This window comes from Sycon ciliatum, chromosome 4 (genome assembly GCF_964019385.1).
Source record: "Sycon ciliatum chromosome 4, ocSycCili1.1, whole genome shotgun sequence".
NCBI lineage: Eukaryota > Metazoa > Porifera > Calcarea > Leucosolenida > Sycettidae > Sycon > Sycon ciliatum.
The window spans coordinates 24309528-24593867 of NC_088646.1; the positions used below are offsets into that span (position 1 = coordinate 24309528).

Sequence of the window (284340 nt, forward strand, 5' to 3'; positions counted from 1 at the left end):
CGACAGCTCTACAGAGTGTTCAAGTGAGAAACATTAATTTCAATTGTTGGTGGACGAATAAATGGCTGGTTCCGAAAAACGCGGCCTGCACCGATGGTGTTTGGTGGATCATCAAACAGGGTGACCAGCAGTGTTCACCGAGGAAGGAGAATGCACTCGCCACCACTCCGATTCATCCAAGTGGGCGTTAGCTGCGCCGCACCTATTGTGTTTTAGTATTTCATGGACGCACACTAGCGTTCTCAGCGATTGTGGAGCCACAACATATCTTCATGCGGCGTTGCACTGTCCAAGAGCAGAAACGTCAGCAGTGACCCATCATCATACATGTAGATTTGGAGTATACACACCATGCGCCAATGGGCCTTGGCACAACAGCGGCAGCTCTACGGAGTGTTCAAGTGAGAAACATTTGTTTTGACTTTTGGTGGACGAACAAATCGGTGGTGCCGAAAAACGTGGCCTGCGCCGATGGTGTTTGAACCATCGAGGGCTCCGGAAGCAGCAGCTGAGCCAGATCAGCCAGTCTTGCCAACTCTCAGTTGCCGGACTCCGTGCTGCAGCTAGCAGCACTGGCACCAGCCGGAAATATTTTTCCGCCGATACCCGTTACTTCCAGTTCTGTCAAGGGCATGACTGGAATCCATTGCCAGGTGATGACTTTTTACTTTATGTGTTATTTTGCTGCCGAGTTGTTCAGAACTTTTCAGCCCCTATCTGTCCATGTCTACATGTCGGCCATCCGCAAACTTCAGGTGGAAGTTGGCTTTACCTACCCGTCGGGCCCAATGACTCTCCTCGCAAGGTTCCTGTCGGGCATCAACAGGTCATCATCGACACAGCGTCATCGCCTGCTGATAACCACTCAACTTCTCAGGGAGATTAGCCGGCATGTTGCCTTTCCACGGATGTGGCACCCTCATGACAAGGCCATGCTAAGGGCAAACTGACTGCTTGATTTTAGCTTTACATTACCGCAGTCAGTCCAGCACAATACGCCAATCGTATTTCACTATAACTCGCGTGTCATAATTGGGGATATGGGCTGCTCCGCCCTATATCCCTGATATGCCAAATAGACGAAAAGTGTGTTCTGAGCCTGTATCGCGTATAATAGGCTCATCGTAAAACAAATAATAAAAGTCTTAAAAATCAGGGTTCACGTGACACTCGGGTTCCAGCCAAGTTTTCCGCATCCGCAGGAACGCTACCCCCCTCTTGAATCATAGTATAGTGGACTCTGCAATGAACAGATTATGAAACTCCCTGCGGATTTACTACGGTCATCTCTGGTGACTGGTCTTGGGGCACCGTGGAAGCTGTGACTGGTTGCCAAGTTTAGTTTTGTGACTACTTCGAAGCACAGCTCTGATTGATCACAGAGTCTTACTGTTGTGAATATTTATATCGATTGAGAAGTCAAGCAGCCACGGGGCGCTGGCCTTGCAGCTGTGAGTATGCATACGGTACATATTCACATGACTCTATTGTATGCTGGACACTGCTGGTCCATTGTTGCTGTGTAAGTGAACTGCAGAACCTATTCCGTGATGAAACACCTACTCTTGAAAGACTGAATGTTTGAGCTAATAGTCTTTTACTTCACTCTCATGCTGCTCATATAATTATACCATACGCCAGAAGACCCTAAGTTAGTTCTAAGATTTTGTGGACCATGTGACCATGTGGTACTTTCACTCTACAGCCAAGTCAACCTCTTCGTCAACACACAGGGTTTTCCTCAGACACAAGCGAATGGTTTACTCCACTCTGGAGAAGAACACAGTTTGCTCTCTCGAACACCAACCGCATAATGACTACGGAATGTAGGAAGTGCAACAACTGCTAGAATATTGAACTGTCGTCCACACAAAACAAATAAAGACAACTGAAAACCAAAACACATGCAACTGCCAACATGCATGTAACAGCGACTGCAAGCCAGAACTACAGACTCCGCGCAGGGAGGAACAGGGGAAACAGAGGTAACGCTTCCGACTCCGAGAGCTTCGAATAGCAGCGGACAAAACAATACATCAACCTTACGTGTCACCTTGCGCTACCGCAAACGAACACCTATGGATGCACAGTGCAGCACAGACTCAGTGCATGCACGGTGTAATAACTGGAGTACATGTAAACCGACAACGGTCACCTTGCACCCTATGCAGTAAGTTACATAGGCTTGACGTGAAAGGTAACGCGGGCGAGCGCGAGTCGTACGCGCTCGCGGACGTGCCTGACACGTGAAACGAAAAGATTTTTTTGGCGGGTAGTCGGCAAAAATTAAGTGACGGTCCCTTTAGTCCTTCGCGTTCGGCGAAGGACTAAAGGGACCGATTCAGGGCAGATCGTGACATGATGGTGACTCTGATTGGTGACCCATGCGAGAACACACATTACACTTGCGGGTGGCCTTGCACTGAGTTGACCGGTGCCCTGTGCGCAAACACACAAAGCAACGCTTCTGTTCAATCAGTTATTCTTTCCGCTGTGCTACTGTTGTGTATTTCGCGCAGTCACCACATACCATGCTTGATGTTTCAAGCACCATCGGCGCAGGCCACGTTTTTCGGCACCGACGATTTGTTCGTCCACCAAAAGTCAAAACAAATGTTTCTCACTTGAACACTCCGTAGAGCTGCCGCTGTTGTGCCAAGGCCCATTGGCGCATGGTGTGTATACTCCAAATCTACATGTATGATGATGGGTCACTGCTGACGTTTCTGCTCTTGGACAGTGCAACGCCGCATGAAGATATGTTGTGGCTCCACAATCACTGAGAACGCTAGTGTGCGTCCATGGAATACTAAAACACAATAGGCGCGGCGCAGTTAACGCCCACTTGGATGAATCGGAGTGGTGGCGAGTGCATTCTCCTTCCTCGGTGAACACTGCTGGTCACCCTGTTTGATGATCCACCAAACACCATCGGTGCAGGCCGCGTTTTTCGGAACCAGCCATTTATTCGTCCACCAACAATTGAAATTAATGTTTCTCACTTGAACACTCTGTAGAGCTGTCGCTGTCGTGACAAGGCCGTGTATACTCCAAATCTACATGTAGGATGAAGAGTAACAGTTACTGCTGATAATGAAGTTTGCGCTCGTGGACAATACAACGCTGTGTGAAGTAAATTGTGGCTCCACAATCGCTCTGAATGCTAATGTGTGTCCATGGAATACTAAAACACAATAGGCGCGGTGCAGCTAACGCCCAACGTGGATGAAACGGACAACAGCAGCGGCTAGAGCGTTCTCCTTCCTCGGTGAACACTGCTACAAGACATTATGCTTGATGATTCACCAAACACCATCGTTGGGGGCCAAGTTTTCCGCCGCCAGCGAGTTGTTCGTCCACCAACTAACTTTGATGAGTCTTTCTTCAACACTTCGTAGAGCAGCCGCGCAAGGCCTTTCCTTTGCGTTAGGGTAGCGATCCTTCCTAGATGATGTCGCTATTCATTGTTACTTTTTACTACAATGAGTAGTGTTTCTCCGAAAATAAAGTCAGCTGCCTGGGCATTAGCCTTTGGCATTAGTACTGCCTAGGCCTAGCGCCTAGCGCCTGGACTTGTAAAAAAATTGAATTATTTGCAAGTCTTCAATCATGTCTGCATGTACGCGCTATCCAATCCAGCCATGTGTCGTGAACAGAATTGCTTGACGTGAAAGGTAGCGCGGCCGGGCGAGCGCGAGTCGTACGCGCTCGCGGACGTGTCTGGCACGTGAAACGAAAAGATTTTTTTGGCGGGTAGTCGGCAAAAATTAAGTGACGGTCCCTTTAGTCCTTCGCTCGTGAAACTAAATCAGGGCTCCCCCTCAAAAAACAATAAAAAGGATTGGGAGTAGGGTCCAGCGGATTCTGCCGGCAGAAAAATTGGTAGAATTGGGTATTTTTCTGGTAAGTATTAGTTCCATGCATGTTTGGTATGTGGATAAAGAAATGGAGCAGAATTCGAGGAATCGCCCGCCATAAGGTTTGTATGGTTCTGCCAATTTTACTGTACTGGTTTTCGAGCAGAATCTGCCACCTTTTCGAGCAGAATCCGCCGGTCCCTAATTGGGAGAATTCAAAGGATCATAATAGAGAGGTTGCGCACAACGAAAATTCGTTAGATTTCGACCGTCCGGGTTCGAGTAACGAAAGTTGCTCCGAAGATCCGTCCAAACGTGACCGAAACAGAGCAGATCTACGAAAATATTTTTCGTCACCTGGAGTACTAAAATATTGATATTTTACAACTCCTTGTCTTGACTCTTCGTACCCGCGCGGCCGCCGCGTCGACCCACTACGAAAACGTTCACGTGTTGTGCGCAACCTCACGGTTGACGAATATTCGTTAGCTTTTTTCGTTAAAAATATTCGTTACGGCGCTACGAATTTTCGTTGTGCGCAACCAGGCTCTCTACAATAGTAATAATTATTATCATTATCAGTGGTTAGAGCATTGCTCGTGCGCGTGATAAGCAAGGTCCCGGGTTCGAGTCCTGGTGGGTGTGGCGTTTTTTTCTCTTTTCACACTATGTTAGTATGTAGTTCACTTTTAATTCCCCGATTGATCCTTTGAAATATAAAGGGCTTTTACTTTTTTACTTTTTGTACGACTCCTTAGCTAGGCTATAGACTATAGTACAGGCCGCCCTGTATGACATGGTATGTTCAGCAAGCCTTTACTGCTGATGATGATGCTCTAGAATCACGCATGCCCTGTAGAGTCTTCATCATCGTCATGTTATGTGTACCTAGGCTATAGGCGGTCAGCCTTTGGGTCATCCTAATAAATAAAGTTATTATTCTTACCTACCCTCTGCATGTTACGGGCGAACAAAACACAATTTGCCATGGCGACCCTCTGCATGTACATGTACGATTGTAATTTGTAATTTGTAATTTGGTTTGTGGGTTTCGGAGTTACTAGTGGTACATGTACTGGATTGTGGGCAGCAGGTTTGAACACACTTTAATTGATGTACAGGTGTTCAACCCGTACATCTATTCGTCTTCAAACCTGGCTGCACCACTTCTCTTTCCACTCTCTACCGTAACCGTAAGCACAAAAGGGAGCAGAATTCAAGGAAGTGCCCGTCATAAGGTTTGTATGGTTCTGCCAATTGCACTGCTTTTCGAACCACTGAGAATCTGCCAATTGTTTAGAGCATTACTAGTATCCACCAAGGGCTGCTTCATACATGTAAGTCATAGCCTAGGCTTGCTTGTAGCCTGCGCCAAGCATTAGCTTGGGCTACATGTGATCATGGTGATGGACAGCCTCTCCACTTTTTTTGTTTTATAAATACAATGTCATGTACATGCACATGTAGCAAAACCACTCTGCCCAGTACAACAAGTACATGTCTGTCATGGCTACACTCTACATGTCTTTTTGTACCAAGTACATTCAGACTGGCAGGAACATACGAGCTCGTACATGTACATGTACATACTGTGACAGCTGTTCTTTTGACCCATCAGATTGCCCGTCTCTCTGATAGAGGCCAGAGATTTGACTGTGCATGTCTCGACTTCCAGAAAGCGTTTGATAAAGACTACATCATCCTACGCTCCTGCGCCACATGAATGCATTCATGGCATGCACCAGAGGCACACGCCTGGTTTGGGTCCTACTTGCTTGACCGTAGTCTAAATGTGAAGCTGGATGGAACTCACTCTTCTCAATATTATTATGCTAAATTGTGGTGTTCCCCAGGGTTCGTACCTTGCCCCTCCGCTTTTTCTTTTGTATATCAATTCCCTTCCTGACATAGTAAACCACACCTCACCCTTTCTCTTTGCTGATGATGTCACTCTTCTAAATGCTCATAATGTATCCCTCTCCTTAGATGAGAACATGTCCCACCTCCAGCAGGATCTGGCCAGCTGCCAGAATTGGGCTCAGAATATCCATGGGAAATTTTCTCCAGAAAAAACTTTCATCTTTTCGAATCATGACATTCCTGACTCCTCCTCTGTTTCAATGGACGGCGTTCCTATTGCCTTTGGACGTTCTGCTAAGCATCTTGGCGTACAGCTCAGTAATGGTCTGAAGTTCCATGACCACTTCCACACCATCTTCAGGAAGTTTCAGCAACGAGTCAACCTGTTGTGTTTCATGGGCAGACATTTACCATCGTCCCATATTCTCCTCTTGTATAAGTCTTATGTGCGTCCGGCAATTGAATATGCCATTCCTGTCTGGTCATTTAGGATCACATCCGCTCAGTTAGAGTCCCTTGATGTACTCCAGGCTAAGGTTTGCCGGCGACTCCTGAAGTCTGCAAAAATAACCTTTGATATCTATGAATCAAAATCCAATTTGAATAGATTGTGTCACTTAGAATCTCTGCAATTTCGCCGTATCTTTATTTCTCTTGTTGTTTTATTTAAGTACATCAATTTCCACCCAGAATATCTCTCTCGCTTTGCGATAACCATATCACGTAGTGCCCGTATGCCCAAAAAGCTCGTTTTAACTCACATGGTCGTATTTTTTCATCCCTTTTCCTACAGAAAACTGGTTCTCTTTGGAATTGTCTTCCACCCCGATTGACAACTTTAGATTCCCTATCTGAATTCAAGTGTCATTTACGTATTCACATTGCTAAGTATCAGTTCGACTGCACTGGTACACCTTTGATGTGCAATCATTGATTTATTATTATTATTATTTTTTGTTTTACATCGGAAGCTCAACAGTGCAGCTGCACAAATATGAAGAGGCCGATGGGACCAAAAAAAATATATATAAAAAAATAAATAAATAAACAATGTATAATATACATCAGTGTAAATGTTCATACATCAGTGTAAATGTTTTTTACATGCTTGTTCTTTTCTTTTCTGTCTTACTTTCTTTCCTTGTGTTTCTTATTATTCCTTTTTCAAACCAACATTTCACACTCACTTTGCGCACTTTCTCTCGCATCCTTAACTATGTTACTAGTACATACACAAATAGGAGATCCCCCAGATAGCTATAGGCGTTAGCCTTTGGGTAATCCTGAAATAAAGATTATTATTTTTATTCATGATTTTTATGAGCGCTTGAAGCATGAAACCCAGCGTTATCATGGTCCATGGATACCAACAACATTGTACGATGTCATGTATATTAAAAGCAGTACGCACGTCATCAAGCCCAATTTCCAAATATGGAAGGTGTTATTTATGAAATTTGACACGGTTCCTCTTCTCTGATCGGCTCGAGACATAGCTCATCGGAATCAGTGCCCAATTCTCCTTCGGATAAGCCATACTTATTTTTGGCGTTCAGTTTCCCTTTAAAGAAGAGTGTATTCATGACAGCAAAACTGGACCAGTACACGTTCATCACCTTTCATGAGTACAGACCAGGGAGTCCCTGGTACAGACTCAGTATTCCCATACCAAAGACTTTACCCTTCAAACAAGGGAGTCGTGGAAGCATTACAGTTTTCACGACTCCATGCTTCAGTCTAACCTCGTACCTTGCTTCCGGGGAATCCAAACTTCCAAATACACAAGCATTGTAACATGACTGAAAGTCATTGGAACAACGCATGGCCTTCAGAAGCTGTGACTGGAAACCCCGAAGCAGGGCTGTTGGCACAAGCGACATCCATCCCATCATCGTGCACCGTCTGTTGAACTATTACTTTGAAGCGCACTTACAGCAAACACACATAGCTAGGCAGTGGCGCTGTGAGTGTGATGCATTCCTCAGCTGGTACTAATTGATCGCCCACTAGTATTATAGCCACCATTCATTGGCGTCAGTGCTAAAAATGGTGTCAACGACGGAAATCTCTTGTGTGAGGCGAGTCGAAAACAATGCGCTGCGCATTCCTCAGGAATTGATCCGCACATGCCGGATACGTCATATATGTGTATAGTACTTAGTAGTGCATGCAACTGAACCTTGGACGTCTGGTGCCAGGTGAGTACGACTCTACTATCATCATGATGAAAAGAGGCTTTGACCCGAAATATTTCCATTTACCAAGGTCATAGACATAGTAATTAGTATGGGATGTGGAACGTGGCTGCATGCATGACATGCCACATACCAACACATGCCATTACTCAGTCGTCATACGCGCACCTACAAATCTAATGAAAGCAGATTCTGAGAAGGAATGCGTGCATGAATCTCGTTGCACAACACACATTTGTGACAAATCATTTCACGCAAGTAATTTAGTTGGGCACGCACAAAAGCACTGGCATGCAACCTCCTTACTCTGACAAGCCACACTGTGAACCACAGTCAGAGACGGTAAAATCCATGTTGTTGATGCACATAGACTGAGAGTAATCTCCAGTGCTATGGGCACTTGATAGAGTACTGACGTGGAGAATGGTGAAACTGCACAAATCCGACGGATGACCTTAGACCACTACCGTACTAATCAATACAATAATTATTACGAAAGGATTAACAGTTACTACCACTACTGCTAAAGAAATCATAGAATCTAAAGTTACCTAAAGTGGACACAATCAGTAGAGAGCAATGAATGATTGTGACGTAGCTTTTCCTAGACCTGATAAATTAGTAACGGAAATCAGTTACGAAAACGGTAGCAAACTAGCACTTGACAATTGGCTAAACAGGAGTGGGGAGAATAGCATCGCTATGGGCTCAAGTTGGGCTCAAATAGTTGGTCGGCTGGCGGCTGCAGGCAAAGCCGCAGCCTGAGCGTGGAGTCTACGGGCAGTCGGCTGTGCTGGGTGCTGTGGCGTGTCAAGCAGCATACAGGTCGTGCCGGGGTAAGTGTCGCAGCGGCGGTGCACCAACAGTACGCAAGTACATGTGCCACGCTGACACAGAGACCGGGGCGAGCGGCGGTAGCGCAGGCAGCAGCAAAGCCGGTAGCAAAGAAAGCAGGATACGGACAGCAAGTAGCAGAGTGAACATGTGAATGGCACCAATGTGGGACCGTGGTAGCGTACACATGCAAAGATAGTTGTCTAGTGCCAAGTAGTGGCATCAACAAGCCAAGGTGAGCTACTCATTACATACCATTTGGTTGCCGCGGCACATCGTCAAAAGAAAGGGGTCTGGAGAATAACGTTAATACGGATGTTCCAGTTTCTCAAGTAGAATCACATCAACACACTGCCGTCGAGGACAGATGTAGGTGGCAACCGTGCGAGGACATCCGGGCTTGATGAGCCTGTCAGCTCTGTTCCATGCCACAAATGACAGGATGACTGGCGGGAATACACACACAAGAGAAAATCTTACGACCGTACATGATATCACGATCCGATGCCATGTACTACGTATGTCTTAGCTCCTGGAGCCTTTGTCCTGGTCTTACTTGCATACAAATTGTTTTTAGCTTTCACGAGAGCAACAACGCATGAGCGGCGGGCACACATGCACAGTCAAGCATATTCTCTCACATGCACATGTACACGCAAACACACAGACACGTACACATACGCATGTACACACACACACACACACACACACCGATTTAGCTACAGTTCTGAGCTGTCAGTAGTCCGCATATACTTGATTCGGTACCAAAGGGGAGAACTCGAGGACGGTGTGTGGCGACTCGTCCTGTTGCTCTTTAGGTTGTCACTAGACGTACTCTGTGTTTTGGCCATAGATTGCATTCCTCTGCTGTGCCAGTGACAGTGGCAGTTCAGGCGGTGACTCGGTGCTATACAGCGGCTTGCAGTCATCAGCCAGAATGGACAATGTTGGCTGCTTTACTACAATGTTACCAGATAGGATGGCATCCGTGCTTCCGGAGCTGCCCTGCAGCGAGTGGTATGATCGGGATTCTCCGGGCACGTAGCGTCCAATATCCATGGAGCCCTGGCTAGCCAGAGACCTGCTATCCGTGTGTCGAACTTGGTGATACGAGGCTGCTGAGTGATGCGAATGGTGACTGGAGTCATCACTGCCGACTGATTTTGACTGTTGGTGCGTCGACGCGGTGGTTGGCCAGTTGTTCAGTGCATTGGGATCGTCCAGAGACTCACTACGCAGTGGTGTGCGCAGTTGTATGGCGCAAAACGGAGCAGGAGCGTTGGGAATTTGTGGGATTGCCACTCCTTCGATTGATGCACTGTCCTTGTCTACGGTGGGTGATTGATCTGATAGGAGATTGTTTGCACTACTTGATCCAGATGCGCTTGAATGCCGGCCTATACTGGGACTGGCAGTGGAGGGCAATGAAGCACCAGAAAATGATCCAAGGTCTCCGCCACTGTCACTAATGTCTGCACTGCGAGCATCGTTGGTCCTGTCTGCAATACCTTCACCAAGCTGACGATAGGGCTGTGTCAGTTGAATCTGCATGAACGGTGCCCGGTGCGTCGAAGTATCTTCGGGCAATGACGACGAGGAGACTTTGCGGTCCATGTGGTTAGCTCTGTTGGCTTGCTCGGCAACAATGTGTCGGGCGATATTGGCATCTCCTACTTCCACACCACCGGATGTAGGCATGCTTGGTGCTTGCTGCAATGCTGGAGGGTTAGGGGCAGACTGCTGAGGAAGAAGCCTGTTATCAGCTTGCTGATGTTGAGGCTGGTAAGGCACATGCGCGTACTGCGTTGGTGGCACTGGTGCCGATGTCTGATGAACCAGAGTGGGCTTCTGCGATGATGATACAGCCGGTAGCGAGTGTTGCTGTGCTGCCACCACCTGATGCTGTGGCGGTGCGGGTGGCAATATCTGTTGCGGCGGTGCGGGCGCCAATATCTGTTGTGGAGGTGGGCCCGTGACTAGCTGTTGTGGCGGTGTAGCTGCAACTGCCTGATGCTGTGGTTGTAGCATAGGATGCACGTTGGTGTTGCGTGGCAATGACATGGCAACCTGCTGCATGGACAGGAACTGCTCATCAAGCATGTCTGGCTGGCTTGCAAGCAGGTGCAGTGGCTCAGGATCATCGCCCGCCGCAAACTCGCGCGTAAGCATCTCCTGACGCAGCGCATGCCGGTAGTTCTCGTACTTCATCACAATACCCTTGACATCCTCCAGGAACAGGCGCTTCACCATCACCAGCCATCCTTCCAGATTTGGCATATCACGGCCTTCCCACTGCAAGCAAAGACAACAGCACACGCATACCAAGATATGGGTGAAACACGCTTTGAACAAATCATACTGGCGCATGTGATTATGGTAATGTTGGGAAACACTGGCTGAACGGTACAAATGGATGATTAGATCAGGACCTACATTCGGACCATCTGTCATTCTACAACCACCCATGCTTGACTGATCACATTTTGTCTAAGTCACAAAGACTGCTCACATTTGTGCGGATCCTGCAAGAAATAGGCCACACAAAGAAATGCACCCAGTCATCAAGATTAACCTAGGAAACACTGCATACCAAAGAAGAATTAATTATGCAACTGAAATACGTGACTTTGCGCAACATACTTCTAATTGATCGTGTTGGGAGCTGTCTGGACCCCGGACATATGATATTAGCCAAGTTGGAATTTCTGCAGAGAAAGAAAGAATCAACAAAAATGTGCATTACGCAATGAATGGCATGCAGTTTTCAAAGAATGATACCCCCCCCCCCCCCCCTCTCCTCTGTACTTCATCTATGAATGTGCAGAAAAAGATTTATATTAAAAACATTAGTAGAAAGGAAAAGGACATATGGAAACGAGTTAAGAGTAACTCTCCACCACTTTCTACTATAATTATACAGTTGCCTTCCCCTCTTTGGTCTTTCCATAACCTTGAACCTTCCAAGTTGGAAGGCTGTCGGTTAGCGCTACGGAGATGTGTTGAAGCTAGGTGTCAGGACGTTGAATGTCTCAGTACTCTTTTTTTTTCGAGTTTTGTGCCTAGTTGTTGCACTTTCTGACTGTATAATTATAGTATCTAGTTACAGTGGTGGAGAGTTACTCTTAACTCGTTTCCATATGTCCTTTTCCTTTCTACTTTTATTATTGGCTCAATACCCGAGTTTCAAATTAAAAACAGTAAAACAAATTAAAAAATTCACGGTTCGCGTGAGACTCGGCCAAAGGCCCAGTTTTCCGCATCCGCAGGAACGCCACCACCCTCTTGGATCAAGGCGCAGATGCAGCTCCTAAGCGGTGGGAGGTGAGTAGATCAGACCCACCACAAAGTGGTCAAAGACCGAAATCCCATTCACTGCATCCATGTTTCCCCCGTGCCAGGCCAATCATAACGTCATAATAATTATTACCGTATTTCCGCGCATATAAAACCATGGCGTTATATCCGAATAGAAGGCCACCCTCACTTATAAAGCCATGGTGTTATAAGTGAACAAAATTCAATGTGGAGGAAGTTGCATCCGGCGTTAAAGGTGAGTTCAATTCTTTCAGTGAACCTACAGTAGCAGTGATTCTCTCTATATGTACCCATCCCCACTGTCACATGCCATACCGCCACCGCACCTTCACACAAGTTTGTATGCCACCTTGTACACATTAGGTTCACAATTTGAAATTTTCAGGGAAAATTGAAAGTATATGGATGCTCGACATGAACGTGCAACGGCACCATACGAGTACTCGAAGTTCATACTCTGCCGATTTTTTTCATGTAAGCGTCTCTCACTTTTAGCGCCATGACGTTAAAACCGAGGCTATTTTCTCAAAACATTTAGTCCAAAACAGCGATGTTTCACCTATAACGCCATGGCTTTATATGCGCGGAAATACAGTATAACGTTTATGCTAGGGTTCAATAAAAAGAAACATACATAAGGCAATTCCCTGAAGTGTAAGTACATGCTCTAAGGGTAGCTTACCCTGTGCAGCAAACGGGTCCGGTGGAACATATGTCGCACGTGGGCCAAAGCGTCTAGAGCCGTGTCGTGACATCACCCCAGTCTGGGGGTTCTCAGTAGCACCCAGAGGAAGCTCATGGAACCTACGGGACGATGAACGAATGAATGTTCCAGTGGGTGAGCTATCACCACTAGCAGGTGCACTGGGCTGCTGCTGCTGGTTCTTGCGACGCATTGAAAATCTCTCAATGGACTCTATTTCACCGGGCAGATTTCGGCGTTGACTCCAGCGCCGTGAAGAATGGCGTGATAAAGAAGTCGGGGACTGGCTGCCAATGCTACCTACATCAATGTTATTGTCCTGGCTGAAACGCCGTCCGGTGTAGCGGATACCGCTTGGTGATCCAGTGCTGTCATGAGATCCTATGCGAGCATGCAACGCCGCAATAACACCGCCAGTTCCGGCACTGCCCAGTGAGGTCAGCGACACGTGTGTTCTGCTACTCTCAACGCTCCTGGAGGAATGCCGGCCTTGCTGACTGCGGTTGAAGGGAGCTGCTACCTGCTGCTGCTGTGCCGGTAAGCCTGTCATGGTGGCAGCATGAGATAGAGGGTGTCCAGACAGCTGGCCAAACTGTTGATGCTGCTGCATCTGTGGGGATGACATGTGCGGCTGCGATGCATTCGCGGCCTGCTGCGGCACTGGCTGTATTGAAGTGGGCGCCACTGGCTGCTGGAGAAGATGGCTCAGCTTTTGTAGAATGGCCTGCGGGCTGTCGGGTAGCTGTTGCTGGGTGCCCTGCGGCTGCGCTGGCTGCATACCCTGCTGCACCAAGGCTACATAGGATGGTGTTGATGCCGCTTGCGGAGAAGTGAGCTGCCCTGACTGGTGAGGCGAGGCAACCTGCGGAATGAACGTTGAGTTTGGCCGCCAAGTTGTACCCTTCATATGGCTGCATGTAGGGAATGAAGTGAACAAGTGGAGACACAGAACATCAGGACATAGATAAGCTGAACAGCACACCAATGCCAATTCCCTATGTAACAGTATCACTTGTTCACAAACTGCTCAACACATTCATCCACAGGACGGCGAGGCACAACGTAAACATCTTCAGGGATTCACTGCTGTTCCGAACTGAAAACGTCAGTGGCATGAGCCTGTAAACATTAGGTGACCACTGTGGATGACCAGTAAGTGAATGTACAGCAGGAGAGTGACCAATCGTTAGTCCTTTGAAGGGAGGCTAACAAACTTACTTGACGTAATAAACACCATAGTCACTGGAATCAACACGCTCCCATCCATCCGGCATTACTTGCATGCCTACAAGGAAGACATCATGACATTAAGACCAGACAACAACCGATGTTCAATATTATTGTGAGTTGCTTGCTTTGAAAGAAAATTCTATGCACATGGACACATGACCATAGGTTCTTTGGTTCGCACAGACAACATTGTAAGAAGGGGGTTTCCACTGCCGAGTGAAAAGAAGTGGATAAAAACTTGTTTTCACCAACCATTCACCTCTTCTCTTCACGGTGTAGGTTCCCAGAAGTTGTTAATGTTGTATCTGACCCCGGTGCAAGCCTCACTGCGTAGTGCTAGCAGTGCAAGCCTCACTGTGTATCTTCAATTGATTGATCGGAGTGGTGACTTCCATGTGTAGTAGACTTTAGGATACATACTGGACAGATTAATACGGGGGTGGTGGAGGGGATGGGATATGCAGACAGAGTCTAGCCTAACATATCTTTGCCCAACAGCATCTGAATACTACAGCGCAGCAGTGGTCATGAGGTCATGGGGCATACCCTAATGATCATACTCTTTAGTCCGTATAGGACCTAGCCACAGTACTCTGCAGCATGCACATGATTCACAGTCAAACACCTTACCACGCTGTTCCAGAACTGCGGGATGAAGCCAATGCGTGTCACCTTGATTATGACTGAAACACAACATAAAAGGCCAGCAAGACCACTAAGAAATGATGAAACGATTATGGAGCATGCTCCAGAAACGGCTGTGATCAATGTCTCCGTTACACTTTTGTAAAATAACTGAAACAGGTTCAAAGCATAATCTGTATGGAGGAATTTGCACCCGAATACCTACAGCAAGCTGGAGTCATGTTGCAGGTGCATGCGGTGAATGAGGCCGGCTGGAGAGCACATGTGGTGAAGTTTGGACTAAATCAATAACCCCCCCCCCCCCCAAGGGAACCGTGATCATTATCCAGCTAGTCTCAAACTACTGGAGACTTCCATACCCTACAATAGGTCATGAATGGGTGGACCTCAGCAACTACTGAAGTAACATTTGCATACCTGCTGATTCTCCCTCTATCCCAGCAGGCAACACTGAACAGCAACACAAGGGAACAGACTGATAGTACCATTGAGCATACTCTATAGTCAATATAGCACTCACTCTATGTAGTAGATTCTCCCGTTATCGGCATAGGCTGCCTCCCATCCCGGTGGCAGAGTAGACAGATCAACCTCGTTGACATTGGCTTCTGTGCACGCATTTACGCAGAGATATGACACCGGCAATGCTATAATATCAATGTACAGGCACGGGCATTTCTGCATGTCCAGATAGAGAAGTCAAAGACACCGCTCTAGACTGAGCCTAGTGGCATGTTCAACCTATGGCACGGCACACTCGGATCCGGGATACTGTGTCACCAATTTCAGAAATAGTCAATACTCTTGCCACCTCAACAACAGTGCAAATAGCATGGTATACTTATTCACTTTAATTAATATTTCACCCTGAACTAATCGGACACGTAGTGACATAAAAGGTCATGTTCAACCCTAACAGTGCTTCGTTGCAATACAAGGGGCCGTCCGTTGTTTTGAACTTTTCACGAAATGGCCGCTTCATTGACACCTACCCACTTACTAGCACTCTCTACAATGAAAGACGAACCATTCTTTTCAAGAATAATTGTCTACTTGCAATGGAAGTAAAGCTCACCCCCCCCCCCCCAAAAATCCTTTCATTTAGTGAAAGAACTGTGTGGACTCACAGAAAGCGTGAGTTAAGAAGTCTGTAGAAAATGTTGAACCGTCTCTGCTGGGATGACAGCTACACCATAGCTCAGTGGTTATATTGCTAGCCTCAAGCGAAGGCCCTGGTTAGAGTCCTGGCGGTGACAGTCAATTTTTTCTTCAGACTTTTCCTGTTTGCATCTTTCCCTCAAACCAATGAATATTATGTGAAAGAAGATAAACAACTAAGATTGGTCCTAAAGAATGAGAAATGGATATGCAGACATGTCTCACCAGCCTGTGGTGTGTCCTCCCTGTTGACGGCCATGTTCTCGAGCCCCTCATTGGCACGAATCACTCCGCCACTGCTCGACTGCAAGGTACTGGCATTGCTGCCAAAGTCCTTGCTCTCATTGTACGCTGCCAGCATTTCCGATGAGTCCACGCTGTGGCGCCTTTCCTCCGGCGCTCCGGGAACACTCTTTTTGGGAGTTGTTTGTGGTACGTACGATGGCCCATCAGCAGGTGCCGGCGTCTGCTCTGTTGTTCTTGCCAGGCTAGGAGAAGACCTGTACTTCTCATTCATGGTCAATGTTGCGGCCGATCTTGCTGAAAGTCCTGAAGATCCATCAGACGAACTTTGTGGCAAAGCACCCGTCGACCCTGCTGGGCCAACGCGATTGAGACTCACACTCGTACGCAGGGCATTCGGCTGCTGTCTTTGTGACTGCGCCGATGACGGAAGCTGCGAGTTCAGACTCGATTGTCCGGCTAAGGCTTGCTTATGTCCGACAGCACAGCACTCGCAACTTCCTGCGTGTGCGCCGCGACCTTGTGACAGAGAATATCTGAATTCAGATGGCATCGTTGTTCCCGCCGCATTGCCGGCATTGGGATGCTGACTCAGTCTGGAAGTTGGCAAATAGCCATTCCTGGGCAGTGCAAGAGATACGGGCCTGGCTGTCTCGCAACGCCTCTCTTTGCATGTAGGGCATCCAGCAGCAGCAGTCTTTCGTGTCTGCACGGGTCCAGCCTCTCCCTGACCGTAATCATTCCTAGACAGAGATTGAGTCCTGCCATCCACACTCCTCGACACCCTAGACGAAGCTGCAGGGTCATCCACGAGCACCTCACGCCCAAATGATTCGTTGCCCACAGCGCTTCCATCAGCACTGGTCACGGCGGCTAAAAAGCACAAAATCGACAATAATATTAGTAGTAGTAGTATGTAAAGCTGCGTTCGAATGACACCTCCAGAAATACTAAACGTCATCGCTACAACTCGATCGACACATTCGGTTACATTGCCAGCATCAAGCAACACAACCGAGGAAATCAGTGAGAAACGATTCAAGGAAAGGTAAAATTCCACGATGGGAACGGAACCACTGATCTACCAACGGGTGTTCGATGTAGACGCAGATTGAGTCCTGATCGTTTCACAACGAGAACCGTGCATGGCAATGACGTTGCGCTGTACAAGTAGGTCGGTGGCAGGAGGATGAAGTAATAGTTGTTGTACAAGTGTCACAAAGACTACGCGTTACACACAAAATAACAACAACACTACTTCTAAACAGGTTCATACACCAGAAATAATTCGCCACGCACAGTCTGACACAAGCACACAAACATACACACACACACACGCACGCGCGCGCTCGCGCTCACGCACATAGCAAAATTAAATTGTAGCAAGACGAGCAGAGAAAACGCCACAACAATGTGCATAGCATTCACACAGGCTTACCGCCAGCACCACCAGTGGCAACTACATTCGCAATGCCTGCTTCGCCAGCAGCCGTGGCAGAAGGTGTCGCTCTCTTCGTGTACTTTCCATGGCCAACGGCACGTGGAACGTCACTGTGCAAATTCTTTTTCCTGCCAGTCTTGAATAGATTGAGTCTCGGCATAACAGGCACAGACTAAAGGCGAAGCCTCGGGCCTGGCAAGAATCGCACAGAAAGCAAACTGCCGACCAGAAGCAGCTGCATTCCAGGGAGAAATTCCTCTAACACCCAGTACAGGACAAAACTACACTACGAGCAAGAATGAATCAACGCTGAAGAGCGAACGACGACAGCGAGCAGTGGTGCTGCAAAAACGTCGCAACACATAATTTCCACGAGCTCGCTGCAAGTCAGCAGAGAGGAGCGTCCAACGAAACCAGCCACATCTCAACAGCAAAGATGCTCAGTAACTAAACAAATGACGGTCAGAAATGTCCACCAACCGACTTATCTCATGTAACGACTGCATAAAGCTAGCCAGTGGACTGATGAACTGGGTTGTTTTTCCAACTCCAACACTCAACACTCAACAGTCCAAGTATTTTGCCAAAGCCAAGGTCATAGTGCAGTATGAACTGTGATAGTTATACTTAGACCTGTACTTCTAAGTTCTACTGATTCTGTTCTACGCAGCACAAGATCTACGCAGCATAGCACGCATAGCAGCCCTCGCTGCGCGTAGCCTACGTAACACCGCAACCACTGGTATGCAAAAATGTATGGCTGCTTTTGTGGGGGGGGGGGTTGTCGGTCACAGACTCACAGACTCAGTGCCAGACTGCAAGTCCATGTCCACATATTAAAATTTAATTATTGTCCAGCTCCGTCAATCTTCTACACACGTACTGACATGAGTCACATGACTAGTCGAGTCGTACTTGAGCTACATTGTAGCTGCCAGGGGACCTGGCCTGCTGGGCTGGGGCCAGTGGGGGTCACAGGTCAAGTAGCGCAGGTACATGTACGTGGGAGAAGGGATACTGGCATTACTGGCACTGGGTATAAACCGGTAGTAGATCTTACATGTACATGTATGCTGCCTGTGCAGCCTTTTTATTTGTAGGGGTGATTATCATGATTATGGTGATGAAGAACCCCCGGGCCCCCAGACAGTAAGAGAGTTGTATGCAGTATGGCACTATGGTACATCATGACATGATTGTATGGGTGTATGGGTCATGGCCTGCACGAGACCTGGCTTTACAGTCATAGTTGTAGTGTAGATCTACTCTGTGGAATGTCGTGATCTCGCTACGTGTAGCTGTCAGTTTCGGTGGTTTCCGTATCGGTCTCTTCTTCTTCTTGTTGACTGTTGTTTGGGTTGGCCCCAGCCCTGCGCCCGACGAAAAGGAGGAGGCGTCGGCAAGCGTATCCACAGCGGACTTGGACAAGTCCACCTCAGACACAGACTGCACTGGACACTTCGGTGGACGACCACGCCGAGAACCACGTGCAGCAACAGGGACAAGATTCAGCGGTACATGTTGACGAATCCGTGCGCCCAGGTGCTGAAAGGTTCTACCTACGTACGTACCGATTTTCACAATTTCGGCACTGAAAGAAATAGATTAAAATAATTACTTTTGCTTAGGGTACTAGGGTAGGTAGAACGTCCTTCTTCACGCTAAACGCACGGGTCGTCCCAAAGGTGACAATACAAATTGACACACGGATAAGAGGAACAAACAATATTCCGCACCTCCTTCTCGACGCGCGAAGAACCGGCACCAACCCATGGCAAACGTAGTACCACAGGGCATCTCTCTGGTCCAAAAGTGATCGTCTTTTCCAAGGTCGGTTTCTGGTTGATGAGTTTCATTAAAAGTGTCTTTGGATAGCCATTCTTTGTCATTATGGTTAAGAGTCGTTCTAGTTCCTCGTCCAGCAGATGAGGGGAACATATTCTATGTGCACGGTAGACAAGGGCCTTGACGAGGTGTGTTTTGGACTTAGTTGGAGTAAAACTTGACCATGGGATATACAAGCCTGTGAAAGTGGGCTTTCTATAAATGGTCGTGTCCATGTTGTGCGTATCCATGTTACGAGAAATACTAACATCCAGGAAAGAAAGGGTACACTAAAAAAGAAGATCAGTCCATGAACAAATTATTGCATATTTCAACCTCATGAATAGCGACAACTCGCGACGACAACTCAACTCATTCAGTCTTCACACTCGAGAGTACTCAAATTCGACGGTCAATGACTGACAGAGTCACGCAAGCAAGGTTCATGTCATGATGAAGACCACGGTGGATTTATGCCATTATTACAATTGCTTTACTTGTGTGTTTCTGAACATTCAAGTGATGATAACGCAGATCCCGCGAATATTATTATTATTATTTTAAAAATAGGCCACATGCACAACAAAAAAAATTGTTTCGGGTCCGCAACCCCTCGAAAAGGAGACTCGGTCGGCCGGAATGAAACTTTTTTTTGGATTTTTTTGGTTCATCAATCCGTTGTGTTATTGCCAATATTGATGGACAAGAGCGGCACCTACACATGTATATTATACATGTATCATGGCAAGGATCAATGTCACTCACTGTTCTTGTTCAGCATGACTTGTGTTGTGTTCCTGATGTCCTACATTCTGAGAAATCAAGCAAAGGGTTTGAGTGCTTACAGCTTCGTCATACCAAGAGTACATAACCGTGGTTATGTACTCTTGGTTATACGAATAGCTTGTATCGACCCCGAAGGTTTTCGAGCCGACGGCTGAGAATCTCTGCTACCTCGTAGGTACATGTACATGTATTTCGATTGTTGGATTGGGGTGAGATTTGAGTGAGTTATGATTCGTTGAGTGCACTTGGCATTGGCACCATTCGTATACATGTACGTTTGGGACCAACATTTGGGGAAAAATGGCCCGGTCGGCCAACCCGAAACAAGGTCATTACATGTACTGTATTTGTTTTGGCCTTATACTATAAATGCAATTTTTTATGGTCGTCATTTATTTCTGTGCAGTCATATACATGACTTTGTATTTATTTTGCGAGAAGGTGAGTCTCCATGATCCAGCATGCTAGCACAGAAGCAGGCAGCATATCTACATGTACATGTACTGTATCTTTTTAGGAAGTGGAATGAGTAATCGGCCCTTGGCGGATTATGCTCGGTAAATTACTGAATTATGCTTTCCATTATGCTTTCCATTATGCCAGTGATTATGCTGGAATTATGCCAATGATGGTGCTATACTATGCTGCGGTCCAATCTAATGGTACGGTGAACTCAGTACAAACAGCCCTTGGCGGATTATGGTTGGTGAATTGCTGAATTATGCTTTACATAATGCCCAAATTATGCCATTGATTATGCTACGTTATGCTGGAATTACATGGTACATGTACATGTATGCCAATGATAGTGCTTTAGTATTATATACATGTACAGTGCTGGCAACAGAAATCCGACCCCCTGAGCGGTGCTGCGCTCACATCGCAAAGAACGTGAACCCACCGCTCATGGGGTCGGATTTCAGTTGCCAGCACTGTACAGTGTACATGTACATTGTATACTGTAGATCTACCCTTGCACTCTTGTTGCACTTTGCAATGTTACAACGACTCTGGCACCATGACAGCACGGTTTATAAGGGGTAACATTCACCAGGTTATTTCCTCTAACATGCCTAAATATGCCTGGAGCATTAATCTTCAGCCAGCATCGTAAGGCTATGCCGACCGTCTGGTCTCAGAAGTCCCGGTTTTATGCCTGGGCATAATTTTTAGACAAAATCCCAAGATTATGCCAGAAATTATGCCGGCGTAATCCGCCAAGGGCTAGGCGTGGTCCTTGGTTGGGGTAAATGCTGAACGTTTGATTTGTCCCAACCAAGATTTCAATACTTGGTTTGTCACGATTTTCGGTTGCCAGCTGATGTCTCCGCAGTCCAACTTTCACCTGTGGTATCACGTCCCAGTATGAGTACATAGCGGAGAGGACTACTAACAAACAGCTCACGGCACTAAGAACATTGAACACAGCACTCCTTTCACGTCCTGAAAACACTAAGTAAGACAGTGAAAATAACACTGCAGCGATCGAATTTCTCTGGAGGAGCTAAGCCGATCGTGCGTCATCACCGCGGATCGCTATGGCAACGTACATGTACATGAATATCACCAAGAGTACATGAAAACCGGTTTTCATGTACTCTTCATATCACACACACCAGGCAGGCACAGTGGGTTGGTCAAAGACCATGATTGAGATACGAGAGGTACCTGGTTCAAGTCCTGCCTGGGAGCGGTTTTTCCAGCCGTGCTGCTACCCACAGTCAACTGGGAACTTGTGGCCAGGCACAAGGGGTACATGGATGCAGCTAATGGGGTCGTTTTCGGCACTTGTGCCAGTGGTTGTGAGACTTACCCACTCACCCCCACCGTTAGGCGCTGCATCTGCCGCTAGGGTTTATCGGGTGTTAGCTGCTGTCGTGAGTTCCCTTCGGGAACGGATACGATATTTTACTTTTATTTTTTATTTTTACTTTCATATCACAGATAATTGGCTATTTGGCAAGTAAAGTTTGGCTTGTCGTATGCAAGCGAGTGGTACATGTATCTCATTCGAACTGATATAACCTAATTTTGTGAGGTTGAATTTGTTTCACTTCAATATCCAATCCGCAACACACCAACCACATTCTTGAATTGTGCATGGCGTGGGGAATGATCAGAGAGCACTATTGCGAGCTCCGGCGGACAGTGTCTGTGCTAGCTAGCTGGTGCTGCTCCTCTAGCTCTTGTGGATGGCGAGTGGCGCGCCCGGCGGTGCTGGTTAGCGGCTTCCCTAGGGGTATCATGGTTGTCAAAACTGGAGGGCCGTCAATCCAGTGCAGCTTGTCCTTTAGTTGTAGATGCATGTGAGCGCTGCGACTTGCCGCCTCACACCAGAGTCACAGTGAGGCTTGGGAGGTACCAAGAGTACATAACCACCGATGTTATGTACTCTTGGAGGTACATGTTACGTATGACCCGGGTCCGATGAGCTTTAGTCGAGCTCGGTGCGGTACTTGGTCTAGTGCAGGGGCTGAAGGCGGCGGCAGGATGGCTGTCAGCTGGGCATGGGGTGGGTCCGCAGTGTACAGGGTATGGTGCAACTAACCTGTTACTTGTCATTATTAGGCATATGCGGATGATGCCGGCAGAAAAATTGGCAGAATTCGGTACTTTTTCTGGTAAGTTTCATGCATGTTTGGTATGTGGATAAAGAAATGGAGCAGAATTCGAGGAATTGCCCGCCATAAGGTTTGTATGGTTCTGCCAATTTCACTGCTTTTCGAGCGAAATCTGCCACCTTTTCGAGCATTATCCGCCAATGCCTACCGCAGTGTATAGGGTGTAGTGCAACTAAATTTTACTAACCTGTTACTTGTCATGATAGCCCCCTGGGCCCTGGAAAGCAAGCCCTGTGAGACTGCTCTTCGAAGCTGCAGACTCGTGCCAGGCCCGATGATCCGCATTGCCTTCTCCTGCACCATGCACCCTGTGCAACGTCAAACGGTTGTCATATCGTATTCACTGGTTTGAGGGAAAGACACAAACGGGAAAAGCCTGCAGAAAAAATTGACTGCCACTACCAAGACTCAAACCAGGGACCCTCGCTTGTAGCCAGCGATGCTCTAACCGGCTATGGTGTAGTCGTCATCCCAGCAGAGACCGTTCAACATTTTCTTCAGACTTCGTAAACCATGGTAACTCACACTTCCTGTGAATCCACACGTACACAGCTACAGGCGGGTGGGACGCAGCCCTCACCATGCTCACTGTCCTCACTAACCCACACACTTCACGTACAAACTAGCACGCGGGGAGCCCCAAGTCATAAGATATTCACTGGTTTGAGGGAAAGACACAAACGGGAAGTCATAATTATCAGATTATCGCCTTGTCTTTTCCGCCCACAAATAATGGCGAGGACACTCCAGGCGAAAGGGAGTAGACAGGCAATGGAAAGGAGTAATCAGAGGTAGCTGATGATGCTGATGTTGCGACGTCGATGAAGACACTTGCGAAGCCATGACGAGATAAGAAACATCTTTGACAACACTAGCCCTCTTCTACAAGAAATTTCTTCCGAGAAATCCTTTCGGCAAAGTGGGCTTTTTCCGAACAGGCATGCCGAATCTTTGCGTGCATTTTCAACCTCACTTCCGCGTGCCGTATCTTTTGCCGAATTTCTGAATGCAAAACCTCGCTATTGTCGTTTGGTCTGATCAAACTGTGCACAGTAGTCTGGTAGTTTCACCGGCGAAAAATCTGAGCATTACACCAGGCGAGAGGCATCGGTCGATGCCGGCAGTAAACAATGATAATAATTTAAGAGCGTGGTGCCCAGGACGCTACCGTGGGGCATGACTACACGGCGAATGAAGCGTGATCGTCGGACACAACGGATGTCAGGCCTGGCCAGTGAGAATGCTATGCCGCACCGCACCGCAGCCAAGACACAATACGCCTATACAGGCTATAGGCGACGTTCCTCTTGGTGACCAAGCCATGGGCCAGTCCCTTGACGATCATAGACGCTTCTTTAAGTTCTGGGCCCATGCCACCGCAGAGGGAGAACGCCAAAGTAAAAAAAATGAAATAATGTGAAGGAGGCATACTCGACTTCGAGGATGCGTCCACCATGCACTTACTTCTTCTCGCCTTCAAGTATTCAGTAGAATGACGGGAGGGGAACGACCCGTTCGTCAAAGAATGCGCTTCAGCTATCGGTCCAGAATCCCCTCACCTGCAGGTCAGCACGGCACGGGTGTTGGGATCAGTTTGGCTGATCCATGGTGATGGGTCTCTTCGGTTAGGGGCGGCAATGGCCTACGGATCATGGAGGCTCCACCTCCACAATCATGGTGTAGATCTACTGTATATCCTTCATGCATGACGTGATACAATCGGTGGGGTCATTGTGCTTATGAACCCTGACAGCTTATTTTGAGCATGGTTTACAAAGAATCTTGCACAGCAGGGACAAGACGCCGGCAGGTTGTCGAGGGACCACCAGTAACGGAGTCTAATCATTAATGTGGTCATGGAAGTCAGCCATCGCAATAAAGCTGAACTGTGCTCATTGCTAGTGCTTCGCCACAGATCGGGGTACTGGACCGGCCATTGCTTGTTGCTGTGGCTGCGGTAGGCCATGCATGGTAGGTGGGCTTGCATCTTTCGCTTCCAGTGCCGCGTGGTAGCGAATCGGCACTGCATGCAGTCTGCAGCGCTGACTTTGTTCACGGTCTGGTCTGGTCTGGTCTGGTCTGCAGCTCTGGTCTGGTCTGGTCCTGCCGAATGACAGCCCTCTCATCCCCATGGCCATGCATCAAGGCTCAGTCAAGTCATTACCATGATTACTGGATGCTGCACCACCAAGTGTTTCACACATCACATGCACAGGCGACGAAGAAACCACTTCACTAACTTGCCTTTGACACCACAGGCACAGTACATTTACAAATGTACGATCAACGTGACAAATCCATACCAGTATACGTTCAATGTCATGTACAGTCATGTATGTGTCAAAACTGGTTGCATAGTTTTTTAGTAGTCATCTAGTTTTTTTTGTAACGAAATGGGAGGCACATGCACAGCAAGGTGTACTCAGTAGCATTACAAAGTAATGTTGCTATCAAGGAATAGTGAACTACACTCACACAGAATACCTGGAATACAGCGGCTGCCTGCTTCTCATACAAATTACAATGACTACTAGTATGTATGACATATTATATGTACATGTATGACATAATATGTCTGATATGTACATGCACAGTGTAAGCTACTGTGGCTGAGCAGTGCCACGAATAGTCATGTCACTCCGACCTTGTTTCGGACTAATGGCGGCCTCACTGCTGTGACAACATGCTTCCCCGGCCCCTGGCCCTGGGCCCTGGCCTAGTTCCAGGCAATCCAGGGTTATAATAGTATCAAGAGTACTTCATTATTCAATCTTCACCCATGGTTTTCAGCACCCATCTTCCTACAGTGTAGGTGTGGTTGAAAGATTGCACAACAGCTGTGTATGTGCAGACTACGTACATGTACATGTACAATGTCATGTATGTTGCCATACCGCGGTACCGGTAGCCTAGCTGCATTGCACAACATGACAAACCGGAATTATTTTTCGCGGTCTGTTATGTCACAGCATGTACAGGAATGACACCCGTGGTCGACCGCTATAGCGAGTGGTCGTGACAGGGGGTATGGCACCGCAGAGTCTCTGTTTTTTTGATTGCCTGCATTCCTCCGGTATGGCCAGTAGCTTGGCAGTCAACGTCGGTGATTAGGGAATGCCAGAACCTGTCAGGACAAAGTAGTGATGACCTGTCTACTTGTCTTGTACTTATCTTGCTCATCGCCTACATTGTACTGTACTCTAGTAGTAGTGGTCCATAGGAATGGTACGCTTTCCAACTGCCAAAGAGAGTTGGAAAGCTTGTGTCTTTTGTGGCTAATTACTTGAACATTTGGGCTCATGTGAAATCGCACCGATTTTGGGATTGCCCTGCAACTTTTTGCTTCAGCAATAATGTTGTGCTTGACCGCATTCCTGTCACTTTGCAGTGGCTTTTCGTTGGCGCAGTTTGTATGCCATTGCCGACTCCACCGTGCTCACAGCAGAGATTTCTGTGTGTGTTATTGTCGTGAAAGTGGACCACAAAGACTATTTTCATCTTATTGCGACATTAGCTACATGACCATGCATGCTGTGAGCCGCATGAAGCCACTGGTGGACAGTACAGGTGAACATCGTCACCCCCGCCTCAGTACATACATTGTTGGTGTAACTACAACGTACAAGGCTCCTGCCGGCTGCCCGAGTCCTGGGCTCACCCATACCAAATATTGTAACTCAAGCCAAGGACTTCTCAACAGGAGCCTCCCGGAGCAGCACTATCTAATCGATCGTTTCTCCTCCGCGTCTGGAATCAGAGAAAACTATCAAAGGGAATCAAACTGCCAGTAGTCGATCAGATCCTCCCCCATCCTACTACATTGTAGTACTTGCAAGGCTTACAATACTTCACTTTTACACTGATACAAACAATGTCATACATGGTCATACGAGGATGGGTACTACCAAGAGTAGATAAACGTTTATCTACTCTTGGTAGTACTGTATGCCAGAATGTGACCAGCATTGGTAGTGGACAGCACTCCCTCCCGGGATCCCTCCTTCTAGCTGTATGCTCTAACCGCTCCAGCAGGGAACTATTTCGTATACACAGCATGCTCTATCAGGCTTTACAGTCTGTCAATGATACTGATCAAACAGAACAGGGCACCGCAGTGGTCCTAAGGAATGCATGTAGCGTAGATGTACATCAAACAAATGCGCAGCTGCTCTGGGTTATTGTACCCTTGTGGATAGAGATTCAGTTGGATGTAAATAAATTACTTGAAATCAGCACACGTAGCACAGACGCCTGCACTGGTAAATCCAATCAGGACTTTCGCACAATTGCACTTCATAATCGGTACAATGCCAACGGTGGTATGAGCAGCAACAAACAAGTCCTGGTATTCAGCTTTCTACCAGCTAACGTTGCGCCTAGAAATTCTAGGTGGTCAAAGCAGTGCCAAAATTGGCGCTCATCATGAGAGCGCAGGTGGCACCGACCAGCTACATAGTGAAACCACCAATACACACACAGCATAGCTGGCATCATGCAACAATAGGGACCAATGTGAAGCTGGATACAAATCCTAGTCAAGTTGTTGCTGCTCCGCACATCACCAATGTCCAATGACGAAGAGTAATGGTGTGAAATGTGCTTCTGTGCTTCGTGTGGTCACCTTTGCAATTCCAACACCAAACCCAAAATCATGTACTGGACACCTGACAAGCTCAGGCACATTCACTTCAATAAAATACTGTAAAAATTATTATTATTACGAAACAATCTCTCCTCCTCTTCTCCTCCATGCGCTCCCTAATTATTATTATGATCATTCAAAAGGGTGTTGAAACACAATGATGTACTTGTACATGGTACACAAGCTCTCTAAATGTGCATGTGCATAAAAATTCAGTTTGAATTGGAGCATTTAAAACAGCTGGGAAGCACTCCAACATTGATCAGCCGAAGTGTCAGATCGAAATTATTTGAAAAATTGAAATGATTCGGAATGATTTGCTAGAGTGCTAGGAGAGTAGTACTAGTAGTAATTGTAGCTACGCATAACCGAGTGTACATGTAGAGAAAATGACAAATGTTCTATTGCCCTCATGACATAACCGAGTGTAGATGTAGAGAAAATGACAAATGTTCTATTGCCCTCATGACATGACCGAGTGTACATGTAGAGAAAATGACAAATGTTCTATTGCCCTCATGACATAACCGAGTGTAGATGTAGAGAAAATGACAAATGTTCTATTGCCCTCATGACATGACCGAGTCACGGTATAGAGGCAGTGATGTTCTCATGGCATGATTGCCCATGGGGTTGCAGTCGGATCCACCGGTGGGACCTATACGAAGACAACAAGAGCCAGTGGCAATTACTGAATGTAGCTTTTAAAACTGCACACATCGCTAAGGTAGAGATTGACCTCTTGAGTATGCACATCCCAGAAACCAGACACATCTGCCCTGCATAGGATAGTGTTCTAATTACAGAATGCAATAATTGATGGGGAACTGTTGGGCCTGAAAACTCTGGAGGCCCCAAAGCGGCCAATTGATCATCTTTTAACAGCAATATCACCACTGCTTCCACGGTATTATGCATTGAACTTGAACTTGGGAGCAGTTGGGACTGAAAAATAACGTCCTAGCCATATGCATATGGAGCTTTTCCTCTTGGAGAGTTGACTGCTCAGGGAGGTTCTACTGTACTCCACAGGAGTGAATTGTCGACGTTAAATAACAGTGCCATAAGTGCTTCTCTGACACGTGTAATATCAAGAAGCTAGCCACACCAATACCACAGCTAGGTCTTGCCTGCCAGTAAGATCAAGTAGGCACAAGGAAGAAGACCTCTCTCATGGACAGGCTCATTGCATACCAAACACTTATCCACACGGTTATCATCAAGACAGGTGAGTACTGCAACAAGATATGCAATGTACAAATACCGTTTTAAAAGTCTTTGACAAGCCATTGCCATTGCTAGCAGTTACCTACAAAGACATACTTCAGTTTCTTCACTCTGAAGCTGATCTTTCATGTATGCTCATCAATCACTTCCTATCCTAGTATTCCCCTGTAAGAGGTGGCATGGCAGAGGAGTATGGTATTTAGTAACATGATCCACGCGTGCCATAGGTCTTACCTGTTTAGTAACATGATCCACGCATGCCATGCGTATTCTCTCCACAGTTGCAGGACTATCCAAACGGAACACTCCAGTCAGACCAGCGTCTGACCTGTACACGGTCCAGTACAGCATACACACACATTGCACAATTGGCACCAGCTATGCAACGATTCACACCATTTCCATATCAGATTCTAGACGAGAATACCTTACCAATAATTTCTCAGGATACACACCGTTTCTACAACAACACTACGGAGAAAACCCCGAACACCTTTAGACAAACTTTCCATTTGTAAGGAAGGAGCTACACGCTTGGCTCAGACATACCTTGCAGCACTGATGGCATCTTTGATAGCATAGAAGACGGATGATGCCAAGAACAGCGGTGGCTCGCCAATAGCCTGAGATCAGAGCATGAGAAATCACAGTCACAGTGAGGCTAGTAGCAAGGCAAAACAACACAAACTCCAAGCAGAACACATCCTGTCCACTGAACTCTGAACTCCAAAGACAACAGCCAATGCTCCTAGCCAAATGAGAACAGTTCTAATCAAGCAAAATATAGCTGACTGCCTGTGTGTCGTGAAGTCAAGAATATAGCTGGAATGTACGTCGTGAAATCAAGAATATAGCTGGAATGAAGTCATGCTAAAAAAGAAGTAGTTTTAGGTACTAGTACATCTTCTGACCTTGGAGGAGTACACGGCCCTCTCGTTGGGAGCACTGCGCAGAAGAGCAACGTTGAACTCCTTCGGTATGTCAGCAAAGCCAGGAATCTTGTATGTGCCAGGTCCACGACTGAACAAGAAGCCGTTTGGTGACACAACACTCTCTTCCATGGTGAAGTAACCCATGCCTTGAACAAATGCACCTTCGATCTGCAAGAGGACCAACCGGGTGCATACATCCGCACACCAGCCTGAGTATTGGGAACCAACCTAGTTGTACAGGATTTGCACCAGGCATCTCTCAGCTAGATGTGCACACGAGTAGGTAGGTGTCATGTGACGGGGCAGTGTGATTATACAGTGGAGACATGGCTCACAAGTACTACTACTATACTGGGCTAACCATGCTGGCGTACCTGACCAATATCAATAGCTGGGTTCAAGCTGTTACCGACGTCCATCACAATTTCTGTCTTCAGCACCTGTGGCAAAGCGGCAAAAGAGAATAGGGAAAATAATGAGCCGCAATGAGCCAATTAAACGGACAGAGCATAACTTCAGATTTGCGCATTCTATTACGGTATTCTCAAAGGGTTGATTTAAAAAAAAAAAAGAGAGAGAGAAAGAGATGAGACTGCAGGATGGATTTGTAGTGTTTCCATGTGACATGGTTCCTCTCACAGTGTATACGCATGCTTTCTAACAGTTGACAATAGAATTTACACAGCAATTGGACATTACAGTACCTGACTATCTCCAGTCAAGGTGTCAATCTCCACTTGAGCACACGCTGCTCCGTAGCAGAAGTAGAGGAATGCTATTTTGCCATTCTCCAGAATCTCCAGTGGCGAGCTGTAGCCATTGCACAATACACCATTGAGTACACAATCATATGCACATAGTTCTGTCTTTCGGAATCGGATAGGAATAGGCAAGGTCCAACAATTTATTAGAGGAGCTCACGTGAGGGTGGAGAACACACGAAAGCAAATGCAAATCTCCAGTCTCTCCGGAGGCGTGGGTTCGAATCCCACCGCTGCCACCATTGTAACTCGTATACTCTCAGTCTCAGCACTCACAGCACATACTTGTTGTTACGTAAGTAGTTATCAATATTCGTTCATTGTCTCACACAAGGAGAAGAAGAAGACAAGGCAGTGCGAGTATGCGCACAGCCTATCCATGCATTCCTACGGTGTACTATTTATGCGTATACAAATTACGTGTCATAAAGTAGCCATGCTACAGCGGTACATACACGCCTACCCACACAGGTCGCGTGGTCCCAGGAACATGTCATTGAGGAGATACCTCTACTTCACAGTCGTCTGCCACCTCTCTTTAAAAGAAGAATTTTTCACTCACTGCTCTGAACTAGCATTTATTGTCATGCATTTTACATGAGCAGCTCCAAGACAACGTGTTGTCAAATTCTGATTTGACTTACCCATAGAATCCAGTGGCGGATAATGGTACCTTGTCCTGATAAGCAGCCTGCACCTGCACATCGCCAACGCCGTAAGCAGAGATTGTCAGGAGATGTGCACATTGGGGATGTGTTCAATCACTGCCAATTGATCACTTGCACAACATAGTTTAGATCATTTATTGCACAGAAATAGGACAATCCTTACCCAATCCTCCCAAGAGCCATCGGGATTCTTGGTCTTGAATGGCTCCAGTCGGTCTCTGATCTTCTCGGCTGCATTCTGCAATGCACATCAAAGGACAGCATGCATGTTACCAATACATCGGCACTCACTAGTAGGTAAGTGCTCAGCTAGGCATTGCAATTGAAATACACAATGCAGTGCATGCACTTGAAGACCTTTGTTGTGATAGGCAAGCGATCATGCCTAAACAACCCAGTCACAGGAGATCCAGAGGGTGAGTGCTCGACTCTTCCCGCCGCCTCCTACATAGCGACGCCAGGGAGCAGCATGCATCACAAATTGCATATCAGGAAGGCATGAAATCACCGCTGAAGGACACACATTCAGGCTCAGCTCGTACCTTGACAGCTCCACCATTCAGGTCTGTGGACAGCGAGGCAGCAGTGGGTGACGTGTTTGGCACAGTGTCGGTGCTTGTTTCACTGAGGAAGATCTTGGATGTGGGAATAGCCAGCACTCTACTGCAGATCTGTATCATCTTGGTGTGAAGTCCTTGACCCATCTCTGTGCCACCATGGGTTAGTAGCACAGAACCATCCACGTACACCACGATAAACGCACCAGCCTAGAACAATAACAGACGAAAACTCAGTACATGTATTGCATAAAATGTGGAGCTCAAAAATTGATCCAGATTCTGCATAAAATGAGCGAACTTAAAGTCATTGACAAGCTGCAACTAGGAGTGGTATTTTGTACTCACTTGGTGCATGAAGCCCGCCTGGCCAAATCCTATGGCAAACTTTGTAGGGATCACTGCCACGCCACGCTTCTTCCAACGATTGGTCCTGGACGGTGAGAAGTCACAAATCACTTCACAAGTTAAAGTCCATGCTAGGAATCCCCACCATTGAGCAACCCATTTCGCCAACGATAACCTCATGAGAATCATCCTCACCACCATCGGCAAAGGAGCTTGAAAATGCAAGCAGGCTCTGACGCATGAGCACGAGTTGTCCTCTTACTTGTTGAACTGTGCAGCGTCCGACTTGAGCTTGTCTAGGTTAGCACGGTCAATGACTTCTTTCCAGCAGCGCAGCAAGGTGACATTCTCCAGTTTCTGCAGGTAGAATGTCTGGTCACCAGTACGGTACATGTTCTTCTCACGCACCTGAAAACATTGTGAGCAGAAGACACACCGGAGATCACACAAACTCCTTAAAATGAAGACATTCACCAATGGGTTGCCACACAAATTCACACCGGAAGAATTCTGCAAAGGGCTACTGCTTCCTCAGTGTTTCGCCTGATTGAGCGGAGAACCGGATGAAAACTTTGGTTAGGATGGATAATGGAGTCTCACCTCTTCTGCTGGTAGGGAGCACCAGCCTGCCACATCAGTAATGATTGACTCAGTGTACATGTTACCCTGCAATACAGCAAAGGAAAGAATATGGAAAGAATTAGAAAAAGGATAGTCAACGGACACTGGAGAATGTTGGCCAGAGATCGTTCCTCGGTACTCTATGAACCGGTCAGGAGTCGTAACAACAGCCAGTTCTCCACATCTGAAACGTCCTACTGAGACGTGATACACCGACATACGTAGTTTTATATCATAACATGCTTCAGGTGTGTTCTTATGGGAAATGAAGACCTACATTTGTGCATCTTAATGAGATATGTACACTACACACATCTATCATTTCCAGTGCATACACACTTGTTCCCCTCTTTTTTTCTTCCCTCTTCGCTACCTCGTTATTGGGAAGAAATTCCCGTTTGGATTTTGCGAAGTAAAACAAAGTTTTTAAAAAAGCAAAAAACAAAAAAAACATAAGTTTCTCGGATGGTGAGCCATGGTGGATGGTGAACATAAGTTTCTTCGATTTTAAAAGAACTGCACCCTAGCTCACCTGGGTTGCACCGAATCCACGGAAAGCAGTGTTAGATGGCAGGTGAGTGCGGCAAACCCAGCCAGTGACGGCGAGAGTGGGCCAGTAGTAGCAGTGGTCGATTCTACCCGCTGCCTTTGTCATCACCTGTTTACAATACGCACAAACACGACCGCCGGTCAGCATTGGTTCGTTGCAGCCAGTCTCCTGGCAGGTCTCCCACTATAGTATATGTACTCACGACATCTCAGTGCACACTCCCTATAGACAGAATGATCATGATACTGAACTGCTCTCTCATCACAGAAAGTAGAAACACAGTGATACCGATGGAGCTGCTCTGAGCTTCAAGGAGACCAACCCTGCTACATCAGTGGCGGATCCAGGAGGGGTTCCAGGGCTTCCGCGGAACTGACCAAACTGGTACCCCCCCCCTGTAGAGATCGCTGGATCCGCCCCCGTACATACCGTTCCTGACAAATCCAGACTCCAGCCTCCATTGCTGTACAACTTGATGTCCAAGGCAGTGACCTTGCCATCCTTGTTGAACCCAACCTGCAGTGGATAGAGCAATCATGTACATGTAGAAACCAAACCATATCTTCTACACGATTATTGACTGGAGACGTGTTTAGGGGATAATCGTGGATTTCCGCGGAACAGCTCTTTTCATGATTACACAAGGGTAAAGATATCAGTGTTGTCATGGGAAGGCCTCAATACCATGTTGAGTGATGTGCACATTACCGGCAATGGTGTACAATCACATTAGGAGTATGTCAGGCTTGGGACAGGATCCTGGTCAAGGGACATCCCAATCAGGGATGGTTACTGTGTCATGGAAGTGTTTCAGCATCCAAGATAGGCCTGTCTGGGTGAGATGTGGTGCTTTGGTATGGCCACATTGGAAAACGTTGACAATGCAAGACCAAGCAAAGATCGTCACTTGAAAAATATCATATGACGAGGGCCTTCACAAAACTCAGTTGAAATCAGCTTCGTCGTCGTCGAGATTTGCTAAGAATAAAACACTGATGTAATGCGGTGGTGTCACCATGGATACAAGTCTACTGCAATCTTACCTTGAACTTGGCTAAGAATGGATGCTTCTGGCCAGTTATTGCCATGTCCTCATCTCGATCCAGCATAAACCTGGTAGGATGGCCGGATCTGTGCAGTGTGCAAACGTCATAGTGAACATGTACTGTAAAGTCAAAAATAAATACAGGGCTTACTCTCCTGTACAAGCAGATGATGAGGCTTGTATTTAAGCCAGGCGTGTCCAGGTTTATGTGGTGATGGTCTACCTTGAAAATTAGGCCTGTACTCAAAGCAGGCTTCTATATAATAATCTGAGAGCAGTTCGCAACCAAGACAACACTGTATATCTGTGTTGGGGGTCAGTAGCAACGGAATGCATACTTATTTAAAACGTTGCAGATGCCACAAGAGGCCAGCATTTCATCATGCTGCATTGTGCCAGAATAGAATACATTCCTCACATGCTAGTTGAAAAATTCACCGTGCTCGCGTCAGATTCAGTCACAGTGAGTTGTCCATATCCATAGGGACACCACGGCGCAGATGCAGCTCCTAAAGCAATGGGAGGTGAGTGGATGAGCCCCACCGCAAAAGCGGCCAATGACCAAAAATCCCATCCTACTGCGGCTAGAGCTGATTATACTGCGCAAGACATGAATGCAGGGGAGCATCTGACTGCAGTGCCGCATTACAGGCAGCCGCACAACACTGTGACAAAACTCTTACACTCGCGCGGCCACCACAGCTGCAGCTGACAGCATACTAGCACGGGTTTCTTTGCCACCAAATCCACCACCTAAACAACAAAGTTAGCCACAAGAACAGACACAAAATTACATAATTTGGCCGAAATCTTTTTTCGAAAGTTAGAAGCTTATCAGTTATTGACACATTGTTGAACTTTGTGATAGAGAACCTAACTTGGTGTAAATGTAAAATTCACCTACGTTTGTATTGAGAACACCATTTTTCCATGACTGTTCCTAAGGTTAGGACAGAAAAAAGACACCTACCGTATTATCTCTAATATAAGCACAGTCTCCAATAATAGCACGTTTCCAATAATAGAACACCTTGGGGCGGCGTTCAAAAAATAAAGTGCTCAGTCTCCATTATAAGCACAATGTAAATTCATTATCTGTACCGGCGAAAAAACCCTGAAATGTGTGTGTCTGACATGAATTTGGCATGGCAACATGCCTCTGAAAATGAGGTTGAAATAATAATGGAACAGTCTCCAATAAAGGAACGTCTCCATTAATAGCACGGGGCGGAGGTACATTGAAAAAATAAAGGACCGTGCTTATATTAGAGATAATACGGTAAAATACATGTACACGCATCCACCTGGACCACATAATCAGAAAGACTTAGTAAGCATACCTGCCCACCAAGCTAAGCTATGGGGAACAGCAAAAAAAAAACACTGGATAGATACAGTCAACTTCGCGTATAACGACACTCGGCGGGGCATCAGAAAAGTGTCCTTATACCCGAAGTCTCAGTATATGTATTACAGTCGGATGTGACTTTGCTCTGGGCATGGAAATTCTGTCGTTATTCGCGAATTATCGTTATATCCGCAGTCGTTACTAGCAAAGTTGACTGTAGATGGTGCCCCTGGTATGTTCACCAAATAGGCATATAGCCCCAAGGCTGACTGTTTACTTCAAGTACAGAGTTTTCCAGCTTTGCGTGGGGACTGGTCATGGATCCCGCAATTGAATTAGATCAATATAGCCATATTGTCTATGAGGTAAGGTAGGTAGCGTACCCATACGCTTCACTTTGCACACCACTCGATTCGACGGCACGCCCAGAGCCGTTGCTGCTGCCGTCTACAAAATAAACAAACAAACACACACACACACACACACACACACACACACACACACACACACACACACATGACATGACTCAACCATGCTGAAACAGCCTAAGAAGGAATCAATATCTACCGGAATTTTGTTCTGCTGGTGTGGTGGTGAACATGGTCGGCTGGAAAGTACGTGCGGCGGTGGGGAATTCGGAATTCTTGCTGAACCAATACCGGGCCAAAAGTGCTGCTTAGCCGCTTTCAAAGCAAATGCTCTACCCACCGAACCCACATTGATGTTAGCTACCTATCCATCTCCTCATTGCTTATATTTTAAGACAATTATTCCACAGCTCCCCACACCAGTGCCTGTCCTTGCCAAGTGTTTCATCTGTTCCCATTTTGCTTTCAAGGAAGGGAGTTTGTAATCAGTAAGTTCAAAGTTCATATTATAACAAAGCCAATTTAGTGTGCTATGATGGGGGGGGGGGGGGGAGAGGAGCGGAGTCTGAGTTCAGTATAAGCAAAATGATTACTAAGACGAGAGGCAATGTACTAACAAATTAATATCATGTAAAGCTCTAAATCAGACATAAGTTTTCCCTTCGATTGCTGAGACTCAGACCTGTTGAATGGCTTCCCAAACTTAGGATGATTTGTTTAGCCACATTTTAGTGCCCCCCCCCCCCCCCCTGGATGAAACTGATTGGCAATGGGCAACAAACACATGATTCAGTGTAGTGTGGTGGTGGTGGTGGTGGTGGTGGTGGTGGTGGTGGTGGTGGTGGTGGCGGTGGTGGCGGCGGCGGCGGTGTTGGTGATGGTGGCGGTAATGGTGGCGGTAATGGTGGTTCTGCATCTGCATCTGCACCGTACACAAGAGAATACATTTCATGTCTAAAGTGCAATGTTAAAGCAGGTGTGTACCTGAGACAAGGATGGGTTCTGAGTAGACGTGTAGAGAGTCATTTCATCTTCTTCTCCAGGCACTGCAAGACTGGCTTGGGTCTCCAAATAGAAATGTTCCTGCACAAATAATCAACAACACAATCAAAAACAGAGCTCTTGACCTCGGAAATCTGTAGTTTGATGTAGTCAAATTTGAAAGCCACTTTGCCGGGCAATGCAGGCAACATATTCTCAGGAATGTCTCCAGTGAGGGTGCAATGTGAGTTGATGTACGCCTGTAGAACAAGGACATTCTGAACATAAGCAGATATCTGATGTGTACGGTGACGTAACGTCATGGAAACCGCTTTGCCACGGGTCAGGGCAACCCTGCCCGTGAGCTCATAATTATATTCATTTGAGTTTCTTGAAGAAGTGGGATGTTTGTCCCAGGACCTTGTGTTGTCTGAGAGTGAGAGTTGAACACGCAGAGCTAGAGGCGAACATAACAATATCTAGGTCACACTGCAACATTAACACATGTCCACGCATCAATGCAAGACAAATCAGCCAGTATCCGTACAACAGGCTCAATTGCCCACAACCTACCCACAAGACTGGATACATGTAGCCTGGTATTCCCAAGAGGGACGGCATAAATAAATGGGTAAGGATAATCAACCAAACACTGGTAATCAAGGAGTCACATAATATCCTCACCTGACCCCCTATTCTCATTTCTCCTTCTTTCACAAAGTCCGAGGAAGAGAATGCTGACTCGCAGTCGCCTTTTCCAAAGGACATCGGATCACCAATAAACGACTCCGCTTTGATCGCTTGCTGTACAGACATCAAGAGAAGAGCCAAGATGCTTCCTTCAACAAACTCAACATGATGCTCTGGGTAAACATGGATTTCCAAGAGTGTAATCTTGAGATTTCTGGCAAGAATAATTTCCAAGTATATACCAGCTTTGGAGCTAAGAGGAAGGGCAGTGTAGTGGAAGGACGGCGGCTGCGGGTTGCTCAAATTGTCAGATTACCCAATGTACCGCCATGGACACAATACAGGCTGCTAACAATCCTTTTAAGACATCAATGGAAGGGGTATGGCTTCAGAAGTTGGCATCGTTACCGTAATCTTCCGAACATTTAACTCTGTTTCAACTTTCAGCCTTACTGAAAATCTTGCTCCAGGCACAATTCAGGTTTACCTCAATTGTGATTATTGGTTCCAGCTCCTCGTACTCAACACGAACTGCCGCCGCTGCTTCCCTTGCTAGCTTCTGTGTTGTTGCCAAGACAACACCGATGACATGGCCGATGCAATAGACCTACAGGCAAAATCAAAATACAGGACATTTTCAGTTTAATGCCGTGTTTGCTTCGGCAAAGGATTTCAGTGTAGGGTCGCGAATGCAAAGTTCCCTTGTTCATAGACACCAAGGCACCAAGAGAAGGCAAGAGTGGCAGTAATCTGATCGTAAAGGTACTTCACCCATTTTACCATGCACGAGATAGACAATTCCGGTCATGGAATTCCCAGGATATTGATTCAATAATTTAGAAATGTATACATACGATGTGTAATGCTATTATGTTATTTGCTGCCTCAGGAGACTGCAGCTAAGATTGCGTGCAACCGGCCGCAAGCAGGTACCTTTCCATCAGCAAAAACAGTTTCATCAGGCACGAGAACACCAATCTCATTCGAACCAGGAACGTCCTTCACAGAGATGAAGTGGCTCACACCTTCCATTGCCAGGGCAGAAGAGGCATCGACCGATCTGAGCAGGCAAGCATGAGAAAGGCAGAACGTGAAACAACAAAACTGCCGCGTTCTATACCACTGTACAATCAATAATATTCATGAGATGACCCAATATCCAAGACTCTTGAGTAAGGCTACCACCGCCATGCATGCGGTTATTAATATCACCTCATGATCCAACACTCATGGAGGTAACACGTCTGTCACTTCCAATCTTTGTTTGGCAATGCATGATGTATCTTAGGGTATCCTGATGGGGTCAATCCAGAAGCAAGATGGACAGGGAGACTGGTACCGGCACAAATTACCTAACCCATCTTAATAAACCGTTCTCTTCACAATGTCCAAAGGACTTGGCTAATGGGTAGAACCCAGCTATTGGCACGCAAATTGCAGAAGCCTTTGCCACAACCTAATGTTTGCACCAAAGAAAAGTAGACACTGTTGATCATGAGTGGGCATACTTGATGATAGCATGGGCCTTGGAGCTGCAGACAAATCCAATGTAGCGCTGATCTGAAGTAAAAAAAAAGAGAGGCATCACCGGAGAAAAGGAATAAGACGTGAAAGACTGTTAATTGCCAGCTGCTTGGAGACTGGGAAAACATGGTAACAAAGCCTGCATACTGACATAGTAAGACCCGGGTGCTTGAAGTCCGGCCATGGTGTTCTAATTCAGACTACCCATAATGTCGTGTTCTGTAATTGCATTTGCCTCAAAATCGTTGCTGAACTGGAGGGACCGCTACAATAAGAGTTGTACGCTACAGATCAGGTCGAAAGGAGGCTTGGTTCAATCGAGCCTGGCCTCAAAGTAAACCTTGACAAGCTATCTTCTGTCCACAGGCAGGATTCTACCTAGTGCCAGTTTTAGCTTGGCAAAAGTTACTTGTTGAAGTGGTCGTCGCACTTCGCTCTACCGGGTTCACAGATAAGCTAATTTATTGACGTTTCTTGGTAAGCATCACTTTACCTTCCAAACTTGGCATGTCATCGATATAGACTGCCTCTCCAGTAGCCTGATGTTCTGCTCTGACATGAGCTAGGGGACGTCCAATAGTATCATCAGCAGACTGGTCGGATGGCACTTCCTGTAAGGGTAGACGGTTGCAGGCATTGTGATAAGAGAATTTCTCAAAAGGCTTCAAAAATGAATGGAAACAAAGCGCATTGTTGTGTATCACTGGCCGATTATCTATGTCAGTCCATAACACACAACAAGAGCTTCGGTTGTTGTAGCTTGACTCTGGTCAAGGCTACGAGTAAAGATCATTTCAAGTAATGAAGTCGATGATAAGAAGAAATTCGGCAGCTCTTTCACCAACCGGAAAGAGCTCTTTGTTTCGGGGGAAAACAGCAGCAACACCATTACGAGCACACTGTTACCAAATATGAATACTACAGAAAAAAGGTGAGTACGGTGCTGGCCCAATTCGGCACTAGCACCCCGAAGAGAAAATACAGCGTACAACAATACAGTACGCATAGCAGATTTAGGCGCACGATGAGCAAATAAGGAGTTGATTAGATTATTCTCGCGATTCGCGACACGCATTGACCTTGCTATAGATCACAGCGTACAAATCGGTGAGACACGTTGGCTACACGCTGCAATACATGCAGTACTAGAAATGTTCAAGCATGCCTCAATACGCCCCCTCCCCCCCCCCCCCCCCCCCACACACACACATACACAGGAATACTGCCAAATGCACCTGTGTTTGGTTTGAGAGCGCACATTCCGCTTCAATAAGTGCTCTGCTGTGAAAACCTCCTCATGATGTACACCAAGACAGTCGGGAGGAAAGTGCAAAATTAATGATTTCCCTGTTCCTTGCCATCGGGAGGCCCTGTGACTGGGTAGTAAGGACTCGTGTAGCCTACCTGAAAAACCTGTACGCTCTTGCTACTTCCGGGCTCTGTTCGCTGAAATGCACTAAGATCCTCCGGCTCCACCTGTCGTAACAATGAAACATGACACGCATACACGGGCACCGTGTGACACAACAACAAAATACCTACCGTAGGGAAGAATGGGAAATTGACAAATCTGATAACTGTACGTCATGCTGACTTTTCTACATCCCTGTGAGGAACTACCCTCAGGGATCAAGGTGCAGATGCAGCCCTAACGTTGAGTAATCCAAATGCATACAAAGGGACTTGAATTTCCAAATGCTGTAGTAAAACCAACGCTGGGTAGCAAAACCTAGATGAACACACTTTTTTTCTTCTCTCGCTTTTCCCAGAGTGCATACCGGTATAAGTTGTACATAAAAAAATGGCAGACATATACCCAAACAAGACAAAAAGGGCAAGCCTGAGTGGATGCTAGTGTATGTGCTACATTCAAGTACATGATCTCTGGTGAGGTGCAGTGCACTCCGGCCGTAGGTGAAATCTCCATGTGACTCTCCCGAATAATGCACTGCAGCTTTACTCTAACCGACTCACCGTCCCAACGCAGTTCAAGACGGACAGCAAAAACTTGAAGAAGAAGCTAATGGTCAGAGAGCGCCTGTACTCAATCTTGCCACCTGGTGCCGAGCTATCCAGTGGCAGGTCATCAATAAGCGTCTTGGATGCTTCTGAGAACAGGTCCTTTGTCCATTCCCTGTGCAAACAACACAATAGTGTTGCTTTCAGTAATAACACTCCTGCCACACATTTAATATCTTCAAAAAAAAACCAGTCCGCATTCAATTGATATGTTGCAGCCGCTGGGAGCTTGTTTGCATTCCATCTACATAAAAAGCAGCTGGTAGTAAATTCAGACAAAAGAAGAAAAAAAGTGAATCTGACCCCGACGTGATTCGAACACGCAACCTTCTGATCTGCCGCTACCGTTGCGCCACGGAGTCAGCTGATCTTTTCCTAACTCGTACCGTACAAGGAGGTGAAGCGCACAACCAAACTACAGGCTGCAAGACCACACAGCTTGAATAACAGATCAGAAGGTGTGTTCTGCAACTTACTTTCCAATAAGCATCTGCTCAGTTTGCTTAGCAGTGACAATAACCGCTGCCATGCCACCAAATGCTAGTGAACAGTCTTCAACAGTCCTGGTGGTGTTGTTCTCTGTTTCGCTCAGTCGCACCCGCATTCCGGCATTCACGATAGCAATATCATCTTCTCGCCTCTTCGCTTGCTTGAAGCCGTAGAAGTACTCATTCTAATGAGAAATGACAATATCACAGGTGACAGCAAATGTAATAAGTTCCACTGCAGTGGAAGATTTTGCTGTGATGTGCACTATTAAACTACTGACTCCGACTGTGACGCACGATTTTCAGAATAGCATACCGGTACACATGCATGATACGCAGAACAAATGGCATCCCATCACTTTCCAGACAACACTGCACAAATATTGGCTCACCGGTCCAGTGAAAGGGATCGTCACGGACTGGAGCACCTCTGCTTCACCCACTGCCACCTTGCGATAGCCAGTGAAGAAGTCGGTTGTAAAGGGAATGGTTCTTGTTCCACCTGAAGTACAGGATAGCCAAACATGGAAGCACCTTTCAAAAGTTCCAATCACACAACCAACACTCAATCAACTTGATAACTCTATGGTACAGAGAGCATACACCTTTGTTTCCACAGTGTATGAGTATTCATTAGCACTATACATGGTGTACCAAACTGCATGGCTTACCATTGAAAGAAACAAACGTCAGTTGACTCTTGGCAGCCACTAGCAACGGGTTGAGATCAGATATGGGGCTGGCAGTCATGATGTTACCTCCAATCGCCTGTTATGATCAACACAAGCATCACCGACACCAACACCATTCTCTGGTGAACTGCATGAACACCGGGCTAATCACAAAGCATGTACTAGCACCCTTGCCTATGGGTGGCACGCTACGACTAAAGCAGCCAAAGAGTAACAGGCTCGAACACCACATCCTCTTAGAATAGAATTCAGCGGTCATAAAATGAGTTAGTTACCCAGAAATAGCCAACACAAAGGAGATGTACTATCCAGTACAGTGCACACCAGCTAAGAACTATCAACTCACTGCGACATTGCGAATCTGATGACCCGCAAACCACCTCAGCATGTCGACAAAAGCTAGCAGCACTCTGGACTTGTGCTCTTCAAACAGAAAGACAGGAATACAAAACGAGGTTAACTGCTTTAGACGGTGAATACGGAATAGTCAACACAACACGGTGAATTCAGTGTTGAAGCACTCTTCACAGAGAAATGCCTCTCCTTACCTGGTAGTGTCTTGATCAGCTCTTCCATGGCATGTCCAAACTCAGTCAGCGTGACAGCAGCACCCACCGTCAACTCTGTCTCGCTGGACTGGATTGTGTGTAGCTCATTGATCTCTGATGGTGATATCAACACTGGATACACCAGGTTTCTGAACTTCACCTCCACACCTAAAGACAGATTGCACAGGAAAGGAGTGTTTCTTCCCGTCTTACGTAAGCCTACTAGACCAAGTGACTGGGCCCGATGATGCCGGGTTGCCCTTGTGATCTGCAATCCTATGGGGACTGCGTTTTAAAACTTGTCCCGGTGCTCAAGTATTGTTCGTTAGTGCTGAAACGACTACGTTTTTACCTTCGTGGCTTAGCTGATACTGTAACGATCGGCTTATCGGCTAAACGATTATTATTGTAACTAAATTGTACATCGGTACATGTACATTCTGTGAATTTCAAAAAAATTACGAGTCCAACATCGCCAACGACGTGAAGCGGGCGAATAGATCCGATGATCTCGCAACAAGTCCGTCAGCTGTTCGGACTGACCAGACGAATACAGACAAGACAGAGGCAACTCACAGGTTGCAACCCAAGAGCTGATGGTGCCCTTCGCCTGTGACTTCGCTGTCTCCGACGATGAAGTCAGAGAAGCCGGCCAGGGGTGCAGATCGGCGGATTTCGATGGATGAGCTGACTTGAGGCGTACCAACAAGAAACTAGTTGCTCTTCTTGTCTATGCTCAAAATAGGCCCAGATGCCAGGCCTAGCTCGTCGTCAAGCAAACTGGTTCGGGAACCGTCAACAGAGCGGAAAACATGAAACTGAAGACCACTTTACTGTCTTTAGCTCAAGACTACTCACACGTGGAGGGAACTCCAGCCCCTGCAGCTAGTGTAGACACATACTGAGCCTGCCCGTCCTGCATGCTGTATGTAAGAAAAGTAGTCAGCTCAAAAGACGGCGACGGTGATCGCGTCGATGTTTCTCAGATCGCGCTTGTACTTTACACGTACATGTAGAGGCGACGGTTCGATACCGGAACGGCTTGACAGCTAAATTTGTATAGACCCAAACCGATCATCAGCATTGATTGTTCACTCGAAATATGTTTGTGGAAGAAAAATGGCATGTTGAAGTTTGCTCTGAGGCCAGACTGTCCGCATTCTGTACGTAAACCATTGGTGTCGTACACAGCTTTGCCAAGGAGTAGATATTGAGCATTGATGGGAGGCTGCCACTGGATGGGGGGGATTATCCCGTGATATCAGAGCTTTCACCGACGGACAAACTCGCTGTTGAGAAACTCTACGGTCCTCCTGACACAAAGCCAGCACCACCAAAGGAAGAATCGCAGACTCCGCCTGAAGATGTTATCGAGATACGGGGTAAGATTACCCTCCCCTTTAATAAAACTTTCATCTCCATTCCTGAGACAACTGATGGCGACTGCTGTCACTAAGAATAACCCAGTTAACCCAGAGCTCAGATTGATTTGCTGAACTGATCCTCATGCGCTCAAGTCAACAACAAGGCATGTCTATATCGGCACAAAGCATCCAAGTCAGCGTCTTTTTAACTGCGAGACGGGGGCATTCCACAAAGGCAGATGACTTTGACGCAAACCAGACAGAATTCTGGCACTCTCTGTATTGCAGTTTTATGGCTGGGAGCTCTACAGGATGGTCAGGTCCAGCCATTGAGCAGCAGCAGCAGTAGCACTGCTACTTTTTTGAAACTTTGACAATAGGCACTGTCTTCAAAATCCCTTGCTATGCATGAATGAGATCTTACGCACTAGCTGCGCATTGCTCAATGCTGGTTTTGTGCGCTGAGCTGTGAATCATTGATATTCGCAGTAGAAGCACTTTCCGTTGCAATGGCCGTAAATCGTCCCAAGAAGTTTTTGTTTCGCTGGCCTATCAACAGAACGTCTTACAAAGGCATTGATGGGGGAAGTGTCCCTATAATGTTCGTACTTACGTACAGGTACAGTGTTAATGCTCTAAACACAATACATGCAGAAACTAGTACTACGTGATACTGGTAGAGCAAGTAACAAGGTAGGTTCCATTTCTAAATGCTCACATCACAACTGCTACATCTTAGGGGCCGTCCATAATTATCAATCTTTTACACAAAACTCGGGTATTGAGCCAATAATAAAAGTAGAAAGGAAAAGGACATATGGAAACGAGTTAAGAGTAACTCTCCACCACTGTAACTAGATACTATATACAGTCAGAAAGTGCAACAACTAGACTGTATATACCGTACTGGCAATATATGTTGCCGCAGTGAGGCCATGAAGCGTTACATTGGCACATGTTTGCCGCACGCAGGCCGTTACATGCAAAGTCGCACAGGAGCCGTTACACAGGTTTCTATATTGCCGCAGTCCTTTTTTTGCTATTGCCGCATCACTTTTTTGCTATTACCGCATCATTTTTTTTGCTTTTGCTGCATTATTTTGAGTGAAAAGATCGCCGCACCCCGCCGGACGCGCGTTACGAACTCAACGAAAATTTGTCGCACTTGCCTGGTCGCGCGTTACGTCGCACCCCCCTGCGTTACGCGTTACGCGGCAACATATATTGCCAGTACGGTAGTATCTAGTTACAGTGGTGGAGAGTTACTCTTAACTCGTTTCCATATGTCCTTTTCCTTTCTACTTTTACACAAAACGAAAAAGTTTCGTTTATGGGTGGGTGGGTCGAGGAGAGTTTCGTTATGAAAAATATTGATAGCTGAAACATCAATCCATTCTAGCCGTCAAGTCAATATATTTTTCGTTCAGGGGGGGGGGGGGGGAGTGTGGGGGTGGGGGAGGGTCATAACTAAACTTTTTCGTTGTGAAAATTATCGATAATGCCGGATGGCCCCTTACCAACTTCCGTGTTACCGACTACAATCTTGGCCCTGGGAAATCCGTGTTTCAGTGCCAGAAGTTCTTTCAGTGAGGTAGGACGATACCAGGTTACACGTTCACCTTTCACGACCAGAAACGGACGCTCCTTGCTCCAATCAGCAGTCTGCATATCAGGCCAGAATGGTTGAGAAGGAGAATGAGAATTAGACAGGCCAAAACTATGGATGTAAGCATGGAGAAGTAAAGCCATATTGGACAGTATACTGCATGTTCATTTCGATATTCATTGCATGGTAAGGTCATTAGTTTGGTTAAATCTTTTCTCCCTTTCCGTCGTCATCATAACATTGGGCATGGTTGCCCGTTTGACTTGCGATGTACTTTGAAGTAAAATAAAAACAAAAACAAAAAAAATACAAACAGGACGTGTTCACATCCCAGTTCTTACCATGAGCTCTGGTGGGAATATCGGCTCTTGGCTCGGGTCATACGGTGTGAACTTGCTGACATCATACAACGTACTGGACACCTCAACCTGGAGTACAGGAAAGGAGAAGCCATAATGTTAACTATAATATCTGCAAGTGGGGTAATGCAGAGATCCGAATATACAGGTAGGAGTTCAGAAGGGATAGACGTGGCAAAATTTAACTTCAAAAATCTTGTTTGCAAGGCAGTTAAACTCCTTCACACCATCCACAGCTATGTTTACTGGTGTGATGCAATAATGTCTATTAAGCTAATGTCAAAGGTCCCCTCCAACTGCCATGCATGTAAAGGAAACTATTTAAATGCTTAATAAAAGCAACTAGGCGAAACGTCTTCTTCTAGCTGGTCACTGAACAGGATTGCTGAAGGAGGAAAAGCTTACTCCATCTTTGTCTTTCATTGTCATACAGCACTGTCCACCAGGACCAGGTCCACTGCAACAGAACTCCTACAAGGAAAGAAGAGCAAGGACAGACGGAGAACGATCAGTTTTAAACTTGAGCCAAGAGAATGGTGGCAATGTATTTCCACACACTTCAACTTCACTCAAAGGTCACCTTATTGGTGGATTTACCTTTGTCAGGCTCTTGAAGCCTTCTAAGATCGGTCGATACCCAGTACAGCGACATAGGTTACCTGGATCACACGCAAACGATATACATGGAAACATCAGATCTTCTTTCGATGACATTGAGAATATGTAAAAAATAAAAAGTAAAAATATTTCTTGAAACTCGGGTATTGAGCCAATAATAAATGTAGAAAGGAAAAAAGCGGACATGAAACAAGTTAAGAGCAAAATACTTCTAGTCTTCTACACACAAATCCGTGACCTCAGTCCAACTACATCTGACTCGGATCTCTTATCTAAAACTGCCACAAAATATTCTTTAGAGAACTGACTCGTATCAAATTCTGATACTGTAGAAGTTTTCATTTCTTGTTGGCTGAGTTTTACGAAATAAACAAGAAATGTTGTTCTTTTCGAACGAACAGGTCTGGGACCGAGGTCCGACAGTTTTGGGCGTACTGGTACGCCGCAGTCCCTCATCTTTTGTTTTCTTGCTTTGCAAGCTGGTTTCCCACCCTCCCTCCCAATGAGGAGCTTTGTACGGTTTCACACACGGGTCATGATAGTGAGAGTGCTGGGTTACTCTCTCGCTCTGATAGATTTCTCAATATTGCTGATACAATATAGGTTATAAGTTGTGCGAGGTGTGGAATGTGCGGATGCTCTGTCGATTGCTGTGCTTTTCTGTATGATTCACCTTGCACAACGCTGTCACTCTATGAGGTATTGTTTTTCGCTGGATGTTTTTTTCTGTCTGTGTTCTGGACACAAGAGTGCAACCAGCCTTGCTGTGGCTGTCCCCCACAGTTGTTATTCTGTGACGAGTGTGTGTGTGTGTGAGAGAGAGTGTGTGTGTGTGTGTGTGTGTGTGTGTGTGTGTGTGTGTGTGTGTGTGTGTGTGTGTGTGTGTGTGTGTGTGTGTGGTGGTGGTGGTGTGTGTGTGTGAGTATGTGTGCAGTACTGACGTGTGAGTGAGAAAAGAACGGGTAATTTTAGCGACTATTAATTTTAGCATTTTCCCATTGTCAACCGGTTAGCGACGTTTTATTTTAGCGATTTGCAGCGATTTTACTCACGGATCACCATTGCACTACTAATGTCTCAACGGATAAGCGACTTGTAACTTTAGCGAAAATGAGTCGATCGCTAAATTCGTTAGGGTTTTTACGTCGCTAAAATTACCCGTTCTACAGTAGCTGTTGCCACTTTACCTTCAAAGGCACTCTCCATTTCCGCCTGGCTCGGCTGTGGATTGTTACGCAGTAGTGTGTACATTGACATAACAATACCGGGAGTGCAGAAGCCACACTGGGAGCCGTGGCACTTGGAGATGCGCTCCTGTGCAGACAAACAATCATCAGGAGTCATTATGCTTGCAATCATAACACTAGCTGTAAGGGTACAGTAAGATCGGGCGCCGAAGAACGCAGGGGCTCGAGCGCAGCCTAGGAAAGTTCTTAAATTTTTGATTCTAGCCAGACCGTTCGTATTCACACGCGCGCGCGGCGAGTCGAGTGACGTCATGACGTTTGTCATGTACATGTACATGTAGTGCAATGTAGTACTTCTAAACTAGTGGGTGTCGTAAATGGGAATGACTGTACATGTAGCAGTTACTGTTTACACGTGTACATGACATGTACTCACCTCCCATACATGTACAATGTAGATCTACGTACAATGTAGATCTAGTGTTCTTAAATCTGATAATTCTAGCCTGGTCTGTTCTTAAATTTTGCCGGTTTTCCAGCCTGGGTGTTCTTCGGCGAGGTGTTCTTCGGCGCCCGATCTTACTGTAGTCCGCTTTAGGAGCTGCATCTGCGCCTTGATCCTGAGGGGGGGGGGGTTCCTATGGATGCGGGAAACTCGCGCAAGCCGTGATTTTAAAAACTTTTTCAAGGGTAGTCAGATGAATAGTCACAAAAACCGTTTTGAAACATAATCATGAGACGTTCGTAATGGCACACTCCCCTGTCAGTGGCCAGTGCATCAGTGGCCAGTGCTTCTCAACCACCTGTGAAAAGCAGAGCCTGTATAGTATGCATGGATTTTTTGGAAGGACCTCAACCCCCACCCCCAACTCTGGAAGTGCAAGCGCCACAGCCCCACTCTCCTCCTCCCACCCCTCCCCAAATCTGACCCGCGTGGCAGGGGTATCTTTAGCTAACTGCCAAAACAATTAAAAATCAAATGCACCGTTTTGCGCCACTAGTGTAGATTCAGGTATGGGAAACCGGTCTTCACGGACCAGCCCGTACAAACAACAGTCGGGACGGCTGGGATTTCAAGACCCAAGCGCCAATGCTGGAGCTACTGCCATTTCCCCAGCACTGAACAATCCAGCACACTGATTACAGCCTTTACCTGTACAATGACATTCTGAGGGTGGCTGACCAATGGGTTTCTACGCAGGCGTTTCTTACCTGTACAGCATGTAGTCTGGTCTTGGTACTACCTATACCCTCCACTGTGACCACAGCACAGCCATCAACAGCACAGATCGGCACAAGACAAGCGTTGATTGCATGATGCCTGCACAAACATGGACCAGCAAGTAGCAGGGTGGAATCTACTATTCAGACTGAGCGATCGTGCCGGGCATACATCACAAACACAAGGCATGTCTGAGTGCCTTGTGCAAACATCATAGCAACCTACCTGACTTTTTGCTCCTCGTGCGAGTATTGTGAGATCATCACTGTACATGCACCGCAGCCACCTTCCCCGCAGCCAAGCTTTGTGCCGCATAGTCGCACTGTGGACGTGAACCAGAGATTCAAGTCAAGGAAAACACATGGTTATCCTGGTGCGGGTGCCTTAGAACGACAAACATCATCCAAAGAAGCAGGGTACAACATGCACTACAACAACTCGGGAATTGCTGTATGCTCTGAATATCTCGCTCAGCAGAAGCCTATGCCAACCGCTAGCTGATCAGTGGACATATCCAGCCATGAGGGATGAGTTGAGGATACGCTTGGTTCTGAGGAACTGAAGAAGGGTCAGCTCTGGGTCCACATCATCACGTTCAACCTGCATAGGCACAAACATAGCTGGCAGTATTGAGCATCCACAGAGCCCTGGACCACTAATGAATGCAGTCATGTATTGCCCGCGGCAGATGTAAAACAAAAAAGACTTACGAAACTTAGGAGGACACACTTTTACAGCAACATTTTGAAAGTATTCATGGGTATAGGTCAGTTCAAGTTTCAAGCCTTCTTATCAGGTGGAATACAGGAAACTTTCAGCCGGAATGTTGCTGTTGAAGAACCCGGAGTGTGTGCATGTTTGCAACAAACTTATGCCTGCATTCATGCTTTGTTATTATAAGCCACATTTCTGGTAGTAAGTTGGCTGCGACGAAATGCTCTGCCTATTCTTCTCTGTCCCTTTCTGATGACCCTCAGTTATTTTATTTTCTGTTCGACCCTCTAAGTCTTTGAAGTTATACATTGTACTGCCGAGGCAACGAACTAAAATAAATCAAAAACAAACAAACAAATTCCAATGCAACAAACTGTGAATAGCAATTGGATAGAGCGGTTGTCAGTTGACAAACCCCCTTTTCTTTCATAACGCAGTTGCGTGATGTCCACGGATTTCTTTGTGCACAAACTGACAGACGGCATTATTGTCACAGATTAGTGGACGAATTATTTGCGTTCTTTGTAGAGCTAGCCATGCCCGCTACCGTTGAAACGAAGCATAAGCAGCTAACAAGACTAGGAATGCACGCGGGAGAACGGTTTCTAGGTTTGGCACACACCTTCTTGCCATTGACGAAAAACCTCAGCAGGTTTGAGGTGCCGCTCTGATCCGCCATGACCACCAGTCTCCTCCTCCGCGTTAGCGCTCTTGGCTTGAGCAATCAAAAATTTAATGTGTTTGAAATAATCACAACGATCGATCGAGCTGATCGCGAGTGGTACGGTACCTAATTTTTCGGTAAAAATTTATTTGAATCGGATTTCACCTGACGCCATGCCATGCGGCGCCGCCATGCAGTGGCAGTGACGGTATAGCCACCAAAACCAAAATTATTTTCTGTCTTGCCGCTCGCCGGCCCGGCAGAGCAGATATTATAAATAAGGGTTCAGTTGCTCACCGAGGCGAGAGGGCCCTCCTCGTACTGGCATCGCCTGTGTGCGCGTTTGCATTGCTGACTGATCATGCTGATCGCGTGAGTCTTGTGTCGCTGTCACATCAAAAGGTCCGACGACGACTGAGTCGACGACGCTCATCAGTGATACGATAACTGCACTGATATAATGAGTCTGTAGTAGTCGACGTCCGATTTTGACAGGTATTTTATGCCTTTAAATATGCCCAAATGAAATGGTCGTCTTCGGAGCTTCGTTATCGGAGTACAAGCGTAGCTACTAGCAGACGCCTGCCATCACTCATCAGTGCACCATTGTCATTGGTACACTGATGGTGATCACTTCATGTTCATGGCTTTAGTATCGTAGTTGTGTGACATGCCCCAACTGTCCCCATCGCGAGGATTGATTGCCAAGGACAGATTCCGTAGATTCTACAACGGCTGTCTTCTATTTTCTACTACATCACAACAAGAGTACATAATCATGATAATTACTAGTATGTCTTTATAATTATAGATTATGAACCCCTTTCAAATTACATGTACTAGTTCCATGTCTCTTGATTACGCTCTACTACTACTGTAGTACATGAGTCTCCACAATAATGATAATTATAATCAGTGACACTGAAACAGTAACTGACAGTCTGTGCCCATCCTGTCACAGTGACACCGAAAACTTACTTCGCTGCACATCATCTGACTTGGCTAAGAAACACAACATAACAGTTACAGTGCTGTTGTTACTGTCTGTCTTTACTTGACCAACTCGCCCCATATCCCATGCATGCCCATCGATGCATCCGTTTGCAGGAAAACAATTTTTTTTGCTGCGGCCGCCCGACGTTGAGATACCCTGATATTAGTACTGCGGCTGATATTGTACTTTCAAGTTAATGGTTAATGTTTGAGGATGAGATGAAACAGTCAATGATCTCTACAAGCTATACCAAAATACTAGTCTGCCCGCAGGTATCTACTTCCCTGAGGCGCTCGCTACCACTCCGCTCTCCATCATGGAGGGAAACCTGTCTGTAGCGAGTGACGTGACGTCCATCCTGATATTTTTCGTGAACGGACAGAAGGTAAGCCTTTTGTCCGGAGGGGCAGCGAGTGGGACCAGACCGTACATGCACCTACAATCACTGTTTCTTCCTTCTATTGAAATAAATATTACCGGTATAATAAATTGTTGTCACAAGTTAGTGGGTAAACAATACCCCGTCTCATAACGTCACGTGCAGCACACGTATGCATCATCGCTACAATAAAAATAGAAAAGAACCCCCAAGGTCGGCTTGGAAGTGTTGACACACAGCTATCCAAGCACTGCTCTAGGACTAGGTCAGGGTCATGAATTCGTTTCCCCTCTACAGTTGTAGTAAATGAAATGTGGACCGATGTAGAGGGGACGGCTCGATACCGGGACGCTTTGACAGCCAAATTTGTATAGACCCAAACCGATCATCAGCGTTGATTTTTCACTCGAAATATGTTTGTGGAAGGAAACTGGCATGTTGAAGTTTGCTCTGGGGCCAGAGTCAATCGAACTGAGCCACTCCTTTATGTTGACCCATTGCCTCCAAGTTGCCCAATTTTTCGCTTCAAAAAAGTTCAAATCAGAGGTGGCTCCAAACCGGACACGTTTTAGAGTGCACGTCAAATTCACTCTGGGTCTGAAATTAGGTAATTGCTATCGCTCCACGACGGCCAGTACAGAATAACAATAAGCCGTGTGTGTGCTTCCATTAGTTTTGATTGGTATGCGGTGCTTTATTGGCGAGAGGCGAGCCGCTGTTTACCTGCGACAAGAAGTTGATTTTTCGAAAGTCGTAAAACTCAAGTCGCAGTGCGAAGCAACACGTCAAAAACTCACCTGCTTGGTATGGCGCTTCTGGTCATCGCAGAGCCATGAAATTTTGGCTCATAACACATCGTAGTCTCACTGTGACATATGTTTTCTAATCAAAACACCAAGAGAGAAAGTGAATATTGAGTCCATTCCGGTTTGCAACCTGTGTCCTATTTGAAACCGTCCCCTCTACATATTGCATTGCCGAAGACCGCCGCTTGGCCTCGCACCTATAGATGCGAGGCCGAGCGGCGGTCTTCGGCAATGCCTTGTATATTATGGTGTTGAAAGTGTACATCACGTCAGGACACATTTTATTTGCCACAACTTTCGGTATAACAAAACGAAATAGTGATACAGTCAGACCTCACATATCCGCACCCATCCGTTTTCCACAAAGATATCCGGATAGGCGAGGGAACCGGATAATCGAACACACATACTGTATGTAAGCATGGCATATGCTGTTAAAAAGGGGAAGTTAAGGCAAAAATTAAAATTTCACCGGTTGTAGTCTTCGGGGTGCTAAGTCGAATGGTCTTGGTCCGAGAAAGCTGAGACGCTCCCTTCCTACTTGAATCCCAATCGAACTCGCGCACTTCCACCGAAACTGGGTGACTGCGCCCTACGAGATGGGGATTTGTATGCAAAATGTCACTAAAAGCGCCATTTCGTTCTTATAAAAGCACGGATGACCGCGATTGGCCCATATGTTGTACTCTTTTGGACGCTGAGTCGATTGGTTTTGGTCCGAAAAGGCTGCGATGCAGCGTTCCTCCTTTATTCCCAATCGAACATGGTTGAACAAGCGGTCACGTGCTCCTGGGTGCCCAAATCACCTGGTCACCACGCCAGCAGGCGACAACTTTCACACCAAGGTTCAACTCGAGTTCAACTCGAGTGACAGGACTGCACCCAAAAAAGGTCAAACAGCTGTCCCCGGGGAAAATTGCGGAAAAAAATCGCAAAAAACGCGGGGAAAAACGCGGCATAATATGGCATAATTTGCTGTGAATTTGCGGTAAATATGCGGTGAATAATATTGATGTGCGGCAATTTTCAGTGAGTATGTAGTGAAATCAATCAGTTACAAGTCTCTGGTGTAAGCACTCGTCATATTTGAGTAAAAAGCCGCCACGATGAGACGTTGCTGACCGAACAGTGCACTGTGTGTACGTGTAGTGCAACAAAAAAGTTCAAAAAACGCGGGGAAAATCGCGGAAAACGCGGTCTTTTGAAAAATCGCAAAAAAACGCGGAAAAAAACGCGGCCGCGGAATCGCAATTTTCCCCGGGGACAGAAACAGGCTAGTAAGTTGTACCCTGCAGGCACGTGACCAGGTGACTGGCGTACGCAGGAGCACGTGACCGCTTGCTCAACCATGTTCGATTGGGAATAAAGGAGGAACGCTGCATCGCAGCCTTTTAGGACCAAAACCAATCGACTCAGCGTCCAAAAGACTACAACATATGGGCCAATCGCGGTCATCCATGCTTTTATAAGAACGAAATGGCGCTTTTAGTGACATTTTGCATACAAATCCCCATCCAGTAGGGCGCAGTCACCCAGTTTCGGTGGAAGTGCGCGAGTTCGATTGGGATTAAAGTAGGAAGGGAGCGTCTCAGCTTCCTCGGACCACGACCATTCGACTCAGCACCCCGAAGACTACAACTGGTGAAATTTTAATTTTTGCCTTAACTTCCTCTTTAATTGGTAACCAACGATTTTCTTCCGGATGGCGAGGGATCCGGATAAACGAGGACCGGATAAGCGAGGTCTGACTGTAATGGTGCCGAGTCGAATGGTCTTGGTCCGAGGAAGCTGAGACGCTCCCTTACTCCTTTATTCCCAATCGAACTCGCCACTCCCACCGAAACGGGGTGACTGCGCCCTATTATAAAAAAATGGGGATTTGTATGGAAAATGTCACTAAAAGCACCCTTTCGGTCTTATAAAAGCACGGACGACCGTGATTGGCCCATATGTTGTAGTCTTTTGGACACTGAATCAACTGGTTTTGGTCCGAGAAGGCTGCGATGCAGCGTTCGGCCCATATTCCCAATCGAACACGGTTGAGCAAGCGGTCACGTGCTCATGCGTACACCAGTCACCCTGCCTGCAGGCTACAACTTAGAGCCTGTTTGGCCGTGTTCCTGTCACCTTGAGTTGAACCTTTTTCAGCAGCACCGGAACTAACCACTGGGCCCGGAGCGCAACCCCATGAAGGTTCCCACCCATCTAATGATATGTGTTATGTTCTTGCCTTGAATCTCTCTGTTCTTCAGGTAGTGCTCAAAGATGCAAATCCCGAGCAAACTCTGCTGCAATTCTTACGCAATAACTGTATCCTCCTACTCTGTGCCGAATGTATTTGATTGTCAACAATATGTGGCCTAATTTTATTGTGACCGTCTTTGTACTACAGGTTCCAACACTGCACATTGTTATGTTTGCCCTTGACTAATTCCTGCCCATGGCATGTCCACAGTACGACTATGCGGCACGAAACTTGGCTGCGGTGAAGGTGGATGTGGCGCTTGTACTGTGATGATCTCACAATGCTCACCCCACGATCAAAAAGTCAGGTAAAAATCCGCAGTCTTTACGTACTGGATGGAGACGGCTGTACTGATACTCCCTTCATGCACAATGCAGTTTTGTCATCTGTGCACCCCGCTGGGTTAACTTGTCTGATTAGAATCCTCTCGCTGTATTTGGCTGACTCCTCTGTGCGCTCGGCTTGCAGGCATCAAGCAATCAACGCCTGTCTTGTGCCGATCTGTGCTGTTGATGGCTGTGCTGTGGTCACAGTGGAGGGTATAGGTAGTACCAAGACCAGACTACATGCTGTACAGGTAAGAAACGCCTGCGTAGAGCACACACTGGAGTTCTGCCCGGACATGCCAGATGATCCTCTTCAGCACGGTTCGGAGTGGCTATCCAATGCGCCATATGGGCATATAACAATGGGTAGGGACACGGCCATGCATGCATTACTGCCAGCGCTCTAGCCGTTAGATATGTGCAGCAAGTATTACCCATTAGTATCTAGCAATATCCAGGCTTTCCCCAATTCTATAGCGAAATTGACCGTTTTGCAAGTCTATACTCTATGCACACAATGCTGTCTTATCTTGCATTATCTCTGACTGTACCTTGTAGGAACGCATTGCCAAGTGCCACGGCTCCCAGTGTGGCTTCTGCACGCCCGGTATTGTGATGTCAATGTACACGCTACTGCGTAACAATCCACAGCCGAGCCAGGCGGAAATGGAGGGTGTCCTTGCTGGTAAATTGTGCCATTGATCAACCACATAATTATTAAGATAATACGCAGGGGAGGCTCTGAATGAAACCAAAGACACAAAATTCAGCACAACAGTGGACAGGCACGGTTCGTCCTATCTCCAACCGTCGTGCACTCAGCAATAATCAGGTGATTGACATGAAACCAGGGGTGTTATATGAAGATGTCTGTATCCTGGCAGCTCTGGTCAAGTGATAATTTGTCAAGTTAGGTGGTAAAATTGTGGAAAATAGTGACCCGAAGACGCTGGTAATGAGAAACTGGTACCTGCCGCAGAAAGAGCATACAGAGCATGAGCGTGGATCATGAAAGTGTAGAACATTAACTTAAGCATGGACTCTGTATGGTAGCCTTGAGTCAGTCAAGTGTCAAGTCAAGTCAGCGGGGAACGCCCAGCAAAGGTGTGGATAGTGGAAGTGTAGCACATGGGTGTGGATAGCGGAAGTGTGGAGCATAGATGTAGATAACAGAATTGATGTGAAAAGTGGTAGCGTGGCGTATAGGTGTGGACACTGGAAGCATAGCGCATGGGTGTGGACAATGGAGGTGTAGGGCATAATGTGATATTCTTGGTGGTCGTGGACTTGTGGCGACATGAGAGAGGTGACTAGTGAAGAGGAACTGGCATAACCTAGTAATGTTAGGTGCAATGTTAGGTGCCAGTTCGTCATCATCTACCTCTTTGTGTCACCATTCTGCAAGATTTACTACATGTATGATCTACGGAGTTATCCCCTGACCAGAGCTGCCAAGATACAATGTATATCTTCACATAGTCCCATACCATTGTATCAGTCACCTGCTTGTATCAGTGAGTCACCTGCTTTTTTGGTTTTAACTGTTAAAAGTGCATAGATGTGACGAACCGTTCTTGCTCTGTGCTGAATTGTGTATTATAATATTATGAGTACACGAGTGCATGTACATGCAATGGAGTTCCATTAAGAAGAATGCGTCAAGGCAAAGTTTCGCTGTGCAGAACTAGTAGTAGCAGCTCTATTGGCTCAATACATGAATATTCACTGTGTATAGGGCATGGATACGAAGAACTCCTGTTATTAAAGGGGCACTCCGGGAATATTTTCGGTGGTGTGTTCTCTTCATGGGGGCCTTATATGGCCCCCAAGGAATGGGGAATCGCGAAAACTAGGCCCAAAAAGTCGATATATGAAGCTAGGGAGGGCCAAGTTTGTCTCCTCTTTTGATGGTTTTGATGACGTCACGTGTGATTAGTATTCAAATTCTCTGCATTTGAAGATCTTAGTTGTTTGAATTTTCTGGTGATGAAGAACGATGTTTGGTCAACATTCCCAAGCTTCACAACTGCGACCATACTCTAAGGAACCTGAAGGACCTCCTGAGGTGCCACTGGTAGAAGCGCAGCCTGATGACGGCCAGGAAATTGGAGCGGACGACTTCACTGGTCGACAAGGAAATAACGATTGGTGTTCCTGCCAGAAATGTGGGGTGATGCAGAGGGCAGTCGATTACCTTCGCTGTCGAGAGAGCGCTGCAGCTGTTAGCATTGACAGCCCTTTGACGTGCGTTACACATCACCCCGACTTCGTGTCAGCTTGTCTAAAAAAACTGTTCTGACCATATGCCTCACGACATATAGAGAATTTCGGGATCCTCGTACGCGGACCAGTGAAGTCGTCCGCTCCAATCTCCTGGCCCTCATCAGGCTGCGCTTCTACCAGGGGCACCTCAGAGGGTCCTTCAGGTTCCTTAGAGTAGGTCCGCAGTTGTGAAGCTTGGGAATGTCGACCAAACATCGTTCTTCATCACCAGAAAATTCAAACAACTAAGATCTTCAAATGCAGAGAATTTGAATACTAATCACACGTGACGTCATCAAAACCATCAAAAGAGGAGACAAACTTGGCCCTCCCTGGCTTCATATATCGACTTTTTGGGTCTAGTTTTCGCGATTCCCCATTCCTTGGGGGCCATACAAGGCACCCATGAAGAGAACACACCACCGAAAATATTCCCGGAGTGCCCCTTTAAGATCTCCATCGGTCCCTTGGCATTCATCCTGAAGAGGTTTGGCCATATTGTCCCTTTTCCTGATCGTTTGTATACTCACTTGTCATTCATACTACCTGATCCCTACAGGTAAAGAGTGGACACTGAGAGTAACAATGACCTTTTCCTATGCACGTACCTGTATGTGGATGCCTGTATGTCCAATTTGTACACAGTTTGAACATATGCTAGTACTGGCATGTGTGTTTTGTGTAGGAGGTGAGGGACTTTCCCCTGTGTGCATTTCAAGGTGTGTCGGGGCTGCAAACTCTATACATCTCGTGTCTTCACGCAGTACTAATGCATGGTTTTGGTTCTAGAATGTGTGGGGTTACCGGGATTACTGTGTTCCCGGGCATGTCACGTACCAGTCAGAAACGCCCCTGGGCTGCATATCGGTATCGTAGGTCCAGTAGCTAAGTCCATTGTTGTGCTCTCGTCCTTTGGTTTGCATTATCTCGTGTCTTTGCACACAGGCAATCTCTGCAGATGCACTGGTTACCGACCTATCCTGGAGGGCTTCAAGACGTTCACCAAGGTAAACTTGTAGTGCGAAGCATGCACACGCGTCGCCCGTGGCATGTTGTATCGTATTATCAATGTCTGCGTTCGCTTTCACTTGTCGCTTGCTATTGTTCCTTTCATGCATTCTACTGTTTCCTTTTTTTCTTCACCATCACTTTTCAGGAGTTTTGCTGCAAAGGACCGGGTGCTGATGGTCAGTGCTGCATGACAATGAAAGATGAAAGTGGGGTAAGCTGCGCAATCTTCAATAGCGGCATGCCATGATAAGCCCACATGCCCACATGTAGCCTCGTTTATGAAGCATTTCGAGCCATGGATGTGGTACACGGGAGGAGAGGAGAGGGGGGGGGGGGGGGGTGTCGAAATTTAAACCTGGCACATCAGTCTGCATCCTGGATATAAGTACATAGGCATCAGTACTCATCTGGTATGTGTGTGTGTGTGTGTGTGTGTGTGTGTGTGTGTGTGTATGTGCTTGTGTTCATGCGTTTTGCGTGGGTGGGTATATAGAGAGTGGACTGTGGGGTGCGGGGGGGGGGGGGGGGGGGAGACAATATCCTCGATCTCTCCACAGCTAGCTTCATGTAGCTGTTCATGTCTTGTTCTTGTACTTGTTCTTGTACTTGTAGGTTGATGTCTCCACAGCATTGCATGACGTCAGCAAGTTTGCGCCGTATGATCCTACCCAAGAGCCAATATTTCCACCAGAGTTGATGGTATGAGCTATGGATACAGTCTTTTCTCACTTATTCAACCACTATGGAAATTCCCACAACAAACGTCTATCCACCGTCTTTTATCACTGAGAGGAATACATGTACACCTCGTGGTTTACAGTTTTGGGCCGATCCGGTATGATGTTTGTATTGTGTTAAGAGTCTTGGGACAGCAATATAAATATCCCGTTTGTATTGCATAACTATGTTCCTCATAGATTTCCAAACGATCCAAGACGCCGTCACGTTTGATCGTAAAAGGTGAACGTGTCTGCTGGAATCGACCTCAGAGCTTGGAGCAGCTTCTCTCCCTTAAACATCAATATCCTAGGGCACAAATTGTAGCTGGCAATACAAAGATTGGTAAGCTTGCCCTTCTACTGAGGCCTGTTATCAGCTGCGACCATTTATTATGCTGATAGTGTTTGTACTTCAACGTATGTTGAACGGATAGAGTGCGAAACAATGATTGCTATCTGTGATCTGATGTGCTTACATACTTGGTTGGCCTAACTCCAGCTTAGCTTGCTTGTCAGATTACAGGTCAGCTAGCACCGGTCAAGTATATGTACATATGGCAAAGTGGCGTGTCACGTCCAATGGTTAATGCATGCATATTGTTCATGCACTTCGCGGGTATGATTCAATTGAAAGTATGAAAATAAGGCTTTGTAACCTATTTTATAGTATTGTTGTCTGAGATATGCGAAGATTGAAACGGGTTTGAATATCCAGAGCAGTAATAAGACATTAGTAAGAAAATTATCGGGTCCGTTCCCAAAGGGAACTCACGACGGCCGCTAACACCAGGTAAACCCTAGCGGCAAATGCAGTGCCTAACGGTGGGGGTGAGGAGGTAAGTCTCACAACCACTGGCACAAGTGCCGAGAAACCCCATTAGCCGCATCCATGTCCAGAGTAGCAGGAAGACAGTAACTCTCCATACCTCTGTCTGTGTTGTGAATCTAGGTTTGGAGATGAAGTTCAAAAATCACGTGTATCCAGTGTTGATATCACCATCAGAGATCAAGGAGCTACACACAATCCAGTCCAGCGAGACAGAGTTGACAGTGGGTGCTGCTGTTACGCTGACTGAGTTTGGACATGTCATGGAAGAGCTGATCAAGACACTGCCTGGTAAGGAGATGATGTAGCCTTGTGTGCAAGGATGGGTTGCATTACAGTGAACTTCGCTAATATCAACTGTGGATATAACGACAATTCGCGAATAACGACGGAACTCCCATGCCCAGAACAAAGTCAAATCTAACTGTATACATATAATGAGACTTCGGGTATAAGGACACTTCGTGAATAAGGACACTTCTCTGATGCCCCGCCGAGTGTCATTATACACAAAGTTGTCTGTATGTCCAATGTGTATTAGTGTGTGTGTGTGTGTGTGTGTGTGTGTGTGTGTGTGTGTGTGTGTGTGTGTGTGTGTGTGTGTGTGTGTGTGTGTGTGTGTGTGTGTGTGTGTGTGTGTGTGTGTGTGTGTGTGTGTGTGTGTGTGTGTGTGTGTGTGTGTGTGTGTGTGTGTGTGTGTGTGTGTGTGTGTGTGTGTGTGTGTGTGTGTGTGTGTGTGTGTGTGTGTGTGTGTGTGTGTGTGTGTGTGTGTGTGTGTGTGTGTGTGTGTGTGTGTGTGTGTGTGTGTGTGTGTGTGTGTGTGTGTGTGTGTGTGTGTGTGTGTGTGTGTGTGTGTGTGTGTGTGTGTGTGTGTGTGTGTGTGTGTGTGTGTGTGTGTGTGTGTGTGTGTGTGTGTGTGTGTGCCAGCTAGTTCGGTTGGTGGGTACACTTATGCCAGATAGTGTTGGGCCTGTTGCCAACGGGCTCGGCTGCTTGAAGGTGTATTGTTGTACCTACCACTTTTGTTGGTTTCAGGGTTCATATACTTTCTATTTGAAGTATACATACCTGTTAACCATGGACTACTTCTGGCTAGATAAACTCTTGTGTAATCAATGGTGCTAGTGAAGCTTTTATCAGATCCACTCTGATTTAGCCACCCACACTAGTACCAAGTATTACCTTCACTGAGGGCAGGGGTACCTGCAGTTGGATCCCGGGACGGATACCCTGATGCCGTCAATCCTTTTTCTGCACCTTGTCCTCACCCACTTACTGAGGTGTGGTGAGCCCATAAGTGGGATCATTTCAAGTCCACCCTAGTTTGGGGATTTCAGGGGGGGTGTCGGCCGTTGGGTGGTTCAATGGCCAATTGAGTCATCTTTCCAAGATTCCTTTTGAGTCTCTCTCCCCTCTCCCGGGGAGACCCACGTGACCAATTTTGGCAGTGAGCAAGTACAAGTACAAGTGTGTGTGTGTGTGTGTGTGTGTGTGTGTGTGTGTGTGTGTGTGTGTGTGCGTGTGCGTGTGCGTGTATGCGTGCGTGTGTGTCTGTGTATATGCTTAAGACTACCAAGCACACTATAAACCTTGTTCCTAAACTATTCTGAAAGTAGTAACTGCACGGGTGAGGGAAAGTAGGTGACTTATGACTTTGCCGTCTGTGTTTTCTTATGCCTTTTAGAGTATAAGTCCAGAGTGCTAGTGGCGTTGACTGACATGCTGCAATGGTTTGGTAGCCAGCAAATACGCAATGTTGTGGTAAGGAACTATGACTGCAAAAACAAATCCTGAAGCAATCATGCCACTGTATACCATGAGGTTAAAAAAAGAAGAGAAATATCAAAAGTAGTAGTAGGGGGACTTGTAGGCTTTCCATCTGCTCTTGCATTGTCACCCTGCAGCCTGTTTGAGTGATGTACACTGCATGATGTGCTTACTGCTATAGTATACACTCATACCTGCTGAGTCATACCTGCTGAGTCATACCTGCTGAGTCATACCTGCTGAGTCATACCTGCTGAGTCATACCTGCTGAGTCATACCTGCTGTATACACTCATACTGCTATTGTATACACTCATACCTGCTGAGTCATACTGCTGCTGAGTCATACTGCTGCTGAGTCATACTGCTGCTGAGTCATACTGCTGCTGAGTCATACTGCTGCTGTATACACTCATACTGCTGCTGTATACACTCATACTGCTGCTGTATACACTCATACCTACACTCATACTGCTGCTGTATTCATTCTCCATGGTAGACTGTTGGAGGGAATGTGATGGCGGCTAGTCCGGTGTCGGACCTCAATCCTCTGCTTGCGGCTGCGAGAAGTCGCCTGACTTTCGCGTCCAAAGAAGGCAAGTGCATGGGAAGTGGATGAAATTAACTTTGAGCTATGTGCAGTGAACGATGCCATCCATACGTGCCGTCTGTTTTGTCCTGGATGCTTACTTAGGAGTGTGGTGGCGTATACTCGTATCTTCTGGGTTCCATCAGTTCTTCAAACTCGTTTTTGCACTCTTACAAGTATATCCTATTTGTTAATTAAACTCTTCTGAAGTTATGAATCTGATTATGTCGTAACATTACGACTGTGCATTGCAAGCACCGGCTAGCAGCGGCAATGAAATTACCGTGTGCCAGTGGCACATTATGTACACCAGTACACAGTGTGGACTACATCAACGCCAATACCGAGCACACATTCTGGAAACAATGTCTCGTGTGTGTGGTGTCACAGGTGGAGAACGCACCATTGCATTCACCAGTGATTTCTTCACCGGTCCCCCTAATCAGAAAGTAGCGGCGAGGGAGGACGAAGTGCTCTTGTCCATCACTATCACCTTCACTGAAGCGGTATGATTTCGGAGAGTACGTTTTAAAACTAGCTGGGAGTACTGAGGACAGCAGCAAAACTGAACAACATTAGCGCAAGTACAATCCTCTCATTGATAATTCTATCATGTGCATACAGTATTTGTAGCAAAGTGCATGTGTGTGTGGGGGGGGGGGGGGGAGTTTCACAATACATGCTATCAAAGCACTATCATGTATGGAGATTGTAGAGTTATTGTTTTTTTGTTAATTCTGAATTGCATTGCTACCTATGCTCACATCTCTTATCTGTGGTAACATGACTGTCTCTACAGAATGAGTTCCTCTACTGGTTCAAGCAAGCACGACGTCGTGATGGAGACGCAGCCATTGCCAGTGCTGCCATGCGTGTGAAGCTCAGTGACGATGCGAGCGAGGGGAAGAGAACCGTAGAAGATTGTTCGCTGGTGTTTGGCGCCATGGCAGCAAAAACCAAGAGCGCACCGAAGACGGAACAGCTTCTGATAGGGCAGTGAGTGTGGAGTCCCACCCTGAGTGCATGACTGTTGAATACGGTTGGTTACCATGGCGATTTCTACGCGTTCTCATGGCCTCTGTACTGTGATCGAGTACTGCATATCATAGCACCACACATCCCATACCACTAACACCAGGTTGTGCTTGCGTTCGTGCATGTGTGTGTGTGCATGCATGTGCATGCATCTGTGTGTGTGTATGTGTCCAACACTACTGTGCAGGGAGTGGTCGAATGACATACTACCCGCTGTCTCTAAGTCACTCGTGGATGATCTGCCACTAGAGAGTGGTGCGCCGGGTGGAATGATAGAGTACAGACATTGCCTTGTCATCAGCTTCTTCTTCAAGTTTTTCATCTCCGTCACGAACTGCATCGCAACAGTGAGTGCAGCGAGGCATCTACTCTTGTTCGGATGTGCCAGATGTGATGTGAAGAATTTGCTAGTATAGATGCAGTTTTCCCCGGTGATGTGGACTCAGATCTGTTTGGATTTTGACTACAATCGCTGCATGTCTGCTTTGTGTGCGCCAACTCTGATGTACTGTGCAGATAGCAGTGGAAGATGCAAGCGCTGTACCCAAACCAGAGAGGCTGCTAAGCAAAAGTGCACAGATCTATCAGGTAGGCCCGACATCGACCGCACTTTGGCGATCTTAGAGAAGCTCTGCACTCTGAATTTCGGAATTTCATTCCAATGCGGAGAAACAAGGTCTGAAAAAGGAGTCAACAACAGTCTTTGACGTAATTTGAACTTTTCCCAAAGCTAGGTTGGATCATGGATTGCCATAAGAGTTGTACAAAGCACATGCACCATGCCCATTTTGTGCTATCCGCTGCGTTGCGACCATTTCTTGCTGGGCTAAGAGATCAGAACAAGACAGAAACGCATACTAGTACGTATCATCGAGACCCAACCATGTTCAGCTACAATGGGCTTCAGAAAGATCAGCTGACTCCGTGGCGCAACGGTAGCGCGTCTGACTCCAGATCAGAAGGTTGCGTGTTCGAATCACGTCGGGGTCATGCAAACTTTTTCATAATTTTTTTCTTGTTTGAAGCAAGGAGTTTTTCTGGAACAGTTTGAGAAACATTTTTGGAGGCTGCTCAAATCAATATTCTGATCAGGGAGCCGGAGTCGTATTTTACGACTCCCTGATTCTGATGCTGCCGGTTTTGCTATACGAAAAACTAGCATTTCGACGATGCAGGATTGTCACAAAGGAACATTGAAATGGGGCAAGTTTCTTGGATGAACACCCAGTTTAAGTTATCAGAATGCAAAAACCATTCAGGTATTTATTGGCTTGAAGCCCGGGTTTGCTGAATCTGTAACCAAAAAATGCGCCCTGCTTCTAACGTTAAAAAAGACAAAAAGAAGAAAAAGGAATATGACCCCGACGTGATTCGAACACGCAACCTTCTGATCTGGAGTCAGACGCGCTACCGTTGCGCCACGGAGTCAGCTGTTCAAGTGTTAGCCTGCGGGTAATCTTGGTTGAGCAGATTTCGGAAGCACAGGCAATCATGGGCACTACTTTTTTTGTAGGCTGAGGTTACATGAGAGTTGTTCAACCCGCTTTGAAAATCTGTACGGTGGAAAAATAGGTGGGTGTTTATATGAAGAGAGTTGACCCGTGTCATTTACTGACATGTTGCTGACAAAAGGGCCGGGGTGTGGTTATAATGCACTGTTCATCTGCATTCCTATAACTGGTTATGCTTGTGTGTATCTACCCTCGGAAAACATTCATACAGGAAGTGCCATCCGACCAGTCAGCGGACGATACTGTTGGACGTCCCATAGCTCATCTCAGAGCAGAACATCACGCCACTGGCGAAGCAGTCTATATCGATGATATTCCAAGTGTGGAAGGTAAGACACTAAGGGACAGACAGGTCCACATCTTCTGGGTGTACAGGGCCGGCGGAACGGGTCAGGCTGGTCCGGCCATGGCCGCCCACTTTCCCAGCTGGATGGTCCATGTGATTCGTGCAAAACCGGTGTAAAAAAATCCAGAGGTACATGACTCGACTGTACTGCTGACGTGTGATGTGCTTCGAAGTAGCTCAGGACTCCTTGACCGGCACTGTATGGCTGATATGGATAAAAAGGTTGTGTTTTTGTTCTTTTACTATAATTTTCTGCATTTTCTGGAGCCTTAGAGATGCCCAAATTCGCTCTATTTCACGTAAATTTTAAATATTTCTCCCGGGGGAAGTCCCCCGGACCCCCCCCCCCCAAAGGTTGGCCAGACCACTCCCGAACTCCTTCCTCCGGCCCTGGTGTATGTATATGTTTATTGCAGATCAGTTGCGCAGCACAGACTGTGAAGGGTGATGTTACCTCATAGCCTCATATAATCACCATTATTAAGTGCAGCAGGCTCTCTTATGGGCCAATGGCCATCGTGAGAAATAGTAATAAACACTACTACTAATAATAATAATGGGCACACTCTCTGTACAGCCACTCCGGCTGTTTCTGAAACGTCATAGCCGTAACCATGGTAAGAACACACGGCAAATGATCAATTGTACACGCACTTGGAGTCAACAGCAGCAGAGGTAAGCTTACTGACCGGTCATTTCAACATTTGGCAAATTGTTCTTCTTGTGCTTTGCAGGTCAGCTGTACATGGGCCGTGTTACCAGTACAGAAGCGCGTGCTAAGATCAAGTATGTCAGCCACTTACAGTCATATCAAATCCTTGGTACTAGTCTCCGATACACTTAAACCTCAGTATCCTGTACGCCATTTCGTATCTCGGGACTTTGAAGTATCCTACACCTGTATAATGCTGTGATGCATGCACTGCAAAACAAATCTTACTATCCTTTATGCCATTTTATATTGACTTTGAAGTATACGTATACTATATAGAGTCTATGCATGCACTGCAAGTAGGTCACCGGTATACAATCCATGGTCCTTTGAAATCACCGGATAGGTTGCCTGGCATCTTCGGTTTAGACATATCTTCATCGTCATTTAAACACTTCATTGTTTGCAGGTCCGTTGATACCAGTGCTGCGCTGGCGATGCAAGGTGTGAGCCATTACATCTCAGCAGCAGATGTTCCTGGTGCAAATTACATGGGACCTGTGGTCGATGATGAACCTCTCTTTGCTGACGGAAAGGTTAGTTCCTTCTTAGCTTTGCTCTTTGCTCCGTGTGCTACTGTCAGTTGCCTGTATTGTGAATACGACAAGTGAATTGGTCGGGTTTTGTTTGTGTCATGACGGGTTGTTGCTCCGCTTGGGTAAAGTGGTGGCTATTTCTAGGGTATACCGGTAGTCACCATGATTTGGGGTGACACTACAGATGTACATGGTACATGAGCTGCAATACAATGTCATGTTTTCCTTATGGGTCTAATGCAGTCCCTGATGGTCAACAGTCACACTACACCGTGACAACGCATGCCCCGTTGAACCGGAAGAGTTGATGTAGGCGGTGTTCGAAAAGTGTTTACTAGCTTTGCTCTGGACGTAGACCGAGACCGACCTACTGACCTCACACTATAGAGGTTTTACAAATGATGTCATGATGATGAGTCAACGGAACCGCTAATGAGCACTAAGAATACAGCTCGAGTCGGCGGTTTGACTTGAGCTAGTGCATTGCTGTGCTGCTGCTTTGCCAAAGCATCTCAACTGATGATGCAATCGCATAACACTTCTATTGTCTTCATCCTCTGTGTAGGTGTTTGTCATTGGCCAGACTGTCGGTGTTGTGCTGGCTGAAACACGTGAACTTGCACAGCGAGCTGCTCATGCTGTCCGTGTTGAGTACGAAGACCGAGAGACTCCTATTATTACCATGGAGGTCAGTGAGGGTACACTGTGGCATGTGTTTTTGTGTTTGTGTGTGTGTGTGTGTGTTTTTCTCTTTCTCGGACTCTTCCTGACTTTTCTTTCATTCTCCTGGGTGGTTACCAACAGCCAGTGTATGCCGGAGTATGTGGTGTGGTGTGTGTGTAGGAAAAAATGGAAAAATGAAAAATAGGGATTCACTGGCCAGAAAAAGTCACTTCAAACAGCTGTGTGGTGGATACCAGGCTAAAAATAGTGGCCGTCAATTCATCAGCCTTGCAAGCTGTTGAATGGTGTAATCCCAGCACAAGTTGCTAGGTCTAACATAGCTGTTCGCTATCATCGCTTCCTCGATGGGCATGTCTGAGGTCTGAGGTGTGTGTGTGTGTGTGTGTGTGTGTGTGTGTGTGTGTGTGTGTGTGTGTGTGTGTGTGTGTCCCATATGGTGCAGTGGTATGTGCAGCGATTTCCAATCGATAGATTGCGGGTTTGATTCCCGACGATTATGGTCACACACGTCTTTCTTCTCTTTCTCAGACTCTTCCTGACTTTTCTTTCATTCTCCTGGGTGGTTACCAACAGCCAGTGCATGCCGGAGTATGTGGTGTGATGTGTGTGCGGGAAAAAAAAAAGAAAAAAAATGAAAAAGACCAAAAAGGGATTCACTGGCCAGAAAATGTCACTCCAAATAGCTGTATGGTGTAGACCAGGCTGAATAGTGACGGTCAATTCTTCAGCCTTGCAAGCTGTTGAATGGTGTAATCCCAGCACAAGTTGCTATGGCTTCTGCCGTAGCATTGCTATCATCGCCTCCGGCGATGGGCGTCAAAGGTCAAAGGTGTGTGTGTGTGTGTGTGTGTGTGTGTGTGTGTGTGTGTGTGTGTGTGTGTGTGTGTGTGTGTGTGTGTGTGTGTGTGTGTGTGTGTGTGTGTGTGTGTGACATGGTTGCCCGTTGACGGCTGCAGTGGCTTGGCCACATTGCCAGGATGGACGACCACCGGCTTCCAAAGACAGTGTTGTTCTCGTGGCTCCATACTCCACGCCCTGCTCATGGCCCCAGGCGTCGATGGCGTGATGTGGTACGCGATGACCTCAAGGCGTTGGGTCTATACACCGGTTGGTACGACCTCGCAGCTGAACGTGGCGAGTGGATCCAGTCCATCTCGGATGCTATTGTTGCACGGCGCTTACGCCTTGAAACGACAGCCAAGTCAGTGTGTTGTGCGATCTGTGAGCGACTCTTCGCCAGTGAAAGCGGACTTCGGCGGCACAAATGCAGGGAAGAGCGACTGAAGCCGATCCATGAACAGGCCGGTGCTGTGTTGTGCGAAACGTGCCATCGTTGGTTTGCTAGCCGAGGTGGATTCGCTGTGCACAGCTGCTCTCCCAGTCTTGGTGACGCTCCAGTTCCAGAGATTGTTGCACCTCGCCCACCTGATTGCAGCCAATGTCATTACCACTGCCACACCTGTGACCGCTGTTTCCGGAGCAAAGCTGGGCACCGCCGGCACAACTGCAACTCCAACCGCAGAACATGCAGCTCTGGCTCTGAGCGCCGCACCATCCCATGCCCGACCTGCTCTCGGAAGTTCACACGTCTCCAGTACCTGGCTCAACACAAATGCAAGAAGTAACTCTGCCCTCCTTGCCTCTTTGAGGCACTGCATCACCTTTAGGTGGCAGTTTCAAGGTTCAAGGTGTGTGTGTGTGTGTGTGTGTGTGTGTGTGTGTGCGTGCTCATTGCACATAGTGTAACCATTGTAATGCTGCTCGTCTGCAGCTGTTACATGGTATTGTGTAGCACTATGCTCTACGTTTCCTGTACTACAGTGCTGACAACTGAAGTCCGACCCCTTAGCGGTGCGTCCACATTCTAGCGGTCTCTGTTTCGTAGTTCTTCCATCCCGTGTTGGGTCTTTGCGATGTGAGCGCGCCGCTCCGGGGTCGGATTTCAGTTGCCAGCACTGTAGTAGCATACATACAGTCAGGGTGTAGCCAGGTGAACTTGTACTACGCTAACCCAGTGTGACCGTGACTGAGCTGATGACATGTTTTCTGTTTCCATATTTGTTTGCAGCAAGCTATAGATGCCGAATCTTTCTATGGCGTACCGCGCGAGGTCAAGAAAGGAGACACCGACGCTGCGTTTTCTGATTCCGCTACCATTATTAAAGAGGGCGAGATGCGAGTGGGAGGACAGGTGAGCCAGTAGCCAGTAGGGCAGCAAATGCTCCCCGGGGATGATAATGCATGCACTATATGCCGGTGACGGTATGCTAACACATCTGACTGTCTTCCTCTCCTCAACTAGTTCCTGGGCATTACATTTTTTAAGTGAGGTAGCCAGAGCTGTAACAATGCAACAACTGGACTTGCAATGCATTTATTGTTCTTAGGCCAGCACCTCAGGCCTAGTCGATAATGTTGTGCTCAGTTGAACGTTGCCCAAGATGATTGTTCATAGCGCAGCTGTTGAGTGTTGACTGGCTTGCAGCTGGGTCACTGATCTCTGCTTGTCGACTTTGCTCCTCTGCGACCCTTTCAGGAGCATTTCTATCTGGAGACTCAGGCCAGTCTAGCTGTACCCGGAGAGGAAGATGAGATGACCCTGTACACTTCAACACAGCATCCAGCCTCGTCGCAGGTAAACACACACTACCCAAAACAAGTGTTGGTTGTTACAGGTTTTAAAACAGTAATTTGTTGAACGGGATTGGCTGTAAAATAGAAGAGAACACATGGGAACGCGGTATGAAGCAACTGTCACCGGGCCCTGCAACCCTTTTTTTGCCATTTCCAAAATTGTCTTGCCATGCAACATGCAACGTACGGGGGCGAACCCTCGACTTAACCCCAGGCAAATGTGCATTTATGAACCCTCTCACAGTGACTATCGACTGCATTTTCGTTGAATGGCTTGGAAAAACACAAATATCGACCAATGAGTAGGGGGGCGGGGGGCTCCATGAGAGTAGGGTGACCCCCTTGGGTAGAATACTGAAGAATGATGGACGAAGAACTCTGAATGCGACATCAGCATATGGATAATACAAGAGCAGAAAGTTACATAACAAGGTGAGACTCAGCCACAACAACAGAACTGTCCACAACAAGTTGGACTGGGAAGCCATGACCAGACCAAGCACTTCGAATACAAGGAATGCTGGATCTCAGTAAAGAGAATGAGAGACGGGTACGCAATAGACTCATCACAACAGAGTATTCGCTACGAAGACTCACATTGTAAGGGACAAAGACGTTTCAAAAGACAGTGCACAATTGACCCCTTCGTGATAAACTAAACCCATGCCTCCTAACGGGTAAAACGACTAGCCACGATGAGGCACCCTTCTCCGATAACTCGAGAATACGCCTCCTCTCGCGATCCTCCAGCCCGTTAACAACCACCTGCACCGCGACCACAGCTTCACGTCTCTTCAGTGCGTGCGGCTTGACCTTCCGCTGCCGCACCGCTCTTCCAGTCAACGCCACAGGCTACGCTAAAAGAGGAGTGGAGGCAGCATGGCCGCTCTTGGACACTCCATGCCCGCGGTAAGAAGAGGCTGCAGGTCAAGAGGGTACATGCACTGACTCCAGGTAGCCACCTACAACACCCTGCACCAGAGGCTTGGAAATATGCTATGATTGCCGCCGCTGTTGCATGGAAATGGACACCAAATCCAGGATAGCCATCCTGCCGTACCGAATCGGGATTCTCAATACTTTCAAATCACTGGCAGACAATGCAGGTTGCCCCACAACCACCGGCAAAAAACCCCAAGAGAGGTCAACTCCCACGGGAACAAGTACCTCCTCATCCAGCTCCATTGCATGAAGCAAGTACGTCCACTTGTGTCGTAAGCCGTGCATCATTGCAGCATAAGCCGCATGGGGCTCCACCACCACAAATTCTGTTAGAACCTTCACCTCCCGAATCCACCCATCCGTTCGCTATCTCGCAAAATCAGTACAGAACGCCGAGGTACCCAGCCCAGCACCAACATAACGTACACCATCGGTCCTTACAAAAATTACGGTGTCACCAAAGTGTCACCAAAGTGCTCACTGGTGGCCACCTCAAGACCAGACTTTTACAAGCAACTGAGTCTTACTGTCATTGACGGAGTAACCACGATCCTTACCATGAATTTTCAAATGATCATACCAAACGCGGGGCAGACCAAACTTCCTCGCTGCTGCAGAATCATCGGCATACCATCCCTGGCAGACTCTATCCACAGAGGTGCGCAATGATTTGACCAAAGTCGTCAATGTTTTTTTGTTTGGCACCTATGATCAGGGGATGGCCCACGCCTGGTAAAAAAGTAAATAATTAAAAAAAATTAAAAATAAGAGAAAGTCGTCAATGTACTGTACCAGTGTTTTCACCTTGGATATACGGTTATACCTCGGCTCTAGACTAGTATGACGTACAGATAGTTATATCCGGGGTGGGTACATTCTATGGATGATTCACTGTACTCAGTGACATCATTAGACTAATTTCTGTACTGGCTGCATGCTGGGCATGTGCTGATGTTCGAAACCCAGTGTGAAAAACTGAGTGCATGTAGTTCATCTTGGTTTTTACGGTTCCTTCTGACTGTCCAGAGAATGGCTGCCAAGGCCCTCGGTGTCCCGCAGAACCGAGTCACATGTCATGTCAAACGCGTTGGTAAGGAATACATGTTCCTTGGGCAAGGTAATATTCCAACATGCCTTTGGATGGGAATTCATTTTCCCTGGACTGTCTTAGAACGTCCCATTCCAAGAGGTCATAGTAATCACGCAAACCAAACACGGTTTAAGACCTTGATTGTTGCACCATCACTCAAAGGTTCTGGTACAGTTTACTTAATTGAACACTTTCAGTGGCTGCCTAGCCTCTCACACCATGCCAAGCCTCTCACACCATGCCAAGCCTCTCACACCATGCCTAGCCTCTCACACCATGCCTAGCCTCTCACACCATGCCTAGCCTCTCACACCATGCCAAGCCTCTCACACCATGCCAAGCCTCTCACACCATGCCTAGCCTCTCACACCATGCCAAGCCTCTCACACCATGCCAAGGATAACCACCACACATGTCCTCAGTAGACTGTGCTGTATTCTCTGTTCACATGTGTATATACCTCTGCAAGGTGGTGCGTTTGGTGGCAAGCAAAGCCATAGCGGCATACTCTCCAGCATGGCGGTGGTTGCGGCCAAAGTGTGAGTACCCGTTCTAGCAGGCTGTGCTTACACGTACATGCAGATTATGAAATGCATGTACCAGTGTTACTCCTGCATGCATTTGTGTACTTTTCTCTACAGCATGGTGTCGATCCGAGGCTATCAAGCACTCATACTTGTTTGTGGAGAGACCTGCAATCGTGGAGCTACCACACTGAATGCCATACTGTACTTGCACTGGGTCTATCAAGTACCCTATGTGCACACCTCAACCACTATCAAAGTCGTATCTATTGACCATGGTGTGCATGTACGTGTATGCTTAATGTTGTTCAGATCTGGAAGACCTGTCCGCTTCATGCTGGATCGTGATGAAGACATGGCTAGCACGGGGCAGAGGCACCCGATCTTGGCCAAGTACAAAGTAAGTCATGCAACGAAGAGCCCTTGTTATGAACATACATGACGATGTGCTTTGCCAACCCCAAGGTTAGACTATGAGTGTGCAGTTTCCAGCTGCTGTGGCCTCTATGTACTCCCAACCAACAGTATATTTCACATTAAGGTATCCTCTCAGCGGATAGCACACATACCTGTAATGTACTCCATTGTGCATTGTGACTCTGTGCTGTGAGAATGCATCTCCAGGCGGAGCACCATTGCTTCTGCCGCCGCTTTTCCATTGAGCCTGGTGTATCCTTTCTCCACCCTTGCAGATTGGATTCACAAAGAATGGGAAGTTGACTGCCTTGGACATCAAGTTCTATGTGAATGGCGGATGGACTATGAGTCTCTCTACAGCGGTATGTTGCATCACGGGCTACGTTCGATAGTGCCACACTCGCATGCGTGTGAACACACACACACAGATGCATATACACACATGTGCACGTGCACAGACACACACACACACACACACGCACACACATAAAGGGACAGGGAGAGCGAGTACATGGAATGCCCACTATTTCTCCCTCCAGCACCGAATCCTTTTCCGCATATTCAATATCCACTATTCATCTCGGCTGAGACCTCCAGTTTGGGCAAAGTATGCCATTCACAAAATGTTCCTAACTCCTCCAACATGCACAGGCAGTCATCGGACCTGCACTCAATAGGACAGGAAGTATACTACCTGAAGCGCCATCTTGAAACCGTTGGCAAAAACGACTACACCTACTATCGAGCTTTGAGTTTTCGAGCGAGCACCCCGTTCGTCGTATTTCACCCCTAGTCAGGAGTCATTTGGCACTAGAACATGCCAGTATCACTGGTCATAATGCTTTGTTTTTTGTCTCTTGTCCTGTTGAACAGTTTGTTTGGAAATCTGCCAGCAGTATTGACCACTGCTACCACTGGCCAAACCTGACCATTCATGGCCGGGCGTGTCGCACCAACCTACCGTCGAACACTGCCTTCCGTGGATTTGGGGAGGTGGAGGTGAGATGATCCGGACACACCTCACTTGTAACTTTACTCCTAAGTACAATAAGTATGTATGTAGCTGGGGCTGAGCAGCATAGTTCCTTGCAGCTGCAACACAATGTGGTCAGTATAACCTCGAGTACGCAGTCTTTTGTATAATGTTAGACGGTCAATGTACGAGAAGATGCAAGTATTAATTGCAGGAGCGACAAACACGAGCATCTCAACAAACGATTCATTGTCTGTGCTTTTTCTAGATTGCCATGCTAACTGAATCCATCATGACAGACGTGGCAGGCTGGTGTTCTCTACCCGTAGAGGAGGTGAGATGAAGTACACTAGTAGTTGCTCATTGCACGGTGTTCAATGGGAGGTCCGATGTGCCCCCCCCCCCATATATATATAAGCATGCTAGAACTTAATGATGGGCCTATGTCCATGATTAACATGCCTTCAACTGCGCTGAATACTTACTTCAGAAGTCGTCTTCATATAAGGAGGCAGATATGCCTGTTTGTTGTACGACTTTAAATATATCCAACCAACCAACTTCTTGTACAATTCTATTCAATGAAGTCTGATTGCGTTAGCCTCCGCTAGTCCACACCCCAGTGTTCGCAGGTCTGGGGCAGGCAGTGTGGCACCCGGCGGGCATTCACTGGCTTGATCGGATTTCATTGAGCAGAACTGTACTTTGTTATGCTTAGATACAGGCGTCCTATGCCTGGTCAGTCTTGACTGGATGGCCTCCATGTGGCCAGCTTCAACTCCGTTTTCACTCACAAAGGTTTACCTCTTTTTGTCTTGTCCATGCCAGGTACGCGAGAAGAACATGTACCAAACTGGTGACAAGACGTTCTACCTGCAGAAACTGGAGAATGTCACCTTGCTGCGCTGCTGGAAGGAAGTCATTGACCGTGCTAACCTAGACAAACTCAAGGCAGATGCTGTACAGTTCAACAAGTAAGACTTACTATTGATACCAGGAATATTGCTTTGGGAGTAGTGGTGGTGGGGTACTCTTTCTTGCTACTTTTGGCAATGATAATCATTCAGTGTGATTTCAGCGTAATACCGAAACAAGAATTGCCTATGTTTGTAATGCCGAAACAAGAATTGTTACGCCTTCCAACGGCCGTAAGAGAGTTGGAAAGCACGCCACTGCCAGCCACTGGCTATGCAACTCTGTTGTTGTGTGTTGTGTTGTACGACGGGCACAGCACAAAGACGCCTATGTTTGTCTGTACTGCACATTTTTCACCAAAAAAAAACACTTTCATGTACTCTGCTAGCAGTGTCCACACAGAGGTTCAATCGAATCTCATGCAATGCCTCCTTCACCTAACATACATCTGAAGGTGAGTGCATGATGACAACTGCAAGGTAGTAGCTTTTATCTGTAACATTGAGATCTTTCGGTTCCTCCTTGATTGCTCCAGGGCCAATCGCTGGAAGAAACGAGGGGTCGCTGTGGTACCGACCAAGTACGGAGTTGGATTTGTCCCTGTGCCGGAGAGCAGTCAGGTAATACATGCCGTCAAGATACAATCATGCACATGAGTGTGTTGTGGTGTGGTGTGGTGATCTGGATTGGCGGCTATCCAGGTACTGCATGCCGTCAAGATACAATCATGCACATGAGTGTGTTTTGGTGTGGTGTGGTGATCTGGATTGGCGGCTATCCAGGTACTGCATGCAATCAAGATACAACCATGCACATGTATGTGTCGTTGTTGTGTGGTGATCTGGAGTGGCAGCTATCAATGTGTGCTGTGACGTGGTGTGGACGAGCAGCTATCCATGTATACCTGGGTCAGTTTGAATAGTGCATCATTTACTTCAAGCAGACATTCCGATGATGGATACTCAACTTGTTGCTAGTGCATCCGATCGACACTGATTCCTTCTCTTTCCCAAGTACCCGTGCGTGGACTTGTCCCAGTGCAGCAAGTTAGTGATCAGACATGTAACTGACAGTGCATCTTGGTGACATGAACTGGGGTTGTTGCAGGGCGCTGCATTCATTGTGGTGTACGTGGATGGTTCTGTACTACTAACTCATGGTGGTGTGGAGATGGGTCAAGGACTGCACACCAAGATGATACAGATCTGCAGTAGAGTGCTGGCTATTCCCACGTCCAAGATCTTCCTCAGTGAGACAAGCACTAATACTGTACCGAATACGACACCCACTGCAGCGTCGGCGTCCACGGACTTGAATGGCTATGCCGTCAAGGTAAGCAACTACCGGGCTACTAGCATGCTGACTAATTTGTGATGGTATGACTGTCTGATTAGGGAGTAATGCTACTTTGTGATGGCGATGTGGAGGTAGGTAATGACTCTTTAAGAGGAGATACGGTGCTCAGTGACTGTAGTGTCTGGCAGTAGTCTTTGTGATCCACTCTCACAACAATAACACACAGAAATCTCTGCTGAAAGCGCGGTGGCTCGGCAATGGCGAAGTTGGAAAGCGTACCGTTACATTGTACATGGGCACGGGAACTACCTCTGAAGCTTAGCAACGGTGTCAGTTTGGCAGGTGTTGCTGTCCCCTGACAAGGAATTTCGATTTGTAAGGCTGTTGTCTGTATTGTCAAGTTGAATTTAAAGGCCCTGTATATCACTCTAGATCTGACACAGGACAATGTCGTAGGAGAGAGCTATTCAGCAATTCAGAATTACTGTGCTCCCTAACCCTGCAGGATGCAGCTGAGAAGATCCGTGACCGACTGGAGCCGTACAGGACCAAAAACCCTGACGGATCGTGGGATGATTGGGTAAGTGGCATCCCGCATGATGATGGGACAGAGATGCTGTTGCTCATGGTACAAGGGTACGACCATCAACATGTCGGGTTATGCAGTCATGCTGTTCTGTTTCGATGGAACACTTGCATTTGCTGCGGATTGTCATTGTTCAATAGTTTGAGGGTACGAAGAGGAATAGTCTGAAGAAAATTACTGTCATCATCAGGACTCATTGAGTCAAACCAGGGACCTTTGCTAAAGGCCAGCGATTGTCATCGTATTACCACATCACGTTCAATTTTGACTACTTGTATATTTTCATCTTTACTTGTCTGTGCAGGTACAAAGTGCCTTTCAGGACAAAGTTTCTCTCTCAGCCACAGGCATGTATGGGTAAGTGGAGACCATGCTACATATCCGGTCGAAATGAACTTGAAGAGAACCGGTGGCCGGCTTGCTTCATACAAAACAGTACGTTTGAAAGCAACCAATAACTGTGGCATGACATGGTTGCGTATCGGAGCGTCAGCTTCGATATAACAGTGTGTATTGCCTATGACGTCAGTCATTTCCTTCAACCCAGACCGGTCTTCAAAGTGCAAAAAATAAAATCCAGGCCCAACCCAGGATCGTCGCCTTTTTTATTTCCGCTCAACCCTAGATAGGTTTGCTTTTCAGCGTTTTGTTTGTCAGGTTTTACAGTAGTTACCGTTTACCGTAGTATTTACTATAGCGATGGAGGACAGTACTGCGCTCGTTTCTGCCGTTTCCTCGGCCGTGCAGGGTTTGTTGGGCCCGCTGGAGGATCGGCTCAGCGCCCTTGAGGCTTCATTGCAGAGTCGCCGAACTGGTCCAGCGGACAGTTCGGCACCGACTCCGGGCACTTCAGCCAGCATGTCTGGTGAAGCTGACCCTACAGACTCTTCGAGTGGGCAGGTCCCATCGAACGAGGTTGTGGACGAGCCGAAGCATGCTTCGGTGACTCCCGAGATTGCAGAATTCCTGGAGAAGGAATTTAGAGTTGGTCTGAAGACCAAGGACCGGAAGGAGATCCTGGACAGGTTTCCCCGGCCAAACACCGAGGTAGCTGTGACCCCGAAAATGGATTCGGAGCTGTTGGAGTTCCCTGGGCTGGCGTCCTCGTACAAAAAAGGCGTGGACACCAACTTGTTCTCAGTCCAGAGTAGCGTTTTGGACTGCCTGGGCCCGCTAACCGAACTGTGGATGGAGGCGCAGCGGGCCCTCGATGCTGATTCGGGTCTTGACCCGCAAGCTGTGCTGGAGCTGATACCAGTTGCACTGCGCCTTTTGGGCAACGCACACCATAAGCTGTCCTCGCAGCGCCGGCATGCTTTTCTGGAGCACCTGGATAAGGGTTTGACTGGCATGGCGGATGCCCCTTATTTGCAGGCTGGCACAGCTCTATTTGGGCCAGAGTTTTTGGCCCAAATGCAGGGCAAGGCTGACTCCCAGAAAGCTCTGGCTGATGTGTTGCGTCGCTACCGTGATGCCCGTGGCGGCACTAAGCCTCGCTCCCACTCAGCTAGTACCTCAGCCGCAACGGGTGGTGGTCAGTTTTTTCGGCGTTCCGGGACTGGCAAGTACGGCGGCAGCTCCCGGTATCAGCCCTACCGCAGCCCGTACACCAACACCCCCGCAGGCCGCAGTCCGTATCGCGGCGGCAGCTCTCACTCCTCTCCGATGTCCCGAGGCGGAGCCTCCAGCCAGTCCAGCTCCCACCGGAAGGGCAGTCGGTCCTAGAGACCTTCCTCCCGTCAGCTCTACGGGAAGTGGTGCCCGACGAGATCCTCCGCGCCGGGTCTTCATTGCCCTCCTGGCGGATGCCATTCGTGATATCGGCAGAGGAGATGGCCATCCCACACGGGGGTCGGCTTCGCCATTTTTACGAACGGTGGACGCTGCTGTCGTCCGATCCATGGGTCCTACAGTCAGTTCGTGGGGTCCACCTCGACCTCCTGAGTGTTCCAGTTCAGTCTACATGGCCTCATCCACGCCCATTGACAGCGGCGGAGACTGCGGCTGTGTCAGAGGAAGTCAGTTCCTTGGTGCAGAAGGAGGCGATTTACGCCCTCCCCAGCAACACTCCACCCGGTTGGGTCAGCTCCATCTTCGTGGTTCCGAAGGCTGGTGGGAAGCTGCGCCCGGTGGTCGACTTGCGGGCCCTGAACGGATATGTCCCGTATCATCATTTCAAGATGGAGGGCATCGGCACCCTCCGGGACTTGCTCCAGCCTGGGGACTTCCTCACCCGGCTGGATCTGAAGGATGCGTACCTCACAGTGGCGATGAGGGCCAGCGATCGTCGTTTCCTTCGTTTCAGCTGGCAGGGAGTTCTGTACGAGTTCCGGTCACTCCCATTCGGCCTGTCGTCAGCCCCCTGGACATTCACCAAACTCCTCCATCCGGTGGTGGCGACACTTCGCCAATTCGGAATCCGAGTGATCATCTATTTGGACGATCTGCTCATCCTGGCGCATTCGTTGCTGGCCGCTCGGGAAGCTACGGCGTCGGTTGTGCACCTGCTCTGCAGCCTCGGCTTTGTAATCAACTTCAGCAAGTCGTGCCTGGTCCCTTCTCAGGAGACCACGTTTCTGGGTTTCCTGGTGTGTTCGACGACCATGACAATCCAGATCTCACAGGATCGCCGGGACAAGCTTCTGCGGACCTGCCGCCAGCTACTTCAGGCGGATCGCACAACTGTCCGCGAGGTTGCCAGCGTGGTGGGCATGATGCAGTCAGCGTGGCCGGGAGTGTTGCCAGCACCTCTCCATCTCCGGGGCTTGCAAGACTTGAAGAATTCCGCTCGCCACGCAGCATTGGCATGGGAGTCTGCTCTGATTCTGGACTCTGCGTCCAAGGAGGATCTCCGCTGGTGGGTTCGTTTTCTGGACTCTTGGAACGGTCGTCCCGTGAAGGTCGAGTGTCCAGTGCTGACGATTGCCTCGGATGCCTCGTCCCAAGGGGGCGGCGGAGGTTGGGGCGCAGTCTGCGGGACGCAGACAACGGGTGGTCGTTGGTCTGCCGCGGAATCTCGGCTCCACATCAATGCTCTGGAGCTCCTGGCCGGGACATTTGCTGTCCAGTGCTTTGCCCGTCATGTCCAGAAGGGTCTTGTGTTGCTTCAGATGGACAATCAGTGTGCTGTCGCGTACGTGAACCGCATGGGCGGCACTCGGAGCCAGCGGTTGAATTCGCTAGCCGCGGAACTGTGGCACTGGTGCCTGGCCCGCCAAATCACCATTCGTGCCGAGTACATTCCCGGGGCCCTCAATGTCATAGCCGATTTCTGGTCTCGCAATCACAGTTCCTCAGAGTGGCATCTGCTTCCTCAGGCGTTTGCCTTGCTGAAGACCCGATATGGAGGTTGCCACGTGGATCTCTTTGCCACTCGGATCAACACGCAGCTACCGGACTTTGTTTCGTGGCATCCGGACCCACAGGCGGTGGCGACGGATGCGTTCTCTCAGCCGTGGCAGGAGATGGACGGGTATGCGTTTCCTCCCTTCTGCCTGATCGGCAAGGTCCTACGGCAGGTTCAGACTCAAGCTGTCCCTCGGTTGCTCCTGGTCACCCCATTGTGGCGCGGGGCCTCGTGGTTCCCAATGCTGCTCCAGATGGTGTCGGAGGCGCCGACGTTGCTACCACACGACAGGTCCCTGTTGACGGATCCTCTCGGCAATCCTCACCCATTGATGGCCAATGCCCGCCTCCGCTTGGTCGCGTGGCCCATCTCCGGCATTCCTACTCTATGTCAGGGTTTTCTGCAGCAGTGTCCGACCTCCTCGTTGCCTCCTGGCGGACCAACACCTCCCGTCACTATGACAGCGCTTGGGCACTGTGGAGTCGCTGGTGTGCGCAGCGGTCGATCGATCCGCTTCGCCCCGCACTGACTCGTGTTCTCGAGTTCTTGTCCGACCAGTTCCAGGACGGTCGCGCGTTCCGCACTATTTCTGGCTACCGGTCCGCTCTCTCTACTATGCTCCCTCCCGTCGACGGCACATCAGTTGGCTCTCACCCTACTGTGGTTCGGCTGCTCCGTGGTGCGTACAATCTCCGCCCGCCTGCGCCTCGCTACACCTTCACATGGGATGTTCAGCTGGTGTTGGATTTCTTGCGGTCATGGCCAGATGTGTCCGTTCTCAGTGACAAGCAGCTTACTCTGCGCCTTGCTATGCTCCTGGCGCTTTCTGGTGCATATCGTTGTGGCGAGCTTTGTCTGCTCTCAAGTGTCTTTTCCCAGCTCTCCGATGGCTCTGTCCGGCTCCCGCTCCTTGGTACTCGGAAGACCCAGCGTGTTGGTGAGCCTCTGCAGACGGTCCAGGTGTGCCCGTTCTCTGTTGCTGCCCTGTGTCCTGTTCAGCATCTGCTTGAGTATGGCCGTCGATCTGCCGTGTGGCGGCTAGATGGCTCTGGTCCTTTGCTGCTCTCGTTTCGTAAGCCGCATAAGCCTGTCTCTTCTCCCACCGTTGCCCGTTGGTTGAAGGAGGTGCTTGGTCTCGCTGGCATTGATACTGCTCAGTTCTCGGCTCATTCTTCCCGTGGCGCGGCCACATCTGCTGCTGCCCGTGCCGGTGTCTCTACTGCTGTTATCTTGGCAGCTGCTGATTGGAAGCGTGCTACTACATTTCGCCGCTTCTACTGCCGTGATGTCACCCCGCCGGCTGACTGCTTTAGTGCTGCGGTTCTGCGCTCTGCTACCGCTTAAGTGTGTCCTGCGGCTTTGCACCTGGCGCTGCCCATGCTGGCATGGCTTTTTCTTTCGTTGTGTGCGTCTCTGACCTCTGCATTGTGTGATCAGGTCTGTTGACTACATGCTTTGTTGACACGTCTTGTTCTTTATTTATACTTCGGCGTGCTTTCGGTGCGCCTTTCAGTTTCGCCTTCCTTCTCGTTGGACTTGGCCTATTTCCATACTTGGCATGGTTTCTTTTGCATCTCCCGTCCCTACCGGGTTTGCTATTATCCACTTTATGTCCTCGGTTTAGTGTTTGGGCTATGGCTTGCTATTTGCTTTCATATATCATGGCTCTGATAATATTGTCCCGCTTCACTCCGGTGTGGCGCATGGTCACCTTTGCTCCTCATTGGTGGTCTGGATTTATAGTGCTGGGGTTTGTTCAGCGCTTTTAACAATACACTGTTATATCGAAGCTGACGCTCCGATACGCAATTGCCCATTTCGCTAGCAATGGTACATTGCGACGGGAAGTGGGAGTTGTGTGAGGAGCGGAAGCGAGATATAACAGTGTCCCACCCGGCCCTTCCCTTTCTCTTGTCATAAATTAATGATCATAGGGTTTCGCTTCAATAACAGGCGACGATCCTGGGTTGGGCCTGGATTTTATTTTTTGCACTTTGAAGACCGGTCTGGGTTGAAGGAAATGACTGACGTCATAGGCAATACACACTGTTATATCTCGCTTCCGCTCCTCACACAACTCCCACTTCCCGTCGCAATGTACCATTGCTAGCGAAATGGGCAATTGTTACCAGCATGTTGCCCTTCCAGTGACCCCAGTTCTGTGCGTACCAACACTATGATCAACTGTGTTTGTTTCCCATTTTCTCTCATGGTTCATTCACACGCCATTGCTCATGCTACAGTCCTGGATTGTTGTGTTCTCTTACAGTGCGCCAACTCCTATGCTGGAAAGCGGTCGCATCGGCTTCCAGTACTTCACCTATGGGGCAGCATGCTCGCACGTAGAAATTGACACATTGACAGGTGACTGGCAGGTAAGGGTGTATTGACTACGGTAATCCTCTACTTTCCTGCAGGGGTGCCATTGGGTAGGTTGCAAGTTCCGGTTGCATGGGGGGGGGGGGGGTCAATCATTTGGGTAGACTGTATAGTTGCGGGTGACCAAAGTGATCGGAGGAGTTCCTTTGAGACTAATTTTCTCCATGGCACATTGCTGTCAGGAACATTCAATATGTACAGTATAGACTATACATTATGTATAGACTAGGTGCACAATGATGAAGTGCGTACAAAACGTGTAGGACGAAATGGATGTAGCAATGTGTGTAGATCTACACACCACCTACAGTTTAAACTACGGCAAACGTCTCCTGAAAACACTTACTAGTCGTCCGTCTAGAAAATGTGTATGGATAACATCACTAGAACATTGTGTGCATGCTCTGATCATGATTGCATGTTGAGGAATGAAGCGTCATGTTCATACAATCCAGCAGAACTATTTTAGTTACAGCTGAGCAAAATAACATGACTTTGAATCTTCTTCTTCATCCTGCTCTCTCCCCGTCTCCCTTTCTTTCATCACCTCGTTCTCTCCCCTATCTTTCTCCGTCTGTTGCTGTTGCTCGTGCTGTTATCACTGTCTAAGGTTTTGAAGACCGATATTGTGATGGATGTTGGAAATAGCTTGAACCCAGCAATCGACATTGGACAAGTAAGTCATGTTCTCGTTTCTTTCTCTGTGGTACATGTATTAAAGAATTTAAAGAATGTGTTTTTCAACTATGTTTGTCAGTAACTTCACTTTGCTATTGGGGCAAGTGAGGTAAGGTAGTGACAGGCTTGCTGTCCTCTTGTGTTTGCAACAGATCGAAGGTGCCTTTGTCCAAGGTATGGGCTATTTCACCATGGAGGAAACTCTTGTGTCACCAAGCGGATATGCGCTGAGTCGTGGGCCAGGCACGTACAAGATTCCTTGCTGTGGTGACATTCCCAAGGAATTCAATGTAGCCCTGCTGCGCAGTGCTCCCTGTGACAAGGGCATTTGCTCATCCAAGGTAAGAACACATGTGTCAACACAATACTGTACAGTACGGTATTAGTCTTACAAGTACTTAGATAGCTTTTGAGAGATAACTACGGTGGCTCCGTTATCATCCCAAGGTCTTTTCTTTTCATTGCACTCCCTCTGTGGTGTGTACGAGATTCTTCTTCTGCCGTCTTATCTACACAAGACTACAAACGAGCTTGACATCATTACAGTTGGTAATTGTCCAGTGCAATGCACGAGGGTTGACACATGCATCAAAGAATACCAGAGAAGTGGAAGCTAGGCACAGATACCTCATGTAATAGTGGGAGTGGGTCATGGTGATGCTGCTTTGCTCGACTATCCAAAAAATGACCCATCAACAAAGGGTTCAGCCACAAATGTACCAAGTACAACTGTAGATGCTGGATACACAACAGTATCAATTCCTTCTCTTGTAACTTCTACGGCTTCATGTATTTCTTCGGTGTGCCCGTTGCATGACTCTGTGACTGCAGTCTGTTGGCGAGCCGCCGTTGTTTCTTGCATCGTCTGTATTCTACGCTATCAAAGATGCCATCACTGCAGCAAGGTATGGCACAAGGGCTGATTATGGTTCTATTGATTAGCTTGCAGAAATTTCAGCAGCGAGTAGATTTGACGTAATGTAACCACTGTGCGTGCTCAAGTCTGTGCTATACTATTTTTGCCAGCTAAATGGCCACTTGAAGAGTGGTTTTATTGATCCCCAAAATTGTTTTGTCAGTCTCTACACTCGGTGACTAGAGTGAGAATATTATCCGTTGCGCCACCGATAGGAAGTGATGTGCCAGATTCCTTGTTTTCAACGACGTCGGTAGACGGAGGCTCTTTGAGGCTGCATCCCATTGAAAAGTGCCAAGTGTATACACAGATGAACCGTTGCTGGAGAGATCTACTGCAATGCGAGACTGGATCACTGCGTCTACTCTTGCACAGGTCTGATGCTGGTGTGACGGGTGTGTTCCGACTGGACAGCCCTGCCACCGTTGAACGTATACGCATGGCATGTGCTGATCACGTTGCACGTACACAGGTCAGTGATGATGCCACATTGTACATTGCACACACTGTAGGAGTGCTACACTGGTAGTGCAATTGCCAGAACTCATAGAACACGAGCATGCAGTTTGAGGTGAAGTAGAGAATTGGAAAAGAATTGTACACACCGGTATTTCTCCCACGCTTTTTTGTTGGCGGTCGCTGGAGTGGTCACTGCTGCTACTGCTACTGCTGTTATTGTCGTCATCATTGTTGTTGTTAGAAGTCTTTGGCTAGCGGCCAACAAGAGAATTGTTTGTTCGAACTTCTGCAGCTGCTGATGCTCCTGAGGTTAAATGTTACAAACCAATGTATGTAACGGCAGTCTGAGAGGACATTGTTGCCATGGCCATCACCATTGTTCATGCCGCGGTTGTTTCTATTTCCTTGCGAACGCAGGTGCCACCAGTTGACAAGCAAGCCACGCCCTGGGCAATCCAGCCCTAGTCCCACCCGTGGCCAGTGACAATGGTGGATTGAGAGGTGCTATAGACGGGTCCTGGTGCTTCACCCGCTGTGCATCTACAAATTAATATAGTCTGCTTTCTTCCCTGCTCGGCCACAGCTGACAGCATACACACATAATTATTGTTTTTTTTTCTTGACAGAAGTCTGCCACCAAGCTGCGCAATAGATGTTCTAGAGACAAAAAACGCTTGACTATCGGAAATATCGTGAAATCTGAGATGTCTCACGAAGCGCGCTTGGTGACAATATTCTGCTCTCGTTCCCATTACAAATTCTGTTCTGCTGTGCATGTAGGCATATAGCATACTATGTATTGTACTTTCAAGTACTGTACCGGGTACACATGGTACATGCACTATTATTTTTACTTCATCTTTATCTTCTTTACTTATAAAAGAGAGGCACCTGTGACGTGTGTCTGTGTGTGTGTGTGTGTGTGTCACGCTCCTTATAAAGAAGAGGCACCTGTGACGTGTGTTTTTGTGTCACGCTGAAGCGCTGCGGAGCAGCGCTGCCCTGAGCAAGCGCACGCGAAGCGTGCGAACAGTGTAGCACAGTGTAGCTAGCGGCCGCAGAAGCACTGAGCACGCGAAGCGTGCGAATCGTGTAGCTAGCGGAAGCAGCCACAGAAGCACTGAGCACGCGAAGCGTTCGAATCGTGTAGCCACCACCAAGTGCTGAGCACGCGAAGCGTGCGAACAGTGTAGGTACGGTGGTAGCGCTTATACTTACATAGCAGACACGATCAGTACGAGTAGCAGTAGCAGCCGCGCGCAGAACTGAGCACGCGAAGCGTGCGAATGTACCTAGCCTAGGCCATAGGTAGCACTAGCAGCCGCACAGCCACAAGCGCTGCGGACCACGTGAACCGTTCTCTGCAAATAGAAACATCTGCAACAAAAGGATACAAAAGATCTGCACTGACTGCACTCTGCATCTGATCTGCAGTGAAGAGCGCATCGCACTTTTGTTCGTAAGTTTATGAATTTTTTGAGCCGCTTCATCCGCCACCAGGTGATGGACAACCCTGACCAGCCTCCCGAAGGCGTAACAGACGTCCCTCCTTCTCCTTCCAACGATGAAGAACCTCACTTCAGCGGTCTGGCCACCACCACGTGCTGAGCACGTGTGCTGTTCATGTACTTGCTTCACCCGCATGCCACATTCGGCCAGGCAACGCTGGCGGGGGTGCTGCTAGTACAGTTTATATTTACAAATGCATTACTTGAGTATCCACTCATCGAGCCATTTTGAATGTTCATTGCGGATACATAAAGATATTTAAAATACAACAGAGAGCTCAAAACCTTTATATTCAAACCTTGCAAACACCGAAAGTCAGAAGTATGGGTGCTCGTGATGCGCGTGGCAAGATACGGAATTGGTGCTTTCTGTACGTTCACGAATCTGCGCACCGATGCATTCTTGTTCACAGCTATTTCCACGCACTAAACACGGGTGTGTGATTTCGCATTTTCTTATTTATCAAGATTTTCCAGTAGTGCCGTTCGGAGTTTAGACCAATGTCAGGCTAAGCGCATTACAATAACTGTAAAGAACCGGAAAGCAATAAAAAAAATACATGCAGGCGCAGGTAGATTAGAAATAATGGGGATCAATAATATAAAATAAATGAACATGGTAAACCAGCCTGGATTGCAGAACGCCCGGATGTTCATGAGAATTGGGCGGTGACATTTGAAACTAGTGCATGCCTATTGCTATCAGCTCAATAAAAAAGAACAAAAAATGGACTATGTGCATGGTGGAAAAGTCAACGTTAGCAGAATATACTGTATATGTACAGGTGGAGACTGGGGAGTTAAATACAGGTCTGGGTTGGTTATAAAAATGTATACAGAGTATGTATGGAGTATATATACAGAGTATGTACAGGGGTCTCTTGATGTAGGAACAGTCTACAGGGTTGCTGCTGCTGCTCGTGTGATGACCATCTTATCAGTGGTGATGGCCATAGGAGAGCACCAGGGGGAGGAAAATTCCGAACACCAGCAGTGCCAGCTGGCTGCGGTTCATCTTCTGCGAGTGCGACGAGGCACTGGAGGATGATCCCAACTCGGCGGATGCACTGGTGGTGCTGCTCACTGGTGCTTTACTGATTCCCGGTAGAACGTGCATTGTGGCAACGTAGAGAAACGTCCCCGCCGAAAACAGCATGCCAAGACCAGTAGCGTCCACATCTGCCAGCGCTTCCTTACTTTGCTGCAAAGTCAACAGAAGCAGACCCCGGATATATTTCAAGGTCTTCAAGGAACTTGAAATAAATGGCAGCAGAACCAGACGATGGGGCAGTCTAGCCTTGCATGTACTATTAATTTCGCAATCAGTGGCTCATGTGCACCACACCAAGGCATCAGCAGCTGACAGCACAACTCTGTATGTACCCGTGGCAAGTGACAGTGCCCAGTATCTATTGCAGGGCACACTTGTAATAAACCACATGTACACGATTGTACAGTGCTGGTCAAAAAAAACTGTCGAGCTGTGACTCTGGCTTTCACGTACTTGTAAGTATAAAGCAACCACCAGCCAGCACGGGCCAAAAGACCCGGCGTGTATTACCTATGCTGACAAGCATAGCACGCTAAGGACAAGGCTGAAACACAAAGAAAGACGTTCCCCAGCCATTCCGAGTGGTAACTTGCCACGTACCAGCATCAAAAGACTCAAAACCACTGTAAAACAAAAAGCAACGGAGAACATTCACCTACCCGACTGAGTCCCAGGTACGTGATCAGTGCGGCAATAGGAGCAGCCAGCGAGAATACCATCAGGCTGTGTCGTATTCTAACTTTATCAAATCCCTGAAGAATGCACACATAGCAGCCGATACGCACATCGCTTGTAGAATATAGTGAAGATTCTCAGGCACGAGGTCGGTATGATCTCTACAAGTACAGTAGACAGCACAATCCACTGAAGCATACTATGATACAAGACAGTGAGCCACTGTTGCTAGGATCTTCAGATCACTCACCTCGTGGAGCAAAAACGAAGTCAGGCCAAACGCTGCCGGCGCCTGGACCAAAGCAGAAAACGGATCATGATAAGTGCAAGAGTAGCAACAGAACTAGCTTTCAAGACAACCCACACAACACACATGAGCTAGTACATGTACCGTTCAGCACATACTGTGACATAGGCAGATGCAAACGCACACCGCGGCCTGCAGCACTTGAAATGAAAACTCGAGCTGTGAAGGACTTTTCAAGCACCAACCTTGTGCAGCATGATGGCGAGGAAGATCATGATTTCCACGTCAAGCCGGTTAGTTGCGGCTGCTCCCAGTGCGATTCCGTCAGCTGTCAGAAGAGACACACGCGTGGTTAACACCACACAATCAGTTGGGTGACAACAGGAGATGAAGGACATAGCCGGGGACCTGAAAATATCAAAACCTACAATGTGATGGCTGAACAAACAAGAATGCCCTCGCCTGGCTCGGCCCAGGCATACAAATGCAGATCAGTTTCCCAAAAATACTAGTACTCTGGCACCACAGCCGGAGATACACAGCTTGGATATGGTGTCAGAACAAAACAACAACAAAAATTAGCCGATTAAGCTTGGGAGTTCACATCTTTGAGCCTCTGACTGTGCCATTTGTGCACATACAAACCCATCAGGTATTCTTCCCTGCCTTGTTATGGTTGTGTGAGCAATGATGCCTTCTACAAAGCACTTGTGGTGCCAAGAAGAGAAAGACAAGAGTACAGCTAAAACTTCTCTTACCAGCAGCATGGACAACAAGTCCGATCAACGTTGTATTCGGTTTGTGCCGAGTTGCCTGAGCATCGCCATCTGAAAGCAACAACAATTCAATGCAGGAGGTCACCATGGGAGGTATCTCTAGGAATTGATACACACATAGAAATGTATTACTGTACCTACTTCAAGTAGAAGCATACACAGCCAGACAGGTATGGATGCTAGTCGACTCACCTGTCGGCGAAGTTGGCCCACCGTGCGAATGTCCACCGCTGCACTGGTCGATGAGCAGCATACAGACAAAGCCGAGCACCAGCATTGGACCGATGTAGGCATGCGCAGACTCGACTGGACTATGCTCATGTGTGTGGGCAACCCCTGCAGCCGCTGTGCACACGAGAGAAAGCAAACACCAACAAGAGCACAATATGGCAAGATGAGAGGATGACAGCGGTATTGCAGGGTACACTACATGTGCATGGCAATATTCGAATGGTATGCAAGGAACTAAACACTGTGCGCAACGTCCACTGGACTTGGAGGTGAGCAATTGACACACTGCACACACACACTGCACACACACACACTGCACACACACACACACACACACACCTTTGACCTTTGACGCCCATCGCCGGAGGCGATGATAGCAATGCTACGGCAGAAGCCATAGCAACTTGTGCTGGGATTACACCATTCAACAGCTTGCAAGGCTGAAGAATTGACCGTCACTATTCAGCCTGGTCTACACCATACAGCTATTTGGAGTGACATTTTCTGGCCAGTGAATCCCTATTTTTGGTCTTTTTCATTTTTTTTTTTTTTTTTTTTTTCCCCCGCACACACATCACACCACATACTCCGGCATGCACTGGCTGTTGGTAACCACCCAGGAGAATGAAAGAAAAGTCAGGAAGAGTCTGAGAAAGAGAAGAAAGACGTGTGTGACCATAATCGTCGGGAGTCGAACCCGCAATCTATCGATTGGAAATCGCTGCACATACCACTGCACCATATGGGACACACACACACACACACACACACACACACACACACACACACACACACAGACAGACAGACAAACAGACACATACACAATACTCTCCAGTGTGGATCGCCAGTGCCCCTAAGACAAATTTCAACGCCGCAATGGACAGTTACAGCTCGCAATAAGATCAATACTGGTTCTGATCCCACACAGATCCACTGACTTACTTTGTGAGCTGAGGACATTGGCCATTATACTGTCGCCAACTTTTCCCTTGCTACCATCAACGGCACCAACAGCGTCACCAGCAGCCACTGCCACTGCCTGATCCTGCAGAGAGCTTAGCGACCGCTTCGCAATCTGCTCGGCCCCAGCCAGCAGCGACGAGGAGGTTACTGGCTCATGTGTGTGCTTGTGTGAGAGAGCTGAGTTCAAAAGCACATGCAGAGGAAGTATCAGATACTTTGCCAATGGGTAAGGTCATTTCAGACGGCAATTACTGAGCTTGCATACCTACAAGTTTTCAGCACAGCAAGATAGTGACTGCAACCATGACTTAAGTAATCAGTTAGAGCATACATGTATAGTACACCAAGCAGTAAACAACATCAGTATTTGAATTTGTATTGTATTTGTATTTATGGATTCTCCACAGGCCTTAGCCTAAAATAAATCGAGGGAGTCAGTGAGCCACAGCAAAGCAAAAAAAACAAGTGCAGTTGTGCCAAGCAGGCAGGCACTTCATAGAAGCAGCAGTAGCAGCCTACCTGAATCGTATAAGGTATGGATACCCTCTGGTATGATGACAGCGAGAGCAGTGCCGACAAGTAGGCCAGCACCGGTTGTGGTCATTGCCCTCATGTTTGCCTGCAACACACAGCCAAAAACCAGCGTTACCAAGAGTACATATTTAACCCCCAAGAGTGTGCAACTCCAGCTATGGGGTCTGCGGTGGCAGAACTTCACATCACGTGACGAACCCGTACACAATATTTGCACCCAGTGCATGATAGATACTAGCAAGAGTACATAACCCCCAGAGTGTGCAACGCCTGATCCAGCTCTGCATAGGGTCTGGGTCGAGCGTAGTCAGATCTTCTGATGTCATGAGTACAATCCACACCAGCGCAAGGCCAGTCTCGAGGCAGGGCACCGTTGTTTTTGGTCCGAGACTACCCGCCACTCCCCGGGTTCCCCTCAGATGTGTGCGGTTTTATGACACAAAGATCCGATTACGCTCGACCCAGACCCTATGCAGAGCTGGATCAGGCGTTGCACACTCTGGGGGTTATGTACTCTTGGTTGTACTGGTACACAACCCTGCTTGGGGTACACGACGGCTATTGGTTAACTTGGGACTATTTACTAGCATAACCTATTGAACTGTGTGATGTGATGTGAAACTCCGTCACAACACTGGACAGAGAAAGTGCAAGCGACTTTGCAATCATGCGGGCTATGTACTTCTGGGAGTGCGTAGTGAGGAAACTGCGTTCTGCCACACACGTGAGCAGGAACTATCACAAGACAGCTGATAGGGACTCTCAGCTCAGCAGCTGATGAGCGGATCTGACGGGCCTAATCACACAATTTGTGTTGGAGGCACGTTTCTATACTACGTCTGAGGTCGGCAGCACTGTGAATATGTAGATAGGAAACAGATAGGCTATGGACTGACCTCGTTCGACAACTATGATCTGGTGATTATGCATTCCACACACTCCAGCTACTAGCTAGTGGTCACTGCAAGCACGCACACTCCCAGTCACACCACGAACCTAGACGCGCGCATCATGAATCGATCAGCTGCCTGATTTTTCTACGGCATTTGACTATCTGTGAACTGACTAAGGCGTACTTCAGGCCACACTGGCTTTATCTCTTCATTGTTCCTGACTTCACACAACACCAGGGAGAAGTTCTAGGTGGTGCTGTTGTTGATATGTGTTCTGTATACTAGTAGGTCATTGGATGATGAACGACTGACTGGTTACTACGAGAATATATTATAGCATGCACTCAAATACAAATTCGACTATCCAACCTACTATCCAACGTGCTCTCAATCACACTGTCACAATACTAATTATTAATAAATGCCATGGACAGTGCATTGGCCGCAGCGGTTACTCATGATTAAATATGGCAAAAGAATAGAAATATCATTTCAATAACGAAATACAGGAAAATAATAATTGACAACCAGATCAGTGCGCCAGCACTCAAACTCTAGCATTGACAATGTTACCTCAGAAAGAGTCATCGCCAGCGGCATCAGACCAGCCAGGAACGATCCAATGAACATGGTCGCTGACAACAGCAGCAGTCTTATTATTGTCTCCATTTTGCGTTGACAATTCAAGTCAACTTTCGACAAATTCTACGAAAATCATGTGTTGAATAACGGGGGAAGCGCTACGGCGTGTTGATCAAGCACAAGAGACCTCTGCTTAGGAATGAGGAATGGTAGATATGAACACTACAAGTGATCGTAGATCACTGAGAGTCTATGCTTGCACGACGAGCACCAGTAACCAGATGATCTACATCAAGCTGAGATTTCCCTTCATTTTACAGTCATCATGGTCATTGTCTTTTCTGGTCTTGAGTTGAATTATGACTTGTTGAATGTTGTTGACTGCCTTTTTGACTTGACTGTCTTCGTTTGTTATCATGACCATGCATGATGCACGCTGTGGTGAAGTCATGTACGCGTAGGGCCTAGGGCGCCGGCTCCGGCGCGCCGGGCGCGGCGCGGAGGCCCGGGCCGGGGCCCGGGAGTCCCTGGGCCCTGGCCTGTGCCAGGTCAACCGCGAATCTCGTACAGCTGGTAGCAAGAGTATTACCCCACCACTCGAAACACTGTGTATTGTACTCTTGAGCAGGGAGTGGTGCTTTCTTGCAGGTTTGCCGAGTGGACGGTTAGATGGACTTCTCGTGTGCTCTGGATGGCAGTCGTGAGTCAGTCAACGGTCGGCAGGAAAACCGCGAGCTCCCATGTAGGGAGCAACACACTCTTCCCTACTGTCGCCGAAGTCGCACCAACCTCTTCTTCACATTGTTGTCCCCAGCGCGGGCTTGCGAATTAGATGGTTTACCGTTTAGAGGCAACAACATTGTGAATGGCCAACGGTCCTCAGCGCTTGTTCAGCACCTCCATGGCATGAGCGACACTGACTCACGCTGCTATCTGGTGTTCACAAGGTGTTTGTCGCGCTGGAAACGGAGCGTCTCTGTAAGTTTGTATCCCTGGTGATGTTTGTGCCTGGAGAGCACTATACAAGTGGTGCTCTTCAGGCACTATCTTCCTCAGCCTACTCAAGCTCAACCGATGAGGGGTGAATTCCCCGAAACACTGTGTATTGAGCAGGGAGTGGTGCTTTCTTGCAGGTTTGCCGAGTGGACGGTTCGATGGACTTCTCGTGTGCTCTGGTTGGCAGTCGTGAGTCAGTCAAGTGAGAATTCAAGTCGGCAGGAAAACCGCGAGCTCCCATGTAGGGAGCAACACACACACACACACACACACACACACACACACACACACACACACACACACACACACACACACACACACACACACACACACACACACACACACACACACACACACACACACACACACACACACCTGGCCTGGTGTACAGCTGCCAAATGCTTGGCCACGCCGCCCCGAGACAGGGGAGAGTAGAAGAGAGAGAGTTCGAGAGAAGTCAGCACTGCCATTAGGAAGCCGCTCCGCCACGACGCCGTCCACGATTGCAATTGTGTCGCCGAAAGCCAGGAGCAGATTTAAAACAGCGATCACAGGTAGCGCAGTGCTGGTTGCAACACGGATGGCTGGTGATTGGTATGCGCTGGGGTGTGGGCGGTGATGCCGGGGCGGGTGTTGTGCACTTGTGCACAGCTAGTCCACCGGCACTTCGGAACCACCGAAGGCAGGCATGGCATTGGCGTCCGTCCGGCTGTTCCGCTACAGGCAGCTGGCGATCAGCAGAACATTTGTGTCGTCCGAGTCCAGATTTTCTCTTGAATGTCCGTTTACACACCAGGCAAGAGAGCGGTACCGGTACCGGGGCAGGACGCTGCACACGAGTGCGGTACGCATCTCTCCATTGCTGACGATCCTGGGCCAGAGTAAACCATTCAACAATTTGGCACAGTTTCATGTCTGACTGTATTCTGTCCTTCCACCGAAGACGAGGTCCCTGAGCTGGTCGGGGAGCGTCAAGCCATCCAAACAGCAACTGCTTAGGGAGACGGTTGTCAGGCATCCGAGCTACATGGCCCAACCACTGGAGGCGGCGACGACGCATAGTGTCCGACACCAGATCCTCATTCCCCCAACGCTTACGGAGGTCACAATTCCGGACATGATTCAACTCCTGATCCCAGCGCGAGACTCCCAGGATACACCGTAGACATTGATGATGGAAGTTGTCAATACGGATCTCATCACGACACACACACACACACACACACACACACACACACACACACACACACACACACACACACACACACACTCTTCCCCTACTATCGCCGAAGTCGCACCAACCCCTTCACACTGATAATACCAAGATGTACCCCCCCCCCCCCCCCAGGGCAGGGGATTACATGCATATATTATTATACTCTTGATAATACCAAGAGTCCATGTATATGTACATATATGTCTGGTTTATGGACTCTTGATACCAGGTCCGGTGAGTACATTAACCTTTTTATGTACTCTTCACAATAATACTGGCAGCACCAGGCCGGTGCAGGCTCAGCTCCCTGGGCCGCTGAGCTGTGAGCACCTACAATGCACATGTGCCACGCTACAGTTCAGTCATGTTCAGGGAGTACCGGTAATAGCAAGAGTTCATAATCCCTGGGGGTTATGAACTCTTGGCTGCAGTCAGTACGAGTCGTAGTGGAAGTTTTGATAGGGAAGGCCCTGCAGACGTTGCCATCTTGTTAGGGAACCCTGAGTACGAGTGCTGACTTTACTGAGCGAAATAAAAGCGGATAGATCCTCAACTTGACGACACGAGACAAGCAGACAATTCCACCAAAAAGAAAGAAAGAACTCATATAGTCATAGTAGAGAACATGCCGAGTTCCGACCCCGCGGATGCGAATGCCTGAAGCCCCTACCATCGCAACAGATAAAACGAAACCCGGATCAGTAGCCTGCCCATCACGGCAGCGGAATACACAAGTGTTTGTTTTTTGTTGACAACCAAAGCAGCCAATGAATTTAGAAATAGAATGCGGGTTTCCTTGCCCGGCAGGGCCGCCACACCCGAGGTTGAAAACACCAGTGGAGTGAATGATGCTCTCTCCACCGGGTTAACTTTTTTATATTTTTTTAATGGGAACACAGCCCTAGGCCCTACAAAGAGACATGTGGAGACAAACACAAGACAAGACACAGGGGATGTAGGGACGACGTGCCGATGTACAGGGAGCAACTCGACCGACCAGGGGTCTCGGCGTTAGCGTTGCAACCTGGCATCGAAAAAGGGGGGGGGGGGTTGCATGGTCAGGTAGCAAAAATAATAATTTGGTGCGAGAAAGGGGCGCTAGTATTGCACCAAATAAATTAAATACGTGTAATGACTAAACCAGAAGGGAAAATGAAGAAAGAGAACAATAATCATAACAAGCAAGTACTAGTTGAGAGGTAAATACTAAATGGGTCTCAATATCATCGTCACAGGTACTGTGTGGACCACAGCCATCTCTTTCGGATTAGATCCTTACATACGTTGACCTTGATGGTTTGGAGGCGTCTTGAATGAGGCTCGTGAAGCAGGAGGTCCGCAGGCAGGTTGTTCCAGGGTGTGATGGCGAAGAAGGGGGAGGATGACAGGAGGTAGTCAGGGGCTGTGCGAGGGGGTGTCCACTTCAGCTGAAAGGCATGGTGCGTCTGACGTTTTTGCCGTGTGCACATGCTAGCTACGGCAGGGGGCTTGGTTGGTGGCAGCATGGCCTTTACCTGGGGAGGCCCTGGAATGTAGTGCAGCTTGAATAAGTATGACAGGGCTGCCACCATCCGACGAAGCTGAAGACTTTGGACGATGGTTCCAGGTCCCAGGAAATGCAGGGCACGTTGCTGAACCTTGTCCAGCTGGGCCATGTTAGTTGTGGCTGCGCTCGACCAGGCCAGTGGGGCATATTCAAGTAGGGGTCGCACGAATCCCTTAAGTTGTAGACCGTCACTCGACCATGGTCGTCCAGGATGGGTGCTGCCTTTCGTAGGAAACCCAGCCTTTGGGAGGCGCGCAGTGCAACACTGCGAGTGTGCGCTCTGTAGGAGAGAGTAGGGTCGAGCATGACTCCCAGCAGCCTCAGGGTATCTGTCTCCTGGAGTGCTTCACCTCCAAAGGTGACTGGTGGAGTTCAGGGGGGAAACGTGCTTGCGAAACTTAATCTGGCACCATACGCCGCCTTCATTCGCTCGTCACGGTGCAGTTCTCGGGTGGCTAAGGATTTCTGGACGACACAGCAAGGACGGCCCAAGGTCAGTGACTCTTACATCAAAAAGGCGTCCTGTTGCGGCAGCCGCGACCAGAAACGGAGAAACCCCTCGTACATGTATGTCCAGGCGTGCCTCTGGCTGACGATTAGCCGAGGCGGGAGAGATGTCCTCACCATGTACTTGGAGCAAACCGTTGAAACGTGGCTCGACCTCGACAATGGGCAGTACCTCCTGCACCATGTCTACGCCGGCCAGACGGTCCCAGAGCTCATCACGATGAGCTGATGCATGGATAGCCATCGGTCGGGCACGTAAGAGTGTGGTGGGTATCAACTATTCATGGACTTCACACAGAAACAATGGTCACATAGTTACACTTTCCAATGGAAGACCATAGCGCACACATAGCCCGTCTCTAAAGTCCTACTTCTTCAGCAAAGTGCGGTTATCCAGAACGGTTGTGTTGTCAACTACCGGTACTACACTGTACTAGTAGTACATTGAGTACGCTGACACATCCTTTTCGTATGATACTGCCAGCAGCTGCCGCTGGATAGGTGAGAGTAGGCACCCGGCCCCGTGTAATATGCCGGCATTTTTTTGAGCATTTTCGGTACAATCCGCGAACCCAGCACTTTGGGCTCGTGATGCAGCATTTTGTTGGAAACGGAGCACTTGGCCGTTGTGTATCAAAATTGAGAGAAGAAAAACTTCCCAAACAAGAACGTCACTTCCGCATTCCGTGGGTTAGCTTCTTGTTGAGTAGTTTATGAATTGTTTACCATGGCAGACTCGAGCAAGTCTCTTATTGAGTATTTTCTGACTCCCTGGTTTTGACGGCGTGTGCTGAGGATGACAAAAAAGTGAGCATTTTCCGAGCATTTTCGGCAAGATTTGGGAGCATTTTCGGCAAGGTTTACGAGAATTTCCCAAAAGCATTTCGGCAAAGTTTCGGGCATATTACACCGGGGCCTAGGTGGGAGCTCGGCAGCAGTAAACTCTGTCTGCTGCTGCCGGCACCCACTGACCTTTCCTGGCCCTTTTTTCGGGCGATGCTTCATGCCTCACCGACGGCTTCAAGAACATGATTATCCGTGCCCACTGCGGAGGTTGCCACTGCTACGGTGGAGATATTGAAGCCACAGTGTGAGTTTTTGTTATGACTGATAGCTGGGGCATCCTGGTCGCTCACGTTTTTTTTGTTTTTTTTATTGAAAAACCACAAACCTTCAGACATGTGAATGTGCACATGATATACAGTGTACATACGTACATTGTATGTATCGAGAAGGCAGCACGGAAACGGCAGTGGTGGTGAGGCCTGGGCAGCTCGTCCGACCATGGGTCTCGGAGTCAACACTGGGCAGACGTACGGGGGGGGGGGGGGGCGAGCGTCGAGCATATTCACTATTGGTGCCATGATAGCAGCCGATGCTTGATGCGCTGCCTCTGTAGACTCTGCTACCATAGGGATTAGATTGCTTAGGCCCCGAATCGCGCTGGGAGGGACAGAACTCCCAGAAGCCGTCTCTGGGAGCTGTCAGCCCCCACTCCCTGGCCCAAAAGGGCAGGAAGCACTAAGTTGAGGGTCCTTATACCTCATCTAAACGTACCAGGGTGACGGGGTCTAACAATGATGCTAGCAAATGGTAGGACCATTTGGACGATAGGCCTATAGGCCCTTTTGTGTGCACAGCGTAGGCTACGCTGCTAGGTGGCCTGGGGTTGCATTTCCGCCATTGCAGCGAGGGTCATCAGCTCCCGTTGTTGACATACAATGTCATGTACCTGTCTCCGGATGGCAATACTCTTCAGAACTACTGATCTCACCGAGATACTGGTGGCCCGTCGCTGTGACGCAGATTCCCGTCCCCTCGAGCACGTCCTCAGCCCGGTCCAGGTACTGCTGCTTTACCCGGAGAGTGGTCTTCGCGGGATTGGGATTGTATTCATAGTCAGGTCCGATAATGTCAGCGTCTTTCCAGTAACTGGCGAGGTAGCTAGTACATGTATCACCGCCAGCTGCCTAGTCGTCGGCATATCACTCCTCGTGGAGGGCGGGGTTTCACTTTGCCTCCTACAAGGCTACAACCTCTGAACCTCTAAACTACTGGTAGGGTTGCTACGCTAACACTACAGTGTAGTAAGTCATAGCCAAGGGATCGCCCTCTTGCCTCTTGCGAGAGAACCTCGCTGCCACCAGCCATCGTGAACAGCCCGATCCTGTTCGAGTAGGTATTCGGCCATGGCCCAGGGTCACGGTCGAATATGCATGTATTTCGCATAGCGTGTCGATCTACAATCTACATGACCATGATGACTGTACATGTTACGTACCTCGCAGGCAGATGGTAGAATCTACACCCACACAGAGCTAGGCCTTGACGGATTATGCTAATGTAGTATCTCTAGCTCTATCAGTATCACTGAACAGTCATCACACAACCTCCTGGTATTACTAGCCACTTGTAGTTCACATGTACATGCTAAGTACTTCTCACGCGCAAACACTTACTTTGAAGTAGGACTACTAGACAACCCTGCCTGCAGACCGGTACGGCCTGACCTGTTGCATTCATGCTGTAAATATGCATTACATTGATTCCTGTGTAGTCTGTCCCCCCTCACTGACCCCTTTTGATCACTTGCGAGATGCCTTCCCATCCAACAGCTTTCTTCCCCGAACCCATGTTATTGATCAGCCCTAGCTCACACACATTCAAATGCCTTTTCCTTAGATCTTCCAACAGTTGTCTTCCTAGTAATCGTTATGCCCCCTTACCCTGCCTGCCATTCACATTAGTTTCCTCCATACTTTTAGATTGCATTCCTGTTGCATAAACCTTGCTCGCCACTTAGGTCCATTCATCCTCCCACACTGTTTCGAGTCCCGTTGTCCTCCTGCTTTCTTTTGCCCTCACTCCCAGCTGCTCTCTCTCCCTGGCCTATATAACCCGCTGATTCTTCTCAGTTCTTTGTGGAATTGATTTCGAGAGTAAAGAGTTGTGAAGCCTCAGAGCTTGCAAGTTCCTCCGGCTAGTGCTGTCAGCCTGTTACACTTTCTGTATAAGTCCAAAGTGCTTCAGACACGAACAGGTTGGCAGACACTACATTGGTGTCAGAAGTGGGATAGTGTAGTTCACAGCCACTACATTGGTGTCAGAAGTGATTCGTACCTTACGTGCTTTGTTATATTCTCTGTGTTTCGTAGTCCCCGTCCTTTCCTTTGTTTCCTGACCTCTCATCCATTACGTAGTTCTCGTGTATCATTAGTATGGCTCAGCAACAACAACAACCCGCTCAGGCTGCCCCTGCTGCTCCTGCCCCGGCTGCTCCTCGTTTCTGAACCCATGACGACCTGAGAACGATGCAGAATCCCGGTTCGTCAGTCCATCCATACAGCAGATCGACGCTGTCACGTACGCATTTCGTCAAAATGGATCACCATCATTCTTCAGCGAGTTCCCATGCCCTCCGGTATGTCCCTGGACTACAGCCACCGGTATATGTACGACCCAAGCGACGTCGGCCCTTTCGTCTTCGCCCATATTGCCGATACTGCAAGCAGATTGGCCATGCCATTGCGTATTGCTATCGTCGTCGCGATACACGGCACATCTTCCCTTCAACCCAGGTATGTCACCCTTATTGCTGTCTCCCTACTCAATCATCAACCCGTTCAAATGCAACTGTTACTAGTACACATGCCACCCCTATCGTGCAAGCTACGCCGCGTATTACGCAAACTCCCCCATCCAGCAGTAGTTTTCATTCTGTTCTTATGCTCCTCGCCTCGCTCCTTGCGGCCCTATCCCTATCACTAACTCGTTCTGCTGCCAAAGTTGTTCCCCTGCTAACATCTCTCACATTTAGTTTGTTTGCTACACTACACGCTATACACAAGGCCCTCCACGTTCCTTCAGCCACTCCATCCCACAGACAATCCCACTCCCAATCCCCGCCCCACCTTTCGATCAACAGCCTAGGACTCACAACCCTCCATATACCTTCATGTCCGTCCAGATACATGCGTTACCCAGTTTTAGATCGCCCAACATTCCGTCCCACTGACACTCCCCTACAACCGCTTTCTCCCCGGTCTGACTACAAAGTGTCCTAGCCTTTTCGTTACCCATCCCGATCATGTCCACCCCGTTCCGACCAAGCAATCCGTTTCAGACCCCAAATACAGTATATCCCGCAAGCACGCACTCCAATAACCAGTGCAAGTAACAATGATTAAACCGCCACATGGTGAGCGAGTCCTTTTCGGTTGAACCGTCCCAGAGAGACGAGAGTCAAGAATTATTACCGTCCACAATGAGTGACGCGATGGAACGCATCCCCTTTACCGTCCAATACATGTATTGAGACGCGAACACATACATGTACATTTTCCCGCTCCACAAGAGAGACAAATCCTTCACACATTCTAGATGCATGTGTCTGTCTTTTCACGAACACCCGTCCCGTAGACACGAGGACGTGTCTCAACGGAGGAGGGGCGAGTGTAGTATCTCTAGCTCTATCAGTATCACTGAACAGTCATCACACAACCTCCTGGTATTACTAGCCACTTGTAGTTCACATGTACATGCTAAGTACTTCTCACGCGCAAACACTTACTTTGAAGTAGGACTACTAGACAACCCTGCCTGCAGACCGGTACGGCCTGACCTGTTGCATTCATGCTGTAAATATGCATTACATTGATTCCTGTGTAGTCTGTCCCCCCTCACTGACCCCTTTTGATCACTTGCGAGATGCCTTCCCATCCAACAGCTTTCTTCCCCGAACCCATGTTATTGATCAGCCCTAGCTCACACACATTCAAATGCCTTTTCCTTAGATCTTCCAACAGTTGTCTTCCTAGTAATCGTTATGCCCCCTTACCCTGCCTGCCATTCACATTAGTTTCCTCCATACTTTTAGATTGCATTCCTGTTGCATAAACCTTGCTCGCCACTTAGGTCCATTCATCCTCCCACACTGTTTCGAGTCCCGTTGTCCTCCTGCTTTCTTTTGCCCTCACTCCCAGCTGCTCTCTCTCCCTGGCCTATATAACCCGCTGATTCTTCTCAGTTCTTTGTGGAATTGATTTCGAGAGTAAAGAGTTGTGAAGCCTCAGAGCTTGCAAGTTCCTCCGGCTAGTGCTGTCAGCCTGTTACACTTTCTGTATAAGTCCAAAGTGCTTCAGACACGAACAGGTTGGCAGACACTACACTAATATTTTCGTGAAATTATGCTTTTCGCATTGCTGAAAAATTGCAGAATTATGCTATTTTTATGCTAAAAGTTATCGTATTATGCCGCATTATGCTCACATATGCTGCTAATGTATATGATGATTCTGTGCAAAATAACAGGGGATTTTTTTGTAGAGGGCGCTGTACTGTAGACGTGTAGTAGCAAAAGTTCAACGGGGTCAACGCACCGTTCGACCTAGCTACGACCGTCACTGATTGTTATCAAGGGAGTCGTAAACCTACGACTTCCTGGTGCATCAACTTGTACTTGTACTGTAAGTAAGAACATGACTGTATGGAATTTGATGCGAACAGGCGGATTATTCCAATTTATGCGATTCGTGTGCAATTTGCCTCGAATTATGCGATTATTCGATTTTGGTAGGAATTATGCGAAAAATTATGCTAGCATAATCCGTCAAGGCCTACACAGAGCTGCATCGGAGTCACAGCAAATGTCTGTCAGACTGTCATAAGGTTTGTAATCTTTGTATGGTTCTGTCAATTGCACTGCTTTTCGAGCAGAATCTGCCCATTTTTGGAGCATTATCCGCCAAGGCTAGATAACGAGGGTGGACGAAATTTACTTGCGCCGGCAAAGATATTCCATTGCCATTGACCTCTTTCTCTTCGGCGAAGTGCTCCGTCCTTTCTGTCGGGCAGTGGTGTATGTTATGTACAATGTACATGTACATAACAGACACCACTGCCCGACAGAAAGGACGGAGCACTTCGCCGACTGAAAGCAACGGTATGAAAAAGGAAACAAAGGAACCTTTGGAAGAGAAAGAGGTCAATGGCAATGGAATATCTTTGCCGGCGCAAGTAAATTTCGTCCATCCTCGTTATCTAGCCTTGGCGGATAATGCTCCAAAAATGGGCAGATTCTGCTCGAAAAGCAGTGCAATTGACAGAACCATACAAAGATTACAAACCTTATGACAGACATTTCTTTGAATTCTGCTCTCTTTATCCACATACCAAACATGCATAACACATACCAGAAAAAGTGCCAAACGCTGCCAATTTTTTTCCGCCGGCATTATCTATCTGCCAAGGGCTCGCGTTACCACCGACTGCGTTGAGAAACACAACCAGCTTTTGAGAGGTTTCGCTCGTGCCAGGCCACCACCGGTACCACTCCTGAGTACCGGTGTGGCACATGATGCATCGCCCACTACTACTAGTGGCGAGGGTGAGGTGAGAAGTGAACAGGCACATCGCGTGTTCTTCACAACTCCACAGACTACATGTATGTACATGTAGGTAATACTGATAACTAATATTAAAGTAAGCATGGTATTAAAAATAGCCTAAATAAAAATAGGTCTCCAGCGAAGCAGGGTACGCATTTTGTGGCTAGTGCTCAGGTGTTGCCTGTTTGGCTCACCACACTTGCACTACGGGCACTGCCACTGGAAGTGTTTTCTCGCCTCCCCGTGACTAGTCGACTTGTCAACATCACACTGACTTTGCTTGTCGGTTTCGCTGACGCGCCTTGCGTGGGTTCTGCCCGCCCACCTTTTCCAGCGTGTACGAGTCTGCCGCCGTGCGTTCTGCATGCACGCGCTTTTGATTGTCAACAAGCAAAACTGTTACTAGTAAGGAGTATGTAAGAGTCCTGCATGATCCTGGTATCCTGTCGACATGTCAATTGTCATCATCAGGCCACGATACAGCTGTAGTCTGTACTATCACTTCCTATAACTTCCTAGATTTCTGGATTGCTCAGAAGTCAGACGTGCCCAAACAAAGAAATCCGACCAACTCAACTAAACGTAGAAAGGCAGCGCCAATCTCAGACCGCCACATGCACATAATCATTGAGTAACAGTTTTCCCTGATTAGATGATGAAACTCGGAGTTGCAACACAAGTTCTTCCCCATTTCTCTCTCTTTCTCTCTCTCTCTTGTGTAGAAAGTGCTACATGTATAATAATAATTATGATCAAGAGTACATATAAAACGGCTTTATATACTCTTGTTGATGATATGACACATTGTAATGGACATTGTGGTGGATGTATCGACATCTTGTGAAGTTAGTTGAGTGCGAGATTTTGTCTGATTGTGATTGTACTACAAAAGTTAGATGTCAACTCCCTCGATGAGCTCTCTTTCTCTTTGATACACTGTACCACTCGTGAGGAAAGGCTAGAATCGATGTCAGGCAATGAAGCTACGTCGTTGAACAGCTGCTCCACCCGCGTGGCCACATCATTTCGCTTTTTGGTTACGACATTAGTCCGGCGGATTTAGATTGAGTGCTAGGTTTGGTCTTGCGGCAACTGGCACGGTCAGCATGGTGACTTGGTGTTCTACTTCTGTCATTTCTGATCTAAGTGTGTTCTAACACTGTGAGTCTGTTGCCATGAGGCATGAGTCCTTCACGGCTTCAGACTTCAGTCGAGTCTCGTGTGTCGGGTCACCGCAGCGCTGCGGGATACACTGACTGTGACGGTGTGTCTGCGAATAAACCATGTATTGCACGCGCGGCGTTGACAAACTGGATCACTGCATGAAGGATCGAAGGGGACTTCGCGAATTCGGCAGACATCATTCGTCGGCATTTCGCGCACACATGTATCGCAGTGAGTGTAGCGGATCTGAACAGCACAGGCAGAGGATCGCGAAGCACTTGTGATATGAGCGGAACGGCCGCCGTTCTGCACTGGCTGCATGCATGGCAGTAGGGAGCCTGCACTTTCTGGTGCGCATCCTCGCTGCTAACGACAATCATGAGACCCCCGCTAACTTTACCAGAAAAAAACGTCGAATGGGTCTTCGGTACTGACTGTTCAAGTGACAAACTGATGGTTGCGTCTACTTGAGTGGCCAGCAGAGTGGTGATCAGTTTTCGAGCGACGGCCACTGGAAGCTGGTGGTGCTCTCGTAGTCCAGGTCCAGGAGGAGGGAGTTGCAGTCCTCCGCGTACCAGTGCTTACTCCGCAGCCAGCCTAGGAGGAGCAGCGGTCAAGAAAGGAGCCACCCTCAGAGGAACTCGCAGAAAGCAATCAGTTCTGTTCCAACTGCCCTCAAGTCGTCTGCGCGATGGAGAGTCACGACGGCATTTCCGTGACGTTCCAGTGTGGCCTCTTTCGTGAACAACAACTTGTTGCCACCAAAGAACTTAGCCAGCTACGGCAGCAAGCGCTCATCTTCTTGGAGAGAAAGGTGGGTGCTTTCACCTAGGCCTCACAATGTTCGAATGCGGGTGGGTTTGTGTATTTCTGTAGCTTTTCAGTTGTCCTGTCAAGTGCATTTCGCGAGCTCTTGTGGCACTTCTCTGACAACCTCGCGGAGCAGCGAAAGATAATTGTTGTGACTTTTGCGTGTACGCGGGTACACGCGTACACGTCTGAATATGGGGTGAATGCGTGTGTCGGGGTGCCTCTGTGAAACTTTACTCTTGTCTTCGTTGAGAGCATAGCACTTGACTTGAGTTGACTTCTGATTGTAGTGCTAGTGATAACTGATTGACGACTCGACTGGTAAGGCCATGTGGCTCGAAATCGTGTTGTAGTTGTGCTGCAGCACTGGGGAAGGGAAGACAAACACTCGTTTATACAGTCCGATGTCGTAGCGTTTCATTGGGCGTTTTGGTTTTGTGATTGAGATGTTCCTGGCACAGGCACTGTGTTTTGCAGTCTGTTGTTAGTTGTCGTTGTGTGCGAGTTACTGTGATGGCTGGTGTGGTTTGTGACACGTTTGGCGACGCTGCTGCAATACTGCCAATAGTACTCAGTAGATCCATTAGCTGCTTGCGATGCTCTATCTTGTTAGCTAGCTTGCTGTCATGCAGTGAGTACTCGCGCTGCGTGAGCTCGAGGTGTTTTTAGTGCTGGAAGCTGATTTCGAAATGTTTCCCAGATCTACTGTAGTGCAGATCCTGGAATAGATAACGGCGTGCCGAGTAGATCTATCGGCTGTGGCTTCTCCTGAAACTGCATTTGTGTTATCGCGGCGACAATGCCGAGCATCATCAATATCGCTTGAGCTTGAGTGGGAGAGAAAGACACACACGCACGCACACTCACAAACACATACACACGCACATGGAAACATACACCCCATACACATGGCCGTGGGCTGCTTGATGTGCGATAGAACTCGGCAGTACCTTCCTCTGTTCCACAAATGGTGCAAATCCGTTGGCTCTTGTGTGCTCCAGGGCTGTTTGCAGGAGCCGATCGGGTGTCGATTAGTTGTCGATCCGTTGAAAGTAGTCGGTCCAAAACAGACCCTCGGAAAATCAACAACCCGCTGCACACTTTTGTTTTGAACCCGTTTGTGTAAGTGCCGTTCGATCCTTAGCGGCTATGTGAAGCGAGAAAATAGAATGGAGGAAGCGAGGGAGCGTGCATAGCGTATGCTCACGAGGTGGCAGCACCTCACAGTTTGATTTCCTCATCAGTGAAGATGCCGTTGACCTGTCGACAGTTTGGATAGATGAAGACTTGAGACGGTCATGAGAGGTGGCTAAAACACTGAGAAAGGACAACGGTTGCGCCCATATTTACTCCCGCCATGACTCGCGTGTGTGTGTGGTGTATTTTGTGCCAGGATCAATTCAGTAGCTGGGAATGTGTTAGAAGTACTTGAACAGTTGAAGCGTGTTGTCGAGTGCTTATAGACAATCAATCCAAGGGCTTGCCCTGTCGATATCGCGATGTCGTTGGTGTCCACAATGGTCGGAGTTCATTATCCTCGGCCAACACTGTTATTACGCTCGGAAAGTTCAAACGACGATATCAATGCAGTGTTTCTATTCAAGCAGTTACATGGGTCGATGGGAAGCCGACGTATCGCGAAACTTACTTTCAACCAGCGAGAAAGAACTAGGAGACGTCCTAAGCAGCGAACAGTCACCAGCGCTCTATGCAGCTGTCCTTACGACCATAGCCTAGGTATAGCGCAAACGGCGGCATCGTGTAAATGGGTGGACTTGCTAGACTGGATGGGGCTTCGCCGATCATGACGATATACTAGTGCCGCCTATTGGTAGCCTGTTCAGATCTATGCAATCGGTATTTTGGTACTACACGTGAAGTGAGTTACTACAGTGTAGTAGTAGTCGCACTGAACAACCGCTGCTTCATGTAGTATTGAAGTGAACTGAAGTGAGACCTACAATGATTATGTAGCTGGGTAGGACAGACTCAGTGCATTACAAGCTAGCATACAACTGGACATGGCCGAACAACAAGCTAGCAACAGTATGCCTTGGGGAGTTAGCATGCCATGACGGTGTACGAGTAGTAAACTCAGAGTCAGACCCTCCAATTCACTGCTTTGAGATACACAGGCCTTAGGCAAATTCAAGCAACCTCTCAAGTCTGTTGCGTGTTGGTTACAAGATTAGAAGTAGTACTCCCGAATACAAAAATAAAAAGAGAAAAAGGAAACAGCAGCGTGCATGTGCAGTAATAACATAATTCTGTGTTGTGAAACTTACATAATAAAATACGACTACATGATTGTATTGGTGACCTTGTATTGGTGACAGCGCACAAGATCAAGAAGAACAACGCCATGGGCCTGATACAAGTCATGTGCAATGTGGTCCTTTTTCCCATCCGAGGCGTCATGCTGTGTTCATCCCTGTGCAGTGTGTCGATGTCTATTGGATTGTTATCAGTGCTACTAAGAGTACTGGTTTATGTACTCTTGGTGCTACGTAGCAAATGCAGAACGGTTTCATTTACTATTGTCTTCAGGACTGGCCAATAGAAGAATGGAAATCTGGCCACCACAAAGCCTTGAAAGGCACGTGTGGGTTGACAAACTCATTGGTGGGAGCTGTAGCTTACACAGGGCATAGAAGGTGCATTATAATGCAATTGACGATATCTGTTTGACAACGAGGAAAGGCTGCGTGTGCATAAATTATCGGCATCATTCTGACAGTACAGTACGTTAACTTAATCTGATATACTGGGGTGCTCTTATATGACTATAAAATTAGTGTGCATTACCGGAAGGTAAGCGCTGCGTTAATCTCTCTCTCCGGGAATTGAAAATTGACACAAAAATTGTAGGAAACGGAAGGTTCTGAGTTGTGTTGGGGGACTGTTCTTCTGACTGTGTATATATACCCTGCGTGTATTTGTCTGGGCTGCAGTACCCCGATCATCCGTACATAAACCTGAGTGGTTCGCTGACTCTGTGCGTCGTCGATTCGACGGACAACGCAGACCAGTTGCCGTTCCGACGCATCAACAGTGTTAGCGATCTGAAGAATGACTGCATCGTGGGCATAAGTTTATCAAGTAAGTGGAGTAGATGTGTACTGTGGAAGATTGGTGGCCCAGCTACTTTTATTGTGCTTCCTAGTGCAGTTTTTCGATGTATTCTAATTGCTACCGTGAGGGTGTAACAGCCGGTTTCGTTTAGCATTGTTATTCCGGAACTGTGGTTAGGCTTTCTGAGGAATCCGTTGTCAGTGATACCGATCTGGTGCTGCTGGCCTGGCGATACACTAGTACTGAGGTACTATGGTGCCAGATGTCATCAAGGTGCGCATGACTCCACAGCATGTTGCTCAGCCAGTATTTCCTGTGCACATGTACGTGTATAACCAGCTGTGTCCACTTGGCTTGATGGGATCATATTTTTAGAAATATGCCGGTGTATTGCGGTGTCACTCAGTGGATGTTGTTTGTGCACTAGTGCGGTAGAGGAATACAATTTATTTTTGACGGTTATTTCCAGCACAGCTTGTGGTGTTACGATCATTAGTCAGTTATCCAAGTACAGTAAAACCTGTAACTAAAGCGACCAGCCTGGCACCACAGACCACTTCGCCAGGCACGGACGCTCTCACGTTCATAATATAATGGTTGTGCAGTGCAAACCTCTAACTAAGGACCACCTGTCACTAAAGACCGCTTTCTCTGGCCCCCAGGGGTGGTCGTTAGTCACAGGTTTTACTCTACCTGTAACTCGCAATCAGCCTCTGATCTGATATGGGGCCAGTATGGATGGGGATTTCCCTGAGTCGCAAAGTACGTGCAGTTGCGTATGCTGCCATTAGCTACTGAGTCTTTACGTGTGCATGAGTGTACATCTATATCTGAAACACTAACTTGACCCTGTCGGAGGTGGAGGTGTACTTTAATCCAACACAGTCGAGCAGACGAATACACACCCAAATCAAGTTCCGAATTAAGTTTCCTAATCGGTTTCTGCTGTAGCAGTGTGACTGCTTCACATCATAGCCATGTGCTTTCTTTTGTATCTACCATAGCCGTGTGTCTTCTTCTGCGTATCTACCGTATGTGCAGCACGTGCCCAAGTCAGCGAGACACGGATATGCCCGCACTCGCTCTCTGTCCACTCGTACCGGTCACCGGCGTTCTGCGACTTTTGCGGACAGATGCTGTTTGGCCTGATCCGCCAGGGCCTGAAATGCAGTGGTGAGAGCATAGACTTGCTGAGTCTGACACCTAGCACTGGCGTTTATTTTATTCGAGTCATTGAACTGCCAGTAACTCGACCAGTATATTTACGAATTGTCAATTTGTTCGACCTCTTTCCCTCCTCTGGCAAGTTTTGAATCGTATGAACAAAACGTGTGAGGGTCGTATTCTTTCCTGCTGGATGCATATCTCATTGATCCGTGTGCTGACTCCGGCCTATGTTGTGACTCTGCCATGTGGCCATTGTTGTTTGTTTCCCCAGGCTGTGGCTACAACTATCACAAGCGATGTGCTTACAAGATTCCCAACGACTGCTCTGGTCGCAAAAGCCAGCAAAACCAGCACCATTCTCCGAACGGCAGTATATCAACGCTCAGTGCCAAGCACTACGCAGGAAGCTTTGACAGTGTATCTTCGTCCTCAGCCACCATGCCCGCCTCGGTGACCAGCAGCCAGGTGACGATTGACGAAACCTCTTCGACAAACAGCAGCACCATGTCGTCTTCGCCCTCTACCATTACGCGTGCTTCGCCTGCCTCGCCGCCTGCCCTGGCACCACGGCGTTCCAAGTCCTGGAGTGGCAGGCCACCGTGGATCGACAGAGCGCTTGCCGGACAGGCGGGCAGTGTGCAAGTGCCGCACACGTTTGTCGTGCACAGCTTCAAGCGACCCACCGTCTGCATGTACTGTCGTCGTCTTCTTGTCGGTGTGTTCCGGCAGGGAATGCGTTGCAAAGGTAGGTTGCGGTCGGTATCACAACCATGCGCTGATCACCTCTATTCTATCCATCGCTTGCGTAGGAATATGCATGTACGTGAGTGAATTTCGCGCTTCGACAGTACACTGTCCAGACGTGATTCAGGGCTGAGACAGTGCGAATGGTTTCCGCACACTACACACATGCGCATGCGTGGGCATGAAATACTTTACGGCGGTCATGCAACGCAAGTGGTTTGAAGATATTCATTCTCTAACATCTGCACGTCAACTGTGAACCCCCATTTAGCGGCTGCTCTTGATGCACAGTAAAATAATCACTGTGAATGTTAAATCAGCCTTGTTGAACTTGTCTCGCTTTATCTTTTGTCAATGCATGAGTTTGTACTTGAAGCATGCAGTTCATTACGTTGAGCCTTCTGGAGATCTGTTTGATTCTTTGCCTTGCTCCATTTACGCTTCTGCAGATTGCAAATACAATGTTCACCGCCGGTGCATGGAGTTAGTGCAGAAGAATTGCACTGGAGAAATCATTGAAGGTATGTCAACATCCTGGACGGAGATTTCCTGTACCGGTTTGTGATGGACAGCCTAAATTACTCATTATTATGATAGTGCTATCATCGGGATACCTTTTTCCGGGAGGTTGGCTGTAAGATAGCTTAGAAGAGCTGGCGACTTATGCAAGTATTCTCCACTTCCAAAATTTGAACCAGGGCTTATCATCGATATGAAAAGTCAGAGAATGTCATGTTTTGCGCTCAAATTGCTTTCCATCCGCTCAGCTCCTTACCAATGATATCCTCCTCTCTCCTTCAGAGCTGCTACATTTGGAGGAAAGTGGCCGCTCCAGCGATAACAACAGTGAAGCGCTGTCCAGTGTGGACGAGAGTGTCGACGAGGCCAACGAAAAACATGCGGAGAATGCATCGCCATCGAAGAGCAACAATGGCAGCAGCAGCAGCAGCAGCGGTGGCAGGCGGCCTGAGCAGAATGGAACCAGCTCCGATGGTCAGGTCACTAGTCCTATACATCAGAGTGGGACGTCGTCGTCGTCCGACAAAGTGTCCCTGCACGTCAGCGAGAGCAACACGTCGTCCAACATCCCGCTGATGCGCATTGCCATGTCCGCCAACTACTCCAAGCGCTCGGAGGTGCGCGACGTGATCAAGGAGGGCTGGGTGGTGCACTTCACGTCCCTTGATCCCCATGTAAGTGTGTGTGTGTGTGTGTGTGTGCGCGCGTGTGTGTGTGCGCGCGCGTGTGTGTGTGTGTTGATGTTGATGTGGTGTTCTGTGTACTGGAGTAGACATGTAGTATTATAATAGTGAACTCTCCTGTTTCATGAGCAGACTATTCCTCAATTGCAGTGTTGATATGCAATGAAGAAGGTTACGCCTGCAGCTCACTCAGTTGATTGGACGTGTTTCCATGTTCTCAAGGTGACATCCCTACCATGGTGTGTTTGGGACTTGTTTGTTGTTCAGCGTAAGCTGCTGTACTGGCGACTGGATGCACGCACCATACTGATGTACAAATCGCCGGAGAGCACACGTGTCCACAAGGTAAGTTCATCCTGTTTTCCTGCACTGTTCATGGAGTGCCACAGGCATTTTAATCACTGACTAGTTCACTTTGTGTGAACGTGTGTGTATGTGTGTGTTAACGTGCGTGTGTGTGTGAACGCGTGTGTGTGTGTGTGTGTGTGTGTGTGTGTGTGTGTGTGTGTGTGTGTGTGTGTGTGTGTGTGTGTGTGAATGTGTGTGTGTGAACGTGTGCGTGTGTATGTGTGTGAACGTGCGTATGTGTGAGTTCATGCAGCACGGTTATAAATTGGAGTCTGAGTGCATACTGTGATTTCTGAAAAGAGAAAGAGTACAATCTGTTATGTGGAAGACGAGAGACCACTCGGAATTAGTTGCAACTAATTCCGAGTGGTCTCTCATCTTCTACAGGTAAAATGCTCTGCGCTTAGCGCATTGAGCCCTTTTCCAGCAGCTGTTGATAGTAGTAGTAGTAGTAGTAGTAGTAGTAGTAGTAGTAGTAGTAGTAGTAGTAGTAGTAGTAGTAGTAGTAGTAGTAGTAGTAGTAGTAGTAGTAGTAGTAGTAGTAGTAGTAGTAGTAGTAGTAGTAGTAGTAGTAGTAGTAGTAGTAGTAGTAGTAGTAACAAGGCCTCTTTTACGGGCAAATGACGCATATGCGTAAACCAAAAGCAACAAGAAACTCAATAAACAATGTCCAACAAAAGAATCTGCTGACTGCAAAAAAGGACACAAGGTAAAACTCAAGTCCAATAGTTCGCGTATGGTACGTATGTGTGAACAAACCAAAAGCCGATTGAGTGGTGAATGTGGAATGTGTAAGTTGAAAACTCGAGTCTGATAAATAGCCTATTGGGGGTATATGTGTAAAAACATCATAAACCAATAGGGTGGTGGATGTATAATTTGTCTGCGTGTGAATGCTTATTTCGATCTGTCCGATAAACAAATCAAAACAAACTATTATAAAAGTAGAACAAAAAAAAAACAAAAAAAAACAAAAAAAAACAAAGACATGCTCAAAAACAGATATGTCTGTTACGTCACAGCATCCGTTTAGGATCGGCCACACAGCCCCATGCCACTACCGGAGCAGCCTGCACTCCGTGACAAACGAATTGCCACGGCGTACGCCCCGAGCTCCCCGGCATCCACGCAGACAGGTTACGGCCCAGCGGAGGAGGCAGAAGGCAATCTTGGCACGAAGATGGTGCATGACGACGGAGTACTGTAGGTCAGAGTGCTTCTCCACCACGCGCTGAACAAGCCGCTTCAGGAACATTCCACACTCTGCCCCAGCCATGCCATTCGTAGCAAACACCAACGGAGTGAAGGCACCTCGCTCGACGTCCGTGATCCTCTGGCAGTATTTTCGCTTCTTCTCCAACTCGCTGGTGCGCAGTTGGCCAAGGGCTTCCGAACGCGACAGCAGGGACGCTTTAGGGTGGGTGACCCTAACATCAAAGAAAGCGTCCTGCTGCCTTGTCCAGAAACCCCCGGCCCTGATGTCCAAACGAGCTTCAGCGCTGCGATTGGCGGTCCGGCCGGCGAGCACCTCGCCATCGAGAGGGAGCAGTCTAGGCTCGACCTCCACGTCTGGCACGACATCGCCAAGGACAGCCGCCAGGGTGTCCCGGATTTCGTCATGACGTGCCATCGGGTACCCCCCATGTGGACACGTCATCGAGTGGTGTAGGGTGGTGTCCGCTCCACAAGCGCATTTGCACGGGACATCCAGTGGCAGGTACCCATAGCGTATGCACACCGCATCTCGAAAGTCGGACTTGTTCAGTAGTAGTAGTAGTAGTAGTAGTAGTAGTAGTAGTAGTAGTAGTAGTAGTAGTAGTAGTAGTAGTAGTAGTAGTAGTAGTAGTAGTAGTAGTAGTAGTAGTAGTAGTAGTAGTAGTAGTAGTAGTAGTAGTAGTAGTAGTAGTAGTAGTAGTAGTAGACTGTAAGTCTTTTTACAGGGTACCCTAGGTAAGTACGTGAAATAGAGCTGAATGAAGAAAACCGCAAGTGCATGAAATAGAGTAAATAAAAACGGTGGCTGCATACTATGCCATTAATGCATTATGTATTGCAAAAGAGGCTGCGTAGAATACTGTTGAACATTGCAAATGAGGCTGCCTGGTGATACTTCTCAGTCGCGAGCTATATTGTGATGATGATCGCCTGCCTGTACTGTATAACATTTACATTGTAGTCACGTTTTTGCTGCCATACAGGAGATCGCTCTCTCCAACATTCTGATGATCGGGGTACCAACCTCGGCCACTCCGGTACCTCCCAACAGCACTCCACATTGCTTTGAGTTCAACATGCCCAAGGATATGGTGTTCTATGTTGGTGAGCGGGTACCGTCACTAGAACGAAGCTCGTTGCTCAGCAATGGTGCGATTGCACTCCCAGAACGCTGCTCCTGGACCCTGCGTGATGCTCTGAAGCAAGCGGTGGGTGAGCAGCAGGGAACGCCGTGGGAGAAGGCTATCCGTGCCGCTTTCATGCCCGTAACTCCCAAGCCAAGTGTCAAGACTGTTGTCAGTGTGACCGAGTCTGCGTCGCCACGTAAGTTGTCACTGCGGAATAGCTGTGTGGCTGCGAGCTCGTGGGTCCAGTTTGCTATGTGGCTGCAGAAGGGACTGGTCAGTTTGCGTGCACTGTGCTACGATTATGTTATCCCTATGTCACTGGCGCCGTCCACTGCTGTCGCGGTAAAGGCTGCTCATACGCTATCGCCCCGAGTGAAGAGAGATCACCACATTCCAACTACATGTACTTCGAAGAGTATTAGCAGCATCCTCATAACAGTATGTGTGTGCCCGCATGTATGTGTGTCTGTGTGCATACCATGGATTTAGGCGGTCCTCCCAGCACAGACATTCACAATGATTCCAGCATCACACAGCATCCTGATGCGCAACATACTCAGTCCGTCCGTCAGGTAAGCCCCGGTGAAAACACTGTGCACCGACTGTACTGGCCGTACATTGTGCAAATGCTAAGTACTAGCCAGTCACCAATCAGTATCCCAATGTGATATGCTCCGGTCAATTACATGCACGGCATTTATCAGTGGATGGTCTCGGTCTTTCCTGTAGGTCTTTGCATGCAACTATCAACACATCCCACAGACTTCCTTATGTACTTATGTACTGGTGTACTTTACCATACACTTCCTACTTCCCTTACCCAATTTTGCTTTGAGACAGAGGTGCCGGTTTGTCTCACCGTTGAAGAATTTTCCTGGCGCCAATAGTCTTGCAGGATTCTTCCAGTTGGAGTCTGGTAATAGAGTGATGTTAATAAGTGTGTCACTTGTTGTCCCGGTGTCTTCCACGTGTGCAGTATGAGTCACCGAATGTTGACATCAGCATCATGTACCAGATCTTCCCGGATGAGCCACTTGGCTCCGGCCAGTTTGGAATCGTGTATGCTGGTGAGTCATCAGTCGATCGCCAGTGCGTGCCAGTTTACTAGTACTGGCAATGTTGTGCATTGCAAGCTTGTCTTTGCTAGATGTCCAGCGCCCACTACTAGTGCAATATTTGCCTTTCCATGTTGGCATTGGGTCAAACTCATTCCTCAAGAACTTGACTGCAGGTTACCACTTCCCTCTAGAGAAGACTGAGAAGCTAGGTTTTGATTTATTCTACTTATGCTGAGGGTATTTTCATCAACCACCACAGTATCTGCGAACTAACAAGCCGACCTCGATACATTGCCACGCGGCACACCATCAGCAAAGGGACACACCCGCCGGTACTGAATTCCTTCATATAGCTGTTTCGAGTATAAAATTCTCGTCAGTGAAGGTAGATAGTGTTGAATGGCCGAGGATTTTTGCTGTTAAAAGCATGGACATGAACGCCCTTTGCCGCTGATTGTTGTTTCTACTGCCAGGTGTACACCGACTGTCTGGAAGACAAGTTGCCGTGAAGGTGATTGACAAACTGCGATTCCCATCAAAACAGGAGTCCGCATTGAAGAATGAAGTAGCAATCCTGCACTCGCTGAACCATCCGGGCGTCGTCAACCTAGAGCGCATGTTTGAGACGCCTGATCGTGTGTTCGTTGTCATGGAAAAGATGGAGGGTGACATGCTGGAGATGATCTTGTCCAGCAATGGCGGAAGACTCAGTGAACGTACCACTCGTTTCCTAGTTTTCCAGGTCAGTTTCTTGGGTATGGTATTTTAAACAGATTTGAGTGGATAGTGTTTGCTACCAGCATATTAGGGTGTGTGTGTGGGGGGGGGGGGGGGCAGTGTTTTCCTACCCAGATTATAGTGCTAATATCTGGGCTCTGTACAGGGGCTTCACAGATGAGGGTAATAATGTTACCCTCGTCCATGCAGGGTTCGCACTGTCTCGGTTTACTCTGGTGATCAACAATATCTACACATTATGAATAGGGTGGCGTTAGGTTTTGACAGGCATAAGGGCCTTGTTTTATCTCAGATCACGAAGTAACCGTGGTTACACTGGGCAGAAGTACAATCATGTAATCTCTATGTACATGATATTCTTTCGTGTTTGCAGATCTTGATTGCTCTGCAACACCTGCATAGCAAGAACATAGTGCACTGCGACCTGAAACCGGAAAACGTCTTGCTGAAAGGAGACATGAGCATGCCGCAGATCAAGCTTTGCGACTTTGGCTTTGCCCGTATCATCGGCGAGAAGGGCTTCCGCAAGTCGGTCGTCGGCACTCCGGCGTATCTAGGTGAGTGGCAGACTGCACGGAGAAAGACATAGTGTGCTGTGCCCGCTGTGACAGGAGGAAGTACAGGTCTACCCTAGTTAGTAACGTTACGACATTGGTTACAAGACAACCCCTCATCAGTAGACAACCATCCCAAATCTCCTTGTGAATCGTGTCCTACACATACATGCAAGTCCTGATGGTAGACCATACCGCTGTACGGCAAAGAATGGTGTTGAGCCCCCCCCCCCCCCCCCCCATGGTTTTCTACTAACGAGGGTAGACCTGTAAATATAACCTTTGCTAGAATGTACCATTACACTTGCAAAATGCCAACATGCTATGTGTGTGTATGCATATAATCTGCGAGATCGTTTTTCCTTTTCGCCATCTGATGAGTTTTTGGCATATCGTTGTATTTCCAACTTGTTATGAAATCACGTCTTACAGGATAAGAACAGGTCGTTTTGTAGATTTCTGGGTCTAAAATGGGCCATTTGGGCTGTTTGCGAAACAGACTGGGTTTGTGCGATGACCATTGCATGCAGAGTACAACAGCCATGCTCTGCGGCCATGCGAAAGGGGGTAGCCAGGTGGTAGTCATTCACTTGATTTATCCAATGTTCCACTTGAATTTCTTACAAATTTTGTTGATGGTTATTTCACTGATACTATGGACCTGGCTGGTCCTGTAGACACAATCGCAACATCCCTTTTTATAGCTGACATGCTGGTGTATGTTATGATTGGTATCCCTTTAGATAGTCTCTTTGCAAGCATTGTGATCACAACGGCAGTTAACTTATATCACCTCTCTGTCCTCTGTGTGTGTGTGTGTGTGCGTGTGCGTGTGTGTGTGTGTCTCTGTGTCTGTGTGTGTATGTATGCACAGCGCCGGAAGTGCTAAGCAGCAAGGGCTACAACCGATCGCTGGACATGTGGTCTGTTGGAGTGATCACCTACGTCAGGTCAGCACTACTCAGTGACTGGATATGCTCACTACTCAGTGACTGGATATGCTCACTACTGGCGTTTACAAAAGCACTGGTCTGCAAAACACAGTTGCGTGCCTCACACTATCTACAAAGCAGTGTCATGGCTCATACTACATGTGTGTACCGTGAATGCAGTGCATGCTACACTCCAAATAAATTTTAGCATTTTAATTTTTTAAACGTCTAGCATGATTGTCATTGTTCTTGCTCTGCATTCGCTCATCGCGTGTCTCCATTTTCTCTGGTGTGCTTCTTTACAGCTTGAGTGGCACGTTTCCGTTCAATGAGGACGAGGAGATAGCGGATCAGATCAAGAACGCTGCCTTCATGTACCCAGAGAATCCATGGGGAGAGATCAGCAAGGACGGTGAGCTGCCAGTACCACATTGCCAACACGTGTCTAAATTGGCTTTGTTATAACATGAACTTTGAACTTACTGATTAACTCCCTTCCTTGAAAGCAAAATGGGAACAGATGAAACACTTGGCAAGGACAGGCACTGGAGTGAGGAGCTGTGGAATAATTGTCTTGAAATCTGAGCAATGAGGAGAGATGGATAGGTAACTAACATCAATGTTGGGTCGGTGGGTAGAGTATTTGCTTTGAAGGTGGCTAAGCAGCACTTTTGGCCTGGTGTTGGTTCAGCAAGAATTCCGAATTCCCCACCGCCGCACGTACTTTCCAGCCAACCATGTTCACCACCACTCCAGCAGAACAAAATTCCGTGGGTAGATATGGATTACTTCTTAGGCTGTTTCAGCATTGGTTGAGTCAGGTCATGTATGTGCCATTGATGTAGATGTACTCCCCTGCCCCCCCCCCCCCCCCATTCCCTCTCCCCAAATATGTACTGTTACGGCTTTAGTTAGTCTTCTCACAGTCATGGACTTCATTGCAGAAAAGAGGCGATCAAGCGGGTTAATATGGGAGTTTCGGAGTGAGTTGCGCCATCCCAAATGTTTCAAGTGTTGTCTGCATCTATCGTTGCAGCTATCGAACTGATCAACTGCCTGCTTCAAGTCAACCAGAAGAGACGCTACACAGTGGTCAAGGCTCTCCACCACACCTGGCTGCAGGTTAGTTCAACCACTTCGTGCACAGCTGCTGCATGTGACTACATGTACCATGAAGTCTATTCAACACCTGCTCTCCCACCTCCTGGTGATCATGCACATATCTGAAAGATCCTTACTCCGGGCCATCCCTCGGTGTACATTGCACATGTGAATGTTTCGTACGCATACCAAAATCAGTAGGTGTGCCGAATATGCACTTGCAATGTGTGCGTGCTTCCCTGGCCATATAGAGTATATGCTGTTTATGGCTGTGTGTGTTGCGTTGTGCTCTTAGACTCGCCAAACTTGGCTAGACCTGCGTGGCTTGGAAGGTCAGGTCGGACATCGCTATCTCACACATCCTGTCGAGGATGCCTACTGGCAGTCGAACTCCGCCATCGAAGCTAGTAAGAATCCGGCTGGGGGCAAGCAGGCCGATTACTTTGCCCAATCGAATCGGTCCACAACAACCATTGATGAGCGCCACGAGGGAGGTAAGAGACATATCTGTTTTAGTGTAATATTTACTAATTGATGCAGAACCTGCAAAGGCTTGTAAAAGATCAGAGGTGATCAAGGCCAGGTCTGGGATGGGGTGTCCGTCTTCTGCTCCTTTCTGGCAATTCCAAATGGAAGCCAGTGGAAAATATTGCTGCGCTGCGGCATGCATACCCATGCAGTTGCCCATTTACATTGTGCAAAAAATATATAACAATTTCACGGTTCACATGAGACTCGGCTCGAGGCCGACTTTTCCACATCCGTAGGAACGCCCCCGCCCTTCAAGGATCAAGGCGCAGATGCAGCTCCTAAAGCGGTGGGAGGTGAGGAGATCAGACCTATGGCAACGTGGTCAAAGACCGAAAATCCCATTCGCTGCATCCATGCTTCCCTCGTGCCAGGCCACGAGTGCAAGGAGAGAGATAAATCCCCCCCCCCCCCCTCTCCACCGCATGTACCTCTGAATCTGCCTCTAGTAGCAGGGCTGAGCCTTGTTTCGCCCCTGGAGCCTATCCTAAATTATGTCTGAAGCATCGCATACTCGTAGCATACACATGCATATTGACCGTTACTTGTGTATGTGTAATAGAGTTGATAAGAGCAGCAACCCCCTAACTACCCTAACTACCCTAACTACTAATGTACTTTAAACTGTTGGTATTCTGGAGTTAGGGTGAACTCCTAAGTTAGCCTTTCTGTGTTGGATTAATTTCTGCAGGCCATCACTAAAGCAATCTTGAACAGCTAATATCTCAACCACTGAAGTGTGATAATATCTAGTGCAACGAAAGTGTACGATTTTCTCTAAAGTGAGCTGGCATCCCAGTCTACTACTCTGTTGCTACTGTGGACGCGGTTGATACGTCGTGCACATGCGACATCCATGCGACTAAGATTTATGTGACTTTTACAAGAGTGCCCTATGACTGGAGACTCGAGATGCATACTCTTCGACTTTCTTTCGATGCTGATGACTTTTCGCAGCACTATATTTTGTGACAAGGCCTTGCAGTAATATATGCACTTCAAGTGTACTTATCAATAACGGAGGCCTCAATTGCTTCAACACTCTCTCCCTCTCTCTCTCTCTCACGCTCCCTCTCTCTGCATTGACTTTCTCCGCATACTATTAGATAATACTGTTGTTGAGATTGCAGCATGCAGCCGGGGTCTGTTGCAATTCCCATTTCCGTATGCAACCAGTGATCATTAAAATGTCTTCTCATTCTTTTGATTGCTATGCCAGCTCCGCTTCCTTTCCAAATAGCTTAGTGTGCTCCTCGAATGAAACGCAATGGTATATTCTGCTGTTGGTGCATGGTAACCGTAGGGGTTCATGTAAACTGGCATAGGCTTTTTATCATTCTTACACCCCACCTCTCCTCTCACAGCCTATACCTGGGAGCAGAACATTGTGTGGTGCTGCCGTATGCCTCTGAGGTTGATATCTCTGAGTTGATATAGATTGCACATGTACAGACAGTAGTATCTGCTCAGTTCCTATGCAAGCAGAGATACCTCGCGACAGTGTGATTCCATTCTGATTTGTGTTGAGTTTCCGCCAACGTGCTTTCTCTCAAATACTCTGGACGCGCACATAATAATTATTACTGTGTGTGACATTTTGCTACAAGTAAGCGTGTGTATTTCACATCACCATAATGCTTCAGGCAAGGTATCTTTCTGCTGCTGGGTCAGGCTTCTTGTTGTTAGAGAAGATAAACTCATACTCTGATCTCCAGGCCCAACAATATTGCACACTTCGCGTACCTTTGTATAACACTATAGAGCAATGACAAAACTATTAATTTTTATAATCATGTGGCTACTACCAGATGTGGAGTACCATCGTTACCATCTCTGACCCTTTTTAGAATTAACTTCTGGCCGACATTTCTAGGCAAGAGAACATTTTCTTGCCTTTCATACCAACCATACAATGATATAGTCAAGTATCTTATCAACACATGTTCACCGGCATTCCCAGTGGGCTCCTGGACAAATTCCTGGCAAGCAGAGCCCTATGTTGTTGTTGTGTTGTTTGGCTTTATTTAAAGTGGAGTTCCAAAACAGGCCTAAACCTAATGACAATGGTCCCACTGATAATAAGAGAAAAGAAAATATAATAATAAGCGGACAAACAGAACCAAGAAGAAGATACAGCTGTAGTTAGATAACTATGGATCAGATATTATAATAATTTTTTTTTTACCACTGAGACCAGCTTGTGGCCGGACTGCATGAACTCCAACGAACTTTTTGGATGTAGGTGATCGTTTGCTCTTGTCTGCGGCTTTGCCCGCGGCATGGCTACTGTGCTGTTAGCTTCAGGGGTACGGTTTGTTGTCTATTTTACAAGTTCCACGGCCCTGAGAAATATTGCAAGCCATAATCAGAAAACGTGCAGCACAAAGTTCACAACGATCACATATGCAGGTATGAAGGTAAAACCAATCGCATGGTAGGCTGCAACTGTTATCACTACCGATTGTACAGTAAGAACCCGGATGCACTTGGGTTTTGCATGCATGACCCCATGCCAGCTTCTTGTGTGGATCTCGATTCCGCTCAAAGCTGTACAATAGGTACGTACGGAATACACGACATGACATTTTGTAACGATGTATACTCGAGTTTGTATGACCTACGGAGAGGACTCGCTCGTCCACCACACCTTCAAAGCACGACCATGAAAAGGTGGGTGTTGTGGTTGTGGTCGTTGTGATGGTAGGAGTGAAGTTGAGAAAACAAACAGACGTTACACCTTCCCACACAGCATAGATTAGTGAGATTCCTACCGCCCAATAAAAGCCCATAAATGAATACTACAATCATGCAGTACGGGGCCTTTTACGAATTTAGTGGTGGCAACGTACTTGAAGTACTAATGTTGGGATGGGCACTACCGGTTGGGCTCCGACTAACTTTCCAAACTGACTTGAGCGTAGCGTAGAAGTAGTTTTCTTCTACAAAAAATGATGCAGGTCTAACCCTGTCATATTCATGTATGTACCTGCACACACTGTACCGGTACTTATCTCAGGTAGTATGCATTTTATCCGGCTAAATTCGACTGCAATAGTCAGAATCAAAACTTAGAGAGGGCATGTACATTATTATTATTTTTACAGTCATAACTAATTTTATCTGTGACTCGCCCAGTGTTGTTGAAGGGCTGTGTAATTTAGCAGAAAATATGGTTGCCCCGATTGAGCAGGTCAGCTTGGTAACCGTGACACACCGAAAACCTTGACTTACGAGTATGTCTGGCTTGCCATTTTGCCCTTCACTTTTGCTACAGGCCGCCATCACCGCCATTCCATGGCACTGTCCATTCGTTCCATGCCACTTCTCTACCACTGAGTGTCCAGTAGGCTGGCATTAGAGCGGTAGCAGCGTGTCAGCCAAGGGAATTGTTTCGGCAGCTCACTGGTGTACACGGCTTTCATTCAGTTTCTGCTGTTTGCAGAACCATTCCTTTTCCAATGCCCGGCACACTAGCCTGGCAACCAATTGATGATCTTGCGTATTTTCGTTTTCAGCATGTTGCAATGCAGGCATGTCATGCAGCCATACAGAGTAGCCACAGATAGCCCCGTACCTACTGCCTCAATTGTTCTTGACAGCAATCACAGTTTTATCCATGGCTTTCCAGGCATTTCCTGGGCACCCCTGGCACTGTCACCCATTTTTTCCTGCCTTTTCAGGCTAAATTGTGGTCAAGATTGTGTTGAAGCTCCCTGCATAGAAAACTGCACCGCAAGAATACCACCAAAACAAGGACGTAACATACTCATTGGTGCAATGTAACGGAATGCAAATCGAGAGAGAGAGAGAGAGAGAGAGAGAGAGAGAGAGAGAGAGAGAGAGAGAGAGAGAGAGAGAGAGAGAGAGAGAGAGAGAGAGAGAGAGAGAGAGAGAGCATGTGGATTATAACTACGTAGGGAACTGTATCCTTGATGTGTCCTGTTGCTGGCTTTCAAGTAAGTTGTTACCGTGAAGCCGTGTAAAAGCAGATGCAGTGTAAATTCTGGGTTATTCCGATTGTTAGCGGGCATTGCAAGTGCCTTAGGAACAGAGATGGACATTCATTTTACTCTCTAAAAACAGTTTCACTCGTGTGCTGGCAAATACAAGCCTAAGTCAAGCACTCTTGGTATCTACTACAAGTACATGTACCATTCAACTGGGGGCATTGCTTGGCATGTGAACACAGACACCAAGCTTACATGTATGTATCGGGCATCCACCTTGAGAATCTGGTTTGTGCTCGGGACTGACAGGCTTCGAAGCGATACAAGCACGAGTCGTAAAATACCAGGTATTTTACGACTCTCTGGATACAAGCAGGGAGTACAGGTATTACCAAGAGTACATAACCCCAGGGGTTATGTACTCTTGGTATTACACAAAGCAGAATGATACAGAATTTCTTGAGTAAGGTTTCATAGTACGTACAGTGCTGCTCAATGAAATCCAATCAAGCGAGTCAATGTCACGCCGGGCCGCAAAAACACGGAAGCATGCACGCACAAGCACACAGACACACACACCTGCACCAGTGTAGATGTTGGCATATCAAACAAAACCACACAAAAAAAACGTGTTCAATTGAGAGACAACAGCAAACGCAACACTGGTTGAAACAAGACAGGAGCCTCACCTGAAGCACCATGTGTGTTTTTAGTTAAATACAATTTTGAGAATAGAAATGGCTGCTGGGCTGGACTGGGAAAGAAGTACAACACATCATGTATAAAGTCAGCTTCTCTGTGAGAAATAGAACAATCTAAAAACAGCTACAGGTAGGAGTTAAAAAGTACTAGGGCTGTGACTGACGTCTAACTTAGTCAAGTGGCATATGGTTTGGGCCTATTGGAAACTGGGCACACTGAAATGTGTTGGAGGAAAAAAATACACACATCGGGTGGATACTAGCTTTGAATGATTTGCCAGGTACGGCAAGGAGAATAATTTAAAGCGGCATCTAGGCCAGGATATATGTTTCATGTAATTGTTTATAAAATGTATGTTGGCGACGCAAGACTGAAACTAGACCGAGCTGAGAAGTCGCGGACAAATGACAGAGGTTTCGTGTTGCGTCTTCAACGCCAGTCACACAGGACCGGATGTCAAATACTCATGCAAAAAGGCCAGTATTTGAGAACGTAAGCGTGTACAGTATAGAACCTAAAAGTCCGTCGTGGTACGCTAGTGCTGTAAACTATGCTATGGCTTCAACGTGGTTGGAGTTCTAGGAATAAAACCGGACTTGGGCGGTGCCACAGTGGCTACCAGGGTGGAGATGTAGCTCATACTGGGTCGGTTTCATGTGGAAATGATATCTTGGACGGCGTATTCATCAACTTTAGCAATACTTCCACACCAGGGTGGAGCTGTAGCTCATACTGGGTCGGTTTCATGTGGAAATGATATCTTGGACGGCGTATTCATCAACTTTAGCAGTACTTCCACTGTGTAGAAGGTTACGGCATTCACTGGAAATGCACGCACCATCGTGGTGCTGAGACCTTTGGTGAACACGCGAATGCCACCCTCTTGGTAGCTCCTCCGGATGCAACTTGCCACTCCGGAATAGAGCTGCTTCTTGGGATCCATGCTCTGTGCTTGCAGCCGAGACTTGACCACATCAAGCGGGTAGGTGAATAACCAAGCCGACATGCCAGCAAAGCCACCAGCCGTTAGGAGCACCCAAGGAGGAAATGATGAGTCTGGTCGCAGTCCACGACAGAGTGCCTCGTACGTAACGAAATAGAAGCCGAATCCCGGTGCATCCCGCAGACAAGTTGCCCAGGTACCACGGAACAGTCCCCGCAGTCCACGCTGTTCGTACACTTTCCGCGCACAATGAAACGGGCTGCGGTACTCTGCAGAGGCCTTTCCGCGAGCTCCCTGCCCGTCCACCTGCATCCTAGTCTTGATCAGCTCACTAGGCCCACATACCAGACTCTGGAGCGAACCCGCGACTCCGCCGGATAGAAAGTAATACGCCAGGGGCAGCTGCCCAGTCTGCTTGAACGTGCTGCTCGTCTTCTTCAGCGAGCGGTTCATGTTGTTGGTGACACCGAACACGATGGCATTGATTCCTGCTGAGAAGACTACCGGCGATAGCATACCCTTGAAAAGACCGCGCACCTACAGGACACACATGTGCGTGCACATATACGATGCACATACACACATGTGCAGACATGTACACACACACATACACATGTACACACACATATACACGTACACACACAGATCAGATTAAATACGCATGCATATTCATGACTGACCTACTTGCTAGCAACCACAGTTTACATGGCACTGATCATGCTGAGTGGTTGTCACACGTACGAAGAAAGCTATTAAACATACTCCGAGCAGTGCCAGCACAACACATGGGCTAGGCCACTGGCACGCCAACATGTCGCTTATTCAGGGAATACCCGAAACAATTGACCGCTCACGTATTGTGCAGACCAGCATTGATGCACATGTGCGCGCGCTCGCGCGCGCGCACACACACACACACACTCCCTCTCTTCTGGTACACACGGTGCTGGTTCAGACTATACAGGCAGAGTGGTCATTACAACCTTTACTAGTACTCAGCTACTACTGGGACTGTGTGAGAATTGATTCTGTACAGACTGTTTTTGGGGGCAGGACAGCACAATAATGATTATTTATGTACTGTGTTCAAGTTCAAGTGTTTCTCCGCATCTGCATGCACATGTGCTTATATTGGCTCCAGGTGGTACGGTAAAACGCACCACCTGGGTTGCACGATGATGGAAGTACTTCTAGTTCCATTAGACAGAGTCACTGAAATGGAGCAATAATTATATTGAGAATGAGACACAGTATATTACAACAAGACAACCAGCGCAGTTCAGCAGCGAACAAGACATCAACTGCATGCATGAAAGAATTAGCTGGCATACTCACGCCTTCCGTCTGCACCGTTTTGTAGAAACAATGGAGAACGCCATTGTATCTACCCTGGGTGCCCAGAGGTTGAGTTTGAACACGAACCTATAGCCAGAAAAGGGAATTTAACACACAGCGAACATTTCACCGCTGTAGCTTTGTCGGTGGCAACACACTTCCAGATACCTACCTTGACTGTATCAAATGGATGGCCGACCAATATGCCAGCGCATCCTGCTCAGAAGAAACAAGCCGAGGGCACGGATAATTAGCAAGGGGACAGTACGACTCTATCACAAAACATTCAGTCACCGACCTCCACACCATCCTGCCACAAAGTCTTTCGCCATTCATGGGGCAACACTGGATTCCACAAGACAACACGCAGTGATTCTAGTCTAAAGCACTCTCTGCGCGTTCAGAACAATCACTGAGACGCTCAAGCTACAATGAAGCTCACTTCGATGACAGCACCTCAACAAATTTGCCAAGGACTAACACTTGAACTCCACTGACTGTCGCATGTCTTGTTATCTGCACTGCATTTTGTAGACTGGTGAAACACACTCGATCGACACACACACACAACCTAGCTATGCGTAGACAATGCAAAATTTAATACGTGCTGTGTGTACAGCTCGATTTGTTTCGTGCACGTTCACCCTCTTTGAGTTTGAAGGCTTGAAATGCCAAAACCGGCGCCATCTTATCCTCACACCCCCTCACCTCGGTCGCTGATTGGTTCGCGTCAGATCAAACCATTCGAATATGTCACATTTCTCTCCCCTTTCGACAGTTTCGTTTCAACATGCCCGTATCACGGCGTGTGTCCCGTGGACATGGTGGATCATGGAGTAGAATGTAGAATCTTCTGACTTCGTCAATGTCATCAGCTGTCGAATTATTTCGGAGACTCTTGGTAGATCTTTGTAGATCACAGATTTCTAGGCCACCACGTCCATGGTGCCCGGGCATCTGCACCCAGTCCAGGCTATGGTGCGACTCCGGATTGTCATTTGCGATCATTGTGAATCCATCTATTGCGCACCTGCGGCTAGGACGACTGAACAAGTCGATGGCGGCTGTCGACATGATTGTCTTCTGCCGTTCTGGTCTGCCAGAATCATGGCAGTCTTCTGCACGTGAGCGCGTTCACTAGCTGTGCCTTACAGGAAAAATGGAGTCTCAGTTGAACCGAACTAACTACAATGTTACTTGAAGGGGCACGTGAGAGAGCTGATGTTGGTAGGATTTGTTGCCAATGTTGGAAACGCTGGCTAGATCAGAGTAGAGGTTGTATTGGGGATCGGGCCATCCAGACTAGTCTCCTTCTGACTCTTGATGGATAAGAGGCGTGTTGGGCCAGCGGTCATGCAGTCTTTGCCTTTGACCAGGCTTGCCCGATGCTTGTATTGGACATGTTGGACGGTGAGGTATGTTCTGGCACCTTCTATGACTCATATGAGTATGGCCAAGAGTACATAACCCCCGTACCGGGGGTTATGTACTCTTGGTATGACAGTCATGTACTAGTATGACTACCAAACAGATACATGCACGTGAAACCTGCCTAAGACGACCGCTCAAGTCAAGGGACCTTCAAAACCTGGTCTCTGTAACCAGGGGTGGTCTTCTTATCCAGAGTCATTTGACTGGAACTATCACCCCTTGCTCCTGGTTGCAGTGGTCTTCAGGAACAGGTCAGTGAGTGGTCGCCTTGACAGGTTTTACTGTACATGGTCATTACGCTTTTGGGATCAGACATAGTTACTTGGGATCTGAGCACTCAGTGAGTCTAGAAACAGTAAAGTGCATGAGCAAGTCAAGATGGCCAACAGAACATACATGTAGAATCAATGGCAGCCTTCATATTATTATTATTATTAATTAAATTTTTAATATCATACATGTATGTTATGACTCTCTGGTGCAGGTGGTGATCATGGTGATACTCCTATTATTTTCTCTGTCTGAGTCTGAGTGCTGTCCGCTACCACAGCCAGGTAGAATGACTACGTATGACGTATGGTACTGTGCACCCTGACCTGGTTCAGACTCTCGTTTTCTCCAGGGGGAACGAGGAGGAGGAAGTGAGCTGTAGACTCTCCCCCCCCCCCTTGCGATGATTTTTTTTGTCAACATACAGTTGCGGACATGGAAGTCCAGTATGGATGACCATGGCACACCAGCTCCATCATAGCGAATGTTACCAGATCATACACATGCCCTGTGCTGAGATGTTCCCGATGATTAATTTTATGATTTGGGGCTGGGGCCGTACACATCGAAAAGTGGAGGACATTTCCCGAACCGGCCTAGTTAGTAGTTTATTGTAATGCATGTGTATACTAGTACTTCAAGAAGTACTTGTACACAGCTACCTGGGTATGCACATCATTTCTTGGATTTCAATGGTCCGGCGGATTGTCCGCAATTATTGTACTGAGTTTATGCCTGCGTACTGAGTGCGTAGTAAATTACATAATACAGGTTCTGTAAGTAAGTTGTAGGGGTGTGTTAGTGGCATGCCCGTAATTTCTCTAATAAAGCACAGTCTCCAATAAAGGCACACTACACTCGTGCGAAGAAAATAATTATAACTTCCAAAAGTTGACAAAAACAAGCAGGAACATGGCAAAGTGGGCTTGAAATGATAAAAAGCACAGTCTCCAATAATAGCATGGGTCGGAGGGTGGTTGGAAAAATAAAAGTCGCGTGTTTTAGGGAAAAGATGGTAATCATGATGGGATGTGTGTGTGTGTGTGTGTGTGTGTTTGATTATGGTCGCACACGTCTTTCTTCTCTTTCTCGGACTCTTCCTGACTTTTCTTTCATTCTCCTGGGTGGTTACCAACAGCCAGTGTATGCCGGAGTATGTGGTGTGGTGTGTGTGTGTGTGTAAAAAAAAGGAAAAAATTGAAAATGAAAAATAGGGATTCACTGGCCAGAAAAAGTCACTTCAAACAGCTGTGTGGTGGATACCAGGCTAAAAATAGTGGCGGTCAATTCATCAGCCTTGCAAGCTGTTGAATGGTGTAATCCCAGCACAAGTTGCTATGTCTAACATAGCTGTTCGCTATCATCGCTTCCGCGATGGGCATGTCTGAGGTCTGAGGTGTGCGTGTGTGTGTGTGCGCGCGCACGCTTGTGTGTGTATGTGTATGTCGGTGTGTGTGCACATGTGTGTGCAGCGTGCGCACCCACATGTTTTGGAGCTGGGTGTGCATGAACGTTTTGTTGCCAACTTCTTCCCATGGCAATAGTGCACGGGAATTTCACCAACATCGAGTCCACCTCCCTCAAACTATAGCTATGCGATTACATCATCAGTTGAGATGCTTTGGCAAAGTCGCGGCACAGAGCGCGCACCCGATGCACTAGCGACTCACCCTGTATGCATGTACGTACATGTACACAGCGCGCATAAGCACTGCGTTCCGCTGTATTGGCATAACTCATAAGCGGTTCCGGAATTCCACTGACCCATCGTTATGACTTCTTTCGCACAACCTCAAGGACATCTATATACACTTGGGAAGCTGTTGCTGTCTATGATCGGTAAACTCGTGAGCCACAGTAGAAACGCTTTGTTTCCTTCTTTCAAGTTTGTGTATAATACACGATGCCACTGCTTGGTCAATGCCCTAAGCCCTTGTCGGATAAATGCCAGCAGAAAAAACCCAGAATTTGGAGCTCTTCTGGCGTGTTTCATGCACATTTGGCATATAGATAAAGAAGAGGTGCAGAATGTGAGAAATTACTTGCCCACTATGTACACCTGAGTACGGTTCGGCCAAGGCGCTAGCTAGCTAGGCCTGTCCTACATCCAGATCTCTGGGTACATGTGTACCACGTAGATCTACACAGGGAGTAGTACCCTAAATACTACTCTCTGCCTCTGGTTTTACAACACCCAGTGGCGTAGACTCTACGATCCCCCCCCCCCCCCCCCTGGCCTGTGCGGGATACGGGATATGGCATGGATCCCGCCCCCCCCCCCCCCCCGGTTTCCGGGGACGTCCGGACCCGGATCCGGATGTGCAATAATAATAATAGTTCGCGGGATTCGCGTTGGCATCGCTTGAATGTTCAGAAACACACAAACTAGCCTTCGCTTCCGCAGGCCACCACTATGTGCAATACTACATGAATAAATTGTGCATATGTGGGGTCATGACTCCTGAGTCATGTGTCACATATCATGTTGATAATGATGTGTACCATAAAAAGTAATGATTTATGGCAAAAATACTCCAATTTTGTGGACTCGCGGGAAATTGGAAATACTCGAAAATCTTTGTTGCATTTTCATGCACGTTTTGTGTGTGCATGAGTGATGTGGGACGCTTTGTGATGTATCTGTCTTCTTTACATGGATTCTTGATTTCGCGTATGCAGTCTTGCACAAGGCCTGAGGACTCTGAAGCTGGGTTGAAGTTGTGTGTAGTGGTGTTGGTTGAGCCACTGGCCAGGGAAGGAGCTGGCTGCAGGTAAAGGCTCCCATTGCAGCTATGGAAGATGAACCGGACGATGTATCGAGAGAACAGTTGCTAGCCAAAGTATCGCGTATTCAGTCACTTTTGACCGACAACGACTGTTTCGCACAGGTAGCACTGATTGAGGCCTGTGACAACCTGGAGCGTGCAGAGAGCTTGCTGGTGAAATCCCACAGGAAAGTTCCGATAACCAGTACAACGAAAATTCCCGAAACGAACAGCGTAAGTTGAAACTGCTGCTACATTGTAGCTGGGTACATCCACTAAATTCCATCTCTGCATGAAAACGAGCAGAAACACAGTGTCAGTGGTATGGTATCTACTACCAAGAATACATAAACCAAAGCGTACAACTCCACATATGGGTTCAGGACAGCCCAATATGTCATTTTACGTAGTGTTGACGTCGAGATACAGTGAACACGTATGCCCCAGGTCGCATTGACGCAGCATTACACTGTAGCGGATCGCAGCTCTGATGATTCGCCAAGATTGACTTAAACGATGGATTCCACTTTCCCATACAAATCAGAGTTGTAGTACACACTATGGTTTATGTACTGTTATTACTACCAAGGGCACACAACCCTCAGAGACTGCATACTCTCTTGCTACTACCATATTTCGCCGAAAATAAATCACTTTTCATGAAAGAACGCACCAAATTGTAGACACAACTGCATTGCGCACTGTCAGCCTTGAAGCTCCAATGCATTGTAGAGCCGAAAAGCCAAGAAAGCTAGATATTAGGACTTGTTTGCTGCTGCTTGTATCACCAATGTGACCATTGTCTAGAATAATGGCGTGAAAATCCTCATTGGATTTACCAGTGGCTTCTGTGCTACGTGTGCTAATTTATCTCCATTCTTGCTGTTCGTCTTACTGCTGCTTTATCACCTTTACAAGTACATTAGTCATTGTACTCGCTAGTTTCTTTTCTGCTTGTATCCACTTCAAGAAAAGGCAATGAATACATTTTTTTCAGGAATGTTGCTGAGGAGCCTGGAATTAGCTCTGTTCTTCATTCTGAGTTTTGATACATTATCATAATGCCCCATTTCCATTATTTTCTGTTGTGTGCATGTCTGTGCAGGCACCGGCAAAGGCTGTTGTTGGTCCGACTGGTGGCAATGTCCAAAAAGAGGCTGATGTGTCCTTCGACGAACACAGCCTCCTAGGGGATGTGAGCGCCGAGGACTTATTTGGCGACTTGGATGACAATGACGGCTCTGCAGCAAGCCTTTTGTCCTCGTCCGATAAAGATGCTAGCCAGGGGGAAATACCGACCATTGATGAATCGCATGATGACGTACCGCCACCAACAGCTGAGCATATCCTCTGCTTGAAGAAGTACTTTGGGCACTCATCATTTCGGCCGTAAGATATCCATTTTGATATGGTACAGTTGTGCTCGATGGAACCCGAGCAGCAGTGCAAAGCTAGTGCCCCCGAACCAGTTCACTTTACACCATTCAATTGTATGTGTAGTGCTAATGTAGCCACCTGCAGAACTACTAGTACATGACTTGCACTATTCCAAGGCACTTGTCACATTGCTTTCCACTGAAGTGATGCATTTGGCGTCTAAAGGCTGTATGTGTTTGCGGTTGTGTGTATGTGTATATCGTGTGTGTGTGTGTGTGTGTGTGAGTGCATGCTTGTTTGCACGCTGGCGTGTGCGCGGATTTGTGCATTGACAGGTTGCAATGGAAGATCATTCGATCGGTGCTAATCGACCGTCGTGACAATCTGGTCATCATGGCCACTGGTGTGTATCTGCTGTTAGCATTTGGAATTCTTTTTTGTTAGTTGTGATCAACACGCGATTTTCGGTGATTTCGGTAGAGAAAAGAGGCACCTACATTTAAATTATATCTAAAATGCACTAGAGTATGCACTGTATGTGAAGGGGAAGCTGATCACCTAATTTACATTGCACCTGAAACCTGTCAAGTCTCGGGCACCGAATTTTTAAGACACCTAGAATTACATGCCTTACGGTATTTAGTAAATGGCATGTGTGATACTCAGTATTTAGTTCGGTTATGTAGTAGCCTACATTGTACCTGCCCCTTTATTGAAATCTTTTACATGTTACCATTCATAGCATTGTTCTGTATATGATTGCTTTCTCGGCAGGGTATGGAAAGAGTTTATGCTATCAGTTCCCGGCAATGTATGACAAGGCACGGGGGATGACCATTGTCGTTTCTCCGCTTATATCGCTGATGGAAGATCAAGTCACATCGCTGAAGTAGGTGCAGCTTCTATTCATTGTTCTGTGCATGTGCTGTGCCGAAATTCGTTGATTTCTTCACTTATTCCAGCTTGATGTAAACATAATTTGAAACACTCCACCACTCCCCACTGCGCTCTTGGCCCACATTCACAGCACCATAGTGAGGAAATTTGTTCTTGGATAGATGGTGCATATCCCCATATAGCTGTTTTGCTCATTGAGAGCTCCTCAGCGGAGGTAGGTGACGAATGAAAGCAGATGACGGCATAGATATATTTATAGGGTAAAAGTTGCGCAATTGCACATTTTCTGCATAGAAAAATGGCATACCCAAAGAAGGTGATGGCGACAAAATACTTAGGTGCATAGTGCTGCTGGGACATACATGCATTGAACATGTCTAGATTACACCGCTACACTGGTAGATCCACTACTGTAAGTCGACAAATTTTAGGCCCATTCAAATTTCGGCCTCCCAGGGCCAAAACACATTTCGGCTGCAACAATTTTTCGGCCTGTACTACTGCTGCCTGTATGCACTGTCACACTGAACCTTGCAAAACAAATTTTCGGCTGCAACAAATTTTCGGGCAAAAATGATCAGGCCGAAAATAAATATGCGCCGAAAATTTGTTGACTTACAGTACAGGTACTGTACAACCTAAAAACAAAAAAACAACAACAACAACAACAACCTGGAGTCCGACTCTATGCCAGCTGGGCTCTCCGAAAATCAACAATCTGCCATTGCGGAGCGCATAGATGTTTTGAAAGCGTGCATCTGGGGTTTGGCTGCTGTCGGTCAGCATCAGCTCTTGTCTGACAGGAGTGTCTGCACACCAACTCACCAAGCACTCATTGTGCCTGCGACACTGCCAGGCCATCCTCTGTCGGCTTTGGCACGGGGGGAGCAAGGAAGAAGTATTCTGTGAATATGACTAGGAAAGACCTGTTGCATGCGAGGCATGACCCAGATAGGTCGATCAAGAACAACATAGCAGTACACGTACTAGTACTAGATGCATTTTGGACACTGTCCATGCCATGACTGACATCGGTAGTCTCTAATTTGGAACCCTGTCAGTGTGCTTGTATTCCTATGGATGTTAGTTTGCACACGTGTACATGCGTATTGTAGATATGTTCGTCTTTGATTCACTGTCGGGCTGACCATAATTATACCTGTTGTTCGTTTTTGTTTCCACAGGTTAGCTGGCGTTTCTGCCTGCTTTTTAGGCTCAGCACAAACAGACACGTCGTGTCTGAGAGATGTTGAAGCGTAAGTACATGTACATGTACATATTAGTTTTATATTATATTTTTTTATGTTCATATCCAGAGTGAAGGGTTGTACTGCGTGCACTCAATTGAAGTATCTCATGTTTATCTTCGAACCCATTTGCGGAAGTTGTGCGAACTTAAGACTATTGTTCTTGCACAGTGTAGTGTTCTGTATGCGATTTCTGGTGCTATGATTTTTGCCACCATGGCATGTTAGTATGCTGTGTGCATTGTGGCATGGGCACGTTGGATTAATTTTGTTTTTATGCTTTATCTTCCTCGCACTCGTTCAGCGGCAAGTACGTGCTTGTTTACGTGACACCGGAGTACCTTACAGTCGGCTCGTCCTTTCTGAAGAATATCCATCAGAGTGTGGGTATGTTTGCTAACTTTCGACCGTCGCCACAGACCATCACACTTTTGAATATTCCTGACTTTTGACTGATACATGTGTCTCGTTTAAGAGTCATATTACATGTGGCTTGTCTGTTGTTTGTTAACACATACTTGGGGGTCGATACAGGAATCACTGTGTAGATTCGTATCTGTCTTCTGCTGCTCCCTCCGGCACTTCCCATTGCCAGCCACCGCAGCCACCGCAGCCGGCCAGAAGCTTTGTGTTAGCCAGGGAACTCATTGTTGACTGTGTATTGGTGCGTGGTGGCAGAGGTCTGTTCTCAGCCGAATATTGAAGTTGGACATCTCCTGTAGCCAGTTGTTTTCACATTATCTTGGCTCGTCGTATATATGAACAGTCCGAGTAATGGAATTTGTTTCTCTGGTTTCTAGGTATAAATCTGGTGGCCATCGATGAAGCCCATTGTGTCTCCCAGTGGGGCCACGACTTCCGCAACTCCTATCGGCAGCTGGACTGCATCCGCAAGCAGCTGCCGCAGGTTCCGATCTTGGCCTTGACCGCCACGGCCACCCCCAGTGTGCGGCGCGATGTCTCGTTTTCGCTCAAGCTCCAACGGCCCCAGGTGCTCTGCACCAGTTTCGATCGGTATGCGGTGATGAATGCCTTTTCTTCTGCCATATGACTCGTTAATATCTGTACGTTTCGTTGTCGTTGGAGTTCCCCACTCATCCAACGGAGATGCTCGAAAAATAACACATTCTGTGTGCTATTTCTATATTCCTTCTCCAGACCCAACTTATTCTTTGAAGCGCGGCCTCGGGGTAACAACGTTGCAAATGACCTGAAGACGTTCATGACACCTGTCAAGGAGACCGGATTGATGTAGGCGCTCAGTCGTGTGCATGGTGTGTCCTGATGTATGATGGTTTATTTTATTTTATAGAGAACAGCAATTGCAGGCTTCGTCTGAATGTCCTTCAGCCCAACCTAACATTGCTGTCATAGAGGCTAGATCAAGGCACATAATCCACTCGTACTCTTGCTGAGATGCATCATGGGAAAGAAAATATCCAACATGAATCATTAGATAAAGGCTGTTACACGTTTGCTTTTCTTGGTGGTATAGAGGCACATGCATGCTGTTCGACTTGGAGTTGGTTGAGTAGCATCTGGGCTGCTATTTTGAAGTACTTGGTACGGTGTATTCCAGTAATACAGTCTAACACATCTCCAGGGTTCTTCTTTTGCAGTCTTTTATTCGCCTAGCACAATATACTGGAACCGTGCCCTTTTTCGCATGCAGTTGCTGTTTTGTGGTACCGCAGCACAGTCACGTGAGTGTGTCTGCAATCTCTGTTGTGGATGTCAGCTAATGCGCTTGTCTTTCTGTGTGCTTGTTGTTGGCATGGAATGGGCAACAGGACTCACTACCAATTCCCTGGCTCCACCATTGTGTACTGTCCGACCAAGAAAATGACGGAGGAAGTCTGCAGTGTACTGAATGGTAGGAACTCTCCTGTCCCCTACTGTATGTGCGTGTGTGTGTGTGCTTGTGTATGTATGTATGACATGTATGTGTGTGTGTGCGTGTGCATGTTGGGGAGGGGGCTGACCTTCTCCCGTATTTTGGCAATTCCGGCTGAGGCGCTTAGTAGTTTGCAAGCCCTAAAACTTCACCCAATTTTTAACAAATCCACACAAGAGCCCTGAAATAACGCGGCACTTCAGACAGGCGGTAAAATAACGCACTAATTTCAGAAAATACGGTAGTCTTGACATGATCATGGATATCCTTTCATCCATCTGAGGTGCCATGTAAAGACATGATAACATTCTTCCAGTTTTCTTCTTTCTTTTTCAGCCAGTTTCCGTGGTCCTGCTTCCAATTCGCTGGCACTCTCAAGAATCAGACCTATCTAAAAAGTGCTCTGTGCAGTGGATGCGCCTTGGGATTCCCGTGGCCAATCATACGAGGGGTTAACTGTTTTTCTTTCTGGGATGTTTGCCCATAACTTGACTCTCTACATTGTGGTCATTGTGCTCGCCTTCTGTTCTGCTGATCAGGGCTTGGCGTCAAGGTGGGAATGTATCATGCTGGCCTGTCAGTCAAACATCGACGAGACACTCACCAGGGCTTCCTCATGGACAGGCTTGATGTGAGGAGGGCTGTCTGTTTGTTGTTGTGTTGTTATGTTCTCCTTCTCGGTGCACAGTGCTAGTTGACTGTTGACATGCAGATATCCAATTATTATCCATGCACCTTGTTGGCTCCTACTTGGGTGGCTCCGGTGCAAGTTGATGCATGCATTGCATCTATTCATCCTTCTTTACTGGTTTGTTGTGGCTGGCTCTGTTTGTAGTTGTTTGCTTGGTCTCCTCTCTCTCTCTCTCTCTCTCTCTCTCTCTCTCTCTCTCTCTCTCTCTCTCTCTCTCTCTCTCTCTCTCTCTCTCTCTCTCTCTCTCTCTCTCTCTCTCTCTCTCTCTCTCTCTCTCTCTCTCTCTCTCTCTCTCTCTCTCTCTCTCTCTCTCTCTCTCTCTCTCTCTCTCTCTCTCTCTCTCTCTCTCTCTCTCTCTCTCTCTCTCGCTCTCGCTCTCGCTCTCTCTCTCTCTCTCATCTATCTATCTATCTATCTATCTATCTATCTATCTAACAAACAATAGGAGGACAGAGAAAGTGTTTTTACTCCGAGTTTCACGCACTAAGCGATCATCAGAAAACAGTTTTCTGATGATCGCTTAGTGCACTTTCTCTGTCCTCCTATTGTTTGAACCAGCTCTACCACTCGGTATTGAGCACTCTCTTGGACAGCCTGGAACCTCTCTGTTTTATCTATCTATCTACATGAATCTTTCTTTCTTTCTCCACTATTGTCTTGCTTGATGTCCTAATGTCCTTTTGGCATTATTCCTCTGTGCATTTCCTCATCTTGCTCAGTGTGTCGTAGCGACCGTTGCGTTTGGAATGGGTATAGACAAGCCTGATGTGCGTCTTGTTATCCATTATGGAGGTATGTAGGCAGCCTGGCTCCTGCTCCACCTGGCTCTGCTTCTGCATATCTGGGTGCATGAAGAACACAGTCATAGACAAGTGTCGTTTTGAGAATACAATCTTGCTTACCGGTATGCGCACTTTGGTGCATTCCATTCTGCCACAGTTCAATCCATGTACATGTACTTCAGTATTCTACAATTTGTAGGAGAAGGGAGCGAATCAAGTGGGTGTTTGGTGTGTGGGTTGTTGGCACACATACTTCTTAACCTGGTGCCTGTGTTTATGTTTCTGTGTGTCGCGTGCTGGAACTTAGTGCCCAAAGATATTGAATCCTACTATCAGGAGATGGGCCGAGCAGGCAGAGATGGGTGAGTTTTTAAAAATGTGCCTGATCAGTACCGGTAGTTTCTTGATGTCCCATTGTTTTTGAAAAGTTCCCTTGTTGTTTTGGGGCTACAGGCTGTAGACTGTCTTTGAGCATTTTAGTACTCCCCCCCCCCCCCCTCGCTATTACCGTAAAGTACCGTTGATCCGCCCCCACGCCATGTCGCTTCCCAGCTGCGTTTTCGGCAGGGGGCGGGAATTAGATCAAGGCTGTCAAGTGCAGTACGATGTACAACAACGTAGAGGATCAGTCTCAATGTGCTGGATTGTGCACATTTTGATCCTGGATTGGCAAGTATTGTGTACAGCAGTGTATGCGTCGGTTCAACATCGTATTTCGTTGTATACGCCGAAGTCGCTTCACAAGGAAAAAATCGACAGGGGGCGGGAATTAGAGAGGGGGCGGATCAACGGTACTTTACGGTACATGTCATGTAGATCAACATCACTACATTGTAGATCTTCATGGTGCCATTACCCCACATCAATGTACATGTATACATGCAATGTCACTGCCTGTGTGGAATGCGTTCATACGCCTTTCCTGAAAGTGGCCACCCAAAGCCGAGTGCATGCATATTGGAAAGCATATATCAGCAAGTCTGTGTTAACACACCCGGCCACACTCCAGTAGCCTGCCAATTTTAGAGGATGGTCTCACCCTGCCAATAGTACACGTAACAGCTCTACCTGCACCATGATGTTCTTTGCTTGTGAAGTACAAGTACATGTACGAATACTTTTAGGATTACCCCGCATACGCTCTCTTCTTTTCACTTCCGCACGTGCACAGTGCTGTGCTCTGGATCTCCACTCAGCCCACCAACCTCTGTTCAAAATTTTGCAAAGTAAACAGTTGTGTTCTATAATCAAGTACTCATTGTCTGTCACTAGGGACCTCGTGGGCTGCATCACAGCACGTGTGCGTATGTGTGTGCTCGTGTGTATGTGAGTGTGTTCAGTGCTTCTGTGCGTCTGACCATAGTGCTGTTCCCTGTGTATGTGTGTGTGTGTGTGTGTGTGTGTGTGTGTGTGTGTGTGTGTGTGTGTGTGTGTATGTGTGTGGGTGTGGGCGTGGGTGATGTGTGTGTGGGTGTGTGGGTGATGTGTGTGTGTGTGTGTGTGTGGGTGATGTGTGTGTGTGTGTGTGTGTGTGTGTGTGTGTGTGTGTGTGTGTGTGTGTGTACACGTATGTATGTGTTCACTGCCATACAGAGATGACAGCAAGTGCTATGTTCTATACAGCTACAAAGATTTTGTCATGTGGAAGTATGTATAGCAGTTGTACTTGGTGGTTGTAAACAACATACTTTGCTGATGTTTATACATGGGTATTCAGTGAAACCTGTCCAAGGCGACCACGCAAGTCAAGGGACCTTCGAAATATGGTCGCTGCGTACAGGTGATCTCCTTATCCAGGGTCATTTGGCTGGAAACAACACCCCTTGGTCCTTTTTATTGTGGTCCACTGAGGCAGGTGGTCGCCTTATCAGGTTTACTGTAGTTACTTACACTGCTATTGAGGAAGGTGTGCACTGTTTGCTTGCATTCTACTTCCTCCAGAAATAAGAACTTTGTGACTTTGATCGTGAATTGAGCTCCGAGGAATTGAACGATGATGACTCCGAGTCAGACTGAAACGGTGCCAATTTTCTCTTGTATAATAATGTACATACTTCAAACAAGTACATCCACTCACTCACTGTCTTGAAATGTTTTGTTCCACTGAGCCAAATTTCTTCAGCACAGAAACTCCTACGGATTCGAATGAAAAAGTCACAAAGTTTTTGCTACCGGAGGAAGTATCTAGCCACTATTGGAGATCACTCTGTTTCACACTACTGTTTGTTGCTCACACCATGTTCTGTCTTGAGATGTTGTTGAGTAAATCAATATGGTTTGGCATGGCTGGGCTGGTGGGACAATCACATGGGCTGGTTATGTTCAGAGGTATTGTCAGCTGTAACTTAGTTGTTAATACTAGTACAGTTAACCTGTAGTTTGGAGGCGGTGGGAAAACAGTTTCGTAATAAGTATTCGCATGCAACTACGCAAATCCACACAATTCAGTAGACACTTCCTTTCTATCAAACGTTTTCTTTCCCTTCTCTTCAGGATAGTACAGGGAATGTTGTAAATTTGAAAAACGCATAACTATATAGAGAAAGAAAGAAAGAAAAAAGTCAACACTTCAACATACAGTAGAGTCGCGCGCCCAAGAATGTTGTTTCCAAGGAGTTAGCCTGGGACGTTCTTATTCAGCAATCTGGCTGCGTTCTTATAGCACGTTCTTAGAAACAATCCGTACTGGATCATTATGTATCCCACAGGCTGCCAGAAAACAACACCGCCGTTCTTAGCTTTAGGCTGTGGCGTTCTTAGAATTTCTGGCTGGACGTTCTTGGGCTCCACGTTCTTCAGCGCGCGACTCTACTGTAGGTGATAAAATGATTAAAAGTGTTAAAAATCAAAAACAAACAGCTGCAAGTTGTAGACACTGACAAACACGTTAAAACGGACATGAAATCAACGGACGTTGGAGGTGTGGACCGGAGCAACCAACCAAACAAGCCTAACGGAAGAGAACAACGGCAGGCGTCGAAGGTGACAGAGCTAAGTGATCGGTCCATCAAGCGTCATTTGTCGGGCAGTGCTAGTTGTCGTAAGTTGTATAGTGATGATATCTTTTCGATTTTGACTCGTGGAAGGTCTAAGTTACATCTTGCTGTGTTAGAAGCTCTGTATATTCGTAAACTAGATCCAGAACTATGTGTACAGAAGGAGAATGTGTTATCGTGCAGTTGTTTGGTGTCACACCGCGTGAAAGTGTGACAAGTGTTCCCTGATGTGTTCAACGTGTTTGTCTACAACTTGCAGCTGTTTGTTTTTGATTTTTAACACTTTAATCATTTTATCACCTATGTTGAAGTGTTGACTTTTTTCTTTCTTTCTTTCTCTATATAGTTATGTGTTTTTCAAATTGACAACATTCCCTGTACTATCCTGAAGAGAAGGGAAAGAAAACGTTTGATAGAAAGGAAGTGTCTACTGAATTGTGTGGATTTGCGTCGTTGCATGCGAATACTTATTACGAAACAGTTAACCTGCTAATTAGTTTTGTCTTCTCCTACGACGCCATTGCACCTGATCCTGTGCTCCTCCTGCCAGCTGTGTGTGACCTAGCTCTATTTTGTTTTCAGCGGAGTGAGTCCAGAGCTTGCCTGTAAGGCTGTGACTGTCTTGTTTTCTGGTTTTGTGTAGATCATTACTGGGTGACATCACTGATAAGAAGTTCCAGGTGCACAAGATTGAGATGATCAGCAAATTGGAGATGTATGTCTCGACCACGGAATGTCGTCGACGGTAAGCGGCTGCTCTGAGATACTCTGCCATTCCCGGGCGCTTGTTGCTTGGTCTTCTGGAGTAACATGTCTGTACAATGTTCCAGTTCTAGTTAGTTGGCTCTAGTACAACTTGATGTTCTGAAGTCTGCATGTGCAATTATGCATGCTTGTGTAGGCTGTCTTCTGCTGATTTATCAAGTCAACAAAATTATTTTCGCATATTTAGTTTTGGCTATTTTCGGCCTGGTGATGTTTGGCCGAAAATTTGTTGCTGCCGAAATAGGTTGTAGCCGTGGGAGGCCGAAAATGTGTCGACTTACAGTAGGTGGTATTGTATAAGCAGAAAAATTCGTCTGGAATTTAATTTCGTCTTTTTCGTCCAAGGAGCTTTTGGACTAAATTAAATGTAGGACGAATATCGATTTGTCCAGCTTTTCTTTACACTCTTATGATCCATGGACGAAATTTTCAACCGGACGAACTCCTTTTCTTTGGAGTTGGACGAAATTATTGACCGACGAAATTTTCTGCCTCTACAGTATGCACTGTATAAGACTATTCTTTTGGTGAAACTAATTTCGGTAGTTTCGGTAGAGAAATCAGGCGCCTAAATTTAGATTTTACGGAAAAGGCACTAGACTATGCACTGTAAATTAAATGAAGGAAATGCCGGTAACCTAAATTTAAGATATACCTGAAACATATCAGGTACCTGACACCGAAATTTTAATGCTTCGTCTAAAATTACATGTTAGGCAGTACCTTGGATACTACGTGCGTGTGTGCGTGTGCACGTGTGTGTGTGTGTGTGTGTGTGTGTGTGTGTGTGTGCGTACGTGTGAGCTGTGTTATTATTATTATTATTTATTCACAATCACGTGGCACTAGCCAATGAAATGGTGATGTGGGCGATAGCCAGCCATGGCGGTAATAGCGCTAGAGGGGAGAAAGAAAAAGAATGAAAGGGGAACTGAAAAGTAAGGGAAGCTAGGGCAGGGCTGGATATCAACTAGTATGTTGCATTCTGCAGTAGCTGTGTGAATGTATTGTAACATTGGCAGGATTTTAGATGTTGTGGGAGGAGAGACCAATGGCGGTAAGCAAGGAAGAGAGGAGATGTTTGCATAGAGGCAGACCGCGCAATAGGGAAGCGGAGAGAGTTTCTGGTGCGCATGTCTTGAGATTGAGCAAACCAGCTTAGGCAGGAGAGAGCATGAAGAGGAGCAATGCCCAGCTTAATTTTATGAATTGTCTGGCATGCCAAAAAACGCACGCGGCCCGAGAGCGGCACAGCAGAAGCAAGGCGGTATAAGTCTGCGCTTGGAGTCAGGCGAGGAAGCCGAAATAATATTTTCAAAAGACGCCTATGCATAACTTCGAGTCGAGCAATCAGTGTTTTAGAAATGCCAGCCCAAATTATGCAGCAGTAATCAAAAATAGGCAGAATGTAAGATGTGTAGATAACATGGCGACAGTCGGTGTGGAGGTGGGTGATGTGTGATGAGAGAAATCCCATCACTGAGCTAACACGGCTGTCTAAATTTTCGATCTGGGATTTCCAGGTTAAGTGTTGGTCAATAATGACGCCAAGATGCTTGTGTTTTTCAACGATGCAGAGCGGGGTTGTGGTGCCTGGAAAGGTGAAGGGACTGGTTACTAATGAAGATAGGTCACAGGAACAACTGGGGGGGGGGATACACATTACAGCAGTTTTCGAGGAGTTGGGCTGCAATTTCCATTTTTCCATCCAATGAATAACGCCATCTATGTTGGACTGTAACTTGGCACTAGCCTCGGGGAGAGTGGGTGCTGTCACAAGTAGTGCTGTATCATCAGCATATAGTGATGTGTGATCCATTTCTGCCAGATCGTTTACATACATAAGAAAGAGGAGAGGCCCCAGGATTGATCCCTGAGGAACTCCAGACCGTACATGCCCTTTGGTAGACAGAGCAGAGCCGACACGCACCCTTTGCTGTCTGCCCGTTAGGTAAGTACTGAGCCACGTGAAGCAAGTACCATGGATTCCATGGCGCGACAGCTTGTATAGGAGCCCGCGTGTCCATACTGTGTCGAAGGCCTTGCTTAGATCAAAGAAACATAGCATGCTGTAATGGCCGTTCTCACGAACAAAAGACATCGATTGAACAAGTCTGAGAAGCTGCCAGAACGTAGAGTCGCCTTTTCGGAATCCAGACTGGGACGGATGTAGAACAGGAGACAGGTAAGTGTATAAGTGGTTGTACATAATACGTTCACACAGCTTGGAGATTGTTGACAATAACGAAATCGGGCGGTAATTCGATGCATCGAGCTTACTTCCCTTGTTCTTAAAGACCGGAGTTACAATTGCGTGTTTCCAAATAGCAGGGAAAGCACCAGTTGCAAAAGTGAGGTTAAAGATGAGGCTGAGAGGGTATGCAATACTGGAACAAAAGAGTTTCAGGAGTTCATGAGAAATACCGTCCGCTCCCGCAGCCTTTCGGGTCTTAAGGTTGCGGATTTGCTTTGCCACAGCAAAAGGCGTGGTGGTGACATCTTGCAACGTAGGTGTAGTTCTTCCACGTGATGGGGCGTCGGGTGGCTTGAAGTCTGGCACATTCCATGAAGGATCATCTTGTGTCCCAAAACCAATAAACTGTTCGTTCAAAGCATCTGCCACATCCACAGGGTCAGAATATAGAGTACCAACGACTGAGAGCTGAGTTACAGTCGTTCTGCTGTTGCCTTGGGGAGATCGAAGCTTCCGGACAAACTGGAATAAACTTGGTGATGCGAGTCTTGCCGTGGATGCACTTAGGGATGAGATGTACAGTCGATGGGCAGTTCGAGACATATTGCGAGTAACGTTTCGCTCTCGTCTGTAAATAGCGAAGTTGTCAGCCGAGGGAAACTTTCGGTAAACACTATACGAATCTCGTTTTTTCTTTATTTGATGTCGGAGGGTACTGGTCAGCCATGGGGGGTTCATATGGATACGCTTGACAGCTGGCGGCTTCTGCCTGGGCAGAAATCTTGCACAGATGTTATGGAAAATAGAGTAAAAGTTGTCCACAGATATGTCAGGATCGCGCCTCTCCAGGCTCAAAGCTGCTGGCCAATGTATGTGGGACATGGCAGTATTCATACTCGCGACAGTGTTGCTGTCTAGAGAATCCAAAGAAAATACACTAAAATCAGGGACATCCAGGGGAGTCGAACGAGCATCACGAGAACGATATGTGGGCATTTCTGGGCAGGGTACAGTACGGATGTGGCCAACCACGATAGAATGATCGGATTGTCCAAGTGGTGCTGTAGCACGGAGGCAGGATATAGAGTCCGGTATATCAGTGACAACTAGGTCGAGAGCTGCCCCCATGCCAGACAATGACTCATTTGTTGGAAAATTTACGAGCTGCGTGAGAGAGAACTGTTGAAAGGTTCTTTGCATATGGTGTGTGTGTGTGTGTGTGTGTGTGTGTGTGTGTGTGTGTGTGTGTGTGTGTGTGTGTGTGTGTGTGTGTGTGTGTGTGTGTGTGTGTGTGTGTGTGTGTGTGTGTGTGTGTGTGTGTGTGCTGGTGTGCTGGTGTGCTGGTGTGCTGGTGTGCTGGCGTGCTGGCGTGGTTGAATTGCATTTCTGTACTATAGCACACTTCTGAATCACTTTGAGGACATCACACCGTATGGTACAAAGCCCAAGAAGAACTGCTGTGACAACTGCACGAGAGCGTAAGTCTTGCTCTTTGTGTAATATTGGTTTACCTGTGCATAGCTGTGAAAGAAAGGCTGTGCGTCTTCAGTCACAGAATATCGCGTACATAGGCAGATAGAGGGAAAAGAGAAATGAAGTTCAATAATTTTCTTTTCGTTCCTAGGCTCCAGCATCTTTGTTACTCAAAACAAGGACCTTCTGGCATTAATACTTTAATAGACTTCAAGTCAGCGCACGTAGATGCTACCAAGCATATCGTGAGCTTGTGTGCACTTGTGTATTTGTAGATTGTCACGGCCAGCCAATGCAGGAAGCGACAAGGATGCGGTAGACAGCGACGGCAAGCGGGACTATGCTAAAGAAGCAAAGCAATTGCTGTCAGCAATCTCGGTAAGCCCTTAGCAAGCGGCCATGGAGCATGCTTGAGTTTGGTAACGGTGTGTTACGATTGAAGCTGCAGCACATGTGACTGTAGTGCAGTGTATCCTTCTGCAGCTCTCTGCATGTTGTAGCGTTAGGGAAATGGGCTGGACACCATGCAGCTTAATGTCTTACAACAAGGAGCAAACTACTCGGCTATGCTCCATCCCCCCCCCCCCCCCCCAAAGGTGCTTCCACAACGCCAAGTTGCTCGATTCGGAAAAAAATATTTATCTTGGTCGTATTCTATCCGATCAATACGTCCAGGTGCAAGAATGTCACTTGAGCTGTCGTGGCTACTAATTTTCAACTGTTTTGCATGGCTACAGCAGTGCCCATCCTTGGGTATTGGGGTCAAGTGAATAGCGGATAGGGGGCTTAGAAGTGAGAGCCATCTGTTCAGTGGTATGTAGGTGTTCAGAATTTCCGATACACGCATGTAGTAATGCTCTTTGTTCTGATGGTGTTCTGTTCTTGCAGATGTGGCAAAGAGGCCTGCAGACGTCGATATTATTTCTCCGTGGATCAGGGGTGAGTTGCTCAATCAGTATTGTACGGGATGCGTAGAGACCACTTGTGTGTGTGTGTGTCAGTGTGCTCTGAACTGGTGCAGGGTGTAAACGTATTCATGAGCCTGAACTTCATTGAGCATGACTGTGGTTGACCATGTGTAGTCCGTCGCTAATGTACATACCGTGCATGTTTGTTGCCGGTGCTGCTGCTGCTGCTGTGTTACTTGCAGAGCTCTAAGCTACCTGACTGGTGCAGAAAGAAGGAGAACTACGGAGTCGGACAGTAGGTGGAATAAGTGACTGCCGTCATTGTTGTTGCTGCTGCTGCTGCTGCTGCTGCTGCTGCTGCTGCTGCTGCTGTTGTTGTTGTTGTTGTTGTTGTTGTTGTTGTTGTTGTTGTTGTTGTTGTTGTTGTTGTTGTTGTTGTTGTTGTTGTTGTTGTTGTCTATGACACCTTGGCAGTGGTATGTTCGTTCCTAGCTTGCACTGCTATGCTACAACAGTCACTACTACACACTGTGTATTGGAAAAGTAGTCACACGTGCATGTATGTGTACACGCATGTACTAATGCGTATGAAACTTTCCCTCTAAGTATTTCCTATTGACAGTTAGGACAGTCAGAAAACATTGCACGTTACTTCAAAGTTGAGTCTATCTCGGCAACGCCAGCCATGTTGACATGCAATCGCCACGCAAAGTGGTCATTGGCTACCCCAGCCGTGTATTGCTTGGAATAAAATAAAAATATATAAATGAAGTCTCATCAGTGGTGCTCCTCATTATATTTCTGGCTGAGCCAGTTGCTCTGAAGTTTAGACACCAAGGAAGGATGATTTAGATCAAGTCAATGATGTGTTCATCTTCTTACCCCTCATCCTGTGTATTTAGGCACCTGCCGGAAAACTATTGGAAAGCGCTGGGTGAGTTGAGTCACTTGTGTGTGTGTCTGTGTGTTTGTGCGTGTTGGAATACGATGTGGAGATGTCTAGTGCGAGTAACTGCAAACCTTGCACTCACACTCATGAAGCGCAATGTAACTCATGCTGTTAGCTGGTGACCTGTGGGTCCATGCAAAATTAAGGTTGACTGCATTTGACCATCAAGTGCACACTACCACAAGTACAAAATTATAAATGCACCGTAGTAAAGAACAGTCTACTGCAGGGAGTCGTAAAATACCGGTATTTTACGACTCCCTGCTCTACTGATCATCTTATCATCACTACAGTCCATTCACAAAAAGATGGGCCCTGGCTCTGGCTAGCTCCCGTATTAGGCGATTTTTCAAGATTTTATCGTACACAGTGCTAGTGCAGTGCTGTGAAATTTGACATTTGAAAAAGGGTCCAAAAAGGGTACCTGAACTGGGGTTCGAACCGTACAATGCACTGTTGCAGGCACGGTCAAACGGCCTGGATTTTGATGGGTTTTCCCAATTCAGTGCTCTTGGGGCAAAACCTGGCCGAAATCCTATTCTTGCTATGGCTTGCTTTTTGGAGAAATAGACTTCAGAAACATAATTGGAAGAGGATTCCATAGGGGATTGCAGAAAAAAATTCTAAAAAAACTCAACGTTTGACCCATTTATGGCCAAAAGCTAGAAGTCCATCTTTTTCTGAATGGACTGTAGAAGAATGTGGCTGCTCCTAATGTTGGAGCAGTGTGCTTCCTGCCGACTGACTGACACTTGACTGACTCACGACTGCCGTCTGGAGCACGCTAGCTCCAACGTTTTGAGCAACCTTCTTCTACAATTACCGCCGAAGTCGCAACATGTCAGTTCTTATCATCACTGTCGGTTGTTGTTTTGCTTGCTTGTCACCGTGTAGGTCGTATGCTGAAGAACGAGCGCTTTATCGTGGACGAGGCGTTCTCGAGCGGCTGGTCTGGTGGGCAAGGTGCCAGCAAGTTTGGCTGCACTGTCAAGCTGAGTGGTAGGTGGAACGGCTCTCTTCAACAGACATTGTTTTGTGTTGCTGTGTGTGTCTGTGTGTGTCTGTGTGTGTCTGTGTGTGTGTGCGTGTGTGTATGTGTGTGTGTGTGTGTGTGTCTGTGTGTGTGTCTGTGTGTGTGTGTGTGTGTGTGTGTGTGTGTGTGTGTGTGTGTGTGTGTGTGTGCCGGAGTATGTGGTGTGATGTATGTGCGGAAAAAAACGAATGAAAAAAGACCAAAAAGGAGGGATTCACTGGCCAGAAAAAGCCACTTCATAGCTGTGTGGTGTAGACCAGGCTGGATAGTGGCGGTCAATTCTTCAGCCTTGCAAGCTGTTGAATGGTGCAATCCCAGCACAAGCTGCTATGGCTTGTGCCGTAGCATCGCTATCATCGCCTCTGGCGATGGGCGTCCAATGGTCCAATGGTGTGTGTGTATGGGGGTGGGGGGGGGGGGGTGGGGGGTGGGTGTGGGTGGGTGGGTGACAGGATTGGGCAGTGTGTTCACTTACTCTTAATTGCCCAGTGGCGTGTTATCGTATTTTATTATTGATATTATATTTTCAAGGATTCTCCAGGGGCAAATGGAGTCAGTCTCCTGGGGAAAGGAAGTGAAGGTGGCTGTTATGAGAGAGGGAGGAAGGGACATGACAAGGTGAAAAAAAAGTATGTAGTTGCATTTCCTGTGGCAAGATGCGATACTCGTGGAAGCTTTGTTTTACAGTTCAACTGTACAGTGCAGTGACATTCTTAATTTTCTCTCAGCCTTGTTTTCAGTTCCATTTGATATTTTTGTTGGTCACTTGTGTTTTGCTGTGTATCCCCAGACAAGGGTGGTGCGTATTTGCGTCAAAGTAAGAGTGGACCACTGCGACTGAGCCCAACACAGGTATGGCCTGCTTCGTTTGCCTTTGCCGCTGGTTTGTGTGTGTAGTGGCAGGATCTGCACGGTACTTGCCTGGGGCAGCTTACAGGGAAAATGTTGTGGTCTCGAGTGGTGACTCTGGTTGCAAACAGAAAGCAGTATAATACTTCCACTGGGATTAGCTCACAGCACAGACTCATACTGTGAGAGAAGTAGTGCAAGTTGGAGGGTGAAGCTGTGTTGTGACTCAGAACTTGACGTTATTAAACCTACTTGATTACGGAATTATCAGCCTGATGATTGCGTCGAGCAAGACACCCGGAGTATAGACATTTCCACCGGACCTTGTGTGTGGATTGGAAAGCTCTGGAGTGCTGACCTGTCAGCACACACAGTGACACACTCTCATAGAGCACCCTGATCTACCTTCATGGATCATCCTGTACTTATCAACGTATGCACGTGTGCTGTCTGTGTTTGCTCCTGACAACAGGACATGGTGGAGGTTGAGCAGCAGGCTGAGAGAGCTGCGCAAGTCACATTGTAAGTACAGTAGGTATCGGTTATAGCGTGGGTGTTTGAAAAACGACTTTCTATTCTTATTTCCGATATTTCTTACACACGATAAATCAAGTGTGGCATATCATATGCATGTGCGCAGCAGCGCAGGGGCAGGAAGATCATCGTACATGCAACGCAGTACTTCTGTGCATGTGGTTGGTCATAGCCCCATAGGCTTACCATGTGGCTATGCAACATGAGTTACATGACCACAACAGTTGAATCTGCAGCACTACGACGCAATGAGAGTCAGACCAGAACGGAATCGGACAGATGTTATTACTTCAGGCAATACACTTTGTACTAATCTGGCATGTTTCGCTACACAAAGTCCATTCTTAGGACCGATGTATTCTACTATGGGATAAAATTGCTTGTAAGAATAAATGTGCACTTGAAATCCATGTTATGATTATGAAAACTTGAGGGTTCATTCTTGTAGGCAGTATATTCTTTTACACGACCACGCTATAACCGATACGCACTGTACCAAAGTGATCAGCGGACAATGCTTCATCGATATGGGTCTTTCTGAGCGGGTGATGTGTCTCGACTCGTACTGCACTGGTACTGCACTGCCATGGAGCGGCGGTCGTTTCGATTCTCTTCTCTTTACTGACCTATACCGCAGAGAAAGAGCACTTCTACTTCAAGTATGTCAGTGTGGTGTCTACGACTAAGAGTTGACCCTGTGTTTTTGTGTGTTTGTGATTGTTCCCACAGCACGGTGCGTAACAATCCGTCAGTTGCACTCGGAGCTCAAGGCCTACTCCGCGTCACAACTGTAGCACTGGAGCGAGCTTCTTCTGCAATTGGTGGTAGCGCCGACGTGGACCTACCGCCGTCAGAGGAGCAGCAGCGCGAAGACGGCATTTCTGTAGGTGGCAGCCGTTGACACCAGTAGCATTCAGATCGCACATCTTACTGACACGTGCACGCACTGTGATGTGTATGCACTGTGATGTGTATGCACTGTGATGTGTATGCACTGTGATGTGTATGCACTGTGATGTGTATGCACTGTGATGTGTATGCACTGTGATGTGTATGCACTGTGATGTGTATGCACTGTGATGTGTATGCACTGTGATGTGTATGCACTGTGATGTGTATGCACTGTGATGTGTATGCACTGTGATGTGTATGCACTGTGATGTGTATGCACTGTGATGTGTATGCACTGTGATGTGTATGCACTGTGATGTGTATGCACTGTGATGTGTATGCACTGTGATGTGTATGCACTGTGATGTGTATGCACTGTGATGTGTATGCACTGTGATGTGTATGCACTGTGATGTGTATGCACTGTGATGTGTATGCACTGTGATGTGTATGCACTGTGATGTGTATGCACTGTGATGTGTATGCACTGTGATGTGTATGCACTGTGATGTGTATGCACTGTGATGTGTATGCACTGTGATGTGTATGCACTGTGATGTGTATGCACTGTGATGTGTATGCACTGTGATGTGTATGCACTGTGATGTGTATGCACTGTGATGTGTATGCACTGTGATGTGTATGCACTGTGATGTGTATGCACTGTGATGTGTATGCACTGTGATGTGTATGCACTGTGATGTGTATGCACTGTGATGTGTATGCACTGTGATGTGTATGCACTGTGATGTGTATGCACTGTGATGTGTATGCACTGTGATGTGTATGCAACTCCTAGTACTGTACAAGACACTGACAGCAGTCTGAATGGTGTTGGTGCCTATACTGCACACATTCCCGTTGTTCCCGCGTTGTGGACAAGCCTACTCAGACTCCGAATAGCGATATCTTCAGACCCTGACCAAGTGTGACGCTCCAATGTATAAAACATGCCATCTAATCAATGTAGCAAAACTGCACCTGCATTAACAGTCCTGCTATCACCGTTGCTAAGCTTTATCCGTACCATCTTTTACTCGCAGTGAGTGCACGGCTATACTTATCGTTGCTATCTCGTCCAAACGTATTACGGTATTGAGCTCAACGTCGACTGTGAGTGCAGATTTCGGTATGTACCTGCAGTACTTGTAGGAAAGTTGTAAGGCCATCTTAGCAGTGTGATTGTTGTTACTGTAAGTGCTGTGTACTGTGTGCTATGTGATGGTGCTCTGTTTCCTGCAGGCCGCCCTCTTCCAGGAGCTCATCATGGTCAGAGCTGGCCTGCTGTCGGCTCTTAGCCGCAGCGGAATGGTTACCAGCGCCGCATCTCTCGTTACGAATATTGCCTTACAGAAGATGGCACGCCGGCGGTAAGTTCCAATGCCCATGTGTATCATATTATCTTACTCATAAACGGTATTACTAAATTAGTAACCTTTGTTTTGTTTTGTTTGTTCAACTTCACGTACTTTGAACACCCACCCCTCGATGAGACAGACCAACTTTGAACTAAGGCATTTGTATACAATTGATATGGTAACCTTGTGCTTCGAAGTATATGTTATGTATTGGTGCACTGCTCTGGCATGGTGGCGGGGTTGGCCAACCTGCTTGTAGAATGCTCATGTGGTATATATACGGCACCAGGCGCTGGCTGCTGGAAAGCCGGGCGATATTACTTGGGCGCTGTTCCCCCATTCCACGTCAGCTGTCGTTTCCGTGTGTGGGTCTACTGTGCCACGCTTGACAAGTAGTGTTTGCTGTACTTGACAAGTTGTGCTTGCTGTGCTTGACCAGTTGTGTTTGCTGTTGGGTGTTGTTCCTGTGCTTTCAGGCCTAGCTCAATCATGGCTCTGAAAAACATAGATAGCTTGTCTGACGAGAAGGCTGAGAAGTATGGCAAGAACTTCATTGACAAGATTGTCTCGTTCTGCCGTGAGCACGGTGCACGGCTAGACTTCGACCCGTCCTCTCTGGTAAAGCGTCAATCTGTCGAGGTAGGGGCTCAGATCGATTAGGCCTAGAAGTGCAGCATCATAGTCCAGTTGGAAGCCACTTTCCTTTGCACAGTTCTCTCTCTCCCTCTCTCTCGAAAAAAAAAAGATCTCATTTGAATTAGTCCCAGAAGATGTAAGGATTTACTGATCAGCTTTGCTGAAGTACATGCTTCATGGAGTTTCGGCGGCCAAGCAGATCAGACTTGGTGGTCCTGCCCGTACTGTCATACAACTACAATGTAGTATGCAGCTAGGCATGTGATATTTGTACTGTGCTTTCATGGTTTTGCTCCTCTTGGCCATTGACGAAAGATTGATACGATCCTTTCCTTGATGTAGTGAATTGTAAATCGGTTGACTCTCCTGCATACCTTGATTTGTATTTCGCATATCGTTCCTGTAAAGTTCGATCCATGAACTTTGTTACTTATTTCGAACTCACACACCCAACATGCGAGAGCATTCTATTTTGACTTCACTTCTTGGGAACATAAACAACAAGAAGAACAAAGAAATGCAAATCACTCCAGATTATCAGAACTGGACGGAAGGTGCTAGAAGCAGTAGAAGAAGATAGAAGGATCCAGAACCGGATGTGTACAATACGATGACAAGCTAGACCACATAGGTTGGTTGATCATGAACGCGTGTCATGTGCAGGTAAGCCGTACATGGATGGAGTGTCATGCGATGGCATAGCAAGGCACTAGATGACTGTGCATGATAATTACAAACAACACATATAACTCATGTGTAGCACATGCAACAGTTCCTTCGCCTGGTCTTCTCCTGTCCTATCCAGCAAGTCCTGGTCAAGCCAAGTTGTATGAAGAAGGACCTCAGCCAGACTGTAGTGGTCTCCTACAACATGTTCCACGAGGAAAGCCAAACACTGGTTAGTTTCTCTGTTTCCCTGTTTCCCTGTACAGTCCACTCATATCTCTCTCTTATCCGGGCGGCGGTCCGGGACCGGGCACTGTCCATAGCTTCAAAATGTCCGCAACTCCGAGTCCGAAACGGGTCAATGGGGGAAGGGTTTGATATCCTGCATTCATGTATATGACATGACTATAACTCTCCCACAGCGTGCCCGGTAGACCGACGTGCCCGTAACTTCAAGGTCCGGACAAGAGAGCTATGAGTGTAACTTACTTCTTCATCACATGTCACAGACTAGTGGGTGCAGTGCCTATACTATAGCCTGCATGTAGTACACAAGTGAATATGACTGTGCTCATTCACAGTGAGCACAGGATAGAGTGTGTGCTGAGGTGGAAGACATACTACGCAGAATGGTGTACTACAGATTCACTTGTTATACTTGCTAGGGGTTCGTTCTGTACGGTCATATGAAGTGATTGATTGCACATGTACGCATGGAGAGTAAACATTGGCCCATGACTCCATGAGTAGAAGTGGACCACCCGGACATCACCGTTATATGGTTACTATGCATGGTGTGTAGCAATGGCCACGTTAATATTTTCTTCTCTGTGTTGCATACTCCTGAGTGTCTGTTGGTCCGTTTGATGCCTGTTGCTCACAGGAACAGATTGCTACTACTAGAGGCATCCAGCCGACCACTGTTGGTGGTCATCTTGTCGATGCATTTCAGGCTGGCTATCCTGTTGATTACATTAGAGGTAGGGAAGTCCCCCCCCCCCCCCCCCCCCGACGTACTAATGAACTCTACTGGACGAAATGATGCATGATGCAATTTGTGCCGGGCGTGAATGTTGGTGCCCTCGCTGAAATACGGATACGGTGTAGTACAGTCAGCCTTGCGACTAACGACCCTTGATTAAGCATACGACATGTGTTGTTATTCACAAGGTGGATTCTATGCAGTCAAACGATCGTTAGGTCTGAAGTTAGTGTCACTATTCGTGGCTTGCTGTACCCGGGGTTATGACTTGTGAGGTAGACTGTATAGTGTACATGTATATCCGATCTTGTGGACTTCTCAGCCAATCTGATCTAGCAGCTGATCAGGTGAATGCAGAGTGTGTTGTTGCTATCAGGAATCTCCTTGTGGAACGTGATTCTGACCTGGATCCTGCAATGGTGAATGTGACAGCCAAATGACTTCTTCTGTCTTTGTGTACGCGTTTGGCAGCTGGATTTACAACCGACGTTGAAAGTCGATCAGTTGCCGCTGTGAAAGCTGCTTACGAATCAACTGGTAAGATGTCTTGAATGTCTTCTCCCCTATTTTACCTTTCGAGGAGCGACTTTGCACCACTTGCAAACTCAGTGGAACCCAGCTGTGTTGTTCCCGTGGCTTTTGCGGGATTTGTATGGATTCCGCTGCACCACAATCCAATGCAAACTTGCACATTATTGGGGTTACCCAATACTGTAGACAGCAGGCTGTTTCGGCCGTAAAGGCCTCATCAGTACATTATTGATTGGGGTTTAATATGTAATCTTGGTACCAGTGTGAACTGTGTATGTTTTGCCATGTACTTGACAGGTGGTGAAGGTGTTATCAGAGCAGCCAAACAGTCCTGTCCATCGCTGGAATACTGGCACCTGAAAATGGCGATTGCGCTGCTGCAAGAAGCATCAGATAACACGGTACAGTGACACGCATGTGTGTGTGTGTGTGTGTGCACGTGTGCACGTGTGTATGTGTGTATTGGGGGTCGATTCACATGGCTTCGCCAGTTGTGTGGATTAGACAGTTATCTGGCGCTAGGCTTGATCTGTTTCATGCCGATTCATGCTGTGTGCTATAATGAGTGGTTAAAAGTGGCATTTAATTTCCACATTTTCCATGCTCTGGAACATTTTGATCAGTCGAGTTGAAATCTGACAGCATATACAGTAGTGTGCATGCTTGTAGTGGACTCGTTGGTGCTCGGTGCAATATACTACGGGCTCAATCAAGAGTATATAACCCCCCCCCCCCCCCCCAAGAGTGTGCAACTCTGCATATGGGGTCTCCGACGGCGAAAACTCACATCACGTGTCTCAGATATGTTCGTACTACGCACAAACGAAGGATAGCGTGCGCGCAATCCGAATATCTGCCATGATCATGCTGGGAATTTGCATACGCGCAGTGAGTTTCTGTCAGAGAGTGTTTTTTTATTACTCCGCTGCTCGCTAAAAACGGGCTGGAAACGTACAACTAAGACACTGCACCACGTGATGTGAGTTTTCGCCGTCGGCGTACCCCATAGAAAGGGTATCAGGCGTTGCACACTCTTGGGGGGTTATACTCTTGGCTCAATGTCATTGTGATGTTACCTGTGCACGTTCTCTGGTTGAAATGGGTACTAGCAAGAGTACATAACCCCCCCCCCCCCCAGAGTGTGCAACGCCTGATCCAGCTCTGCATAGGGTCTTGGTTGAGCGTAATCGGATCTTTGTGTCATAAATTCTCATAATACCGTACACATCTTAGGAGAACCCGGGGAGTCGCGGGGACTGTCGGATCAAAAATAACGGTGTCCTGCCTCGAGACCGGCCTTGTGCTGGTGTGGAGTGTACGCATGACATCAGAAGATCCGACTACGCTCGACCACGACCCTACGCAGAGCTGGGTCAGGCGTTGCACACTCTGGGGGTTATGTACTCTTGGTGCATTGCAGTCCTAAAAAAGAACAATTCACGTGCATCTTATCCTACAGGCTTGTACACACTTTGTAGACTATAAACATTTCCACCGGCACCCCATCACCGAGCTTGAGTTTCTCTCTGCGTTGCTGGCCCATTGGCTGTTGACCTCCACAGTAGTCGAAAGTTGAATTCTGTTCTGGGAAATCCGATCCATTCATTGCCTCTGACTTCTTCTTTGTATGTGTGTGGATTCTCATTTCGCTTCTTTTGCTACCCACCAGGGAAGTGCTGATCGTACATCAAGCCCAAAGTCAACTTCATTGTTGCCAGCTGCCCAGCAACCATCAGCTCCATCCCCTGAGCCTGCATTGGTATCATCATCCTATTTCCCAGGTACCAGCCCCAGTCAGCTGCCGTGTCAATCTCGGTCACCGTACGTCCAGGCTAAACCCACCGAGTCATCATCCACTGCTCGATCGGCCTATGTCCAAGCTAAGGCCACAGGGTCATCCACTGCGCGCTCGCCTTACGTCCTAGCAAAGTCTAGCGCAGCGGCCACAGGAGCAGGCTCGACAACATCGCCATCTGGTCGTGCCAAGCAATTTGCTCCGGACCCCGTACCACCAATGAAGCGGCAGAACAGCGACGACGCTTCAAGTCAGCGTTCGTTGCCCACCTGGATGTCATCAGCGGGTAGAGGTGGACAGAGACAAGCTGTTGGTGGTGGAACAGGAATGCCTCCAGGAAAGAAAAAAAACATACGTTTATGAGGTGATTCTGGTATGGCGCATGCTTGATGTGATGGCGGTAGACACAACTGCGGTTCTGCTGCACTCAAATACCTGTGGGCTGCGCGTAACGCAGGCAGTTGTATTTACGAGGATTGGATTCCCGACACGAAGCAGTCCGAATCTCATCGTCAGTGGTTGACCGAGTCCCAGGCCATGATCAGTAATACAACACTCGTAGGTGTTGTTGCTGCATTGGCGTCCATGAAAACGTTCAGATTCCACAGCCTCTGTGTTGGTGAGCATGTGTGCATGAATACACATGCCTTGATGTGACCTTTTCTCTCCAGAGCTAGCTAGTTAGACAGTGAAAAGAAAGACTTTGCTGCATTTAGTATATCTCCATGATACCAGCATATATTATAGGCAAGCTGTTGCTGTCCCTCTCTTTACTCTGAAATTGAGCAGGCTCTTCACATGAAAAAACACCCAAGCTAATATTCAAATTTACTCCCAGTTCATATCTTTTCTAAATGAACCATCAACACACTAAATGTTCTTCACATTACAGACACAGCCTTGTGGTAATATGTCCAAGGTGTTCTATCTTATTCTCACACCATACTTCAAAACACACCGCAGGATGGTTGTGTGTTCATAAAATTTTCATCGCAAAATTTTGAAAATGTACAAATTCCTAGTTTTATGAGTGAAATATCTTCAGTTCATCTCATGTTTTTTTGCATCTGATTTTATGGTTTTCATGATTCCAATTGTATGGTTTACGGTGATCACTATGACAAAAATAATAATCCAGGATTGAACAAATCAAGGCAGAATATCATCCAAAGTTCAAATAATACAAGCAGTAGCTGAGTGCATGGGTTGACCAGAATGAAATGGGACCTGTACACAATGTCTGCAGTCTGTAGGCTCAGCATTCTAGCGTAATTCTGTTGCTATGAGGAGCCGGTGGACTTTTTCATGCAGTTCCCGTCAGGGTAGGCTTTCTTGTAGCGTTCCACCATGTCCGGGTCCACCAGGCGTACACCGTCAAGCTGGTTTCCCAAGGTCACCCAGTTAGGTTGAACGTTGTGCTGTCGGCCAAACAGCTCGCATTTCCGCGAGCCCGGTGCCAGGCGCTCAATGAGCCCGTACACTTCGTCGGGCTTGTGTGACGTCGCACGCACTTCTGCGACGAGGACATCGCAGTCCAAGCCCTTGTTGAACGTGTAAGTCCGCCCTGGGGATCCCTTGTACCCAATCAGGCAATGTTCTTTACCATGGTTGAGCCAGTGGCCAGTGCGACCAGTCCGAATGAGTCGTTGGAGTTGATTGGTCTTAACCCAGATCAGCTCGTCGCAGCGCTTATAGCCCCATTTGTCCAAGCAGGAGCGACCCAGCTCCATTGCACGGCCTGTGACCCACAAGAAGATGTAGCCCTCGTCCTGCAGTGTGGTGACGTTCATGCGAAGCATTTCATCGTCACTCATCGTGCCGTATGGCAACTCCATGTGAATGTCCCACGGCGGGTCAGCCATGACCACGCTGAACTTTCCCAGCACGGTGAAGTCAAGCGTCCGGATGTCACAGTTGACCCACTGTGCTGGGTACAGCTTGTGCTCTATCGTACTATCAGCCAATGCAGCAGAGTCGCCGCCGCCGTAAGCACTGCTTGTCTGACCAGCACCAGCTGGCGTGTCCCGGGCGTAGTCCACCTCGTAATGCACAAACTTGCAGGTGTCCACGTGAAAACACGTGTTGAGAAACGAGCAGTCGCCGAGACTCTCGTCCGTGTGGCTGCGGATTATGCGCCGGAAATGCAGATTTTCACACGCGTACTGGGATCGCCTCTGTCGACGGCACTCGATTTTCGTCCCGTGCTTGCAGAACTCCTTGAGGCGCGTTCCGCCCTGCGATTTGAACTTCTCCATCAGAGATAGCTCTTTCGTAGTCTTGGAGGAGAGTAGCTCGTTGATCTCCTGGCCGAGCTTCTGGCTCTCGGTCTCCTTTACAGAAGACGACTGCAGCAAGCTATCGATATCAAGATCATCTGCAGATTCTGTCCTTGCTACCTTTCTAGTGCTAGGATCATCTACAGGACCAGGCGCTGGTCGCTTCTGCGACTGGATGGCTGTATTGTCAGCGCCTGATGCAGTGCTAGTACCGCCACCAGAGTCACGCATCGCACAGAGCTTTGTTAAATCCACAGAGACGACGGACGTATCGTCACCGGACGACAGAGACAAGAGACTCTGCAGCGCAAACTTGCGCAGTGTCTGCTTCACAGCATCCAGGGAGATGTCGGCGCCCTCCTCGGAGGTGCGCTGCAGCCGCTCGCATATAGCACTGGCCTGGACGGGCACCACTGCCGGGTCACACAGCCATCGTATTACAACATGCTCCACAGTGGCATCCAAAGCAACAGCTGTAGATGTCGCTACACCCTGAGCTTGTTTACTAACACTAGTGCTACTTGCTAGAGGTTCTTCAGCTACTACGGGTGTCGATGTGGCCACGTCCGCAGCAGCATCTGGTTGCGGCGTGCTGGTGGACCCTGCTTCCAGTGCTTTTCGCTGCTGCTTTCTCTTCTCCAGGCGGTCTCTAAGATTCGTCTGGCGTTGCCTGATGGCATTGATGCCCTCAAACGTGTCTGACATTATCACGGATATTTGCTCACCGCAGCATGGCCTCAATTAGTATGCTGATGAATCCCACAATACACGGTTTTGCACTGGCAATGTCTTACAACATAAAAATTTTAACAATAAGTTTTCAAGTGGCAGATTGTTCCTACGAGCGAAACTATTATTTTCACCAATGATTAGTACTTCCCACAGTAGGTTAGTCCTTCGGCTTTCCAGAAATGATCTGCGCCTTTGGCAAAAGAACAAGACTTAGTCAAGTTAGTGTTTACTAACACTGTATGCTTTAGTTTAGCTCTATCGAAGTCATCTCATTCTGTGTGAAATATCCTCAAAATATTCAAAATCATAAAAACTTCTTTCTTGAATCATCATGAGGTCATACTGGACGAGAGTATGACGACACGTGAGCCATCAGCTGATCATGCACGCATGCGTTCAAGTTTTCCCGCGAATTCCAGTGACCACGTGCACCTGAAGCGCGATTTCGGACTTGCTTGCAGCCTTTCCGTTGAATGTTTGAGTTGAGTAGAGTTGTATCTCACCAACAGCGTTTTTTGTCTTTTGGTGTGGAGCTTTGGCCAAACATCTAGCTACAATGTCGGGCTTTGACGATCCAGGATTGTTTTTCAGTGACCCTTTCGGCACTGAGGAGCAGCCTCAAGAGGAGAGAGCTGCACGGGTTCAGTCGAAGCAGGGGTTCCGCAATTTCATTCGCGAATTTAGTGAAAGCAATTTCAACTATCGTTACAGGTAGGTTGGGTCGCCAATTGTGGATGTGTATCCTGTCATGTTCTATGATGTGAACGGTGGTAGTTACACGAAGTCCTATTCTCTCTGGACGCTTCTAAACTTTCAAATAATAGGGAGCAGCTGAGACGCCGTTACAATGTTGGACAGTATTGGATTGAAGTGGAGATTGGTCACCTTTCCACCTACGATGAGGAACTGTGCTCTCGTCTCCTCAAGCAACCTTCAGAATACTTGCCGTTGGTAAGTTGCAGTTAATCTCATCCTGTCGTTGATGTGGCAACTCGTGTTCGTAGTGTGTACTTCCTGGAACGAGTTGTGCATGGCGTAAATTCATGTGCCACATGAATGACTGATGAACATTGAACATTTACTGCTGCACGCGAGAAATTGAAAATTTGAATGTTGACCTCGCTGTTTCGTGTACTGACTATGAGGGCTATGGGCTTGCAGTGGTTATGTCAACTTGAGAACTGAATGTGTTTCCGCATGTGCAGTTCGAGGATGCGGCAAAGGAGATGGCTGATGAGCTTACCCAGCCGCGCCCCGTAGGTCAGGAGGTGATGCACGACGTTCAGGTTCTGTTGAACTGGGACGCCAATCCCAGCACCATCCGCGCTCTGAAGTCCGACCAGATGTCGCGCCTGGTCAAGATCCCCGGCATCGCCATCAACGCAAGCTCTGTGCGCGCCAAGGCAACTACACTGACTCTGCAGTGCCGGACATGCCGGGCAATGCTGAATGACATTCCCGTCAAGCCTGGCCTGGAAGGATACATGCTGCCACGCAGCTGTAACTCGTAAGTGTGTTGCAGCCCCCTGTTCAACATGTAGCATCCCTCATCGTAAACACACCCGTTTTGGCACATTGGAGAATGCCCTCGGCATAAATCCGTATCCCCGTTCCAAACACCGTGACTACGGCTGAACGGACCAGACATGGAACTCCTTATTTGTTCGAAGTGATGGAGTGCTTACTCCGTGGTGGAAGTGTTCACTGCGACATTCAGCCCTTGGCTTCACTGTACCCTACAGTCATTTTGGTTTGACCAACCAGAACACTGCAACATAATCTGCGTTTAGTATCTTCCGTGAACTGTGCGTTGATGTACAGACTATCATCCAAGAGAATATTTGGCAGTGTGCTTTTCCATTCAACATTCATTTGATTGAGGTCGGTCGGCGCACACCGCTATCACTCTGACGCTACCAACCATGGGCTGATGAGAAAATAGAAAATTGCAACCAATGCATATTCTCAATGGTGCTTGACACGTTTAAAGCCTGTATTAATGATAATGAGGGCTGAAGCTACTCTTTTATGACCAGCACGGATGTGTCACTGGTGTTCCTTGTGCTTTCCCAGAGATACTCAGCAGCTCGGGAAACCCAAGTGCCCCGTCGATCCGTTCTTCATTGTCCCTGATAAGTGCAAGTGTGTGGACTTTCAGGTAGGGAGGACGTGTATATGCATGCAATGTCATGTGCACGTAATGTCCTGATGTTGCGAATGACCAAAGTGGTGTTTGCAGCAAATGTGCCTTTACTGTATGCCAGTTAACACTTCGTAGCCTCTTCGGACAGGTGGTGGCAGTTAGGTATGTGCTCATGCGATCTTCTACTTTTCTGCTACTTCTCTGCTCAGGTGTTGAAATTTCAAGAAAGTCCTGAAGCTGTACCGAATGGTGAAATGCCGCGACACATCGAGGTCTACTGCGACCGGTGCGTATCTTCTGTTGTCTAAATTATTTCCATGGTACAGTGCACTGGGGCTGCGTTGGTTGATCCCATCACTGACTTGACTTTGTACTTGGTTACCATGCTTCTTGTATTATTATTATTATTATTATTATTATTTCACCGTCCAATGGCAGAAGCCAATGCAAAGGAAGGGGCGTTAGCCAGCCATGGCTAGTATTGAATATCGTTATTATAAGCATTTTCGCGTTGAAGTGTAACAGCAGTAATGAGTATGTCACGTCCGCAGCTTCGCCTATGCTGAATGGCTTGCGTGCGAGGATTGGATTGGATTGTAGGAGTGTGGCATACAGGATTGTAGTGAATACTAGGCAGTAGAATGGTGTTCTTTGATCGTGGTACCGGTATGTATGTTTATTTGTATAGGTTGTACAGTCCATTCAGAAAAAGATGGACTTCTAGCTTTTGGCCATAAATAGGTCAAACGTTGAGTTTTTTTAGAATTTTTTTCTGTAATCCCCTATGGAATCCTTTTCCAATTATGTTTTTGAAGTCTATTTCTCAAAAAAGCAAGCCATGGCAAGAATAGGATTTCGGCCAGGTTTTGCCCCAAGAGCACTGAATTCGGAAAACCCATCAAAATCCAGGTCGTTTGACCCTGCCTGCAACAGTGCATTGTACGGTTCGAACCCCAGTTCAGGTACCCTTTTTGGACCCTTTTTCAAATATCAAATTTCGCAGCACTGCACTTTGTACGATAAAATCTTGAAAAATCTCTTAATTAATACGGGAGCTCGCCAGGGCCCATCTTTTTGTGAATGGACTGTAGGTCCTTGTAACGTTTTCTACTACTGTGTTCTGGCTCATTCTACGGTTTCATTTTTTGTGGTTTTTCTTTAGCTATCTTGTGGAGAAAGTCGTTCCTGGCAACCGCGTTACCGTTGTAGGAATCTACTCGATTCGAAAAGGAGGTGGAAAGCCCAAGGTATGTTATGATGGGGGTCCTTGGGCGTCTAAATCCTTTCTTGCTTTGACTTCTGGAAGAAATGATGTATGGTGTATCACACGTGTGAGTATACTGTTCTGTTTGTCTGTGGCACTGGACTGCGACTGCTATCCGAATGTATGTGGTGCATTCGCAACAAATTTCTACTATGTGCTTTAGCCAGATGGTGCTGTTCGTGTTCTTTGTGTCCATGTAGCGTGGCGAGGCAGAGAAGATCAATGTAGGTATTCGCCGTCCGTATGTCCGTGCCCTTGGCTTCGCCGTGGAAACGGAAGGTCCCGGCCGAAGCTCCGCAGTGCCATTCACTCCTGAAGAAGAGCATCGCTTCCGCACGTTGTCAGCGCAACCGGACATCTATCAGAAAATCGCCAGCAGCATCGCCCCGTCAATCTATGGCAGTGACGGTAAGTCTTGTGTGTTTCTGTTGCCTTCGCCTTCATAGGTTTGGTTCCGTTTACGCTGGATAATTTCATCCATGTCACTATCAATGCATGAATGCTTATTTAGCCAATGGCATCATGGGTGAGCAGTTAGCACAAGGGTCGTGTTTCACCAGAGTATTCCTAAAGCATGTGCCACCGTACTTCCTACAATAGACTTAATTTTATCTGGTAGAATGCTCTTTGATGTCCTTTGTTCGTTTTTCATATACTAGTTTACGTTAGTTTTCATTTCACTTAGCACTTGAGGTGACAGAGCGCACACCCGGAAAATACGGTGGTCCTGTGCTATGATCCTGTTTTGTTTTTGTTTTTAGACATTAAGAAGGCCATTGCAGCTCTCCTCTTCGGCGGCTCTCGAAAACGGTGAGTATGGCCCCTCTTCTTGTTCTCACACGTACGCTGTTGAGAGTAGATCTGATCGAGTTTGATTATTTTGACGAGTCGTGGCCAAGTGCTGCAGACTGATGTACCGCAGGGAAATGTTTGCGCTGTCTTGGACCGGCATGGATATGTACTCGTTGCCAGCAGCTGAGCAGGATAGAATTCACTGGCCCTCCATTGTGTTTTCTTGCTCTATGACGCCCCGACAATCTGTGGCTTTTTTTAAAATAGACGTTAGCCCTCATCTACTATACTGGTCCTTTGTGTGCTTATTATCAATTTTCGCATGTGTTGCGTTTAGTTTGCCTGATGGATTGACTCGCCGTGGGGACATCAACCTTCTGCTACTCGGTGATCCTGGTACTGCTAAGAGTCAGCTGTTGAAGTTTGTCGAAAAAGTTGCTCCTGTTGGTGTGAGTGCCTTGACATGTGTTGCTTTGAGCTGCTAACCATAATATTGGGCAATCCCGCATGCCTGAGGTATGCAAGTCCATCGAAGGTCAAAGAATGCATATTGAACTACAGTACTTCGAAGTACAAACATAGTGAGTTACTTACTATCCACGGTGCAATCCAAGGGCAAGAGTGCGTCTAAGCTAATGAGCAGTCCATTAGTACCAACTCCTGTTCAATTAATTCAAAGATGAAATAACGTGCAGGGATCGATTTCCTTTTTTTTGCGTAGCAGTCACTGCTACACAAATTAAGAGTTGGTTAGCGACTTCCAGTATTGATTAGCAGTTTTTTTCATCCATTTCCCAGCCATATCACAAGTATTTACAATGTTTATTTCAGAATTTGTACAGAAAAGAGCAGCAATGTCTACTAGGCGTAATCACAGGCTGGTAGGCACGTGATGTGACAGAATAGATGTATAACAATTGTCCAATGATGTGCAGCTGCTGAGGGTAACTTTAGATATTTAAAATTGCCGTGCCAATCAAGAGATTTCATAATTTGTTGTCTCTATTTTCGCATACATGTTTTATGTTTTAAGTCTCAAAACATGCATGCGTTAAGAAAAACACTGGGATCCGATCATCTGAAAGAAGAAGCAAGAAACAAAGGCGGAAATAAAATGAAAAGAAGAGAAAAACCCCAGAACCAAGAAACCCAATTCAAAACACTATACTTCCTCCGTATACAAAAACTTCGTGACTTTTTTTCAATGGTGTTTTTTAGCAAGAATCTGCTCAACGAACCGCGCCAACGGCTCTCATCGACAACGCACATTCATGTTGAGGTAGGTTTGGTTGATCTCGAACAGATTCTCCACGGAAGCCATGCGTGTGAGGACGTTGCCGACAGGAACTCACGAGTCAAATAACAGAAAAACTAACACTTACTTGCTCGAAACTGACACCGTGACGAAGTGGAGCTCGCGCCTGCTGGAGCACGGAGTCACGACTCACGCGGCTTTCGCTGCCTTGAAACAGGCCAGGCTCGTACTTGCGGTGCGCGGCCCCATACGCAGCGTGAGAACATAAAATCGGTTCCGCTCGCACGGAAAGATGAAACATTTCAGTCGTCGTGCAACCAGCGCAGACTCCGGATCGGAAGGTCGACGACCTGGCTTTCTTCTCCTCTCTCCACTCCAGTCAGACGTCTCCGTTCTGGCCTAGGAGGGGAATCGCAGGGACCTCGTCGAAGCCGTTGTAGAATGCTGGGAGGATTCTCCTGCCGAGAAAATGCGAAGCGTGTGGATGTGCTTGGGCGACTCGTTTCACGGCATAATGGAGGTCGCGGGTTGGAACGACTGAATATAGTCGACACCGATTCGTACACAGCTCTGGAAATGAAGAGTATGCTAGCCAAAGTCCCGCGTCGGATCATCATTGCAGCTGAAAAGAATCTGAATGAAATGCGAGCGAAGCAGCGACTTTTGGCGATGCGGAGTCAGCGTCGTCAGGTGACAATGACAGGAGCGACGAAGACTCTGAATAAACTCATTCTCATTCGTCTGAGCTGTTTTTTTCTTTGTATATAGCTTGTAAACAGGTTAGACAATGCCACGAGTGTTATTCCAAGTCAAACGGAACAATTCCAGAGCTATGCGCAGCCTTCAAAAAAAAGTCACGAAGTTTTTGTATACGGAGGAAGTACAAAAAAACTGATGTTTCAGCAGTGAGGGGTGATGGGCAAAGGTAAGTTTGCTGGGTTTACTCACTGTCGAAGACATCCAGTTGCTCCACCTCACCATGCTTTCTCTTACGGGGTCCATACGGCATTGCATCTGGTCGCTCTGAAAGCCGAGACCGCCAATCAGTCTTGATCCTCCGCATGGTGCTGAATCCACGCTCCACTTTTGCATTGCTGACTGGAAACGCCAGCAGCAGCTCAATCACATGGCAGAGGTTTGGAAATGTCTCCCGGTAGTATGTGAGGAGAAGCTGCCATATGTTATCCAAGTGCCGAAGAGACTCTTTGGAGTAGGCCTTGAAAGCTACCCACTCGCTGCTGATGGAACTGATCGACACTTTGTTCTTTTCCAGCAACGGCTTGAACTTTTCAACCACTGCCGTGAGGTCAGCAGCACCAAACTCTTCAAGGTCAGCGCTATCCGCAGGCCAGGAGCAGCTATCCAAGAGAGGTGCGCTTCATGGTATCTTCCTTCTCCATATCATCAAACCGGTTAGCCACACAGTTGTCAAGCCTGTCAATATACCTTGAACACCCATAATTGAATGCGTGAAGCACGGCATCTGTTGAGTGATTCAGCTTCACGCCTCTGAACACACGGTGCTCCGGATCAGCTTGCCATTGCTATCCACCATCAAGACGTAGATAAGCTCGTTTTCCACCACGCTTGAATCCGTGTAGCCATCCATCAGCACTCCCAAATACCGCGACCGCCGGACTGCAGCAACCACATCGTCCTTCAACGTATCGCCAATCACGCACGTGCATTCTTTACACTTTCTGTCTGTGCTGTAGGCAGTACCAAGCGATACTCCGTGGCGTTTCTCAAGCTCCACGATGCAAGGGTACTTTGTGAATGGCATTTCCTCCTTAGCGATCATGTAGGCAACGTCGAACAGCTTGCCCAACCTGACCGGCTCCTCGCTAGACGCAGTTGCCATTGCTTTTCCAAGCGGTGTGGACTTGAAAATCTGCGTCAGGGTTTTTGTTGGGGCTCGCTCCATGTTCAGCGCCTTGGAGTGCATATCCGAACGCGAGTGCTTTACAACATTGTCCTTCTTCAGGGCAGTTCCTCTGATGCCGTCAACAAAGGAGACACTGAAGTTGCGGATAGCTCTCATGCTTCGAACAAAGCGCACAGAATATTCGCGTTACTCTCCCTTTTTCCTCATCAAAACGAACCCACTCTCCTAGCGAGTCCAGTTCCTTTACCCACTTCTGCACAGTAGTCAGATTAACTGACATGTCGGCTTTCGATATTCAAGACGCTGACAAAACGATCTACTTGACTTGTCAAACAGAAACAAACAGCTGAACAGAGAGTGAAAGAAGGAAGAAAAAACTTCAGCCAGTGGAAGGCGCGTACTAGTAACTGTGAGTGGCACACCGCCAGATTTTCGCTACATTGCACATGTACGACTACGATCACGAGTAGAGCCCCTACCGGAACTTCAAAAGACAACACTCGTACTTACCCAGTCACTTTCCAGTGTCCAAAATCACGAACAAGCGATCCGTGAGCCGCGCGCGCGGCCGAAACGGTCCCAGCCAGGTGCAGGGAGTACGAATCGTGCCAGTACTACTAGTACATGTTTTACTACTCCCTGCTTGGAAGTGCGCGTGTGTACCTGTACTGGCCAGTTGCATGCACGGCCCGGGGCGCTCAGTACAGTGTAGATCTACGACAGTCAGTTGACGATTTGCGAGAAGTGCATCGCAGTTTTGGGCGATAAAAACCGAAAGGCGAATCGCAGCCGGTCGATTTTGATTCGCAAACTGCGATGCGAACCCGGATAAATCAATTCCTGACGTGTATAGATCAAAGTGTACTCCTTCAGCCATTTATGGATCGAAAGGGTTCAAAGTGTAATCTATGCTACGACGAAAGAAGAGTGCCGATAGTGCTGTCACGACGTATGTGTCTCCGTGTCCTGATATGCTACTATAGTGTTTGAGAGTTTCCTGTGGCTTTGAACTGCCTTGCATATTTTCTGCTTGCTGTGTTTTGTTTTGGTGTAGGTCTACACATCCGGCAAAGGAAGCAGTGCAGCAGGTCTGACGGCATCCATCATGAGAGATCCAGCTACTGTAAGCCTCAAGCTCTTGTCAATATTTGCAAGCTCTTGTCAATATTTGCGCTGCATGTCTGATTGTGGCTACTGCAGGTGTGAATCCAACGCCTAGTCGATTCGTTCTACATTGTTATCTACTGTTATGCGAACCTGGCTGTCCAAAGATACTTTGTCAGCTCACTTTCACTGGCATATGTATTGGTACTTTTCTTGGTTCCTACAGCAGTCTGCAATGTGTGCTTTTGGTTCTCGCCCCCTTTATGTTCAGCTTGTCTACTTGTACTAACTACTACCTGTGTGTGTGCCTGTTACTGTTGGCTCTGTGCAGCGCAACTTTGTTGTGGAGGGTGGTGCCATGGTACTGGCCGACGGTGGTGTTGTGTGTATTGATGAGTTTGACAAGGTAGGATCTCTTTATCAACTGCACTTTCTACTGCTCTTGGTCTTGGTGCACTTCCCTCGTCGTCTTGTATCTATACACTGCAAGCAGCGGTTGGTGTTTTCTCCTTGTGTGCATGTTGCCGAGTGGATATTTGTAGGGTTTCTGCAAACAATTGCTGTTGTTTCTCTCCTGACGGAGTCTGTTTTGTGCTAAAACTGCTCTTTTCCTAATGGTGATTGTTGCAATGTGTCTGTGTGTCTTCTTGCTTGCAGATGAGACAAGACGACCGTGTGGCCATTCACGAAGCTATGGAGCAGCAAACCATTTCTCTGGCCAAGGTATGTTCGCTGGTTGTCGAGGTCCACTGCACTTTGTACTGTTTTGATGTCTGTGTTGGTTTCTAGCTTGCGCTTGCTTTTTATTAGCTGATCTCCTGTGATAGATCTCACACTGGCTCTTTTGCTACTGCTTGTTCCCGTCCCTTCTCTGGCAGGCTGGAATCACTACAACGCTTAACAGCCGTTGTTCAGTCTTAGCGGCAGCCAACTCTGTGTTTGGCCGCTGGGACGACACCAAAGGAGAAGAGGTAGGCTTTTAGTGCATGGTCGCATTGGCTGAGATCATCTCACTGCCCATCACGGTGCGAGCACCTCATTATGGATGTGATCTGGCATGATCTTCACCAAATGTACAGAAAGTAAAGCACAAGTCTCCTGCTCTAGCAATGAATGCATGTACATGTACATGATTGTGTTATAGCTTGTTAGTAGGAATGTACGAGCGGGTTCTGGGCCAGGGGGCGCCCGGGTCCCAAAAAATGGGGTATTATTGAAAAATGGGGTACTAATAGTACCCCATTTTTGCGGTGAAAATTATTTTTGGCCCGGTTTTTTTGCGGATAAAAATATGTGCCAGGGGGTGCCCTGACCCCAAAAAATGGGGTATTATTGAAAATATGTGTTGTGCACATGTGGGTTTGAATCTCACTTTTTTGGGCCACCTTGCCCCGGATGGGAGTGGGTATAAAAAGTAGAATGTTGAATATGGTGTTTATCATGAAGTTTTTTCCGTGACCTACCCCACCTCCCCATGCAATTTTTCAAAAATGGTCCTGCTCGCACACACGTCAGAAAGGTCAGTTCTTGATAGATACGATACATGTCATTACAAAGAATAATGGAACGAACAGTGAATATCGCAATGGAGTGGAGGAGAAAGGTAGTACAATTCAGTTCTTGTTGTCCTGATTTCATCAAGCTGGTATTGGATGAGAGACCACAAAGTTTACTCTTCTAATACGTGTGAGGATGGATTCACCCATGATCTCTTCCGTGACACGCAGTACGAGATGGAGTTGTCGGACGCTCTGATGTGCACCAATGGTTCCACCCAGTCAGCAATGGAACTGTCAGTCGACGACCTCCTTTGCACCGCCATCGTGTCAACAGTCGACTCGGGTAATTTGGAGATAAATCCATCGTCGCCGATGTCGATCGTACCAACTCGCACACGAATCCGCGTTACTCTTGTTGCAACGGCACGGAGTTGAACGGCCTTGGTACTACGTCGTACACGCACACGATCAACTCGAGAGACTTCATTTTTCGTTCACCTCCTTGACAAGTTGCATTACGTCGCTGGAATCCAAATAGGTTGCATCAGCGAAGAGGTCGATGATGTGTTGAGAGCACGGTTCGTCACGCATGTCACTAAGCTTGTAGAATGAGTGTCTACCATCAGTCCACCTTCGCAGTATGACACCATCATCAGTCTCACTAATAGTTCCGTAGTCCTCCACACCACCGATGACGATTTTAGGAAGGTGCTGTTTCCTATTCTTCACATTCAAGATCAGGCTGGTGACCCTGCAGATAATATACTCAGCAGCAGTGAGTGGTGACATATCGAATCTTCTGGGATGTGCTATCATCGGGTCAAGATCCCTGGTTGTCTTGCTAGCACTGAGGCGACGGATTGAGAACTCTTCATTATCGCATGAAAATAAATACCATTTCTCTGCTCTGCACGTCTCAGAAAATGTCCACGCCATTTTAGCTTCTTCACACTGCAAGAAGGAGTCGATAATGAAACTGCAGGTTGAGACTACTTCACCTCGAGGTCAAAGTTCACGCCGCGATGACCTTTGTAAACAAGGCTACGTCTAGACGTCTCAAACAAGACCAAGGGGTCACGCCACGGGGAGGTGACGACCTTGGAGAACACGATGTGTTTCGAAAGCGGAAAGACGCCCCCGTCATGGTGAGTCTTTTTTGTTCGGGTTTGGAATCTTTCGACTATGATATCAGATTGAGATGTGAATACCTTTCTTCTATTGCTTTGACCTTTGGGTCAAATAAGGCACACTGTGTCGGTCGTGCTTGGTCTGACCCCGGGACTCCCCCAGGGTTTGACCTTTGACCTTTGGGTTGAATAAGGCACACTTATCGTCATTGTTAATCTTTATTCTGTTCATTTTTTATTTATTTTTTCAGGAGTATTTTGCTATTATCCCCGGATAGGAGTGGGTATAAAAGTAGATATATTGATGGATAATGTTTCACTATGAAGATGATGGTGTGGGGTGAAGATGGATTCTGAATTAGAGATCTTACGTGCCTATGTACGTGAAAAGAGACTTCGTGAAGAAGAAGAAGAACAAGAAGAAGAAGAAGAACAAGAAGGAGGAGAAGAAGAAGAAGAGCAAGAAGGGAAGGAAAAGCAGTGTCATCATCTTGATCATGTTGTTCATGAAGGAAGATACGTATGTTCTTCTTGTGGACTTGTCATGGATGTGGTTTACTTACCTGAAGTTGATGTGCATCAGAGATGTAGTTTGATGAAGAAGCCTTACGCTGCGCATGAGCGGTTATGTGGTGTGGATCGTCATCTTTTGCATTTTCTTTCGAAAACTGAACTCTTATCCGATCAGCTTCGTGTACACCCTCTTCGAGAGCAGATACGTGCGATGAAGAAGTCCTGTTTGTACAAGAGTATAAATTATGCTATAGCATTATCCTGTATAGTATACGATACGAATGTGGATGCATTACGTAAACTGTATTCCTACTTACCTCATAGCAATGTAGCCTGGTTGAGGTTCAGTCGAATCATGAAACCTCTTCCTCGGCATTTTCCACTCCTATACGTACTGCATCTCATGGAGTCGACTAGGATGGTGTCTTCATTGCAATTGTCCATGTTGCGTTCGAATTTGCTGCTTTTATCTCAATCTGATATATCTCTTATGACATCATTGATTGATGCTTATTGCTGGGAAATCTATTCACTTGATCACGTGATCCAGAACATGCACACGTTTGACTGTGATCTTCTTTCCATACTGTATCAATTCACCAAGGTGGCGGTATCATGTAAGGAATCTTTATAATGAGATATGATTTTGGCGGGCACGATGCTGATTGGTCAAATGTTTTTGGCGGGCTTGATGCTGATTGGTGAAATGTTTTTGGCGGGCTTGATTGGTTGACACATATCTTATCATTTCAATCCACATACCTCTCTGGCTCGTATAAACGAATGATTGTCTGCAGTTGAGTCATTCGTTCATCGAATACAGTGCTGACGAGTTGTCCTGACTTCACTTCCTAGAAGATGGCTTCCCTATACGAGCGAAGGATGAAGAAGAATTCCGCTCTTTCTGCTGACCCTCCTCGAGTTGTGCTCTCTTCGAAGCCAGTACCGGCTAAGCGTCGCTATGCATCACCTGCTCCTACCAAGCTCCACAAAGAGATTGTGGTGGATGGGTTTCAGGAGGACATGCAGCTGCCCTACAAGTTATCTGGTAAATCCTTCTACAAGCCTGGATATAAGATGTACTTCCCTTCGGGAGCTCTGCCAGCCTGTGGTAGTACGGCAACAGCTCGCAAAGATGCTCAAGGACAAGTTTACATCGAACTGAACGAGTCCACTGAGTTCATCATTACGAACTTGATCAAGACTTGTCCATCGCTCCGTGACACTCTCCGAAGTGGACGTGTGGAGAAGATCATAACCAACTTCTATACATCACGTTCGTCCGACGGTCAATGTCGGGTGTACATCAACGGTGAAAACAAGCTAGTCCCGACCAGCTCGTTTGAACTGGATGTGGAACAAGATGTATTCATCTACCCCGGGGCAGTCTCCCTCGACACTGACGAGCAAGTGATGAAGGTACGTCTTGCTGTTGCTCCAATCATCTGCATCAACGTGGAACCCAGATGTTTTCATCGTGCTCTGGACGCACACATGGCACTTTCTATCACGGAGCTGAAACAGCTGACTGAGAGCTTCACATCATTATGCAGTGTCGTCGTCCAACAAGACGATCAGCTGGTAGAGACCTTCCAAGAAGTCTTTAATGAACTGCCTTCTTTATCACACAGCTGATCATTCATTCTTATTCTATCCTATACTATCCTATACTACTTTCTACGTCAATACCTCATGATACAAATTAAAAAAAAAAAAAACTTCTAAAGAACAAGTATGGGTGGTGTTGTGTCGAGTAGTACGTCCACGGAAGAGTGCTGCCTTGCCTCTTCGGACTCTAGTACCCCCACTGCTACTACTAGTGGAGAATGGGTTGCAGGATGTGAAAAGAATGGAATTGGGAAAGATGAACCAGGGTGATCTCATGTGAACACCATCAATGAATGCGTCATTCATGACAAGATCAATCATGTCAAGGTTACATCATCTGTTTTTGGCGGGCTTGATGGTGATTGGTTGACAACTTTGCATTTTCAACCCACCCCATTCTGACTTGTATAAATATGCATGCTTGACATGCAGTCGAGTCATTCCTTCACCCGATACAGTATTGATCAGTTGCCTCGTGTCTTCGCATTCTAGGAAATGAATTCCCTTTACGAGAGATGGTTTCACGTTGCAAAGAGTCTTAACGGATCGGCTGATCACAAGACTCACGAATGTCAGGTGTGTCATCTGCTAGTACGAGTTGCTGACCATGTTCTTGCAACATACGCAAAGGATGAAGGTGAATGCTCGGAGACTCGTCATGCCTTTGCCATTGACCATTTGTTCGTTCGTGATTCGACATTGTTTCACGTGTGGACATCTGCTAAACATGTCGCTATGAAGAGACCTGACATTCTCAGGTATGCTGCGAGCTTTACTGTTGGCGATGGTGATCGTGAACAAGCTGAACGACTTGAAAGTTGCATATGCGGCATCATGGAAGGTTTATGGAGTCATGCGTCAAACGACGTCGTTGCCCTGGAGATGACCTTGGCATATTCAGTCACTCTGTTGGACATGCTGGCACGGAAAGGCGATCGTGCGAAGGTGTTGTTAGCACGAGATTTCCTCATGAAACACATTCATGAACAATCGAGGAGGAGGATGAACGGTCGACTCATCAACACGATGACTGTGGCTCTTGTTTGTTGTGCATTACCTGTTGTTTACCTGTTCTTATGAGCATCATAAAGATTTATTTGAGAAAGAAAATATTTCCTTTCATAATTAGTACAGTGTGTGTGTGTGTGTGTGTGAAGATGGCGTACTGGGCTACGCATTTCCATAGGAGTGATGGTGATGAGGCCTCCCTCAAACACATGCAAAGCATGCGGAATGACATTATCGAGATGCAATCGGTTGTGGGGAACGAAGACACCGAAAACACCTTGGTTCATGATGTGGAGAAACTGAAAGAGGAGAAAGCCGATGAGAGCAAAGTGGAAGATGTGGAAAACAGATCTACGCGCTACACAGATCAAGCCATAGCAACTGATGAGCTGCACGTTAGAACAGACGGATCCGTGTCCATGGATGCTAACCTCGACATGAACGAACATTCAATCTGTAATTTGGCGTACGAAGATAGCTCTTTGACATGTGCTGTCCCTGCCGGTTGGGTCAAGAATGAAATCCGTCAATCCTCATCGAGATTGCAACACGACATCGACGCTGTGCGCAAGATGAAAGGTCCTCGTGGTGATCGGGGATTGGGATGGCTTAGTGGAGGTGGCATGCCGCTGAACTCTGTAGGGAGAAATGGTGACTTCTACCTCGATGCAGCCACGCTGATCGTGTACAAGAAATTCAGCTCGAAATGGATGGCTTTCGGTCGGCTTCGTGGACCAAGAGGTGAAGCTGGTCCACGTGGGGAACGTGGATTGATCGGTCCTGAAGGTGAGACTGGACCTAGAGGAGGCGATGGACAAGGTGGTGAACGCGGTCAAAAAGGTGATCAAGGAATACCTGGTCCAGAAGGTCCCAGAGGTAAAGTTGGACCACGTGGAGAACGTGGATTAGTTGGTCCTGAAGGTGAGATTGGGCCTAGAGGAGAAGATGGACAAGACGGCTCACAAGGTGAACGTGGTGTTCAAGGTGATCAAGGAACCACAGGTCCCGTCGGTCCCCAAGGAACCATCGGTCCAACCGGTCCTCCAGGAAACAGAGGTCCCGTGGGCCCCCAAGGAATCGTCGGCCCCATAGGTCCTCCAGGAGCCAGAGGTCCCGTGGGTCCGCAATCAAATCAGAACCTATCCGATCCGTTTCATCTACTACCTCTCATTCGGAGAAACGCCTACCTCTACATATACTCTCATCCTAGCAGATTTGAATCCGTCGCCAGGGTGAGCAGAAACAGATACAGAGGGGGAAATATCGTTGACATGAAGGACAAGAGAATCAACGTGAACAGCATCGACATGTTCCGAGACGATCACTTCTACCTCAACATTACACAACCCAGCCAAGTTTCCATTAGAGAACGATTCGTCAATCTGTTTCACGACAACATGTCTTTTGCAATGTTCCAAGTAATTCAAGTGGACGCACCTGACCCTAGAAACATGTCATTGAAGGCATTCGATATCGATACTGTCGGAAATTTCAGCTTGGATAGTTTGTACGTGTTGTTCACTGCCACCCACATAAGTGGCAACTACTTCACGCGTCCCGGCCATTCATCATTCAACATACCCGTTTCGTCTGTAGTCAGCCAATTATCGGCGGCTTTGGATAAACCTGTGTCGAGGATGACGGATCTCTTGGGTACAAAGTGTGTCATAAGTTACGCTCGGAATTCAGAAGGCCTATTCACTCTATACGTAAACTCCATTTTGATACATTCCAACTTAGACACTGTCCCATTTTCCAGGACCAATGGAATCGAAGATTGCAATTATAGCATTGGTGGTACTCAATTCTTCAACGGCACTTCATCAAAGTTGTTCTGTCATTTGCACTTTGCAGAGAGTTTATCTTCTCATACAATCCAGCGTATCCACACAGAACTCATGGCACACTACGATATATGAAAGTGCTACTTTGATTGTACATAATATATAGCACACATGCTACACTACATTCTTGAGATGAAAATGAAAAATAAAACCTATCTATAGTGAGTGTCATCACAACACCAGAATGTCTGTGATATTGACAGTGGCGAACAACACGTCGGGCGTGAGCAGGGGATTGCACAAACCGAACTTTACTCTAAATGTGAAGGAGCTCGATACGCGTGATAAAGTCCTGCATGTTGAATCGGCTCAGTTTGAAGTACACTTTGAGAACATAGACGAGGCAACGAACAAAGTCTATGTGGTACATGGTGTAGAAGAAGAAGAAGAAGAGGATAGACTTTCCATCAAGACTGGAACATACAGCGATGTAGACGATTTGGTGTCTATTATCAATGCCACTCTGAAACGAGCAGGACACGGAGACATTGTGTTTTCCTACTCTCGTCACACCAGCCGCATAAGTGTCTCGGTACCCAGGAATAAACGGTGCTTGTTGAAGAAGGACTCACCCGCATTGGTGCTGGGTGTGGGCACTATTCTCAAGCCATACACGATCGAGGGATCTCACACGTTCCCGTTCGCTGTGGATCTGACAAAAGGCAGAAGACTTGTCCTGCTCTACACCGACCTCATTGGACCTGCTGTGGAGTACGAAGACAATACTGATTCGAGGGTGCTGAAAACTTTTCTTATTCAAACCCTCAACGGTTTGAATAACTACGTGTTCGGGAAAGAAGACAAACGACTGCTGCTTCCACACGAAAACGTGACTAGCATTTCGTTCTGGTTGAAATTCAACACCGGTGAACACATTACTTCCGGATATCCCGTCTACCTTGATCTTCGGATCACCAACACGACTACTTAGATGGATCTTCCAGATGTTCGTGTCCGTCACGTGCGTGACATGGTGGAGGATATAGCAAAACGAAAGAAATTGGAGAGCGAAAAGGTGCGTTGCCGGGAGAAGTACGTGATTTACAACACTGCAATCTTGTCCTTTCTCATACTCATTCAAACCATTCTCAATATCCTTCAAGGGAGTGGTGTTGTATCTGGAGAACATCGCATTCGAATCATCGCCATCAGTAGCACGATCATCGGTGTGATCATGGCATGCATTGGTAAACACGTTCTCGACACCAAACGTCAGCTTGTCAAGTGTATTGAACAACTGCAGCAGATGGAGAGAGCTGAAGACTCGTTCATGTTGGAATTGGGCATTACTCTTGAAGATGGGAAGCTCACTAACGAGGAGCATCAACGATTGATATCGATGATGAACGACTTTCGCAAGACACTGGATATTGGATCTTTGAAAAAAATTCACCCCTATTATAATGTGACTCGCAAGAATGGCACAGGAGATATACTCACCACAAGCTCCGGAGTCCTTCACGGGACTCCTGACCAACACGAAGATCGTTCAGAAGAACATCCTCGACAGGACGGAGAAGAAACTTTCGTTGCTTGAGGGTAGACGCGGAGTACGACTCTTTTCCACAGCAGATCGATCACCACCATCCCTGAACAATGAACTAGACATCTCGTCGCCGAATTTCATTGCTCTGGGGGAGAGCTATTTCATCGTGAAAATGCGCTATAGTGTCAAAAACAATCTCAATAACCAGCCTGGAGACTACACGCGATGGGTGTGCACCACGTCACCAGCCTTTTCGTGGTTCAAGAACATTCGAGTGGAGATCAACGGAACAGAGGTCACGCAATCGAGTAAAGTTGCCGACATGCAAATGGTTCAGCATATCCTCAGTCTAATGGAAAGCAGCAGCGAACGCCTTCAGTACGTGGACTCGGATCTCTACGGTCTACAGAAACTGGATCCGCAAAGAGCATTGAGAGGTGTGGATTTAACGCCCTATCAACTTGGTGTGAAGCGTAAGCATGGCTATGCCTTCGAAACAAACGCTGCAAACGCTAATGCAGCACAAGCACCGGATTTCGTCGATGATTTCACACTCAGGCGTGCACCCACCGTCGAGCTTGTCACCAACGAAGGCTTCTCCAACACGGTTCAGGAAAATGCACTTCGTGCAGCTGTTGGACGGTTTCAGTACAAGCTGAGACCCTTCCTACCGTTTTTCAATCAGGACGATGCTTGGTTACCCCCGGGTACACAGGTGAAGCTTCGCTTTGATCTGCCACAATCCGAGCTTTCCAGATACATCATGCTTAGCGATCAAGGCGGTGGTGCCAACAGTGCTCTGAGCGTCGGTGATATTGAGATCGATCTACTCCAATTGGACTTTGTGTACACTACCTATCGCATGGAACCCAATCTCACCGATCGTGTACGCCTTCCCAAACAACTCTATTTCCACACGTGGTGCCCTCGTCTCATACAAAAGAGCATTTCAGATGATGCTGGTACACTGGAACTGCTTCACAATGCGGACATTCCACGCAGGATGATCCTGTTCTTCACAGATTTGACTCATGGTACACAGCCAGCATTGGCTGGAGGTCAAGCATCGCATTCTTCGAACAGACTGGCCATGATTCATGCAAATCTCAGTCAACTTCGTGTCACTGTCAACGACCAGACGCTCTTTGACAACCCGCTCAAGTTCCAGTGGGATGTGAGTCGTAATACTGAAGGGCAATACTTCTACGATTACAACAAATCCTCCTACCTGCGTGGCTACAATCTGGTTCAAGACTTTTTCGGCAAGACGTATGGAACGCAAATCCCCATCACCGCTGCAGATTACTGCAATCACTACTTTATGGTGCCTATCAACTTGAATCTGGATCGGACCACAGACAATCCAAGATCGAGAGGAAATCTGTCCATCGACTATCAATTTAGCGACGTGACAAACGCCCCCGTGAGGAGACCTAGCGAAAATGGCGCCTCGATCAAAGTCAACCTTCTCTGCATGGACAAGTACTTGTACACCATGAGCAAAGATGAAGGTATCAAAGCCGAAGTTGTATGAATTAATTCCGACCTAGTAGTAAAAGGGCATCATGGAAGGTGGTGACCTGGAGACCAGACATCGTGTCTACGGTGGTGATTTGAAAACATCGAGTCGACAACACGGTGGATTCTTCTGGAAAAAGAGCTTCTGGAAAAACCTAATCGGTGCTGGACCGAATGAGATGGAAAAGCAGATGGCGGAACCCACGACAAAACAAGATGCAATGCAACGCGGTGGACTTGGACCCCTGGCTGCCATGGCAGGAATGACACTTCTTCCCATGCTTTTGGGGAGAGGAGAGTCCGGAGACATTGTGGAAGCGCAAATGAAAACAGCTTACAACCCTGCCATGCACCGAGGAGGTCTAGCCATTCCACCAGGATTAGCCGCCAAGGCCATACCACTCCTGACGAATCTGGCTGCTCCCTTGGCCATGGGTACCATGGCATCACTGGGTGACAACGTAATGGATAAAATATTCGGCAGAGGAGTAAGGAAGGGAAGCTCAGCAGGTGCCATGAAGCGCACTAAAAGTCGTCGTCGTCGGCATGCACCGAAGAAGATTCGTCAACGAGCATCTCGAAAAACCAAGAAGCCAGCTCGTCAAGTTCGCTCCAAAGGCCGCAGGGCACGAGGAATAAAGAAACAAGGAAGGGCCTTGTTCAAAAAACTAGGACATCGTGCCCTCGACGAAGCTTCATCGTTCCTGTCTGCACCTCGTAGATCCCTAACCCGTCCTGAAACTCCATTTGCTCAAAAAATTCGACAGAACATTAACAGTGCAGGACCGTCTTCTATGAGTTCCGCTCACATCGGTCCATCCTACAACATCTGATCATGGACTTTATCTCGCTCCTTGGACAGGAAATCGGGAGGAAGAAAAAGACTAGTCCCGTAAGGAACGACGATGTTCCGACCACGGCCACTGCTCGACACGGGCTGCACATTCCTGGTCTTCAGTTCGAGTCTAAGGATTGGTTCACGGAAATCATTCCTGCTCTTAAATCCTGGGGTCAAAACGTATTGTTTCTGGGACAGAGCAACATGGGTAAATCCTACTTTCTCATCAAGCTCCTGAAACGTGTGCAACCTGAGCGTATAGTTGTCATCTCCAACACGCCGGCCGATCAGTATCGTCTCCCAAGCCTCAAATCCTTCAAGCATTACAGCACCATGCCCGAGTGTATCGAAGACATGGATCTCCAGCCTAACACCTATGTGATCATTGATGACATCAGAGTGATGGGTTTGAAGCACGGCAGTCAAAGAGAGTGTCTCTACAAGTTCTTCACCATGTACAGTCATCATCATAAGTTGAACGTGTTCTTTCTCTCTCAGAGCTTTGATAACATTAAAGACATGAAGATCAATGCAAACTTTATGTATCTATTTCGCTTCACTGATAAAAGCAATATCAAGCGTTATCTCAATACTCTGTTTGGTGGTCTGTGCACGAAGTCATCCATTATCTTTAGATTGTATGAGAAGTTATTGGCGGTGTGTCGCAGACCTATCCTAACCATTGATTGCTCTTCTAATCAGTACTACACGTATTGCGAAGACACTGCATTAAAGGTGACTTTTGAATAAAAACCTCGTTGATGTGTGTGTGTGTGTGTGTGTGTACGATATTAGTCGAAGAGTTAACCGAAAAGTTAGCCGAAAAGTTAGCCGAAAAGTTAGCCGAAAAGTTAGCCGAAAAGTTAGCCGAAAAGTTAGCCGAAAAGTTAGCCGAAAAGTTAGCCGAAAAGTTAGCCGCAACATTGAAAAAAATTCCAATCATGAATAAGAATGGAGCATCTTACGGTGAAATTCTCAAATGGGCTACCGAGTAGTATACAAAGAGTGGGACTCAGAAAGGGATCCTTCTCGATACCCAAGCGTAAAAGGTTGCAAACCTTGCAGTTTATGACGAAACATCCTCAACACATCATTAAGAAGAGAGCAAATTCGTGGGAAGTTCTCGGTATACCACCACTCATGCGGCAAAAAGGAGGTAATAACTACAATGCATACTTGAAAAGCGTTAAGAAAGTTCTTTCCCAAGTACCAGATCACAGTTTGAGCACCTCCACCCTGTTGGAACTGCAAGCCGATCCGCGAGTAAAGCGTCTATATGACACCCACTTCAAAAACAATCCCGATCACATCAGTTACCCGTCTGTGAGAAATGTGATTGCATCCAACATACTCAACTATGATTCCACTACCGATCAAGTTCGCGATTCCGTTTCAGATGTCAGGAAGAAGAGAAAGGCACCTTTAACATCGGTGCCTTTCAATCTACTACAAGATCATGAATTTGACCGATGGATCCTGCAAATCCTGGACAGTTTCCTCCGGCATACAAATATACCGGTAACCTTTTTGAAGAGCAACTATTTCACAAGCCGATCACAACTGCTGCAACTCTACGATGAAGATCGACTGAGGTTCAGGAGTCGGGTGGAAGCGGCTGCGGATGCCCTGAAGACGCAGACGATGAACGACTACACTACTCTGGTCAACGAGACGAATCGCATCTACATGTCCAGGTACCCGTTTGCAGCCATAGCAGGTGCCATGGGAATCAACAAACACGTCGATGGGTTCCTTCGATCAGAACGAAAGATTCAGGAACTAACCACCCTTGTGATAGCTATACCGGGATCACAGCTCAAGTTTCAAGATCTCAACGATATGACTTCCACCTATGGTAGAACAACAGAAGCAAAATTGATCCATCCCGAGCATTTCATGATCAGAGCACAAAAGGTGATGGTGGACGATGCATCATTCATTCAACAGGTGCTGAAGGACAAAAGCAGGATCACTCGTATCATCAAGGATATCCTGAGCGGACGCTCCATGTGATCACGTGCCAAATATTTTCAGGCTATGATCAAGAATGGACTATCCTCTCAGCAGTGCCGATATCAAAGGAAGATTGAATGGTGTCGGAGGGTTCGTGGGCTGCACGAGTTACGACCTCTTGCCACCCTTGAACAATGGAGACTTTTGTATCGTCAACACCGACAACGTTCTACCGGTGTACGATGCAACGGAAGGCGGACATCATTGGTTGACCGTGTGTCGCGAGCAAAACGTGATCCTGGTTTTTGACAGTTTCGGACGCAGTCTATACACTATGGAGCAAGATTACACTGAACCTGCACTGTGCGATTTCTTTAAAGAAGCCTACGCAGACTGTAAGATCATCACCAACACCCAAGCCGTTCAAGACAGAAGCACAGCAGTATGTGGATGGTATGCCATATTGATGGGAAAGCTATTTTCCAAATATGGTCTGGATGAAGCACTTCGAATTTTCCGAAGAGTCTTTGATGATGACGAAAAGCTGGAAAACGATCAACTGGTTCTCAGTTCAGGTGCCCTGGAAGGTGCTGGAGCCTTTTGGGACAACAAAGTGCAAAAGGCAATTCAGGATGGAAGACGGAAGAATAAGACAGAACCCGCACAGTTCCATACGAAACTGGCTAACGAATTGCACAAGCCCAGACGAGTGCATTTCAAAAGACGCAAGGTGAAGAGCAGAGCAATTGACCATATATGGAGTGCAGATCTCGTGGATATGCAACGGTTTGCCCGAAGCAATAAGAACATCAAATTCCTGCTAACAGTCATCGACTTATACAGCCGCTATGCCTGGGCAATGCCTTTGAAATCGAAGACGGGTACCGCCGTGAGAGATGCGTTCGATAAGATTGTCAGTACATCCGGAAGGACACCGCTAAAACTCTGGGTAGACGAAGGCAAGGAATTCTACAATGCCCCCATGAAACGATGGTTATCACAACACAACGTCATCATGTACAGCACCCATAACGAGGGTAAAGCGGTGGTGGTCGAGCGCTTCAATAGAACGTTGAAGGCAAGAATGTGGCGTCACTTTACAGAGAAATCCACGAACACGTACCTCAATGTCCTACCTCATCTACTAGACCGCTACAACCAGTCAAAGCATAGAAGCATTGGGATGACACCTCACGAAGCATCGAACGATAGAATACCAAAAGATGCAGATCAACAAGACCCCCTGCAGTCAAAACCCAAGTTCAAAGTGGGTGACGAGGTGCGCCTAACCGTATCTAAGCGTCATTTCGAGAAGGGCTACACTGCGAACTGGACGGAGGAAGTATTCGAGGTGGATGAAATCCTATCAACATCACCACACACCTACAGGATTCGTGATCTGATGGGAGAACACATCATCGGATCGTTTTACGAAGCAGAACTGCAACACGCCAGAGAGACCGGTTTGAGATTCGACAAGGTGTTAAAATACAACAAGGATCAACGTCTTGTGCAATGGAAAGGCTACACAGATAATAAATTCAATACCTGGCTCACAAAGAAGGATGTGAACAGTCTTCGGTCATGATTCACAATGTCATTCATATTGAAAAATAAAAAATAAATGATTGAGTGCTATGTACAAGCTGATGGCGTTCATGAGAATTATCGCATGAGTATGAGGGGTATACTGCTGGACACTTTCACGAGTGCGTTAGCACGACGAAAAATATAAGGGATACGGTATGTACAGAGTACGAATGGTATAATCCAGTTATCCCATGTACTATTCCAAATAGAGCGCGATCAGCACTAAGACATGTATCGATTATCCCACGAGTACGAGCAAGAGTACATGTACTCTTGGTACGAGGGATACACCGCTAGATATTTTCATGAGTGCGTCAGCACGATTGAAAATATAATGGGTACGGTATGCACAGAGTACGAATGGTATAATCCATTTATCCCATGTACTATCCCAAATAGAGCGTGATCAGCACTAACATCTCCCTTATTTACTCTGTCGCAAGACCCGGGGAATATTCGTGCTCCGAGCGGGGAATATCGCTCTATTGACAGTTGAGTCCTCTTTCCAAGATTCCTTTTGAATTCCTCTCTACCATCTCTGTATGAGAAGAGACCACGGAATTCCGTATATGTATAGCATCCACCGATCGTGCAGTTCGCTGTGATGTCATTGCACAGTGTATGTATATTATGTGCATGTGTGTGTGTGTGTTTGTGTGGTACATGATGCATCCTACAATCCACTGTGACGTCAATGCACACTCCATGATGTGCGCATCCATGGTCCGTGTGCCTTACGTATTTCCACCCCTGAAAATATATGAAAATCAAGTACTATGAGAGTAAGAATTATATGAGCAGAAAGCTAGAAAAATCCTCCGTCTCATCGACCTTTCAATAGAAGAAAGGCATTCACATCTCAATCTGATATCATAGTCGAAAGATTCCAAACCCGAACAAAAAAGACTCACCATGACGGGGGCGTCTTTCCGCTTTCGAAACACATCGTGTTCTCCAAGGTCGTCACCTCCCCGTGGCGTGACCCCTTGGTCTTGTTTGAGACGTCTAGACGTAGCCTTGTTTACAAAGGTCATCGCGGCGTGAACTTTGACCTCGAGGTGAAGTAGTCTCAACCTGCAGTTTCATTATCGACTCCTTCTTGCAGTGTGAAGAAGCTAAAATGGCGTGGACATTTTCTGAGACGTGCAGAGCAGAGAAATGGTATTTATTTTCATGCGATAATGAAGAGTTCTCAATCCGTCGCCTCAGTGCTAGCAAGACAACCAGGGATCTTGACCCGATGATAGCACATCCCAGAAGATTCGATATGTCACCACTCACTGCTGCTGAGTATATTATCTGCAGGGTCACCAGCCTGATCTTGAATGTGAAGAATAGGAAACAGCACCTTCCTAAAATCGTCATCGGTGGTGTGGAGGACTACGGAACTATTAGTGAGACTGATGATGGTGTCATACTGCGAAGGTGGACTGATGGTAGACACTCATTCTACAAGCTTAGTGACATGCGTGACGAACCGTGCTCTCAACACATCATCGACCTCTTCGCTGATGCAACCTATTTGGATTCCAGCGACGTAATGCAACTTGTCAAGGAGGTGAACGAAAAATGAAGTCTCTCGAGTTGATCGTGTGCGTGTACGACGTAGTACCAAGGCCGTTCAACTCCGTGCCGTTGCAACAAGAGTAACGCGGATTCGTGTGCGAGTTGGTACGATCGACATCGGCGACGATGGATTTATCTCCAAATTACCCGAGTCGACTGTTGACACGATGGCGGTGCAAAGGAGGTCGTCGACTGACAGTTCCATTGCTGACTGGGTGGAACCATTGGTGCACATCAGAGCGTCCGACAACTCCATCTCGTACTGCGTGTCACGGAAGAGATCATGGGTGAATCCATCCTCACACGTATTAGAAGAGTAAACTTTGTGGTCTCTCATCCAATACCAGCTTGATGAAATCAGGACAACAAGAACTGAATTGTACTACCTTTCTCCTCCACTCCATTGCGATATTCACTGTTCGTTCCATTATTCTTTGTAATGACATGTATCGTATCTATCAAGAACTGACCTTTCTGACGTGTGTGCGAGCAGGACCATTTTTGAAAAATTGCATGGGGAGGTGGGGTAGGTCACGGAAAAAACTTCATGATAAACACCATATTCAACATTCTACTTTTTATACCCACTCCCATCCGGGGCAAGGTGGCCCAAAAAAGTGAGATTCAAACCCACATGTGCACAACACATATTTTCAATAATACCCCATTTTTTGGGGTCAGGGCACCCCCTGGCACATATTTTTATCCGCAAAAAAACCGGGCCAAAAATAATTTTCACCGCAAAAATGGGGTACTATTAGTACCCCATTTTTCAATAATACCCCATTTTTTGGGACCCGGGCGCCCCCTGGCCCAGAACCCGCTCGTACATTCCTACTCTTGTTAGTTATCCTGAATAATCCAGTCTCTTACTTTCCTGCATTGTCTGTCCCTGTTGTTGATGTCGCTGTCCTCTGTTTTCAGAACATCGACTTCATGCCGACCATTCTGTCTCGGTTCGATATGATCTTTATTATCAAAGACACACACAATGAGGAGAGGGATCAGGTATGCTCTTGGTGTTCATGGTTGTGGCTTATGTTGTTCGTGACCAGCTTGTTTGACCGGTGCTGAATTCTAACGTGCAGCCTTTGGCTCTTCCTGGCGTGTGAGGTTGTCCTCCTCAGCGCCTCCACATCTCGCTTAGTTTTGCCTGAGTGGTCAATGAGATATGGCATTTCTTCAATTTGGATTGTGCCCAAGGGGTGAGAGTTTTCTGAGCGTAATCTTCGCTGTGTATTCTTTGTCTGTGGCTTATCCAGACTCTGGCCAGACATGTTATGCGCGTGCATTTGAATGCTGCTGCTCGCACGCGTACGGATGAAGCTGAGGGAGAGCTCAGTCTTGGCGAGTTAAAGAAGTTTGTCAAATTCTGCCGGAAGTAAGTAGAGTGAGCCTGTCCATCTCGTGGCTTATTGATGGAACATCCTATCTGAATGTGGATGTGACTGTGTGTATCTATTACGCCTGAAACGATTATACCGGTTGTTCGAGTAACTGAAGCGATTACACAATCGGTAGAATTTGATAATCGATATTTGCACAGCCTGCCCGTATGTTGGTGGAAATCGACCTTTACTAGAGATATGTTTCAACTTTTTGCCACGTCTAACCCTTGGAACAGCTGCAGCAACCACCTTGGTTTGCAATTTTGACCAAACAGATGAACTCTCCATCTGCATTGTTCTTTAAATGACTGTAAAGTGATGTGTAGGATAGCTGAGTGAAATATTTGCAGCCAGAATGCTTGTTTTACAGACTTAGAACAACATTGGTAATCGAAAGTATAATCGTTAGTCGAATCGTTACAACAATAGGTTAGCCGATGGCCGAAATCTTTACAACAATAGGTTAGCCGATGGCCGAAATCTGTAATCGTTCTCGCCTTGAATTTCTTTTTTGATATTAATTTTCACATAACTCACCCATGTATTGTGTGATTGCATCATTTGCAGCACTTGTGCGCCACGGCTGTCCGCTGATGCTGCGGAAAAACTCAAAAGCCAATACGTATTGATGCGCTCTGGGTCACGGGAGCACGAACTAGCAACAGACAAGAGGTCGAGCATTCCCATTACGGTTCGGTAAGCTGTGTTCGTTGTTGCTCTTTGGATTATCATCTGGGTACGGAATACGATATTCAACTTAATAGGGAGGTTTCGCTCTACGGAATTACGTATGAAAATAACGTGGGAGCTGCACGGAATTTTCATACGTAAAGATCAGCGCTGTTGGGTTTCGCTCTACGTGATTTCTCCACAGCTGCTAAACATGCCTTGTTGCTTTGGAGACGCGTTGGCTGCATGCACCACGAACCGAAACTGCGTTTTCCATCATATTTTGCACTTGATGTACGGTGTGTGTACCTTGTGTTTCGCGCGGCTTGAACTTTGCTATGGATAAATCCCGAAAATGCGAAACATATTTCAAAAAGTCCTACGGAGGCGCCAACGTAGGAAACAGCTTTCCTACGGAAATCCGTAGAGAGATTTACGTATGAAAGTTGCCCTCGCTCCCCAGCGTGTACGACATACAGACTTTCATACGTAATTACGTAGAGCGAAACCTCCCTAATATCGAGTCTTGATTTTTTTGTTCAAACCCAACACACAGTTAACCGTTTTGTGTTGATGCTTGCTGCTTTCCATATCTGACTAGAACATAGACAGGTTTGCACAAGGTAATGAGTACCAGCACATCTATCTCTCTCTCTCTCTCTTTCTCTCTCTCTCTCTCATCGACTGCAATAGGCATGCGTTGCTAACTTGCCTGCTTGCTTCTGTTACGTGGTGTGTTTGTGTTCTGTTTAGACAACTGGAGGCCGTCGTCCGTATTGCAGAATCCATTGCAAAGATGGGCATGCAGCCGTTTGCCACGGAAGTTCACATCGACGAAGCACTGCGTCTCTTCCAAGTCTCTACCCTTGACGCTGCGCTTTCTGGTAGCTTGACCGGCGTGGAAGGATTCACTCCTGTCGAAGACCAGCAAGAAGTGCAGCGATGCGAACAGCAGCTGAAAAGCCGTTTCCCTGTTGGCTCCCAGGTTAGTAGTGACTTTGGTGGTGTCTCGCTAGAAGCAGTTCAGAAGTAGATTGGTTTGATCTTTGGTCATTGCAAGGTGCCTGCATTTCCAGGGTGCATGATTGTTTTGTATGTTCTGGCGTGTTTTGCTTCCACCAGGTGTCGGAACAGCGCATTGTCTCAGATTTTATGTCAAAGGTGAGTTTGCTGTGTGCATCATGCACTGAAATCAAATTGCAACACGTCCATGCTCAGTGCGATCATCAGACAAGATGGGGATACTGTTGGCCATGAGTATAGTAACACATCACAGCAAGTGAGCAGAGCGGTGTGTGTGTGTGTGTGTGTGTGGTGCTAGGACCACGTAGTCCCCGGTGCTATTATGTTCATTGGGTCGGATTTCTCCAGCCAGGATTGCACTTCTTGAAGTTTTTTTCTGAAGACTCTAATGTGGTTCCCCTCACATAAGTAGCAAAACGTTGTTCCCCAGATTTGCTTAGTCAGAGTACTCTGACATCTAGTGGAGTCAGGTTCCAATGGCCTTTGATGTGTGTGTGTGGGGGGGGGGGGGGGGGCATTGTGAGCAAAAAAATTGATGCAGGCCTGAGCCTTCCATAACGGTTGTGTGTATACATGTGTGTGTCCTTACAGAACTTTGCTGAGCGTACCATCATGACTGTCATCCACGTCATGCTGCGCCGCGGGGAGCTGCAGCATCGCCTTCAGCGCAAGGTCTTGCTGCGAGTTCGGTGAGTCTCAGCACCATTCCTCAATTGCTGTCGCCATTCAGGCTAGGATGCCACCACCCTCTCTACTTCATTTCTGACTTGTACATACCTTTTCTTTCTCCATTGGCTCACGACTCTCTTTTTTTTTCTTTTATGTCCTTGTTGATGCTGTGAATATGTTTTTATCCTTCTTCTCTTTTTTTTTAAATGAAGCTGTCCAATGCTATTGTTTGCAAGTTAAGTTGTAGATTGATATTTGGATTATCCATGTTTTCAACCGCTCCTCCCTTCCTACTCGTAAGTGCTGGCCACTTTCCCAACACTGTTTTTAGCTCCAGGAACGCTTTCTTTCGGAACTTTGCTACCCTCCTCGCTGTGTGGCCCTTGAACGTTGCTCTATTACTACCCATTCTTTCTTTCATCCTATCTCTTTGTACGGTATAGACGACTTGTGTTGGTCACCCGAATGTTGGGAAATACATGACATTCATTGTATGTTATCAAGAGTATGACCAAGTGAAGAGTGCAGGAGTCACAACTCCCGCATGCAGTCCTGCCCGGCAGAATTTCAAGTCCATGCGTGCCATGCTCACTGTAGGTGTGTTTTCTAAATTCTAATGCCCATGCATGCAAGCACACAGGATGTGAACAGGTCTCATGTTTGCCTGTGTGTATGAGTTCTCTACAGGCTCAGATGAAAGTCCATTTGGACGTCAAAAGTGACGTCAACTTGAAATTATTCCTGTTGGGACAGGACTGAACGTGAGAGCTGCATGTAACCCTCATAACGTACATTGTACTCAGTCATGCTGTCAGGTTCGTTGAAAGTCCTGCTGTCAGGTTCGTTGAAAGTCCTGCTTTGGTTGTCAACATCACTGTACGTGTTGTGCGCTGTCGCTCCGGCATGCAGCTGACGCTGGACGGCAAGTACACATGTGTACTGTGACCATTGCGGCTATTTCCACGATTACGTCATACTTGACACTGGTCCGCGATACGTGTGAGCTACTTGTACATGCTAGAGAGCAGATGGCTGAGTGTGAGCCACCAGCACAGCATTGTTCCCTGATCAGATTCAACATTCATTCATGACAATCCGGAGTCCAGGATCAGGGACTCAGGGAGTCGTGTTTCTGTCTTGGTGATGTCCCTGAGTCATCACCTGATCACAGAATAAAGCCCTCCTCGAAGCACGTGACACTGCATGCAGCTTTGCTGCTGCAGCTGGAGCCTGCAGTCTGAGTTCAGAGCTGATTTCTCCATTGTTGGCCCTGCCATTTCGTTGGGGAGGATCATCCCTCCTACACACACAAACACACACACACACAACATTGCAAGGCTACATCAGTAGATCTACATGTAGAATTATTTTGTAGATGTAGCTGTCGACATGCATGTGCGAGTTTTACACAGGGTAGGTCTACGGTAATCATACTCGGGTACGGGAACAACAAAGTCCGTGACGTCGACCCGTCGTAGATTGCTCGCGTCCTCGATCGATCGATGTCGCGTTGCATGTTCTTGGCAAAATTTTCTAGGAAAACAGACTGCAGCCTAGCCTTCTGAGCTGAGTAGCTGGGGCGGAGGTGGACGAAAGGAGGTGAAGCGTAGTAGTTGAAGCCATAGGTAGTAGAGAGGCTGATCTGGCCAGTAGAAGTGCAGGATGAGCAGGCAAGTCTACAAAGAAGGCACCCTCCTGAAGAGGGGTAAAATGAACAAACAGTATAAGGAGCGACATTTCGTTGTTGACAACAAATGGGCACATTATTTTCAAGGCGGAGTAAGATTCCTGATTCACCATTCGCAAGCCAAGTAGCAGGATCTTCTAATGTAGAATATTCGTAAATGTTTCTTGCAATTTTAGAAAGGAGCACCACAAGGTTCGATCAGCATTGAGGCAATTACCTCAGTAGGCGATATTGGTGTCGTGGAACCGGGTGCATTTTCGGTAGGTGGTCCTACAAAAGTTAGGTACTTCAGCGTCATCATATGGATTGCTAAGTGCTGGTAGCTATTTGTGCTTTCTCCGTTTTTTTTTATTGAAGGTGGATATCCCTGGGCGTCAATATGTTTTCAAAGGAAGTAAGTGTTGAACTCTTATTCTCAAGATTTAAAATTGTTGATTTCTAGTTCAAGAAAATCAGTGTTCTGGAAACCTGCTGTATGGCATTTACCGTAAATTAATGCGGCAAGTGAAGTCCGACCTCATGTATGAAACAAGGTCGTTGCAAGTGCACAGCTCAATATTCGTAGTACAGACATTTTTAATCCAGCACCCTCGATTTCTAGTAGGATTTCTTGAGGAACAGATCGTTCCCAGCAGTTTAATCCGGCGCTCGCAATCCGTCTTCGGCAGGCCTTTCCCGACACAGACGATCAAGATGTGTGTACATCGTGCTCGTGTATGTCGTCTCCATATAGCCATGCATATGCAATGTCACAATGTACACTTAGGATGCGTTCTAAAATTCTCTCGGAAAAGTACGAGACTCTCCGAAAAGTTGGAGAGCTGTTCACTCTGGATTTAGTAGATTCTCCGAAGGTCTCCAAGCTCTCCAAGCAACCAAGGTAGTTGAAACTTGGAGATTCCCGCGTTTCGGGGTCAATGCATGCGAACTACTGCTAAAAACCACGTGTTGATCATGCGTGTAGGACATTCCCTTTCGCATATGCAGAATGTGTACTACATTTGCGTCACTCAAGACCCCTTTGGCAATTCGCATGGGCGAAAGATCTCCGAATTCTTCAGGACCAGTCCAGTTTCTTCGACTTCCAGGAGAAATTTCTCTGAGAAGCTAGAGAAAAGTACATTGTAGAGGACTCGTCCCCCAATCCGTCTGATACACCGAAAATATACACATCATGTGGTAGTGTCAAGAGTACTTAGCCTCAAGAGTATGCAGCTCTGATCTTCATGCTGCTTGTGCTGTGTACGGTGCCTTCATTATGTACTAGGGAGGTTCCGGAGTACGATTTTTCGTGCCAAAATCTGTAGAGGCGCTACGGATTTTTTATATGTCGTTATCGAGTAGTGAAATGTTCTGGAGTACGGAACTTATGTGTTTGCCGTCATTGCCTAGGTTACGATCGCAAACACGTCACATTCCCGCGCTATGCTTTGTTATTTTGAAATTTTGTACCGAAATCAAAACTTCCCGCGAAAAATTGATGTTTCTCGTACCAAATTTGTATGCGAAAAATCTTTCTGCACCCGATGACGCAAAAACTCCATACGAAACATGGTTCGTATGAAAGCCAGTCCACACGGATTCTCCATGCCAAAAACTCTGTAGCGCCCATACGGATTTTGGCACGGAAAATCGTACCCCGGAACCTCCCTATTGAAATGACGCTCAAGTCGGCTGGATTTGATTTGATTATCATTTATGTTCGTTATTTTCACGCATGATGCAGTATGTTCAAGGGCAGTGCCTGTACGCGGCGTATCACACGCAAAGCCTTCCGAAGTCTCCGAGAAAACACACTTGGACGATGGGAACCATAGCAGATCAATAATGACACAATGATCCTGCTCGTAGCCCTGTTCATGGCTACGCAATATGAGCAACGCACCACACAGACCCCATGTGCGAAGTTGCATACTCCTGCGGTTATAACATCTTGATATTGCCATTGGGTATAGACGTTCGTTGATGCAGCAGAAATCTTCCAAACGGATGCATCCAGATTGGAGAGGTCTGACTATACTAAAGCTGTTCAGACCCTGCGCTGTTCCAGTGGAGATTGGATAGAACTTATTGTATAGCGATACCCCTTGGGAGCTGAGTCGCCCTAGTCGATCCGTCACTAAATCCGACTGTCCGAAAGGGTGGGTGGCGAGCAGCAGGAATTAGTTGTAAGCTCAGTCTGCATTCTATGCATTGCTATAACCAATCTCCACTGCATTGCTCATGAAGTCGGATTTCACTTGCATCAACTGTAGGACATCTAGATACCAAGCATTTATCATTCATGCTAGACTTTAATTTCAACAAAAATAATACTGTCCCTGAACTTCAAGATAAAACATATTTTGGCCTTGGGCCATGATCAGGATTGATAAGAAACAGACGATGAGGTGGACCCAATATACATGCTAACCTTGACTTTTTTTTAGCGCTTTTTGTTTCTCCTGTTCCATTGACATCCACCCACCTTCCCCGTATACAAGAAAAATGGGGAGAATAGCCTTTATCATGCTGAACATACAGTACACATGTTGATAACTCTTCATTTAGCGGACAGTACTGCTTCACCCAGTGTGGACTCATCATCGCAGCACAGAGAAACGAGGCCAGATTTTTTCTTCTTCTCCTAAATTTATGAAGCCATAGTTTACCCACCTTACTCCTAATGGTTTCGTTTTGTGTTGCTATGTGTGTACTGTGTATGTAGCAACGGATGGGGAGACTAAGTTATGGCGAACCGCTTTCATTGGCGCCTGCAACGAGAACAAGAAAGGCTTTTCATGACAAGATTTATTTAGCTACAGAGAAATTTCTTTAATGGCACTGGATTCTTCGAAGGCAAAGACAGATTATTGGAGCAAATTGCTATGCCTGCTACCCAGACTTATTCCATAGCCTATTGCTAGTGCTAAGAGTATATGACAACGGATTTGCTGTTTATTTGCTACAGACATATTCTATAGTTTGATTTGTGCTTCTGCATCCGATGCTTACGCTTTTTTCCCATGTGGAATGCTGTGAAACTGCTTGATTTTTATGTTTCCCTGTCCCATTCCCCTCAGTTTTTATGCCATTCACTCTCGTTTAGGTAATACCAGCCATTTGCCTTGCCTTCCCTGTGGGATAGCGTTGGCTTGCTCAGGTGTCATTCGAATAGCTTTTATTTCATCATCTCACTTGAGTTAAATGCCCACACTTCTCCTCCAGCCTGTCTCCTCTTGTCTAGGAGCTGGGTTCTCAGCCTCAGCTCTCTATTTCTCTCTGTCTCTCTCTTCTCTCTCTCTCTCTCTCTCTCTCTCTCTCTCTCTCTCTCTCTCTCTCTCTCTCTCTCTCTCTCTCTCTCTCTCTCTCTCTCTCTCTCCTGCTGAAAGTGGCACGTGTCCAGTTTTCCGCAGCTACCGATAATGTTACAGTTTAGTTTCCGTAAAGCACTATGTTCACCGTGTGAATGGTTGTAATTGTTGTGCTCTGCTCTTCATAGATTTTTTCTTCTTTTGTGTTAGGCTACCTCTTGCTGCCTGGGTGCTTCTGTTGGTTTATATCTTTGTGTGTTGTGGATTTCAGCTTCAGTCCTTTACTCTGCGCACACTCTGCTTATTTATGTGCCCTGTTTAAATATGGGGCGATAAAGCTGCCGTTGCTTTGGCAACTGTTCTAATTTCATTTCCTACTGTGAACGAATTCACACCCTTCGAATGACAATTGTGTTGCTGTCAAGGCGTGTGATGTTCCCCTCCTAGGCCTCTCACTACTCTCTCTGCTCTGCTCTCCTCTCTCTCTCTCTCTCTCTCTCTCTCTCTCTCTCTCTCTCTCTCTCTCTCTCTCTCTCTCTCTCTCTCTCTCTCTCTCTCTCTCTCTCTCTCTCTCTCTCTCTCTCTCTCTCTCCATCTATCTCAGGCACAGTGTGCACCACATTAGCACGCTACAACTTGTTACACTCTGTTGATCTCCATGATTTGAACAGGATACCTGGATGAGTTTGCGTGATAGTTTTCCAGGTAGGTACGATGATGGCAGTATACTACTTCGAGTAGTATCACAAGGCAGACAGTGCACCGTAAGAAAGCAGTTTTCGTACTAAGGGGGCGTTCGAATTGTCTTTATCAACTGTTCGAACAAATTTTTAAAAGAGATCAGTTGAAGTGTCCCATTACGGGCATTAGAACGGTTTCTATCGTTTTAGAGTTTTCAGTGGAATAGTAATGGCGATGATGACGTCCGATCAGATCGACCATCTCCACGTACTATGTGACGTAGCTATTCCGAACTCTTCGGAACTACAATTATTATTATGATCCACCTCCCCCGTCGGATGAGGTTGTACGGTTATGGAGTTTCGAGGAATTTCGTTTTTCTGAAGAGGCCACCTCTTGTACTTTTACAATAAAACATGTTTGTAGTTGTTGTATGATTGTACTGTACGAAGAGTCCATAAACGTATGCACTCTTGCCCAGTCTTGGTACTACTACACACTGTACTATTTGTAGTAATTAATATAAATTTTTGTACCACAAGTCCTACTCCCTGGCTCCCGAATCCCGGCCACAGGCCGGTATGTGTGCCAACCGGGGTCCAGTACGCACGTGCACGTGTGCTGCGCTCGGGGAAAACCCTAACATTTTTTGAAATGAGAGCATGCAAGCAGCAGGACAAGTCGAGGCTTGTCGACTGTTTCAAACATTTTCTCTTCTTTTGAGTTGAAAGAAACATTGAGTACTGGTAGATGTTTTACCATGATTATGCCCTTGACAAATGCTATGGCACCAAATAGTTGGAATTATATCTTGAGAGCCGTTGGGTTTTCCATAATGTCTGTTGGCAGCTTCATCAGCTGTGGGTACTGGGGCGAACGTCGTAGTGCATGTAAAACGTAATCAGAAACTGATCTACAAGGATGGAGAGTTCCACTTTTTCAGTTCGCATTGTGACGGCGGACTTCTACTCAGAAGTTCCGTTGCGTACAGTGGACACAGTTTACTCGGAAGGTCGGGCTTCCTCCGTGCGTCGTGTACCAGTCGTGCGTGTGTTTGGAACCACTCCTGCAGGCCAGAAAGCCTGCGTTCACATCCATGGCCTGTTTCCCTATCTGTACGTGGCCTACGATGGAGAAGGTGACTCCTCGCCGACTGTGGAGCTCCTTGAGCAGCTAGCCTTCAGTATCGATAATGCTCTGCAAGTGTCTCTGGGCCAGGGATCCCGTCAACAACATCATGTATTCAAGATAACACCTGTCACTGGAATGTGAGGTTACAATGAATAAGTAATACTTGTTATTTACATGTACGTGTACAACTGAATAGGAATCATCATTTTTGTAATTTTGGGCAAGTGTAGAAAACTCCCAAACCTGCCTGGTGGGCACAGTGATAAAAATAACATTAAAAATTCACCACAGTTCACAACACTTCACAGACAATGTATGTAATGCCCATGCGTGCGATCTCTGCTACTTGGTACTGCAGCAGGGCAGCTTGTATCACGTCGGCATGAAAATTAATTATCTCAAAGTGGCCTAATCCATGGCCGTGTGACGTTGTGTGCTCTGGCTTTTGGCGCAGTGCTCATGACCTATGCGTGCACTTGCAGGTTACTTGGCTAGTAACAAGAGATCCACACGATGTAGGGTTGCACCTCCATCACCAGCGGAACATTTCAGAAGCTTATCACTGCAGTCTGTGTACAGTATTCACGCCCATAAAAGGACAAGCACTTATATTCGAATACAAAGGCACCTCCACGTATAAAGGCATGACAAAACTCAAGACCCAAGAGTGTATTTTGAAGACTTGAATACTGTAATTTCACAAATTTTCGGTGTACTTTTATTTTCGGTACTTTCGGTGCGTCTGTTTCATACCTAAAATTTCAATACACCGAACAAACACTAACACACATAATCCAATAGGGAACTGCTTGTCTGTACCGAAAAGTTCTGTTCACCTAACCTAGCCTGTTGACCTCATACCGAAAATATTGAGCACCGAAAATTTCTGAAATTAGAGTACTCGTATTGAAAGGCATGCCCTTGTATTCGAAACATTTGCTTCCTGGCGAAATGGAAAAAAACATTTTTCGCATTATAAGGGCATGCACTTGTATATGGATGAATACGGTATGTGGGTGGGTATGTGGGTGGGCAAAAGGTCAGTAAAGATGGAATAGTCAGCTGTCAACACACACTGAACATCACACAAAACGCTCTTATCCTTGGAACAGTCGCTGAATTGTTACTGACGCCCACTTATGTCTCGTAGACTGAGTCTTAGTCCATACATGTATGAACATCTTACCAGCACCATATACCAGCTCTTGCTTTGACTGCTCTTGCTTTGACTGCTCTTGCTTTGACTGCTCTTGCTTTGTTTTGCAGTCCTTATTATGGATATCATTCCCATCCTAGGACGTTCCTGAAGATTTTGCTATACAGCCCTATGTTGGTACCAAGGTATGTGCCCGGGAGAGTGTTGTACCACAGAGTATACGCATGACTCATGTAGTTGCACCTCCCACTGTCAGCATGTGTGTGTGTGTATGTGTGTGTGTGTGTGTTTGTGTTTGTTCGTATGTGTGTGTTTGTGTGTGTGTGTGTGTGTGTGTGTGCGTGCACGCGTGTATGTGTGTGTGTGTGTGTGTGTGTGTGTGTGTGTGTGTGTGTGTGTGTGTGTGTGTGTGTGTGTGTGTGTGTGTGTGTGTGTGCATGTGTGTGCACGCATGAGATGTGTGTATGCATGCGTATGCGTGTTTGTTTCCAACTGCCCCATCTCCCTCTGTACCAGACTACATGAGTACTTGGAGGGCAGAGATCTGTTGCGGACGTACACATAACTTGCTGCTGTGCTTTGCGAGGCCACAGCCTATCCCTGTTGTCTTGTGACACAGCAGTGTACATTCTGTTTTTTAGTGCATGCAACCTTGCCGTCATTTTTCTGTAAATGTTCTCTGTGTCACTGTGTGTATGTATGTGTGTGCGTGTGCATGTACTTGTGTATACATGCGTGTTTGTGTGACTGTGTGCATGGTTTTATAATTTCATGTACCGGTAACTGTTATCGGGGTTTTGTTGTTAACAGACTGGCTGAGCTATTGCGCAATGGCGCCATCATGCAGAAGTTACTAGAACCATATGAAGCTCACATACCTTTCCTCATGCAGGTGAGAAACCAAGGCACAGCTGATTGATTAATTGATTGATTGATAACTCGTGTGGTGTGTGTAGTGCTCATCAACGTTTGTTCATGGCTAGCGGTTGACTATCTTTGCCAAGCATGGAACACAGCCCCGTCGATTTACATGTATTACTCGCCTGGGCTGTGGTTGTGTCTCCGCATTGGTGTAGCCAAAAGTAACTCAGCTCTTACGCTCTTGGTGTAACAGTGCTCATGATTCTCTGTTTAAAAAATGTTTCCCCTGAGACAACAATGCTGGAACGCTAAAAAAGAGCACACACTCCAGGTTCTTTAACAACAACAGTTTGAAAAGTTTCACCTGAAGAGAAGGCACAACAGTTTACTTGTGACACTTTTCAAATTGTTGTGTAGAATTTGTAGTGTGTGCTCTTTCTAATAGTGTTCTCTGTTTCCACAAGTTATATAATTATAGCTCTGCTCCTGTGAGCATTGAGCACTCTATCGGACCGCAGGACTCTGATGTCTGATTCTCTGTTTATGTAGGTTTTCATGGATTATAACCTGTATGGAATGAGCTTCCTGAACTTGGCGTCTGTCAAATTCCGTCTTCCCCTGCCAGGTAAAATGAAAGAGTGAACACATGTTTAATACTGTGCTCGTGTTTATGTGTCAGGTGTTTGATTGTGTATCCCAGTTGTTGTGACAGGGTGTCGGTAATTAGACTTACTGGGGAACCTGTATGTATCAATAGCTCTGCTGGTAGCCTATTTACTCTGACCTCAACTTCCGCACCCCCATCTGTCCGCTACTTGACCAGTACGCAATGCAGCTACAATGCCAGTCATCGTCCTGGAAATGAGAGGCATTCACCTCTCTGGACCCAATTTCACTGATTTGAGCTATGGCAATGGTGACAACCGTTGCAAGAAACGTTTGTGCAGCTCCTCGTACCCACATGCCTGCGCAGAGTCATGCGCTGCTTTAGCTCTGAGGGCTTGACATGGGGGATGCGTACACATCACACACGCGTAGAATAGTGTATGGATGTACGGAACTCACAGTGTACATTGCACGCTGGTGAAGACTAGCTTGTGAGCACTATGCTATTATGTAAAAAGTCTTGCTAACAAAATTTATAGTGTTCACTGTATGCTGATGAAGACTAGCTTGTGCACACTATATGTAAAGTCTTGCTAACAACAGATTCTGTTTTTGGTTGCTTTCTTTGTTTGTTTCTCCTTTTACTGCCCTGTAGCAGGAGAAGGTGATGCGGACAGCTCGTTTTCCCTGAGCGGTAGCTCGCACTCCAACAGGCAGATTTGCAGAGCTCGTTGGACCACATCAACTGTTATTCGGTACAGTACGCATTTTTGCAGCTTGGTGTGCAGTAGTCCCGTAGGATTGGAGGACTTATGTTGAATGTGGCAGTGAACAACCTAAGGAGATGACCCCCGGCCATTCAGCGGCATTCGCTGGATAAGTTAACCTTCACTGAGGAATTGAGTGGTTGTTACTCCAGTACAGACACTGCGTAAAATTTATGGTACTAGAACGCTGCTTTAACCGGGCTCGCGATGTTTCACACGATGTGACATGGCACTGTTCAATGTTACGAGGCTTTGATTATGCTGAAGTTAGCCTCCTCCTTTTCCATTCTGTACTAACAGTTTTTATTTATTTTTTAACCCTGTGCATCTGTTTTTAATCCGTGTTGTAGTGGACAGTTGATGGACCTAGTTCCACGGCAGAGCAAGTGTGAGCTGGAGCTCGATGCAGTTGCCTGTGATATACTCAACCAGTACGAAGAAGTCACAGGTGAGCTACACCTTGCTGGCATTATTGTTATCCTATTTCTGCCAGATCATGGGATGGTAGCGTCCCACGGAAGCAGAAAGGCGGTTCTTGACCCGCCCTGTGCGCGAATCTGAGTCAATTTTTTATTTTCTTATTTTCATTTTGCTAGGGTCACAGTTGTACACTTTATACGCATACTTACTTGGTCTCCTTGTTTGCTTGTTTGCTCCAGGTGGCGTGGCTAATCCTGGAATCGCTGCCATCTGGAAAGAGGAGCAGAAGCGCTGCTCTACCCTCGGACTGCCGCCACCAGAGAGGTTAACATCACCAGGCAAGTTGCTTGTGTGTTGCGTTGCGGGTGTGCTTCCACGCGCTGTTTTGCTGACTTGGAGTCAAGTTCACCTTGCTTTTGGCTGCGTACACTCAAGGTGAAAATGATGAAGGGGATCATCTAATGCTATGCAATCAAGTTTTTTTCCATCCTTGTATCATGCTCTGTCTGTTGGGGAACAGATAGGGGTGACATGGAGGACGTGCCTTGTGAGAAGCGTTTGAAGCGTGATCTTCGGCGTATCGTGAAGCAGCGACTGTAAGTACATGTATTTATGGCTTTGTTATACCATTGCATTCCAGTAAAATGTATTTTTGCATGGTGTGTACAAATATGGCCAGCAGTGAGCTGCTTATGTGCAACGGCAAGGGAGAGGGTCACAACATTGTTTTCGGGAAACCACGCAAGTATTGAATGCTCTATAACATTTTAAAATGATGTTTGGGGGGGGGGGAGGGTACACTGAATTCCTATAATTAGCGCTTGCACCCGAATGCATCAGAGCAGTGTATAGGAAATGGGAGTCTACAATGTGACCTGTGTGGTTAGATCGTTAAATGACTGCCTGTTCCGAGCCACCGATTGCAGTGTCTCCAGGCCATTCAGACGTCGAAGACGCAGGGAGGTCTCCTTAGCTAGCTCGGTATCTATCACCACCAGTAGGGTGAGGCACAGGTGTCCTCGCCAGCCCAGATTCTGTTGCTGGAAGTATGCTGTCATGCTCGCCTGCGCTGGAGGTGCATCAGGGAGACGTACAACATGGCCAAATAATTTCCATGGTGCTCTTCTGCTGATTCCCGATATTGGCTTGGCATCACAACGGAGTACTGTATGTAGATCAGCGTTAGACATTATTTGTGGGCATGATATTCTTAAAAGATGGCAGATCTGCTTCCTGTGGAAAGCATCCGTTGCTGTTGCATCCCGAGATGAAAGCACCCACGTGTCCGCTGCCGACCTCAAAAACATGCATTGGTTCGGAATGGTGATGATCTCATGCGTGACCCTCTCACCAGCGTGCGGGAATGTCATCTAAATTCTACATTGGTGGCCGGAAATTGAGAAAGTTTGATTTTCCAAGGGAACTCAGAAATCATCTTATGCGTTTTTTTGCAGGTTGTTGAGTATAATGTTGTCAAGCCTTCTTTGAGTACTATTGCTGCTGGTTATGACTTGCTGCAGCTGCCAGAATGTTATTATACAAAATGTGTTGTGCATTCTTATTGGCTTGATAGTGTGGGCTTGAGTGCCATTGTGGAAAAGGAGGTCTGTCTTTGTTGCTCTTTGCTTACCTCCAGGGCATCGCCAATGGTACCAAAACAGGAGAGCAGTCAGGCAAACCAGTAAGCTGCCACTGTCGTGATTAATAGACTGATTATTCTCCGTGTTTGATGAGGATAGCGATATTACCTCAGTTTGAACTTGGCAATACCCCTGATCACAGATATTGCAGATATTGCCTTTGGTATATGCATATACTTGCATACACTTGTGCCAGTGGTTGTGAGACTTTCCACTCCCCCCACCGTTAGGCGCTGCATCTGCCGCTAGGGTTTAGCGGGTGCAAGCGGCCGTCGTGAGTTCCCTTCGGGAACGGACACAATAATTTACTTTACTTAGACATGTATATGCCTTCCTGTATTGTGGGCAAATCTTTTGACTGGAACACTTTTGGTTGCCGTAAATTACGTTAGAGTGACCCACCATGATGTTCCAGTCAGGGGAAGGAACCTCATATGGCCGAGTGCAACTACGTTCATTACCTGTAAGAACTTGTAAGTGTAGTCTACAGGATCACACATGGTCCCGCACCAGCTCACTGTTGCGTTGTGATCGCTGCCGCTCGACGTTGAGATGAGTACGGATTAACTGCCCAACGTGCAATGTGCGGACAACTTGCGTGTTATATGACCTCACCCGAAACATGACCATGACGGGTTCCGTGTGGTCAGGAGTTTTTGCAATTCCTAAACGAGAGCGTGACAGCCTTGTATAAATCCATTACTCTTTGCCTCTCTTGGAGTTTCTTTCATTGTATGTGCACTGGTACTATGTGCGTTGCAGATCCACTGGTGTTCTGCTGATGTCCACGCTGTTTGAAGACTCTGAAATGGCCACGAGTGGTGCGTACAGTTCCCGTTGCTTGGATTGTGTGTTTCTTGTCATGGTGGTTAAATACTGGTGATCTAGTACTGGTTGCTGTGCTGTACTTGACACCTGCAAGAGTTTTTTTTACATACATGCATTTTCACCCTTGAGATTCCCATAATAGGCATCTATTTGCCTTTGGAAAATCAATAAAATATAAATAAAAAAGAGAGAAGAAGTTGACTATCTTGTCTCTCTGTCTCTGTCTCTCTCTCTCTCTCTCTCTCTCTCTCTCTCTCTCTCTCTCTCTCTCTCTCTCTCTCTCTCTCTCTCTCTCTCTCTCTCTCTCTCTCTCTCTCTCTCTCTCTCTCTCTCTCTCTCTCTCTCTCTCTCTCTCTCTCTCTCTCTCTCTCTCTCTCTCTCTCTCTCTCTCTCTCTCTCTCTCTCTCTCTCTCTCTCTCTCTCTCTCTCTCTCTCTCTCTCTCTCTCTCTCTCTCTCTCTCTCTCTCTCTCTCTCTCTCTCTCTCTCTCTCTCTCTCTGTATATTTTTTACTGCCTGGCTATGTGCAGATGATGACATGCCGCAAAGTCAGCCGGCGGATGCAGAGGCGCTCATGTCTTCCCAGAGCTGGCTGTTAAACTCTGGTAAGCGGTCGTTGCAGAACACTGAATGGTAGCTTTGCTGCCAAGCGCCGCTGTGTTTGTTGCCAGCAGCCTGTTATTTGCGGACAAAAATCCTCCACTTTGTGTTGTGTTTAGTAGGTACCGTGTCTGTGTTTGTATGTTTGTTGTGATGTTCCTGTTGAGGCTTTGATTATTTTGTCTTGTGTACTGCTGACGGTGTGCATTTGGGTATTCTGTGTGGGGTTTGTACTTCAGGTTCCTTCTCAGTGCAGCTGCTAGCCAACCTGGATTCGTCGGGTGTGCTCGCAGAAAGCTCACAACCGTCATCTGTATCAAGCTCACAGGCCACTACGCCAGTCAGTGGATCCTCTCAGCCACCTGCAGTGGGCACTGTGTTTCAGGCATCCCAAGATCCACGTCAAGTCTCCAGTCGTCGCTCGTCTACCAACAGCAGCTTCTCGCTGTCCACTTTTGACCTGGAGCAGTTGTTGGAGGATGCCCAGGCCGCCAGTCAAAGTGTCTCGCGACAAACTTACGATGCCGACACAGTCGCTAATAACGGCAGTGTGTCCAGCAATGTTCCATCGACACCAGGCAGTACAAGTCAAGCTGAAGCTCAACGTGCAGTGGGTACCGGTGACCTGGGAGCACTGCTGCAGCTCCAAAAGGAGCGCGACGAATTCCTGGATGACAGCGACGACGATGAGATATTGCGTGAGCTAGCCGAGCAGGACCGGGAGGAGAGCATAGCTATGTCACAGATCTATCGTGGCGACTTGCATGAAGGCATGCCTGGCAGCACAGGGTAGGAATAATAGTACCTATGAAGTGTGGATGTGCATTGCCAGTGTGCTGTTTTGACATGATCGGAGTGTTGCGAGTGAAGGTGAAATGTATTTTGGTTTTTTAGCCAGCACTAAATAGGAGAGACAGATAGGGCACTCTGTTGAGAATGAACATACCTTGGTGTTATTGCTTTTCTATGACTGTGGTATTCTGTGTGCTGTTTAGGCCCACGGCTACTGAGGGGCATGGGTCTGCTTTGGACCTTGGAGCGCCCACGCTCTTGGGCTCTGTGATCGGTGCTCAACCACTCACTCCCAGCTCAGAAGTGCCTGCACAAATGTTTAATTCGTCATTTAATGAGCTGCCACCCTGCAATGCATCCACCCCGGTCGGTAAGTGACATTGTCAGGCCCGGTGGATCCAGTCCGGTTGGTCAGGCCATAGTTTTGGCCACTAAGGGGTTGTCCGTATTTTTCGAAAAATTAAAAAATCCGTCCTCAGGCAAAAAGGGTGTGGGTGGTCAAGAGTGCTGGCGGAATTTAATTTTTTGATTTTCGTACCTTTTTTTTATTTTTTTATTTTTTTCTCCAGTGACTTTCATACACTTGTTGCACTGACATGGCTGTGTAGTGTAGATCTGCTGTAGACGTACTGTAAAAGCAGAAATTTTCGGTGGTGTTTTATTTTCGGTAACTTCGGTGCCGAAATTTTTACCGAAAATAAAACGCACCGAAAATGTCGGTATAGTACTAGTACACTTACCTGGAACGCGGGTTTACCGAAAATTTCCCACCGCCGAACCGCCGATTTTGGAGAATACCGAAAATATTACACCACCGAAAATTTCTGCTTTTACGAATTTCTGCTTTTACAGTAGTGTAGGATCGATTGCCGCAACCACCAGTATGATCTACGACGTGCATGGCCGTCGGTAGACCTACTGCTCACTGTACTTAGCTACTACTAGTAGATCTACTTGACATACACGTACATGTAGGTGCAGTCAGTGAGCATGGATGGGGTCAGGAGTTTTTATTTTCGAGCTGGGCATCGGTAAAAATCAAAAAATTAATGGGAAAAAATGGGGGTGGGTGGGTGGGTCAAAGACAATTTTGCACGAGGACGGATTTTTTATTTTTTCGATAATTACGGACGACCCCTAATGTGTGTGTTACTGCTAAGGAAGGAATGTGCACCCGCCATATTATACACAAAGTATGAAAGACTATGGTATAGCCGGACCAATCAAAAACTGCTTCCACCGGCCCTGGTTGTTCACGGAATGCATGTTATCCTTAAAGACCTCCTCATTGGCAGAAACTGGCAGAGCACCATTTCCTTGCAAAGCGTAGCCCACCTTACGAATAGGTCTCCACGTTATGGTTCTCCTGTCTCAATGGGATAGGATCTTCTTGGTAACCAGCAACACACTGGGCGCCGTGCAGCCCTAGACCTGCAAACACTTTGTAATGCAGCAACGTATATTTGAATAGTCTGTGCGTTTTTTAACCACTGCTGATGCTGTTCAAAGCCTGACTTGCATGCTCATGACATTTTCTGTGTTCTGATTTATACAGGCCGGACTCACTCGGCACGTCGGAAAGCCAAACGCGTGCCCGCTGCCGGTGAATCTGCTGCTTCTACCGCACTCGACACCACACTGCCGATCGATGACGGCCACACTCGACACCACACTGCCGATCGATGACGGCCAAATGGAAAGCCAGGACGCCGAGTGTTCGGAATTTGTGCTTGAGGCTGACGGTTCACACAGTGCAAGTGACGATGGTACAATTGTAATGGCCGGGAATGGTGATAAAACTAATGATGAGAACCTTGAGGCGATTCTGTTTTCTTCACGGGTGTCGAAGAATCTCTCCAACACGGCAAAGCGTCTGAAGAAACCTGCAAAGTGCTTGCGCGGTGATTCGTTTCCGAAGGCATCCCTACTTCATTTCAAACACCAAGTAGAAAGTACTGAGTTGGCTGATGCTGAGCTGGACAAACCGTTCTCTAGAGAGGCGACCGATGTGTTTGCTTCACTAGATTTCCCACAGCGTGATCCTACTAGTGAAATAGTAGAGAAGCCTGTCTGTGCTGCAATGGACCGGCTAGATGCCTTTGCGCTTGAACCTATCTTGGCCGGATCGGACGAGATGGTCGGTGACTGTTGTGACAGTGATCTTCTACCGGGTATGAGTCCTGAGTATCCTGCTCCGATTGAACAACATGTCAAGAAAGACGCATCATTGTCAGTGATCGAGCTCTCCTCATCCAGTGAAACAGAGGAGATGGAGGCCAGGGGTAGCCCTGGCAGTCAGAATAATACCCTAGTGCAAGAAGAACAGTGCGACGATGATGTTGCTCTATCTGACGCCAGTGACTATCCAGCCGAAGCAGCCCGCATTGAGACATGGACACCGGTGGTGCTGGGTGAGACTGCATACATGACACCGACGTGCAATCCACCAACCCGGCAAGACATCATTGCCAGCGCGCCCAGTCACAATCTGCCGCTGTGCACTAAGCAAGATGCAGAGTTCAGCAGCGTATCAGACTACACCGGACCGAAGACTGTTGGTTTAACCAGGGTCTGTGTTTCAGCGCCATGTGCTCTTGGCATCGAGCCATTCAACACTCGAAAGATCACATCCACCAAGAAGTCCTGGTTTAGTCTGAGTACCTGGCGGGCACGCATCAACAGAAATAATTTTGTCTACTCGCACTTCGGCGCGAAGATCGAGCTTTCTTCGGTGAACATTCAGAATGCTGACTCGCTGGCGCAGTGTGCGGAGGAGAGAGCGAAGCTTTTGCCACCACGCTCCTGCTGGCTCACACCGACCACGAAGCCACCCAGTCGCAAGGCGGTCATCGCATGGTCTAGGAAACAACGCTCAGCGCAGAAACCTCAGCCGGTAGCACCTATAGCTGTTGCCAGCGTTGAGTCAAAGACTCCAGGAAAGGATCCTGCAGAAAGTGAAAAGACCGAATCGTCCGTAGATAGTGCCAATACCACAGAAAGTTCAATGTGCCAGGATGGGGAAGCACCATCTCCTAATGCTAACATCACCAAGACCCTATCGACATCCTCTCATGCTAGTGCAGGCAGCAATTCTGGTAGTGAACTTGACAGCAGCTTTATGGTTCCAACTCAGATCCTTCCTAGCGCCGATCACATCACGGAATACCAAAGCTGTCTGCCGCCCATGAGCTCCGAGTCTTCAAGAACCGCGTCGGATTCGGATAGCCACCTCACCGCCGCACAGAGAGGCTGCTTTTTGGTGTCTGAGAGCAGTGTATTCCGTGATTCTCAGTCACCGACTCAAACTACTTCCGTGAGCACAGAGGGTTGCGCTGGCAAAGGAGAGTCTTCAATCCCTTCTGCCAGTTGTGACACAGCTGAAGATCGTCACACAGTAATGGCAACAGAAGATGAGAAAATGGAGAGCGGAGAAGATAGAGATTGTGGTTCTCTCAACTCCATGGCCACTGTGAGCCAATCCAAGAGCAGCACACTGCGGCCTGACGTTTGTAATGAGCAGGAAGAACCCAGTGATATGCCAAGCAGTGGTGCATCCAGTGCAACTCCCAGTCAGCAGCGCCAGTCCTCCATATCATCGGATGGACTGGACGATAGCGCTCTGATTGCCATGTTGGATGCCACTGAGAGTGAGTTGGAAAAGAATAACCAGTCAGCTTTTTCTGATGTGCAAGGCTCACAGTCGACCGCAGTCGGCTCACCGGAACCTGGAGATGAGCTTACATGGCATACAGGATCACTGCACACAGGTACAGATGCCTCCGGGGCGCCAAGTGATCAGCATAACCCGCTCGCTTCAGAAGATCAAGAAACTCTGCGGCGAGCCAGTTTGACGGCGGAGCAGATCTCTCATACAATAATAAACACTGTCTCTAATGTATCTATAGTGAGCTCCGGGGAGGTTGAGTGCAGTGCTGGTGCTGACAAGATGCCGAGTTCTCTAGAGGTCGATTGCCACACATCCACCACAGCATCGCCGGTCACACCGGCTCCCAGGTCTGCTCTGCGGAGCAGCGGCAATCGAAGTATGGTCAAACGAGTAAGTTCTTCTGTAAGCTTTTCATTGGCTCCTGATGAAATTGTCACTCCAGTAGACAGCAATGTTGCTGAACAAGATACAGATCCATCGCCACCACCCGCTGCTGAACGACCAAACTTGTTGCTGTTCAAGGGAAAGTCCTCACCCAGTAGCCGCGTGTTCACGAGAACTCCGCTAGCCAAGCGCCGGCGTTCCTCTGGGCTTAAGTCGCAGATTGATGGCCCGACTCTGGCAAATGAGCATGGTTTTGAAGTTAGCATGCTTGATCTGGGTGAGGCGCACAGTGTCCACGAGTCTCAGCACTTGACTCTGCTGGATGTAGAGGTGCATGTGCGTAGTCGCGGCTCGCTGATGCCGGACCCCGATCAGGATATGGTGTGTGCCCTGTTCTACATGATTGATCAGGAGTTAGGCGGCGGACGGTGTGAGACAACCACTGGTGTGCTGATGGTGGATAGCACCCCCGATCCTGTGCCGCTCTCTCGCTATGCAGTGACTATTGGCCAGCACCAACTGGTGCGAGACGAAGCAGATCTGTTTGCAAAGCTAGTTCTCCTCGTGGAGAAGTATGATCCGGATCTTCTGCTTGGCTTCGAGGTTCAGAAGCGCTCTTGGGGTTACTTGCTGCAGCGTGCAACTGCCCTGCATATACCTCTCCTGACCCAACTCTCTCGGATCACGGAAACTAAAGAAGCCAAAGCTGCTCCTCCGCAGGCAGATGATTCCGAGCATCCATCAAATGCATACAATGCGCGTAAGATGACGGAGCTGCGCATTCCCGGCCGCATTATTCTCAACGTGTGGCGTTTGATGCGACACGAAGCAGCTTTGACCAGCTATACTCTACCCAGTGTGGCGTTCCACATCCTCCATGTCCGCATTGCAGACTTTACTCACTCTCAACTTACTCGATGGTTCGATCAAGGATCAGTAATGCAGCGTTCATACGTGCTTGAGTTCTACATGCAACGTTGCCACTACACCATGCAGCTGCTTCGACGACTCGACCTTGTGGCACGTACCAGCGAAATGGCACGTCTGTTTGGCCTGCAGTTTTACGAGGTGCTGACCCGTGGCTCGCAGTTCCGCGTGGAGTCCATGATGCTGCGGCTGACGAAGGCTGCCAATTACGTCGCCGTCTCGCCCAGCGTGCAGCAGCGGGCCAAGATGAACGCGCCGGAGTGTGTGCCGCTAATCCTGGAGCCGGAGTCACGCTTCTACTCCGACCCGGTGATCGTGCTGGACTTCCAGTCGCTCTACCCGTCCATGATGATCGCCCACAACTACTGTTACTCCACGTGCCTGGGCCGCCTGGCACAGTACTCCGACGACGGCGTGGACAGGATCAAGTTTGGCTGCTCCACGCTGGAGGTCACCGCCGATATGCTCAAGGAGCTGGAAGACGACGTGTCTATTTCACCGAACGGCATTGTGTTTGTCAAGGAACACGTCCGCCGGGGAATCTTGCCTCAGTAAGTACGCTGTACATGTATGGTGCGCGTCGTACAGTGCATGCAAAGTGTATGCGAACCTGTAAGTCCGGCTGCTCCATGCCCCTGGTACTTGCTCCTGAGAGGTACTCTCTGAGACGTGTACTAGTATATTCAATTATTCATTGAGCCCAAATGGTGAGCCAAGGAAAAAAATTGTAACATGGAAATTGGTGGACTCGATCGCATAACTTGTGCCCACAATTTCCATGTTACAAATTCATTGAGCCGGTCAACAAAATGCTTTGTTATTCACTAGGCTTCATTGCGATCGGTTTGGCAAGTCACTCTAAGCTCGGCTGATGAAACATAGCAAGGTTGAAGCAGCTAGCTGTCTGGAGACTGAGTACTCATTGACCTGTATTCACTGCGCTTGGATCTATTCTGTCCAGCTTGGTAGCCTCCTTCGTTTGGTCTCTATCTATCTGGCCCTTCCTCTGTATTGGCTGCCGGATCAAGATCTAGCATGCTTTAAAGTAGTCGTTTGATTTGTGTTCTCTGTTTGCTGTGGGAATGTCACCTTTGTTCAGGATGCTGGATGAAATCCTCTCCACTCGCATTATGGTGAAGAAAGCCATGAAGCAGTGCAAGGCAGACAAGGCAAGTCTGTAGTTGCCGTGATTGCGGTCACACTGCTGTGTGTGTGTGTGTGTGTGTGTGTGTGTGTGTGTGTGTGTGTGTGTGTGTGTGTGTGTGTGTGCGTGCGTGTGTGTGTGCGTGCGTGCTTGCATGCGTGTGCTCGTATCGCTATTACCATCACGCCAGATCATTTGCTTCACTGGAAAAAATCTCTCAATACCGGCTCATGGAAGAAGTTGCCACCGAAATAGATCCGAGCTGCATTGAGCTTCCCTATTTCCCAATCACTGATGGAAATGTATCATTGACTGTCTTGTGTTCTTTACAGTCTGTTCATCGCATGCTTGACCATCGGCAGCTGGGTCTCAAGCTGATAGCCAATGTCACCTACGGGTACACAAATGCAAACTTTTCCGGCCGGATGCCATGCATAGAGGTAAGCTAAGAAATCTCCTGCAGTGTGCATGTGGAGTTGCACATATATTATGCGCTCAAACTGACATACTAGTACGGGTATTGTCACAGTTGTGTTGAAATATACTTCCTCTGGTTCATTTAATTGTCATGTTTGTATGTATTTGCTCATAGAACTGCGACAGTTGTATTGAACCAGAAGAAGTAGTGCATTGCCACTTTGACGCCTGGTCACCTGCAGTTCGCCTTTCGTTTCTCATTAGCCTTTGGCGTGCCGTGTTTGTGCTTTCAGGTGGCAGACAGCATTGTGAGGAAGGGCCGTGAGACACTGGAGCGGGCCATTCAGCTCGTGCGGAGTACGAGCAAGTGGGGCGGGCGTGTTGTATACGGTGACACGGACAGGTAGGCCGAAGATGTTTACACATGACACAGTACATGTAATGTTTGCATGCACACGTACATTAAATCACATGACACTGTAAATGTTTGCATGTGCCTAGTACTGCCTACACATGAAACACATGTACCAAACTGGACAGTTTTTGTTTTGTGTTGTTTGGTACTGGTCAGATTTTGAACTTATTGTTTGTTCTCTTCTTGTTGGGGTCATTCAGCATGTTTATCCAAGTACCCGGTGTCAGCAAGGAGCGGGCATTTGAGATCGGCAAGGAGATTGTGGATGCTGTAACCGCCGACAACCCCAAGCCTGTCAAGTTGAAGTTTGAAAAGGTCAGCTTTGTTGAACCACTGCTTGTGCTGTGCTTGTGTTGTCCTGCCTGCTTGACTCATGCCATTAGAATGAGCCTTCTAGTCCTTTACAACATACTGGCATTCAGGTAAAAGGGTGTCAAGCAGAATGCAACTCAAAAGGATAGGTTTGAAGAATATGCTATAGTTCCCTGCCCCTGGACCAACGGGAGCTGTTTTTGATTTGTCCAGCAGCAGCCTATCCTTTCACACATTAGCACACAATAGCCACATCTGGCCATCATGCTTGGGCCTTCTGCAGCAGTGAAATACATCGGTAACTACCCCCATCGGTAACTAAACATATGGTCCATAGCCTGGCCAACCGGTCTGGAACCAGCGGGCTTGGTCCTTTATGGCAAGATCTAGTGCCCTGGAATAGAATATTCAGAATGCAGCACACAAAGGGAAGTGGTTCAGAAATTCAGAATAGACATTGACACTGGTACCGCTGAATACTACAGTCAACTTTGCGTATAACGACTCTTGGCCGGGCATCAGAAAAGTGTCCTTATTCGCGAAGTGTCGTTATGCCCGAAGTCTCATTATATGCATACAGGTAGAATGGACTTTGCTCTGGGCATGGAAATTCTGTCGTTATTCGCGAATTGTCGTTATATCCGCAGTCGTTATTAGCAAAGTTGCCTGTAGTACTTTGGCGTAGACAGCATCATTCGTGCTGGAGAGGGATGAGCATGTCAGCATCACAACAGCTCATCTGTCCAGGCAGCATAGTTTCCCAAGGAATCTGCAGGTGGGAGGAAAGCGTGCTGCCATGGTTTGCATGCTTATCACCACAACAGTACAAAGTCAGTCCGCAGTCTCCAACTCTTGTTTGCTACATTCTCCTTTCGTCCAGGTTTACTACCCATGTGTCTTGCAAACCAAGAAGCGCTACTGTGGGTACAAGTACGAAACGCTGGATCAGAAGGAGCCGGAATTCGAGGCCAAGGGTATAGAGACGGTGCGGCGTGACGGGTGTCCAGCTGTTGTCAAGGTACAGTGCGGCCACAGTTGCATTGAGGGAAGGATTCTACGGTGCAGACCAATCTGCTTTCACCGCAGTGTCTTTGGTGTGGAAATGCAGTCTGATGTCTTTCCTATTCAATGTGCCAATACGGCCGTGTGACATCCAGATGATGGGGAGGGGGGGTAGTGGGCATCTCAGCAATACACAGTGTTTTGAAAGTTTGAATCCATCTGTATTTGATACTGTCTTTCCTTCTCTTTTTAGACCAAACCCAGATGATTCTAATTCTAATTCAGTAGTTTGTCATGATAAAGGTACATGTACCGATGCATGTACCGGTGCATGACTGTATAATCAGAATGCTTTAGCATTTAAAATAAGAGGATGAAAAAAGTGTTTTTACTCCGAGTTTCACGCAGTAAGCTATCATCAGAAAGCATATGATCGCTTAGTGCGTGAAACTCGGAGTAAAAGCACTTTTTCACCCTCTTATTATTGTTTGAACTAGCTTTGCCTTTCAGTATTGAGCACTCTCTTGGACAGCCTGGAACCTCTCTGTTATATGTCTTATACTCTATTGCTTGTGTGCCTGTGCTCCTGCCTAGGTTCTGGGACGTAGTCTGAAGCTGCTCTTTAGCACCCGTGATGTGTCTCGGTGCAAGCAGTTCATCCAGCAACAGTGTGTCAAGCTGCTGCAGGGCAAGGTCAACCTGCAGGACCTGATCATAGCCAAGGAATACCGTGGCATGGCAACTTACCAACCCACAGCCTGTGTGCCGTGCCTGGAGATCACGCGGTATGTCATGTGCAGCTCTGCTCCTCTGTCGGCATGTTCAGGATAATGCGGCAGTGCTGGCGTGTAGCGTACTGCTCAATGAAATCCGATCGAGTGAGTCAAGTGTGCGCCGGGCGCTGTGCACCCCTAGACTTATGACCACTGGGATTTCCACTGGAACAGGGTGCAAAGGTGGCTCACTCGATCGGATTTCCTTGAGCAGCACTGTATATTTCAACCCATTAGATGATGCAGTGCTGTTCATTGGTCTTGATTATTTGATAGTATGGCTTCAGCTGCTACTGTTTGGTCTGCACAGTACATTGCTAGCTGAGAATACTAGTATATTACCAGGGGCGTCGGACACGGTACGGTCACTACGGTATTGACCGTACCACTTTTTGCCCCAGGTACCCCGTGAATCATCAAAATACACTGATATGGACTCTAATTTTCCAAAATGTTCGCCTCCGCCATCCCTCCCCCACAAGTCAACTGTACTTCAGATGACTGACCGTGCCACCCTAAAATACCTTCCGACGCCCCTGATTACATGATCATAGTCATGAAACAGTGGCAGAAGGGTGACTAGTCGGATCACTCGAGCAAGAACTGTTTTGAACAGAGATGTTGGGAAATTCTTATGGTCTCCTTGTTGAGTATTCTACGATGGGTGTTCAGAAAGTTTCTGGCCAGATCATGACAATGAAATTCAGCTAATCCTTGGAGATACTGGCGTGCTCCATACCAAGGCCCACCATGATGTTGGGTTAGATTTCCTTTCGCGCCGTACAGGGATTATATAATTTATACTAGTAGTCACCATGCTGCCGCTGCTGTGGCCAGTTGTTGTGCAGCAAAGGTGACCCACCGACCACCGCCTATCTGATCTTGTCCAAGTTGTCGGTCACAGTCATCTTCCGTATGTAAAATCCTAACAAGGTCATGCACATCTTTTTGATGGATAGTACCTCATCTCAGCTGCTTTTTTTGTGTTTTCTCTGCCATTAGACGCCTTTTATCCGTTGATCGGCGTGCTGAACCACTGGTAGCAGAGCGAGTGCCATACGTTGTTGTGTGCGGGACTCCAGGACAACCTCTTATTCAGCTCGTCAGGCGGTGCGTATTACCAGTGCATGTACTGTTTTAAGAAGCAGTATTCAAGTTGATCAGATGGTCTTGGAGCTGTACTTGCACATCTCTGTTGTTGTGGCTTTGCCATACATGTACCTCTGCCTGGTTGTGTCTCTGTTCAAGTGAGTTTGCATCTTTTTATAAAATGTCAAATGCGGGGCTTATACCATACAAACCTTATGGCGGGCAATTCCTCGAATTCTCCTCCATTTCTTTATCCACATACCAAACATGCATGAAACTTACCAGAAAATGTACCGAATTCTGCCAATTTTTCTGCCGGCAGAATCCGCCGGACCCTACCCTGAGCTTCCAAGATCTCTCGTCGGCCAACTCTTGTTCTCTTTCAGTGCATGGATGTCTGGCCATGTCAGTATAAGAGTTCTTTGAAGTAATTTTAGTCTTTTTAGAGCAGTTTGGCTGGGATGCACAATGGAACGTGCTTGATAAATATCATGTCACCTTGCAAAACTGGCAGTGGCAATCTCAATGAGTTTGATAAGCAAGTGCAATCTACGGACATCAATGTTCTTTGCTCGTGCTATGTAGCGATATCACTTGTACATTAAATTTGTACAACTCGTGATTGAGAGCATAGACACCAATGGCGATGCTTATTCATCCACTGTGTTTCCTTTTTGTTGTCGTAGGCCAGCTGAAGTTCTGGAGGACAGCTCATGTCGCCTGAATGCCGTCTACTACATCACCAAGCAGCTTCTACCGCCGTTGAACCGCGTCTTCCACCTGCTGGGAGTTGATGTCTTCTCTTGGTAGGTTTTTCTTCTTTTCCCAGAGTTATGGCGAACGGCATGTGGCGTCACAATTTGACCTAGTAGTAAGTACATGTGGATGCGGTCAAGAGGCATAGGTTGTGTGCCAGCATAGCACACTGAAAGCACACTCTCTTGTCTCTCGAAAGGATTTTTCTAATATTTAGAACGAAACGAGCTCTGGATTATGTGTGCTCTGATCTTGGAAGAGTGACCGTATAACCAGGTGCAGTGGAGTCGACAGCTAAATCAACCAGTCAAGCTGTCAAGCTGTCCTCCAGGACTGGTTTGCAGCAGTCTTTAGTGTCCACACTGTAAAGCATAAGTGACCCACCAAACTTAGGAAGGCTATGTATTCGTGTTCTGTATCAAAGCCAGTACAATGGTTCTAGACTGAGGGCAGTCTTGTTTTTTTTTGCTTCTGCAGGTATTCAGAAATGCCTCATGTTGTTCGGCTTAATGCCATGTTCCTGTCAACAGCAGTTACAGCAAAGGTTGGTAATCAGTGCTGCAATGCCTTTTTGTTATTGCATGTACTCGCACAAATTTATTCGGCTAAGATGTTGTGGACCCTGTCATCAAGTGGCAATATTTCGTAGTGTTCCATTGTTGTAGTCACCTGGGTTGCTATATTCTTCTGTTTGTTTTGTTCACTGCTGTTCTGCAGGGCAATTTGGCTGAGTTCTTCTCATCGTTACATTGTCCTATCTGTCAAGCAATGACCAGAAGAGGTGTTTGCACTAAGTGTAGAGACAACCGAGAGCAGACGGTGGCGATTCTGGCACAACGACTCAACCGACTCGAGTCCAGCCTTAGCCGATTGGAAGAAGTAAGGGGATTTCCGTTTAGCAAGCACTCTGTGTCATAGCCGTGGTGTTGGCAATCCTGGTACTTATCCAGCCATCCTTTGCCACATAACCATCCCATACATGCATGACTCTGGCCACGAACCATGGTCTCACATGCAAGACAGACTCTGTACTGGGACCTTCTTCCATCACACGCTCTCATGTAATTGGGCTTGCTACCCGTTTGATTCTGCGAATTGATATACAGCAACAGCAGCAACAACCGAATAGGGGGCTTTAATGAGATAGCCACTCAACATAATGTGCCTCTCTTGCTGTGTGTTTGTTCGTTTGGTAGATTTGCAAGTCATGTTGCCGACGTCAGCACCACACTAGCGCATGCTCGTCTCTGGACTGTCCTGTCTTCTACCGGCGCCATCAGACTAGCGCTGCACTGCAGATTGCTGCCCCACTGCGCGACACGTTCCTCCTAGCACCATATGCCATGCAGGACGGTGCATACGGCCTTGCTCTCCCAGCCTTGCCCGGCAACCCCGGTGATATGCAGCAGGCAAGTGGCAATGACAGTGTCCTGTCATGTGATATGCTTGACTCATCAGGAATCTTCCTTAGCTCAGGAGAGGACTCTGAGTCTGGTGTCGAGTGAGGCTGCGCTTTCCCAATTCCACGTACCGGTGTGGATATTGATATTCAAGCTACAAGGGTGTTTTGTTCAAAGCAATTTCCATTCCACCTGATCATCTGGGAATTGTGTTTGAAGTTCGCAGCCCATCACTGGATATGGCTGGCAGCTAAGCAGTGACATCGCTCATAGCAGCCTTACACTAGCCACACAGTGCGGGCTTATTCGCAGTGGGGCTGGATGATCTATCGCTATTTTCTAGTTTTCCTTTGTGCATTTCAGTTATGCCGTATTTTATTTAACCAAGAATTGCTGCTGGGTGTATAGATAAAGTCTCTGCAAGCGTAATATCATTCACTCTAGGAGGAACAAGTGGAACAGAAATATACTTCATGACATGGTATGTTCTATAATCGCCATCACAAAAAAAAACAGACTTGTATTGAAGCATGGCAGGTTTTGCTTGAAAGTTGAAAATATTATCCTTTACTCATATCGCCTTGTTTTTGGGCCTAGATCACCAGTGGCACGAAATAGTCATAAAACATCATTCTGGGGGATTTTTGGGTTTCTTTTTTTCTTTCATTTTTGAGATGCTGGCATCCCTCCAACTTTTACATGATGGTGAGGCTGGTTCCTCTCTTTTTTTAGTTTGCTTGACGAATAGGATTATTTTAGAATTTTATGATAGTGATCGTATCGTCGTGAGTCAGTCAAGTGTCAAGTTCGGCAAGAAGCGTGTGTTCCTAGTTGGAACAATCAACTTCATGACTAATACCGCCGAAGTCGCAACTTCTAAGTTCGTGATCGTATGGTGGCGTATTTTTTCTATTTTCCTTTATGCTGCACTATTGCGGATCTCTCCTGGCTCTTCTTGACATGTTGGAACCTTGAGTCCTGTCTGCATGTAAATCGGTAGCTCCCTCTACCAGTCATTCCCTGTTGCCGAGTCCCAGCACATGCACACGGCAGTGGCACCGACCAGTGTATCGCACAATATCATTTGAGTGGATCATGCCATTTTAGACCTGGTGACGTAGTCTGCCAGTAGGGCTTGAGCAGGACTGCTTTGGGTCGACATGAATGGCCTATCAATGTCATCAAGAGTACATAAACCTTTATGTACTCTTGATATCATGTGAATCGCAATTCGAGCTTTCGACGAGGGGTTTCTGCTATAACTAGGACCAAGAGTCCATAACCCCCAGGCAGGGGGTTATGTACTCTTGCTAGGACTAGGAGCAAGAGTACATAAAGGTTTACCGTTATGTACTCTTGCTGTAGGAGGCATCATCATGATCAAAGGGGTTCTCTTTTGGACACTAGTCTGTCTAGACTACATAAGTAGAGTCCAGAAGTTCGCGGCTCGTGGGCTGAGTGCAGCATGAGCTTTCTGTTCGGATTCGGTTTCTGTTACTTCGTACAGGAGATTCTGGATCTACACGGTGCTGGACATCATACAGTGCGTGGATCGTCTACTGAGTCGATCCCAGCTCACTACATCGCTGTAACCTTGGTGATAATGGCTTCTGAAATCACGCTTTACCTCCGCATTCTGTGAGCTTTTGTGAATGTTTTGCAGTGTTTGAACGCGAAGCGAACGCATCCAACATGCACATTACTCTATGGTTCACCGTTCATGCATGATTCACGAGTTAGGACTTGAAATTCGAATGCAGTAAACACTGGTAAAGGGGAAGTATTTTTGAAAGAAGCTGGGTGTTCTAAAGCTAGTCTGGCCGTCAGCTAAATCTCTGAGCGATGGATCGGCTTCCTCTGCTACTGCTTCGAGAACAAGCAGAGAGTTTTGGAGATGATGTCCGGAGTGAATTGACGGAAGGTGAGCGAACATGTTTGAATGAGAATTCAGAGGTTTTGGAGATACGAATTGATCTGGAAGCATCAGATTCACGGTGCTCTTTACAATAGCTTTGATCGTAGGATATCTCTTTAGCCTGCCATACACACAGCACAGTATGTTTAGACCTATTCGGCAGCTAAACTACAGGATAGATCTCCACTATAATTGCTTTCCATTTGTCGTGCAGGCAATGATGAAGGAAGTGGGAATATTGTTGGAAATTTATGTCACTACACATAGTATATTATTGAACTATGAGAAGGAAGCCGCGGGCAGAAGTTAGTCAAAGGCCTCAACGATCAAAGTGACACATGACTTGCTACATTAGATGTTCTCAGGTCCTTGCTCAAACCCTGCATTCACTCAGGATGTATGGTTTAACTGTCTGAGTATGGAACAGTGCAAGAGCAACACCGGCTGGTACGTCACCTGGACGACATTGGCCGCGAGGTCATGTATCAAGCCGGTGTAGCCCGCTTACGAGCACATGCTAGGTGTAGCAAGTCCTGTATTGCATGCTTGATGTCCACATTGCACATTCGAGTGACTGGTGTCATTTTGAAGATCAGTTTGTTTCTTCGCGCATGAACACAGTCTGGGCACTTGCAGTTATAAGTTTTCTTCATTCTTCTTCAAAACAGTGGCAGTGATGTCAGTGATTGCTCCGCTTGTGTATGAACACGAGGCGCTTGGCAGAGTGGGCTGTGGTGCGTGCGGGGTAAAAGACGGCGGAGCGTAATCTCAGGGTCGCGGGTGGAGTGAGTGTCTTCGTCGGGTGCCGATGTCGTCGTTTCAGCGAGTGTGATGGATCTCTCTATGTGTTGTACAACACAACTCCAGGGCCAGTCTGGTCGTACTCCCATGTGGTATATGCTTTGCTCGCACTGTAGGGATTGATCCTCAACACTTGCGAATGGTGAATGGGTGTGAAATGAGTACACTTACAAGCAGCTCCTGCATTTCAGTTTGACACCACATGCTCATACAGTGATATTATGATCTCTTTCCTAGGCAAGGAACGGGGGCTTGGGAGAGACGGGGCGCTCTCGCAGCATTTTGCAATACTAGTGCCACCATCTGCATATGCTCTGTGTTTGTGTGTGTGTGTGTGTGTGTGTGTGTGCGCGCGCGCGCGCACGCGATGTGTGTCACATATGTCTCTGTGATGGTTCTTATCCCAACAGATGAGTGGTCGCTGTGCAGCTCAGTACTCTCCGGTGACTATAGTGGTGCGCTGTCCAGCCAGATTATCCTTGACCTGTTCAAGCTGTCACCTAACAGCACAGGTATGATGTACTTCTCCCTTCTAGATAATTATATTGTGCGTGTACACACCCCTTTCTTGCACCTGATGTAGCCTTATCAAGTTGAGTGCAAGGAGCCCAGTTTGGGTGCACACTGCATATCCACTAGTACACTCTCCTGTGCTATCTCTGACTGCATTGCTAGTGTGTTTTCCTCGGCGCATCTCTGCCATGGTGAGAGAATGTCAAGTGTGATGTCTTGTCACTAAGAATGAAAACTGTATAGTGTTGACTATACGTAAGAATTCCCTGACCCTTTCTAATGAATACAAACGTACTGCACTCTACAATGCATTCCAGTTATTAGAGAGTAGTGCGTTCTCTGTTGGCTCATTTGCGCACCTCGTATGTCTTTGCTAGATCCCCTGGAGGACCTGAAAGCCAATGTCAGTGCCGTTTTGGAGCGTACAGAGGAGTGCAAGCGGGTTGTTCTCTTGGTCAGTGGAATTTCCATACTGCACGCTTTCATCCAGTGTAACTGGACTGGACCTCCGTTTTCCAAACAGGTGTCAGAGATACTTCAGTTGCCGGCTGATGTGGTAAGTCTTTAGAAATGATTGTGTATGCCTTGCCTGCCATGGATTTTGTGGTTACAGTATTGGCTAAGTATGAAGATGTACTAACAGCTCTTCTCGGATATTTATCTTACCCCGATGACTGTCAGAGACGGGAGAAAGCAGCATGTACTTTTATTAACATCCTTCCTTTGACTTCGTTCCTACTATTTCCTACATTGCAAAGTGGTGTGTTCATCTTTTCGTGCTCAGGCGTCTTCCGTTCACAGTGCTGCCCTAACTCAGCTTGGTGAGAATGGCGAGGTGAGTGGGATTAGGTACTTGTAGAGTAGTTGTAGTCATAGGCATGGCTTTTATTAGTTTGTGTGTTGACTGTGTACATGTATGTCACTCTGCCAGTCCGGGGATGGATATGTGTGCAGGTACTTATCTACCTATCGTATTTTCCGGAGTATAAAACCGCACTTTAAGTACATGTCCCTAGCAATAGCCTCATGCTCGATGCCCCATTTGACAGCAGGAACATTGGCAAGGCTTCCTGTCTTTGCCAGCAACCGATCAGCCAGTGCCCCGCGATTCTGTGGACGGCATTTCAGGATGTTTCCAAAAGCCTAGCTGGTCAACCAGCCAAAGCGATGCTCCAGATCACACACACTTTGCTCCTTTGTGCGGTACTGCAGGGCATTCATTGATTTACCGATTCGATAGGGCAATGACTGGAAAGCAGTCGGCCGGTGTCAGGGATCCTGAGGTCAAAATCGCCGCTCTTGGCAAGGCCGTGACTACTGGCCATAGCACAACGGTTGCTGATACTGAAAGGGGCGCAGATCTATCTGCATCAGTATCTCCAGCAGGACGGGCTTGACATTGGCATTGTTGACGGTGCCTGCATGCGCCATGTCCAGCAGTTGCTTCAGCTTGACGGCTTCTAAATGTGGATCTGCGGCTCGTTTGCTGCGTGGACGGGGATCGTAGTCCCTCCGCTTCAGCTGTGTACTCTGGGTAGGAGCAGAGGAGGCGCACTTGTCAAACAGCATCTCAGTTACAAGCTTCTTTGTCGGGGGAGCGTTCGATTTGCACAGTTAACTTGTGCTAGATGTGAATCTGCGTGTCTTGCGGTAGTCGTCAAGACCATGGCGCACACCACCAACATGCTTGCACGTAGATGGTGGTGCTCCACCTGGGCACTGGCATGCTGAGTAGACCATCTCGGTTACTCCTCCCCATTCCGGCAGAAGCACCCCTGTGCATGCGCATGTGTACATAATAGGTTGTTGAGTGCATCATATGCTTGTGTTACGACTCGATATTGTACTGCAGGAATGCTACTCGTTGTGTGTGGCGCCCGAGCTGCTGTGGATGGCTCGCTGCATTCTCTGTGACAACAGCGACAAGTTGGAGAATCCGGTATGTGCCATTGAGCTGTGCATTTTACCTGTTTACTGATGTGTATCTATTGATTATGAATTGTGGAGTACCGGTATGCTGATAGCTACATATTGGGTTTTTTTTTCAAATCATTTGGTTTTTGGGTGGGCATGTTTTTGGGTTTTATTTTGGTAATAATTAATGAATGCACAACCCCCAAGACCAAGTCAAGCACATGAACACGCACACACACACACACACACACACACACACACACACACACACACACACACACACACACGCACACACATACACACACGCACATGCCCTCTTTATACAACATTTGCTTACTCGGGGACTTCTTTTTCTGTTATAGGTGACCCAGTGGTGGACTCTGAGATGTCTGATGATCTGGCAACAGACGCTCACTGACAAACTGCCTTATGTTTGGGATAGGATCAATGTCATCAGAGATCGGTGTAAGTTTTATCCTACTTTACCTGGTAGCTTGAAGTGCAAGTAAGCAGACTGCATTCTAGTGGAGTGGACTGCATTCTAGTGGATACAAATGGAGATCCATGCATTGTACAGTTATTTGTACTACATGTAATGCTTTTGATGTTTATTTTCTACTTATACTTTTCAGTATAGTCTATGTGGCTACTGTGGTAGTACCTCAACTCTCCAGTAGATCTGAATAGAGGGTGTGTTGAAGACGGGAGGTTAATCTAGCTGAATGATTTGAATATCTGTGCGCGGGGCATGGTCAAGAGGGTGCTTGCATGGCCATTGCCATAGTATGTGTTAGCTGTATGGGCTAATACAATATCCGTTTGGTTTGTGTTCCTTGTTGTTTGCCTATGTTACAGTATGTGGCTCGGGGTGTCCTATTGCACCACTGCTGGATTCAGATGTGTAAGTTACACCATGAATTATTGAGCATACACTGCTCGAAATCAGGCCCTGACTTGCTTTCTCATGCCTATTGGCTCAGCACGGTTGCTGATGACGGTTTGATGATCCTCTGCCTCTGCTCGTTCCCTGCAGTGATCTGAAGTGTCTGCTACATCTGGAGCTGACGCAGAGTTGTCTACTGTACTCACAGCTGACAGCCGCTCATGTATGTACTTCAGTATGGTACCTGCCTCACTTGTAGCGTACTCTGTGTAGATCCCACGTCTTTGTACAGTAAACCTGTGTGTGGCAACCACTGCAACGAGAGATCACCTGTGTGTAGAGACCGGTCATGTCAGACACTTAACCATGCTTTAACACACATTTTGACCTGTTTATAAAGACTTCTTTTCTGTGCAACGCGAGGGGACTGGTCGCTAAACACAGGTTTGGCTGTACGTGTGGCCAGTACAGTGCATGTGATCCGGACCACCACTCGGGCTGCATGCATCCTGTGACTTAAAATTAAGCACAGGGAGTAGGCTTGCTGTGGGTGTACATCTACCATGCTGCTCAATGAAATCTCACCAGCTACTTGAGTCCTTTAGCGCCGGGTGCTGGGCAACACCTCGGGCATGCCCAGTAGCAAGACACTATCTTCTGTGTGTGACTATATACGGTTGGTTATGCCCGCTGATCATCCGTTGTTGTCACACACCACAGTGCGCGCTTGTTGGGTTTCGTCACACTTGCACCTTTTTGTCATTCTTTCTATGTGTGTGGGGTCACACACATTTTAAACGTTGTTGTTTCTGGCTACTCTACTACTATTTTCCCTGTACTCCAGCTGATGAAAAGGAATGAAATTGTACACGTACTCGTGGGAAAACTTTCGAAAATATGCTGCTTGTGAAGAGCCTGAAGTTAGGCCTCTTTCAAAAGGGTCCCTGTAGTCGACTTTTTTCTTTGCGTTTATATAATATTATTATTGTTTGTTTTTCTTCATGGAGTATGTTGTATCAACTTAATCAATACCTTGCATGGCACTGTACTGCCAAGTATGCACTTCAAGTGTGTGTGTGTGCGACTGCATGTGATGTGCACTGACAGGATCATCTGGAATCAGCTATGAAGTATGCCAAGCTGCAGTCAGTGGGATTGACAGGTACAAATTACCCATCCTACTGTGACTACTGTGCACATACTGTACACATACTGCATCGTGTATGCTCTGTGCTTTACGGGACCACCCCAAGGACGACTCTCTGTGTTTGGTGCTGTGCTGTATCTGTATTTATTTACTTGAAGTAGCTGTTGTCTTCACATTCTGACACTTGTACGATGGCTACTACTACCTTGCAGAGATGGTGCAATATCTGCACACTGTCAATTTTGAAATATTTATTAGTCTCCGCGGCCTGTGCCAATGCATGTCCAAAGACTGATGCAGCTCTCTGTATATTGTATTCTGAAGTGCAGTACATGCTTGTTTTCTGTGCGCTATTGCATTTTCTTCTCGCACGTGAAGGTGCACTCGGCAAGAGGACACGTTTCCAGGATTTTACCACTGCTCAGTTGATGCTCAATGTCCAGACTGTGACCGAGGGAGAAAGCACCGGTGGCCAGAGCTCTACTGCTACGCCGTCAGAAGCAGAGCCAGCCGTTGTCCGGGTATGTATGAATACCAGTATGTGTGCGTGCAAGGACCCGGAGATTGATGTGTGCTGGTTTCTTTGGACGGTGTTTTTGAGTGAGTTGGTAGATACCTGCTCTTCACGCTGTTTGTCCCTTGTATAAAGGTTATGTGATTTTGTCATCATTTGAGGTGATTTGTATGGAGTGGCAAACCCACCACAACTGCACAAGCACTGGTTTTCCACTCAATACGAACTACAAGTAGCACTGGTTTGCCACTCAATACGACTACAAATTCTAGCACTAGTTTGCCGCCGAATACGCATGGCGCACATGATGATGTTATTCACAGAACCTCTATAGTTGTGCTGCTCTTGCTGTGCTTCTACCCACGTGTATAGGACGTGAAGCTGGGTGATGACACGGTGCTGGATCACATTGAGTTCACGGAGCCAGTTCCGAATCAGTCTCTCAACGGCTTGCAGCTGTGTACAGTTCTGGCCATGTGGTAAGTTGCACTGTCCAGGATCACACTTTCTTGTGTAAGCATTTGTGAAATCCCCCGCAGCTGGCCTGCATTTCACTGACCGAAGGGTACTGTTTCGGACCTGGTATCAGAGTAACACAGTGAATGGTGCCACACAGATCGCTGTTAGCTTGTTTGTCCCGCGTTGCCGTTCTCCCCGCTGGTTGTTCAGCGGATGGATCACGCTCGTCTTGACATGTCCTCTTCCTTTTCCTGTGCACAGCTTGGAGACACAGAAGGTTCGTCCTGTGGATGGACTAAGCAGAGAGGAAACCATGGCATTCGTAGAGGTGCGTGCAATTGTACCTCACAAATTGCTAGGTCATTCATTCATTCAACAATTGGGAATGATGTTTGAAAGTGTCGCTGGGTAGATCTCTGCACATAGCCCTCTCCCGCATGTATTCTCTTCGTTTCTTTTCCACTTTTGAAGATGTGAAAAAAAAGGTGGATTATGTCTTGTTCTTTTCACCTTGTAGATTTCCAGACATGTTGGAGAGTTGCTATGCATGTACAGCAGCATGTTTACTCTTTTCCCCGGTGTAACCTTGACCACAGGTTAAAGTGCTCAGTGTGAGTGCTCCGCACTGCAGGAGAGCCGTATCACACTATACATCTGATCACATCGACGAGTAAATCTGTGCCGTGTGTGCCTACGTGTACCACTGCAACCTTGCGCCGAGCATTCATGCACCAGGCTCCCACCGAGGTGCCAAGGGACATCACATTCTTTGTCCAATATAGCCCACTGTTGCGCTGTTGAGCATATCCTCCACATGATTACATCATAGCTAGAAGCTCTCAGGGTAGAGACAGACTGATTTTTCCACTGTACCCTATGTGCACTAAGTATTTAGGTATCTCAACTCCTTGAACATCTCGGCTGTAACCATGAATGTACCGTTCACTTTCAGCTGGGCATTGCTGCATATTTTCTGACTGTGTGGTGACTAGTTGTCGCATTTCATGCCGTTTGTCATGTTTGTGCTTTTGATACGTTTGTCCACTGTAGCGGATTCTCTGCCAGCCCCAGTCCTGGAGTATTCAGTCGCGTACTCTGCTCCTTCGATGCAAGGCGGAGGCGGAGAGCACACGGCGCATGGAGCGTACCATGACGCAGCTGCAGGTATGCTGGTAGCCTCCAGGGATTTCCCGATCTCCTTAGCGATTTCTTCTCTGTTACTACAAGTAGTATGTGCATATCTCGGACCTGCTCCCCTGTATGCCTGTCTGTCTGTGCAGTTGCAGATTAGCTCTCTCATACAATGGTTGTGCTGTTGTTGCTTTATCATTTGCTGCTTTGGTGTTGTGATAATCTTGTGTCTCTATTTCTTTGCACCGTCTAGGATATTGTGGATGACTTCTCCAAAAGTGCCCCTTCGGTAAGGTTATCATTGCATGATTTAACATTGCACACACTGGTAATGGCTACCTGTTGCCAGAGTTCTCTCTGTCTCTTTATACTTATTGCCGTGCTCAGAGTCTGGGAACACACTGTACTGAACCTGTATGTGGTGCATATGTGCTTGTTTGTTGTTTGTGCATGCCTGCATGTGCGTGTGTACGAGTGCATGAACTGAAGACAAGTGATTGTTGTTGTCATCGCCGTCATTGTTGTTGAATGTTAGAAGTCGAATTGCAAACAGGTTGGGGCGCCTTCCTTTACACATGTACATGGCGTTGCTTTATGTATTGCTCTTTTGCAGTGTTATAACCAATTTAGGCGATGCTAGTCAGGGTCTCCACTCTCTAGTGGTAGGGTGCCAACTACAGCTGTACGAGTAGTGCAGTGTACGGTATGCTCGGGTTTGGTTATCTTGTGCTAGGGTTCTTGTGCTCTTGTTGACTTCATGTTGCTTTAGGCTGGTGATCGCCTTCGTCTCTTCCACTGTTCTAACCTACCACCGCGCTGGATGGTTGAGGTTTGTTGATTTCATGTTTGCTTTCCCTTGATCTTAATCTGCTAGTCTAGCCGCATCTCACCGTTGCAGGTAGCACTTTTGCACATACGGATGCATGTACTAGCATAACACAACCTTTTAAAAGGGTTAGCAGAGTAATTCACCATGGTCGCCAAATTGTTTGCAAGATGCCTTGCCTAAGTTAAATGCCTGGCGAACGTGCATGGGTATGCAGTACATGTACATTGTAGCTGGTGAGAGGACTGCACCCTTAGCTTGCCTGGTGTTTACTAATCAATGATTGCCATGGATTGTCATGACTTGATGATGTTCAGCTCTGCTTGCTCTTTCTCTTTCTGTTCCGCCGCAGCGAGACTTGGCCAAGCAACTGATACGCCTGGGTGTGGTGAAGAGCGCTCTGGACATTTTCACTCATTTAGAAATGTGGGATGATGTCATTGAGTGCCTGGTCATACTGGGTCGACATGGTGATGTAAGTTTGCCAATGCGTGGGTGTGCGTGGGTGTGTTACTGCTGTGGCACATGTACTACCGGTATATGAACTGTCTAGAGTGCTGCAGACAAGTGAAACTCTTTCATTGCTTGAAATTGAGAATACTGTAGTGTATTGCCTTTGTTCTGGCCTTCACCTAGCCATAGTGGCTTGTTACCAACTGTGGACAAGGCATGAATGACTCTGCATTGCCTATTTTGGGTGTGTGCGTGTGCGCCTGCTGTGTGCGAACATGTCATGTGCTTGTAGGCCGAGCGCTTGGTGCGTGAGCGTCTGGACGTTCAGGAAACGCCAGCACTCTGGTGCAGTCTGGGTGACTTGACAAAGGTACGTGTTGCAGCTCGGCGCCATCTTCTCAGCATTGTCTCCATGCATTGCTAGTATACGTCAGTGAAATCAACTGTTCTCGTTGGAATTTGTGTTGTACATGTACTGGTCGTATTCGTTTGTACCGACTGTATCCCTTACGACTGTGTCCCGTACGACCGTGTCCCTTACGAGCTGACACGGAGTACAGTCATGTACTGAGCCTATCAAGAAGAATCAGACAGGGTGCCCGTTAGGCCTAGTGCCCGTACAGAATTCAGGCTGCGTTTACACGGAGACGAAACGGAACGAAACGGAACGAAAACGGGCTGGCCTCGAATCGTTTTCAAACCGTTTACACGAGGACGGCAAATCGTTTTGAACCGTTTACACGAAAACGGAAAACGGGTGATCAGGCTGGAGTTAGCACGTGCTGGCTTTGGGCAAGGGCGGGAAGTAACACGTTAGTTGGAGTTGGTACGTGCTGGTGGTCGCAAAGGTGAGGTATTTCCCGCGAAATATAGTCCCGCGCGCAATGGTTTCCATGACCGCGCTCCGTTTCCAATCGTTTTCACTGTTTTCACCGTTTACACGAGAATGAAAACGTTTTGAAAACGTTTCAAAACACTTTTAAGTGCGTTTCCATTTCGTTCCGTTTAGGTATCGTTTTCGGGCGTTGTCGTGTAAACGATAGTAGTAAACGCAACGATTTCGTTCCGTTTAGGTCCTACTTCGTTGTCGTGTAAACGGAAATCGTTTTCAATCGTTGTCGTGTAAACGCAGCCTCAGTATAGCAATCTAATCTGGTTGAACCTCGTTGCAAGTCCATACACATATGTGCACTGTCCCATTGCCACATCTACACTTCACACATACGCATGAACTTCCACACTAGCACCAAGTATCTAGGCCCGCTCATAGAGAATTCAGTAGTGAATGCCGAATGCCGCTGTCTGATGATCGCTGAAATGCGTGAAACTTGAAGTTACAGCTACACAGCCTTTCCCCTCCATTGTAACGTTCTGTGTACATGTGTGTACTGTGTATGTTTGTGCATGTGTTCTTTACTCAGGACCCCGAGCATTATCTGAAGGCCTGGGAACTGTCATCGCATCGCAGTGCCCGTGCACAGCGCTCGCTCGGTCTCATGTACCTACGGCAGGGCAAGGTAGGGTGTGGGCTTTGCTGCTGCTGTGTCACGTGATATCTTCATATGTTGTCTCTGAAATCAGGCTGATTACTTGGCGTTAGTGCCACAAAGTATTACGAGAACGCTTGGGAAGCTCAGCAGTCCTTACTTGGCCCAAGTCTTATTTCAATGAAGGAAACGAATCTGGGTATTTTCCTTGTTGTACCTAGCATTGTTGGTAGGATGTGCTAGCTGTATTTGCCATTTGATTTCTTCTTCTTCAGCTCTATACAGCTTTGTACCAGATTGCTAGGCCATGTCAGTGACTTTTGTGTTGTGTTTCTTGTGTATGTGTTTGATTTTGTCCAGTTCGAGGAGTGCGTTGAGCACCTGAAGCTGTCGCTGAGTGTCAACTGTTTGCAAGTATGATGTACACTGCGTTCTTCTTTGCTTTGTTGGGATTGAAATTGGCAGGCTATTGCAGTGACTTGGAATTGCTTACTAGCATTTCCAACCATGAAGTAACTTGTCGTCCTATTTCAGTAACTCCGAATTGGTGACATCGTATTTGCTAAAGTGCGTAGTTGTGTACTTGCAGAAACGTGTAAGAATGAATGCGTTGTTGAAGAAGAAAACCAAGGATCAGTTGTTTATCCCTGGTCGGCTGCTTATTGTGTCCACTTTTGAGAAGTGTCTGCTGGCTGGTCCAGTAGTCAGGAGTCTCCAATCTGAATTTCCTTGAACTAGTGGTGCCAGATTTCCACAACATTCTAGTCGGCCATTTCAAGTTCCTATAAACGAACGTGTTCGTCCCTACAGTTTTCGCCTGCAGGGCATGGGCCCATTTGAAAGCCAGCACCTGCCCCCCCCCCCCCCCCCCTCCAGTTCATTTGTGTAGTGATATGGAAAGTCATGACTATGAGGACTGTTGATAGACTTTAGTAATAATGTATGAACAGCGTGTTTCATCTGCACTCTCATTTTTTCTTCAGGAAACTCTCTGGTTCAGTTTGGGTTGTGCAGCAATGAGTACTGATGATCTGCCGCTAGCCGCTTCGGCTCTCCACCGTTCTGTCACGTTGGAGTTTGATGTAAGTGGTGTGATGTGCGCAGTCTTCCTGGTTGATGCGCATGCAGTCGTTTGCAGTTTGAAAGATCCAGGTACTCTGCACCTACATGTACCCAAACTTACGTAGTGTGTATGGTTGTGTTAGATTGAGAACTAGCACTGTCGCACTGTTAAGGATTACTTACTTCCATGGAGGTTTTCCGGTGGCCACTGTGCTAATAATGGCCGGGTTCCAACAGCTAAGTTGAGCCCAAAGCTTGCAGGTGTTATAACTTGTTTCATGCACTTCTGTGCTATCGTCCAGTAACAAAAAATAGTAGCAGAGAATGGAAATTGCTGTCTGGACTAACAATGCAAAGAATATGATCCGATTTAGTGCAGTGTATGGCGCTTTAGGAAATATCATTTGAGCAACCGTGGTTACCTCCACTGGTGCGTCGTTGCCTTGGAATCATGGTCTTATTTGTGTGCTGCCTGTTTTCTGCTAGAACTACGAGGCATGGACGAACTTAGCCAGTGTTCACATTCGCATGAAACAGAAGTAAGAGCCCTGTTGTGTCTTGTTCAAGCATTTGTTCATTTGCATTCTATTGTGCATATGCCATTGTTGTATGCTTCAAAGTACAAGACCAGGATGGTTGGCTCAGTGTCGCATTAGCCAAGTGTCTACCTGGATTAGAATCCTCTTTTTTTTCTTGGTCTAAAAATGGATTTTATTTTACAATGCGAGTGGCTAACCAATGGCTTGTTCACCAACTCTTTATTTATGTTGACTTACTGCTACTAGTACATGGTTAATAACTTAGATGGTTAGGATGCAAGTCTGATTTGAGAATTCTTGAATAGAGGCTGTACGTGCAGGGAATTTGACCGGTCAGGGAATTTTGCAGTGTATGGCATTATTGTATTGGGTTTGTTTACTTGTTCCCAGTGTCGTTCACACTGCTTCCCTTGATTCGTAAATATATGTATAGATCATTTTGTTGTGTTGCATTCCTTGGGAGTTGCTGATGACTATAATCCTCTTCTGTGCACAGACCCAAGGCACACAAGACTCTCCAGGAGGCACTGAGATGCAACTTTGAGAAGTGGCAAATCTGGCACAATTTCATGCTGGTATGTGCTTTGCAGTTCAGTCTTAATGCTATTGTATGGTGAAGCTGTAGCAATTAGGCCGTTCCTACCTGGCTAACGACTGCAGCTAGCTTTATGGGCCACACTGCCAGCTCCAGTGAGTCCCACTGTGATCATGATCTGATCACGTGGCCGATAACTTGTTGGCTGACACACATACACACTGTGTACCTCTTGCTTTTTTAGTGTCTCTAAATCTGCATGATTGCTAAGTGCAGATATCTCATTGAATTCTGTCCAGACCAGCAGGAGAGAGGAAGGTAGATGAAGGAGATACAGTTCGTCAAGCGGCTGATGTGGCACGTGTATGTTCTCAGGGCAGAGTTGCAGTTCAGAGGATCTGAGGGAAGAGTTGCAGTTCAGAGGATCTGAACTAATGTTTGGTCTTATTTGCTTCCTTTGTCTTATTCCAGGTCTGTACTGATGTTGGCGAGTTTGAAGATCTAGTCAATGCTGTCCATCGACTGGCAGATCTCAGTCCCAAGCAGCTAGACAATGAGGTGAGTCAGATGGACCGATTTAATATCGACACTATATACAAACTGCTTATACACTACGAACTTAGAAGTTGCGACTTCGGCGCGTATACACTGTACAGTCAATCTCGCCAATAACGGCCCTGGGCTGTGCCTGAAAATGTGGTGAACCTAAAGTGACTTTTGCAGCAGAGAGACCTTGTATGAGTGTTTGGACTGAAAAAGCAACGTGTAAATTGCTGCAATGGAGTTTGCGAATCCTTAAAAATGTATTCGTTTGCCAACACTAAATCCAGGTGTATATTAGGGAGTTCAGTTCCGGTCACTGAAAAGCGAAAAGTGCAGTCACAGCTCGCCTGTACAAAGTGAATGGGCGCCTCGTGACTGCAGTTCCAGATGCAGTTCGAGGCCCGAGTATCTTCTCCCGCGGCCTTTTCGGCCTTGTCGATGCTATTTCTAGGCAGCTGAGGTCATTACCTTTCCAATGGTGCCACACATGCCATGCTTCCAAAAATAATGCCTCCGCGCTTGGCGCGGATGCACTTCGAAGTACTAATTTCGACCAGATCCGTACGGAACACCCGATTTTCGTGTTCAGCGGCCTCGAATTAGCCTAAACCAAGAGGATTCTAGAACATTGAGGCTCGCGCTTTATCACGGTAGGAGGAAGATGATCACAGAAACCAGCCCACGGCGATTTCCTGGTGGTAGACGAAAAAAATCGAGTGAACTGCGCGCACACTGTAGAAGCAGTGACGGTGAAAACGTGTGACTTGTGCAAGGAGGCGCGCACGGCATGCGTGCACACTGCATGCATGCACACATCCTGTATCGCCATGTATGCACCAGATAGTGCAGTGCTGGACGGAAACCACACGGCTCACATACATACTTGCACTTACTTCTGTGACTACTTTCTCCCCCGTTTTCCGATCTTCAATCGAGTACAACTCTAGATTGCCTTGGAATTTTGGGTTCAAATTTTCACAGGTTGTTTCTCACATCTTCCCGGTTTAGAAAAACTAGCGTTTTATGCGAAACTCGCAAATTTGGTTTTTCGATTGAAGTCCCTACGTATATGCTGGTAGTCAATCTCCGAAACAGTCTTGCTTTCAAAGCAGGCCATTATACAAGTCAGTGCAGCGTTTGTGGTGCTTTGAGTATCATTATACCCATGTCGGTCTCAGTAGGTGTCCTGTAAATTGGCTACTTTTGTGTGCTACACTGAGCTGATTTCTTCATCACGCTAACTTAGCATTTCTTGCATTCCTGCTGGCCGCACGTTTGGAAAGCATTGTACTTGTTTGGAATCAACTAATGCGGCATGACAGCTATAACGGCAGACTATTTGGAATATTCCTCTTCTTTTCTGGACATATTGTGAGGTCGTGTACTGTTTTGTCCTGTGTTTAGGTTCTGCGAATCCTGGTGGACGTCATTACTGGTGATGCTCCTGATGCTCATGGAGTACCAGGTAGGTCTACGCAATGCCCACTGTGTCTGCATGCTGGTCTCTCTCTATCAGCCCAGGGCTGCTTGTCTTTCTCAACTCGTTTTGAGTAGGCATGCCATTTTGGATTTGTATTTATTCAACATTTCCTGGCTCGTCAAACGACTGCCAATGACAAATGAATGTGAAATGAAGGGTGATAGCCAACCACGGCATTTTCCCTGGGTTCCTTTCACAATCTAGCTACTAATACTTTTTATTCCCTTGCTTGGGAAATTCTGATAGCGGTTGTGTGTTTGTTATTGGTGTGCGTATGTTGAGTGCAGCAAGTCGCCTGCTGCCGAAGGCATTGAAGGCGTTCGGCCACATCTCTTCCAAGGTAAGACACTTTCAGCATTGTTCGCCAAAGTGTGACTTTCCTGGACCCTTCCAATTCATTTCGCCAGGAACTTAACACATTCGTTCATCTTGGGCACCCTGTAAGATGACCTAAAGTGGGATTCACAGAAGCTTTTTGCGATGCGACACGCGATGCGACGTGATCTGCAACAGACGCGTGCGATGCGAACTCGCGAAATACCATTCACGAAAGAAGTCAGCGATGCGACAACGCCTTGCTGATTTGGTGCGGTTTGGTACAACTTGTACAAATTTATAGGCAACTCTTGAACCTTTGTACAACTTTGCTGTAGAAAAGGTCAAAATCGTACGCCAAATCGCTTGTCGCATCGCAAAAGTTGAGCCAAGCTTAACTTCTGCGATGGCCCAGTTGCGGCAGTTGCGTGGGGGTGTGAGATGGCTGCGATTTGGGGATTTCCCGGTTTCGCAATTGTCGCATCGCATGTCGCATCGCGAAAAAGCTTCTGTGAATCCCGCTTTAGGGTCTGTTGGGAATGCCCAAGTAAAATAATAAAAATACTATACCCTACACAAAGGCATGCACAAGTAGCACAACCCAGTCAAATTGTACTGTGTTACAGTTGTTTGACTCACCATACTACATGGCACCCACCTACGTCAAGCCCAAAATGTCCTACAGATCACCTCAGTGTAAATTTGTGGTTGCTTGATGTGAAACTCATTGGTTGAAAGGAGTTGTATTGTAGAACATGTAGTGAAAAATGACTGAAATCATAACCAAAAATGATCCGGCATGTTCTTGCTGTCCATGTGTCTTTTCCTCTTTTCCTTTATGACAGGTTGTTACCAATGACGTTGTCTGGCAGCAGTACGCCCGCCTGCACTTCTTCTCAGCCGAACGTGAAAAGACCAACGAACAAACCGCCCAGGTGTCCCGCGAGAAGGTGTGTGTATGGCACTACGTGCGTGTGCTTGCTGGGATTTTCTGCAAAGTATTCTGTACTGTGTTAACAATAAGCTGTGACTATGCCATAGCAGGCAAGTGTCTGTGGCCGATCATTGTTATCCCGGTCTGTCTTTGCAGGGTCTCCAGTGCTTGCAGAAAGCTCAGCGTCTCTGTTGTCAAAATGAAGAGCTGAAACATAGTGTTGATGTGCTGAAGAAGGCATCGGACTTGACGTTGGAGCTCGCAAACGGTAAGAAACAGATCTGATCTGATTGTACTATTTTGCTTGTTTTGTTTTTTTAAATATGTAAATGGATTTACTTTTTTTGAGGATTTGCAAACTCCATTGCAGCCACCTACACACCACCTCTAACCTGAACTCCTATTAATGTCCTGGTGTTATGTTCAGCTTGTGAATGCGTGTCGAAAGGACAAGCCAACACAACCTCGGCTATTCAAAGCCTGTCATCTGGCAAGCTTGCACTGCGCAGCATGATTGCCACAGCCAAGGTAAAGTCTCATTGACGGAAACGTAGCCTATCCTCTGCTGTACGCAGCTGCACATGTGAAGTCATGTGTAGTCTTCGTTATCGGTATAGCTGTAGTTTTCAAACTGTTGAACTTTACACACACTTGCTCGTTGAAAGTGGGGGTGGGGAGAGAAGATGTCATGGCTGCATCCTTGTGCACCTTCTGCAAGAAATAATTTGTTCTTTCTGCACACTCTGGTCTTTGCGTATGCACGTTAGACTCTTCTCCAGTTCACCTGTACTGTATGTTGTTTGCTTTCTGCCCAATGCATGTAGAAATTCACCCCGGCTGATGATCAAGTGGAACACGTGGATGGCCTGATCAAGGCATTAGAAGCACGCTTGGAGCAGGTCGTTGAGGGACTGCAGATTGTGAAGTCAGCCGGGCAGTGAAGACCAATCAGGTTTGTGCACAACTGCTGCGTCTAAAATATCCTCCCCCCCCCCCCCCCCCCCCCCTGTACTATTGAGAGCCTTTTGCCATCTCCAACCTACATTGTAGATGCTTGGTTTGAAGTGACTTCCCAAAAACTATGCTGATGCGGAAGAAAGACCGGTGAAAAATGAAATGTTCACGGTCAGTAGGGTTGGTGCGCTGAGTCGAATGGTCCCGGTCCCACATCTCTCCGACAAAGCATTCTAGGGATATTTCGATTTGAGTTTGTGAATCTTGTGTGTGTGTGGGGGGGGGGGGATCGTGACGCCGTGCGGCCACGACACACCCCTGCTACGTCACAGCATGCAGCTAGGTCAAAGGAGCTGTGCAAGCAATACTGCCAATTCTTTTACAACTGACTTGGCAACTGAAAATAGGCAGGATGAGTGATCCTGGAGATATAGCATACATGTGAGAGTGAGGATTAAACCATGCCTCGCCTTCATGTGTTTGGGTTGGGGCTGAGAACTTCGATATTTTGCTGAAGAACTTGACGTGCGGGCTTGCCAAGAGTGAGCCCTGCGACAATGGATAAAAGCAGCTATTGCAGGCATAGCCGATATAATTATCTGGTCTCTGGAAAGCAGAGTCGGTAACACGGAGAAGAGCGATGCAAGTGCACAAACATGTTGTTCGATGCCGACTGACTTTGACTCCATGAGGCCTCCTCTATTTTTAGTGTGAACATGGCCTTTTCCGGACGCTGGTCGATTGGAGATAAGTGCAGCCTTTTCAAACCATGGCCACGACCTTTCGATTCAATGCTCACAACTCTACGGAATCCGAAAGTTTTCGGTTCGGGAGCTGTTCCCTGATTTGTCCTTTGTGGACTCACCAGTACATTCAGTGGAAACTAAATTTCTTTCTCACAGGAAGACCAGCCGACCCAAAGCATGCAGCACCACAGTGCGGGATTGCAGCACACTGGCACATGTACATGTGTGCACCGCCATACTGCTCCGTGTGACGACTTCGGCATGCACCCCGAGTACGTGAAAAGTCCAACTCTGAAAAGGCTGAAAGCCAGAATAATCAGAAGATTGGCAGAAGTAAATATTTCGGGATACGTAGTTTCCATTACGCCGATTCGAATGAGGCTCCTAGGTTCCTTCCCATTCGCACCCCGTCCCCAGTGTGTTAGGGTGCAGCATCAAAGTTTGTCGCTGCAGTTCTCTTCTTTTCACCACTCGCACCGTACCAGTCAAGTATTTTCCGCTTTGAACGCAAAAGTGAAAGATTATCGGTTTTGGATGATAACTCAACTCAATAACTCACCAGAAAGATGAAGAGCACAACTCTAGCCTTCATTCCTACTAAATCTGAAATTGTGTCCATGACATTGAAGAGGGAGAAAATCCCCCAGCGGCGACACCCATAGCCAATACTACCGCGTATGTATGATTCGTACTTGTGCAACCCCAGCAGGAGCTGGGCAAACGTGATGACTAGTCCCATGCACGGCCTAGCACACGTCCTGAGCATGTGCATCTGACTTGCCACAGGTCCAGTTAGGTATCAGCTCATGGTGTTTGTTATTGTACTTGTACTTGTTGCTCACTGCCAAAACTCCCCCCCCCCCCCCCCCCCCCCCCCGGAGAGAGACTCAAAAGGAATCTTGGAAAGATGACTCAATTGGTTATTGAACCGCCCAACGGCCGACACCCCCTGAAATCCCCGAAACTCTGGGTGGACTTGAAAATGATCTCACTTATGGGCTCACTACACCTCAGTAAGTGGGTGAGGACAAGGTGCAGAAAAAGGATTGAAGGCATCAGGGTATCCGTCCCGGGATCCAACTGCAGTTACCCCTGCCCCCATTGAGGGTAATACTTGCTACTAGTGTGAGTGGCTAAATCAGAGTGGATCTGATAAAAGCTTCACTAGCACCATTGATTACACCAGAGTTAATCAAATAGAAAGTATAATGAACCCTGGAACCAACAAAGGTGGCAGGTACAACAGTTACATTACACCTTCAAGCAGCCGAGCCTGTTGGCAACAGACCAACACAATCAGGCATAAGTGTACCTACCAACCGAACTAGCTAGGGGGTGTGTTATGGCAGTCTGTGCGACTGTGCACTGTTGCGCTTGTGTGACAACTGTGACCATGAATGCTGAGTAGCAATACCATTGGCAAGTGTACAACTCTGGCAGGTGCAGGATTTTAGAGAGTGGGCCGGGCAGTGAGTTGTGTACTACAGTGTACTTTGTTGTAAACTTGTGATAACAATTATAACATCAGTACCCATTGCAATTTAGCAATGTAGCATACTACTGTTAGGCACCTCCTCCCCCACATTCTGCCTTTCCAAGCTGGCCTGCTTGCAGCACCCCGTACTTACCCTCGTACTCACCTTTTGTCCCGTTGGCCTGGGTAGCTACTTGTGCGCCCATATTTGCCATAGCTACCCGGGCCCTTTATCTTGCATTCTCTCTGACTCTCTCTCTCTGTCTCTCTCTCTCTCTCTCTCTCTCTCTCTCTCTCTCTCTCTCTCTCTCTCTCTCTCTCTCTCTCTCTCTCTCTCTCTCTCTCTCTCTCTCTCTCTCTCTCTCTCTCTCTCTCTCTCTCTGTCTCTCTCTGTCTCTCTCTCTCTGTCTCTCTCTGTCTCTCTCTGTCTCTCTCTCTCTCTCTCTCTCTCTCTCTCTCTCTCTCTCTCTCTCTCTCTCTCTCTCTCTCTCTCTCTCTCTCTCTCTCTCTCTCTCTCTCTCTCTCTCTCTCTCTCTCTCTCTCTCTCTCTCTCTCTCTGTCTGTCTCTCTGTCTCTCTGTCTCTCTCTCTCTGTCTCTCTCTCTGTCTCTCTCTCTCTCTCTCTCTCTCTCTCTCTCTCTCTCTCTCTCTCTCTCTCTCTCTCTCATATTGTATTCGTTCGTCTTTGTCTCTTCGTCTCCCATAATAGATGTCATTACTCCTACCTGTCCTGTTGTGTCTGGGAGTATGACTCTTTTTAGTATCTCAACACTACTTTATAGGTTTTTTTCATTTCATCGGTTCTGTTTTTCAGGAAGTCATTTGGCAATTCTCCGGCGATGCTTTCATGCGCTTGGCGTAGTGTCCTAAGGAGTTGTTTTGTTATTTTGTTGAAACATGTGTCCTATTGGCATGATGTGCTGAGCTGTATACCTTCCATGTTGTTTTTTGTGTTTTTTTTTGCCTGTCCGACTTTGTATTGTTTGTGCTGCTGGATGCCAGGTGCATGTTATAATTATAGTACGTTTATAGTTTAATATTATCTGCTTTTCTTTTTCCTTTATGCATCTCCCAATCACGATCGTTGCCATGACCTGCTAAGCCCAAACGCCACCCAGTTCAACAATGCCATAACCATACGAACATGCAGAATTGGCCCTGCCCGAAGGGCGACTGCAATGGGCAGCCTTGGAGTTGAAGCGATACCCTCGTTGTTTTGCTTTCGGGTCGGCGTCACCCATGTCATCTCCGGCCTGATCTAGCTAGCTGAGCATGACTACCATGAGCTACAACTACAATTGTATTAATATTACTTACTTGCAAGCTGACGCCAAGAGTAGATGTTTATCTACTCTTGCTGACGCCTGTTGATCCTAGACAGCATGTTTCAAGGCGGAGGACGCATTTTACTACTCCCTGACTACAACAGTCAACAATACAACCAGTGTGTGCGCACGTGCGTGCCCTGTCATGTCGTCATGCATGACGTCGCATGCAGTGCGGCTGCAAACAAAGTACCATTGCGGCATTGCCCCGAATCAGTCATTTCAAAAATACTGTTCAGATGTTTTTGAGGACGATCCTGTTGCCTGGTTGAAAACGTTCTGTGGCCCATTGTGGGTGCTCGCTGTATCTCAGAGATTAGCTTCGTCCTTGCGTTGAGTGGGAGACGCGAAAATATCACGATGGTGAGACGCCTTGAGACTGGCCTGGAGATATCCGCTTTTGGGTGAACATTTGCTTTTGCTTTGAATGAAATACGTGCAGAGCTCCACCACCGACATGACGAAAGAGGAGGCAGCTGTCATGACTTTAGCCGAACAAGAAGGTACATACTAGTGCAGGCTTTTGACGATCAGTACTGCAGTGTGCAGTGCAAATGCTTATGTGGTAGATCTACAATGACCATGTCGTCCACTCTGTGCTGACGACTTGGAAATAATTATTGTTTAATTTTTTTCACATTTTCGCACGCTTTTTTTCCATTTTACAGTTTACTTGTAATTGTTTAGATAGTACTAGTAGGCCTGCAAGTAAACATGGTATACTCAAGTACTTGTGTGTGTTCAACGGCGGTATGTTCATCTACATACAGTCAACTTCGCTTATAACGACACTCGGCGGGGCATCAGAAAAGTGTCCTTATTCGCGAAGTGTCGTTATACCCGAAGTCTCATTGTATGTGTTACAGTTGGATGGAACTTTGCTCTGGGCATGAACATTATGTCGTTATTCGTGAATTGTCGTTATATCCGCAGTCGTTATAAGCGAAGTTGACTGTACTATAAAATTAGACTGGCAGGTGTGTTGCATCCTCTTTAGAACTGCTTCGGCTAATGATTTGTGTTGTTGTACATGACGTATATTGTGATACAGTTTACAGCTACTCTGCACAGTCGTAGGCATGTTGTGCTACCAAAACAAGGTCGGTTGACCGGAAAGTGGTCCGGCCACAGCCCCCGCGCAGACTGCACCGTATTTTGTTGAGTATGCGCCTCACTTTAAACACTTGTAACTCACCCCCCCCCCCCCCCCAAAAAAAACGTCGGTGCAGTGTATATACTGTACTATGGTGGCCAAATGAACCGTGAAATACAGGGTAGATGTCTGTATTTCGTGATGAAAAAATCTGGGTGCGACTTATACTCCAGTACTGTAATTGATTGGGTCTTCAGGAAATCATTCTCTCTCGAAATTCTCCTTCCATGCCTGTCAATGTACCGCATCAAGACACGTGACATGTACTGAAGAAGTCATTATTCTAGTGAGGTGCTGCGTGCAAATTTAACGGCTTCCTAAAAATGACTGGTTAGCGTGTGCAAAAGTGAACGATTCTCACTCATTCTCACCGTTCAACGCAGAACTGGGAGAGAAAAGTACTGGTACGTGTATTGATTTTTTGCCTTGCGTTTCTTATTTTGACAGCAGATTTCTACTTGTTTACCCATTAGATTTAGCACTTTGTTACTGTACATACATGGCTTTAAATTAAGAGTACTACTTTGGACTGTGGCAGTGGAGTCTGTAGTAGAAATTAGATATTCTCTTGGAGAGTATCTGGAGTGTGGAGCAGCATTCTGATTTGCTGGTATGTGTACGTGAAGCACACGTATAGCGTCTTGGGACTCTTTTAGGATTTGGAATGCAGCAAAGTCACTGTGTGGTGTGTGTGTGGTGTGTGTGTGTGTGTGTGTGTGTGTGTGTGTGGTGTGTGTGTGTGTGGTGTGTGTGTGTGTGTGGCTGATTTGTGTGAACCATGTACACAGAGTATAAGAGCCTGGAGAAGGAAATGGACCAGATAACCCAGTGCCTCGACAACTTGGAAGAGAAGACCGACGATATTACAAGCCGCGCAAAGGAGCTACTGGCAATGATGGCGGCATCAAATGGCACAGAGGGTCAACCAACAGACAGCTCAAGTACAGCAGCTTCAGGAAGTCCAGAATCATAAGAATGGGACGGTGACACTTGTCCACCCTTTTCTTTTGGTCATGCGAATCTGTGACTCTCGTTGTATTGTAGACGGTCTCTAGGCCAGGGACTGGGCAATGCTCTCCGCTGCTGCTGCTGTCACTTGTTCATGTACTTGTTGCATGGGCGTATCTCAGAGTCTGCGGGTCTGTGAGCGTAGCTGGACTGAAGGCTATATAGCAGTGCTTGACTTGAGCACGTGTTCCAGTACCAGTCCATAAGTTATACGACGGTGGTGTGACAAAGTGAACTGCCGTCTGGTCGCTAGCTCAACTTTAATTGTGCCACTTCTGAAATTTTGATTCCGCAGACAATCCTTATAATTCAGTAGACCTATAAAGTGATCTTTAGATATATTACATTTTCTAGTCATCTTTTTAGTGGATACACTCCATGGTATCTTTTCTTGATGGTGCTTTGTGGATATCTTTATAACGATTCAATTAATAAATATAGTCTGCTCTCAATCATTTGCCACAATGCCAGCAGAAGTAGGAATTTCTGATTGGGAGAATGACGTGAATATCTTATTCAACTTTCGTGTGCTCGTGTGAGTTCTGCCCGTGCTCCTGTGGTGCTTTGGTGGCAGCCAAGCAGGGGCATTCATGTGCTGCCGATTGTCCTGTCTGCACCATGTCGTTGATAATTGATCTAGCATGGCTGGCCTGCAGCATGCGTATCATCAGCAGCGGGTTGTGATTGGTCAGCGATACCATCCAGGTGAGGCCAAGCGGGGCCACGCGAGCCAGCAGCTGCAAGTACGCCGGCATGGTCTCAATGCCGTACACCGACGAGAGCAGCAGGAGCAAGAGCTGAATGGCACAGGCGAACAGAAGCCACTTCACCACCACTTTGACAACGCGCGCTCTAAACACGACCTGCAGCTGGTGGCAGGCATCGGTGTCGTAAGTGCGTACGCTTCGCAGCGCCCGTGCCTCCCAGCGGCAGTCCTTGAAAGAACCAGCGAGTAGCGTGACAAGTCGTAGTACTAGTGTGCTGTAGATGTGCTCCACGGTGCGTGAGCATAGCTTGTCAGCCATGTCGTCACGGATGTACTCCTCCACGACGGTGGCCTTGACGGCTACAAACGGTTGGTAGAGCTCATTGCGCGCCACCTTCAGCTGGTAGCCGAGAGACAGCAGTAGCACCAGCCATGGTACAAACAGCTTAGCGTTGATGACAAAGCCGACCAGGCCGTACGCTAGGATGTGAAAGAGGTCGTGCATCAGCCAGATGATGAAGCACCACATGAAGACGAACACGGCGACGTTCAGTGCTTTGAACAACGCTGTGCGGCACGCTGCTGCCCGATTGCTGTCATCGCTGTTCTCGTGTTGGGCGGCAGACAGGTAGCTATTGCTCTGCAAGAGCATGGACACGCTGAGGAAGAGTGGCGATACTCGCACAATAGTCATCACATGGATGACCGACGCCACTAGCCACTTGCAAGCAGCCCCAGTTTTGTGCAAGATGCTGGCGTTAAGCGATTGCTGTTGAGGACAGTGGTTTCCGCCAGCTGGTGCAAGGACTCCTGTGCTGAGCATCAGAGCATCGTGTAATGCATCAAGGAAAGAAGGCGCACCATGCTGATCAACAGTCAAGTCTAAGTCACAGTCGACTGGAGAATTCTCTTGCGGAAGGTATGTCAGGGAGAGTGTGCGCAGTGTGATACGGAACTTGTGAGACGCATCGACCTCGTCATCGTTATCATCTGCCTGTTGTTTCTGCTTTTCTTCGGTGGTGTCCCCGGCCAATGTTGGCCCCTCGCGCTTGCTGTGGCGAGTTTCACTATCACAGGGTTGTGTGTTCACACGGCCAGCCCCATTGCTGTGAGTGGGAGCAGCCGTGTCACTGTCCTGTCGCTCCGGTGTTTCACCACTGCTGCACCCTCTGGACTGTGGCAGATGCATGCCAACATAGAGACTGATGGCGACGAGCATTGCCGCGAGCAGCTTGTGTTTGGCAGCGGGCAGGCAGCGTTCGCACATGTCAATGCTGCCCGCCCCGCTCATCCACCACACGCAGAACAACTGCCAGACTACCAGCATGGCCACGATGCCCACGAACCAGACACGTATCGACTGGACACGTTGCCAGGAGAAGAGCAGGCATGCACATGGCAAGTGATGCGGGTCCAGGGCGCTACGAATGACAGCGTGCTCTGCAGAACCCAACTGCAGCCAGTCCGGCGGTGAATCCAAAATGCCTGTTCTCAGCGAGCGCTGGCAGTTCAAGAGCTGCGCATTCTCGTGCATGCAAAACTCAGTACGTTCCACAGTTGCCAGCTCACAGACTCTTTCCCATGCTAATAATATCGGTAGCGGTATAACTAGAGCCAATGTGTACAATAGGCATCGTAGCATGAACGTCATCCACTCTATTGTCCACTGCGGCTCGAGTATGTTGTGTTTACTGCTACCCATGGCTGAGTTAGTGTTAACCTGATGATATTGCAGCACGCTGACACCCCACGGTGACAGCGCACCCCACAGCAGTGTGCTGAGCGGATGGAACGCAGCAGTCTGCTCCCGCCAGCACAGGCCACTCTCCGCCGAGCCATCGCCAAGTGGCTGGATCACAGCAGACAGAAGTTCGGCAATGTCACGCTGTCGCCTGGAGCTGCTGCGCCGCTTCCAGCAGTTGCCGTCGGCCACGAGCGTCTGGTTGCTGATAATGTGGACATTGCGCTGCATCGTGACCAGTGGCAGCATCCACATATCTACATGCTGTAGGGACATGTCCAGGTAGGCTTTACCCGACAAATCACGCCACCACACCCACGCCAACGGCGTTTCACCGTCACCGTCAGATTTATCATGATTCCAACAGCACAATCCAGGGTAAAACAGCTCGGCGCCAACTTGCAAGTTCAAATAGAAGAATAGTAACTGTACGTCCGGTTTATCTGTCATAACCTCTTCGAGTTCAGCACGAAACTGGGTGGCTTCAACATTAGAAAAACAAGAGTCGACGAGGTGAACACTAACGTTTCTGCTCGCACACCCGGCCAGCTGCTGGCTACTCCAGGATGCAGCCCTGGTGTCAGAATTTCTTGCACCAGCGCTGGTGGGTGGCCAGGTGACCGCTGGGGCTACATCCACAGCTACAGGCTTGTCCGCCGTGGAAACAGCAGCACGCAACAGAGCGACAGATAATGAAACCAGGACTGGCACTGGTGAGCCTGGAGACTTGTACATGACGATGCCCTCAAAATAATATCTGGTAGACGGCAGAGAAAATTCGGCAGCGCCAATCAATTTTCTCGAACATCGGAGTCATTCTTTCATCACTGTTCGTTCCTGATTTCGTTGAGAGATGAATGACAGGTCCGATCATTCCATCCTTTACTACGAGACTATTAAAAATTGAGTGCGATGATAGTTGCTTTCTAGCGATTACTAGCGCCTGCGCTGTTACTTTCTTGCTGATGCACTGTTTGCGGAGAACTACGAGTACTTCATCTTCCTTCCCCAACTTGCTCCCTGATCCGATTTCTAGATACAAGGACTTTTAAAATAGGTATCCTCCGGACAACCATTGAATGAAAAAGCATTTTTGTGCCATGTCACGTCATGCATGATGTATCATACATGTGCGATGGGGACAAGTCAGTAGAGTCTGACCCTGTAGTGTAGACACTGACGTGACTGTATCAGTATCACCGTCATGATCATGATGATCAGCATGACCAGTGACCAACACAGGCAAGATAAGAGTAGAATCATGATAAACAAGAGTCTTGTTTATCCACTCTTGCCGTCTTGGTGTGACTTTATACATGTAGGAGATCTACAGACTCTGTGGAACCTCGGAAATCCGTCGGGACCAGCCAAATGGTCACATTTCCTAGGTAGCGACCGTCTGGGGATGAAAATGTAAGTGAAGTGGGCGGTTCTGCGAGGTGAAACTGATGCTCCACTCGAACTGTTTATACAATTATGTACATATACAGTGTACAATGACTACGGTATGTATCATGTGGATCCACATTTAAAAAAAAAATTTTATTATTCTTATTTTACTAGGGAATTCCGAACAGGCGTCATCGCCTTCTTACAGGGAACCCTAAGAAAGTCAATGGATGATCGAAATTCAGCAGGTGAATTAGAAAGGCGGTAAGCAGGTGGGAGTACATGTACATGACTCTCAATCTCCGGCATATTATTGACAAAAGTGTCTCAGGTCCTTGCTGCAAGTGGTGCTCTATACCCTAACAAGGGCAGAGCGTACTACACAAGGCAGAACAGCAGAGACCAATATCGTTATCGTATCGACGATAACAATATTGGTCTCTGCTGCTCTGCCTTGTGTAGTACAGTCCTGCTCATTGAAATCCAGTCGCGTCACTCAAGTTTGCGTCTTGCACCTTTCCGCAGCCCAGTGTTCGCAGGTCTATAAGTAGGGCTGCGCAACGCCCGGCGCGTACTTGAGGCACGTGACTGGATTTCATTGAGCAACCCTGTCAAGTAGAATTGTAGATCAACGTTACGTGACTGTCATCATGGTCATTGGTTCACACCAGAAAACGGCTTTCCTACTAGCTACTATCATGACTATCCCGGGGTCACAGCAGGGTGGCGCCCGGGAACATACTAGTACATTACATCCGGAATAAGCCAAAAACAAACAAAAAACAGCCTCCTACAAACACTACATGACTGTATTATGTTATACAGTCATACAAGGTCTGGAGGGTTGACCCAGTCGCTAAACATAATTCCCTCGAAATCTCCAGATAGCGGATGCGAGATACAGTTATCATCTTACGGTGCAACCCCGGCTATCTGACCGCCGGCGGCCGGACTGAAATAGACTCCGCGGCTCAATTCATATCTGGCTTGTGCGCGAAGATCTAGCATGATTGTGGACTGGTCACATATACAGGTGGGGATAGCAATGGTCACGTATTACTCCAGCTCGACATCTGACCTTGTTTTCTTTCACCCCAAGGGCAAGGGATTCTGACTCGGGTGAATCCCACAAAAATCGAATACAGTGTACCGGACTACTCAGTATGCGGTGAATGAGACACACATGTACATGTAGCTATTCACGCGGCTCGGTCTTTTCTTGCTGCAGCTAGCTGTATCAGCTTTGCGGTTAGGCGACTTGTGGCACGTAGGTGGACAGAGTAAAACTGGCACGTAAACATGCACTCTCCGTACAGAACTGAAGGTAAGTGTCCGCCACACCAGTGACCACATGCTGTACAATGATAAAAGCATGTTACTGTAAAACCGGAAAGTCTAACGTTTTAATATTTGAATGAACGTTATCGCGAACCCGGTTTGAGATGTCTGTGTAAAGATGCGCATACAGATGGGTGGCCAGGTAGCCATCGTTATAACTTTCCGGTTTTACAGTATGTCACAGCACAGGGCAGTGTGTTGGGATGAATACAGTGCAAGTCAAGATGCCTATTGTCATTCATATCCAGTCAGTACATGTAGTAGTAGTATAACTTTAGAAAATAGAAAAAAAAGGAAACACATCTGCAGAAAAACGTCCGAAAGGTGATCACTTCCGTGTAATATGAAACATGGCACGTGGGAACTGAGAAAATGAAATAGAAGCGAAGCATCACGGAGACAGACAAACCAAGAAGTAGCAGCATAATAGGATTGGGTAGTCGCACTCCTAGCAGGGTATGTTGGTGAACAACTGTTGCGGTTTCCGCAATAACACGTTACTTCTACTAATTAGTACTAAATTAAACGTTGCAACCACGCAGAGCACAGCCTCATAGTCCAACAACAAGTGCAGCCATACAGACACATTCACAGTCAAACATTCAAACTGAAAAGAATGGAACAAAACTGTTATCAAGGGAACACACTGGACAGAGTAGTCCCAGTCCGCTGCATGGCATGTCTGTACAAACCCAGCTACTAATCACAACTTGCATCAAGCAATGCAGCTGCTACCTAAAGCAGGTCTGTGGGTAACACTGGACGGGAATGGACATGCCGAATACGAATACTACGAATAGACTTCAAAAATGTTGGTTCCATCCATCAGCATCATTCATGACACAAAGAGAGGAGAGAGAGTAAGTTACATTTATAAAGACAGGTAAGTCTAACAAATGAGGACTGAGACCTCTACAACAGGGCTTTACGCCTGAAAGCAGGTGCATGATTTAACAAGCAGGTTGTCAGTCTAGATTTTATGCACAGGTGGAGAAAAATGCGCAGAATTTTTGTAATGAGATGAAAAGCAGAAATAATAAGAAAAGATGAAATGAAAGCCTGCTCACAACCCTGCCCAGCCTTGCGAACTGGGTATGGTGGATTAAGAACCCGGGTTCAACGCTCGAGCAAGCGCTCTCCACTCAAGGTGTTCACAGCAACTGATAGGAACTCATATGGGGAAATTATAGAAAAGAAATAATAAGATAAAGAGAGAGAGAGAGAGAGAGAGAGAGAGAGAGAGAGAGAGAGAGAGAGAGAGAGGGATGTTCAAATTTGTAAAGTGCCGTCTCCAAAAGGCTGCAGGCAGCGTTACCGGGACAATGAGCAAGGACTCGTGATGGAAAGCTGTCCTCATCAAGGCCAATACTGGCTGGTCAGAAGGGTTTTATCCCAACAATCACACGATGCCTTTAGCGGCCAGCTCCTGTTGCACACGATTCAGGTAGCCTTTGTCTGGATATCCGAACCTGAGCAATTGGTTACACGACATCAGGGGAAAAAAGATTTTGCTCACAACTGTGCTTCCTTTTCTTACGTGTCAGAGACATGGGAGACAATAATAGAATGAAAGAAGCCCAGCTACAACCAATATACATTGACTTCATTTAGAGTTATTTTAGTTTTCACTACTTTACAGTCACCAGGTATAGGTGACCATGTCTTGCATATTGCGTTGTGGCTGACGATCAACACATGCATGCAATCATGATCAAATGAACACATGCATGCAGTCATGATCAAATGAACACATGCATGCAGTCATGATCAAATGAACACATGCATGCAGTCATGATCAAATGAACACATGCATGCAGTCATGATCAAATGAACACATGCATGCAGTCATGATCAAATGAACACATGCATGCAGTCATGATCAAATGAACACATGCATGCAATCATGATCAAATGAACACATGCATGCAGTCATGATCAAATGATCAACACATGCATGCAGTCATGATCAAATGTTCATGATCGCATACTCTTTAAAACAAGTTAGTTGAAGATGATAAGGAGAAGCATGCATTTTTTAATCGACGACAGCTTAGAGGAGCTACAAAAAGTTGACTAAGAAAGTGGTGGACATCACGCAACTGCATTATAAAGAAAAGGGGGTTTGTCAACTGACAACCGCTCTATTCAGTTGCTATTGACACTCGGCGGTTGCGCTGGATGAAAAAATTCTTTATTTGTGATGTCGAAAATTATTACTAAGTAATAATTGTATCAGTTGACAACCCCCTTTTAATATAGCTATGAATAGGATGAAGGCCGCAGACATCACGCAACTACGTTACTTGTTTGACATGTATTACTGTGTATTTTATAACAAAAAATATTATTGAAAACCCAATAATATTTTTTGTTATAAAATACACAGTAATACATGTCAAACAAGTAACGTAGTTGCGTGATGTATGCGGCCTTCATCCTATTCATAGCTATATTAAAATTATTATCTCCACGTAGATTATTTGTAAACCCCCTTTTCTTTACAGAAAGTTGAACTGTCAGAAATCCATGCGGGCCAGCCTAGCCAAACACTTACGCAGACACTCCGCCGGTCATGCTTGTTTTGTGGTGAATGTCATTCCACGTGACGGTATTGTCCTGTCCCGATGTCACGGATCGCCCCACAGTGAACGTCAGCCGTGCATCAAATGCCTTTTTCAGCAATGCCAGGACCTTGTTGCCTTCGTTATCGTCCGGAAGGTAGGCTGCACGGCTTGCACCAGAAAATGGTTTTCCAGGGTTTGGGTGACCAATGGTTTGTGTGCCGCCAGGTATGTTATAATGGATACATATAGTGCCACAATGATAGCCTGGCAAATGATTGGATGACCTATCAAATCTCATGGTGCCTTTCGGCTGATTTCCACGGACTGCTTTGAAGGGCTGACGGCATGTAGGACATTGGTAGTGACCAGCCTTCTCTACACCAGTCATGCACTGCGTACAGAACACATGGCCACATCTCAACATTTTCGGCTTCTCCATCACCTCCAGACAGACTTGACACTCCGGCGTGGCTTTAGTAGCCGCTCCTGCTTGTGAAGCTGTGGCTGCCGAGGACGGCTCTGCTGATGTTGTTGAAGATGTTCCACGAGATGAAGACGATGATTGTATAACGGTGGTCGAAATCGTAGGCTCCTGCTGATTTCCATGGACTGCTTGTGAAGCTGATGTGGCTACCGAGGACGGCTCTGCTGTTGTTGGTGATGGTGTTCCACGAGATGAAGACGATGATTGCCTTACGGTGGTCGCAGTTGTAGGCACGGATGCTGCTGCTCCTCCAGCATGTCTTTCTGTCTTGGATTTGGAGCCATCAAGGTGACTAGACTTTGAAGAATGCCTGGTTACCAGCGCAATTTCATCTTTGTCATCTTCTGCTGGGCGATCACGTGTGGATTGGTCTTTGGGCTGTGGGTTGTCATCACATTTGATGAATGACAGAGTGTGAGATACATCTGTCATGGCCTTGTCAATGGCAGCGGCCGGTTTGGCTGCTGCGGCTGCAGGGGAAGGTGCATTCGCAATGTCCCCAGCATAAGCTTCTGAGTCGCATGGTAAGCACATATCTCCTGGAGTATCTTTATGGCACTGATCACACAACTGGTGTCCACATTTTTGCGGCTGGGTAGCAGTGGCTTGGCATCCAAGGTAGTTGCACAGCCGCCCTGTGCGTTGTTTTCCTGCATTGCGAGAAAATGCAGAAGAAAATGAAGTGATTTCCAACAGTGGCATTGCAAAGCCATGCGAGGCCAGCACCTGGTAGTGTTTCCATGGTTTAACATGGCTGGGCAAACTCACCCTCTTTGACGTTCGCTTCCCTTCCTGTCGCCCTTCAAGGTAACTGGTTTCTACATTGCCTATTATTTTTTCATTATATCAGTAGCACAAAGCTTCCCAGCAGGTACCGGGACTGCAGTTTTGTGCTTCCTGGTACACTGAGTCTGAAATTTACTTCTTCCTCCGTTAACAAAAACTTCGTGATGGATTTTGAATTTTTGATGGATATGAAAACGCTTAGAACAGGTCAAGAACGGTTTGTATCGACTGCAAATCACTGGACGAAGGTAGTTCAGCCTATGTACAGCGTATTTACAAGAGAAACTGTTGGCGGAATGAGCAGAGAGTTCAGTTTGCGTTGCTTTCGCTCGACTCATTTTTGACCCTGCGTCGCTGTCGTCATCTGCAGCACATGAGTCGTCATCTCTCTCGAGTCGTTGTTCAGCTCGTTTCAGCCTTGCCTCGGCTTCTTTGATCACACTCCGCTGAATTTCATGTCGCTGTAGTTCAAGTAAGTTGGCTTTCAAGCTGCGTGGTTCGCCGCGATGGCGATTACTTGTTTCCACCACAGCGTTGTAAAAATATTTTACGACTCCCTGGTTTCATCTCCGCTCTCCAGAACTCCGCGAAACGAGGAGTAAAGGCACAGCCAAATGGATTCCATTTTCTCTGATGGATACTCTTGCCAGCACTGAACGGCAGCGACTAGCAAGTCCAGTCGACTTTCCTTAGCCACGAGACTCGCGTCGGACTGCAGACTTCTGAAAGTATGCATGGTCATCAGCATTCGAATCTGGGCTTTGCGCAGGTTGAACAAGAACTTGGATTCAAATTTATTTCATTGCGCCGTGCGATCGGAGCAGCTCCTTGTTCACTCGCTCAGTGTGTGGGCTCGCTGCTCCGTTCCATCAGTCTCTATCACTCTCAAACTCAGTGCTAGAGTAGCAGAGGCCAAGCAGTACATTATCCCTCGGAGAAGTGGTATTTCAGTTTCGCTCGCCATGGCTGTCATCACCTATGTTGCCACAGTGCAACCATCGATTCCGCTCGGCTTGTTGTGAAAGGTCACTTTCCTCGCATCATACCTCTTTCATGGCATGCCAGGGAAGGCCGAGAAACTGATCACGACTCATTTCACGGAAGTTTGTGCGCAAAGCAGTCCCTCAAAAATCCATCACGAAGTTTTTCTTAACGGAGGAAGAAGTAGATCTCGGGATCACAGACGATTACCACAGCATGTGTTTATGTGATACTGTGTGACGTCAAACGTGCATGGACATGATCCATACAGTTCTCCATTACCGGTATAAGCCATGCGCTTATATTGGAGACTGCGCTTGTATATTATATCTTCGAAGCCCTCTTGCAGTGCGCTTATACTAGAGACTGGGCTTCTACAAGAAACTGCGCTTGTAATAGACATAATACGGTATGTGTAGTTTCCAGTTCCCACACCAATCAAACATCAATCCACTGTACAGTATTACCCTCTACACCTATTAGACTAGTGATGTTTGTACGTAATTTTCAACTGTGTTTACACACTGGCAGACACAGTGGGTTGATCTAATTGAGAAACGAGAGGTACCCGGTTCAAGACCTGGTTGGAAGCTTGAAAGGATTTTTCAAGCTGTGCTGCGACCCATAGCGAATTGGGAACTCGTGGCCTGGCACGAGGAAAACATGGATATTGCGAATGGGGTATTGGCCGTTGTCCCGGTCTGGTTGGTGGATCTGATCTGTCCGCCCCCACCGCTTAGGAGCCGCATCTACCACCTGATCATGGGATGGTGGCGTCTCACAGAAGCAGAAAGGCGGTTCTTGACCCGCTCCGGCTGTACGCGAACCTGTGTGCAGTTTTTTAAATATTTGTTTACGTACTGGACTTTGTTCGGTCCAGGAGGACATGTCTCCAAGCTCTTTCCCCGCTCTGAGTCATGCAGAAACTGAATGGGCACGCTCGGATTAGAAGTCAGTTGTGGAAACATGCTGCCACGGAAAACTACAATTGTTGATTCATCTACTGTTAACCCCTTTACCGCTAACAAATGCTTTCCTTTACCTGAATGATTTCTGCCATGGTTCTTCACGCTTGCAAGTGGGCGACTTTCTCCACCAGTACTGACACTTCGAGTAGTTGAACCCGATTCCATGGCATCAGTTGTTGCGGGCAGCTTGGCTCCACCAGATGGCTGTGTAGTGACAATGGTCACAGAGCGATCACTTCCTGAGGCCTCAATCTGCAGACCGGGCGGATCTGTGGAGCACTTTCTTTTGGGGTCACCTGCAAGCTCGCCACTGGATGATGTCTTTCTCGTGCTGCTGCTGCTCCTACCATGGGACTGCTTCATTTGATGACCGTGAGAAGCGTCTGCTTCGTAACGTGAGTTCGGATGACCACCTGGCTTGCTCTCAGAGAGCGATGGCCACTCCTTATGATCCCCATCACCTGAGATTGAAGCGGTACGCACATCAGCACAGCGCGAGCTTGCTTCGTACGGTGCATTGCGCTGGTCACAGGATGTAGCATCTGCAGGCCCAGGTGGTGGCGCTCCATACGGCGATGTTTCATGCACTAGGGGCCTGCTGCTCTCGTGACTCATCGGCGGCTTGAATGTAACCTTGAATTCGCTGCAAAACGCCTGTATTGTGCGCTGCTCAAACAGAACAAGGCGTACCTCTTTCAGACTCGTGCCGTGGTTGACAGATTGAGCAAAGAAGCCATTGATAGCGGCCAGCATTACTCTGGCACAGACTTGAACGGGCATTCCGAAGATGCCACAGCTTATGGCCGGGAGTGCGATAGTCTGGCATTTTAACTGGCATGCAAGCTGCAAGGAACTACAACACGCCTCAGCCAGAGATTGCTCACAGACAAGCTGGTTGTACGGCTTCCACATGGGGCCGACGGCGTGAATGACAAAATGGCAGGGAAGGCGTCCTGCCTTAGTCCACACCGCCTCACCATCCTGGATCCTCCTCCGTTGTTTATACACCAACCTGTCGCTGTCCTTCTGAATCTCTGGTCCGCCTGCGTTGGAGATGGCCAGAGCTACACCACCGTAATGCTTTAATTGGTCATTGGCAGCATTCACAATTGCGTCTACACGTTGTGTAGTGATGTCTGCATCCATGAGCTGAAGCAGGATGTTTCCTGGCAGAACACACTGCTCAAGACAGCGTTGCGAGCCACTGGATGCAGAGATAACACCGACAGGTTGCGGATGATCACCCATAGATATTATTGCAGAGTTTATAGCTTGTCCCCTGCCCAGTGCCCTGTGGGGCACGGGGTGTGACAAAGGCTCTTCAACATCGCTCTTGGAAGCTGCCATCTGCGACAGTGGCACATTCGACAAGAACCGTTGCTCCAATGCGTCTGCAACCTGCTTCACGTCCTTCTCATAGCCGTACACAATGACTTCCCTTTTGGCCAGGCTGATTGCAGCTGTCGGATGCTGTTCACGAAACCACTCAACTAATGCTTTGGCCAACTCTTTGGTTGTGTTTTCTGGAACTTTCACCGTATGGTGGTGGAAAAGACTCAATTTCTCCTGGTACAGGTTTAAGAACTGCTCCACACAATCTTGCAGGCCCTCTTTAGTTTGCCCACGAAAGTTGATCTCGGTACCATTTCTTCGCATCTCACAATTGGTCTCCTTGACCATTTTGTCAATCTGATCCCTGTGGCATACACGGATGACATTGTATGCTGGTGGAAGGATCGTCAAGCACTGGATCAAGTCCTCCTCTCTTGTTGCACTGGTTGTACTAGTCAGTTCAGGTTCCATGATGGCCCTGTGTGAAGGTCGCATAGTCGCGGCGGCCTCTGCGTGCCGAGCCATGGTCTCGCTACTCGTCTTGTTGGCCATTGGCTCTTGGGTGTGCGGAGCATTGTTGAACGTGGTAGCAAGGCGGACTGGGACTTTACTGTGAGAAGTGTGGTGACTTGAACTACTGACATTGTCTCCCACTGGATGTCGGCTGCCCTGGTGTGCGGCGACTGTGTTGCTTCTTCCCTGCTGCCCAGTGTTGTTCTGATGAGCTCGTACACAATCAGTGAGGTGTTCACTGAGCCGTTGCAAGCAGGACCAGGCGCCACTGACTTCTGCAGCGCCACATAGCTTGGTGTTAAAGCGCTTGCAAGCAAGTTCGAGCTCACTCGCACTGAAGAGCTGCGTGACCAGCGGGCTAAGCTGCGCAATACCAGCGCTCATCACCTGGTCAGACAGAGAGGAACACATGCCGCAATACACCGTGATACATACATATACATGCACACACAAGCACGCAAGCACACACACGTGCACACACACACACGCACACAAACACACACGCACACACACACGCACACACACACGCACACACACACACACACACACACACACACACACACACACACAAACAGAGTACCGTGAAGTAAAAAAATTGCCTTGTGGAGATTTCACAGACACGGCAAGGCAAACACTGTCACTATACATAATAATATCACTCAACCAACGAATACCCAGCAACACATATCAGGCATGCATCAACACCATACCTCTGGTACAACGTTGACCTTCTCTCCCGACTTTAATGTATGCTCACGGTTCACGACGCTGTGGGCAACTGCATAACACATAGATACAGCACGTGATTTTTCATGTTAACCTTGAAGCGCACGTGGGCCACAGAAAGAAGAGAAGTGTCCAGCCACCAGGAGTATGAACTCATTCCCGATAACGCACTGTTCTAGCCAAAGGGAGGGAGGAAGTGAGGGGGGGGGGGGAGGAGGGAGGGCGGCAGCATGGCAAAGGCGATAATGCTTAGCGGAAACGACAGTTAGTACCGCGGGGTCAACCCGCGTATGTGGTCGTGGCCACGTGGCTGGGCGCGGGTCACGAGTCAACACCTCCTGCAGGGGAATGAGGGAGGAAGGGAGTGTCTCAGCGGCTTCCTCGGACCGAGACCATTCGACTCAGCACCCCGAAGTCTACAACTGGTGAAAATTTGATTTTAGGGTATACTTCCCCTTTAAACTTTTACACACACCATCCTCCAATCAAGTGATCTCTTCGCTGCAAAGTACAAGTATGTCGATCAAATTTTCGGCCAGGAGCCATCATCAGGATCCCGTGTAGGGGTTTTCTCTCCAATACTAGAATAAAGGGGTGCCTCGTCGACATGAAGTGGGCGGTCGCTATTAAAGTGCAGGCTTGTTGAACTAATTACTTTGATTTTAATGAGTAAAATCTACTTGCACATGAGTAGTCCACCTGTGACCAGGTACTAGGTCCGTCCACGATCGCACGACTCACTCACCAGTCGGCTCTTCAAATGCAACACGCGCTACATCAGCAGACAGGAGCTTCGTCTCGACCACCTCCCCGCCACCATTCCTCCGCTTCTGAAAGTGCACCGTTATCCTATTCTGAGTGGACTCCACATCGTCGCCGTCCGGCCAGCCTTCGGGAGCACGATAGCCAGACACTAAAATGGCTGGGTATCTGGACGCGTCCACGTCCTCGTCCATCGGACTCGCCATCAAGTTCCCTGGCGATACCACCAGTACAGGCTGTTCACACTGATCAGAACGTCAACACGGTCCGGCATCCAGTAATATCACTGCCTACAACTCACTTGCACCGGCTAGAGCAAACCATTGCAAGAACACAAGTCTTTTACTTTTTCTAGTCGGTGTTCAAAACAGCCACCTGCTGTCACAGAGTCACGGTCATAAAATTATTTCAACCACTGAGTCCGTGGATCTCTATGTAACTACCACTAGATCTACTAGATCTACTAAGTTTCTAGCTGGTCGTAGATCTACAAACTGCACTCTTCCGTTCAGGTCAAGAACTACAACTCACTCAAACTACAAAAGTACAATGTTTGAAGAAACTAATGTGGGCTATGATCTGATCGAAAGACCTGTTATTTCTGCCGCTGCACCGATTTTGATCGAAAGCTAAAGCAGAGAGTCGCTGGTATCATGTATGTAATGACTATGTGCATAGATCTACTGCCTAATCGAAAGTCATACTACACGAACCATGCCGAACTGACGCTGCATACCGGTACCGGTATCGCATGCATGAAGCGGCAGAGAGAGAAAGACTTTCGATGCAGCGATTGCAGGACTGGACTGCTGAGCAGCATGCATGAGTCGACGGTCTGTAGTGCAGTGTAGTGTAGATCCACGTCTTTTACCCAACGCTAGCGACCCCTGACCCTGTACCATGTGTACGGGCCACGGCGCTACGATTTTATGCCATTGGAAGTCGGTTGACTGGTGCTCGTGACCGTGTTGGAGTTGTGCGCTGAGCGCTGCGCGTGCTGAAATGACGTGAGTTTTCGGAAGAGGTCACGGGGTCGCGGCCCGAGGTAAGATGGTTGATCCGTTTAGAAACCAGGGGGGCAAGGAGGTCATGAGGTCGCGACCCGAGGATGATTCGTTTAAAAAACAAAAGGAAAAAATCGAATTGTACTAGAGTTATCTAGATTCCCGAGATTCTGAGCAAAAAACCGTTGGAATTACTTGAATAAACTCACGCACTGTACTCCTCCAGCGCGCGAGATCCGGTTGCGGTTGTCGTTGCGGAGGCATGTCTGATGCCTACAATGTAGCCTGCGCATGCGGCCTGAGCCATGAGCCTGAGGCTTCTGACTAGCTTTAAAACAAAACAAAAAAAACACACATTTTAAAAGTTGCTTGGACTGAATTTCACTTGTTTTATTAGTGTATTATAGTTACCACGCAGCACTGTGCATGCTACCTACATAATTGGGTCATCCTAATAAAGTTATTATTAGGCCATGGTAAAAAATACCTTTGATTCTCAAGTACGCGTGCATCGATTTTTGGCGGCGCACCGACGATTTTTTTTATTTCTATGCATGCATATGCGTGCATGAAAACGGTCAATGCGAAAGGCATGAATCCGGGAGTAGTAAAATACCGGTATTTTTCTACTCCCTGGCCTGAATAATAAAATAATTATAAATTAATTATGAACCTGTGACGTACACATGTGTGACCCTATCTTTGGAAATAAAAAAATTGTGGGAATTAAAATAAAAAATCGCTCGCTCGCACCGATTTTCACAGGCTCATGACCTGAGAATCAACTTTATTTTTTACCATGGCCTTATTATTATTATTATAATCATATTAGTGCAATTAGGAGTATAATAGATGCAGACATGGCCAGACAACAACGAGTTCACGGAATTTTTAAGGATTTTTTATGTTATTCAAAATCGATTTTCGTGTTCCGCTCATCAGTGAATAGTATCGGAACTGAGGGTACTGTGTACAAAAATAGAACATTTTTATAACAGCATAATTAAAAGTAAGAAAGGGTTTGCTCCCCACACCGGAGCTCGCGCTATTCCGCCGACTTTACTTGACACTTGACTGACTCACGACTGCCATCCAGAGCACACGAGAAGTCCATCGAACCTTAGACTCGGCAAACCTGCAAGAAAGCACCACTCCCTGCTCAATACACAGTGTTTCGGGGAATTCGCCCCTCATCAGTTGAGCTTGAGTAGGCTGAGGAAGATTGTGCCTGAAGAGCACCACTTATATAGACTAGTATAGTGCTCTCCAGGCACAAACATCACCAGGGATACAAACTTACAGAGACGCTCCGTTTCCAGCGCGACAAACACCTCGTGAACACCAGATAGCAGCGTGAGTCAGTGTCGCTCCTGGACGGTGAGACAGACGTCGAGGACCCTCGGTCATTCGCAACGCTGTCACCTCCAAACCAACTAGTCGCAAGCCCGCGCTGGGCATAACAGTACGAAGTAGTGGTTGCGACTTCGGCGATAATTGTTTGTAAGAAAGGGTTTGCTCCCCACACCGGAGCTCGCGCCGACTTTACTTGACGCGGCGGGTGTCGCTTCTGATTCGAGCACCCGGGTCTACGAGTGTTCAAAACCATTTGAACTAATACTGTTCGTCTTCTTTTTGACATGCTCTCTTTCCATCGTCCTTAGCTTTTGTTTGTTGAGAGCTGTTTTGGCTTTCTCCTATACCTCTGGGGGATGCCAAGTGATGGTTTTTGAGAGGCTGGTGATGGCTGTGAGCGAGAGTTTGCCGATCGGCGTCGTCCTCGCTATAGCGATGAAAATACTAGTTACTGCGCACCTGGCAGATATCACAACACGTCGGAGCGTCCAGGAGCAAAGGAATCTTGGGTTTTCACTGGAATCTAGTTCCTCCAGCATCGTGTAGCCCACCGTCGGTGAATGGCCGTCCAGAAAGGTCGAACCTGGTCTTCTGCAGCATCTCGCAGTCCTGCGAGGCACACTGAATACGCCTGTCATGTATTCTACAAATAAAAATCAGGAAATGTGACTGGTGTCCGTACACTGGACGCCAATATCATCCCAGTCTTCTCCTGCAGGATCTGTTTGACATTGACATACCGGTATGCAGTGGGTCGACATTGGCCTGGTTTGGCAGCTATCTGCCTGGGTGGATGTAGCAGGTTTGCATTGGCGCGTCGTCCAGTCCGACATTTTCTTGTAACTGTGGAGTACCGGCAGGGTTTGAGAGGTTGCTCGTGCTGTGAACACATCTCTACTGCCTGTCTCCGACGGTCCTGGAAGTGCCGTCTCGCCGCTTCCTTGCTCTACAGTCACGCCGTTATTTCGCTTTGTTTCGTGGTGCAGCTCAAAACCTGCCCAAACAACTGTGAGCTCGCAACATGGTATGGACAAATTGCACCACTCATGCTGGTTAACTAAAACCGGGATAGTCGAGCAAGCGAGTTCACTCCCTGGGCCATGGCAAGATCTGTTCAGAGCAGGCCATTCCAACCTCCAAGTGCATAGTCACCGATCGATCCATGCGATGGTGGTTGACCTACAAAGAGCCAAGGTCTACGAGTACTACTATTGGATGCTGTCTACATGCAGTCAACAAAATCAAAGTACCTCAGTATGCCCCAGAATAGGGCATGTGTATTTATAGCATGACACAAGTGACAACAGGGGTTCTGGCGGCACCTGTCAAACAAGCAGTAGCGACTAGTGCCAGCTACCTATTGGAGGCTAGCCGCTACAGTCTGTCACTGGAGATAATTATTATGTTCACTGTTTAGACTGAGCACAATCAATGATGCCCAATCAATCTGCCCAATGTGTGTTCTGTTCCACCTAATTATTACGTCCCATCGCATCAACCCTACTACACGCACATGTCGTCACTCTAGCATGACTTGTGTTATTATTGTTTATTTTGATTCGCACAATAGAGCACAATAAACGTTAACTTGACCGAAGGATAAAGGCGACTGCAGATAGAGGAACACATCGAGGTACAGGTACCGGCATCAATACAGTATCAGAGAGAAACAAACAAAAATGAGAGGTACGCAGAAAACACTCTCGTAAGCCCAAGGGGAAGTGGTTGATGAGGGATGAATGCACTCTCCACGCTCATCTACACTGTTCGTGGAAATGCACACATACATACAATAATATACAACATAGCAATAGCATGCACAGAACCGAACAATTTCATGTTCACACATGCAAGCACAGACCTGAACATTAGTACCAAAAGCCGATACAGACAATATCCCCATACACACAGACGCACACACACACACACACAATGTCCCATGTATGCACCCGTGGCGAGAAAAGCACGCAAATCTACAAATGCACTGGATGTGAACCCACAGATTTTCTCTTATAGCAACGATAGCGGATCTGATTCTGAATGAAACACACACACAATACAATCATTGAATGCCCATCCGCAGATGATGGCATGTCCTGAAAGAACTTCGAGTGGCGAGTGAGGTATACACACACACACGTGCGTGCGCGGGCACACACTAAAGTATTCAGAAATAGAATCGACATTGTAGTATTCATTGGTTGGGGAATGGAAAGGAAAATAAAACATTGCTGTAGGTTATTGCTGTAAGGACACTGGGAGCACAACAGAAAGGTAAGCAACTTGCTTTGAAGCAAAGAAAGTTATTATTCCACGGATCTCAGAAGGAAGAAACGCTCCAGAATGCTGCACTGGCAACAGGCGGCCTGCATGTGCGCGGCCCCTGCAGTCGGTCCAGCTGCCGGCCTTGCAGTGCTGAAAAGAATGTGGAGTACAGCATGTCACATAGTATCGCAGCCTGGACAAATAGGCGCTGGGAAGTCTTAGTTATGTGCTCACCTACACCACGATGCACCAATCTTCTGAGCTACTTTGGCAACAACTTTGTCCACTTGAGACTCCCATGGGCTGAGCCAGTTGTTGAGGGCTGCACCAAGGTAGACGGCAATGACCGCTGATGGCAAGGCAATCCATGACACACAGTCACTAGGGCATCGTCAACATGGCGCTGAGGCTGGATCGATAAAATCAACCTTTAGGCTGTCGCGGGGTTGACAACGAGGCCGCTGTTTCGAAGCTAGTCAGTCAGCCTGGTCACCGCCATTGACGAACCAGTCGCCACCGCCAGCAGTGGCGGTAGGTTGTGAAAAGTGTGGTGCAATATTGTCAGCAAATTCAGTACTTAGGATAAGATGAGTGACAAAGGGAACGTTGTATTTGATAATATTGAAGTGAACAGGGATGATCACAAACCCTGCGCGTACCGTCCACCGTGAGTTACAAGAAAATTCCGGACTGGACGACGAGCAAACGCCAACCTGCTACATCCAACCAGGCAGATACTATAACGCCGGGAGATATGATAGCTGCCAAACCAGGTCAATGCCGACCTACTGCATAATGTCAATGTCAAACAGATCCTGCAGGAGAAGACTGGGGTGTTGGCGTCCAGTCACTGAGTGTACAGACACCAGTCACATTTCCTGTGTCTTTTGCAGCATACAGGCTGAGACTCATCACTGTAGAGTCCACTACTGCATGAGTTTTATTTGTACAATACATGGCAGGCGTACACGGTGTGCCTCGCAGGACTGCGAGGTGCTGCAGAAGACCAGGTTCGACCTTTCTGGACGGCCATTCACCGACGGTGGGCTACACGATGCTGGAGGAACTAGATTCCAGTGAAAACCCAAGATTCCTTTGCTCCTGGACGCTCCGACGTGTTGTGATATCTGCCAAGTGCGCAGTAACTAGTATTTTCATCGCTACAGCGAGGACGACGCCGATCGGCAAACTCTCGCTCACAGCCATCACCAGCCTCTCAAAACCATCACTTGGCATCCCCCAGAGGTACAGGAGAAAGCCAAAACAGCTCACAACAAACAAAAGCTAAGGACGATGGAAAGAGAGCAAGTCAAAAAGAAGACGAACAGTATGAAGTTCAAATGGTTTTGAACACTCGTAGTCGTACCTACTTTCAATAAATCGTGACGCCATTTTGTTTTAACATGAATATCGCGGACTACACATACATAATAATTATTGTATTAATATTATTAGGCCAAACTAAAGAAGGTGTGTGGTTCGACTAACATGGACATTTTTTTTACGGGCGGGCGGGCGGATTTTTTTTTTTTAATATATATTTTTAGTACATGTAAATTGGAAAGGCTTCCTGTCTGAAGCCTTTCCATACTGGTACTCGATGTTCCAGTTTTGTGACACGAGAATGGCACGAGAATTAGTGTACCGCTGAGTGTACCGCTATACACGTGGTCGACACGTAGTCGACACGTTGTTGATACTTTTTTGACACGTGACCCCGTCAACGGTCTGCTTTGTGCCAATGACACTCGGTAAACGCCGATGTCGCGTACGACAAAGACGACTATCCCGTACGTGAAATAGTTGAGAACTGCATGACGTGGACCTGACGGCAAGGACAACTGCGAGGAGGCCCCTTTCGGTACCCCTGACGGGAAGGAGAACTGCAGAAGTTGACGAAGTCGAACGAGGAGGCCCCTTTCCGTACCCCGTACTGCAAAGTGCCATTGATGGATGCCTTTTGCACCTGGAACGACCCCTTAAACGCTGTCGCGGCGACTATCCCGTACGCGAAATAGTTGAGAACTGCTGACGTGGACCTTTTGCACCTGGAACGGCCCCGTAAACGCTGTCGTGTCGGCGGAGTGAATGTGCAGGGTGAAAAGAATTGCTGCAAAGACCCCTCTAGGCCTTTGGAGACATCGTCGGCGGACTGAATGCGCAGGGCGAAAAGAATTGCTGCAAAGACGTCCGCTCTAGGCCTTTGGAGACATCGTGGGAACTCCTTCCGGTACTATACAAACTGCTGACGTGGCCGTGGACATGTACATGAAGACATGGTGGGACTTCATGTACATGGATACATGGTGGGAATTCGTTCCGGCACCCCCGTACCGCAAAGCCAACGGTGGGGAAGGAGAAGTGCAGACGTGCAGGAAGACGAACGAGGAGGAACCAGGACGAGCGAGCAATGGCAGGACTAGCTGAACCGTAAGTAATAGCTGAATTGTGCATGACAACTTGACATCCATGCGGCACTCGCCACTTGCCACTGCATATTTCTTGTCCACTAACAATGTCTCTCCTCTGCCCCCTGTGTGTCCACAGCCCTGTTGCTGAATTGGCCCGATGAATCGAATGTCTTCCTCAACTGGAACGGCCCAGTAAACGCTGTCGCGTCGGCGACTGAATGCGCAGGAGGGAAAATATTGCTGCGAAGACGTCTCCTCTAGACCACGGTAAGGCAACCCATTGATATGTTGCCAGTTACCTTCTACTAACACGTTATCAGGTGGAGAGTGTCTTGTACTCACGTTATCAGGTCAAAAAAATGTAATGGTCTACAGTCGTGTCGGAAGGGTACGGTGGGACTGTAGACCTGTTACCTTCTAACACGTTATCACTATAATTATCAGGTCGAGAGCGTATTGTAGTCACTCTCTCTATTCCTGTACTTCATTACGTTTCAGGTGTACGTATAACTTTTCCAAAAAAATTAATGGTTCACGTCTTCAGATAGAGAGCGTATTGCACCCACTGTCTAGTCTGTAGTGCATTGAGATTTTGTTGATCGCACATGAAAATGGATACACAGACAAAGCAGGCCAAGTACATGGCGAGATGTCGCCAGAAGAACGTCTTCAGATAGAGAGCGTATTGCATCCACTGTCTAGTCGATTTTGTGGATCGCACATGAAATGGATACACAGACAAAGCAGGCCAAGTATATGAGAGAGTGGACGATGTGCGGATCGACACGGCCTGTGGGTACTTCGTTAAAGTTACCCGTGACATAACTAGGATAAAAGTTCATCACTGCAAAGACGTTGCCAAGTATGTGAGCACTTTGGACTTGACAGAAGAGTGCATGGGCGACGTTGACAAAACATACCGCGGTGACTGTCACCATCATGACAGCAGGGCACATCGCACGCAGCATCGCAGATCGTGTCGAATTGCGCATCATAATAATATTGCAAAATTGCTCCTGTGCATGCAAGTGGATTTCATTGCACTTCTCAGTTTGGGAAATGCTCGATTATGACAATTCTGCGTGTGAGTGCACTAGCCCTGAACATACATGTAGGTGACCCGTTTGTGGTGTCTCATAGCTAACCCTTTCCCAAAGATGCTGGCCAGTTTTTTCGGAACTTTTCGTTGTTTAGGAAGAAATCGCAACTTTCGCAACTTTCTTCATTTTCCGAATTTATTTCGCAACTTCTCCGCAACCTTGGCGCAATTGGCCCATGGCATGGGGTCAAAAGGTCAAGTCACCGACTACATGTTGCATTGTTGGACAAATACATACTCGTGCTCGCTCATTTATCGCCTGCCTTCAGGCTCATTTCTGAGAAACAGTAGATCAACGGTAGTTATGATAATTATGTGGATTCCCTTTTCCGTGCACTGTAATGATGTACATGTAGGATACATGCAACAGGCTACTGGCAATGTGTAAAGTGGTGGTTCACAGCAGGAAGGGGTGTACGAGTTTGCTGTCGCAGCATCGCTGCATTTCTGCTATTTCTGCTCCCTGTTTTGTAGGTTTTGCACAAGAACTCTCCAATTTTGAGTTGCGATATTGGCAACTTTTGAGCTTTTTCTGAAAATATGGATGCGATTTCAGCAACTAGCACTTGTTTTGGCACGGTTGCGAAAAGCATAAGTTGCGAAAAACGATGGCATCTTTGGGAAAGGGCTACTCATAGCCTACCTCATGACCTTCTGCTTTCTTTCTTCATCACTTGTATCTTGCAGGTATATCATCCCGTGACGACCACATTGAAGTCTGAATTTGAAGTGTGAAGATGCTTCAGCAACCACATCGTACTTTTCCATTGCTTTCATTGTGCTTCTACTGTGCATGTGTGTAACTTGTGGGGTAAACATGTGATGACATTGTATGCTGGCGACACCGTCAGATGTTGTCCATGCGTCTAACCTTAAACCTGCATGATATACATTGAAAAGGATTTGCCACTTGCGATCCTGGGACGAGTGTCAGGTCAGCTTTGTCCTGTGTGGGCTGTATCAGATTGCTGTTCACTTCTCTATCTGTTGGATGTGTGACTTTCTGCAAGTTTCTGGTGTATGATGGCCACTTCCTTGCTTGTCAATTTTTATGATATTACATTCTGTATTCGCTGCTTCCATGGCGTGGTCTGCAAACTGCAATCCTTGGGCAAATGTCATGTTTGCTATGTTGTGCTTTGGCCATCAGCTTGTCTACACGCTGTAGTTGCATTATTTTTGTTTCACAACTGACTTCCTCAAGTACGGTGGCCACTGCTTTGCATGGCATTATATATGAAGAACTTAGTTTCCTGTTTGTGCCGTGTGCATGTGCGTGGCCACGTGTGTGTGCCGTGTGCATACGCATGTTTGTGTATCTGTGTGCGGGGTAGCGAGGCGGGGAGGGCTGGTATGTATCAGTGTGTAATTGCAATCTCTTGGCTACATACAGTACATCGCGCGCGTGGTCATCATGTTTACCTTCGGGGTTGGGGTGGGGAGGGAACGGAAAAAGAACTGAAATTATCCATATAAAAACCGCTCTGTGAGCGGTTCTGAAAAACCTTTACTGGTACTGCCCCGTCGTAAAAGTAAGAAATTAGAACTGGCCCATTGTCCCCCCAAATGCGAACTGATCCACCTAAATCGCGAATGACGGGACCCGAACGCACCAGTAGCACGATGTTCCTACCTGTGAATGCAGATGGGGACGTTGGTCCGGACTATAGGCCATGTACTGTACTAGCGGTAGGTGGTGTTACCCTATGATAATTGCTGTCCTGTGCCCTCCCGACCTCGTGCTACTGGTGCGTTCGGGTCCCGTCATTCGCGATTTAGGTGGATCAGTTCGCATTTGGGGGGACAATGGGCCAGTTCTAATTTCTTACTTTTACGACGGGGCAGTACCAGTAAAGGTTTTTCAGAACCGCTCACAGAGCGGTTTTTATATGGATAATACACTGTATACGCGTATCGAGTAGACTCTACTACCAGCACAAGGCAGCAGTCGTACCACTCACTGCACTGCACTGCAGTACAACTACAAGTCAAGTCCAAAAGGAGCCGCCTGCGTCCGCAGACTCACGCCGCACAGCACGTAGACGTGGACGTGTTCAGTCCACGTACGTCAGTCACACGATAGCCCGCCGAAAAAAAGTTACGGTCGGGCTGAAATTGTACGGTCGGTCGGGTGAGTCGAACCACACACCTTCTTTAGTTTGGCCTTATGTATAGTACATGTACTGAATTCAGTCTCCCTTCATTCATTCAGACATTCTCCTGCTTTTCGTCTGTCATGGAGTGATTGACTGCATGACTTGTGTGATGAGATTCAGAGTAAAATGAAGAGACAGCAACAGTAGTTGAGCTGTTCCCGAATTACCGTTACATGCACTAGTAGTAACCGTTGACGCGACGATGAGCGAATCAACAGCAGCACCGCACAGCAGTGAGAGTGTGCGAAGGCGGACGGTAATTGTGAGAGACTTGCCGAGTACCGTTACTTCTTCAGAGGTGGAGTTGTATTTCCAGAGCAGTCGTTCGGGTGGCGGCGACGTAGACCAAGTGGAGCTGTTTAGCGGTGACTCCGGACAAAGTGCTCGCGTCGTATTCGCCGACGAGGACGGTAAAAGACATAGTCATTACAATCACTGACATTGTACTTCGAAGTACATGCAGATAATAATAATTCTTGACTAGTTTGAGAGAAAGACACAAACGAAAATAAAATAAATTATCATTATTTTGTCCTTTTTTTTACACAAGAGCACAAACCCGGCTCAAGATAAAATTTATCTGCCACAAAATAATTAAACAATTCCACTTCCCCCACATGCGCTCTCTGACCGACCTCATCACACCAGTCACATGACTCCAAGTCGTAGATGCTGAAAAATAACTCCTCTATACAGGGCTGTTTCAACCACAAAAGTCTCATCAGCGAAGGTGGAGAATAGTGAATGGCTAGAATTAATTTGAAAGCACAGTTGAAAATTTATGACTACTTGAACAGTCCACCAAAGTAACGATATAAGAATACAGTCAGATAGTGCGACACCAAGGCACAAAACTGACAGGGATTTTGAGCCATACGACAACCTGACTGGCACCTAGCTCTAACACATCTACGAAGTGCAAACCAACAACCTTCCAACTTGGAAGGCTCAGGTGCGGGTGGACTGTTAGTCACAACTCGTAACTTACAGGTCCTTTCTCTTTTAGATAAAAAAAGTAAAGCCTAGTGTTGCACATCCGCGTTACCACTGCGTACCGGCTATACGCGTTGAGAAACACAGCCAGCTTAAAGAAGTTTTGCTCGTGCCAGGCCACCACCATGCCTGATTATACCAGCGTGGCTGCAGATGCAGCACCTCAGTATTGGCGACGTTGAGGTGGTATGTCTCACAATCAGTGTCCGACAAGGGAGCAAGCCTCGTTAGCTACATCCATGTTACCCTCACTCCGAGTAGTGAGTACCCAATTACAAAATTTATTAAATTGCGGGGAGAGGGGGGGGGGGGATATAAATGTTGAGGGTTGACCCCGAACAATTATTGAGTTTGGGCTGGCTATCAAGTTGAACTAGCCGTGACACTGAGCTGCGTAGGTTGGGCGTTGTGAACTCCGCCGAGCAGGTATTGGTTTTTGGCGGAGTAGGCGCTCTTCATTGGCAGGCATGGACCGCGTGCACAATGTCATGACGATGTCATCCCGTACACATTAGCGCCGGGACGCAATAAGTGCTCTCAAGAGACGTTTGGCGTAGTTCTGGTGATTTGCAGATCTAAATAACAGTGCTACACCTACTATGCCCGATCTGCACATTGTGACATTCTGCACATGGTCGAATGTCAGCCCCATGTCTTCCATGACAACTGTACAAGTCGGCAAGAAGAACGGTTGCCAACTTTTTTTGTAATAGATTCATTCGCCTTCACCTTGGTGACCGTTACGAAATGGTGCCGAAGGTGCATATTGACAATCATGTGTTTGGAGCAGTCTTATATGTGAGACAGTTTGCACGGTATCGTAAAATCGATGCAAATGTCCACCTGGTGTGCATGGATGTTCCATATTTAGAAAGGGCGTTTTGCTGTCCGAGCACACCGATTGCGCCAATGGACCAGGTAACAATGGAGACTGGGTTCGCCGCAGATGTGCTATGAATATTTATTTATTTGTATCTATCAAACTCTATCTCCCAGCATATGCAAGCAGCGCTGATATGGGGAGCAACCCCAAAGATGAGGGCGATGCCCAGCCATGAAATGATTTGGTGTGGGGCCTGCCAGCATTGTCACGGCACAGTCTTTTGGGTGGCGAATGACTATGTTCTGTTACGCCACTGTCTATGTTGACTTACAGATCTTGAATGTCAGGGAACTGTACTGCGTCAGTGTAATAGTGTTATACAGGTCGTCCCTCGTTAATACATAATCTCTGGGACTTGACAAATGTTATGTATTAACGGGGTTTATGTACTAAACGAAAGTGTACATAACATGTCTGTGTACCGGAATATTTCACTTTTTGCAACTTTTCTGAGTATTTCTTGCTACCACGACTAGGCAGCGAGATATTCTTGATTCCCTCGAGATATAACATAAAAATTATGTTATAACGGTCACAGTTAGCGAAGATTCTACAGTTTACATGATACATGCCCAGCCGCGCCTGTACAGTCAGAGCTTTGTCGGTTTGTGATGTGCGCTCTGATTTCTATACTAATTGCGTCCACAAGTAGAAACTAGAACACGGTGTGCCTCCACTGGAAGGCCAAAAGACCAACAAATTATGTACTATTGAGGTAGATGACATGCGGGTACGGAGAAATGTTATGTACTAACGGGGTTTATGTACTAACGAATTATGTACTAACCGACAAAATTTGTATGGAAGTGACCACGTTTCGTCCGGGACTTGACATTTCTTATGTACTAACGGGGTTTATGTACTAACCGGACTCGTATTAACGGGGGACGACCTGTACTCATTTCAGTCGGACCGCCATGCACTGAGCTGGCATGTCTGCATCCTGCATGGTCTCTTTCAGAGATGGAAGTGGGTTGAGGGGCGTTGCTATATGGATACGCCTGGTCATTCCTACTCAGTGGATGTCGCATGTCCTGGTCAGTGTGTCCTCTTTTATTTCACTGGGCTGTTTGTTGATTGCTTTGCCTGACTCCTCTTTCTCCACTGGTTTCGGTGGTTGTTTCTGTCGTATGGAATGCTAACAGATGCTGACGAGGTCCTCGAGCAACAGCAACATTTAATCCGCAACAGGTCACTCACCGTTGAGCGCCTGGTGCCAAAAACCATCAGTTCTGCCAAGCAGATCTCGACTGCATTGAAGTCGACATTGCACAAGAAAATTGCCAAGCTTGGTGACACACAAGCACCTGACTTGGAAATCAGCAGCTTGAGGGCCGTGAACATACCAGTGCACCAGTGTACTAGAAACCATCAGGTACCCATCTCACAGTCACATGTGCTGCTTACCGAGCAGCAGAGCCAGCCAGAAACACTTCCATCATGCGAACAGCGAGCAAAGACTAAAGCGGTTGATCAACAAGCGGGAAATGAAGTAGTTGACGCAAGCTCCAAGGCAAGAGAGGAACATGCTAATAATCAGATACGCAGAGGACAAGCTGGCAACACTGCACGTATTCAAGAGCAACCAGATGATAGCAGTTCTTATGAATCTGTCAGTGACTCGTCCTCATCAGATAAAAGTGATGATCCAGAGGCAGGTGGAGAAAATAGTCAGCCCAAGACCGGTCAGGAAAAGAATGGTGCAAAGAATATCATACACCGTGGAGGAGCAGGAGAAGCACCTGCTGCTGGAGGGATATCAACTGTGTGTTCTGGCAGTGCTAGTGCTAATACTATACATGTATCAGGTGGCGCACAGCCTGCTGCTTTGCCCGCACCGTCCCCAGCTCATACAGTGCATGTGCAGTCTGCTGAACTACTGGCCAAGTGTTCAATACCAGGCGCTCCTCTGGTGTTTTCCAACGTAGCGGCGCTGAGTTCTCCTGGGCCAAAGTCAGTGCAGAACACCGGCAGAATGGGAGCAGGGCAAGAGGGGCATTCAGCGAAGCTTTACCCGACGTCACTGGCTGCATGTGTGAGGACCTGCTCATTGCAGAGTATGGCAGAAAACATTCCTTGCGCCAAGACCGATAACAGGACAAGTTCAGCGCTTCATCGCAGAAGCAGAGGTACTTGCTCAGAGGAAGCACATGCTATCGCAGCCGTGGTCCCGCCAAAAGCCTCTCATCAAAACATTGTTCAGAGTGACAAGAAACAAGATACTCCGCGTAATGTGGCCACTCCTTCCCCAACCCAGAAACGGCAAGCTAGAAGCCCGTTGTCTGGAGATGGAAACTGTGCAAGCGGGTGCGGATCAAGCAAACGCCTCTTCCTGAATGCCTGTTCAGAACAAAGGGCGAAAAGTTGTTCCGCAAGTGATCAAGCTTTCTTTGCAGGTGATGAGGTTGATGGAACCATGCGCAGGGAGGATGCTGGTTGTGGCATTGCCGAAGCCGGAGCCGATCAAATCGGCAGGAAGGTTATAGTGTCCTGTGACCTGGCTAAACTGGAGCTTAGCTCCATTTTACTGTATTACTTTGACAGCAGACGTGGCTCTGGAGGTGGTGGTGTGGAGCAGATCGAGCCCGTCACTAGCAACCAGTTTGCTGTGTTGTTTTATGAATGTGAAGGTATGTATGTATGTATGTATGTATGTACCTTGTACTTGCTTGTTGCAGTTTGCCGGTGATGAATGTGATTCTAGTGGCCCCACGGCTGCCATTGCGAATACCCCGACGACCATACAATTATTTATGTGTTGTGCTTGAGCACTCGTCTTCCAGAACCTGCTGCAATGATTGGGAAATAATGATGATCGAATAAAATGTCCCTGGGAACATCTTACAAGTGCCCAAGTATATGCTATCCGAGTCAATGGACCTCGGGTATTTCTTGCAGGTTTGCTGAAGTTTGATGGGCTTTTCATGTGCTCTGGATGGCAGTCCGGATTGTAAAGTCTGTGAGAAAAGTGCGAGCTCCAGCGGCATTGGGAGCAAGACAACTTTCGTACCATTGTTGCCCGGCGAAGTCTGCTGCTGTCACTAGCTGATGTCTTTCACTTTCTATTTGCAGCTGCTGAACGGGCCTGCTTGCGATCGCACACTCTTTTGGGGACTGAACTGTCCGTCACCATGGCTGTTCCATTGCAGCAACCAATGCCGAGACGTATTCTAGTTTCCTGCTTGCCAAGAGAATGTCACCAGGAAATTGTAGAGCTCTATTTCGACAGCAAGAAGCGATCGGGTGGTGACGGGGTGGTTAAAGTGGAGATGTACGATGGCTCGCACCAAGCCATTGTGACGTTTGAAAGCCCCGATGGTAAGTTTGAGTTGGGCTAGCTTGTTTCATGTCGATGAACTTTACTTTACTGATCTGTGAATAGCTTGCGACTTTAAATAACATTCAACAACAACAAATCCATGTCCTATAGCGTGTGTAAAGTGTGTGGGTATGTGTAAGGGGCTTTCCCCAATCAACTTGTGTAATGACATAGGAACTGACTTGAATCCTCACCACACGGGGATGTTGACCGAAGCGGAAAACTGATTGTATAGTGCCCTGAGACAATACAGCAGCGGAAAACTACAACCCAACACTTGGCACTATTTGTTGACGCACTCACGCGTGGTGCGATATGAGCTCGTGTAATACCGTACTCGTGCGATTAGAGCCCTCTCTTGAATAGTGCCTTATCTCGAATAGTGCCTTAGTCTCCAAGAGCCAGTGAAAAATAAAGCCCTCTCTTGAATAGTGCCCCCCCCCCGGTCTTGTAACCAAGCCGATGTGCAAGTTTGGTGTTCTTTTGCTAATGTTCTTGGCCATTTCTTTGCACTGGTGTTTTCAGGAACAAAATCGCAGGTCTTGTTCCCGTTTCTGTGGAGTCGTGAGCGTTTACAGTACACTTTAGGCTCTGTTTTTCTTTGTTTTATGCTGGATGATGCAAATGTACCAGCAATGAAAAAATAGTGCCCTCTCTTGAATACTGCCCCATCTGTGATGGACATTGAAAAAATAGTGCCCCAGGAGCACTAATCGCGCAAGTACGGTAAGACGTATGATGTAGCTGCCTCTACTCCATGCATTGATTTATGTGGTGTTTTTTCATGCTGCTGCCGTATCCAATGCAATGTAGCTGTTCAGTCCGTGACCTGCCGTGCACATTCTATCCGGGACCAAGCTGTCACTGTCCAGAGAGAGCGGAGTCCACTGCAACGCAAAGCATGCCTGGACGTGTCTGGCATCCCTAGCGAGGTCGGCTATGATGAGCTGGAAATGTACTTTGAGAGCAAGAAACGCTCCGGCGGTGGTGACGTATCTAAACTGGAGTACAGACCTGGCACTGGAATAGCCTCCATCCAGTACTCAACCCCTGGTGGTAAGATTGAACTGCCACATACCAACGGCAATGTTGATAGTGCACACTTTCCATTGCAACACTTGTGAGGTTGTTTGAAGCCTGACTTGTTCATCCGACTTTGTCTCGGATGTGTAGTGTGGGAGGGCGGGGATAGGCTGCTTAGGCTCACAGCATATTTATCTCCGCTGCATTACATTGCAATCAACAACTCATGAAATGAGAGCTGCCCCCTTTTTGCTGTCGTATTCAGCTGCAGATCGTGTGGCAATGCGAATGCACACGCTCCGTGGCACAAGTGTCGACGTTAGTCTTGCCGACCATCGGGACCATTCACTGTGGGAGGCTGCAAAGGTCTTTGACAAAAAGAAGATCTTGCTGATGGGTGTTCCAGCAGGGATTAGCACTGATCTCGTTCAGCTCTACCTGAAAGCTGTCCTGCCGAGCACGGATGGCGTCAAAGTGGAAGTGTACCCAAAGAACTGTCGGGCACTGCTTACGTTTTCAGAGCCCATTGGTAAGGAGTGTTGAACTCAAGTCACACACACCCACACACACTGTATTCATCTTGTAGTCTCAACGATTGATTGCACGGTATTGTAGTGCTCTAGGATCAAAATGTTCAAGTGATTTGCATGGTCAACACGGAACCTGTCATGGCCAGAATGCAAGCGACAGGCGATTATGCACCAATTGCACAGCCGTGTATTCGCGTAATCCACGAGGGACAGATCTTGGTGATGATCACAAACGACCGGGCACTTTGTTGCGTTGTCACGGTTGCACAGTCATGTAATGACTTTACTTGTACCTTCAACTAGTCATGCACTTTTGCATGTTGTACGCGTGCACACGTGTTGTGCATTGTTTGTATGACACTCAATGGAGGTTCACTTCTGAACATCGATGAAAAGAAATGTCTCTGCTGCTGTTGCCTTCGCGCTTCTTTCTTCATTTCTATCATGGTATTATGCCGGCATCCTTTGTCTTATTTATATCCGGTCACACAATATTGAACTTTGGCACATTCTTTTCTTTACAGGTTGTACTGTTCAGTAGGGATAGGGTTTAAATTCATGTAGCTAGACCAATACAATGGCTGTATACTCTGCGCAATAGCCTGACCTGGCTAACGACAGTGTTTCATTGGTGTGTACATATTGTGTGTGTGTGTGTGTGTGTGTGTGTGTGTGTGTGTGTGTCACATGTGTGTGTGTGTGTGTGTGTGTGTGTGTGTGTGTGTGTGTGTGTCACGTGTGTGTGTGTGTGTGTGTGCGCGCGCGTGCGTGCGAGCGTGTGTCTTGCTCACATGCACTCTGCTTTGCTGTAGACTTTAGAAAGCTGTCATCGTGCATTGTTAGGACTCCTCTGAAGGACGTTCAGCTGACAGTCCGCCAGGTTCAGTTGCCATGTGTTGTACGTCTGAAAGGCAGCCTTGAGTCACTAAGCATCAGCTCTCTTCAGCTTAAGACATACTTAAATTCACAATCAGCTGGCTCCGCGAACTTACACAAACGTTCAGCTGGTGTTACGGACGTGGAGTTTTCAACATCTCAGAGTAAGATTCCCAGTTATGCCTGAATTATGTTCCCTGATATCTTTCTACTTGCCTTCCTTCAGGAATTGATATCTTTCTACTTGCCTTCTTTTAGGAATTGATATCTTTCTACTTGCCTTCCTTCAGGAATTGGAACCAAACCGCATACACTGTATGTGGTTTACGCATCACAGTGCGAGAGTACGCCAGAAGCTCATAATTGTTGGTTATTGCATTGCACGTGTTTGATACGCTATACATTGCTGCCGAAACACGAGCCTTTGTGTCGAGGATGGAATTTGAGTGGAAACAATTCGTAAGCATTGGGATGACCGTGCAAGTGTTTCTCAAATTTCGTGACCTTTCCTGTTTGTTGTGATCTTTGCTCCTGGTTGTGCAGATGCTTGTGATGTTGTATCTCGCCAACATTGTATTGGTGGCCATTCTCTGGAGTTTTCCCTGGTCATGGCCGGAGTGGATTATCCTGCCGAAGGAGATGACGCTGATAGTTTTGTGTACAGTCAACTTCGCCAATAACGACATTCGGCGGGGCATCAGAAAAGTGTCCTTATTCGCGAAGTGTCCTTATAACCGAAGTCCCATTTGAATGTATGTGAACCCATATTTTGTATAGTATGACATGCATATCAAAATCCAGCTCTTTTCTTGCTCTATGTCAATGTGTACTTTATTTTCATATTGCAGTTGAAAGGAACTAAAAATTCAATATGCAAGGGAAATCAATTGAAAAATATGCTTTTTTGAGCCATCTTCAGGGCCAGGGACATGTACATGTACATGTATGATGATTACTGTACAATCATGTACAACTACATGTACATTGTATACATACAGGTGTGCTGGTAAATCCAACAATTTGAAGCCAACATAAAAAAGGAAGAAAAAGCCCCCCCCCCTCCCCCTTGGCTGCATTTTCTTGCATGTGTGCCTTTATAATAATAATATCCATCACCATAGGTTCTGGTACTTCTGCATGACAGGTACATGTACTTGACTGACAGGTACTTGAAATAGCTGTCAAAAGCCCAGAAAGTCGTTATTCAAGCAGTGAATATGACCTCGGGGGCACTAAAAGCATGTCGCTATACGCGAATTGTCGTTATTCAGATAGTCGTTATATCCGAAGTTAAATGTATACAGTTAGATGGGACTTTGCTCTGGGCATGGAAATTCGGTCGTTATTCGCGAATTGTCGTTATATCCGCAGTCGTTATTGGCGAAGTTGACTGTACTTGTCATCAGCTCCTAACAGTCAGCAACTTGTGATAGCCATGGACAAAGAATATCTGCTGCTTTCAGAGAAGTGTGAATCGGTATGTGGATTGCTTCCGCAGTGTCTTTAGTAGAGGATCCGTATGCCATCATTGTCTCTACGTTGATCCTTGTGAGGAAAACCAACCCACTGCACAAGTTAGCTTGTTAGGGTGGAGTGATGCTACAGATGAGCTTGTCCAGCTCAAGTCCCAGCTGGAGTGTTTGTACAGTGCCATGTGTCCTCTCGCTGGAGCCGTTTTTTCAGTGTGAAATGGAAGCAGCTTATTGCTGGCGCGTCCGACAACTTACTCGTTCGCATTCAGACTGGGCCAACAACGGAACATAGAACGTTCGCCCAGGATTGCACCATGGTCGTCCCAGATACCGAACAACAATGAATACCAATTTGAACTGCAAGTGTCAGCATGGAGATTGGACATGCCTGTCAATGCTATATGAAGGATGAATCGCATTTGGTTGCTAACCGAGGGAAGTTTCTGTGAGCTGGAACCTGACTTTGAAACAATGAGACAGAAGTCTGATGACAGTAACAGTACATACTACTCTCTCAAGATAGTGGAGTTTTCACAAAGAGGTGAGTTACTTCATGATATTTATTTATTTATTTTGCACCTCGTAGCATATCAAGACAGCCTATTGAATTTCAAAGAGATGTACATGCCACCAATGTGTCACACGTCTTCTTCCAACCAACGTGGTATAGAACAGTGGAATTTGTCCACGGTGGAGGGTAAGCACACCACCATCATTATCCGGCACCACCATCATTATCACCACCACCATGACCACCACCATGACTAGCAGCAGCACCAGCACCAGCAATACCTTTGCACTAACCTATGCATATTGTAACTTCTGTGTACAAAGTCATGTACCACCTCTACCTTGATAGCCATCTCCCTTAGGCCGCGGTCACACCGAGCTCGATTCAGCCATTCAGCCGAAAAAAGCGCTTGTTTACGTCACGATTACCATGGAAATGGCTGAAAAAGTTCCTACAAGCGACTTTCAGCCGTGGCTGACTCTCAGCCGGGTTGTTTTGCTTGTTTCAGCCACAGCTTGTACAAGCGGCTGAAAGCCGAAATTCCAAAAAAATTGAGTGCGCTTGGAACACACCATTGTAGACTTGCAGTGAACATGAGCCGATGTCGATGAGGAGAGGATCTAGGAACTGATATCGATGTTCTTTCTGGTTTCCGTGCTACATGTATGCCTTCGCCTTGGCTTTTGGTTTTGACAGTGTCTGTCTATCCAACAGTTCAGTTTGATTTTGATCTTCTCCTATGACCATGGATTCCCGGACTGTGCCTCAGAGCGTAGATTGTTGGAGCTGTGGTTCGAGGCCAAGAAAAGGCACCAAACTCACGGCTGAATTCATGAAGAAAGGTACGAAGAAGAGAGTGGATTGCGACGGAGTTGAAGAACAGCAACCGGCGGAGCAGAAAGCTCAACATCAGGAAACACCGTCACCCGAACCATCGCGCGTCCATGCACATCGAACAAATAAAAAGAGCACGAAGTCGCAATTCAGGGTCCGGGCTTCTTTTGCTCCAAGGCTTGTTGTTGTTGTAGATTTTTACTTCTTCATGAAAACTGAACACAAGTTGTAGATCACCACTGTTCTGCTTTCCGATTCCTTGCGAACGTTGATGCGTTTCGATATTCAAAATTTGGCGGGCAAAAAAACAAGCCATTCAAGCTTTGCACTCGATGTCTGGTGTGACCGCTCGACAGGGAGAACACAAGCCAGCTGAGCGCCAGCGATAAGCCCAAAGTGGCTTGTTTCAGTGTGACCGCAGCCTAAATAAAAAGGTGCGAGTTGGTATCGAAGTGCCGCCACCAGCGCAAGTTTTTGCTGGGTTATGAAGTGACATAACGTGTATGGTGTGTGTGTATATGTGTGTGTGTGTATGTGTGTATGTGTGTGTGTATATGTGTGTGTGTGTGTGGTGCGTGTGTGGTGCGTGTGTGGTGCGTGTGTGTTACAGTTTTGTGTGTGTGTGTGTGTGTGTGTGTGTGTGTGTGTGTTTAAGTGCGATAGTGCGGGAGTATGGAGTGTGTGAGAGCGAGAGGCTGTGTGTGGATTAGTGTGAGACAATGTGTGTGTGTTGATGAGTGTGCGTGTTCATGTTTCACCATATGCACCCAGCACCTTGAATTCTGGCACGTCAGAGCGTACTGCCTCTGAGAGGTGTGGATTATAATATTGTCTGCACTGGATTATTCTATCTCCTCTGCTTGCCTTCATATACCTGCGCTTTTTCTAATCTCCTTATGTTGTCTGATGATTGGCTTTTGCCATGCCATCGGAAGCTCAGTGAGTAACAACAAAACAGCCCTATTTTACATCCTTTTGTGTACCTCTTGCGTATCTTGATAGCCAATGCATTCTACGGTGGTCTCCATGGTAACCATGAGTGACAGACTGATAGCCATCATCCAACTGCATTTCAGCTAAAATAGTATGGTGCTACCTGCTGTTGACACATGGTGACACCTCCCTTCCTTTTCTTCTTTTGATAATGCTATTTTCCGTGGTTGGATTCACCCTCCCTTTCTTGTATTGGCTATGTATTATTATGTGCCATGAAGTGGAGACGATAAATAAATATAAATAAATAAACTGATTGTCTTTGTAGGCATTGGGCACAGTTCCCCGACTCCATGGCTTCTACATGTACACGTGGTTCTCTTCTCTTTTGTTTCTTATCACAGGCAATACTTTTTTAAAATAGTTCTGAAGCAGGAATGATATGGTAGTTAGCAACTATAACTACCGCACTCAGTCCGTAGTACTACGATGTGTTCAGGGATTCTGTACTGGTTAATGAAGGGTGACTATGAAAAAAGTGGCAATTCAAGTCCATCACATCCTGTAAAGGAGGTCAGCTTTGTTTCGCACTAGACTCACACAATTGTGTGTGTTGTCCTGCGTGGACGAAAAGCATCTACATGATTCTACTTTGCCAATTTATTGGATTTAATTTTGGTTCTATTCTTGTTGTTGGTGTATCACACCGCTTTCGTCATCATCATTGACTTGGTTGTTGTGGTGCAGTGCAAGAGAGAGAGACCCCGTTGAGTACCGTATGTTCCGGAGTACAAGCCGCACCCCCCCCCCCCCCCCCCTCTTGCCACGAAATACATACATCTATCCTGTTCATCACCGTTAATTTGATCATCGGAGTATATAAGTCCCCCCCCCCCCTCTTTTGGGCAAATTTTGAGTGTTCAAAGTGCGGCCTATACTCCGGAAAATACAGTTCATGTTAGTTCCCTGTCTCCTGCACATTGTTTTATGTCCCGCATTCCCGTATGGCACATTATGTTCCGCTGGCCTGGTAGCTGCACACATGCCCATATTTGTCATAGCTCCCCAGGTCCTCTCTCTCTCCTCTCTTTCTCTCCTCTCTCTCCTCTCCTTCTCTCTTTCTCTCTTTCTCTCTCATAGCTTCCCAGGCCCTCTCTCTCTCGAACAGGCGTGTTGAGGCTCCTTTGGACACCAAACATATGCGACACCAGGCAGCAGCGTCCAGACTGGAAGGGCGAGCGGAACCCTCCGCGTGCTCGGCGATGGACTTGAGGAGATCCGGGGTCAACGAGTCTTGTTACTAATACATGATCGACTATACTTAGTACCTGTTCGGTGAAGCATCGACACAACTGCCAGAACGAGAGTAAGGTCCAAGATTCAGGCAAGAAGGAACCAAGCAACCTCTTGTCACCAGTGTTATAGATGTCTCGGTAATTAGGCTAAAGACAACATACATGAGTAAAGCCTCGGATGGAGAGCCAAGGATTAATGAAAGGACCAGAATGCCGCTACAATGTCATGTTATCGTATAATAATCCGTAGTTTGTGTCCAAACACCAGGGAGTCGTAAAATATTTTACGACTCCCTGCCAAACACTAACAGTTATGAGCAAGATGTTGTCACGGTAGTGAGAAGGTGCAACAGCTAGCACAATACTGACTGATGTGTTACTGACATTCAACGACCTGTTGCTAAGCTCCATCACGTCTTGAATGCGCAAACCAACAGGTTCTAGGTTATGAAAATAACATAAGAAGGGGGAACTAACTTAGACCTTCGAAGTAGTTGGAAGGCTGTTGCCTGTTGGTTTGCGCGTCCAAGACGTGTAGTGATAGAGTTTAGCATCAGGTCGTTGAATGTCAGTATCACATCAGCCAGTATTGTGCTAGCTGTTGCACCTTCTGACTACCGTGACAACATCTTGCTTATAACAATGTTGGACACGGGCGGATAACATGTAGCATTTTGAATCTTGATCCTTTCTTTTTCAAACATATCATGAGTAAGCTAGATTTATTGATGGCTTTAGACTAATAAAGCCATCAGCCCTTAAAGGGGAAGTTAAGGCAAAAATTAAAATTTCACCAGTTGTAGTCTTCGGGGTGCTGAGTCGAATGGTCTTGGTCCGAGAAAGCTGAGACGCTCCCTTCCTACTTGAATCCCAATCGAGCATCTCAGCTTTCTCGGACCAAGACCATTCGACTCAGCACCCCGAAGACTACAACTGGTGAAATTTTAATTTTTGCCTTAACTTCCCCTTCAATTCGTGCAATGTTTCTATGACAACTCGTGTGCTGGACGAGCTTGTTTGTTGTGATTTGTTCAATTTCTTTTACTCTTCATAGACTATCGGATTATTTTCCTTATCCGGTCTATTTATGACCAGTATCACCAGTATCTATATGCGAATGTGGTCTGTCTCTATGGTTACCGGTGTTCGGCACATCCGGTTCATGTAGTATGTTGTAAATTAAGATGCTCTTGTTTGTTGCTGATAGAAAGATTGCCACTTCCCTAGTTGTGTTTCACCAATATGCTTTTCTTTTGACAACTAAAGCCACTTCCCCTTTTTAGACCTTTAATATGTCGAAGGGCCATTCTTGCATGTTCAAACAGCAGCCAAGGGAGCTCTCTTGATTATGCTGGTAGAAGGACTGGGTCCGACCCACCGTCCGAGGGGATCCACAGGATTTCCTGTGGATATGAGATCCCCTCGTTTGAGGGGAGATGTCCGTAGATCACGTGGTCTATGTGACTTGACTGACTCACGACTGCCTTCCGGAGCACACGTGACACGAGGAGGAGCCAGTCACACCCTCTAGCTCTACTCGTACTCGGCAAACCTGCAAGAAAGCACCACTGCCTGCTGTTTCGGGGAATTCACCCCTCATCGGTTGAGCCTGAGTAGGCTGAGGTAGACTACTTGTAGTCTTGAGACGTGTTCGGCAGGAAGCTTGTGGTCCACGTACATGTAGCAGCAATCACGGCAACTACAAACTTTTGTTACTTCGTCACTAATACTACTACTACTGGCAGTAGTACTAATACCTCCCGAAGTCGCTACATCTAAGTTAGTTAGTTGTAGTATGCTCTCAGCGTCTCTTGACTTCAGCCGTTTAGGCTAGCACTACTCCATGAGCGACTCTGACTCACGTTGCTACCCTGGTCCGGCATGGGGCTTCACGAGGTGTTTGTCGCGCTGGAAATGGAGCGTCCCTGGCCCTATGCGGCTATGCCTAGTTACAGGAACTAAAATGTTAAAATAATTTTGTATCGCTTGGCCCTGGCTAGGCCCCGGTGTAATATGCCCGAAACTTTGCCGAAAATGCTTTTGGGAAATTCTCGTAAACCTCGCCGAAAATCATGCGGCTCGGAAAATGCTCACTTTTTTGTCATCCTCAACACACGCCGTCAAAACCAGGGAGTCAGAAAATACTCAATAAGAGACTTGCTCGAGGCTGCATAAAACTACTCTACTCAACAAGAAGCTAACCCACGGAATGCGGAAGTGACGTTCTTGTTTGGGAAGTTTTTCTTCTCTCAATTTTGATACACAACGGCCAAGTGCTCCGTTTCTACCAAAATGCTGCATCGATCACGAGCCCAAACTGGGCCAAAGTTCGCGGATTGTACCGAAAATGCTCAAAAAAATGCCGGCATATAAACACGGGGGCCTACCCCTGGCATGGTGTCATGGTTTGGCCTGGATCAGAGTGCTTCAGGCACAGACAGTCTGGCACAGGCACAGTAACAGTCTTCACACTCACAGACTAGTCTTCACTGCAGACTTCAGGCAGTAATCACTAATCAGGCACAGAAAACAAACATTGACCATGACCATGCCCATGCCATGGTGACTCCAGTCTCCAGAGTGTGAGTGTGACCAAGACTGTGATGGCTATTCTTGCGTCTTGGTAGATCTACATGGTGTGATCAACAACAGCGCTGCACGGCATGCATGCAATTTTAATTAATTAAAATTGCATGCATGCCTGTCCCATGCATGCGATGCGCGTTCATTAAATATGGCGGCCAAATTTTAATCTTTTTCATTTTTTACGCGATCTGGCCTAGTCGTATGTTTGCAATTTCGCTCGACTTCCATCTCAAACGGGCAAGGTCAACCGAAACCACGGGTGTTTGCCAGGTCATTCGATAGAGTTTAGAGCTTGGACTGGCCTTGCCTTCGACTGTGCCGCCGCTCGAGCGATCTTCTTGGGTTACCCACGCGCTACGCATGGTTTCTTTCTCGACGTGGGTGCAATTATTTTTGGATCGTCGCTCGATTTCAAGGGCTCGCCAACCTCGTCAGCGAATTTTCTCCGCCTCGCAGACAATTTTCTAGTATACCTCGATGTCCTAGCCTTTCGATTTCGTGTAGTCCTAAGCTTGACGTGCATAACTGTAGCTTTTCGTGGCCATGTTAGAGACGTAATTTTGTTCAGAAATGGAGGCTCATGTTAGCTTCCTGTCGTCGTGTTGTCGTATTGGAGGGGAGAAATTCGCGTCAAGGAGTGGACAGACGAAGTATCGTGTGGCAGATCATACTGAATCCATTTTGGCAGTGTTTCATCTCAATGTGGATGAAACCAAATACACCCTGAACATTTTTGCCACACTTGAAAATTGGCCATGGAATGCACTGTTACTGCCAGGGGCCCAACATTCTCTGGAGCTCTAGAGGTGGGTGTACACCGCTCAAAGACTGGGAGCCACACAGTGGGACAAACTGTTTGAAATGCAAGCCCAAGCCTGGCAGGAAGTCCAAATGCAGAACACAAACGCAAGACAAACTTGCGGCATGGGAGAAAACGCGGGCCATCGCCCGCAAGCACGAGCACATGCACGCCGCCACCACTGACAGCAGCATCACCAACAAAACCTCGCCCCACCACACCAGTACCTGATCACTGGATAGTTTAGTCTGTTCGGTTTAGGAATTCAAAAAAGGCAGACAAAATAACAAAACTAAAAACACGAGCGTCGCATGGACCGAATCTGATGAGCAGCAGCGCGTCACACCCGCATACCAAGTTTAGTAATAGTAGTAGTATAGTATTTATTCATATTTCTCTAGGGCTTAGTGGGTAAATCTCTGCATCCAGAACAGTTCAGTTCAGATAGGAATGCAACAACACACGCACAATGTCCACTATGTCACAGTGTGGTAGGGAGAGAAGTGTATGCAGCTTGCTGGTAGACGTTCAGCCGTGCATGCATTGGCAAATGGCTAGAGCAGACGGCCCGCTGCCCTTAATGTAAGGCACACACGCAAGCGTCAGAGCTACAGCAGCCAAACAGCATAGTTCATGGATTCATGAAAGACTGCACCATACACTGCGCCAGCTCTGGTAGGGTGCCCTTTTGAGCATCGTCACTGGTCGGTGACGTTTTGCAGGCCTCACCATCAAAGATGCGAGGTGATGCTGCTGATCGACTTGCTGGCATGATAGTCACAAGCATAACTAACGAAGGATGGCTGGAAGTCAAAACCAGCTGTAGATGTAGATTCCAGGTATACCAGACAATTACTGACGCCAGCACTTTATCTGATGCCCCATCAGCGTCAACTGTACGCCGATGGTCACAGGACCGTGACAGCCTTTCGATCGGTCTACGGTCGGGAGACGGGGCTGCAAGCCCAAAGCAGCGGGTATATAGTGTTCGTCACCAGCTGAGCAAGAGAGCTTGCTGAGAGATTTAGGTGTGCACTGTTCAGCTACCAGTCCCAATATAGGTTTGTCCATGAAGGCTGGTGATCCTCAGCTATCATACAACAAATTCCTACTCACTGCGCATACGCACATATGGCTTGTGAAACAGCAGCAGAAACTGCACTGCCTTGACAAACGCACCAGTTACCATGATGGAGCAGATATGCCCAGCCCTGGAAGCCAACACCAAATCTCCAATCGCTAGTACAAGTAGCTCTTCACTAAATCATGCCTAGTGCATGCTTGCAGTGATATTTTCAGCAAGAGCGCTGCAGTTACTGCTGAGGAGATATATTGCGTCCTTGAAGTCGAAGGCGCTCATCAAAGATGTCTTGCCATCAATTCTTGGCCTTATGCAGGCACGAGGTGGTCTCCCGTGGCATTGGCCATATTACCCCGAGCTGCACTTGCTCGAGGAGCACGTTGTTTCGCTCATGGAAGTCCTTCGTGTTGGACTGAGTAGGCTTGCTGAGAGAACAGAGCGCTGAATCAATCCACGTCCACAACTACGAATAATTTACAAAAAAATTCCGACTGCAGATCAGCGCTTGAAAACAGCGATGCAAATCAGCGACGTTGGGCTTCTCCATTCAAAAGTAGAGCCTTCCTAACGAAGCAATTCTCATGTGACACTACATAGTCTCTCAAGCACTCTAGTTCAGGTCTTCTTCTCTCCACTCCATTATCATTTCGATCTTCACTCGGTCGACGTGATCGTGATGGTAGTAGCTATGTAATAATAATGATGGATTCCTCCCGATCCTCGTCGCGGCTAAAATTTGTTCGGTGTTTGTCTAAATTCTCAAACTGACAGGGTTTACAAGAGAAATGTACCTAATTTTGTGCGATTGATGCAAATAAATCGGAATATGTCTGACTTCATAAATCCGTGCGGTAAACCGCATGAAAGGACGCCATGTCATTAGATGGTGCACATGAAGTCACCGTCCGGCACCGAGTAGATCTACCGCCGTAGACTCTACCCTACATGTAGTACCCTGGCCTGAGCACTACAAAATACCTTGCAGCAACACCCACTCGACAGGCCACTGTGTCCGCTTGCGTGCTCTGCTCCTGCCCTAGCACTACCGCTCTTTCAGTCAGTCTTTGCATCATTTGAGGTCACTGGTGCAAAGGCCAGGACAGATTCAGCCCATGGTGTAGCAGTTTGCCACGACTCCATTGCCTTGGTGTAGATGCTGTTCAAGCCAACAGCAACCTGCCAGATCCACTCTGGGTCACTGGTAAAGCTAGATAACGGACGCAGTCCAAAGGACTAAAGGCTAAGCGAGCAAGGCTGTCAAAGACACTGTGCGGGGTCGGACATTTTGGGCGTACGACATGCCGGAAGGAACTGCAGACGAGAATGAGCTGGAGGTCCACTTGCAACACAGCACTCCAGGAGTTCGTGGTGATGCTGAAGATGTGACGACGGTAGTGGAGCGAAGTCGAGTCCATGCGCACTTCGAGGGTCGGAATGGTACCGGTAGGTGAATGAATTTGTGCTCGGCTAGCGGCTGCATGCTGCGCAGTACATTGTGTCTAGGCTGTCCGTGTTACACTGCGTTTTTGTACGATGTGGCCGTGAAATACCGGTGAATAAAGAGGTTTTAAAAGATGCACCTTATTTCCGATGTGACACGCAATTTCACGTCAAATTTGGGGTCCAAAGCTCTACTCGCGCCCGTACTCTGAGTGGTAGTTTTTGCTGGCCGCAGTTTTGTCAGGAGACCTATATAATGTGCATGCTTATCCCCGTACAGCCCGTCGGAGATAACGGCGAGGAAGTGTACGGCGGGTGGGGGGGGGGGGGGGGACTCAAGACAAGGGGCGCAGGGCACTCATGGACACTGGTGTGGATGGGGTGCGGGCCCCTCCGACCTCTGGTCTTGGAGCGATCATGCTCGCACCAACGCGTCCGAGAGGAAACAATTTGCAGGTGTAGAAAGGACAGAAATAAGAGGCAATTTTTTAGGGGAGGATGTAAAATGGAAATGATGACCACAGAGTGAAAGATCACATTGAATCAAGATTTTATAAACCAATTGGCAAATCGCACAAGGGTCCATAGAAACATCAAAAGAAAAAGAAAAACCAACAGAGAAAACTACCCTAAGAGCAAGACAACCACAGATAAAAGACTTGCAGCGGCAAGAACGATGCAAACCCAACAAGGATCTTTGGTTGATACATGTAGGTGCTTCCCTGCAGAGAGTCGCGCGCTGAAGAACGCGGAGCTAGGGAGGGCCTGAATATGCTTGCGCATATTTTCGCATATTTGGTCCTTTTGACACAAGGTCGCATATCTTATTATTTATCTTATTATAGACAACACCTCATGGCATGAGAAGAAAATCAGCCAGTACGGGAGATGTGGGTGTTAACCAACCATGGTGAATAAAAGAAGAAAAGTAATGGTCAAGACGGAGAAGCATGGGAGGGACAGGTGATGGTGAATCTAGTGAGCAGATTTAAATGCGTCCAGGGTACTGGCATTGCGCGTAGTAGCGGGCAGCGCAAGCCAAGCAGAGTAAGCAACAAAGAGTGGAGAGCGTACAAGGGAGGACGTTTTAGCCAAGGGGAGGGCAACAGAGCATCTTGTCTGGGAGCCATCTGTGATTCGGAACCAGTTATACACGTTAAGATGAGGAGGATGTAGAGCTAGTTTAAATTTGTGAGCAAAAGTGCAAATTAATTTTTGACGGTGGGCCGACAGTGGGCAAGCATTTGCAAGGACATACAGGGAAGCAGAAGAGTAGAGAGGGGGTAGACTAAACAGGATACGAAGAAGTTTTCTATGGTGGATTTCGAGATGCTCAGCGAGAACCGAGGACAAGCCACACCAGCTAACAGCAGCGTACATGAAAAGAGGCAGGATGTACAGTTTGTAAAACAAAATTTTACATTTGAAAGGAAGATGGAAACAATGGGGACGTATAACACCTAGGGCAGAGCTTGAACGGCTGCAAAGAGCATGAATATGGAAAGACCAAGAGAGACGATCATCAAGCATTATTCCCAGGTGTTTATGGTTGGAAACAACCTTTATGGGTTCTGGGAAATCAGGATAGTGTAAAAGTGACATGGATGAGATTGGGGGAAGGAACATTATTTCGGTTTTAGTCAGGTTGGGTCTAAGTCGCCATGTTTGCATCCAGCGTAGGACACTGCATATCTGAGCCGACACTCGAGGTACAAGAGCCGCTGAGGACAAGGATGCTGACAGTAGGGTTGTATCATCAGCAAATAACGAGACACCTGGGTCTATAGAGGGTAAATCATTTACGTATGCTACGAACAAAATAGGTCCAAGTATGGAGCCTTGGGGAACTCCAGAAGACACTGGTAGAGGATCAGAGTTGATGGAGAGGGCAGAAACAAACTGTGATCGGCTACTCAGATAGGACTCCAGCCAGGACAGAGCAGGGCCAGACACACCAAAGACAATATGTAGCTTGGCAAGGAGGCCACGATGCCAGACAGTATCAAAGGCCTTTGCCAAGTCAAAGAAACAGAGAGCAATATGGTGTCGAGCATCACGAAGGGTGGCAATGTCTTGTACTAGACGAGCTAGTTGGTCAGAGGTTGAGTCGTTGCGCCGAAAGCCAGATTGGGAAGGGCTAAGGCATGGTGAAATGTGGCAATACAACTGGTCGTAATATACCTTTTCACATACTTTTGAAAGGCAGCAGAGAAGAGATATTGGACGATAGTTTGAGGCTTGTGATCGGGAGCCTTTACACTTGTAGATGGGCGTGACCTTAGCGATCTTCCAACGATCAGGAAATACGCCGGAGGAGTAGGAAAGGTTGAATATAAGGCACAGTGGGTACGCCAGAGTTGGAGCCATAAAGTAGCAAATCTAGCATATTGTACCAAATGTAGCATATTTTGTTACAAGGAGCAAATAATTCGCATAATTATAGGGCAGATTGCGGAAATGGCCAAGGAAACTTACCATGGCACGCTCGGTCAGGGAAAATTTCCAAACTTAGCCCGGAAGGAAAAACTGCTCATCGAAAATTTGCGAAAATGCGAAAATTTGACCCGAGAAGAGAGTGTCCGCGACTCTAGGTCGCATAAAGTAGCAAATCTAGCATATGATACCAAATGTAGCATATTTTGCTACAAGGAGCAAAGAATTCGCATAATTATCACTGATAATAGTGCAAATTTCGAGCATATTTCGAGCATATTTTTCTGCTTTTATGTGATTTCGAAGCATATTTTGAAGCAAGTGGCCAATATGCGAAAAGCATAATATGCAAAAATTTTGAGCATATTTCGGCCCTCCCTACGCGGAGCCCAAGACCGTCCAGCCTGAAATTCTAAGAACGGCACAACCTAAAGCTAAGAACGGCGGTGTTGGTTTTCCGGCAGCTTGTGGGATACAAATGATCCAGCACGGATTGTTTCTAAGAATGTGCTATAAGAACGCAGCCAGACTGCTGAAAAATAAGAACGCCCCAGGCTAACCCCTTGGAAACAACGTTCTGGGGCGCGCAACTCTACTGTGCACGACTCACTCAAAACTAGATTTTTCTGGCACAGTCAGACCTCGCTTATCCGGTCGTCTCAGTTTAGCCGGATCCCTCGCCATCCGGAAAAATTGTTGGTTACCTATTTACAGCATATGCGAAGTTGGTCTGGTTTGAGGGGGTCCGGGGGATCTCGCCTGGACATTTTTTGAAACATCCGGTTGGAAATAGCAGAATTTGGCCTTTTCACAAGTTTTCAGAGCCCACTACAGGGAATAATTTTGCAGGGATATCAATGTACAATGTATGACCTACTATGAGTGCATGTGTCACTTGCAAGCTGATTTTATTCTTTTTTCGCGGACAGTTTGGGTAGGCCACGTCCTACCGGCTACCGGTATCACCATCATACACAGATCTGCTGCACGGCCCGTTTTTTAACATTACAAGCTGATTTTGTTCCTTTTCATAGTGACAACTCGGGAGCTGGACCCATTTCCCCATCTTTTCACAATCC

The 284340-nt window shown here is 47.3% G+C and overlaps 15 protein-coding genes and 2 non-coding genes across 19 annotated transcripts in view; 10 read left to right on the plus strand and 7 right to left on the minus strand.

Annotated features, from left to right (window-relative positions):
• Positions 1 to 8250: 8250 nt before the first annotated feature.
• Positions 8251 to 18072, minus strand: LOC135815187 (uncharacterized). The gene is made up of 8 exons (XM_065328446.1): positions 17479 to 18072; positions 16023 to 16913; positions 15160 to 15247; positions 14625 to 14677; positions 13983 to 14049; positions 12744 to 13675; positions 11387 to 11451; positions 8251 to 11038 (listed from the first exon to the last, which is right to left on the minus strand). The coding sequence occupies exons 1-8, from the start codon at positions 17639 to 17641 to the stop codon at positions 9572 to 9574; spliced, it is 3726 nt and encodes a 1241-aa protein (XP_065184518.1). The 5' UTR covers positions 17642 to 18072; the 3' UTR covers positions 8251 to 9571.
• An 8894-nt stretch (positions 18073 to 26966) lies between these two features.
• On the minus strand, positions 26967 to 50565 carry LOC135815188 (xanthine dehydrogenase/oxidase-like). Its single transcript, XM_065328447.1, has 39 exons — positions 50414 to 50565; positions 49620 to 49677; positions 49303 to 49399; positions 49068 to 49176; positions 47856 to 47982; positions 46648 to 46709; positions 46456 to 46521; positions 46033 to 46119; positions 45603 to 45747; positions 42722 to 42889; positions 42520 to 42596; positions 42153 to 42249; positions 41874 to 41983; positions 41470 to 41666; positions 40949 to 41108; positions 40379 to 40450; positions 39468 to 39585; positions 38959 to 39010; positions 38384 to 38510; positions 37938 to 38057; positions 37445 to 37564; positions 36764 to 36862; positions 35795 to 35858; positions 34747 to 34816; positions 34062 to 34149; positions 33448 to 33534; positions 33001 to 33126; positions 32448 to 32513; positions 32110 to 32255; positions 31848 to 31932; positions 31485 to 31709; positions 31106 to 31180; positions 30919 to 30971; positions 30218 to 30323; positions 29888 to 29953; positions 29493 to 29681; positions 29131 to 29204; positions 28816 to 28909; positions 26967 to 28012 (listed from the first exon to the last, which is right to left on the minus strand). Exons 1-39 carry the CDS (start codon positions 50468 to 50470, stop codon positions 27965 to 27967), a joined length of 3987 nt encoding a protein of 1328 aa, XP_065184519.1. The 5' UTR covers positions 50471 to 50565; the 3' UTR covers positions 26967 to 27964.
• A 1001-nt stretch (positions 50566 to 51566) lies between these two features.
• LOC135815189 (xanthine dehydrogenase/oxidase-like) lies at positions 51567 to 85247 on the plus strand. Its single transcript, XM_065328448.1, has 39 exons — positions 51567 to 51834; positions 54887 to 54944; positions 55090 to 55186; positions 55348 to 55456; positions 55764 to 55890; positions 58413 to 58474; positions 58624 to 58689; positions 59091 to 59177; positions 59396 to 59540; positions 60147 to 60314; positions 61708 to 61784; positions 62289 to 62385; positions 62769 to 62884; positions 63178 to 63374; positions 63601 to 63760; positions 63930 to 64001; positions 65136 to 65253; positions 66005 to 66056; positions 66392 to 66518; positions 67084 to 67206; positions 69271 to 69393; positions 69739 to 69837; positions 71805 to 71868; positions 72338 to 72407; positions 72705 to 72792; positions 73085 to 73171; positions 73683 to 73808; positions 74051 to 74116; positions 74611 to 74756; positions 75233 to 75317; positions 75805 to 76029; positions 76499 to 76573; positions 76884 to 76936; positions 82195 to 82300; positions 82915 to 82980; positions 83135 to 83323; positions 83814 to 83887; positions 84274 to 84370; positions 84775 to 85247. The coding sequence occupies exons 1-39, from the start codon at positions 51766 to 51768 to the stop codon at positions 84820 to 84822; spliced, it is 4014 nt and encodes a 1337-aa protein (XP_065184520.1). The 5' UTR covers positions 51567 to 51765; the 3' UTR covers positions 84823 to 85247.
• Positions 64332 to 64403, plus strand: Trnaw-cca (transfer RNA tryptophan (anticodon CCA)). The gene has a single exon. It is a non-coding gene; the product is annotated as a tRNA-Trp (tRNA).
• Positions 64770 to 64841, minus strand: Trnaw-cca (transfer RNA tryptophan (anticodon CCA)). Its single transcript has one exon. It is a non-coding gene; the product is annotated as a tRNA-Trp (tRNA).
• Positions 85248 to 86304: 1057 nt separating the features above from the next.
• LOC135815190 (zinc transporter ZIP9-like) lies at positions 86305 to 92156 on the minus strand. The gene is made up of 9 exons (XM_065328450.1): positions 91809 to 92156; positions 90328 to 90427; positions 89788 to 89985; positions 88807 to 88959; positions 88597 to 88665; positions 88084 to 88166; positions 87842 to 87883; positions 87576 to 87668; positions 86305 to 87066 (listed from the first exon to the last, which is right to left on the minus strand). Exons 1-9 carry the CDS (start codon positions 91902 to 91904, stop codon positions 86803 to 86805), a joined length of 1098 nt encoding a protein of 365 aa, XP_065184522.1. The 5' UTR covers positions 91905 to 92156; the 3' UTR covers positions 86305 to 86802.
• Positions 92157 to 103917: 11761 nt separating this feature from the next.
• LOC135815191 (serine/threonine-protein kinase D2-like) lies at positions 103918 to 121997 on the plus strand. 2 transcript variants are annotated; one of them, XM_065328451.1, is made up of 17 exons: positions 103918 to 104446; positions 107394 to 107541; positions 108556 to 108687; positions 108953 to 109426; positions 109875 to 109946; positions 110227 to 110618; positions 110895 to 110972; positions 113174 to 113513; positions 113807 to 113889; positions 114294 to 114384; positions 114849 to 115117; positions 115487 to 115670; positions 116542 to 116617; positions 116905 to 117011; positions 117636 to 117721; positions 117996 to 118194; positions 121503 to 121997. In XM_065328451.1, exons 1-17 carry the CDS (start codon positions 104324 to 104326, stop codon positions 121562 to 121564), a joined length of 2916 nt encoding a protein of 971 aa, XP_065184523.1. In that variant the 5' UTR covers positions 103918 to 104323; the 3' UTR covers positions 121565 to 121997. The 2 variants fall into 2 exon arrangements, with proteins under 2 accessions (XP_065184523.1, XP_065184524.1); XM_065328452.1 differs by lacking the exon at positions 121503 to 121997 and adding an exon at positions 118920 to 120175 and having other exon boundaries at positions 103919 to 104446.
• A 768-nt stretch (positions 121998 to 122765) lies between these two features.
• Positions 122766 to 125732, minus strand: LOC135815192 (mitochondrial basic amino acids transporter-like). The gene is made up of 4 exons (XM_065328453.1): positions 125454 to 125732; positions 125328 to 125371; positions 125156 to 125242; positions 122766 to 124357 (listed from the first exon to the last, which is right to left on the minus strand). The coding sequence occupies exons 1-4, from the start codon at positions 125485 to 125487 to the stop codon at positions 123605 to 123607; spliced, it is 918 nt and encodes a 305-aa protein (XP_065184525.1). The 5' UTR covers positions 125488 to 125732; the 3' UTR covers positions 122766 to 123604.
• A 222-nt stretch (positions 125733 to 125954) lies between these two features.
• LOC135815193 (bifunctional 3'-5' exonuclease/ATP-dependent helicase WRN-like) lies at positions 125955 to 156234 on the plus strand. 2 transcript variants are annotated; one of them, XM_065328455.1, is made up of 31 exons: positions 125955 to 126565; positions 129536 to 129855; positions 130727 to 131010; positions 131334 to 131401; positions 131773 to 131887; positions 133080 to 133151; positions 133447 to 133529; positions 133943 to 134156; positions 134301 to 134393; positions 134933 to 135015; positions 135576 to 135667; positions 136447 to 136519; positions 136817 to 136871; positions 138103 to 138156; positions 140149 to 140250; positions 143862 to 143942; positions 144213 to 144315; positions 144826 to 144876; positions 145088 to 145140; positions 145748 to 145779; positions 146689 to 146793; positions 147618 to 147679; positions 148149 to 148198; positions 148940 to 149093; positions 150344 to 150471; positions 150936 to 151098; positions 151901 to 151993; positions 152645 to 152741; positions 153215 to 153280; positions 153572 to 153675; positions 154944 to 156234. In XM_065328455.1, exons 2-31 carry the CDS (start codon positions 129649 to 129651, stop codon positions 155430 to 155432), a joined length of 3426 nt encoding a protein of 1141 aa, XP_065184527.1. In that variant the 5' UTR covers positions 125955 to 126565; positions 129536 to 129648; the 3' UTR covers positions 155433 to 156234. The 2 variants fall into 2 exon arrangements, with proteins under 2 accessions (XP_065184527.1, XP_065184526.1); XM_065328454.1 differs by lacking the exon at positions 125955 to 126565 and having other exon boundaries at positions 129139 to 129855.
• On the minus strand, positions 156038 to 158355 carry LOC135815195 (N6-adenosine-methyltransferase catalytic subunit-like). Its single transcript, XM_065328457.1, has one exon. The coding sequence runs from the start codon at positions 158048 to 158050 to the stop codon at positions 156350 to 156352; it is 1701 nt and encodes a 566-aa protein (XP_065184529.1). The 5' UTR covers positions 158051 to 158355; the 3' UTR covers positions 156038 to 156349.
• A 193-nt stretch (positions 158356 to 158548) lies between these two features.
• LOC135815194 (DNA replication licensing factor mcm5-like) lies at positions 158549 to 187318 on the plus strand. The gene is made up of 19 exons (XM_065328456.1): positions 158549 to 158788; positions 158902 to 159028; positions 159283 to 159584; positions 160151 to 160235; positions 160430 to 160506; positions 161383 to 161467; positions 161685 to 161892; positions 162246 to 162294; positions 162614 to 162725; positions 166471 to 166539; positions 166852 to 166926; positions 167178 to 167243; positions 167399 to 167491; positions 183995 to 184078; positions 184333 to 184451; positions 185026 to 185154; positions 185881 to 186112; positions 186250 to 186288; positions 186742 to 187318. The coding sequence occupies exons 1-19, from the start codon at positions 158634 to 158636 to the stop codon at positions 186841 to 186843; spliced, it is 2208 nt and encodes a 735-aa protein (XP_065184528.1). The 5' UTR covers positions 158549 to 158633; the 3' UTR covers positions 186844 to 187318.
• A 5934-nt stretch (positions 187319 to 193252) lies between these two features.
• Positions 193253 to 197860, plus strand: LOC135813477 (DNA polymerase zeta catalytic subunit-like). The gene is made up of 7 exons (XM_065326570.1): positions 193253 to 193748; positions 194878 to 194952; positions 195578 to 195659; positions 196178 to 196253; positions 196890 to 196989; positions 197352 to 197449; positions 197661 to 197860. Exons 1-7 carry the CDS (start codon positions 193402 to 193404, stop codon positions 197858 to 197860), a joined length of 978 nt encoding a protein of 325 aa, XP_065182642.1. The 5' UTR covers positions 193253 to 193401.
• Positions 197861 to 197919: 59 nt separating this feature from the next.
• On the plus strand, positions 197920 to 214540 carry LOC135815197 (uncharacterized). The gene is made up of 19 exons (XM_065328458.1): positions 197920 to 198017; positions 199058 to 199102; positions 199824 to 199882; positions 200418 to 200492; positions 200727 to 201276; positions 201483 to 201649; positions 202835 to 202903; positions 202938 to 206808; positions 207357 to 207426; positions 207734 to 207841; positions 208112 to 208221; positions 208434 to 208548; positions 209426 to 209563; positions 210142 to 210332; positions 211323 to 211430; positions 212096 to 212215; positions 212643 to 212709; positions 212883 to 213044; positions 213362 to 214540. Exons 1-19 carry the CDS (start codon positions 197953 to 197955, stop codon positions 213668 to 213670), a joined length of 6399 nt encoding a protein of 2132 aa, XP_065184530.1. The 5' UTR covers positions 197920 to 197952; the 3' UTR covers positions 213671 to 214540.
• Positions 214541 to 215251: 711 nt separating this feature from the next.
• On the plus strand, positions 215252 to 237594 carry LOC135815198 (tetratricopeptide repeat protein 27-like). Its single transcript, XM_065328459.1, has 30 exons — positions 215252 to 215486; positions 216692 to 216793; positions 217172 to 217350; positions 217579 to 217629; positions 218647 to 218733; positions 219071 to 219173; positions 219564 to 219609; positions 219742 to 219814; positions 220699 to 220753; positions 221117 to 221259; positions 221625 to 221731; positions 221973 to 222039; positions 222762 to 222875; positions 223096 to 223131; positions 223612 to 223671; positions 224021 to 224143; positions 224414 to 224491; positions 225543 to 225638; positions 225969 to 226022; positions 226592 to 226690; positions 227157 to 227209; positions 227706 to 227784; positions 228216 to 228302; positions 229692 to 229752; positions 230055 to 230107; positions 230928 to 231032; positions 231173 to 231284; positions 231444 to 231544; positions 231841 to 231968; positions 237456 to 237594. The coding sequence occupies exons 1-29, from the start codon at positions 215408 to 215410 to the stop codon at positions 231955 to 231957; spliced, it is 2520 nt and encodes an 839-aa protein (XP_065184531.1). The 5' UTR covers positions 215252 to 215407; the 3' UTR covers positions 231958 to 231968; positions 237456 to 237594.
• A 5453-nt stretch (positions 237595 to 243047) lies between these two features.
• On the minus strand, positions 243048 to 252556 carry LOC135815199 (uncharacterized). Its single transcript, XM_065328460.1, has 5 exons — positions 251949 to 252556; positions 251188 to 251255; positions 248707 to 250864; positions 245404 to 246547; positions 243048 to 244318 (listed from the first exon to the last, which is right to left on the minus strand). The coding sequence occupies exons 1-5, from the start codon at positions 252169 to 252171 to the stop codon at positions 244249 to 244251; spliced, it is 3663 nt and encodes a 1220-aa protein (XP_065184532.1). The 5' UTR covers positions 252172 to 252556; the 3' UTR covers positions 243048 to 244248.
• Positions 252557 to 262288: 9732 nt separating this feature from the next.
• LOC135815200 (uncharacterized) lies at positions 262289 to 272281 on the plus strand. The gene is made up of 8 exons (XM_065328462.1): positions 262289 to 262663; positions 265275 to 266759; positions 267202 to 267447; positions 268262 to 268504; positions 268737 to 269000; positions 269814 to 270041; positions 270421 to 270534; positions 271269 to 272281. Exons 1-8 carry the CDS (start codon positions 262456 to 262458, stop codon positions 271382 to 271384), a joined length of 2904 nt encoding a protein of 967 aa, XP_065184534.1. The 5' UTR covers positions 262289 to 262455; the 3' UTR covers positions 271385 to 272281.
• An 8100-nt stretch (positions 272282 to 280381) lies between these two features.
• LOC135815201 (uncharacterized) overlaps positions 280382 to 284340 on the plus strand; it is a 28906-nt gene continuing 24947 nt past the window's right edge. Inside the window, exon 1 of the mRNA XM_065328463.1 lies at positions 280382 to 280831. Within this exon, the coding sequence (XP_065184535.1) occupies positions 280687 to 280831 (145 nt within the window). The 5' untranslated portion in view covers positions 280382 to 280686. The remainder of the gene's footprint in view (positions 280832 to 284340) is intronic.

What these genes read in the sequence shown, in the direction of transcription:
- LOC135815193 (XM_065328455.1), top strand. Translation starts at nt 129,649, where the DNA reads ATGGAAGATGAACCGGACGATGTATCGAGAGAACAGTTGCTAGCCAAA. An exon ending in AGTCTGCAGTGTACTGAATG is followed by an intron (nt 135,016 to 135,575) that starts GTAGGAACTCTC and finishes TCTGCTGATCAG; the next exon opens with GGCTTGGCGTCAAGGTGGGA. An exon ending in AGCGCGAAGACGGCATTTCT is followed by an intron (nt 149,094 to 150,343) that starts GTAGGTGGCAGC and finishes TGTTTCCTGCAG; the next exon opens with GCCGCCCTCTTCCAGGAGCT.
- LOC135813477 (XM_065326570.1), top strand. Translation starts at nt 193,402, where the DNA reads ATGGAGAGTTCCACTTTTTCAGTTCGCATTGTGACGGCGGACTTCTAC. An exon ending in AGCCCTATGTTGGTACCAAG is followed by an intron (nt 194,953 to 195,577) that starts GTATGTGCCCGG and finishes TGTTGTTAACAG; the next exon opens with ACTGGCTGAGCTATTGCGCA. An exon ending in ACATACCTTTCCTCATGCAG is followed by an intron (nt 195,660 to 196,177) that starts GTGAGAAACCAA and finishes CTGTTTATGTAG; the next exon opens with GTTTTCATGGATTATAACCT.
- LOC135815192 (XM_065328453.1), bottom strand. Translation starts at nt 125,487, where the DNA reads ATGGCGAAAGACTTTGTGGCAGGATGGTGTGGAG. An exon ending in TGTGGCAGGATGGTGTGGAG is followed by an intron (nt 125,372 to 125,453) that starts GTCGGTGACTGA and finishes TCTTCTGAGCAG; the next exon opens with GATGCGCTGGCATATTGGTC. An exon ending in ATCCATTTGATACAGTCAAG is followed by an intron (nt 125,243 to 125,327) that starts GTAGGTATCTGG and finishes TTCTGGCTATAG; the next exon opens with GTTCGTGTTCAAACTCAACC.
- LOC135815191 (XM_065328451.1), top strand. Translation starts at nt 104,324, where the DNA reads ATGGAGAGTCACGACGGCATTTCCGTGACGTTCCAGTGTGGCCTCTTT. An exon ending in TCATCTTCTTGGAGAGAAAG is followed by an intron (nt 104,447 to 107,393) that starts GTGGGTGCTTTC and finishes TCTGGGCTGCAG; the next exon opens with TACCCCGATCATCCGTACAT. An exon ending in CGTGGGCATAAGTTTATCAA is followed by an intron (nt 107,542 to 108,555) that starts GTAAGTGGAGTA and finishes CCGTATGTGCAG; the next exon opens with CACGTGCCCAAGTCAGCGAG.
- LOC135815198 (XM_065328459.1), top strand. Translation starts at nt 215,408, where the DNA reads ATGGATCGGCTTCCTCTGCTACTGCTTCGAGAACAAGCAGAGAGTTTT. An exon ending in TTCAGTTGCCGGCTGATGTG is followed by an intron (nt 217,351 to 217,578) that starts GTAAGTCTTTAG and finishes TTTCGTGCTCAG; the next exon opens with GCGTCTTCCGTTCACAGTGC. An exon ending in CCAAGCAGCTAGACAATGAG is followed by an intron (nt 228,303 to 229,691) that starts GTGAGTCAGATG and finishes TCCTGTGTTTAG; the next exon opens with GTTCTGCGAATCCTGGTGGA.
- LOC135815199 (XM_065328460.1), bottom strand. Translation starts at nt 252,171, where the DNA reads ATGGCGAGTCCGATGGACGAGGACGTGGACGCGTCCAGATACCCAGCC. An exon ending in CCATGGCAGAAATCATTCAG is followed by an intron (nt 246,548 to 248,706) that starts GTAAAGGAAAGC and finishes CTCGCAATGCAG; the next exon opens with GAAAACAACGCACAGGGCGG. An exon ending in ATGACCGGCGGAGTGTCTGC is followed by an intron (nt 244,319 to 245,403) that starts GTAAGTGTTTGG and finishes CCAATTGCTCAG; the next exon opens with GTTCGGATATCCAGACAAAG.
- LOC135815194 (XM_065328456.1), top strand. Translation starts at nt 158,634, where the DNA reads ATGTCGGGCTTTGACGATCCAGGATTGTTTTTCAGTGACCCTTTCGGC. An exon ending in TCATGAGAGATCCAGCTACT is followed by an intron (nt 166,540 to 166,851) that starts GTAAGCCTCAAG and finishes GGCTCTGTGCAG; the next exon opens with CGCAACTTTGTTGTGGAGGG. An exon ending in AAACCATTTCTCTGGCCAAG is followed by an intron (nt 167,244 to 167,398) that starts GTATGTTCGCTG and finishes CTTCTCTGGCAG; the next exon opens with GCTGGAATCACTACAACGCT.
- LOC135815188 (XM_065328447.1), bottom strand. Translation starts at nt 50,470, where the DNA reads ATGGCGGATCAGAGCGGCACCTCAAACCTGCTGAGGTTTTTCGTCAAT. An exon ending in TCTTGAACTGCGTTGGGACG is followed by an intron (nt 40,451 to 40,948) that starts GTGAGTCGGTTA and finishes TTGTTACGACAG; the next exon opens with GTGGAGCCGGAGGATCTTAG. An exon ending in TGGATCATGTTACTAAACAG is followed by an intron (nt 28,013 to 28,815) that starts GTAAGACCTATG and finishes GTCTTCGTATAG; the next exon opens with GTCCCACCGGTGGATCCGAC.
- LOC135815200 (XM_065328462.1), top strand. Translation starts at nt 262,456, where the DNA reads ATGAGCGAATCAACAGCAGCACCGCACAGCAGTGAGAGTGTGCGAAGG. An exon ending in GTTGTTTTATGAATGTGAAG is followed by an intron (nt 266,760 to 267,201) that starts GTATGTATGTAT and finishes TTCTATTTGCAG; the next exon opens with CTGCTGAACGGGCCTGCTTG. An exon ending in TACGTTTTCAGAGCCCATTG is followed by an intron (nt 269,001 to 269,813) that starts GTAAGGAGTGTT and finishes GCTTTGCTGTAG; the next exon opens with ACTTTAGAAAGCTGTCATCG.
- LOC135815187 (XM_065328446.1), bottom strand. Translation starts at nt 17,641, where the DNA reads ATGCCGAGACTCAATCTATTCAAGACTGGCAGGAAAAAGAATTTGCAC. An exon ending in CGCAGTTCTGGAACAGCGTG is followed by an intron (nt 14,050 to 14,624) that starts GTAAGGTGTTTG and finishes TCTTCCTTGTAG; the next exon opens with GCATGCAAGTAATGCCGGAT. An exon ending in GGACCCGTTTGCTGCACAGG is followed by an intron (nt 11,452 to 12,743) that starts GTAAGCTACCCT and finishes CTTTCTCTGCAG; the next exon opens with AAATTCCAACTTGGCTAATA.
- LOC135815197 (XM_065328458.1), top strand. Translation starts at nt 197,953, where the DNA reads ATGGAGGACGTGCCTTGTGAGAAGCGTTTGAAGCGTGATCTTCGGCGT. An exon ending in CAATGCATCCACCCCGGTCG is followed by an intron (nt 201,650 to 202,834) that starts GTAAGTGACATT and finishes TGATTTATACAG; the next exon opens with GCCGGACTCACTCGGCACGT. An exon ending in TCAAGTTGAAGTTTGAAAAG is followed by an intron (nt 208,549 to 209,425) that starts GTCAGCTTTGTT and finishes CCTTTCGTCCAG; the next exon opens with GTTTACTACCCATGTGTCTT.
- LOC135815190 (XM_065328450.1), bottom strand. Translation starts at nt 91,904, where the DNA reads ATGGAGACAATAATAAGACTGCTGCTGTTGTCAGCGACCATGTTCATT. An exon ending in ACTTGTTGTCCATGCTGCTG is followed by an intron (nt 88,167 to 88,596) that starts GTAAGAGAAGTT and finishes CTCTTCTGACAG; the next exon opens with CTGACGGAATCGCACTGGGA. An exon ending in CGTACCTGGGACTCAGTCGG is followed by an intron (nt 87,067 to 87,575) that starts GTAGGTGAATGT and finishes TTGACTTTGCAG; the next exon opens with CAAAGTAAGGAAGCGCTGGC.
- LOC135815189 (XM_065328448.1), top strand. Translation starts at nt 51,766, where the DNA reads ATGGAGGGAAACCTGTCTGTAGCGAGTGACGTGACGTCCATCCTGATA. An exon ending in AGCAAATACGCAATGTTGTG is followed by an intron (nt 61,785 to 62,288) that starts GTAAGGAACTAT and finishes TCTCCATGGTAG; the next exon opens with ACTGTTGGAGGGAATGTGAT. An exon ending in GAAGCGCGTGCTAAGATCAA is followed by an intron (nt 66,057 to 66,391) that starts GTATGTCAGCCA and finishes CATTGTTTGCAG; the next exon opens with GTCCGTTGATACCAGTGCTG.
- LOC135815195 (XM_065328457.1), bottom strand. Translation starts at nt 158,050, where the DNA reads ATGTCAGACACGTTTGAGGGCATCAATGCCATCAGGCAACGCCAGACG.